The 288,358-nt window shown below is 40.3% G+C and overlaps 5 protein-coding genes across 5 annotated transcripts in view; 3 read left to right on the top strand and 2 right to left on the bottom strand.

The window, feature by feature from the left end:
• ctsc (cathepsin C) overlaps nt 1–4,905 on the top strand; it is an 8,644-nt gene extending 3,739 nt beyond the window's left edge. Inside the window, exons 5-8 of the mRNA XM_084559395.1 lie at nt 368–486; nt 2,082–2,213; nt 2,633–2,865; nt 3,905–4,905. Of these exons, the coding sequence (XP_084415521.1) occupies nt 368–486; nt 2,082–2,213; nt 2,633–2,865; nt 3,905–4,171 (751 nt within the window). The 3' untranslated portion in view covers nt 4,172–4,905. The remainder of the gene's footprint in view (nt 1–367; nt 487–2,081; nt 2,214–2,632; nt 2,866–3,904) is intronic.
• A 984-nt stretch (nt 4,906–5,889) lies between these two features.
• Nucleotides 5,890–12,645, top strand: rab38a (RAB38a, member RAS oncogene family). The gene is made up of 3 exons (XM_084558661.1): nt 5,890–6,216; nt 9,121–9,401; nt 12,383–12,645. The coding sequence occupies exons 1-3, from the start codon at nt 6,015–6,017 to the stop codon at nt 12,536–12,538; spliced, it is 639 nt and encodes a 212-aa protein (XP_084414787.1). The 5' UTR covers nt 5,890–6,014; the 3' UTR covers nt 12,539–12,645.
• Nucleotides 12,646–46,588: 33,943 nt separating this feature from the next.
• On the bottom strand, nt 46,589–55,474 carry fzd4 (frizzled class receptor 4). The gene is made up of 6 exons (XM_084559503.1): nt 54,902–55,474; nt 52,121–52,258; nt 51,566–51,952; nt 51,234–51,379; nt 50,427–50,674; nt 46,589–50,269 (listed from the first exon to the last, which is right to left on the bottom strand). Exons 1-6 carry the CDS (start codon nt 55,163–55,165, stop codon nt 49,851–49,853), a joined length of 1,602 nt encoding a protein of 533 aa, XP_084415629.1. The 5' UTR covers nt 55,166–55,474; the 3' UTR covers nt 46,589–49,850.
• A 59,701-nt stretch (nt 55,475–115,175) lies between these two features.
• On the bottom strand, nt 115,176–120,252 carry LOC311498630 (uncharacterized protein). The gene is made up of 7 exons (XM_084559295.1): nt 120,044–120,252; nt 119,563–119,630; nt 118,322–118,609; nt 117,893–118,186; nt 116,696–116,806; nt 116,548–116,581; nt 115,176–116,333 (listed from the first exon to the last, which is right to left on the bottom strand). Exons 1-7 carry the CDS (start codon nt 120,109–120,111, stop codon nt 116,285–116,287), a joined length of 912 nt encoding a protein of 303 aa, XP_084415421.1. The 5' UTR covers nt 120,112–120,252; the 3' UTR covers nt 115,176–116,284.
• A 7,302-nt stretch (nt 120,253–127,554) lies between these two features.
• On the top strand, nt 127,555–247,519 carry dync2h1 (dynein cytoplasmic 2 heavy chain 1). Its single transcript, XM_084558574.1, has 96 exons — nt 127,555–127,822; nt 128,545–128,748; nt 129,171–129,344; nt 129,771–129,909; nt 131,265–131,383; nt 131,702–131,846; nt 132,323–132,468; nt 132,569–132,655; nt 133,264–133,398; nt 133,763–133,876; nt 134,057–134,168; nt 134,937–135,061; nt 135,235–135,410; nt 135,620–135,815; nt 135,913–136,008; nt 137,579–137,740; nt 137,872–137,970; nt 138,411–138,550; nt 138,791–139,019; nt 140,430–140,557; nt 140,872–140,987; nt 141,293–141,420; nt 141,666–141,815; nt 141,901–142,106; nt 142,461–142,616; nt 142,729–142,843; nt 143,990–144,160; nt 144,472–144,630; nt 146,700–146,768; nt 146,949–147,103; nt 147,452–147,584; nt 147,675–147,792; nt 147,905–148,017; nt 148,727–148,840; nt 149,043–149,193; nt 154,336–154,541; nt 155,587–155,769; nt 156,247–156,429; nt 156,784–157,007; nt 157,336–157,451; nt 159,406–159,605; nt 159,747–159,878; nt 160,013–160,145; nt 160,364–160,571; nt 160,678–160,807; nt 161,166–161,321; nt 161,472–161,731; nt 162,741–162,987; nt 163,155–163,306; nt 163,440–163,584; nt 165,074–165,176; nt 167,705–167,869; nt 169,259–169,383; nt 169,681–169,929; nt 170,190–170,298; nt 170,495–170,608; nt 170,972–171,114; nt 171,442–171,523; nt 172,184–172,344; nt 173,010–173,147; nt 174,270–174,383; nt 174,514–174,674; nt 175,179–175,302; nt 175,441–175,562; nt 175,799–175,885; nt 177,050–177,176; nt 178,274–178,415; nt 179,047–179,156; nt 180,237–180,335; nt 182,065–182,188; nt 183,571–183,734; nt 184,045–184,164; nt 185,279–185,413; nt 186,775–186,918; nt 189,658–189,747; nt 194,519–194,584; nt 195,066–195,116; nt 195,198–195,251; nt 195,571–195,702; nt 196,438–196,510; nt 213,088–213,248; nt 215,190–215,315; nt 218,632–218,742; nt 219,707–219,776; nt 219,903–219,988; nt 224,338–224,413; nt 224,629–224,858; nt 225,591–225,695; nt 229,630–229,746; nt 231,636–231,743; nt 232,226–232,327; nt 236,532–236,621; nt 239,097–239,206; nt 239,289–239,370; nt 245,536–245,652; nt 246,516–247,519. Exons 2-96 carry the CDS (start codon nt 128,566–128,568, stop codon nt 246,675–246,677), a joined length of 12,915 nt encoding a protein of 4,304 aa, XP_084414700.1. The 5' UTR covers nt 127,555–127,822; nt 128,545–128,565; the 3' UTR covers nt 246,678–247,519.
• Nucleotides 247,520–288,358: the final 40,839 nt, after the last annotated feature.

The following is a 288,358-nucleotide window of genomic DNA, read 5'->3' as shown; positions in this document are numbered from 1 at the left end:
ATAAAACAGATGACTCTCAGTGCCAAGATGATGAGTGCCTCTTTCACCAATAAGGAGTTCCAATTTTTTTGAAAGACATATTATGAGGCTATCATACTGCTTTTTACTGAAAGTGTGTGACAGGCTCCCAGTTCAGTTGGTCACCAATCACTCAAGTGTAAAATAAAGATGTACTTCACCCAGAATAGAAGTGACACATGCACAATCAAAAGCTAATTGAAATGAACCCTTTAAAACCTTCAAATATTATTTGGACTAACAGATCCTCCTTACAGTTGATTTAGATGTTGTTATTCTGCAACAGTTTTTCAATGCAAATGTCAGATGGAAAATGCCTACATAATGTGACTCTTTATTTTTACTTTAGGCGTGTTCGCCCTGCGCCTGTGAAAGCTGATGTAGCCAAGATGGCGGCAGGTTTGCCTGAGCATTGGGACTGGAGAAATGTTGATGGTGTTAACTTTGTCAGCCCTGTGAGAAACCAAGGTGACATTTTATTATTATTATTCTGTAGAAACCTTGAAAGAGTTGTTGTTTAGTGCTGAGGAAATTTCAAGTTCTCCCAAAGATCTGTTTTAAAAGGACTGAAACATAACTGTATTTTTCACATTCACACATGACATAGACATTTAATAAAAAATAAAAAAAAAAAGCAGGATCATACCTTTACATTCAACCAGCTGTCAGTAAGCTAGAAACTGACAGAAGCAGCAGTTCAACAGCTGCTTTGCTTCCCTCTTGACAGTTCTGGGTCTGTTTTCTGCCCTCCTCTTGTGTTCCTGCACAGCCTAGTGTGAGAGTGGAGAGATTATGCGTGCTGAGTGCTTTGAGAGTCTGAGAGGGTCTCTGTAGGGTGGGGTTTAAGGATGTGGAGAGGTCTGAAGTGTTTCACGAGAAGCCTCTAAGCCACTGTGCAGTGCTATAAGGCTTATTTTGCTTCTGTGTTATGAGTCCAGCTTTTGTAGGTTCCATTTTTGTCCACAAAAAGTGGTGGGATTGAGGATGACTTGGTCTGGCTGGCCTTACGAAGGCTGTGATGCAAGGAGGACCCATACACTGTATCAGAGCTGCCAATACTTTGGTAAACTTTTAACCAGGCACACTATAGGTACTAATAGTGAAAGGAAAAACATTTTTCTTTCTCAGTGTTTGACACGCCACATGTTTTAGTGACTAGTTTGCATTTAACCTACAGAAAACTTCTGTCTGACAAATGTTTGATATCTGTATATTTTCATTGCGCTCTTGTCATAGACAAGAGACGTTCTACATATTTCTGGTCATACTTTTCTGGTGATGTGAGCATCAGACCTGATTAAAGATTTGCGATACCATGACTCATTTTGCTACATATAAACCTCAGTTGCTTCATGTGGGTTTACCCGAGGAATACCAGTAGTTGATATAAAAGAAACATGTAAAAAGGAGCTTAGATATGGTGTGCAGTTAATGGTCTATGGTCTCATGTGCTGTAGGATCGTGGCTGTTAATGTCGTAGATGTCACAGCAATCCCAGACAGTTTCCTCAAGGCTTGCGATGGAACTTTGACAGTAACAGCACAAGTTTCCCTCTAGTGCAGATCTTTAATCTATATGAATGGCTTTTATTAGTCTTAAGAAACAAAAGGTCTTCAATAAAGTGTTCAGTGTCAGCCTGACTTGAATCATTACCGCAATTAGATCACCCTGCAAATCCCTGCAGCCTCTGTTGCCTGGCCTAATTTGTTTCTGCAGAGCATTTTATTAAGAACTTGGTGTCTCACACTGTGTTTAGTAACCAGTTCCTTTAATCAGTGTGTCCGTCTCTGAGCCTTGCTCCATTATTACGCATAGCTGTGGCTGATAAGTATACACGGGCAGGGACATTACAGAGACATTAATTGCTGAGTGGTATAATGCATTCTTGAATAAATGTTCTATTAAAGTATACAGTTGCAACTTATTAGGATTTTTATTTCATAGGTGTATCATGTGTGCAGTACAGTCTGCAGTATTTAATTTTTTCGTTTGTTATCTCCCCACGTGCTATTCTCTTCCTGTGTGTACTCCCTTTGGTGTAAATCTCTCATGTTTTGTTTCAGCATCATGTGGAAGCTGCTACTCCTTCGCCTCCATGGGAATGCTGGAGGCTCGTGTTCGAATTCTCACCAACAACAGTGAAGCCCCTATCCTCAGCCCTCAACAAGTGGTCTCCTGCTCTGAATACTCTCAAGGTAAACTAATCTGATAAATTCACTTTAAAATAGTTAATGCAGATTCAATATACATTGGGTGGCAGTTGGAAAATGTATGTGATGTACTGTGTAAAACATTCATATTGTAATACATGATGGTCAGGGAAAATGTCTTTGCAGCCTTCTACCACCTTATCAGAGCAAGTAATGCTGAAGTGTTTTTTTGGAAAGTGTATCCTCACTACCATCTGAAAGTCAAGCATTTCTTACCTGCCCTGATTAGTGATTTATTTGCTAATTACTTTAAAGAGATCTGTAAAAAGCGTCTTCATTTTTCCGTCTTGCACCGCATAATAGATTTTAGCTTGTAAGAAAGTCGAGACAGCCTTAAAAATATTTTGCACAGTTCAGAATGTTTTATCTTTTGAGCAAACCAGATGTTTTTCTCCCTTTTCAAGGCTGTGATGGTGGGTTCCCATATCTAATTGGGAAGTATGTGCAGGATTTCGGCATCGTGGATGAGTCATGCTTTCCATATATTGCAAAGAACTCTCCGTGTGGCGTTCCTCAGAGTTGTGGACACATGTACGCGGCAGAATATGGCTATGTTGGTGGATTCTATGGCGGCTGCAGTGAGATGGCCATGATGCTGGAGCTAGTCAAGAATGGACCAATGGCAGTGGCCTTTGAGGTAAAACAACTGATATTTCTTTTGTGTTCATTGAACAACCAGGAATAACTTCTACTGCTTGAGAAGTTGTTTTCTAAGGTGTCTTAAAGATAAACCTATAATATAATTTATTTATTTTTTTTGAGAGGGAGAGAGATGAGAGAAACAAGTCTGCAAGGACATGGAATAGCTAATGGTGTTGTCAAGCAAAAGTAAAATTCCTTCTACACCGGCAGTAACTACCATACTACTGTTACAAATATTTAGCTCTCTTCTCCACTTCCTTCTGAAGAACAGATACTCTGTGTTGACCGTGTTTCCCCAACCATTTTCACATCCATACATATTTTTTGGGTTTTTCCCTCTCTAAAGTATTACAAATTACGAGTTTTACTTTGTCAGGCTGGATTGGAGGTGCATTAAAGCCACCTACTGGACTGATGGATCAGTAGATTTACAGCAAGTTGTTGTACCGCAGTCACTGTGTCCTTTCCCCTAACAGATAATGTATGGTGGTGCATTCAATGCTCCCTGAGCTTGTAATCTTATAGTAATGTAGTGTTTTGCTCTACTAATTTTGGATCGTGTGCAAGTTGGAGATTAGAAAGCAGGATATCTGAAGTTTCTCCTAAAGTGTTTTGCAACCATATTTAAGAACTGGGTAGGATTTTCTAAATCCTGTAGTCTGAGCTCTGCTTTAATTCATTTTCACAACTTAGCAGAAATTCTTGCAAGCTTAAAGGTCAATGGTTTTGCCTCAGGTGTTCTTTGTATTAAGAATGGTGGCTCACCTTGCATGTACATGCTGAGGGAAAACTTGCAGTATACAGTAACTCATTAAGCTACTTCTTTTCAAATATTTCAGTTTTTTTTTTTTTAATAACCACAAATTGCATTATGCCATTGCTTTAAACATAATGATTCCCTAAATCTTTGCAAGTATAGCTTTAAATTGCTAACCTCAAACCACATCCAAGCCAACAAAATGGTGACATTCAACTACCCCAACAATGAATGAATTCTATTTGAACTTATGTGTAAATTCTTCTTATGTCCACAGGTCTACCCTGACTTCATGCACTACAAGGAAGGCATCTACCACCACACATTCCTTGCAGACTCCTTCAACCCATTCGAGCTGACCAACCATGCTGTGCTGTTAGTGGGGTATGGCCACTGCCACAAGACCGGACAGAAGTACTGGATTGTGAAGAACAGCTGGGGCACCACCTGGGGCGAGAATGGCTACTTCCGAATCCGCCGGGGAAGTGACGAGTGTTCTATCGAGAGCATTGCAGTTGCAGCCAAACCTATCCCCAAACTGTAGAAGCCGGAAACTCAGAATGGGAGTTGATAACAGATTTTACTTTAAAATCTGTTTTCAAAGTAAATTAGTCTTCTTCCTCCCTAATCCTACAAGTTAGAAAACCTTGAAAATTGCACATTAAGATAAAAAGCTACGGATTTCTGCTTTAACAGTAATGTTGACTGATAAAAATTTTAAAGGGAAATCAACCCAAAATCTGAATCAAAATATCTCATTCTAAATGAGTGTGAACATTTCCTTCTTTGTAACCAGCTGTCAGATTCTTAAGTGTTTACAGTTGTCTCTAGTTTATTTCACTGGTTACTGTTGATTAGTAAATTATCCTGCAAAAATGGCGACATGGGGATGTAAAAGTATTCCTACATCCCATTTCTTAAAAAAATGGATTTTAATTGAAGGGAAGCCATAATACTTCTCAGACTTTACAATGTCCGCAACTGATGATGTATTTTTTTTTTTATATCACTGACTAACTGCCTAATTCAAGCTAGAACTGCCAGTGCGAACTTGAAATCAAAGTGGATTGGCACACGCTGTAATTGTAACATTTAAAGGGAATTGAGAAGTCTGTGTTTTTGTCAGGTGCAGGACTATTAATCTTTGTCTCAGGGAAGCACGATGGAAAATTAGTATATCTTCTGTCCTTGCATCAAACAGACTGACATGTTTCTCTGTGGAGCACTTCCAGTGATTTCTGAATCGATTAATAAAGCAACTGATTGTGGAGCCTTTTATTCTGCCTCCCTTTTGTTGTTGAATCAATGAATGTTTTATGTGTTAGAGAGGTAACATCACTTTAAATTCTGGGCAATTGGATGTGACTTATAGTCTTTTGTATCTTTGGTATTTTTTTAAAGTATACACTTCTGTTAAAGTGGTGGGTTTTTGTGATGTAAAAATGTCAGACTGAATCAGAACTTCTATACCATTATATGCAATTTGCAGTGGCACTGAAAAAGGTGACATAAGTGTGCACACCATTTTCTAACGGGGTATGTGGCTGTGTTCTCTGCAAGCTCTAGTGAACACATTGCAAACATCAAATCAATGGGGTCTTCAGACAAGTAGTATTAGGTGGGATTTTTCATTCATTCATCAGGGGTACACCCTGGACAGGTCGCCAGTCCATCACAGGGTTAACACAGAGAGACAGACAACCAAGGAGGAAGCCAGAGTACCTGGAGAGAACCCACGCAGACACAGGGAGAACATGCAAACTCCACACAGAAAGGCCCCAGTCAGCATGGATTCGAACCCAGAACCTTCTTGCTGTGAGGCATCAGTGCTAACCACCATGGTGGGATTTTGTTCATCATTTTTTATTTTAAATGTAAAAGTACAAGAATTCTCATAGTATTTATCCTAGTTACACTTTTTTATTTTTATTTTTCCACCTTATTTCTACCTTAACCAGCAACAACACTACAACATTATATATATGTTGATGCATCAGAAACCAAGTCTGGTAGTTGAATGCGCAACATACCGTATTAACGGAGCATTCTGCTGCACGGTTAAGACTTTTGATGCTTATAATGGGTAATTCATTATTAATTATTAAATTAGCTCATTTACATGTGAGGAAGTATGCTATGTGTTGTCTGTTACTCCTGGTAATCTAAACACTTATCTCTTTGGACAACTTGAATCCATCCCGGCTCTCCCTGGCAGCTCCTCGGTGTGAGTCACAAGGTCCAGACGTCTCCGCTCCACTTCCCACCTCCCCTTCTCGCTCCCAGCTCTCTCCGCGTTTCTCTGTGCTGTCCTCTGCTGCTCCCCTTTCATCCGCAGGCCCTCTCCATTACTGTGGATTCATGCTCAGCTCTCGCCCTCCTCGGTCGCCATGCAGAACAACCACCACAAGGAGCACCTCTACAAGATTCTTGTGATAGGGGACCTCGGGGTCGGCAAGACCAGCATCATCAAGCGGTATGTCCATCACAACTTCAGCCCCAACTACCGAGCCACCATCGGGGTGGACTTCGCACTCAAAGTCCTCAACTGGGACCAGGAGACGGTGCGTCTGCAGCTGTGGGACATCGCTGGTACGGTGCAGCTTTTACGCAGGGAAATAGCAGGTCACACGCAGACAGAACATTTGATAAAAAGTTTGGAATTACACTCAGATGTTAGTTTCTGTGACTTCCTTTCCTCCGACTCAAACTTTACACATGGTTTAGAAGTATCTTCAAATAGATAAATAGGCTATGTAAGGAATTTACGTGGATCTTTTTTTAACAGCTTTATTAACATCCAGTGGTCAACAATGGGCGTTAAACAACATTAGTTCATTGTTTTAGCTTTCTTTAGAAAGTTATTATTTTCATATGAAGATAAAGATGAAAAAGAAGCTGGTAGATAATTAAAGAAGCGCATTTCCCTTAGGGAAATTAAATGAAGTGACTTTAAGGCTAGATTTGAATTCTTTAATGTTAGTAGTCCTAAGAAAATTGTGTTTCTAATTATTTTTGCTGTTCTTTCTTGGTCAAACAATTGACGAATCAGCTTCACAATAACACACTGAAATGATTGCTTTAAAATGAATTTCCCCTCCTCAATGTGTGCTTTTGTTTTTAGTCAGAGACTAAGCTTTCAGAATAATTGAAGAAACATTTATCAGAGTTTGGCCACTCAAATTAAAACTTTGAGAGTTGGCGTGAGGCCTGATTTCTCATTTAGTCCAGATAAACAGATTCGCTGCACTGGAACATGCTGTTAGGTCTATTGCAACGTTGATTAAAATATTTTTATAGGGAGAATATTAAGGGTTAATGTTCCTCATGTGAACCAGCTGACCTGTTGGCATAACTCACTTCAAACCACCTGGCGAGGCGCTTCTGCATCACATGTTGAAAAGAAAAAAAAAAAAAAAAGATTAATTTCATACCATAAAATGAGCCTTTACGTCACGTGACGGTGAGGGAGCATCATGATACCACATGATAAATCTGAAATCAACCATAACAACTGTCTTCCACTTTAAGGTCATTGGCATAAAGCTCTGCATCAGCTGGTCATTTGGGCCTGGATTTGAAATAATCTGATCTAATTTCCAGTAAAATAGGAACACAGATTCCCAGCCCAGATTACAAACATATTTCCTGCTTCTATCATTTGATCTCAGTCTTCTTGCTTTAAAACTATGTGTATGATAAATGCACAGCATGTATTTTTACCTAAATTTGAATCACCATGTGATTCAATCACATCTCCACTTGTTTTTTTATTCTTTTTAATTTATTCTAAATTTTGTGTTTGTATTTTATATTACATATTTGTATTATATGTTGCTCACTACACCACAGTGGATGGGTGTGATGAAAGAAAGCTACGGCCATGAGAAATCGTAATACTTTTTCTTGTTACTTTTCGATGCTTTCATTGCCTCGGGCGACCACAGAGATCAGAAGTAATGCAGGCTTTTGACCGTGATGCTGTTGGCTTAGATGACAAACCTAAAGGCTGTAGCAGCCTCGTGTCACATGAGTGTCGGCTGAGTTTTAGAAGAATCGTCTGACCTGCTGCTCTCTCCCCTCTTGTGCGCTCTCTCCGGTAAGCGCAAGCAGTCATGTGTCTGAAACTCATGTGAGGCAGATTTGAGGCCCAAGCTCCTGTATACAGAAAGCTTCTTTTATGAAACAAAGATGAGTGTCTCCCTCAGAGAAAACTGCTATAGGTTTTGTGCTGTACTCTGTGTGCTCCCAAACTCAAGTGGAAGCCTTGCAGTGGTAAAGCCTAAATAATCAGAATTACCTCATCATACTGGTTCCCAGTTTAGTTTTCATGGCATTTCAAGTTATATCCAGTTAACAAACAATGTCTGCAAAACATATATTTCTTGTTGAGTATTTTTACTTTGCTCATCACAACTGCAGGTCTGTTTGGGGATTTTAACAGACTAAAGTTTTCTCATGCCACAGTTATAATAAATCCCTGGCAGTTTTTTGTGCATTTCCCAAGATAAACAACTTGAACCATTCTATTTTGGTCTGCAATTTTGCTGAGGCCTGGGCTGACAGGCTGACAGCTTCACAGAGCTTTACCGTGTATAAATAAGTGAGATATATAGAACTTATTTCAGGAGCTTTAAACACTGCTCTGCCTTTTAAAATCACACTGACTATGGTGAGCTGTGTGGATCTTATCGTCCTATGGTAACCTTAGAAAACCTGAATAGATTTATATGTCATATTTTGGGCACCTATATTAAGACGCAAAGGTTTCAACTTTCAGTGAAATCTGATCACTCTACACCCACACAAGTCTGATGAATCAGATAAGTTGAGTTTTAAACTCGTAATTAAATATCTTTTTCTTAGTGTCACTGAAAACACTTTGCTTAAGAAAGAGTATTCGACAAGCATCTGCCCCTCTGTTATGTCCTTGTGGAAGACTTTCCTCCTCCCAGCTGTTCTGCAGCTGACCCTTTGCTCTGAACCACCTGTTCAGGTAAGAAATAATCCTGTGGGACTCAACAAGAAATAAATAAATGAATATTATCTATAATATATTTTCCCGCTGAGCAGTTTGGAAAACCAGTTTAGGGTTTTAGCTCATACATGTTGTGAAAACAACTAGCCCACAGGCTGATTGTATTCGCCAACTGAATGGCTGATGGTGTTATAGCAGACATTATGGATGGGACAATCTGTGTGGATACAACATTCCAACAGAGCTTATCAAATTAATTTTACCCTCAGGAGTTTTTACAGACAATCTCACAGGCAAGCACACACACCAAAGACACACCTCTCCTCTCTCTGCGTGTCTGCCTCTTATCTCCCTCATGCTGCTTCTCGTGAATGGAGAAGGAGGTGAGGTACGTAGAGAATGCATGCAAGCACGTATGAAATGGGAGTGTGATAAAATGAGTAAATTGGATTAGAACTACACCCCGGTACAAAACAATAATTCCTTTACCTTGTGCGTGTCTTTGTTGTGTCTTCCAGGTCAGGAGAGGTTCGGCAACATGACCCGTGTGTATTACAGAGAAGCCATGGGCGCCTTCATCGTGTTTGATGTGACACGGCCTGCCTCCTTTGAGGCCGTCACGAAATGGAAGGAGGACTTGGATTCCAAACTGACACTTGCCAATGGGAAACATGTGGCCACCGTGCTTTTGGCTAACAAATGTGACCAGGGTCGGGACGTACTGACCAATAACGGAATAAAGATGGAGCAGTTCTGCCAGGAGAATGGCTTTGTGGGGTGGTACGAGACGTCTGCTAAGGTGAGAATGAGACACACTCACAGCAGTGACGTAACTACAATGAAACAAAGACATTCCTTCAGCATCAGCTCTGAGATTTGAGCCTGCATGTCAGCAGACGTGCCCTTTCTGTTCAGATGTCCTTGAGGGACAGCTGACTCCTCGATTCCAGAGAGCCAGCACCTGATTAGCCTGTAGAGATGCCACCACAGAGGCACATTCAGGATCTGAGGAAATCGTTTAAAAGTGCTGAGTTTAGCACAGTCTCAGTCTCTTCAGTATTTGCATATGAATAAAGGCCCAATCACAGAGCTCTGCTGAATTTTCAAAGCGTCTCAGTGCACACGTACCTTCTGTGTTATTTCAGGTCAGCAGCGTTTACCTCAGGTGCCTTATCATCGTCCAGACAAAATGCCCAGGAATGTTGAGGGAATATAACAACCACAGTTTTGCACTAATTGTAAAAGAGACGTGTTTATTCTCTGTTGTGCCCTTTTTGTTTTGATCCTCAACTTTAATCGAAAACTTCATCCTGAATTATTTCAGATTTTCAAAGTGTACTGTGTGACTCTGTATTTATCCGTACAAGTGTTTTTCATTCAGATGTGTGCTACGCACTGGCACACTGACACTCAGCTCAAGTCCTCACTGAGGCAGCTAGGAATCTCACAGCTGGGTGGTAAAAGAAGAAAATAGACCAAGACACACACATGCTTCACACGTCCATGTACAGTACAAAAACTGCAATAAAACTTAATTATAGTGCTCAATACAAAATCAGTTTTCTATGTATGGTGCACAGCTGCAGTAATAGAAAGTATCTGCATCTGAATGAAGACATTTTTGTTTTTGCATGTGACGAGATTTGTTTTTGAGAGATTTTTCTACATAACAAAGGCCTATACCATCACAAGGTGAAGGTGATAGTGTAAATAGACGTGCTGCAGTGAAAGAAGAGTAAAGGAAGTTATTTAGTAATTATGTAATAGTAATTGTCTAAAATTAATTTTAAGTGATGTGCATCTTGATCCCTCAGACCTCATTTGTACAAGACTGTGTACCAGCCTCTCTTTGAGCTGAATCACAGTCTATTCTAGAGTTGATATGGCATCAGAGGGATAGCTCAGGCATTCTGAGCTCACTGTTTAAAAAGCCTGCCAAAACAATTATTACAAACTTTTATCTTGGTAGGCTCTGGACATGTTCTGCATGCACACTTTAGGAGGGAAGTGAAGTTGGCAGAGAATAGAAAAGGTGTTTTCTAGGGGGGGGGGGGGTCATTTTGGAAGAAAAGAGTAAGTCTAACAGATCATAACATATGGAAAGGTTTGTGTTGAGTTACACTCGTACACTCGTTCACATCCTTCTCAACCAAGGCAAACTCCATCTGAGTAAAGTTTCTGAGTATGTTTTTTGCTTTATTTTTGTCCTACTTAGCTGACAATTACTCTGTGTTCAATAGTGTTTTTAGGGATGTGCATCTCTCTGTTATAAAATAATCTGATATGTGTCCAGATACATGGGACATGACATTGAGATACAATTTAAGGGATGATACATTTTGGTATGGAATCAATCTATCAATTTATCAGTCTATCAATCTATCAATCAATCTTTATTTATACAGCACTTTAAAAACAACACAGTTGGCCAAAGTGCTGTACACAGACGTGAGAATATATAAAACACATAGAAAAATCAGAAACAAGATTAAAATCATAAAACCAATCAAACAATAAGAACCAACATCTCATGCTGAGACGCAAAAAGAAAAAATGTGTTTTAAGAGAGGATTTAAAATGATATGTTATTCAGTGCAGTTCACACTGATATGGTTTTAACAGTTGTTTAACGTTGACATAAATTTTCCTTTCCAAATTTGAATAACTAATTCTCACTAGTTACTTCCCTGTCAGACTTTCCTTCCTTCTTATAAATGGTCTTGTTTCTATATAGTGCTTTTCTATCTACCTTTTCTACACACCAGTCAGCCCCTTGCTGGTGTCGGGCAGTCAGTGAGCGTCTGTGACCCTTGTTTGAGCGTTGTGTCGGCACCATTGACACTAATTATATTACTCAGTATGTCAGAGAGTCAGAGAGATCACTGAGTGACTGTTCAGCTTAGCAAACCAGTGTGATTAAAGTGAAAAAAAAAAAACCAAAAAAACGATGAAGTCAAGAGGGCGCGTCCTCTCAACGAACATTCACATACATCAAACGACATGATCATCTAGAATGAATAAACTGTCAACCAACTGATCGGCATCATTCAGGAGAGACCAGTGTCTTCCTAGCTTCTTGGTGTCCTAGCTAGTCCTAGCTTCTGTGGCTAGTCCCCTTCCTAATGACAAACAGACCACTGCAACCTGCTGGTATAAAGAGTTATTTCTTTTCACACAGAAAGCGCATACTATTTGGCCATTGGCTGTAGTCTTTGCGTTGTGAATTAGAATGTGCTTGCATCTTTAATATGAACGGTTTCCGATTGGGACTAATGAATTATTGATATGGATTCCATTCTGCCATCATGCTGAATATTCCAGGTACATATTTTCCTGACATTATGCGAATGAACAATTCATACACGTCTCACATTTTGCTTTACTAGTCACAACTGCTTTGTTTTTGCTGTATTCTCCATTGTGTGTTTGCGTGTCAGTGGAGGTGATGCTGCATTGTCATTTGTCTCTGTCTTAGACCACTGGCAGCCACTGTGAATAAATGTATGCAAAGATCCCTTTCAGTTTGTGTTCACGTCACGGCTGCTGCCTGGTGCTTCATCCATCTATTCAGTTTAGTTACGGTCCATTTGAGTCACTCACCTGCTCTCACAGGTTCTTCTCACGGGTTTTTCCTCCTGCACACATTTTTTTTTTTATCTGCGTCTTGTTCGGTAGCTCGTCACAGTGTTAGCATTCACTGATATATCTTCTTCATTCCGTATTCTGTATCTTTATTCACCCTGTCTCCATATCATCTTTCCCTTTTTTGTCTACATTCAGGAAAACATCAACATCGACGAAGCAGCTAACTGCTTGGTGAAACACATCATTGCCAGTGAGAACGACATGCTCCAGTCAGAGATCCCCGACACCATCATACCTCAGTTAGAGAAGGACAAAGGCGGGACATGCTCCGCCTGCTTCAGGTCCCAGTAACAGTACCACCCGACAGTTAGACGTCTTTTTGTATCTCATTACACACAAAGTCGAGCTGGTGTGTGAGCAGAAGACAGAGGGAGAACTACTTTGGCTGTGTTTGACGACGAGGGTATGGGTGCCAGCTCTTTTTGCCTGGTAGCTCAGATGGGTGGGTGGCTGGTTTTGGGTGGGGGTTGTGAGTGGATGACAGAGAGGCAGCTGGCTCAAGAAATGGATGGATTGAAACAGAGACTGAAAGAGGGAAAGAGAGATGGATGCAGCTGTGTGCGTTTGTCGAAGGCAAGGTCACCCTCTGGGCGACTTCAAGCCTTGACACTGCCACTTCGGTTGCCATGGGGATGGAGTTAATGAACACATGCACAGAGAGGTTGCAGCAAATCACAGAATATCTACGCCAAAGGTCTGCAGAGGTAATCACTGCAGACACCATGGAAGAGCTGTCTCTCTTTCTCCTTCACATTGTCATCTCTGTTTCTTTCGTCTACTGTAATTTTTCCTCCGTACCCATCCCTGATAACATTTTTTATTTTTCATTCTTAGCTAATGAGCAAGCAAAAAGCGAATTTAGAGTTCCACCAACCATCCAAAGCAGTCCCCTCTCAGTCCTGGTAAGACCACAGCCACATAAAATGGTTTATTTTACATGGTCATTTTTTTGGGTCTTTATGTGCCCCCAATAATGTAATGTAAAGCAGTTTATGTAATTAAAGTGCCTTTTCTAATACAAAACATTTAATTTAATGTTCTCAATAGATATATACACTATATATATTATTTATAAATGCTCCTAAATGTGCATATTTCTTCTTCTTCTTCTTTTCACCGTTGAGGTAGAATTCAACCCGATTCTATGGCAATGTGTTCAGTAGAATTGCATTATAAACACAGAATGTGCGTTGAAGAAAGTAGTGTTAAAACGAGGAGGATTCATATTAAACTTCTTTTCCACAGTGAAATGTTTGTAATATTTGTAATTATGGAATAAATGCAAATATGTCTACAACTGTGTACATATTATATACAGCAAACTAAGACAGATTATAGAACCAAAGATGTATCCAGTTTTCAAAAATGTCCATGTGAATAAACCATATCTTTACTGACCGCCTGGCTGTCGTTTGTCTGTTTGAGTCTAAACTAATATGATTTACTGTATATTTACAGCTTAACTATTGCTATAAGTTAAGTTAAAGTTTAATGCAATTTTAGGGGACAATGGTGCCTCTTTCCTTTCCACTCAGTACCCTGAATGCATGAATGCCTGGCGCTATGTAACGATTAGGTACAGTCAAGATAAGATGAGATAATCCTTTAATTTATACCACAGTAGGGAAATTTTGCAGTGTTACAGCAGCATATGGTTAAGGACAGTGCATAAGACAAGGACATGTAAACATTAAATGAATACAAAAAATATACGGTTAAATAGAACAATAGTTATACATTTGTGGTCTACTGGGAGCATGCTTGGTTACAGCCTCACGGCAGCAAGAAGGAAGGACCTGCGGAGACGCTCATTTACGCAGCCCTGCACAGTGCGGTTATAGCACCATGAAGGGGGTAGGACTGGTTTTCCATCAGGGATGACAGCTTTGCTATCATCCTCCGATCACCCACCACCTCCACAGCATCAAGAGGGCAGCCCAGAACAGAGCCAACCTTCTTCACCGGTCGATTCAGTCAGTTTTTGTCCTCTGAGATGCTGCTGCTCCAGCAGACAACTCACTAGTATATGGCTGATGCAACAGCAGAGTCATACAAGGATCTCAGTAGCGCTCCCAGCACTCCCAGCACTCCCAAGGACCTAAGTGCCCTTAGCGGGTCGAGTCTGTTCAGGCCTTTCTTATCAAGCGCTCTAGCGTGGCCGGTGTATGTGGTGTGAGTTTGTCTCTGCGGAAATCCACCACCAGCTCCTTGGTTTTCCCCACATTCAGCTGCAGACAGTTTTCCTGGCACTAGACTACAAAATCTCAGACGAGTCCTCTATATTCTCCATCTTCCCCATCCTGGATGAGGCCAACAACTGCAGAGTCATCTGAGTGCTCCCTGAGGTGTCATCTACTCTGTGGCGCTGGTAGGCAAACTGAAGTGGGTCCACTGATGAGCTCACCAGGGCAAGTGAGAAGTGGATAACATTACATCTCAATATATCACACTACAAGTGGATCAATGGGTTTTCAGAGATATGCTGGCTCAGTCTTTTCTGTATAAACACCATGGCATATAGTCCAGAAAAGAAGCTGATGGAGGACGCTTAGAAGTGACAGAGCAAGAGGCCAAGCAAGGGTAAATCTTGGACTGTCTATAAGTCACTGGCAAAAGTTTCACAAAATTAAACTCTGCAGCAATGTTATGTTAGCAAAGTTGCCCTTTTGGACACAGGTTAAGCTATCTTACAACAGTGGTGTGAAAGTGAATTATACTCTGAGACTGTAGAGAGTGCCAAGTCACAAAAGAAAAAGTCTGCATAATAAAGCTTTAGATGTTTTCTTTTAACTTTGAACTTGAACTTCATGTAACAAATGCAACACATTACCAGGGGAGTGAGCTGTCAGTTTACAGTAACCAGGTCAACATAGGTGATAACACCTATTTAAATGAACTATAGGTGAGTTCAGCTGCTGTCCTTCCTGGTGGAAGATATTTTTTGTTCAAAATATGATGTAAGATGTCTCTAAACAGCTCAGCTGGTGAAACCCATCCAACACAGCTGTGGGGTCAATGCCAATCTGCATCCCACGGTCTGATATGAAAGTTATAATTATTTTAATGCCCTAAGCAGAATATGTCAGCAGTAATGTAGTCCTCGCTGACAATGATGGACGTGGAGACCCAAGACCTGGAGGTTTTAGCCATTGTTTAATTTGATATAATCTAAAATAATTTCTGTAGTGACTTCTGGTGGAGAAACTACAAGTAAAAGAGCTTAGCCCAGATCAGCATCATGACCAGCAGACAAACTCGGAAGGTGGATAGGAGCGGGGTTCTTACAGTGTTTATCATTTAAAACAGCAGATACAACATGAAACGTTCATCTGACAAAATTCTCTGCAGCAGAGCACATTGTGACTGCAGCAGACCTCCTATACATTATCCTACAAGTCAAAAATTTCCTAGAAATATAATTTCTTCGGAATAGCCTACACTACATTAAATAATATGTAAAGACACTGTATTTTCTGTAAATTATGTGTTTTCAACAAAATAATTTTAAATGCAAAATTCAGTATTGTGTAATAATGGCCAAAACCTGTGTCCACCAGGTTTATTGAAACTAATGGTATCATATAAGTGATCAAATTAGTAAATCGCCGTTGATTAAACTGCAGTTATTCACTGATATCTTGGATTAATTCATAGCTAGTGAGAGTTTTGGATTTGGCACAGCCACACCTGTGACTCAGTCCTTTGCATCTCCTCACCATGCAGAAGGCTTTGCTAACATTCAAATAATATTTCTTTCAAACATTTAACATAAGTTTTACATTGTAGATTGAATTACTTTATCATTTATACTTGTTTGAATAAAAGTGGGTTCAAGTCAAATACACAAGTCCAGCAGGAGACATTTAGGAGTACCAAAATAGAAAATCCTTTGTAAAAGGGGTCTCTGGTACTATGAATTTAATTGTAGAGTTTTCATACCTCAGGCCGGTCGGTGTATTTTGTGACTGTGACCAGATGTGACTGACATCTCCCTGATACTCCACATTACTCAAACAGTCCCAAGCAGCTTGAAGCTGAGGCTTTCAGAGTTGTTATGAACCAAAATTTCAGTGTGTTCTCAAGCAGTCAGTTCACATGTGAATCAATGCACACAAGCTCCTGATCTGTGCTCAAAGTTACTGCTATTACTGAATTCTTTTACCAAACCAAAGTAGGTTGCTTAACTCGGTTAAGATCAAATTACTTTAAACTCACACATTCAGTGTAAAATATAACAAATCCAAATGCAATTCAGACGTAATCAGGCACTTTAAGTGGTACTTTCCTCTATGAATAGAGAGGACAAACATTCCTCTCAGAGCAGCATTTTTCTCACCGTGTGTGTTACCGGTTCCTCTAATATGCTGAAAATCCGATTTCACAGAGAAAAAGTTCAAATTCCAGCATATAATAGGTCTTGTTTGTAGTTTTTTTTTTTCAGTAACCTGCTCCTGACCTGCCATGTGACTGCAGCTGTGCTGCATACAGAGGATCGACCTTCCCAAAGGTAGTGAAGGCTGTAAACTCAATCAAGACTTTATTTACACTGATGGTAATTTTGTTTAGAGTAAAGATGTCTTCCAGAAAAATAACACTATTTTCCATGAATGAATCTTTCATCAGTTTTTGGCCTGCCTCAGACACTCGCTGTCTAATTATCTGCCTCTAAAGATAACATTTTGTGCCTCGTTTAACACTATGGTTCCTTTTGATCCTCAAGAGACATAGACACAGTCTACTGTCTAGCAGAGCCTCTGTCAGATATTGGTTTAGAGGTCGGGCTGGAGGAAGACAGTGTCACTTTCTAATTTGTAATAATTGGATCGGATTCTCAGCAACAGTTTCCGAGAGGAAATGCATGGCAGCAGGGGGAGAGATAGAGAGATGAGGCGTAGACTAGAGTTCTCCTCTGCTGTCTTCTGAGTCAGAAGCCAAGCCGCTTCTCTGCAAACCCGCACACACACGCACACACACACACCCACACACACAAACAGATGATCAGAAGATTTCACAGATTTATCTCTCGCTCTCTGCTGGTCTCTAAGGCAACAAGCAGCGGAGAGAGTGATAGCTCCTTTTCTCTTTATGTCCTTGTAGTTCTCCTTGATTTCCTTTCACATGTAACAGAGAGAAGGAAAGAAAGGAGGTAGAGCGAGAAGCTATAACAAGGGGCTATAATCACAAGACTTCTCATTTACAGAGGATAGAGAGGGAATAAGCCGCACGTGATTTCAGACTTAAAGTCCGTTTTTGACCATGTTTCTCACACACTCCAGTATATTCACACGGCTTTGCAATTAAAAGTAATTTTGGTATCATGGCTACCCACTGTAATTGAAGCAACTTGTTCCCAAGTGAAAAATCACCCTTATGAGTTAAAGGATATTCATCTTGCCGCAGTAGCACATAGGTATAAATAATAAAACATTATGGCCGCCGCAATAAAACAGCCACAGTGAAAAATACAGCCACTGAGCTCAGAAGTAGTGCTACTACATGGTCGATAAACACTGAGAGAGGTGTTGGAAGTGGAGGCTGTGTCAGGCTCACTCTGGCTGTGAATTAAACACACAGTAAAAGAGAATCAATAGGTGGAGCCAGGAGAGACTCTGGATGAATGAAAATAGCAGCTGCACCTCCAGCTTTGATCAATAAGCATGTCTGTGTGTGTGTGTGTGTGTGTGTGTGTGTGTGTGTGTGTGTGTGAGAGAGAGAGAGAGAGAGAGAGAGAGAGCGAGAGAGAGAGAGAGACCTGGCAGCAGCTGAAGTTTCAGTCAGTTTTAAATGGAGTGCTATGTGGAATATGAAAGGCTTACTCTGAATGACTCATCATTCACAAGCAGCATGGCCAGAGTGTGAATCTGGTTCAATACCAGACCTGGGTCTTTCTCTGTTTCACACACCCACAAACAAATGTACTATTGATTACACTTGAGGATTTGCTTACACATGCTGTAGATATCTGACACATCTGTGTGGGATGTAGTGTTTCTGGTATTACATTTGATTTGATAACTTTCACAAGCTTGTTGTATCAAGGAGAGTTTTGTTTGTTTTTCACGAGTGTATTCATATGTCAGCGCAAATTAGTCGATATTCCCTTAGAAAGTGGTCATTTGTGCAGTAATTAGGCCCAGTATGTGATTCATCTAATGTGACTAAATTAGACTGAAACTATGAAATGACTCAGTCACTGGATTATCTGTCGTTAACCCCATCGTTGCTTTGCCTCGGAGACAAACAGGTGCACCTGCACTCAGTCATGTGGCAGAGTACATAAAATGCTGTATTTCTGTTTGTCTCCCCTCACTGAGACAATAAACACAACTTTAGTGGAGGAAGCTCTAAGTCCGATTATTCATCTCTAAATTTGCTACTGGTAAAAAAAAAAGGTAGTTTAAGTTGGGATACACTGCCAGCTGACCAGTCCCTAACTGAATGGAAAGATTGTTCTGACAGAAAAGAAATGCCCAATGGATTTTTATTTTTTTTTGTCTAAAAGTGGCTATACCGGTTGTTCACAAACTCTTCATTCACTTCTCTTTGTCCTCTTCAGTTTTCTGAATAGAGGCTTCAAGCTTCTACTGCAGTAAATATGAACATTTACTGTTGGACAACCAATTTCCTTGTTGTCAAGTTTAGTGCAGCTCCATTGTTGTGATTCTCATTCAGCTGCAAATGGCATTTAATTCTCACTGGAAATATTTTAGGTTTCCAGGTTGAAATGCCTGGGACTGTGTTTGTGAACAAATGCCAAACCAATTCTCAGTCAAACCCGCTAAAATAATGTGATGACATTTGACTTTGTTATTTAATCATCTTTAAGAATTAAAAAAAATAATAAAAAATTGTAATTTTTAGATCGCAGTGTTGCTGATAAGGAAAGACAAGAAATCTTAGCTTCACTTGGTTAACAGTAATGTCACATTAAAGAAATCCTGAGGTTTCTGGGAAGATACAGAAGAGAGAAAACAAGCTCTTAGATCCTATGACTGCGGACTACAAAAGCTACCTCTTTGTGTTTTAATCGTGAAGTTTATAAAAGAAAGGGAGACCGATACCATAACCCATTATAACAACAAAAGACCGAACAAAATCCCCTGAAGTGTTTAAGGCATTGTGCGTGTAGTCTCTGTTCCAGATCCTATACTTTATTTCCTTTTAAACATGGATCAGGATTTTCAGTCAGACTGCACACTACATGGAGCAGGTGGTCAAAAGCATTCAAGGTCAATGATACAGAGAACAATGTAAACATAGTAATATCACTCTCATATATGCACCATATACACTTTGATTCTGTGGCTTGAAACAATAAATATTCCTGACCTCTTCTATTTAAAAGCACACTGTCATGTAAAAGGTAAATTGGTGCCGCTGGAATCTGGGCTGTCAACTTAGAGCAAGAAGAAAATCAGACTATACTCCTATTTCTGCACAGGTTTCCCTTCAGGGCATTAAAGTCAGGTGGAATGGTTCCTCTGGACTATCCACAGGTGAGTGTGTGTGTGTGTAAGTGTGCTACTCTTCTAGATGCTGACTTATTCGGGGCATCTCGCTGTTTTTCCCCAGCTGCATGCTGGGAGATGCTCAACTATTTATCTCATGAAACACAAGAAAGGGGGGAGAGAAAGCATTCAAGGTCATTTGTTTCTTGTCCAAAAGTGCTCTCATGGTGTGATGTATTTTGTACTCGGGGCGTACTATTTTAAAGTAACCTCAGATAAACAACTGTGATAAGAGTGTCGAGACCTTATATGATTTATACATAAATAATACACAGTATGGGTTAGAGGCATCACTGACGTGCAGACATCATATATCATATCCTGTGTCTCCATGTCTTCTCTGATGGATTGTTTTTCACCCATTACCAAGCTTCTGTTTCAGAGAATTTACCACCCAGACCCATGCCATTGTATCGATAATGTCATAGGCAGCTCTGCATTCCTGACAAACGCTGTTCAGCACCTCGGACAGCGATCGTGACACACTGTAGTGCAGAATGTTAAAATGTGGGGGCGTGCTTGTGGCAGAAACATGTTTTATAATATTAGTTGCTGTTTTATTGATTTTATGTGCTGCAAGCATGATGCCACGGTAGGAACAGGGCTATTTTTGTGTCACATTATCATACAAAAGAAGACAGGAAATGTCGACATGATTTATGTCAGCACTGATTTAATGGTTTCCTCTTTGTATCAAGTGTCTCTCCACTCAGCAAGTTGATTGCTGCTGCAGAGTGTTTGTCCCTGGGATGGGCCTTTTGGCCAGAGCTGCTGCGTGTGTCATTGTGTGTTTGTGTGTGTGTGCGTAGCTGCAAAGTGTGTGCTGGCGCTCTTAACCTTGGCAGGGAAAAGGCTACATGGAAAATTGGTCAGCAGTGCCCTTCCCCTCTGTGCCAAATGTGTCTCCTCTTGTGGATATGTGCAGAACAGCATGTGGACAGAATCTCCATGTTAATGTGACCTTGTGCCATGTGTGCTCTGTCCCCCTCAATGTTAAAGGCCTGATCAAATCTGTGTTGTGTTTGGTGTGTGTGTCTGTATCTGTTTTTACAAGTGTGAAAACTTTATATTCTGGGTTGGCTGTGATTGTCTGTGGATTGAGTTCAGCTGCTGCAGTGTCTTGCAGCTCTATCCGGCAGTGAATGTGTAGCATTGCACATATACAGTGTGCACCAACAACAATCTTACCGCTCACTGCCTCCGATTATAAACTACTACATAAAAACTACAAAAGGAACAACTACACAAGGAACTACACAATTGAGTCAGACACAGGAAGCACGGATGGACTTCATGGATTGATGGATGGATGGCGAGTGGGAGGACGGAGAGGAGGGAGGTGGGTGGGCGAGAGGTAAGTTGCCAGGCAGCGTGGGAGTTTGAGGGCAGGTTTAAGAGTTGTGTCTGTGAATGAAGATGTGTGTGTGTGTATGTGTGTGTATGTGTGTGTGTATGCTTTCTCTCTGTGTGGGCAATCGAGCATGGGACCGAGTGATGGCTCGCATGGAGGCAGTTGTCATGGCAACAGAGGATGTCGTCTTGTTCCGCAGCTGTCCCAGAATCCTACAGACCCCTGTTTTCTATCTTTCCCGGTTTATTTCTCCTGTTCTCGTACACTGTTTTCTTTGTACCAAGACACCTGCTCGTTCATCTTTCTCCCTCCCCCTCTTATATATTTCCAGCTCTCTCCCTTACCATTGTCCCTCTCTCGCTACATCTTGCCCTATTTCCCTGCATTCTCCAGTCCCTAATTCTCCACCTCCCACTCCCTCTCTCATTCCCTCTCTCCTACATAATAGATATAAATAGAGGTAATAGATTGCAGTAAAGGTATATGAATGGATATCTGTGTGTGTGTGTGATGGTGTGTGTGTGTGTGTGTTTAGATTTTTGCTCCACTGACTTGTACAGATTGGTGAGGTATCCCTACACAGGGAGCTGTAACTCTCTCTACTCCCCCCTCTCTCTGCCTTACATGGTTCGCACACACCGGTCCATTAATTCAGAGCTTTCCTGCTTTGGCATGAAAACACTGAGGCCACTTAACTCTGTCAGACTTGTGACCCTCAGGCATTTCTAGTATTCCAACAGCACTAGAGGTGGTTAGAAAGCTAAACACATTATCATTGCAGACATCAGATATCAGATACATCAGCAACCTTGTAAAAACCATGCAAATATTTAATCCTTCATCTATCTGACAGATGCCCATGCTAACCATTTTAAAGTGACTATATATCTTTTGTGATTATTTATGGAGCCCATTCATTTGTGAGACACGGGTAGAGACCAAAACAGAGCAAAAAGGAGATTAAACTATAGAGCTTACTCTGTTGCCACCAAGGGGCCAGAAAGTAATTTTTATATTAAAACCACTCTATACATGCTTAAAATATCTGCTCCCAAACTAATTGTGTTTTTTTATAGTGAGCAAATGTGATATGGTTTTCTGCCTCAGACTAAAACCAGGGCCCTGGCCCACCGGTTATAGCAACACCAGCAGTACTGAGAGCGGATTAGAGCATTATTATCAATGGTACACATCACATGCACGGTTGAGGAATGTGACCTACATCAGCCAAAACACCTAATCTCTTTCTAAGGTCTAATCTGTAATAACAGACTGGCGCCACGTTTACATTTACATCCAGTCAGCGGACTCTTTCATCCAGATCACAGTAGTGAAAAACTGCATGGCTAACTTAATGTCCCAACTGCATGCACCCATACATATTATATGTTTTTTCATAATAGCGCAGCAGTGAAAATACTGTAAGGATACAAATCACAGACGCTGATCACAGAAGGATTGTCCAGCTTTATTAATGTATGTTTATTGTCATGCAAGTGCAACCACGCAAACAACCACGTAACACATGCACTGAACCCTTGCTTTAGAGAATGTGATAAAATATTGTACAATATTGTTCCATGATAAAATGGAAGAGAAACTATAGACATACACAGTTGATGATGATACATGATTCTTAAGCATCAGTGATGATGACTGATTAATATTCCATGTTTATTGATCTCTTCAATCTAATACTATTATGATTGTTCAAGTATCATATCATCTTGCAGACATTTCATTTACGTCATTTTCATTTTACGATGCAGCTTAGCCCAAAGTGACTTACATTTTTCCTGCATTCACATGCATTAGGACTAACATCACCAACTGTCATATGAGCCACAACTACCACCTCAAACATAATACTTACATGAACTCATGCTGAATAAGAAGCCGGATTTTTTATGTCTTTGTCTACAGGTTTTCATTGGTGCATAACTACAATGTCAAGATACATTGCCTCTAGATATTTACTTGAATTGTAAACTACTTTTCTTACTAAGACACGATGAAATTATATTTTAAGAAAATAAATGTGCCAACAAATAATATAATATCATTTTCTAGCGAATGAGAAAAGAAATTGCGTCATGTGTCAGTAATGCAGCAGCCAATTTCATCCTTAAATGTTCTGAAATGCTGCAGAGCTGACTGTGCAGCAAATGTTTCTGTCCCACCTCTACCATTCCTCTGTGTCTCTGTCTTTTCTACACTCTGTGCTCCTTAATCATCTCCCCCTATCTCTCTCTCTCTCTCACACACACACACACACACACACACACACACACAGATGCACATTCTCACTCACACAGACACACAAACAACATGCAGTGTGATTTATGGCTACATTAGCAACAATCTCTATCCCTGGGAGAGGGAAATGAGGGCAAAACAGTGCAAACACATGAGACCACCTGAGACCTAACACCTCGCTCATCTGTCCACATTTACAGAAAGTAGGGAAAGAAATGTGAAATATGTGAACATTTCTAATGAGATCTTCTGTGATGTTGAACAAAATCCAAAGACCTATACTTAATAAGTTGCTCATTAATGTTTCATGGTCACTCTCGGCTCTACCTGAAAGTTGCGCAAATTTCTGCAACAAAAGAGCTGTGACGCTGGGAAAGACATAAGAAGCTGTCCATTGACATTATCTCTGCCAGTGCTTACAAGTAAATATTCCTCATGAGGAAACATTAACAGGCATGGTAATCATTTGGCATTTAAACTATGTAGAGTAACACTACCATTGAGTTGAATCCAAAATGGTGAAGGCAGATAGGGACAGGACCCCCACAGAGTCTAGTGGTGGGGGTGGTGGTGGTAGAGATGTAGATGAAGGAGATCTCTGATGAAAGGTTTTCGAGGTGACCGTGGAGGGGTGGAGATGGGAAGGAGGAGGACTGCGCAATAATGACTGGTAATGATTGGCTCACAGAAAGTGGGCAAATTTCAGAGTTCATTGGATGAAAGTGACAAACTGATTTCGACAACGTGGAAAATAGAAGGGACAAGGAAATAGAGTGATAACCCACATTCATGAGGCAAACAGAGGATTGTGATGGGACAGATCTTCCTTATTGATCTTTCATCTAAGGTTCAATTAAAATCCATTTCTATTGATGTGACATCAATAGAAATAGTTTTAGCATGACTTTTGCTATCAGCTACTGAGAGAAACATATAAACACACACATACCAGAGTGTGAGCAACTCAACAGGAATTGTGACATGAAGAGGAGATGATGATGATGGGTGGAAGGAGAAGAAAAAATATCATTAGAGAAAGGGTGGATGAGTTTCGGGAGTCCCGACGTGCCAATACGGCCTCTCCACACATCTGTCTCTTCACCCCATGGGGGCACTGCAATCACAGATGCAACAAGGAGTGTGTGTGCGCGCGCTCACCTCTCCCCTCCAAACAGAAACATCTGTCTCCTCACAGAGCCCATATGCCATGTAACACAAGCCCTCTCTTGTCTCCATCCCCCCAGTTTCGCTTTCATGTCTTTTTCTCTTTCTGTCCCCTATCTTGTTGTCTTTGATGGACTGCCAGGGGCTGGCAGACTCTCCTGCTCCTGCTTTATGGTCACACTATCTCCCTCTGAAACTGTCCTTTACAAACCAGCTCAATCTCACACACACAGATATACACAGAACAGATTTACTCTCACGAAATAGCAAAGTCTAACATGCCCATGGTTGACATTACTGAGATCAGATTTGCATTAAAATAAGTGGTTTCTTCTATATCTGAAAATATTTTCATTATGGTGTCACCTTCAGATGTGAGAATGGGCATGAATGGCTGAATATCAACTCATCAATAACTGAGCCTCGGCCGTGGTCATTGTGATGTATAGGCATCACTTCCCAGCAGGATTAAGACAATCGAACAGTGATTTTCTTTGGAATGATCTGCCTGCTTTTATTACTGAGTCCTGCTGGCCATTCTAACTAAATTTAGATGACATTAAATCAATATTTTCAGCACAGGTACAACGGGGCTTGACAGAAGAGGCCTTTTCACATTGATCTAAAGCGTCAAATTTCAGGATCCCTTAGAACTGAAGACAGCTACTTTACATTCTCCCTGCAATGCAGTGAAAGACAATTTACACATTGTCAACAATTATATGATAGCAAGCTAAAAGTTTGTGTCTGAGAAGGCTACGAGAGTGAGTTCAAGCTTCTCAAGTAGACAGTTTGATAACACGTGATGAAGGCTGATCTGCTGGACATCTGAAACTCTTCACAGTTTCAAGGCCCTTTAACATGGACACTACTATCTGACCGATAATCTGAATAATTGCCCAATTACAATAAAATGACCTCATGAAATCATCTCAGTCTGTTTTAATGCACCAACCAGCCAGACACACATCAAGTGCACCTACAGCATTGCTGCTGCCTTCAACAGGTGCATGCTGGGTACAGGTAAAACACTCTTGGTGGATCTTTAAGTTGAGCTTTCCCACTGTCAGGCTTGCACGTGTTTTCTGATATTTCTCCTTAGTACTTATTTATCATGATTTAAAAAATAAAAGTAATCTCAGGAGCACAGCGGTTGAAGAGAAGCATAGTGGATCATTTATATGACTCGAAATTTTATGAATGAGACAGGACGGTGTGCTCAGCTTGTGGAGCCCTTTGTCTCTTGAAGAGGACACGAGTAAACATGTGAGCAGACTCTTAATGTCAGTTGGTGAGCTACAGCCTGTGGTGTTTTAATACCATGTGTCACGTATCTGTTGTATCCATACAGTATGCTGCAATCCCAACAGATGACTGTGCAACTTTCACATAACATTTCCTCTTGAGTTGGTGTGTGGGCTGTGTAGGACTGAAATGAGCTCTTCTGCTGTAATGCTTGTTTGGAATAAACTGCACAACAAACATGCGGGCCAGCACTCAGAGGAACAAACGCATACTTATGGGCAGGCACAGATCTATTAAGCGCAGTGGGACATGAGGAGAGACCCATGGATGTGCTTGAGCTCACACATCTCTTATACGGTATGGCTCAGGGATCGATCAAAGCCATGTACCTGTCTAAAAGAGGATTTAGACTGGGAGTTGTCGTCACACTGCACTGCCCAGCGCACACACTTTTAACCTGCCTATTCATTCCCCTCCACACATTCATCCATAATGCATGTCAACCCATGTCTGGTTATTGAGAAGAGAGAGAGACTGTGTCATCGTGTGTGACTGTTTGACAGAAACACACAGCATAACAAGGGAAAAAGAAGAAAAACTTTCACATGTCTTAAATGAAGGCCTGGCACCTCACAATTTCAGATGCTCCTCCAGTCATTCTCATGTGGTCTCTCTCACACACATAATCCTTCAGTCAGAACTGTCTATTTGCCCTCTTGGTGCATGTGTTCCCTGTGGACCCAATGAGCAGTGAGCGCTAGGAAGACGGGAGGAGGAAAAGGATGGAGAGGATGAATGGGAGTCAGACTGAGATGGAAGGATGAGGATGGGAACATGTAGGAGGATGAGGTTGTGGGAAATGGGAGGTGATGGTTGAGGCGAGCTTAATGAGTAGAGTGAGGCAGATTCCAGTAAAAATGGAGGAAAAAAGAGGGTGAGGACAACCTTTAAAGGCTTCAGTGCTCATTATACCCATTATACCCTAGGAGTTGGAGTTGAGGAACATCATATTAAATATTGTGCTTTAATATATCTAAAATGGTAAAGTTTGCCCTGTGAGTGAAAAGAGGCAATGCAAACTTAAATTCTTAAAACATTGTTAAACTCATAAATAAAGTGACTTTCTCTGGAAGACGAGAAATCATCTTCTGTGACCTTTGAGGATAATGATAATGATAACAAAGGAATCAAAATGAAATATTTTATGAATTAGTTCACACAAAATAGTTTGAAAATTGATGAACGATTTGCTGCGTTTATATGGACATCAGCATTCCGCTAATAATCTGAATTATAGTCCAGTCAGAATCAAAATAAATCATAACCACCTCAGTAGGAACAAGCTGGACTGATTGGAAGGAATGTTTAATCGAGTGGTGGTGGAAATGTTTGATAATCAGTTTAATAGGAGAATATTTGGCATCTAATGACCAATGTAAATGCTTGATCCTATTGTTTCGCTCTGGTTGGAGTAAATACGTCTCCTTCTGATTCATGTTTGCTCCGCATGCGGTGAACATCAGGTGGCATAATGAGTTTGCGGGAGACACAGAAACAGATTTGGTATCATTTGGATCTGTCATACTGGATCTGTCTTAGTCGGTCCCTATCCTCTTTCTCTAATGAACAAATTCAATGTAGTCAATAAATGAATGAAATGTCTTCTGTTATATTTCCAGCTGATTCCTGGGCAGATGCGCAATCATACGCATGCCATCGTTTAATTGGAATCTCTCTGAAATCTGTTGAATGCAGGCAGAACAACTGTGCATGTTATTCAACTGTTATATTATGACTGATGTTTCAGGGCATGAAAACACACATTTCTCTACTTTATATTATTGTAAACGTCAAGTCTATCTGTCAACTGGACTTCCGGTATGAGACGCACAGGGTAGACGCGTGCTCATTTTGCTCCCACTAACGCACTTTTAATTGCCTTTTTAAACCTCGACTTTTTCAGTATTTCTCTCTCAAAGTGTTTACAACAGGTTTATAGAGCTGAACTAACTAAGTAGCAATGTCTAAGTCTAAAGGAAAAACCGCTGAAAAGGACAAGGAAACTTCGCCGGCTGCTAGCATAACTTTGTCTGAGATTAGCTTGTTACTGGAGGAGCACAGGGCGGCTCTGGCGGCTGATTTCAAGTCATCCTTCGACACGCTGACATCCACGCTGGATAACATCCACTCCACTGTGACGGACCACGAACAGCGGGTCAGCTCTCTGGAGGTTAACGCCACCGAGGTTGACCAGCGGCTTCAACAACTTGAGACTGCTTGCGCCGCTTTGCAGGGAGATAACAAGGCACTCGCAGCCAAAGTGGCGGACCTGGAGGGGCGCAGCAGGCGCCAAAACATCCGCATCATCGGCCTGCCTGAGTCGATCGAGGGCCCTCGTCCATCGGCTTTTTTCTCTCAGTTCCTCGTTGATGTCCTTGGCACAGAGACCCTCACTTCACCCCCTGAGCTGGACCGGGCGCACCGGAGCCTCGCACCGAAACCTGCGCCGGGAGGCAGACCACGGCCCGTCATCCTGCGCTTCCACCGCTTCCAAATTAAGGACTTGGTGATCCGCGAGGCTCGCAGACGTGGTGATCTGTCCTACAAAGGCCATAAGGTCCGCTTCTATGATGACTACAGCCCCGACGTGCTGAAGCAGCGCGCCGAGTTCAAGTCCTCCATGGCCGAACTGTATCAGCGCGGCTACAAGCCGACTCTCCTTTACCCGGCGAAGCTGCGCATCACCATGCCTGACGGGGAGAAGGCCTGGCTCCTGTCCGCTTCAGCAGCGGTCAAGTTTGTGCAGGGTTTACACAAAGATCCGTAAGCAAGTGATCTGGCATATTTTCCTCTTGTTATTTTATCCTCTTGTTATCTTTTCAGTGAAGTCTACGGCTATTAGTAGTATTTTATTTCTCTCCCTCATCTGACTAGCCTGACTAACTGGAAGTGGAAGGGATGTCCACTACCACTGTGTATATTTTGCAACGGATTGACTGCTAGGCTATTACTGCTGTAGGCTCAAGTTCAGCTGGCCATTACATTAGCTGAGCCTTAATGTGAAACTGTTATGATTGTTATAATGTTTTTTGCTCGAGGTATTTAAAGAGGTTTAACTTTTGTTCTTAAAGTTCACTTACATTATGTTGTGGGAATGGAGCGATAGGATTAAGGAAGTATTAAGATATGCTGATCTACGTATCAGAGAGTTGTGGGTTGCTGTCCCTTGCAGCAACTTCACTGAGGTTTGGGTTAAGGGGAGGGGATGGGTGCGGGGAGGCTTGTATGTTTGATGTTTTTTCTGTTAGGTGTCCCGTCTTATTGTCTGCTGATATTTTTTTTGTTTGTTTGTTTGTTTTTACCTATGTGCTGTGCCTACAACTTGGCATTCTCAGTCTGGTCAGGCATCATGTCCACCATGGTGGAGGTGTACTGGTACAAATTCCACCCAGGCCCCCTAATATCACTGTATGTTAAGTTCTAACTCCTTGACAACACCCAGGGGTGCTTTAAGATTCACTAGTTGGAATGTCAAGGGGCTGAATTCTCCTGTAAAACGTAACACAGTGCTTAACCATCTGAAACAGCTACACACTAAAATTGCCTTTCTACAGGAAACTCATCTCAAGCCATCAGATTACCTTAAGATCCGTAGAGGGTGGGTAGGCCAGCTCTACCACTCCTCCTTCTCAAGTAAGGCTCGTGGTGTTGCAATTCTTGTCCATAAATCAGTCCCACTTTCTGTATCCAAGGTCATATCAGACCCCAATGGTCGCTTTGTTATCATTTCAGGTAAAATTTGTGGTAATAATCTGACTCTGGCGAATGTGTATGGTCCAAATTGGGACAATGAGGATTTTTTCAAAACTTTTTTTTTCTCCCTCCCTGATTTAGATTCCTGCCAGCTCATCCTCGGTGGTGACTTTAATTGTTGTCTTGATCCCTCACTTGACCGCTCGTCTACCAAGCCGTGTGTCCAATCTAAATCATCCAAAGTCATTCAGTTGTTCATGGAGCAATATGCAGTTTCAGATGTGTGGCGATTTTTCAATCCTACCGCCAGGCAGTTCTCTTTCTTCTCCCCTGTCCATGGTACTTTCTCCCGAATTGATTTTTTTCTAATTGACAGCAAATTACTCTCCTCTGTCAGCTCATGCTCCTATAGCCCTATAGTAATCTCAGACCATGCAGGGGTCATAGTTGACATTTGCCTTCCTGGTAGATCCCTCTCGCGATCTCCCTGGCGCTTTAATTCACTACTTCTTCGTGATTCCAATTTTGTTAATACTATCAACAGTCGCATTGACCTCTTTATTTCCACTAATGTTGACCCGGCTGTGTCTGCGGCAACAATCTGGGAGACATGCAAAGCCTATTTAAGGGGAGAAGTAATATCCTACTCGGCTTACCATAGAAGGATTGCTGCTGAAAGGGGTACTTGTCTCTCCAGTGCTATATCAGAACTACAAACAAAATGTATAGACTCACCTGACGCAGATCTTTTTAAGGAACTGCTCATGAAAAAAGCAGAATTCGACATCCTGGCCTCTAATGAGGCAACAAAATCTCTTTTAAAAACGTGGCATAATTATTATGAATTCGGAGATAAACCAAGTAGAATACTCGCTCACCAAATCCGACAATCTTCTTCGTCAACGCATATTACCCAAATTAACACTACCACTGGAACAATTATTAATCCTCAAGCCATTAACGACCAATTCAGGGACTTTTACAGTTCGTTATATACTTCTGAGAGCTCGTCTGACGTGGCACAATTTGAAAATTTTTTTGGGTCCTTAAACATCCCCTCCATTGACCCTGAAACATCTTCTGACCTGGATGAACCCTTTACAGTGGACGAGCTTAAAGGAGCTTTGCTGTCCATGCAGAGTGGGAAATGCCCAGGCCCCGATGGCTTTCCAGCCGAATTTTTTAAAACATTTGCTAATAAGCTATCTCCACTTCTGCTAAACATGTTCAATGAATCACTACAGTCTGGCATCCTCCCCCCTACACTACGCCAGGCCACTATTTCTCTTATATTAAAAAAGGACAAAGATCCCCATTTCTGTAGCAACTTTCGCCCTATTTCTCTGCTCTGCGCAGATGTCAAGTTATTGGCTAAGATGCTGGCAAAACGCTTAGAGTCTGTTCTGGCTACTATTATTTCCACAGACCAAACAGGGTTTATTAAGGATAGACACTCCTTTCACAATGTCAGACGGCTGTTTGACATTATATACTCACCCTCGTCCTCGGATTTTCCAGAATTAGTCATTTCAATGGATGCTGAGAAGGCATTCGACCGCGTCGAATGGCCCTATCTGTTCCATGCATTAAGACGCTTTGGATTTGGCAACACATTTATTTCCTGGATTAAGCTCTTATATACATCCCCCCTAGCCTGTGTCCGCACAAATAATGATTACTCTGATTATTTCCCCCTCAATCGTGGAACTCGGCAGGGCTGTCCACTTTCCCCGTTACTGTTCGCCATCGCCATTGAACCTCTGGCAGTGGCCCTCAGGTCCAGTCGGTTCCGGGGCATCTGGAGGGGAGGTGCTGAGCACAAACTTTCGTTGTATGCGGATGACCTTTTACTGTTCATCTCTGACCCAGACAGTTCTGTCCCCCTTGTGTTGGCCATGCTGAAGGAATTTGGGCAAATTTCTGGTTACAAACTAAATCTTCAGAAAAGTGAGCTCATGCCCATTAACGCTGCAGCCACAGCTTATCCCCTTTCGGGCTTGCCATTTAAGACGTCTTTAAGTAATTTTAAATATTTAGGCATCTGTGTAACCAGAAACTACTCTGATTTGTTCAAATGTAATTTCTCTCCTCTGCTTGCTCGACTGACTCAAGACTTCCACCGTTGGTCTCTCATACCTTTATCTCTTGCTGGCAGGATAAACTGTATTAAAATGAATGTGCTTCCCAAATTCCTCTATCTATTTCAATCTATACCCCTCTTTATTCCAAAACATTTTTTCCACTCACTCGACAGCTTGATCTCTCAGTTCATATGGAACAAAAAACCTCCCAGAATTCGGAAAGACACTCTACAAAAATCCAAAGAGATGGGTGGACTAGCTCTGCCAAACTTTTTATGTTATTACTGGGCCGCTAATATTCGATCTATACTGCACTGGTATCACATTAACAATCAGCCTCCACCGTGGCTGCAGATTGAGGTTGCCTCATGTGGCTCCTCCTCTCTAAGGTCCCTTTTGTGCCTCCCCCTGACATTATCACCACTATCTTATTCCAGTAATATTATAGTAAAGAACTGTCTCAAGATCTGGACTCAATTGAAACGCCATTTGGGGTTACAGTCAATTTCTCTTTTATCTCCTGTTCATGCTAACCCTCTGTTTACTCCCTCTATTAATGATCGGGCTTTTGCAGCCTGGGAGGATCATGGTATTGTTTCTGTCAAACATCTTTACATTGAGGGAATATTTGCATCCTTTGACCAACTAGTGGGTGTATACAATTTGCAGAGATCCCACTTTTTCAGGTATTTACAAGTCAGAGACTTTGCTCGCAATCGCTTCCCTGGCTTCCCTGCTATTCCTCCTGCTACTCTGATTGACACTATTTTGAATTTTAACCCCTACCTCAAAGGTACCATCTCAGGGCTATACTACACTCTCCTTTCACACCAATATTCGTCCTCTGATAAACTGCGCACTATTTGGTCCGAAGACCTTAATATAGAGATAGAGCCTGAGGTCTGGCAGCGCGCTCTGAAATGGGTCCATGCATCATCTATTTGTGCCCGGCATGGGGTTTTGCAGTGCAAAGTAATTCATAGAGTCCACTGGTCTAAAAGTAAACTAGCTCGCATTTATCCGGGCACTGATCCAAACTGCGATAAGTGTCACTTAGGACCAGCTACCCTCAGTCACATGTTTTGGACCTGCCCCGCTCTCTCTCGGTTTTGGAATTCTGTATTTGACTCACTCTCGGCCATCACTTCTACCAAAGTCTTCCAATCACCCTTAGTAGGCCTGTTCGGTGTCCTGCCCGCTACCAACCCACTGCCATCTTACTTCACTGAATTGGTGGCTTTTCTTACTTTGTTAGCGAGGCGTGTTATTCTCATGCACTGGAAGAGCCCGTCTCCCCCCTCCCACACCCATTGGATAAGGGATGCCTTATCCTTTATGAAATTAGAGAAAATCAAACACTCCCTTCGTGGATCCAATGAAAAATTTTTAAAGATTTGGCAACCCTTTCAGGGGCATGTCCTGTCCCTCCAGCTGGATACTCCCCCCACTGGTTAAACAGCCCTCTGGACTGCACCTCCCCGTGGCTCCTGACGGGCTTACGCTCTCTCCCTGCATTAGCAGCACACAGTATGTCTCATTTGTTAGTGTCTTTTAAGTGTCTCGTGTTCTGTTTTTTTTATTATTATTATTTTTTTCTTTTTGTCTTGTTTTGTTTTCAGTCCCCCCCCCCCTCTATTGGTATTATGTGTTTCCAGGTTTGTAACTCTGTGTGGGTATTGACAAACTTTATCCTCTTGTTTTCAGTAACACCACATTCTGCTATTAGTGCTTACCTCTCCTCATTCAGTGGTTTGTTGTTTCTCTCTCACGCAGTTGTATACAAGGGTCTGTGTATGCTCTTTTTGTTGAAAACTCAATAAATAAATCATATTTAAAAAAAAAAGTCTATCTGTCAACTTCTGTAAAAACAAGTTAGTTATAGACCAACTGGCATCCATGAATTTGGACTCAAGCTTAAGATAAGTTAGTTGCCGCTATAATGACACTCCTTATCATGGAGGGATATGACTTATCAACTGACATTGCCTCCTCTTTTCACAGAACAGAGTATGCTACAAGAGAAGAGGAAAAGAGAAACAATATGGAGAGGACTGGCATGATATGGCTATAAACAAGTGTATTTCTTGACATTTTATCAATAGTGACATTAAATCCTCGTCTGACATTTAAATATCCCATTGTTTTTTGTTCCCTCGGCGTGTGTGTGGTTGCTCTTACGTGCATGAGGGTAGTTTTGTCTTCCTCATGAGGGCTGCTTCAGATGTGTAAGTGTCCTTATGAGAGTGATTTTTGCTCTCTGTGTGTGGGTCCATGTGCTTTAGCCTCTTATACTACAATGGATTGAATAGTTCCAATCAGTGTAAATGCCTGTGTGGAGAACATACCAGTGAAGTGAGATTCACCTGTTTGCTCTGCAGGATCCTGCAAAAAACGTGCTAAGCACATCCAGCAATGCAGTAGCACAGGGTGAAAACACTAAATGCTCTCTTGAAGTGTGAAGGATGAGGATGGTGTCCACAGGGCTCGAGCAGCTGTAGAAGAAACAGAACATGATCAACTGGCTCAGGAAATGTAGTGCCCACTTTGGGTTCTGTGGGGAAAAAGAGAGCCAGAGGTTTAGTGAGATATTAAGCGTCAACAGAATGTCACGCTCAGTGTGCTATGCATGGACTACAGATCACTGCTGGTTTATTAATGCAATTTGTGCCAGAGCTCCTTGAGTTGGTGATTAATTTTGCAGTTGTTAGAATAGACCCCAAGCCATACGTTTTGGACAGTGGCATGGATCATTGTTAAAAAAATAAAAATAAAAAAAGCACAGCACTGCCCACTGATCACCCTCTGGTAGTGAGTCAGATCAGACAGATGGGAGGCTTCACGCTAGAACTGGGCCTCAAACTTAGAAGTAATGAGCCTTTTAATGTCTGGGACTCATTCGCCTATGGTTTATGGTGAAGCTGTAGTTCAAATGCATCAGACAGCCTGTTTAAACACTTTCTGGCTCACAACCTCCTTTTAGATCATGTACTTTCATATTTGCACAGTATGTTCATTGATTTAACATTGGTGGATGCCTTGGCTTTGTCTTTATTTTTACCCTTAAGCAGTAAGTAATGTAGCCACAAATGGAACAAATGGTGTTGGCTTCAATTAGACTATGTAGCCAGGTAGTCTGTACCACAGAGCTGTCAACTTCATTTTATTTACATACGGTCACATCAACACAGAGCCAGGAGGAGGAGAGAGATCAAACAATTGACTGACTCTTCTGTATGAGTTATTGTTAATGTCTAATACATATAGGTTGTGCATCACTACTTCAGTTGCAATAGATGCCAAGATTGTTTTATCTTGTTTTATCTGTGATATCTAATAAAAGTTAGTCAAAACAGCTATTGATTTGGGAAATATTAAGGCCCATATACATTTACAATGATTAGTCTATTATTTGATTAGTCTATATGAGTTGTGTTGTTAAATCATTTTAATCAGTTTTCCAAGCAGAAATCTCATCGTTGTTTGTATCAGCTTCCCATAAGTGTAGTATTCTAAACATATTTTGGTTACCCGAGTGCGCATCCTCAGTGGCACCCATTGCCTGGGTCTGTGCCCACTAGTGATAGTGAATAGGTGTTAACTCATCAGCCGCTTCATGTGCTATTAAAGAGTCATGCAGGCAGTATTTGGATGATTTATAACTTACAGAGACATAAGAGAAGCTGAAAAAGAAGCCAGTTGCATTTAATTGCGGTGTTTCACAGACTGAGAGGGATGGCTTAATGTGCAGCAAACACAAATGAGTCATACATGCTCCTGTGTTCTAAGAAATGAGGGGGGAGACAAAAGAATGATAAAAGCACAATGATTGTGAAGTATGAAGTACAATACATAATCAGGATCTTATTTTATTCAGTTCAGTTCAATTTTATTTATATAGCATCAATAACAATACAAATCATCTCAAGACACTTTACAAAATCCGGTCTGAAACCTGGCCTGAAACCCCCAGAGCAAGCCTGAAGGCGACAGTGGCAAGGAAAAACTCCCTTTTAACAGGAAGAAACCTTGATCAGAACCCAGCTCATATGGAGGGACCCATCTAAGGCCGGCCAGGTAGAGACAGAAAAGAGAGAGACGAGAGAGAATAGGAGGAACAAGATAAACATACGTACATCTGTCATAGATACATACATCTGACTACAAGTGTACATGTAGAATCTGAGGATGATACAAATACAAGATATAACTATGTAGAATTCTTACCATGTAGTCTAGGTAACGCTGTGTTTACTGTCATTTCTTTCCATTGTTGCATCCGCAGTCACCGTCTCCTCCTGCTACCCTACACCAGATGGCACAACAGGAATACAGACAGACTGAGTGCCTGTATGTTTTCCTTGACTAATTAAACATCAGCAATAAAAACACATGATCTCCTAAGGAGATGGAGAGGGAGTTGTGTGTTTTATGTTTTTGCACTATAATGTAAAGCATTTCATGGTCACAGAAGTTCTGTGATGTGCTAAAAAAAAAAAAAAACACCCTTGATCCAGCAATCCTGTCACTGACACTTGTTATCAGCAAATTGAACTGCCTCTGTTTATTTCTTAGGTGCACTGCACTGAGCAGCCACAGTAAAGAATCTGTTTCTGGGACAGAGCATCGTGTCAATTTTAATGGTGGTGTTGCTTTGGAGCCAGAAACCCTCTCCTCCTCTGACAGCCCCATGGAGGCGTCATTGAAGGATGACAGCACACTGAAGGGCCCACCTGTACCATTATAGTTCCCTACAGTCCCTGGAGGATAGGGTTTGTAGTCAATGCAGGGCGGCTGAGCCTGTGGCTGTCTCAGATTAAACAGAAACATCAGAATGTGGATGGAAGGATCGCAAAAAGATTAGCTGGCTGCAGTCATCACATTTGTTCTTCCACCACAACCACAACTTTCTATTTGGGGACTGCTTGCAACAGGACAGGGTGGATAGATTGTTTATCCCTGGATGAATAATTATTTTTTCAAAGTAAATGTATAATAATATATAAAATACTGACAAACCCAAAGGATTGTTGTTATGACTACTGACACCAATTAAGTGATTCAGTAGCTGATTAAGGAAATTAATCAGTAGCAATTTTGTGAGGGGATTAATCATTTTAGTAATCCTTTTAAGAAACAAAAAGGTTAAATTTGGAATAAACTGAATGGGTGGGGGTGATTGGCTGACAAAAATAAGACATTTAAATGAGTCAGCTTCTCCTTTGTTCCATTGTAGGTGACATTTTCACTATTTTCTAGAGCAGAAATATCGATTTTACGATTCAAATTGTTCTTCGTTTGAAAAACATAATTTCCGATTCATAAAATTCATTCATTCATTCATCTTCTGTAACCGCTTATTCCTGTTATGGGTTGCGGTGTCTGCTGGAGCCTATCCCAGCTGTCATCGGGCGAGAGGCGGGGTACACCCTGGACAGGTCGCCAGTCTATCGCAGGGCCAACATAGAGAGACAGACAACCATTCACACTCACATTCACACCTACAGCCAATTTTGAATCACCAATTAACCTCATGAGCATGTATTTGGACGGTGGGAGGAAGCTGGAGTACCCAGAGAGAACCCACGCAGACACGGAGAGAACATGCAAACTCCACACAGAAAGGCCAGCCGGCCCATGGATTTGAACCCGTCATGAAATTCTTGTTTCCATTTAAAGACACAAAAATTTCTTGCATCTCATTCGAAATATTTTTGCAGTTTAGAACGGCAAATCTTGCAAGACCCCACAGTGAGATTAGTCAACGTGTGAGAGAGATCCAAAATATGACAGAAGCTACAACTCAGCTGATTGTATGATGACAGAGAAGAGCTGGACAAAAGAGGAAAGCCTAGAGAATTTCTTAAAATTTCCACAAATGTTCAATTGGACTCAAAGATGAACTGATCAAAGGTCACCATAACTACATAAAACACATTTTCTGCCCAAAACTCAACAAGTCATACTTTAATGACGACAAACATCACCATATTGTTCTGCAAGAACTACATACAGTATATCTCAAATATCTGGACAGATATGGGTGTAAACTGCAAATTGACTAGTTGGTGGAGGCAAACATCAGGATGTGAATTTTCCTTTCTGTGGCTCTTATTAGGTAGTGTTCCTCCTCAGGATTGTTTTCCACTCCTAAAACAAAACAGTTTTATTCATAGTCAAAAGCAAAACAGGGATGCATCTAGTTATAAGGCAGTGCAGTTCTCAGGGGTCCCCGTTAGAGCTGAAAAATCAGAGAATTATTGATCGTCTAATTAAAATGCTAAATGTTTTGTCTACTTTTTCCGAGTACACATACACACTCACTAGATTCCTTCTGGGGCAATACAATTAGGATCCAGTTTGTGCTCCTCATTTTTAAATATGCAAACAAATGCATACTATTTTCCACACTATTGGGACCATATCACAGCATTATCAGTTAAAGAGGACATTATTCATCACCTGAACACTGTGACTAAGCCGGTTTCTAGTTTGCTACTAAGTATGCTGCCAGCTGTGATATTTGCAGGAAGGTGGTCTGCTGCAGTGTGCTACCTATACCTATAAGATTTGATAAAAAATAATCACAAGAAAGGGCATGGAAAGCTATAAACAAGCAGATGGGAGCAGGGAGTAGCTCCAGTAAAACCCAAACAGGTTTCACTCTGATATTTTCTAAGAAAGGAAAGAATATCCAGGGTTTAGTGGGGATACACTCCAATCTATCAGCTGGTTTAAGGTGACATGTCTTATTTTTGCAAGAGACTTAGACTTAGACTTAGGTAAACTTTATTGATCCACAAGGGAAATTGCTCGGTCACAGTAGCTTTGTTGCACATAAAATAACACTCCATAAGAACCATAAGTAAAAGAAAGATTAAATAAAATAAAATCAAATTTAAATAAAATCTTAGTAGTTGATTCAGTTTTATTAATAATATGGTGTCAATAACAGTACAAATTGTCTCAAGACACTTCCAAAATCCGGCCTGGAACTCCCACAGCAGCGATGGTGGCAGGGGGAAAACTCCCCTTTAACAGAACAAAACCTTGAGCAGAAACCATCTGCCTAAGGCCGGCCGGGTAGAGACAGATAAGAGAGAAGAGACAGAAATGACCAGCTGGATCTGTCCCCACCATGTATTTTTTTGTTTTTGTCTTAATATACAAGATTATATTTCATGAGAGTCTGCATGAGCTTTGTATTCAGTTGATAGTATATGTGGATTACATTTAGGAGTGCATACCTAGCAATATAAGAATTTGTCAGTTTGTCAGTCTGTCTCTCTTTCATGGTATAAGTGCTTCTATATGTGAGTGTGCATCTGCATATACATTATGTATGGTTTTCTTTTTTTTTCTTTTTTTTTGGCCTTGGGGTGGGTAGGTAGGGTTGATTTGTTGTTGTATGTTCACTGTTCTGTAACCTTGAAAATGAATATAAATAAAGTTCTCAAAAAAAAAGAGAGAAGGAGGAACGAGATAAACATATCTGTCTTAGATACATACATCTGACTAAAGCGTACACGTAGAATCTGATTACCCAGCAGTAGTGAAAAAAACACTAAACTTTGTTCTGGATTCAGGCTTTGATGCTCAAACCTTCACATATACTTTCACAATTAGCACTGCAACAAATGATTATTTCTTAAAGTGACTAATCTGTTCATCAGTTTTTCAACTCATAAATTAATCTATGGATTACTGTCGCAATTAATGTGTCAATTAGTTCACAGTTCTACAGCCTCACATTCAAAATAAAATAGATTACTGTTTTTCACAAACACATTTTAAACTTTTAGTTAATGATTCTATTCAACAAAAGTTCTGACTTATTCCGTTTGTCCTAATGGAAACATGTTGTTTGCTATATTTGGTCATTCATTAACAACGACAGTGTTGACTTGGATTGATTTCAACTGGAATGCAACTGAATTATTTATGTGCAAAACTTGCTTACCCCTAGTTAGAACTTGACACTTCTTGTGTTTAGGCTTTTTTGGTCATTTTCAGCATTCCTGGGAGCAAGCCATAATGTTAACTGGGGTAAACAATGCCACATGTTGAGGTATTCCGCATAGATCAACATATTTATAACTATCATCAGTGATGTTGATGAGTTGTTGTAGCCCGAGTCACAAATTTATGCTTGCAGAGGACAAAGCTGAATGTTTATAACAACAGAAATGACTAACATATGAAAACTTACAATACTGGGATCTGTGGATGTAGTTACACAGGATGTGGCATATTCACATGGTCCAAAACAAGCATGGATTTTACCAGCAATTTAACACTTTTTGATGAGGGACTAACTAACAGAAAATGATAGCCCTCACCAATCTCTGGCTGCTTTGCTCTAGTCACACTCTCAGTCATCTTATTCAACATGAATTGTGAACTTAAAAAAATCTTATGACAATCCTGGTAATTTCAGTAGTGTTTCTGCCTCTCTTGTTATATCCCATCAAACTTCATAGATAACTCATGTTTTCTGACTGTTTACTTGCAGCTGCTGTTCATTCTCTATTTAGCTTGTAGAGCTACGGTTAGCAGTTTTATTCCGCAGTCAAACAGTGAACATTCAATTCAGGGTGTTTAATAGGCCGCCTGCACAACAAACTGTTTTACTTGTCAGAGCGGCAAAATTGCAGCTCTGTTCTATTCTGCTTTCCAGTACAAGGAAGCTGAAGCCAAAATGGTTCAGTGAGATTTAGACATCATGGTAAACAGTGAAAACCTATGAAGAATAGCATCTCCATCAAGGCAAAGAAATCAGCAACAGTGATCCACAAAATCTGTCAAAAAGACTTGTTAATTGCCTGATACATGAAGCCTAGAGCAACTACAGCACCATATTTTCATCATTTAATTTTATAGCTGTTGCTCCGGGTGAATTTGAAAGACGTTTGCATCATTAATTTCTCTAAATAACTGTAATACTGTCTGGGGCGCAGAGAGACACACTGAACAACAGAGAGCTCCTGTGATTATAGCAGCCACTCACTCTTACACAAGTATTTCTGACATGAAGCTGTTTCCTTTCTGTTACATCACTGTGCTCAATGAATACAAAACCAGCATAACTGTCACCTAGAAACAACCACCGTTTGTTTTAGTGTAATGTCTGCACCTCATTAGCATCGGTACAAAACAAAGAAAACAAGAAAAGTCATGGTGGTTCATCTGATTTGAACCACCATGACTGATTTTGAACCACCATGTTTTTCACTGGTGGTGGATCTCTATATATTTAAACTTAAAATATCCTTTTTGCATGTCTTAAAATGATCAGAATTCAACCCAAAGTACTATATATCCTGTTTTAGATCCAAACTACGCCTTACAGATTTTTTAGACAGCTTGAGTGAATCACTGTCAAAGCAATGTAAAACTACAATGCCCTTCACATAGGTTCAATTAAATGCACTTTTTTTCCTTGTTTTACCAAGTTTTCTAGCTGTTTGAAATGACTGCATGTCCCCGGGCAGTTTTTGTGACATACTTGTGACAAAATGGTTCATTGGATATGTGCCACAGATTAAAAATAAGTCTTACAAATGTCCCCAATCCTGAGCCTATATTTCGATTGGTATGATGAGTTTAAGGTTATCTCATGTGGCAGGAATTAGAGATGGATTTAACTGTTCTTTGGATGGATTTATCAGTTCTTTGTTTGAGTGGCAACGTAGTAAAGCGTCTCCCCAACACATTAGAAACCCAAAGTTAATGCAGTAGTAGACTCTCCTCTTAACCATGATTATTACACTGACCATGCAAGAACAGGATTCACAATTACACTGCATTCTTATTCTTAAATGTAAGAGACTCCTCCGGCAACATGTGTTTATTAGTCATGTGGTCTATAAACATTAAAGAATCATAGACGCTATCACTTTTTACCCTGCAGTCCTCTCCTCCTCTACTGTCAGTGTCTTTCCTTGTATTCCGTCTGCTTTTCTGTTTCCTATCTGATGACATTTAGTTTGTTGCTCTGTGTGGCTTTGTGTGTGTGTTTTTTTATGTGTCTGTGCACAGCATGTTCGTGCCACTTAATTTCCATATCTGTATGACGGGAGGAGCTTTAGTGTGCTGGACCAGTCCTAATAAGCAAGGCACAGTGAGTCCTGGATCATAGGCTTTAGCTAATTGTCTCATTCTTATTCAGGCATCCGACAAAGTTTAAAGCTGGCAGTACAAAGTCACAGACCCATGAGAGAACAAAACAGAGAACAATTTCTAGTCTCCACTGGGAGTCCAGGGATGGTAGTAAAGATGCTCCTCAAAATCAAATACTTGCCTGTATTGCAAACAATTTTTCCATCAGTAGAAATGACATCTTTTAATTTCTAAAAGAGGAGACTTTTACAGTGTATTGGCTGACTTGAATAGAGTGCCATGGTATTTTTTGCAGTTGAAACAGCTTGCAGCTGCAGCTGCATTAGCCTTGCAAGAGGATATGACCACCGGTGACTGCCCACAAAAGGAGCTGCCCGGAGCAAACAGCAACTGGTGATGCATTTGCTGAAATTGCCCTCCGATGTCATCACAAACTGAATCATTCTGCTGCCATGAATTTCAGGCTGGGCTATTTTAATGGACGCCTTCTTTGATGCAGGCCCCGAAGGAGTCTGTGTGTGTGTGTGTGCTTCATGATGCATTAAAGGTTTACTCTTCACTAGAACAGAGGTGTGCTGGAGATAAATTGGAAAGGATATTAATAAATTATTAATTAGTCACTGTTGACTGAGTACTGTAGTAAACACTGTCTTTGGGTAACAAAGTAATAGTTACAGGTAGCGGTAGTGATGCAGTTTTCTTAGAACATTGGCGCTAACTGAATAACTTCTCGTTAGCCAGATGTAGTGTAATTGAATTTATGCATTTTTTCCTGTGTTCTAGTTAAAGAATGAAGTAACGTCATTTGAGAGTTAGCCTGAACATGTGGCTTGAAAAGGCCACTTCTGGGCATATTTGGGAAGGATTTTGGAAATTAGCATCATGTGCTTGGATGCAGTGCATTCACCAATTTATTGAGAGCCTATTGCTTCAGTTAACTACGACTAACATCAACACTAACTGCATATTCACGTCTAGTCTAATTCATCTAATGCAATACGTTGAATTCAAAGCAGGTTTAGCTGAGATATTCATTGTTACCAGAGGATGCATCCTAATAACTTTGCTGATGCCTTGACTTTTCTTGTCAATTTGAAGCCTGCACATATGGTTTTTAGTCAGATCTCTCTACACCAATTGCTTATTGTTTTCTGTTTTCTGGCACCGTGTTTGGGTCAGAGGTAAATTTCTGACCTTATGATAATCAAAGATGGAATAAAGTCAGAAACTAGAAGACGGGCAACCACAGACAAAATAAGTGGTAAAATGCATGTAGAGTGTAAGAAATCCAAGTCAGTAATGAAACAAACGGAATAATTTCTGTTTAAACTGCAAAGCAACATAATATCGAGAAAACATGACCCAGGATAATGGCACCAGCATGTGCCAGGTTTTTCTATGCCCTCTATTACTGTTCTCTGTGAGCGCAGATGCACAGAAAAAAAAAAAAAAACTAATAGGAAACAAACCCAGACAGGCTCTTGCAGATAGATTATGTTTGTATGAGTCATTTCCAGTCATTTGGTTTGCCAAACTGGCTTTCTGATTGAGGAAAACAATGGAGTCATTTATTATGTTCGGTTTGTTAGACTTTTCCCTCCATATTTAGCTCCATAACACCAGCACTCTCATTCTCAATCTCCCTTTCATTCCCCTCTGTGTACAACACTTGTCTTTACTGACATAAACTCACTTAAAAATCTCACCAATTTTATTAGAAACTTAGGTATAATATCACAAAATACCCATTTTAATGTTTTACCCAAACCAGTGTAATAGTCTCTGTGTTAAATTAAATATTTGCTTACAAACTGTGCTTAACTGAAATCTTCACCCTTTTATTAATGTAGAGTTTGGTAATGTCATCATTTCCAGTGCAGCTAAAGAAATTTGTCCTATGCAGTGACATAAAACAAAAAGCAACAACAAAAGCAGCAAAATGTGTAGACATAGATATATGAAGGAGCATCATTTAAAGGTTTTTGAGTAAGTTTAAATGCTTCCATCTTGGTATGCAACTACAAAACTTGAGTGCATATAGATATTAATGTAGTAAATATCTACAGCTAAATGGTTGTTCTCAGGGTTTAGGCTTGTCCTCTGTGCTGCCAGCAGAGATGAAGATGTCTGAACCACAGATTTTCTAGCAGTCATGGTAGTGTGTTGTATTTATCTGGTCAGTTTGTGACTTTAATTTCTGATTTACCCCAATGAGCCGAGAAGAGCTGCCACAGAGAGCGGTCTGTGAGATGTGTTGTTCTGGACAAAGAGTGACATCTAGTGGTGATAAAAGGAAAGGACCGTTATTTTAGGGCTTGATGACAGCAGTGCAGCTATGAGATATTATATGTGACTTTAGTGACCCTATATATCATATATATATATATATATATATATATATATATATATATATATATATATATATATATATAGTGCACAACGACTATGAAGTTCAGCTCATTGTGTTTTCTAAATCCCACACAGCATCAGACACTGAAGCCTTTCTTTACCTGCATGTTCTAAATACTGCTGTGTTTCATAGCTTTTGAACTTTTTCCTTATGACCAGTTCCAACATCCAAACATAAAGACCGATGTACTGTACAAAGTTACAAACAGTGACTTTTATTTATTTTGATGTTTTCAAATATCTAACCTTACCTAAAGCGTAGATCTTTGTCTGCCATAAAATAAATTCAATAGTTCTCCCTCCCTGCCGTGTATAAAGAGCTCTCTGTTTCAGCTTGATGGCCAGTAATTCTCCAATCTCTCACTTGGCCAGGCTTTTGGTTTTCAGTCTCAACTCGTTAGCATGCTTGGCCTGAGAACCGGGATTTACAAATCCTTCTTGCACCGAGTTGGCTCCTGGGCCAGGCCAACTACGTCACCCAGAATCCCCAGTGGTGGCCATTACTCAAAACTATTCATACAGCATTGACGCGGAACAGAATGGGAAAATGATTTCAACATTGCTGAGAGGGAACAGCTGCAGCAATCTGCTGCTGGACGATGACAGATTTCCTTTTCTCCCTTCCTCTAACTCCCTTTCACTCTTCTCGTTTTCTTCTTTATTTTTGTCTCTTTCGTTTCCTTTTTATTTCACTTCTTGTCTTTCACTTGATTTGCCTCTGTCTCTAGGTCCTCACAGAACAGTGCATTAAAACATAGAGCGCACACACACTGCAACACACAAGGGAACAACACATTCCCAAGAATATTATTCCAAGGAATTTTAATGGGCGCCTTTCATATTTCAGCTTTTTTTCAAAAATCCTAACATGCTGTTCACTAACATAGTGGAACAAAGTGCGTGTGCTACTCTGTGTCATGACTGTGTGTTTATACAGTATGCACTGATTTGGTCCAAATGTCACCACGAGAGCGGATATCCAGAGGATACGCTGCGAACGCTGTCATTTGTGTGCAAGAATTACAGTTAGATGTGCAGTTTTCTGTTATTTTAAGGTCGGAAAATCGGTGTTTAGGCTGAGCTGTTAGCTGTTAAAGATGCATGTGTGTGACAAGTTAGTGTATCTCTAAATAACCACAGAGAAACTGGTGCCAAGGCGTAGAAGCCTGGAGATTAAATGACCTGTGACATTATCTGAAAAAAAAAAAAAATAACTGGGAATGCACACTAAATACACACATACAGTATACCCACAAAACAAAAACCACCATTTACGGTATGAATGTGAGAGACTCCTCCTGTTTCTGTGCTGTGTGAACGGTGCTTTCTGAACATGCCTGCCTTTGCGTGTTCTCAGGCTTTGTGTGTGTGTGTGTGTGTGTGTGTGTGTGTGTGTGTTAGTGGAGCCACATCTGGAAACAGTAGAACAGTAGATGCTGTCACTTTCCTTCTACCTCAGGCTTTTTGAGTGTGTTCTTAAACAAACACTCAATTCACTCACAGTAAATTACAGGAAGGCAATCCGAGCTGCAGATTTAGATATTTGGACTCTCGATCGTTTGCTGACACACACACGCATGCACTTCAACATACCCAGAATTAATCCATTTGCCCAGATGCAATTTTCCTGCCTCTCTGGTGAGTTGCAGCCAAACTTTTGTTTGTAAGAGTAATTGTAAAAACCAAATTACGCCTCATTTTGAAGTCTGTGCTCTGTAAATTTGTGTGAGTGGAGTTCAGTGCTGTTTGATAAGATGTGATTGATGGTGCAGTAAGGTTTACACAGCATAATCACCATGTGGATTCAAAACAAATTCAGTGGTTGTAGAGGGTTTCTTATTCTAAACCAGAGTAACTGTTAAGAAGAGATCAAAACAGAGTCAGTGTAGATCCGCAGAGTTAATACAGTTACTGTATGAGGCTGCAAGTTTAAGAGCGGCTAATGAGAAAACACCAATTTTAATTTGTCTAATCAGGCAAGAGGTGGCAGCATTGTTCAACCCAGTAAATGAGCACACTTCCTTAACACATTCATTCATCCACTGAGGTCATTTTCTGTAATCTTAATGGCCTTGTAGTGTCTTCTTGGAGGCAGATGTCTATGTTATTGACAATGTATTTCTAGGATTAGCAACTGATTTTGGAAATCAGTATTTCAAGACTTTCCAATGTAGATTTTTATGTTGATTGGGAAAAACAAGACATTCAAAGATCTTAACTTTAACTTTGGCAAACTGTAAAGATAATGTTTTAGTATTTTGTGTTTGCAAACACCAAAATTCACAGTGCACATGCACACTTGTATGTTCAGTATATAAACACACAATCAAATCAGAATATTGGAAACCAAAAAGTTTTTATTCATCTTCTTCTGATACAAAAGTGTCATTTAAATAACAAGTTTTAAAAAAATGTTATCACTTTTTTTTACAAGGATAAATTAGCAATCTCATTATAATACATTGATGTCAAGAGTTTCCTACAAGCGGAGACCTTAAAGGCTGCGATCGGTGGTTGCTGAACAGACCTCAGCTGCGACCATTCATATCTGGGTTTCTCAAAGGCATTTACAAATCTATATTACCAGTGGTTCTCAATCTTCATTAAGCATGGCACACACAGACACTCGCTGCGTGTCAAGGCACATCATGTGATTGTTTGGAAACGCCAACTGAAGCTAAGCGTGGTCATGAGAGAGAGGCCAGCCAAAACACTAAGACGGTTAAAGGGGAAAGCTGCATTAGCTCAGAGGAGAGGCAGTCAGAGGTTAATTTAATTCACTTTGAGTGAGTGTAATGTTTGTTTGGCCTTGGAAATTTAAGTGTGCCATGGTATGCTTGTCTGAGATTTTTTGTTCAGGGTTCTAGGTTTCACCAGAACCACTAAAAGTATCTTTGAAAGCAAACAGGGTTATAAATTCCTATCTCATTGTAATCGTTAAGCTAAAAAAAAGATTGTACAGACTGTGTGCGGCACTGTCTGAGTACATATGACACACAAGAGGACAAAAACACAAATTTCAGTCACTCAGATTATTCAAGACTCCAACATAGAAGACGTAATGTGATACACATGTATTACACGTACGAAGACTCACTGAGACTTAAGAGCTCTGTTAGATTGTCAGGCAAATATGTGGTACCCAATTTCAGAATTTTGTAGCAAATGCAGCAGAGAGACGGGATGAGTCCAGAAACTGCTAGATCAATTAAGAATTAAAATGTAATGTAGGAGACAATTAAAGGAATCCATCTGTGAAATTTAAATTTGCAATCCACAGTGATGTACAAAAATCTCTTCCAGGGAGGGCTTGATTGTCTGGGAAATGAGCCTTAAATGCATCAGACAAAGTCAAAAAGACACCGGCTGGCGGGACACCAATGAGAGCATGATGTTAACTAACAGTATCAGTTTCATTTTTCTGTGATGGCGTTAGAAAGAAAAAAAATAATACATGAACATACAGAAAAGAAAAAGAAGGTCTGACAGATATGCTCTCTTGTTACTGGTGGCGCTTTACTCATTATAGTGGTCATAGATTGGTGTTTCCAAACACTGAATCAGAGCCAGGTTCAGCCAGGAGCCAATCTGGGATTACATGGAGAGACACTGTCTATGTTTACATGGACACCAGTACTTCTCTAATAATCACAATAAAAATCCCTCATGTAACCATCTCATGTAACCAGACTTGTCATTTTCAATCTCATTGAGAGAGGTGGTGGAAACCATTGACAAGCCGTTGAAGAGGAAAATATGAGTGTTTCATAACCATGTAAACTCTTGATTCAATCGTTTCTCTCTGCTTGGAAGGAAAACATTCTTTCTGTGCAAAATCTCAGGAGGGGCCGAGTAGACATGACAGAAGCAAAACAACACGTGTTTTGAAAGAACAATGCAGTAATTAATGTAGGCAGTGCAGATGAAAACGTAGGTCTGTTTCAGGCCTTATCTTTTTTTAAGCATTCAGTGGTAATAAAATTGGGGAAAACCTTCTTGCCGGTAAAGGTTCTTAATCATCCAGGTCATGTTATATATAAAAAACGAAGCTAAAACAAAATCAGCAGGACTTGTTGGGTTGTCTTGAAGACGTTTTGCAAATCATTCATGCTTTTTAAGTCACGAACACTAGTTCGGTTCAGTTGCCTTTGTTCTAGCTTTGTTTTGGACTTGTTCTCCTCTTGCTACATTTGTAGCATATTCAATGGACAGGGTAGAACCACTTTATACATGTAAAACAAAATTCAATTCTGATTTTTTGGAGCATGTAAACACATACTGTGTGTCTCATCAGAGCTATACAAGTTCTCTAAGATGTTTGGAACAACTTACCTGCCCAGTACAGTAAAACTGTACAAACTGGTGCTCTTTCCGAGTGTGGTCAAATATTGATTTGATTAATAATTTTTCTGTTTACTACACTATGTATCAATTTGACATGTATCAAACTATGGGTGACAGTTCAGTGCTTTGCTTTTTTCACAGAACGTTATGCACCCTACTGTCTATGACAACCTTTTACAGTTGCATAATGTGTATTTTGGCAAGTGATTGTCTAATAACCTTCAATTCTTCAACCTGCCTTGGATCCAGTGTTTGGAAAAGGGCAGGGAGAATAATTCAATTTCCTGGTAATTCAAGAGCATATATAAAGTACAGGGTTTCCAAGAAGACTGTGCATATCATTCACAAAGGCCTACATGTCCCAGACCCTTCCAAATTTATGTCTAAATAAAAGGCACCACTGGTCCTCCATCCCAGGATTCATTGTGGCATTACTATCCTCAGTCTTAATCACATTATGTCATCTTTACAACATTTGTAAGAATGTGATCATTTTTTCTGCAGCGTTTGTAAGGCATCTGACCAAACTCTCCCTGTTAATGGCTCTGTGCATATTAATGTGACACCACAGCTGTCCTGGAACACAATATCTCAACTATAGTGCATTATCACAGCTTAGAGCCGGTTCCCCCAAAAAATTCAGAGTGATAAAATGACCTGCTGTTTTGCGTTGAACAAAATGTATAATAACCACAGATGTAGAAAAATGTTCAAATTGCAGATATAAGGCAATATGTCAGATTTTAATTGCATTTCCTCTGGTATTTTGTTGTGTGGAAATTCATTTTAGCGTGGGCTCTCAAAGTGTCAGATGCTTCTGGAAAACCTCAGCCTACCCCTGTATACTATCTGCTCCAGTGTAAAAATTAAAACTTCATAAAATCCCCAAAAGACAGTTGTATGATGGTTTACTGTCTCCAGCAGGTTCAGTCTTTTCTGCTGAGGGCTCCAGACAAAAGAGAGGCAGAGAGGTAGGCGCGGTGCTACACAGCTTATTGAGCTCTTGTCTGCATATTGATGCTTCTCTTCTGCCTTTTCTGTCTCTCTTTTTCTTCATTTCTTTGCTTTCTCCACCTGCCTGGGCAAAGGAATCCTAACAGAGGTAGAGAGGCTTCTGTTGCCACTGATGTTTGACTCAGTCCTCTTCTCTCCTCCTCTCCCCCGTTAGAGGTACAGAGTCAGGGACTGTCAGGGAGCTTTTGTGACGCCGTAGCATCTAGTCGCTTCTTTCAGAAAGTCCTGCTACATTGCCGCATGACATTTTTTAATCTCCCTCACATCTCTCGACCCTCTCCGTCCTTCGTTTAGCAGAGTTTCTGTACGTGAGAGAGAAGCAAGTACAACTCCATTACTGTCCAGTTTCTCTTTCTTTGTCCTCACACCACTGTCTCATTGCCTTTCCCTGGTTTGATCCAGCCCTCGCCCGGTGCCCTCTTGCCGCCTCGGCTCGCCCGGCTGTCTCTGAGTAGGCGGGCTGAGCAGCGCTGCCAGGTGTGGAGGGTTTTCACTGACCAGATCCACATGCCTGATGTGATGCCAACGAGCAGTGACATGAAGATTCGAAGCATCTCCGACGCCACATAAGAGTCCTGGGTGCTGGCCCTGAACTGCCCCCAGTGAGAGAGCTGGTAGAAGTAACAGCCGATGACGGTGGATGCCGGGACTGTGTAAAGAACAGAAAACACTCCGATCTTCACCATTAAGCGCTCCAGCTTGTCTGTTTTGGCACCGTCCTTCTGCAGATTGGAACGGATCTTGAAAAGAGCCACAAGGCCTGCACAGATGAACAGAGTGCCTGAGGAGAAGAGAAAAAATGTCATGTCAGGACAATCAGATAGAATCAGATAATGAAAACAGAGTTTGTCCATGTCAAATATGTGATGACGGTGTAAAGCAGTAGATATAAGCCACAGAAAGTGTCAGAATTCCCACATTAATTGGGCTGTAATTACCTATGAGGAGGTATGTGGCCAGGGGGGCCACCACGAAGCCCGTGAGTGCCTCCTGCTGCTGGTTGCCGACGTAACACAGCCCAGTCAGGTCGTCTGCATCCACCAGCCTCATGATGAGGATGACGATGGTTTTGACAGCTGGGATGGCCCAGGCCGCGATGTGGAAGTAGGAGCTGTGCATTTCGATCGCCTCGTGGCCCCACTTCAGTCCAGCAGCCAAGAACCAGGTGAGGGTGAGGATCACCCACCTGGTGGAGTGAGATGAACAAGAATATCCATCTCATTTCTGTAACGGCTCAAAAGATTTCCAGGAAACAGATGCTGAGACAAACAAAACCTTGTCTGTTATGATTTCATAGTAAAATCATGTGGACATGTGCCTCAGTTGTAATTAGGTTATCATGACACAGTTTACATAATGGAGCATTGTAATCATATTTTTGGAGAGTGGAGTTCTTGACTTGTAACTTTTCCAAGTGGGTAAGAGTGAAAACAAACAGGAAAACAAGAGTTAAGTGAAAAAGAGAGAAGAGCTGTGACACCACTGTACTTCCACTGCAACTTTAGTGCTGCAGACATTTAAAAATGGCACTTCTACCTTTTGTATGCAGGAAAAATGAATCCAACTAGTACAAAGGTTGTGAGACAGAACAGTTAGATATTAAAGAAAACAGGATGCAAGTCTCGTGTTCCAATTGTTCCCGCAAAGGCCATTCATAACCGCTGATGACAATGGTCACAGTGGGACAAAGAGGTGAAGGATTGATATGTTGAAAAGTGTGTGTGGCTGCATTTGTTTGTTCTCACCAAAGTGACGAGGCCATGCCAAAGAAATAGAGGAGGAGGAAGACGATGGCACAGCCGGTGCTCTTTAATCCTTCTTGAACCAGAATTGGCACGGCTGCGGCATCCAGGTCACAGGAAACACGTTCTCTCCCGAGAGTCAGTCGTACCTGGAAAAACACACAAAAGAACGTAAATGGAAATGAGGCGTGGCTGCACTAGAGTAATGTCAGAAATTACAAAAAGAAGCATCAGCTTTCTTGCTTAATACAACCATGCAAGCTGTACATTCAGATATGAAATTCATTCTCTCCAACAGCTTCAATGGGATGATATAACACTGAATGTCTACTTACCAGGTAGGCAACACTGTACAGATTACAGCACATGGAGAGAAAGATGATGGGCCTTTCAGGGTAGGAGAAGCGCTGCGAATCCAAGAGAAAGGTCAGGACCGTCAGAGTGGTTGACAGGAAGCACAGCACAGCCCACACCGCCATCCAGGCATCTGTGAAGACTTTGGCCCCTCGCCGATAGAGTCCGCTGTCGTATCCACACTGGAGAGCGCAGCTTTCGGTCTGCTTGAGCCAGGTATACTGGTCGGGAGCAGATCCCAGGGCCTGACACTCCTCCTGGTGGGGAGGATGACGGACAGGCTGATAGGGAGGGTCCTCATCACCTGGACCCTCCATGCACATGTGGTTGTGGTCATTTTGTGGTGGGAAGAGGCTGCAGTTAAGCACCTGGAGAGGAAACATGGTGAGAAAGGATGTTTCAGTTGCTCCTTTCATCTGTGATCCATTTAACTAAATGAATGCATTTCTTTTACCATATATCACATTTTCTATATCCCTCAACAATATCCTGAAGTTGGGTTTGTTAGAGGATGTTTACGTGATGATGTGACTCACCTCAGGCCATATGAAGCCAAACTCGTGGAGCACAGGCAGGCACTTTCTCTTGACAGACAAGCACATGCTCCCACATGGGCCGATGGGGATAGGGACCTTGTCTGTGCACATTGGCACATAAACCGAGCATAGGAAGAACTGAAAAATAGAGAGTACAAGTTTAACATTTTGCAAATTCCTGCACACCATACAGGTTTTGAGAGAAGAGGCAACATTACGAAAGTCATAAATGAGCTTAGACCGATGATACTGCTGCTGAATGGTGAGTAATGTGCGGCATTTATTTTTTCTGGATGACTGACGTAAGGGGGTGAAACTGAATACATTTTGTTTAGTTAAGAATTAAACAACATTGTGTTTAATTGCAATGACTTTTTATTCAGTTCAGTTAAAATAAACTGTGAAGCAGGAGACGAACTGTGACCGTGCTGTGGGAACCCTGTGGGCCTTTCTGTATGTTACAACAGGATTACAACCTGTAGATGGCTCTTCCATCTACTTGCATATACCTCTCACTGTCCCAGTACTTTCAATACATTTCATCAGCCCTTCCATTGCTGGGTTTCTGTTTTAATAAGAAACTCCATGTCTTGAGTCAAGTCAGCCAATACTAACCTGCTCCAAGGTTACACATACAACTCTGCATCTTTAAAAACAATCTGCAGACTTAACAACACTGAGGGCATGTGCCATGTAATGCTGCATAATCCCCCTAATCCAAGGCTCAGTTTTCCCCGTCCCATGGCAATGATTTTGAAATAGATATCTAAGTCTGGGTTATAAAGATAGTCTGGAGTCACATTTGACTGTCGAGGTGGTGGTGATGTGAGTGGAGAAAGTACTCTGAGGTTACAGGAGGCAGCAATTTTAAGCGATTTCACGTGTTTACTGTCAAATCTGTTTAAAGCCCGGGTGTAAAATTGTACCAGGCTCACGATATGAAAACACATAGAGGCAGAAAGTGCATTTCCCTCAGCTGCCTTGAGATAAATGAAATAAACACTAGCTCCGGGCACTTGGACTGACTGATAGTTAAAAAATGTGTTGGGAGTTAAAGGTCTTGCTGGTATTTTTCATTTCCAAAATGCCAAAACACGAATTGGGCCAGAATAAGAAGTAATGTTATGGGCCTGCAGCCTTGATATCCAATGATAGACAAATCCCAGCCTGAAATCGGCCCTTGGACGGGGCCCAAATGAAACATGAGCCCAAGAAGGGTGTCAAGGTTGGGAAATAAATACACAGGGAGATGTTATACAACTCATACTGTTATTTCCAAAGTAAACTTAAAAATGTTGGGATATAAAAACTACAAAAATAATAGAAAGAACTTAATGCTTCTGTTCTGTTGCAGTTTGATAATATCACCAAAGAGATTTGTCTTTTGATCATAATTGCGATTTGGGACGTGGTGCATCTTTGTCTCTTTTAATTGAGTAGACGCCCAATCTAGAATACAGTATTTTAGTAAGTAAGTTTAGTTTAAGTAAGTTTCCCACCATAAATACAGAAATGCACCATAAACTTGTTGTTGAATAATTTGTGACTTGATTAAATAAATGTCTACAAATGATCATGCATGTGAGTCTAAAGTTCATTAAAGAAGAAGATATTAAATTTTATGCAGTGCAATTTCTGACATTTCTCATAGTGAGCTGTGCTTACTCAACTGGTGACAGTAATGTAACACATTCTGGGTGTTTTCCCAGACCGTTGGTAACTTGAGCGCTGTCACTTCACTGGTAAAAGCTGCTCCAGTTACCAGTCAGGAAGCCTCCCATTAGAGCAAATGTTAGGCGATAGTGTTTCTCATTCCCCTCTCTCCCTCTTTAACGTGTGTGTGAGAAAGAAGTTTATGCTGCAGTTGCTTCTTGTTCTGTCTAGTTTTCTCTCGCACGCGCTGTATTAATTTAACATGTCAAAATATGTTTTACTCTTATTTCCAAGCTTGCAAAACTTTCATAAAAAGCACATTTAGGCAGAACAGTGAACTCTTCTGGCATTTGATGATTCAAAAGAGCGCTTTGGGAGGTTTATGTCTGATGTCTAGGCATGCTTGTATGTGTGTGAAAATAAGTATGTCTAAATTACAAGAATTCATGCAGTTTCAGAAAAAGAAAACACCATTCATCCACATTAAACTGGGTATCTCCACAAACATCCTCCCTTTCTCGGTGCTCACTCCAATCATGATCTAAAGTAAAAGAGACACACAAGGGATCTAATTTTTTTCTTACATGGTGCATGAGTCAAACAAGCAGCATTTGTTTTAGGACACTGAGGGCACCATTGTTACCAAGTACAGTTCAGTGTATAGCAGTGAAGATTCAGCTGTTGCTGTGCGATGCATGAACTCAGAATGTCAACAGACAGAGGGGGCATTTTCAATGAAATTAGCATGATAGCCTTGCACAACAGAAAAGAAGGAAGGAAGGAAGGAAGGAAGGCAGGCAGGCAGGCAGGCAGGCAAGCAGGGGACCCCCTCCGTTTATTTTAACTCCACGAGACTCAACCTATAGCTATTATGCTCCTCTTTATCACTGGCACCATCAGTCTGAACAGCTCCCTGAATATAGTCAGTTGTTGCTGGTAACTCCCTGTCATGTGCTCTGGGACCTCTCTTTGCCTCTCTGTGCGCACACAAATATAGCAGACATTTATAGACTCAGATCACTGTCCCTAAATTTGCGCCCGAATGTAACACCACTTGTAATAACATACTGGGTATTCTGTACTTTCTTGTAATGCCAATGCGCGCTGGCTGCCCCCCTGGTCTATTACCTTGAGTTGACTGGAGCAGCCGTACTGGATGAGCGGCGTGAACGTGGTCAGCTGCAGCTCCGCGTCCGACTGCAGCACGTTGCCGACCAGATTGGGCATCTTGGTGACATTGTAGCCCAGACCCTGGCACATGCTGATCCGGATCGGGTCGCAGGTCATCTCCTCCACCTCGTCGCCGAAAGCCTTGACCACGCAGACCGGACGGAGCAATCCGGACAAGAAGAGCAGGGCTACCCCGGTGAGCGACACCATCATCCCGGGCATGGTCACTCCGTTACCCTCTGTAGATATTGGCACGGTGTTTCACTCCTCAAACACACACTCACACAATCAGGTTGGGTCGCCCTGGAAACCACAGCGCTGTTTATAGTCCAGCAGTAGCTACTGGAGCGCATGTAGTCCGTGTGTTCAGGAGGCTGTCCCACTCCGAGCCATTCAATACATTGGAATATCCAGAAAGCAGCAGTGAATCCTTGCAGGATACGTGCGTAATCAGGAGGGTGTCTTCTCAGTTAAAATAAATGATGCAAAACGCAAACATTCTGATAAATCCCGATATCCTCCTTATGTTGCTTTACGTTATTTCCGTGTGTATGTGGGGAAAAAGACAGACAGCGGGTCTGGTTTTGCGCCTAGTGCCTGGGAGCGTCCAGCACTCAACTTTATTGTGTCTGTGAGGGGAGACTGTTTTTCGCCCCGTCCAGAGAAGAGCCAACCAATCCATGTGCGGGAGCTGGGTTTCCCTGACCAACCCCTGGCCAGGAGGCGGGATCGGAGAGAAAAATAGAAGAGCGAATCTCATCTACTCCCCTCACCCGCTATTTTCTCCCCCTTTCTGCTTTCCTTCAGCATTTTGCCTTATCCTGCCTCCTTTTCCTTTCTTATTCTCTCCTCTCTTCAGTAAGCATTCCCCCTAATTCTGACAATATCCAGAACCTGTATTTGCACCAGCGGATGTGGCTTAAATATATTTTCAGTGGCTTTAATTTTAGAAAACATGTGAAAAGTGCACTTTTTGCCTTGTGCATGTGTGTGTGTGTCTTTTCATTTTATATTCAAAGTCCCTAATGGTCTTTTAAGGCCGTCTGGAACTTCACCACAGGTTCCACTCCCCTCCTCTAAAGGCCCGTCAGCTCTAAGCACTCATGACATTGTAATTGAAAGTAGGGCCTTAAGTGATGCTGAAGCATTGGAAATCTGTTTTGCATTGCAATGAATGCACATACTGGACAGGTTTTGTTTGCTTGTGGCACCCTGGGAGAAGGTTTCTCTTTTTACAGCATGAAACTAGCAGTGAAGAGTGTTGTTTTGGCTTCTCACTGTTGTAAGTGGACTCGGGTCAGAAAGGGCTTGGATTTGCTGCAAATATTTTGGAAGACAGAAAGCTTGAGGAATACTTGATTAGCGTTTTTTTTTAAGCAATTTGTACGATTCAGAGACTCCTAAAGCTTTTGCCAGGTGCAATCAAACTCACCCTAAGAACTCAGCAGATCTTTTCCAGTAACTTCCTGAATATATTTAGATGTTTCCTTTCTTAGATTAAGTTTCAAATGAGATGAAACCTCAGACTAACTAGTAAGAAGAATTGTATTTTCATCTTGTGAAATGATGTCCACACTGCAAGTATTATTTGCTTAAGTTTCTCGTGTTGACCCATTGATACAACTGAATACACACACTGTGTCATGCACGCAAACTAAAATAGAACAGAAGTTCATTCTGACCTTAGAATCTGTGCCTTTTTTTTTTATCTCAAACCTAATCTGTTATCTGCTGACACAAACAAACATGACCAAGCAACAAAGGAAAGAAGGAGGCAGAATACACCATTGCCATTCAAACATTACATTAGCTTTTATAACATGTGAATTCTTCTAAAATGAAAACCCTGAAATGTTTTGTTGACTGCTCTCATTGTGCTGCTGTGTTCTCCCTCCTGGATTATGCTGTGACGTATGGATGAATCCAGTGTGACAATTGATTGGCAGCAGCAATGACCTCTCCGCCCAGCCACCCCCAACTCACCCCCCCAACACACACTTCTCCTGGCACACACACATTCACACATATTCGCATACACCCCACCCCCCTCTGCTGCTGCTCTTCGGCTGAACCTGGGGTCAAGACCTGAAGTAATTAGCACTGAGCTGAAACAATAGAGTGCGCCTTAGAGCTGATGGTTATCAGGGGAGTGGTGTGTGTGCAAAAGAAAGAAGTGAATGGATGAGAAATGAAGTTGAAAGTTGTGACCAAACATTAGGGCTAAAAGTGAAAGAATATTTTGAACTAAATGCATAGGAAACAACAGTGAGAGCAGAGAGAAACTGAGCGTTTGGTTAGGAGTTGCAGTAGCACATCATCAGCAGACTCCGTCCCCACTGCTTACTTTCACAGTAGAGTGTGAATAGCAGGGGTGAGCAGACAACTTGTTGGAACTGACAGACTAATGACCGTCACACTGAGCATATAATGACCACAGTTACTCTTCAAGCCGTAAAACCGCTGAGTTAACAATAACAGAACAAACCCCTGCATTACAATTTAGCAGCCTCTAGGATTTACCCACATTTAACATTGAAGATCTATAAATATTAATAAAGCATGAGAAGTACATGAGACGTCTTCTTGTTCTGTTCATTTCTGGTTGCTCATAATAAATGATTTTAGCTCTTTGATGTTGGTTTTCTTGAATCCGCACGGAGGGTATTTTCTGACCATTCTACTTCTGTGCACAAACCACTTTCAGACCAAACCGGCAATCAGCTGCAGAGGGAAATAAGGTTGCCAATATTTGGGTTAGCCCAAGCATAACATAAACATTTGCACTGACTAGTTAATTGATGGTGACTGTATGGAAAATAGCATTTGAAGGGTGCAGAGGCGGGCCCTTGACGCAGCGAAACTCAGATCAGAATGTATTGAAAGTCTTATGGTCAAGGAATTTAAGCAGCAACTGGACCAGTTGCAATGATGGTATGTTCATACAGTTCAGCTCTATGTGTTTTTATTAGCATTGAGGCATGCTCCGTGAGCTCTGTGTATGAGTTTATTTTGCAGTCCAACAGTGCTGATTTCCACTGCTGTAGGCCAAGCAAAAATAGTCAGGGCTTTCTAATTATCTATGCCACACAGTTTCCTCCAACACAGCGTTCATGTGATTCTTTCTGCATGTTGATGCCAACAGAAGGGACTCAGTGGTGTGGTTTTTCTTCCCAAATTACCCACCCTTGCTAACATTTTGATGGTTTAATGCTTAAGAGGCCTGGCTTTGGAAGGACATGTGCCCTGACTGGCCTGGCTTCAAACCTCCCTAAAGTCTTCATTGACTTCACTGGCACCTTTTTTACTTTTTTTTTTTTTTTTTTTTTTTTTTTTTTAGCAGTTAATATAAAATACAAATGAGGAATTAAAGTTATCCCATTAGGTAAACAAATGATGTGTAAAAATAATAAGCGAACGCTACCTTTACTGTTTAATTCAGTTAGAAAGGGAGGATCTGTGGACAAGTTAAATAAATTAACTGTATGAGTCTCTTCAGGCTCTGTTGGTATGACTGCTAATTTAAAATGCAGCAATGTGGAGTTGTAGATTTATGATTATTAATAATGTAGCGTCACTTGAGGAGAGAGCTTCTAAATTAGGCTGAGGTACTAGCGTGGGCAGGACACCTGCATCTGTCCATAATGATTTAATACCAGCTGATCAGAATTCATTTCGAGTTTCAAGTTTTTATTTTCAACAAATTCACTTTTTTTATATAAAAGTACACAATACATGTGTCACATGCATTCATTCATCTAAATGTAGCTTGAGGCTGTCACATAAAACTGTTTGAAAAGCACTGCTAAATAAATCCACTGTTGAAAAATGATATTTTTAAAGTTACAGTGTCATAGTGCAACTCTTTATTTTAAGTATACGTTTCTCTAACATGTGGAGTGCACTGCCCCTTCTTTAAATGAATAATAAACATGTTCTAGTGGCTGCAGTGCTGCTCAGTCCAACTTGGTCTTGCTGTGGGAGTGTAACCATTCTAACCTTTCAGCTTGGCAGGCAGAGTGAAAGGCAGCACCCTGAGGACAGAAAGAGAGACACAAGTGTGTATCTGTCACCAGATAGCATCTTATGGCACGGTGCCCAATTCTGAAGCCCTTGAAGTGTGGTATTAATAGGACTGCCAACTCCTTGGAATGGTGTAAGTGTGCATAACTGCAAATGTTCTGCATACACCCGTGTAGTGCAGGAGATGTGGAGACACTTTACTTTCATGAATTTTGTATTTTAAACATCTGTGCATGTGAATGTAGGTGTTGGTGGGGGGTTGATTGTGGATGAGTGGGAGTGGGTGCTTATGTCATTATGGGGTTGGGGGAGTTTGAAAGAGAGTGGGGGGTTTCTACAGGTGATCTGTCCCCTGTGGGACTGCAGGCTCACATTACTCCTGGGTAGAGTACCATATGTATGCACAAACAGCCACACACTCTATTTAACTCTCCACCATCCCAGTCTGGTCTCCTCATTCCTTCTCTTTCTATCTTCACTCCCTCACTCCCTACCACTCTCCTTTTTATTCCATCAGTCATCCCGGAAATGTTATTAACTTAGAAAATGTTTGTGAATTTTCTGTGCCGACTTTTCACAGAAGTTGTCGACCATAAAATTCCCATAATTAGACTATGGCCATCATTGTTAAACAAGATTAACTCCATACGAACACTCTACACATCAAAATGTTCAGGGTAGCATGGTAGATGAAGTGCAGAGGAAGTGATCTGTTTAGTATTTTCAGTCACATGTAACCAAGAGGTTACAACCACAATATCGAGGCCTCAACCTGCAACAAATCCTATCCGCCAATAAAACCACCAGAATGCTGACATGACCATGCGTTTCTTTACGCCGGCCTCTGCTCATATGATTCTCTCATTTCTACATTCTATACATGTGACTGCATGTTGTCCAGAATGATGAACTATTAATTAATTAATGTGAAGCTCACTATTGGGGCCTTAATGGGTCTGTGGACTTTTTTAACACGACATCTACATCCCCATTTCTAACAGAAATGTGGAGAGGACATAACAGCCGACATAGAAAACTAGCTTTACTTGTCGGTTGACAATAATTTTTGGTCCATTTTGAAGACAAATGGAAAGAGCTGTTTGCACAGCTAACATTTTCCCTAGGTTAAACCCTGTTTTTTGTTGTTTTTTTTTATACAGAGCTTGCTGTTGCTGCATTCATGTGCTTGTACGTATACATATACGTAAAACAGAGTACTAAAATCAATGACATTTCTCAGTTCCAGCATGGACACAACTGTAAAAGTAATGAAAATGTTGATGTGAAAACATCTTATTTATGCTTCCATATCCAATCTACAAAGATCCTAAATGAATACTCAAGATCCTTAATGAGTCGGTTTTAACATGATAACAATATCATTTTCATTATTATCAATGAAATTGACAAAAACATCCTCCGTGTAGGTTATTGCTCTCAGCTTGTCAAACTACCTTGTTTGTGTGTAAACATTAAATCCCCAAACATGTGCAGGGACACAGTAACTCTACTAATGTGACTTTTCATAGAAACGTACTTTCATTGTAGCGTTCTATGTAATGAAACAACATGTGAAACATTGCAACACTTTGGTTCCTTTATATACAGTTTATTAAATGCAGAAGGTTTTGCATTATTTACCATGAAATTGCATTAGAGCTGGCATCAAGGGTTTATGCTCTAGCTCATCATGTGTCCTAAATGCTGGATAAACAGACGATAAAACTGCTGAGGACAACTTGTTGTGTTTTATGTGCTAGTTTGCCTGTGAGTGTAACACACATTAAAATCTTGTTTATAAATGATGGAAGCCCTCTTTAATGAATAAGATGATAATATCTTTGTGTCCCTGGTTGATGGAAACAAATCTCCCCAAATGACCTTTCTGTAGGGTTTGTATCCCACGTTGAACGCTTTCAATAACTTCATTATAATGAATTGATCACATGGCAGGATACTACCATGCATCAGGAAGTGCCTCTCGTCTATTCAGTTTTGATTCTATAAGGCACTTTTGAGTTGTGACTTTGGCCAAAGGCGTGCTCTGTCTGGCCTGTTTGGTGGCAACAGAGTGCTGATAGATGGTTCCTGTCCGTGTCTGTAAATCGGCCTCTTGTTGGAGAGTTAACCCCTGTAACCCTGCTCGTCTGTAACAGCAGACTCTCCTCTCACAGCCCGGGGCAGCTGATGAGCCTTTCCCAGAAATCTGACGAGCAGGTGGTAGCGGTCCAGTTGGGATGCTGATGGATGTACTTGCTTCGTAGTGTCCCCACTGCTGTATATGGCTGTGTGGGTGAGAACAAAATAAAATCACCTCTTGTCCTTCGAACATCTGCACCGCCAGCTGAATGCAGCTTCCTGTGATTACAGAAATGTCCTGTTTTAATGGATGGAAAAACATATCTGAACAGAGCGTATTAGTACAGAGGTCACCTAAGAAGGCTGGACAGGCTAGTTAAGCTGAATGTGTTTCTTTGTGCTGTGTATGCGTTTTTTGTGATCATTGTTCACAGTTAATCGGAAGGGAAATATACTGTGTAGATGCTTAAATCTGATTAAGTGGACACACAGACACACACACACACACACACACACACACATGCATGCTCCCAGAGAATTAGGGAGGAGTTCTCCTCCTCCTCCTGACCTTCTGCAGACACAGCTGTTTCTCCTCTGACTGGTGACTGGGACAAGTTTTATTAATGTGCTGTAACTAAGTAACCACATAATATGGATCTCTATAGCGCTGCTCTCAGACTGATTTATCCTCCTGCTTGCTGCATGTTCATGTGGGTGGGTGTGCACACATTCACATTTTGACTGGCCCGTATTTCACAAAAGAATATGCTTGTTCACTGAGCAGTGTTGATTTGTTACCACAAGGAGGAATAAGACACATTTGTTAAATGAAGTAACTGCAGCTCCTACATTTCCTGTAGAGGCGTGCTGTTGCTACATTATGAGTGGTTTCTGACAGCAAAGTTATCGTTTTCATTGTATGGCATTTTTTTGCATGTGTGAGCAGCCGTTACAGTTTGTATCTGTGATCCATGTAAATCGCGCGAATCCAAGATACCGAACCTTTCCACGAAAGCGTTTGTAATTGACTGGGATTACCGCTTGACAGACAATTTCTGGGAACCACTTTAGCATGAGTGTGTGTCTGTGCTTGGAATGTAATTCATTTTTGGGCTCTGCAGAACCACCATGACACCATACGATGAGAATTTTGAGCTGCCCCCTTGGCCTGCATATTGAGACTTGTGTCCTGGAAAAAAAAAAATGGTTTAAATGCTTTTGAGCATGCACGCTGGGAAGTTGGGAAAAAATATGCGATAAGAATGAGTGCGTGTGTGTGCGCTTTCTGACAACGAAGTGGAAATGTTCTGTCAACTGCTGTGTTGAAAAAGCGAAGGGCTGACATCCAACATGCAGCTGTGCATCGGGAGAGAGAAAGAGCAAATGCGAGAATGATTTACTGTGCTTAGAGAAGGGAGGTGGGCACAGTGTTTTTCCAATACAGTGGATGAGATATGTAAAGAGGAAAGAGAGAGATATCAGAGGTATAAAGTTTGATGGAGATGAGATTACTCAAAGATAGAAAAAAAGGAGAAAGCAAAGAAGAGGCTCTTTTATTTGAACTGACTGAAAGAGACATTGTTACAAAGTCCGAAATGAATCATTGTTTTTCTAGTTATGTGCTCTGAGTGTGCTGCTTTCCACTCCAAACACACCATGATCTGATTCTCCCTCAGTTTGTTATTCATAGACCTCTGTGCTGACTTCCTTGGCACCTGTCTCTTCCCTGTCTTGTTGCTCCACTCCCTTAAATAGAACTCATGTCTCTGGAGGAAGAGTAAACACTGGCCCTTCCGTGGGAATATAGACCAACACACACAAGCATATCTTCATGGTATTATACTCATAGTTAATTTCTGACCACATATGGAGCAAGTCTGTGGACTGTCTGTAGCTTATGTTTTTGATAATATCAAATGTTTAGAGTTGCCATAACATTAAAACCACTGACAGGAGAAGTAAATAACACTGACAGTCTTGTGACTATATATGACAATATTATGCTGGGAAACTTTTGGACCCTTGATGGCAGCAGCCATCCCCAGCAGAATGCAGCCCGACACACACACACAGACACACACAAAAACAGTTTAGGAACAACTCAAAAAAAACATGAAAAACAGCACAAGGTGTTGACCTGGCCTCCAAAATCACTAGATCCCAAATTGATCAAGTATCTGTGGGATGATCCACAGAGGCCCCTCTCCTCAACCCATAGAACCCAAAGGCCCCACTAACAACATTCTGTTGACAGACACTACAGGACACCCTCAGGAGGCCCATGTCCATTCTCTGATGAGTCACAACTGTTTTGGAGACACAAGGGAGACCTACACAATATTAGGAAGGTAGTCAGAATGTTATGCCTGATCGGTGTAATGTGCTATTCTATGAGAAGAAAAAGATATGATTAAACTGAACTGATTAAATCAATACAAAGTAAACTCATCTGTGACATGACAAGTCCCACAATTCAAAAGGTTAAAGTGGACGCCTGTATCTAGTGGTAGTAACAGCGAAAGTGGTTTAATACTACAGACAAAACAAAACAAACTAGTGTCATTTTCATGAAGACATCTGCAATAATTGGCTTTTTCCCATCATTCTTTGAGCCACTGTAATCAGATTTTATGTTGCACACAGCATGAGCATGGCAACAACAGAGCACTGTGAAAAGAGTTTGTTACTTCCCTGAGACGGTGGAGATCTGCAGCCTTTAAGGTTAGATTATGCTTCCGCGTAGTGATCACGCAATGGTCACGCAATGGCCACGCAGTTGCTCGGACGCAGTCGTGAGACCGTGATGGTTCTGCGTGGGGTTTACGTGTCGAAATGCATGCCACACCGGTAGAGGGCGCTATGATTTATTGTATCCGACCGGCCGAGACTCTTGTGACTATCTCGCCTCGTATAGTTATTTACCTTCTGGCTTTTGCTGTAGTCACAGTGTACGATGGACACCGAGACAGAGAGACTGGTGTTGGAGCTCCAAATTATTCAAGCAGAGGAAGAAATACTTTTGCAAATTAGGGCACGACAAAGGAGACAATGATGTTTATGAGTGGAAACCGGAAAAGCGGTCTCCAGCGGATGTAGTTAGCGGACCAATCACAGCCAATGCCGCTGCGTTGCTGCTGCGTTGCTGTTGCGTCGCCTCGACGCGCGTCGAGGATTTTTGGGAGGTGCACGTCTGGCCCTTGCGTAGGACGCACGGGGGTCCGCAAGGACGCAATAGGTCCGCAATAGGTCCGTACGCACGGACGCGCTGTGTCAACGCGGAAGCATAATTTGGGCTTTAGCCTGCAGCTCTTCATCTAACATCTCACTGCGGCTGCTTCCTCTACCTCCATTGCTCCCTGCAATATTTCAAACTGAGGCTGTTGTAAAAAAATAAAAAAATAAAACTTGTTTTGGAGATGCATTTTTGATGAATGGCGGCAGCAAGTGCTAACCTCACTGAGAAAACACAAAGGACAGCTAAAGCATACATTTAGAATCTAAAATACAAGCAACCTTATATAACATATAACCTTAAAACCAAAAATGAAAGTCAAAATTATACAATATAGTCTGAACCAACCAATGTATTATACTAATAAAAATAATTAACCAGGTTAGTCTGTATATTTAGCCCATCAGCTTTCCACTGCTACCTGAGAACTGGACTGGCAGCCTGCATGGTGTCCTGTGACTTAATCACTCAAAACATTAAGACAGCAGGCAGAAACAAAACCAGAAACCAGTTCTAAATAAACAAGTTTTATCGCCAACTCTTACATCAGGATGATTGTTGATATTGTGCAACGTTTATCTGTTTAAAATGGACAATGAGTGTGTGTGTGGGCTTTTATATGCACGATAATAATGTAACTAAACACACTCACACTGTTTTCATATGTTGTGTGTTTGCCTGACAAGGTCCCCTCCCTTTGTTAGCTGCTCTCACACACACAGAAACACTTTTCATTCAGCAGCTGAATTCCTGTTTCCTTGCCGCCCATTCAGAGAGTGTGGACAAGAATAACCGCAAAAGAATGTGAAGGCATGAGCAAACCTTAGCAAAATAATCCCGATTTAACAGAGAGTATTGGGACACACAGAGGTTCCCCACACTTTGATAAGGCTGTCAGAAGATACATATATTTGTTTTTGGTTATTGTGCCTACTTGAGCGTGTAATGTCTGTTGTCTGTGTGTACAGTGTAAGCTTATGTGGGTGTTTAGTTTTGATACCTCATGGGTTTACGGTCACACGTCACTCAGCGTGTGTGACTGTGTGCGTGGAAAATGCTTTATACAAATGGCTTATTCATATTTGCAACAGGCAGTGGGCGCCCGCCGTAGCATTCTCACCATACCGGCTCCTCTCAGCCAAGTTGAGGCTTGACGTGTGTGTGTGTGTGTGTGTGCGTGCGCGTTTATGCTTCCATGTGTCCCGTCATTGTGTCATGGCTGTAAGCTTTACCACAGACGGTGGCTGACAGACGCACAATCAACATGCGCACTGAATCATTCTCTGCACACTCACACATGCACTGCATGGAAGACAAATGGACCTTGCTGACACACAGACAGTGATGTGGACAAGCTGCTTTTCCATTTGAATGCTCAGCCAAACCACAAGCCACAATTACACTTGTCCCTGTCTGTTTGACTGCAGCAGAGATAGTGTGTTTGCCCACGTTGTGGGCTTGTTCAGGCACACAATTCAATAAAAGTCGTTGTAAGGGTAAATAATTGAGAAAGGACATACTGTTTGTTATAACTGTAACTGCAGTACATTTTGTTTAATGTTCTTCTAATGCAACTGTTTTCTCTAGATAAATATTATTTTATAACTAATTTGAATTTCAGGTCAGCATTGGGTAAATACGCTGATGTGTCGCAATGTTCGGCATAATCCATTCATCATGGCAGCTCCCGCAGCCAGACAATGTTTGGCAATTATCCGAGTTTGTCAAATGTTTTATGTATTTAGTGCATTTTAAATAAAAACTGCTCCATACACATTTTTAGGCTCTTAAGTATAAAATTAAAGGACGCACATAAGTTGAATCATGTTTGATGATATGTTTTCTTTTACCATCTTTTGCAGAGAAATCAAGCAAAAACAACTTTGATTACTTTCCCTCAGTAAGATCAGTGTGTGACTGGCTTCTAAAGGAGGACATGGAATCCAGGAGCATTCTGTTTTTGTTTGATTCAATCATAAACATTTTCAAAACAAAATACTGAATTTTTGAACATAAACACTAAGATACTACTAATTGGAATGACTCAATGAAATGACATTAATTAATGATACACACATGTATAGCCTCGTAAGTTCTATAACAAACAATCCTGCCATGGTTGCCCATGTTGTACAGTATCTGTTCAACAATAGGAGCTACCGTACAACCATTTTACTGGTTTAGAGAACTGAGTACCTAGCAAGCGTGTGTTTAATACCTCAGTTTATATGTTAAATGACAGAGTGAGCAAACGTTGTTTTTCTATTGTCAGGGAATTCTCTGATTAACATATTGTAGTGAGTGGAGACGTGTATAAGTGTTTCTGTTCAGGAAAATAATGAGTTAAATGCTACAACAGTTACTAAGTGATTGTTTATGTTCAAAAGATGTAACAAGCTCCAAAGGAGTTGTAGCTGTCAAGTTAATAGTGGTGTTAATAGCGTTCATTGGTGTCCAGGCCATGTTGATGATGTTGTTTTGTGAAAGAAAGAGAGAAATCTTTTAGTTAAACCTCCTGATCTGGGTCACGTGGTGTTAGTGGCATGATAAGACTAGATAGATTTCCCTCCTCTGTCATAGTTGATGTTCTGACTGTACTCACAAAGATGATCCTCATTGGGGCACATACACATTCACTACACTTTCAGCCCATCACTGCTGCTATAATATTGGAATTACATATAAAAATAACATGTATTTGATTTAACTGAGTGACCCTGAAGAAGTGAGTCAGTGAGTAACTAAATCTGAATTTGTGGTTAATGGTTTATTTAAATAGGGTGCAATTTCTGTCACGTAGAGGACACCAAATGAAATTAAGTTTAACAAACTTAATAAAGGTAGTTGTACTATTCAAGTAGTAGTTAAGTAGTGCTTAAACTAAACAATTTAGCTCTAATTAACTATGTTAAGTTTACTTTGTTCTTTTGAGGCAATGAGTTTGCTTATTATTTTCAAGTTAGGTCAACTTATTAGGTTTTACAGTGTGCTGTGTTTCAAACAAGATCTCAATGAAGACTCTCTAGAGCAGATGCTAATGGCGAGTGTGGCAATGCTACGGACTGCAAGGGAGCTCAGCACACTGCAACATTTACGAAAACACATGCAAACAGACATAACACAAACAAATTAAAAACAGGTCTTCGTCAATTTGAAAACACTTCCGAATCCAAAATGTAATGGAAATAAGTTCAACAACAGCAGGTACTGAAATGTAAAGCAAGTAGCAGAAACTGAAATAGCGAGGTTCATAGTTTGGTTCATAGTGTTTTTTGTTAATTTGCTTGCTTGTCTGTTTGCATGTGTTTTCATTAGCTGCAGTGGGCTGAGCTCTCTTGGCCCCCGAACGATGTTGCTATCTAGGGCATTTGCACGTGTTAAGCAGTTCATGTGCATAAAGACGTATAAAACTAAACAACATATATTTCCATTAACATTCCTATTTGATGCAATATTAACTACCTCATAGACCAAAAACTAATACCTAGTTATTTTTTTAGTTTTTTTTTAACCTACATAACTTTACATGACACAGCGGGGAGGCTCTGTGGAATGTGTTACAATGTTTATAGTGCTGTTGTCTCCTACCTGTTGTGTTTCCTGGAATTATTGTAAACATCCTCTCACAGGAATATTCAGCAGGTGCAAAGGAGTTAAGTCCGACAAAACTGACAGGACAAATTTAAAGAATGACAGAGAACTATGTGAACGAAAAGCTTCCACTAATTCAAAAAGGATTTAAATATTAAAGGGGAATTACTGTTTTTTTTTTTTTTACAACCTGGATCTTATTTCTGGCATAAAATCCGATCGTTTACTCACCCATATAACTTTGGTGTCATTTGGACGATATTTAGACCGCGTATATCCATATAGTGGGAGTAACTGGGACACCGAAACGCAGCCTCTAAATAACGCATTATCTGCCGTGAAACATTTCACCAATATTTTGTTATGATACGCTAGTGCTATTCCCCGTTGAGTCCGGAGTTAGCTGTTATCATCATCCAGGGTCTGTAGATTGACCTACTAACCTCTGACCTGGATGATGTCATCTCTGAGCGCCGCGCGCAACCTACGTGGCTTGTTGACCTGTAATTTGTTACTGCTAGTTTTTTGCAACATGGCTGAATATTTTTCCGATTCTGTTGTGGACGACGACTTTGTTTATGATGGACGTCCTTACCGTTTTGAGCCAGAGTATACGGATGAGGAGCTTGTTGAAAGGAGGATGCGGAGTCAGAAAGCAGAACAGCTGGCCAAAGAACAACAAACCGCTGCACGTACGCAAATAGATAACAGGTAGCTCCGGACTCAACGGGGAATAGCACTAGCATATCATAACAAAATATAGGAACGAGTTTCACGGCAGATAATGCGTTATTTAGAGGCTTTGCGTTGCCCTAGCCACTCAAACTATATGGATATACGCAGATCTAAATATCGTTCGAACGACTCCAAATGACACCAAAGTTATATGGGTGAGTAAACGATCGTATTTTATGCCAGAAATAAGGTCCAGGTTGTAAAAAACGGTAATTCCCCTTTAAGATACAGTCTCTTTCAATGAAAAAAAACATTGTACTCCATCCACAAACCCTTTGGCTTCAGCATAGTTTTTCCATTTTAGGTAGCCACATAGCTGTTCTTTAAAAATACATGGTTTCTCCCGTCCCAACAAATGATGGAGTTATGATGCAGATTCAGTCTTCTTAGAAAGATGTGCGTAGACTCACAACTAAGAGATCTGGTTCGCACTTGTTTTTATTTCCATAGGTTGACGTGTAGTTTTTAAAAGATTAAAAGAATCTCAGTAACCAAGGTCAATGAGAAATGTTGAAATAAATGAATGCCCTTATATTTAAAAAAATGTTTTTACAGCCAGATTAAAACAATAAAAACATATACATCATGTGTCTAGAATTTCAGTGAGAAATAATTGCAACTTGTCCTCCCCTTCTGTCCTTTCTTTTTTTTCTTTCCTTTTTTGCTATTTTTCTCAGGGTTTGTGACCGCTGATCCCAGTGAGGTCACTTCACGGTAAGCCGTCGTCTGGTTTTCCTGGCTGCTGTCAACAGCCCTGTGAATTTATATTTTTCCACATCACTCCTTTTCCCTCTGAGGGGGCAAAAAAATTCAACTATATGCATTTGAGAGTATAAAGTCTTTGGTTTAATTCTCAGTCTATGATAACTTTGTGCATGTATGTGTGCATGTAGTGTGTGTGCTGTGTGTGCAAAGGTCCAGTGGGATTGTTGGCCACAGATGTGAAACTCATTCCTGTGCTGTTTTTCTCTCCTTCATCCCGTTTATCCTTTTCTCTTCTTTATTCTTCCCCTTCCCTTTTCTTTTTCTCCTCACTTTATTCTCCTTTTGTTCCTTTTTCTGTGTATTTCTGTGTACATATTATTCATCTCATGTATTTCCATTACCAACCCCACCTATTAACTTATCCCTCTCTTTTCACCACTCTTAATTATTATTGGCCTACTCTACCTTTCTCTGCTCCATTCTCCTAATGACCCATTTTCTTCCTCCATCTTTGTTTTTCCTCTTTTTTCCCCCGCTCTACTTTCTGTTTCTTTCTCCAAGGCCCAGTATAAGTGTATGTGCCTGGCAGAGTGTTTTATTGCACTGTCAGGGGCCTGGGGAGGACTAATTTCACCCATAAAAACAGCTCGGAACAAGAAAAAAGGGCCGGCAGATGGGGATTGGGGGCAAATTTATTGGAATAGTTTGTTTTTTTAAACTGTGAACAGCTATTATTTTCCTTCTCCTCTTTCTCTTTTCTTTCCATCCTGGCAGCTGTGTGTAGTTTTGGCTGTGATGGTCTCTCACCACTCTCACTTCTCCACACACACACACACACACACACACACAGAAACATCTAGACATGCTTATGCATTAATACCTTGTAACCGCCATGGTGTGTGAATACATACAAAAAACAAAAACACAGTTTTATATATATATATACACATAAAACATAACCACACACACGCATAACTCTTTGGTGTGGCTGTGGGCAGATGTGTTTGTTTGTTTGTTTTACTGAGTGCTGCAGCTACCACAGACCACAGTGTGTTTAGCAAGGCTGTAGCCATTTTGTCTGACTGCAATTATTTGGCATATGGCCTGCGATTCCCAACTCAACACACACACAGACGCACGTGTGTGTGTCATTAGCCTCCCCATAACTTACCTCAGCCAGGGCTAAGCTTCCAAAGGAATTGCACATCCAAAAATCAGGCCGATTAAGTAAGCCATTGCTAATTGTGAAAATCAGATATGGCAGATCTTGATTTATGTACGTATGAGTTAAGTCCCATGAATCTGTCTCTTCTCAAGTCTGCTGACTGATTTTTATACTGCTACATGGCAAGCTCCAATCCACAAGTAGTCAGTTTTAAGTTTAATTTATTTATTACCCACTGCACCTACTGAGCCACAGCGGCCCCATATATTAAATATGACCTGAAATGTATGTTGTGAGGAGGAATAGCAGAATGTTGTTCTTTTCAAAATACAATTGTTAAGTTATGTGGGAAGTCTGGCCTTGTGAGCCTGACTTCCCACACACTGATGATAAATACATTCACAGTAGACCTTAAATTGAAGTTGATAATGAGGTGGAGTACATGTCTCTGTTAGCGGTTGATGAGGGTTAAAATATTGTCAGGTTTAACGTAAGCTGAAATTGCCTGTCGGTGGAGCTTTGTTAATTAAATAACAATTAATGTCAAATGTTTTACTGACCCATTCAGCCACCCTGACCTCCTCCATCGTTCAGGTTATGTTTAAACAGCATACGAAAGGTGGTTTCATATGGGCATGTTGGGAGATGTAGTTGCTCCTAAACTGGACTGAATTCAACGCTAAAGTGTTTCTGTTATTTTACCTAGCCCTCTGACTAAACCCAAGTTGTCAAAATAATAGGAACAGTTCATTAGTACTATAAATCACACCCTCACACCCAAATCAACATTTCCAGTTATTCAAAAAAGCTAAATACCATAACTTCCTGTTTTTGTAGAATTAGCTGGAACAACTGATGTTTTCATTTTTGTTGGGTGGACCATTTTCTGGAGTTGGACAGTATATCTGATGTTCTCAGATGACATGTGCTTTTTGCTGGGATGATGGATACTTGAACAACGTGGAGTGTGCAAATTATGTTTTGACAAAGATCCAGAGATCCAGGTCTGGTTTACATCAAGCAGATATCCTTGCAGTGTTTAACATTTGAGCTATCACCTGATTTAAAGGTAAAATTAAAGCAATTCTGTATCACTCCTATAAAGATATTTTTTTAAGGTTTTTAAAAGATGACAACTTTTAAATAGCAATCTGTGAGGCAATCGTGTTTTCTTGTTTAGTAGTTGAAAGAATCAGTTTATAGAAAATGGTAACATTTGTTCCAGCATGCCAGTTGGATCAGGAATGAAAATAAAGCCACCCAACCATTATATTACATTCTAGGGGTGTTTATATTTACCCAGAGGCCTGTTTTGAAGAAACACTGCTCCGTGCATCTCCTAGTATTGGTAACTATAAAAATCCATACTGAAGTGATTAGTGAGAGCCGTACATGCCAATGTGGTGGTGTTAGTTTTTTTGCACATGCCCACTCAGTTCTGCAGCCACCCAGAAGCACGAGTGCTGTTCTCAGTGTAAACCAGAGCATGTGTTTGGGTGAGCAGGGAGAGGTTCAGTGGAAATAAATTCCTTGGTTCTGACTTTTCTATGGGAGTATTTTGTCCTTTGTTTTGTGATTATCTAACAGCTAAGTTACGGGGGACTTTATAATGTTGTGGGTTTATGGGAATAACTGTACTGCTCTCTGGCTGGTGTGTGATGGTTTGTATAATACGTAAATGTGCATGCAGTATGTCTGTCAATTAAGCCACTGTGTATTTGAGGGGCCCCTTGGGGCTCTGAGTTCTAGGGAAACCACAAACATGGTGGTGGCAAAACCATGAATTGTTTAAATAAGTGTTTGTAAAGATGAACGAAGCTGAAATCAATGTGAGCAGTGCCACTGACGTGGGTCAGTCACGGCCCTTTACTTCTATTCAGTAAATGCTTTTTCTATTATATGTGTTATATTTTCTGTTAGATTTGATGCACCACATTGGGCAGAACCACTCTGCATGCAGCATGCAAACAATTGTTTTGGATAATTTTATTGATCATCAACAATGATTTCATATGGGTTAAAGAAATGTTGTTTATATAGAAGTAGCCAATGTCTTTTGTTCTTGGCTTTTATCTGCTTTTGGAAACACTCAAGCAGAGTAACACACTTCTGTACCATGCAAATAATAATTAATGGCAATAAAAGTGGAAATATAAAGTTAGATTTTCATCCTCTAACAAATGACTTCAGAGTCTGCACTTAGCCTCCAGAACCTCTGTTTGTGAATGTGTGTGTCCATTTGGGGATGGGAGTGAAAGAGGATATGTTTTGCTGCTCAGAGGTTTCAGGAAATGCCGCTATAGGGAGCTTGATGTAGCTGCAGGGTTTCTCTCTCTCTCTCGCTCTCTCTCTCTCTCTCTCTCTCTCTCTCACCCCCCCCCCCCCCCCCCCCCCCCCCCACACACACACACACGGCTTCCTTTGTGTGTACCATCTCATCTAAACCATCTCAACCAAGTTCCTACTAACCCTTACCCTAATGCTAACCATAACCTAATTGTAACCTCTGAGTCTTAACCCTCAAACAGTCTTGTAAGGAAGGGAGGACCGGCCAAAATGTCCTCACTTTGCACAAGTCCTCACTCTGATGGTGTAAAACCGAAACTGGTCCTCAGAAAGAAGCTGTACAAGAGCACACACACATGCACAGAGTTTGAAAGAACAGTGTTTTTTTGGTCGCCAGTTGGCTCAGCTTAATTTTCCTTTGCATGTACCACTTTTGTATGCGTCTGTGTGTGTGTTTGCAGCATTTTTAACTTTTTCCCTTACTTGAGTCTCTGTTGGTGTATGTGCGTGTGTGCACCTATGAGGTCATTAAGGGCAATTAGCTGTGGCACTGCAGGGCTAGTTAGTGACCCGCTGATGGATTGGAAACGTCCACAATGCAAACTGACACTTTCTTCATTTAAATCCTCTCCTCTCCTCTCCTCTCCTCTGTGTGTGCGTGTTCATTAGTTTGGGTAGACGTTTGTTTTTGTGTGCCTGTTGGAGTGCGTGTGTGTGTTTTGTGTGCTTGTAAGTGGATTTGATTTCAGAGGTATGTCTTAGGCCCATTTGAATCATTAAGTGTGATTAGTGGAGAGGGAAGGAGGTCTCCTACTTGCTCTTTACCCACAGAGAGAAAATGTTTTATACTACCAGCTGTGCCTGAGCCAAAAAAAAATGGAAACGACCCTCTCAGTCTCTCTCTGGCTTTACATCTCCTTGCTCTGTTTTTGTCCTCTCTTTTTTTGTTTCTATTTTTCACTTTCAATTGTTTCACTTCACTCAATTAATGTCAAGATTAACAGCTAATGCAGATACGCTTGACAGATTGTTATTCCACATTTTTTGATTCCTTCCTAAAAGTCAATGTTTCTGTCTGTGTTGTGTAAAACAGTATAACGCAGTGATTTGATTAAGGGTCATAAAGGCTGCTAGCCAAGGCTTACTAAGCTAATCCCCAAGTGCTTTGCACCAAGACCGACAATCACATGAGTATTTTATGCTTGCAACAGAAACACAGACAAATAGTATTTCAAAACTACTGTATGACCAACTTAGGGGCCATACATTTAAGGTAGTAGGAATTTAGCTCCTTGTAAGTGTTGGTAGTCAAAACCTAATGGTTTAGTTGATGGTATAGTCATGTTGTTGAATCCATCCAGCGAGAGAAATTGGGGTAATGACTGTGGAGTATATTTGTAGCCTACAGTTTTCTGTCACAAGCCTAGCTAATGTGGGGAATGTTATCAGATACGGTCCAGTCGCCATCCTCACAATTTGAGGTTGGCTTTTAATGCTGAGACTTTAACTGCCAACTTGGAGATAGTTGTTATTCTGCCTTAGTGTGACAAATTGAGTTAATTGAGCAAGACGTGAGGTAAGTAAGTCTTTAAGTAAGCTATTCACATTTTGCAATGGTGACCTTTTTTTTTTTCTGTAGCGGCCGTAAAAATCCTGGCCAGTGATCTCCCTCTCGTGGAGAAGGAAGCTGCAGCACAGACCGAACATGCAGAGTTCAGTGTAATTACTGCACAAATAGCCTGTAATGCAATGGCTTGGTACTTGTCTGTGGCGTGGTAAATGGGAACCTATGTATCTAAAGTGTGGATGTTGTCCAGCTGGCTCTCCTTTCTTCTCTAAATGGCATGGGTTATTTATTTCATAATGCACCTATGAGAATTTTTGCTCTGTCTCTCTTCATTTGTGTCGCTTCTGGGAGATTTATGATCTGTCCAAACTGTATTTCGGATAGTGTGAGACACACACTCCCCTCTCTCTTACAATGTTCCAGTGTCAGATTTGGGATGTCTGCATCAATCATTCTCTGCAAAAGCTGAAAAGCCAACATTCAAACCCACTTCACTATGACTGGCCAGCAGCTACATCCAACAGTCTCTAAATCACAATGAACAGAAAATAAACATGACTGCCAGCCCTACTGCCATCCAGGATTCTGCTCTGCAGAGTTTCTAAATAAACTATATACACACACACGTGTGTTTTCTGTAGTTTTTTTTTTTTTTTAACTGCAGTTCCCCAAATGACCACTTGATGCTGTCTCCAAAAACGAGTAAACCTCAAACCCCCCCAAACCTCAATGGTATAATTAATGTCTAACTTTACATCAGAAATTATAGCCAGGTACTATAAAATTGTTCCCTTAACTGTATCAATGGTTAACTTCTTCACTCCTGACAACTGAATGTTTACATAACTTACCTGTTTAGGTTTAAAGTTGCATGCATGCATTGACAGGTAGGTGCTCCACTAATGCTCCATCTCTCTGCCATTTTTGCTTAGACAAGAGTTAGGCAGGCAGGCAACTTCCAGAGCTGCCCACACTGAGTCTCAAAACCGTTCATCAATCTTATAAGAGACATCGTGTACCTATACTCTCCGACTCATGTTTGTGCTCTTAGAAAGGATTAAACACAGATTTGTTCAAGGGGTCCAAACATTGTTGCTTGATAAGCAGGGGCTTGTTTGTTTCTTATTTTGTTTTGTAAAGAGTAACTATATCTTTAGAGTGATTTACCCTTAGTTCGGAATTAGTTTTGGTCAATTTCAGTCAGTGTATTTTTCTGTTACAATGGCTGCAAAGTGAAGGAGCGTGTGACCTAATGCACCTCTTGTTTTTATTCCTCCTGTTCTTCCTCTTCCCCCTCTTGAGTTCTACTGTACTCCTGTTCTTCTCTTGCCCCTTCCTCATCCTGTGCGTTGTTACACTGCCTGGAGTTTGTTTTAGGTAACAGTCAACGCTTCTCAGCACTTATCCCGCACCACACACCACAAGTAATAGTTGTTTTAAGATGTTATCTGGGTGCACTTAGGCTTGTGTCTCCCAAATTAGTCTGTGGTTTATCTGAGCTTCGGAAAATAGCTTTCTTAAACAGCTGAAAGATGTATTAGAATGGTGAAGATTGTGTGTGTGTGTGTGTGTGTGCGTGTGTGTGTGTGTGTGATCTTTATGTCAGCCTGATCCAAGCTTGTGTAAAACTGTGAATGCTGAGAAATCAGGCAAGCAGTGAGGTCATATTGTGCTTTGGGCCAAATTCTCCTATCAATTACACTCCCGAGCACACGCATACTCACACCGACACACAAACATGTGTGTCACACACAGTCTCGCTTTTTTACTTTAGCTCTGTTTTTCCATCAATTTTCTTAAAGAGGATCTGTTTGGTTCTGGATTTAGTTTCCCTTAGCTGCATGACAACACGGTTATGGACAGTTTATAGTAAACATGGTAATTTTCCATGCTTCCAGTAATAGAAGGTATATAGCTGTGTTATTTTGTTATTGAACATGATGATGAAAAGTATTCATCAACAAACTATTTTGCTTCAAAATGTTTTCACCCTTAATGGTTTCACCTTACTATGTTTTTACTTGAATTAATTATATAACATTAGTTATGAGTACTGTACTCTTGAACGTGATGAATGCATTTGAAGTTTTGGAAAATACATTTTCTATTTTGTTTAAAGATGACACATAAAATAACTGTCAGAATTAATGTTGTTAGTTGCAGGTTGGCTAAATGTAATAATTAAAAGTTGGCTTTTTCTCGAATAAAACTAGACTAAAAGATAAAAATTTACTAAAATTGTCTATGTTCACACGTGTCGAAAAAGCAACAAGCTACAGGTTATTTTCAGCGGAAGTCTGCGACATGAAGCGACAGTAAAGCTGAGCTGGCATCAACATTTTTTCCACACAGTGACGTGGTTATGGGTAAAGCAGTCATATCTGTTGGTTTCACCATTCACCTCTTCCACACCGTCTCAAAGACGAGCTGGCCGTTTTTGATATATGAGCATGTTCGGACCAAATGGTTAAAAAACTTTTAAGCTGACATCCAGAAATATCTTTTGCACTTGTCATGACAGTGTGTGTGGCCTTTATTGAGTGTGAGTGATTGATTATAGCTGTCAACAATAGCAACTTTGTTTACTCACAAAGAGAGTGAGGGGAGAGAGAAGGGGCAGTGGAAAAACTATAGAGTTTTACAGCATGTTAACAAACAGATTTTTGTAGTTTACAGCCCTGTAATGAAGCAGCAGAGCTGCTGCTCCTGCTGTGTCGGTCTGAATGACTGTTTGTGTGCATGAGTGAAGAACTGGGATTACAGAAAATAAAAGAGAAACAGCGCAGCGGTTGAAACTCTAGATGAAACACGGGCATAGACTTAAGAGTTGTGTGTTTATACGTGTGAACATGTGTTCCAGCAGTATCTCAAGGCTGCTTCATCTGGTCCTCATTTGTCTACAACTTTGGCTTGGCTGCTTCTGTATCTTCTGTTTTTGCCTGCGTATGTGTGTGTTTGTGTTTTCTACATCAGTTTGCGCTTGGCACACCCCACACAACATCATGAGTGTGCTGTTTTTATTCATGAGTAAAGGGATTCTCAGATTCTGCTGTCTCAGAGGTACGGCCACGTGTCATTGTATATGCAGGACTTTGAACATTACTGATGAAATAAACCCCCATTAGTGGCTAAACACATAAATGTTTTTGCATGGATTTCCATCTGCACAGACATTCATTCTCCCAAGAGAATTAATCTTAACATTGACTGACATTAATGTTTGCACAGGATAAATTGTAGCAACTTTGATGACCCCTTAACTTAACTTACCTTGAGAGGCAGCTGGATTCTCACAAGGTTTGAGAGATCAGAAGATCGCACAACAGTCCGTCTTGGCTTCAGGCTTTGTGCTTATGGTTAATGCACAGTGATGCAGACCGATTTAGGTGTCACCACATGATTTCCAGGAATACACATTTAATGCACACATTTTCTGAAAATAACTGATAAAGGACATGCTAACTACATATCTAGACAAACCAAACCAACTGTTTGAGGATACCTGAGGAGCCTTCAAAGTGTGTTATGCTTCTTCTTCAGCGCTCATATGGCTCATTGAAAGTTCCTCCTCTTTCCAAAAGGTTTCCAAGGACAACTTCTTAGACTGCTCTGTGTAACAAGCCATCTGATGCATCAGGTCATCCAGTACCATGATCAGGTTCAAACTGATTTATTCTTCAAGCCACAGCTCTACTTTGTGTTTGTGTATTAATAAGCAAATGTCAGCATGCTAACATGCTAAAGGAAGACAGTGAACATGTCAAACCATATACCAGCAAAACATGAAGCATGTTACCATTGTCACTCAGAGCATGTTACCATGTTGGGGTTAACATTTGGCTTCAAAACTGCAGCCTCACTACATGCGCTACATGTGACGATGTACACTTAGTCCTTCACATTGACAAAGTACCTCTGTAATAAACTAATCAAGTAGCGTGGTTACAAACATGTAAATTATTAACACTAATATTTTTGGTGTACTATAAATGAAGTGTGATAAGACTTTCTGGGAACTGCTAATTTCCATTTCACCTCTACACAGATGCCCACCTACACACAGTTGCAGAGCACAGGACTGGTTCTCAGGCTCTGCAGCAATTTGGGGTCAGAGTTTGGGCCACTCGTCAATCAGCAGGTCATTAGAGCTCTTTAATGATCCCCTCCTCCTTCTCCTTCTCCTCCTTCTCCTTCATTTTCTCCTCTCCTTTCCTCTCCTACATCTATCCTCTTGCTGAATAACATTCTTTCCATCTCAGCCTTATATTCTCATGCTTCAAATTCTACACCACTGAATGATCATCTTTATTCGGTCTAGCAATTCACATATTCTTTTCTCCCACGTTGCCTTTGCCTCTGATTTTCTTGCTACTTTTTTCTTTCCTCTCCCGATTTTGATATCTCCTCCAGGGGAAGTCAGCTGTCTGAGGGGTATAGGTCTGCACTGTTTCATATGTCTCGGGCTTCAATACTCTGCATTCCCTCAGATAACAAAACCGCCCGAGTCCTTCCATGCCTTCCGACCTGTCTGTTTTTCTTCTTCCTTTCTGTCTACCCGCTCTCCCTTTGCCTTCTCCCTTATCGAGAATTTCTTTCGTTTCCTCCCAATTTCTCCCACATTCCTCCATACCTCACTTTATCATTCCTATTTGACAGTGAATGATTGGTCAGCACTTCAGGTCCACCCATCAGACTAAGGGCTCTTTCTCATTTGTCAAGTGACATTGCACCCCAAGTGAACTTCTAAAACTGAACACCAGCTTTTTGTTATTTGTCTTATGTTCTTAATTTGACTGGTTTTGGATGAAGTCTGCTCTAAAATGTTCTTGACTATGAATAATTTGTCATTAGGAATCTGATGCAAGTGCACTAATCTCACACAGGCTTGAGATGATTGTGGTCCCTGAAAAACATGTTCCGCATGTTTTAAATTGATTGCTCAAAAGTAGCTTGGTTTCTGTATTTGTTCTTTGTCATGCCTCAAAGTCCCAAAAGTTTATTTTTTGTTTTGTTTTTGTCTTTAGCTCACGGCTTCAGTCTTTCATTCTACCTTCAGGCACAACCCCAGTAACATTAGCAATGACATGCATATAGAATGATTTTACAACTCTCCTGTTACATCCACTACCTTTGAGTTGTGTGCTCATCCTTACCTCAAGCATTTTCTGGTTGGTTCACAGCATTACTTAGCATTAACCATAATTTACTTGCCATAGCCGTAGTCACTCACTATCTCTAACCCCACTGTACATGCCAACTATTGCAAAAAACGCCTGTAAAATTGGGGTTTCCTGAGCCGTCTATTATCTTATATTTGGATTGGCTGATAAGCTTTAACAATAATTGTTTTGGATACTTGGCCCTAATCTACATTTGCCCCAGGTTTTAGTCTACCCCTATTAATCACGACTATGGGTTTTGGCTATTAATTGTTAAAGGCAGAATAAGGGCTATTGCAGAAGATGGCAGGATCTTCATAGAAGGCAAGAGAAATACAGTCTGAGAACAGCATTGTCAGGGCACATTTAGCTCACAAAGGATCTCAGCAAATGTTTCAGCTGATGAGTGCAAAGTTCCTCATCTTGCAGTGTAAGCTGGTCTGAAGATTGCATTCAATTGCCAGACTATATTGCTAAAAAAAAACATTATATGAATCATTCTGCCCCAGCGACTGTGCAGACAGTTGAGTCTGGATTATATATCAATGTTAAATTCTCATTATATCACTGCTTCACCTAGTTATCTCTATAATATTCTGACCGCCTATATATATAAAGTTAATAAAGGGTGAAAAAGACCAGTGTGCTGAATGAGCCATGTTTGTACTCTAAGAGGCCCCCTTCCATCTTCGCAGCATGTGGAAGTAATATAAACCCAAATGTGTTCCTCATTAAAGTAGCGTCAGCAGCATGTATGAACATGGTCAGGATACACAGACAAATTAGCCCATTTCCCCCCAAACACGCACATGCACAGCAAAGCACACACACACACAAGTGTGCAAACACACAAAACCCAAAAAACATGCAAGCGCACACGTTTTTTTTATGAGCCCATGTCTGTCTAATAAACACTCTCAAAGCTAAATAATGACCATTTTAACTTTGTGTTACTTGGTGTTCTGTGTTTCCTTACAGCAGACAAATTTAATGAAGCTAGGCTGCGGAAATGTGTTGGAATGTGCTCCATATTGCGTTGCTGTTTGTGAGTGTGTGCGTATGAGAATGGGATCATGAAGAACCAGGCACAGAGAGGTATAAGAAAGATTAAGAGAATCACACTGCTTCAGCTCCGCTCATTTCCCACTTGGGTGTGTGCATGAATATGTGTGTGTGTATGTGTGTGTGCGTGCGTGTGCGGGTGTGTGTGCGTGCATGTGTGTGTGTATTTAAACGGAAGGGCTTGGCTTCCTGTGTCCTGATTGGACAAAGTCTCAGGAAAACCGCCTCTGGTCTGGGTCTCATTCACTGTTGTCACACTTTTCTTTCATAGACCTGCTAATAAACATCACATGATTGTACTTACGCAGACGGAAAGTACAGTTTGCGAGTGTGCATACTAGACAGTGTGTGTGCGTGAGAGAGACATTTAACTGTATCAGAATGTATAACTTTTATCACCTGTTTATAAAAGGGGTCTGACTGACATTTGTGAAACAATTGCGGTATAGTAACATTTTTATGGTTTTCACATAAAATACAGATATCTTGGCAGATATGTTGAGGCACATACCTGAAATGTGCTTTCATGCTATTAAATCTGACACACACTCACTCACTCTCTGTTTGTTCTGTCACAATCACTGTTGATTCTGGTTCTGACCTGCTCATGGTGAGGGATGTTTGAACATTTTGTAAATAATGGTGAGAGACGTAAGCTAGGGTGGACACTGAATGTGTCTGTCTGTCTGGCAGGGTGTTTTTCTAAGTATGATTTTGCTCGGGGTGAGATGTAATCTTGGCCAGAGCTGCTAAAACAGAAAAAAAGATTAATGACTTACTGAATGTCCATTTAAGGTCTTGGGTCTTTCCAATTTTTTGAGTGAAAAACAGGCAGAACTGTTGAAATAAAGAATAAGTGCTGAGATATATACACAATCCAAACTAAATGATGTGTTGTTGGACCATTGGCTTGCATTTTCAAATGGTCTGTCCTGAAAGATATTCAATTTGCTGCACTCAACTGTTCACCATATAAAAGGTAAAAGAATTAGTTGCAAAAATAATGACGAAATACAGCTAAAAGAATACGGTTTAAAACCTTTCTGACTTCATAGCTGTGTGAAGCTGATATGAATGTCGGATTGTTGGTTGGATGGCTGACACTGGATAGAGCAGAATAGGGTTTCCAAAACTATTTCACCATCCTACAAGCAGTTTTGAAAGAGTATTTTGACGCCTGATGCACTTGACTACTTGTATCAGTGTTACAAAATGTGGAGTGCTGAAAGTTCAGCTTTTTATAGTTTTGTAGCGTCCATCTCACAGTGCAATGCGCTTCAAACCACACAGCTAAGTGATTTAGCTGACACAAGCATTAAAAAGACATCTGATTCTGCACTCAAAATAGAAATAAAGTCTTAAAAGTTGAAACTGAACGATGGAAACACACAAGAATTCATCAGTCGAGAAAATCGGCTCAACTTTCTGATGAGGCACATCAGCTGATTAGAAAGTGATTGGACCAAACAGTGCTGATAATAATGTCATTTGTTGCTGTTTAATGAAGCTTACAGCGGTAACAGGTTGAACCTGCTACAGACAGAGACAGGCTGTGAGAAAAAAGATGTTAAAAAAAAGGAAAAAGATTAGTGAATGAGAGAAAAAGGGCATGTGAAAGAGAAATATTATTAATGATTATTACCAGTGAGGTGAATGGCTTTAGAAGGTGTGTGTACTGTATAAGGCTGTTGTTGTGCTCATTTCATTTCCTCCACATATTCTTTCCTGAAGCAGCATGACAAGAAAGGAAATATAAGTGGTTTGTGCCTTTACAGTAGCCTAAATTAGGAAGCACATTCATACAATGCTATTTCCTTCTGCTTACAACACTGACATACATTCACATAGTATGTTGTACCCAAAGCAACAATCTATTGATTTTAAGGTAAAGGGTAGGGTAAGGTAAAACGCTAAGTGAAAAAGTGTTGCATGATGTCTAATGTTGATCTGGATGGAGCTTTTCAAATCAGAGTACATACCTCCATTTAATGACATTGTTGTTATCTTAGATGCTGCTCACATGTCTATTAATGTGCATCCTGTGGGAAGCTCTCAGCTTGTGTGTTCACTACTAGCTTTACAATGTATTTCCAGATGTGCATTGAATGACCACTTGTGATCTGATCTCAGTTAAATACTTACGCAAAACACTTACATAGTTTTGGAAGCAGTAGAACGAGTCTGTGAATAAACTGGTCCAAAACTTGCAGTATACAGGGATTTAATACATTTCCTTTATCAGTGTCAACCAAATAAAAGTAAAGATAGCTTGAGCTCTGCTGCTTTGATTTTAACTTTATATATTTTTTACAAACTCTATAGAAATTAGCTGCTGGTTTTCACCATTTGTAGTATTCCATTTGGTAGAGGAGACATTCACGATATTCCAGTGTTTCCATGGAGCTGCTTAGTATCGATACATGAGGGAATGTCATCAAATATAGAGTCCTGAAATTTCTCTCTCCCTTTGCATTAACATCCTTTGCAGTTGTGTCCTGCAGATCTTGCCTACGATGTTGACCTTATCTCTGGCCAAACTCCCAGATTCGTTCCACTGAGTTCACAGATCACTTATGTAGAATCAGCTATTTGAGAATGACAAGAATAGCATATGTGAGAATTTATGTAGTTTGGATGTGCCACTGGGATATAAATTGCAGACGCAGTAAATGGTCGCACTCTTCTGAGAGTGCTCTGTCCCATATAGACAAAACTATGTATGCACACACATGCATGCACCGCACACACACACACACACACACACACACACACACACACACACACACACACACACACAGCAGGGGCTCTGGGGTATACATTCATTCTGCCTGGTTTCCTAATCTTAGATAGTCCCCTGACACTGGTTTAACTAGTGTTGCTGTGCTGGTCTGAAAGGGGTATTAATCATATCTGGGAAACTTGCCCAAATCCCTTTTTCCTTCCTCTACTGTATCTCTCTCAGCTTCCTTCTCTTGCTTTCACTCTCTGCACTGTGTCTCTTGTTTTTCTGATCCCTTTCCTTCCTCTTATATCTCACATTCTCTTCTTTGAAGCAAAGTTTGTGTGGCCATGTAGAAATCCACATCTCCTCCCCTTTGGACAGCCTCTTGTATTAAACACAATGCAAAACTCGTAGTGGTGATACCTTACCCTACTTCTCCTATACCCTTTTTGTGACCATATAGAACGAGGAGGGGGGTGCTGTGGGTGTCTTTGTGCTTTTTATATGTGTGAACAGAAACCAGGAGCTGAATTGTCTACGTTATAGTCACTATTGAAGATGAAAGACAAGACGAGAAGAAGTTCACAGGAAAAACAAACAGACAGCAAGCGCTGATGGATATGACAAAACTCAATAATTGTGACTGAGTACACAAAAAGAGAGGAGGGGTGACAGGTTTTATGGCCACGTCCGGCTAAGTAAGTTAATGATCAAACAGATGCAGGATTCTCACTCACTCTAGGTCTCCCTCTCTATCTAACAAGACAGGGGCACTCAGCCCAGACTAATGCTGCTTTTCTCCTTCCCCTTTTGTCTCCCTCTCTTCTTTTTAAGAGTCTGTTGCTGCTTAATTAGTGGCTAAAGAGAGTGGGAGAGTTTGAATAAGTGAGGTAAAGCGAAAGATTAAGAGAAAAATCCCTGTGATTATTAACAGACTATTAAACGTGTCGCTGCTCCACCCTTTCTTTTCCTGTTTCCGTCCATCTTCATGTCTTCTGTTTTTCTTGTCCGTGACATTTGCTGTGTTTACGTTTCACCAGAGTTCTCCCGTTACAAATCTAAGCAAAACTGACCTTCAGTTTTAGGTTATCATCACACACTGTATACACTAACTACTATGAATACAAGGATGTACAGACTTTTTGTTTTGCTTGTCTAAGGTTTTTATCAATCACATGCACTCTTGTATACACATTCAACACCTGAATAAGTTGTGTTTATGGGCAAAACATCAGATTTCTATGGTTGAAATGCAGGTGTGACAGCTGAACCATCAACTTGTTAACTTTCTGCTAATATTCTGCAGTCACATTTGCAAAAGTCAACTGTATTATGGTACAATAATGAAAAAACATGCATAAAATACTGATTTAACCCCGTAGTACAGTTACTTCAATAATCTTTTGAAACTAAGGACCACCATGAGTTCCTGGAGTTAATTTGTCCTTTCCAGATTACTGGAGTGGATATGGAGTCACTGAGTCATATGACAGCTCGACATGATTATAATTGGACCGAGGCTGCTCCACAGGTAGCTGAATCAGGCCGATTATGATTATGACGTCTGGGGAGCGTTGGTGCACTCGACTGTATTCTGGCAGGATAAAATTTGAGTACAGTATGTACCTGACAGATCTAGGTATGTTTGAGTATGTGAGATTGCTTAGCTTCGGGTGCGTTTTCTGTGATGACTGTGTACATTATCCATGACATGTTTGGTATAAATCAACCAGTAAGCTGCCTGGTTTAGTCTAAAACACTTTTTTCAAGGACAGCTGCAATATTACACCTTTTTGCAACTTCTGACATCAGTGCTGAGTAGTGGATTATTTCAAGAGTCCAGCAACAAGAAAAATGTAATCTGGTCTATGGTGTGAGCTCAAGAACCTAGACGACAAGCAAGTGGACAAAAGAGACTTAAGAGTAAATTATTTGGGGGAAACTACGATCTGATGATCCTGTCTGCTCCATTCACTTTTTTTCTCCATCCTTCATCCTCCCATCTCTTTCTCCCCCTACTTTTCCGCTCTGCAGGATACCAATTGGCCAGACCACCTGTTGCTGCTGGCGACGGGGCCCTGACAGGAGAATGTGATTGGACGGGAAGGTCGTTAACCTCTGCATACAGAGAGTGGCGAACCCTGGCAGGAGGGGGTGATGAGGACACACAACGTCTTAATGAACGCACACACACATACGCAGACACCCCCACTGACACGCACAAATGCCCCCACAAACCAAAATTGTACACACCCCACGGACAAACACACGCATTTAAAAGCACTCTCCCCCTTTCCTCCTCCTCCCCTCCTCCTCTGAAGGAGCGTTTAGTAAAACAGCGATCGGCTCTATTGAGGACCAGTCTCTTTTCTCCTCTTCTCTTTGTCCTCAGCTGATTGGCAATTTGTCTGGAGATGAATTAGTTAGCTGGTTTCACAGGAGAGGCTGAATGGAATAAAGTCCTAAAAGCCAAAGAATTAGAGAGCTAGTTAAGGGAGAGGGAGAAGGACAGAAAGGAGAGGGGGAGTTGGAGAAAGGGAGAGCCACATAGAGAATGAGAGAAAAACAGAAAAAGAGTGAATGAGAGTGCTGACAGAAATGGTGGATATGGCAGACTGAAGGGTTAGAGCATGGGGGGAGTACTTCAGGCAATTAAAACGGCTCGCTGCTCCTCTGGTGCTATTGTTGTGGATAGAGGGCTTTTGCATACTTCAGTGCTGTAATGATGTTTTCTGTGGCTCCTTTGGGCTCACTTACTCTGCGGCTGAAAACAAGTGTTTTAATTTAAGCTCTGTGACAAATGCTGTGGAGACCGTCAAAGCTAACATAATATGATCAATTCAAGAGGAAGATAAATGAAACGTTCTGACTGGCAAATTTGACTGGCAGCTTTAAGCAAAATTAAATATTATAAATGTATCAAATTATAATGAGTGCAAGTTGTGACAGTATACAGAAAACCATCAGCTGAATATGCTGCTCCACTCAGCTATATTATACAGATATTTTCTGTTTTCAACTTTCTCCCATTTTTTAAGGCATTTACTTGTCCCATTATTGTAGGCATATTTATTGCATGTCCTCCTTTTCACATCCGTCATCTGATAAAAAATGTTATGTACAAATCCTTACACACTGAGTGCACTCTTATTTGTTGGGAAAATTAACAGTAGGGGACAAAATGAAGACGTCGAGCAGGGAGAAGGATTTTGTGATCCATTCCTTCCTCAGAAGACAAACAGACGCTTGGCTGCAGACAAAGGATTTGCAGAATTATTGATCTGCAGGGATATTTCAGGATGTCAGTGGCCCAGCGCTATTAATACTGGAATCACACATTGAAAAGGCCACCAATTTACACAATATGACTGATCCTGAACACAGGCTGGGAAAAAGCCTGACATATACCTAAAATTAACAGAAAATCAAAGCTATTTCAAAAACATCAAAAGTTTCTGATATTGTGTGAAAATACGAATGACGGAACATGATGTTGTATTCCTTCTAACTTGGTGTGCAAACTCCTGTCTAGTGTCGTTTTTGACTGCAACAAACAGCTATTTTCGATGAAAAACAGCTGTAAAAGCTCAAATGACAAACACATTTAGCAACTAGCTGCCTGACAATACTAGCTTAATAGAAGCATAATAGATAAAAAAAAAAAAAAACAAAGAGAGTGAATAATGGGCTTATGTTTGTCAAGTGGCCAAAAACATGAATGATAATGTGTCTCTGTAACAGCTAGATGTGTAAGAAATAGTTTCCAACACATTTACCACATGTAAATTAACACTGATAAAATGATAAAACATATCTAGATATTATCCCATATTACAGGGACATTTAGTTAAATATAATAGTTATAGTTATTGAAAGAATATGTAAGTCTTCTGGGTGAGTATGTGTTCTAGTTGTGAGGAAATGATAAGGCTTGTTGGCACAGATATTAATTTCACACAGTTGTAAAATATACAATATTCTAAGCATCTAGAGCTCTCTTATTACTGTCTGTTTCTCTCATGTGGAGCAAATTATTGCCTATTATAAAATAGGAAGTTATATGAAAAAGATGCAGCCCATCTAATATGTTTTGGTAAAATAAAATCTAATCTGCTGTCGTAGTTTCTTACATTTTGGACTTTGTTGTTAACCCTTGACTTGAGAAAGTAACAACAGCAGCTCTATCTGGTGTGAAATCTGGTTCCTAGAAGTTTTTGCCACATATCAACTTGCACAGGTCCACTGGTCACAGTAATCCTGAAGGAGATAGTATACAGCATATCACATAAACATTTCACATTTAAAGTAATGGCATGTGACCAGGCCTTTATGTTGTATATCTCTGCTGTGGGATAAATTAAAGCATTATTTTATCTTACGTTATCTTTACAGAAAAAATCAATGCATTGATTCAATTGTAACAGGTAATCTATGATAAGTGAGATTTGGCGTCCTCATTTATAATCATACACACTTTTGTCGAGGTTGAATTGTCATGTCATGTTTGTTGCTTGTTCACAAGATTATGAGATGACTGTCATAATAAGCTACCTCAAACACACACTCATACACACATTTCCGTTGGGATGTCCCCTATTCTGTTGTTTTGGCACAGTTTACAATATAAACCTTCCTGACAGACAATGGCTCTTCCTGAAAGGCAGTATACGATATCCTCTGTCTCTGACTCACTCACATGCACACACACCCACACCCACAGACACAACATGCAGACACACACACACACAACTTGCAGACACACACACACACACACACACGTTTCCGTTGGGATGTCGTCTTTTTCTTTGTTTTTGTGACAGTTGACACCACAAACCTTACCTCGAGACAACTGCTTAAAGGCTGGGCATTACGTCATGACATACAAACACATAAGGTTGCACGCACAGGCACATAGTTCTGCGACATCATGCAGTACTCACCCAGTGCAGTCTGTGTAATATCTCATTTTCAGTAAGCACTGCATGCTTTTAAATTACATGTGTTTTTTTCTATTAATATCAGAACTAAACATGCAAATCATATGAAGCTTTTCTTGTTTTTCTGACTTGCTGCATCCCAGCAAAACACTGCAAAACACTCACTCATCATCCCAGTACCAGCGGAAACGTGTGTTGATTTGCTAAGTTTATATGTGTGTCTTTGTTTTCACATGGCAGATATTTTCAGACTTAACATGTATTATTCTGCCACATTTTGACCACATACACAACGCCCACTGTCTATGCTGGGTCTGACTTTTAATACTCTTAAGTGTGAAGTGTTGAAACTCTAAATACGTGTTTCTACAATGTGGAATCTGATTTTTTTTTTTCTCTTAGGCCTGATGGTCTGTGTCTACACAGGAGCGGTAGTAATTGCACAGGTACATTTTTCAGATGTCTGCCGGTGGACCACCTCATTGGAGCTGTCAGCACATACAAGGCCTGAAAACGTACAGCGAAGGGGAGAGAGGGTGAGGGCAGGGGGAGGAGGAGGAGGAGGAAAGCAAAATTAAATGGGTACAGTGGCAGTGTAAAAGGTCCAAGGTCGAGGAAAAGATGGAGAAAGATGGAGAGGTGAGATGGACAAGCGAGAGACAGCGAAGGAAGATGAAGAAAAAGCCAGGTGGTAAAGAGGGATGAAGAGAGAGAGGGAGAGAGAAAAGAGGGGTGAAAGAGGAGAAACATCTACAGGGTGATTTAATGGAAAAGCACTTCTGTCATCAGGGCTAAAGCCCAAGAAATAGCATACACATCCCTCATTATCTATGGATTAAGCACAGACTGACTCACACAGCCCACACACGTGCATCTACACACTCAGAATGTGCTCTGCAACACAAATACTACAGCACACATGCTCATGGTCAAATTATAATGGCATGCCCCTAATTTGGTGACCTCTGACCTGTCTGACTCCCAGGCATATTTCCCACAAAAAAAAAAACTGTTCAACTTAATACACAATATTTATTATGATGTAAAAAAAAGAAATCATAGATGATGTTATGTTATGATTTAATTGTCTAATACACTGTCAGTATTGTTGATCATTTGTGTTTTTATTAGCGTGGGACACTTTTAAGACTAGTGTTATGTGTGAGATGTTATCAAAGCTTTGTCTCATGGAGAAAGATGCACTCCCTTCAGGCTTTAAAATTTCAACAATACAAAGTCATGACTCATTGGTTACCCGCCACTCTGGACTTTAGTATGCATATGCCGACAATCAAAACACAGACAGGCAGACAAATAGTTGGGCAGGTACCCAGCACCCCACAGAACCAGACAAAGTAGTAGAAACACAGCTCCAGATTCAGCTACATTAAAGGTTGTCAGTTGAAACCTGTATGTGTAGAGCTTTAATAATATCAATAAGGTTATGAACATATTTGGAAAATCATATTTTTTACTGAGAGTTAGATGGGAAGATTGATATCTCTCTGTTAGTTGCTTCTTGGAGTCTCCGCTGGTAGCCTGACCAGTCCTAGCCAGGAAATGGTCTTCCATATGATCCTGTAATTTATGACTCTTAGAAATGCTGATAGGTGCGTATTGTTACACTTTGACAGAACCAGATTAATTCCTAAATCCCTCTGGACTTGTGTTTACTCAAAGGACCTGCCTTGAGCTTTGCATAAACATAAAGTCAAACCAGGTTATGTGCAAAGTGGTTCAGCATTTGTATTTGCACTTTGAAGCTGAGGTGGTCTATATGGCTATTACATGTTCATTATCATACTGTGTTAGTGGCGCACTACGGGCTATTTTACTAGATTTTGGCTTCCTTTGGCTGTGCTGCATTATACAGGGGGGAAAAAAAACAATTCTAAATGGATATACAAAAATTTCCAGCAGTTTGTCTCATTGTGATTTGCGTTTTCCTGATGTTAGTTTTTAAATTGCTTTGTTTTTAAATGCTATAAATTTAATATTGGAGAGAGTTCTCCCTCTGTTGTCACCCCAACACCAGTCAGTTCTCAGCAGTCTCCTAGTGACCTTTTCTTTGAGTTGCCGTTAAAGTTGAGTTGCCAGTTCACAGTAAGTTGAAGTAATATCAGCCACTGAAGAGGTAATAATTTCAAATAAAGGTCGTCATGTTGGCACTATTTTATTTAACATATTTTCATATTGACCTGTCCAGGGTGTACCCTGCCTCTCACCCGATGACAGCTGGGATAGGCTCCAGCAGACTCCGCGACCCTTCACAGGAATAAGCGGTTACAGAAGATGGATGAATGAATGAATGAATGAATATTTTCATATTTTAACAAGTACTGCACCCCCTCACCCTTTTGTTTCTTGATATTGAATATGAAATAGGACATACCGTTTTAAGAAAGAAAACCTTGTTTGTTTTGGGTTCATGTAGACAGAAACAAGACCAACACCAATTATTATGTGAATTGCCCATGACACTGAATAAAATCAAGAATTTATCATTTGGCTATATTGCTAGTGTTTTTGCGGTGGTATTTAAAAAAACGGAATTACATTCCAAGGCGGTCGTCAGAATATACTCACAAAAACAATATTAATGCAACTAAAGAGCTATCTTCATCAATAAGAAGAACATCTCATGTCTGTTTTTCAGTCAGGACATAAAGACACCAAAGCAAGCAAGCAATGACCCACATTTCTGGAGTAATGGTGGCGAGATGGGTCCTACAGCTTTTGGAGAAAGTACCTGCTTTTCTCTGATTCCACCTGGCAGGAACTGAGGAGAGTAGCAGTAGGACATTTCTATCTTCTACGTCAGGGAAGGTACAGTATTTTCCCAGCAAAAGAGGAACCTTTAATGCCATGGCAAGAATAGGGTTGTAGGTCAAACACATGAATGCAGGATTGTCCCTTTTAAAAAGCTGTGTACAGTTTGCTAAAATATTAGTTGTGCACATGAAAGCCTGTCATTGAGCCGGTACGTAAGGCTGTTGTGCGTTGTCGTATGATCTGGTGACATTGCTATACAGGTTTTCAACTACCTGTTATGTCACATCATTGGTGGTGTTAACAGAAAACAGAAATAAACTGTTGACAGTATGTAGTTCTGACTTTTAGCAAAATAACTGATCAACAGACCACATGTTGACAAGATAGTGGTTTCTTACCATCTTACTTAGAATTTAGTAAAATAAGAAGTTTCAAATGTTGGGGGCAAAGGGAAAGAAAGACCCTACTAGCTGTCAGAGTGTTTTCTCTCGCCTCGTCTCTCTCGTATGGCCTGTGTGTTTGTGTGTGTTACCACTGTGTCTTTCCTGTATGGAGCGCAGTCAGATCAGATAATCTCTTTCACTGGCTCCTCTCCTGTTTCTCACATTATCATCCATTATCCCTCCATCTCTCCTCTCCTCCTTTCAGTCCCTTTGTCATCTGTGCCTGCCTCCCCCCTTCTGTCTGCCCGTCTGACTCTCTGTCTTAGAAAAACTCCGCTGTTCAACAATGTCTCCCATGTGCACGCCTGCTCCGTCTCCTTTATACGTGCACCTATTTACTACCTTGCTTTGTTTCTATTTCTCACTTAAGCACACACACACACACTTCTCTCTGCTGCTCTGTAGGAAACAATGCACAGGAATGGGTGTGTGTGGCGTGGAGGGGGGTGAAGTTGCTTTTCAGAGCTGTTAGGAACATCCTGTTACACACACGCGCGCACACACATACACACACAGAGGATGTAGGCTGGACAATGGATAGGTCTCAGGAGTGTTAGTGTGGAAAGAGGCCCTTCTATACTTTGTACACTCCCTACAGACTATTCCCTATTCTGTACTTGTTTCTTTCCAGCCCAAAATACTATATATCTGCTATGCTATATATATATATATATTCCGCTAGATAGTGTACTTAAATCCATGTAACCTCCCTGAATGTCGATTTGGCTTCAGCTAAGGCAATGTAGAAGCAGACTTCTTCTACCCACTCATATGTGAGGGTGTGTGTTTGAATACAGGGCAGGTGTATGAGTGTGTGAATAAGTCTTTGTGTGATCTGTGTGGGGAAGGCAGAGTCAGAAGTGCAGCCACGGGGTGAAGAGTTCAAATAAAGAGAACAGGAAAAATAAATAGTATTAACGCTTCTGTTAACGCTTCTAATTAACTAGCTCCAGTCCTGGTCTTTCATGAAGTAGCAAGTTAAAAGCGGAGCAACGGGATGTTTAGTGTGGAGAGGGATGACGATATAAAAAGTTATGTTGCAGTTTTCATGTCTTTGCTGTAATAGAATTTACCTCATTTTTGTCCATCTATTTAGACGAACATAAAACTGAGCTAAAAACAGTGTAATAAATGAATGTTTTGATTTTTTTCTCAGACAAAACAAATGATGTGTCATTCTGGGCTCACTTTTTTGCAGTTTAATAGACTAAACAATCAGTTGACGAATCAAGAAAAGTACATTAATCTGCAATAAGAAGGTGGTGAATCTCCACAGCCACAGCTAATAAATAGAGACAAGAAACACACGTATTTCCTCAAACCCAAAGACTGAACATTAAATAAACCGAGTTGAGTGACAAAACAACAAACTTGGGATGCACTTTTGTCAGATTTATACAGTAGGTAGACATGTATTTGTCTCAAAGAACTGTTTTTAAGCAGTTTAGGAATCTAAATGCCAACTGGCATCTGAAGATTGATTGCGTGGGACAATTTAGGAGCAAAAAATTATTTTTACTCTCTCAATGCTCCAAATGCAACATTTTATCTCCCAGTGGTTCATAATCAGGCTCCATGTTTGCCTGAGGCACTGAGATAAGAGTATAAACTTGGGGTACGAAGTCATCCAAGCACAGAGTTACCAAAACACATGATTATGAGGTTTTGTTGGCTTTATTTAAAACTTCCACAGCGTGCAACAATACGACATGGGGATAAATGGAGCCGCACAGAGAAAGGGATGAGGAGTATGCAGAGAAAAAGAGGGGAGGAGAGAGAGAAGGAGCAGTGCCCGGTGCTATTGTCCTGTCTGTCAGTTGCTGGAGGGCAAGAACAAAGAAAACTGGTGGGCTGTGGCGTATCGCATGTCTGTCTCACTCTTTCTGACTCTTTGCTCTGTTCCTCGCTCACTCACTCAGTACATTCACTCCAGGAGATGTGTGACTCCTCGGGATTTGTTCTCTCTCCCAACCCCCTCTTCTATCCTTCTTCTTCTTGATCTTTTCCCCCAACCCCCCACCACCCTCGCTGTCTCCCTTGTTTACCCCCTCCAGATCCAAACTTACCTCTCAGAGGCAGGTGGAGCAGGTGGAAGGCAAGCCTATAGGTAGGAGCAGAAAGAAAAGAATGAGAAGAGTGGGAAGAGGAGGAGGAAAAGGAGGAGGAGGGAGACCCCAGAGTAGCCCATAGGTCGTAGTAGGGCCATTACATCCCACACCTGTCCTTTGGCGCCAGGGAGGGGTGGATAGAAAGCAATGAAGGGAGTGACACACCTGTCCCCTGGGGAACACGCCATTGGAGGAATGAGGGGGAAAGGGAAGAAGGAAAGGAAGTACAGAAACATACTTGTCCCCTGACCTTTCTGAGGGAAGGGAAAACATGTGGTGGAGATAAAAAAGAGAAAAGCAAAGTACAGGTGGTGGACCACTGACAGTCACAGGAAACTCCTTTATGATCACATCATTTGAAGTTGCTGAGCATTCTTTCTAATCAAAATGTTCTGAATTCCTCGGATGGTACATAGCTCTTTAATTCTCCACTCATTTACTGGCACCATCCAATTTCAAGATAGCATCTGTAATAATCAGGCCACCCAACACCTCAACATGGAAAGATGTGTAAAATTACATTTTTAGCCTTATGGACTACTGCTAATTTCCATGACACATTCTGTGTCAGTTTTCTGACAATTTATAACGACTAAATAGTCTATGATAAGGACTTACTGGGAGGGAAATCCCCATTTGTTTCATTTGTGTGGTTCTTCAAATGCCGACTCAGAGGAAAGACGACCTCTTCTCTTCTCTTCTCTTCTCTTCTCTGCTTATTCTGGGCCCAATACAGAAAAATCTTTGTGGGAGAATTTTCCCCTGTAAAGTTGAGGGAACATTTGTTGCTTCCAGAAACAGTCCAATAAAAACAGACCTCTGCTTCTCTTTCTGTAATCTCTTGCTTTTGCTCCCTCACTCCCTCTTTACGTCTTCATTCTGCCCCTAATTCTTTTTCAGCTTGTCATCGCTTCTAAAATGCCTTCTGTCTCATAGTTCAGAATGCAGACACCAAGCAATGTGGAAAAAATGATTGCCCTTACTACAAAGATTAACTGCAATGTGCAGCTTAATACCATACAACATATATTATAGGATAAAACCATCATAAACCTTCTTTAGTCAAAGAATCATACAGAGGTAGTTTTTTATTTTCTGAAAAACAAACTTCACTTGGGAAAACCTAAAGCACTTTAGAGAGGTAACTGAAAAAAACACACTGTGTACTGAGTGTGAATGAAGATTTGTGAACCCACTGCGAAAGGATTCCTGAAGAGCAGTTTTAAAGCTCAGTGTGGTGGCTCTGGCCGGTGCCATCTTGCCACTGCCTGACTCAAATGGCTAATTCAAAAATTGAATTAGGTGGAGTGTAAGTAGAGGTGAGGTGGGCTAGTGACATCTAGTCAGACAGCAATTTATGAGGGTACCCACCTGTCACTCGAATAGTCCACTCCCTTATACATAAGTTCAAGTCAATATAATTTAAACAGATGAGTTACATGGGGACAATTTTTTTTGTGCCAGTCAGTAATCATGTTTATTTCTTCTGTAAAGTTGGACAGCCTCAAGTGGCCATTTAAGAAACTGCAGCCTTTGTAATAATGGAAAAATATAAAATAAATAATCATTCCTACGATATTGTCCCAACTATACATATACTCGTTGATTTGTGATAACATGTTGTCTGCTTCATGTGTGATGTGACTTTTCTTTAGAAACAAAGCCTGGTTTAATGTGAGCTGTTTGGGGATTACTACTTTCCTATCTGGTCTTTCGTTGACGTCTTTGGTCTTTGAAGGCTTTTGTCGTGTTAATCCACTAATTCTCCAAGACTCTTGTTTGTGAGGCTGTACACACAGCGACACCTACCTCTAGGTTGATTAGCTGAGCCTGGTGTTCAGCTGACATAACATGTGTTTGATGAGAAAAGCTCTTACCTCTCCTGTCCTTCTCACTCCTTATCCTTTCTCTTTGTCATGTTATGTATGGTTGATAGTCTGGGTCATTCTCTGATATTCATAGTCTTCCATTTTTGTTCAGAAATCCTTCTAGAATCTTCCTCAGAGTCACTGCACAAAAAAGTCCCACAACCCCCAGACAACATGTTGCATAATGCTTTCTCTATGGGTTTTCACATCATGCGAGTAGCACGTTGGACAGTCGTTTGTTTACCGTGGGACCATTTTCTGGATATTTGTGGGGCTTTGAGGTTTCCATTGGAGGAAAATAAGATTACACATAATAAGCGAACTTTAGTACTGTGCTCTGGGCATATTCTTCTGTAGTGCACCATACCATTATCTAAATTCATGGTCCATCCAGCCTTACTTACCCAACATGTGTGAAAAGCATTCCAAAATTTCACACACAACAGACAAGGTATGGATATAGAAAACCATAGGCACTGGCACAGAACAGTTATTGGGTGCAAGGGAACATCTATGTCACCCCTCCTTCCTTTCTCTTCCCTCTTATTCCCTCGCTCGCTCTTATTCTCAGTGAAAGTGTCTCCAGTGTCAAGTTTAGCGGAATCCGATCTTTTACATGACTGATTGCATCCCTGAACCGATCCGTTATTGTCCACATTACCAAAAGGGAAAATATGAGAAGTAATTAAAGGGAGAAGTCTTCTGTTTGTCCTCCATGTTTTTCTCTTTTTATCGTCCTTCTGTACCACTTTCTTTAACAGCTCATGTTGGTGGTGCATTAGCTCTGCTCCTCAAATGCTACAGTTTAATCGAACACTTCCTCGTACTGTCTCACGTCTTGTTAACTCATTTCAGGAGATTCCATTTGGTTTTCATAGGTCAGTTGAAAAGAAGGCAGATCTAGTTACAGATGCTGCAACAACACAACACACTTTGTAGATATTATAAAGATGTTTCCATGTTTGTTCCTTTTTAAAGTTCATTAGTTCAATTTTTAAAAACCTTCTACACATAATGGTCCCAGTCATTCACAGAGAATCCAGGTCCATGTGTTTAGACACACTCTTCACTCTGAAACAACTGAAGGTTAGCAAAATTTGATGGGTAGAACTTCTTTTGTTTTCATAGAGAAGATTCAACACAGCAGACAGCACAGAAAATGTGTTGCAACTTTACAATATTTATTTTCCTTATTTACTCTCTTTTGGGACACCAATTGTTAGATTTACCATAGCTCCAACACACAATACTATGAAACCTGTATTAGGCTATTAATCCTATAGTTATAATAGTTGTCGCTTGTTTACCCTGTCAGCTAGGTAGTGTATGTGTTAAAGTCAAGGAGCAAGCAGATTTGCAGAGCAGGGCTAGTACTGACTCATCTACACCGGCATTAAATACAAAAATACTTTTTCTTTTTGTCTGATACAGACAGATAACATGGTCCTCACCACTATTTGTTGACAGGATGCAGTCTGACTTTAACCTTTCACTCCTGCCACTGGCCAGCTTTAACCTATGACCTCCTGCTTTGTTATTTTCTTCTGTTTCTCCTTCCTCTTCCTCCTTGTTTTGCCACAAAACCGACAAAGAGGGAGAAATTTCCCAGATGGTGACAGACGAATATATTGATTGTGTTTCCTTCCCTCTGCTATGCACCACATGCCCAAAGTTCCCACTTTATTTAGCAGCTATGCTCTCTAACAGTCTTATCCTCCCATGTCTGACTTGCAGTCTGCAAATGTCTTTGAGGTTTGGCTCATCTGGCCTGATGTGTCGCTTCCATTTTTAAGGCCATTAATCAGTTTTTGCTGCGTGTCAGTGGCTTTCCCTCATCCAGTAGTGGTTCTCTCAAAAGGGATTGATGGGTGCATAACACAAATGTCTTGTGAAGATGTCAACCACCATAAAGATTCTTCAAACAATTTATGTCCTCCATATGTATGATCCGCTATATATTTAATGCAAGCAAAGCTTTGTCTTTATCTACCTCCTTATTAGTAGTTTATGAGTGTACAGTGTGTTTGTGTTATGAAACACTGACTCCACATAGTCTGGATTCAGCTCCTGTACGGTCTCATAGTGGTTGCCCCCCTTCATTACCTTTGCTTAGTGCATGTGTGGGTACATTTGTGCTTGTGTATGTGTGTGGTAGTGGGGTGTACGGTTCAATTTTAGCCGCCTCGGAACTGAACTCTGGCCTTAGAGACGAATTACCCCGCCAGCTTCGGTTTAATGACCCCGACCAGTGCACATATGGTTACAAGTAGAAACGTTTCTCTCAGGTTTTCTACATTTTGAAACCATACTGCAACATCATAGACAAATGTTAAATTGCTTGAGCATTGTTAATCTCACTATGTCAGAGAACTGTGATGGAAAATTCAAATAATGTACTCTCTCTGCACCTTGCATCAACAGATAAAATATGAAGTCTAGATAAAAAAAAATGATGAGTTCAAAGTGTCTTCATGTGATTCATGCAGTGTGTGTGAGAGGGTGTTTATGTAGGCCAGAAGAGGAATTCGGTGTATGATTGTGGGAGTACAAGTCCTAATGAAAAACTGTGCACGTGTGCATGTAGCGTTTATTAGCAATGATACTCCCTTATCCCTCATACACACACACACACATGCTTACAGAAACATTCCTTTCCCCAATAACTCAAACTTTTGCCTTTACAAACTACAAAGTCAAATACTTGCTGCTACTCTCAAGCTCTAAGAAAAACAAAGGCAAAAGGATAAGACTGACTACTGTTTCCCTAGCAACTAATCCTTACCCATACCACAGTGGCAACATACAGTTGGGGGAGGTGGTCAGCAGAGGGGTCAGCGGGCAGGTCAGCAGGTCCTAGTTTGGGGTGAGGCTGTAGGAGAGGGTGATTGAGGTATTGACATGTAGGGAATTAAATACACACTGAAAGAGGGGATCTCTTTTTAGGACAAAGAGAAAAGAGGAGTGGGAGGGGGCTTTGCCCTTACAAATTAATAATCCTCACTGTACCTCCTGTAGAGAAGACAAAATACTTACTTTGGGATAAGATGGGCAGATAAGAGGGAAGGGGAAAAGAAAAATACAAAGACAGATTCAAATGAATGAATGATAGAAGTGAGAATGATGCTACTGTGGATGAAGGCAAAAAAGGAAAAGACCCAACAGAAGAATGAGAAAACAGAGGAGACACCAAGCTCAGACAGAATAAACTCAGATTACAACTTTAACCAGACTACTTATGTCTGTCCACTCCTTAATTATATCCATACAGTCTATCTGCTAATTTGTTCACTTTCTCTCGCTCTTTCTACTCTACCACTTTACACACATTCCAGTTATACACAAATAGATACATGTAAAATCTCTTGCACCTCTTGATATCTTTTGCCCTATGGGGAAGAGCACTATGGCAAAAACCATTTAGTACTGGCCAGGTCATGAACTAAATTCTTGTTTACATACTCTATTGTTATCCATTTGCATGACATACATTTGTCTATGTGATGCATTACATTTTGAGGAAAAGTTAAAATCCCTGTCCAAGTTGTTGTCTGTAATGGAGGCTGCTGCCGGACATCATAAATTCAAATACCATACTGATTTACTGTCAGCAGGTAGCCGCAGTAAGTATCATTTCCCATTTCAGTAAGGACAACACACAAACTGGTCAGTAGGTTTGTCTATGCTATATGTAACAGTGGCTGAAATGCAGCAAAATCAGTTTTGTATGAGTACTCTAGTCTCAAGGTAACGCTGACCTCACTTTGACATGCAGGTGAGTATGCACGTCTGTGTAAGCCAAACAAAAAGAGTATAGTCGTGGTTGTCATGACTGATGTTATGGTTGTACTGGGAGAGGTGCTCAGCCTTCCTGCTGACATTAAAATAGTTTTGCTCTAATCTCTCTCCTCTAATCTCAGAACTATCAAGAAACAATTTAGGACAGCAAAGGTTAAAAAGTGACCTTGGCTTCCATGGAGACAAGTTAAAAATAAAATTAGTGTTGACTAAGAGGAGCCACAGTGTCATTCTTACGCTGTGTTCAAACGCTACGTGCCAAGTTATAAATTAGATTTTTTCCACTTTAAACAAAACATCCTTTCACATAACTCACATCTGCTCACTTACAACAGGTGTTGACGAAGTACAGCTGTTTTTTTTTTTTTATTCTATTTTTTGTAGACATGACAGCATGGCCTGTTACTGAAAGGTTTACATCAACTGCAGTGTTTTAAAAAACTGAGAGAGACATACAGATTGCTCCTGTTGCTGGAAGTGTGAACATGTCCAGTCACACACCGGTGGTTGGATTCAAAGTTGGAGGGTTATAAAATAACAACTTGGTTTGTTTAGCGCGCACAACAACCGTTGCTAGGAAGAACACACACAAACACCCACACATTCACACACACACACTCACACATGCATACAGGCGACGCAGTTTGAAATAGTAGACTGTGTCATAAATACTGTCAGTATATCGTAAACTGTGTTTTCTATATCTGTGTTGCCAGTAGTTGCCTCTGTGTGTGTGTGTGTGTGTGTGTGGTTAAGACATCAGGTACAGCAAATCTATTTTAGTATCAAATACTCACACTCTGAAGACTTTAAAGGTGGTTGTTAAAACTTGCTTGATTATTACAAAAATATATAGTCCTCTGTGGATATGGACGTGCAGCCATATTTGAACAAAAAGTTCCTTGTTCCTTGGAATGTTCCTGCAAGCAGATTGTATTCAGATATTAACTACTTTGAGCACAAACATGGTGAAAAGTCAAAGAAGTGTTTGTATCTATTATCTGGAAAATCAACAACTACTTGCAAAATGCTGAGCATGTTGCTCAACTGCAGAGGAATGGATTATACCTCAAGGGTATCTTGAGAAGTTTCTGTGAAGTTTTTAGCACTTCATTCTTCTGTATAAAAAAAAAAGACAAAATTCAAGGCTTGCTTTGATGCTTCTATTTTCTTTTCCTAATTATTTATTGACTTAATTACGAATGCATTTGAACTGATTAACTATATGAAGGACTCAGGAGCTCAGGAGCTGTTGCTTTTTAAGCTTTTCATGCTAGTTAAGTGACAATGGTTAGTTCTTAGACACACTTTTAGAAAATCATCTGTAAAATTAATATTTTTAGTGGTATTGTTATCAAATCTGAACTGAGTCTGGGTACAGTTGAATGATATGGTCCTATAATATAGTAGCTGTGCTAATACAACCTAGCTGTAGTCATCTGCAGGCATCTGCTTGCAGAAAAATATTCAAACTTGTTACCTTTAACCAGAGAACTAAACCATGTCTGTACTCCAAGTGGTTCATGAGCATCTTCTGATTCTGAAATGATAAGGCTATCTGTTCTAATCTCCAAACAGGATTCAGATTTACTGAAATCCATAAATTCAGGTAAAACAGGAGGGAGAAGAGAGTACCCCTCTTGTCTGGTGACAGTTGAAGTGAGGTGGGGTGGATTAGCAAAGACTTTGTGATTGGCTCAGGCCCTAGTCTCACCTGACCAGTCTGTCTGTGAATTGTGAAAGATGAGAGGCTTTTAATGGCTTACATTTCACTCATGTACAAGAAAATGTCAGTAATTATTAACAGCATAACAGATATAAAGACTAGTATAAAAACAAGTCATGCTGTGCTCACTTGTTGTAAGTGTTGATGGAAGACAAGACAGGAGCCTCCCACACATTACCTGCAGGTATACTACTCTTCCTCTCCTCGATTCATCCCTTCTTCCTCCCTCTCTCTCTGCTTTGTGGCTGCGAGCAGCCGTCATTCCGCCTGTCAGAAAGGAAAAGAGGGTGGATGAGTAACACAATACATGAAAGTTAATACAGGTGTAGGTCATAGTAGTTTATCATGTGTCTGTCATCCACAACCAGTTGTTGTATGAAAACCCTCCAAGTTATATTTGTAGGTATGTCACTGAATCTAAGTATTTTGATATAATAATCTGTGAACAGTGGCAAGGTGGTTAGCACTGATGCCTCACAGCGAGAAGGTCCCGGGTTCGAATCCATGGGCCGACTGGGACTTTCTGTGTGGAGTTTGCATGTTCTCTTGTCTACGTGGGTTCTCTCCAGGTACTCCGGCTTCCTACCACTGTCCACTGACATGCTTGTTAGGTTAATTCTAAATTGGCCGTAGGTGTGCATGTGAGTGTGAATGGTTGTCTGTCTCTCTGTGTTAGCCCTGCGATAGACTGGAGACCTGTCCAGGGTGTACCCTGCCTCTCGCCCGATGACAGCTGGGATAGGCTCCAGCAGACCCCGTGACCCTTAACAGGAACGAGCGGTTACAGAAGATGAATGAATGAATGAATGAATAATCTGTAAATATAAACAGGTTGTAAAACTCTGACTCGAAAGACGCCATAATGATAATGTTAGCTAATTCACAAAACAAAGCCAGCTTAACTTTTAAGAGTTTTACAGTTCAGTTAACCTTGCTTTGCACATGGACAACCACAAACATGTTACCTGGCAAATCGCCGTTGCTTTGATGAGTAGTCATAATACTTTACTGTTACTACTTGATGCATGTATGTTTTTATGACAGATGGCGCAGTTTTCCTAGCTAGGTTCAACCAGAACCATTTTCGGTATGATAACATAACCAACTGGACTATTGCTCTAATGTTGATCTGTACAATAACAGTTTACTTATTAACAACTGTTTACTTTTATTTTCTCTTGTATTTTTGGTGTGCCAGGGTGTCTAAAACCTGTATGACTGAATCAGTTCTTTCTCACTTGCTTGATTCCCAGATTTCTTGAACTGGCTAATGGATTATTGACATTTATTGCTACTGTTACTCTGCAGTCACTCAGTAAGGTCTATATTAAAGCTGACATCTGGATTCAATGTTGAAACAAAAGCTGAAGGCTTAAAACAAAAAGAGACAAAAAGAAACTGGCAGAGAGACCTCAATTGTTAGCTACTTGTTTGATCACCCAAGAGAGCAGTGCTTCGAAAACAAGGCAGATAAAAGTTGTGTTTTGGTCAAACGCAGAGTGGAGGAAAGAGAAAGTGAAGGGGAAACAGAAAGAAATCGGTAGAGGTAGAGAAAGATGAGAGGAGTTGCGAGTCATCTGTGGTTCCCATGGCTCGGAGAATGAGCTGCTTGTGCTCACATGGTTGGGTGTGTGTGTGCGTGTGCATTTGTGTGTGTGTGTGTCATAAGAGTCCCCCAGAGCGCTGAGACCAAAGGGGTCTCACTGTGACACTGATTATCCCCCGAAACATGACACACCACCAGGGAGCAAGACAGAGAGACAGAAGGCGCTGGAGCCCACACTATCACTATAACTTGTTTCCCCGTTGTAGTGACTGTTTGACTCAGTGCCTGTGTGTGTGTGTAAATGTTTCTGCATTTACGAGCATCTGCTGTGTGTGTGCTAATGTGCACACACAGTGGTTGAAACTGAGACTGCTCTGTAGTTTGAGTTTATGTCTGTGCGTATGAACTCCCTGTGTGCATATTTCTGTGGTGGAAGGTGAAATGTAGCAGATCACTGTGCTGTGCCAGGTGTTTGCCTTGGCCACACTTCCAAGGCCCCGACACACATTTTACAGAGTCCACGGGGAAATGGTGTAAGGGATTGGGGGTTTGGGCTGGGGATTGGGGGGTTACAGGTTTCAAATGAGTTTAACGGAAGGGAATGGATAATTTTTCCTTTTTGTGCATTTTGCTCACATGATTGTAAAGGGCTAGTTTTGCAATCCTTGGATGGTCCTCCACGATAATCCCACTAATAAATGAAAAAATCTCTGTATTTGTGTCTCTGTTTCCTGACAACAGTTTGATCTTCAAACGCAGCTCGGTGTATCTCACTCAAGTAGCTGTAGTGTGGTGCTGAAGCTATTTTAATGAAGAATCAAATTATTTTGTGCCAAGAAAAAGTACAGGCAACCAGCAGAAGCCAAAGACCATCAGTCAGTTGTGTCAAGTAAGTGCTAATATTCAGCCCAGCAAGGGCAGAGTCAGACATAATCTGATGGAGGCCTACTGTGTTTAGAGAGGCCTACTAGAACTGGAAGTGCCAATGTATGGTTCTGCTCTCAGAACAAAACTGCTCCAAGTTCCAGCAGAACATGTTTTGCTCCACCACCAAGTGGAAGCTGCAAACAGGAAGGTGAACTACAGGATGAGCTGACATGCATTGCTAGCTACAAGGTAAAGTGCTTTATTTGTCACTATACAACATATAATGAAACTGCATGGTCAGATGGAGGGTTAGTCCTGAGGGGAGAACATGCAAACGCCCTGAGAATCGAAACCTCTCCACCCCAGGGATTTGAACTTAAGACCTTCTTGCTGTGAGGCACCAGCGCTACCCACTGTTACACCGTGCTGCTTGCCGTAACAAGACATTCACCAGTGCTTTGTAACACACCAAACATCCACTGTAATTGTGGATTAACAAAAATATTTAGAACAATTCGCACAAGCTGAGCTGCACTTCTCACACGCTAGTTTACAGCAAACCAGATCAGCAATCATCTGACTAACGCATGCCTAAAAGGCAGTTGCAGCACATGTGCGTCGTTGTGTGATTGGTGGTGGCTCACTGTGTTATCCCTGGGAATTGCAGGGAAGAAATAGGGTTAGGGTCCGTGCGTGTGTACTGGTGGTCTAAAACTCATATTTTGGTAGAAAGATTTATCTCATATTTGAATGGAAGGACCATAAAGCGAGTCAGCTTACTTGGTTAAGGTGTTTGCAGCATAGTAGCCAGTGTAGTTTCAATCACAAGCAGAGAATTGCCTCAATGAAATGAAATTATGACACAGCATGTAAACCACACTAACTAATGCATTCTGGAGAAGGGAATCAGCTAAATGCTTACATTTAGATTATTTAAGAATGGTTGTAGTTTAAATAACTGCATTGTAAGGTGAACATGCAACCGCCTCCAGACTCTGGCTACAGGACTGGAATGTGGGAACAGTGGTCGGAAAATGCTCAGATGATGTTGGATGTGCGTACGTAGGTGGGTGTAAGGTTGATATAAGTGGAGGCTGTTTGAAGGGGGTCGATTTGAGACATTTTAAACCCTAGCTCCTCGCCTTCTATAGGCCTTATCGGGTTTCCAAAAAGGCTGCCAGCAACAAAGCAATACAGAGCTACAAAGAGATGGTGCACAAGTCAGAGGGGTGTAGAGTGGTTTCAGGGGTAAAAGTGAAGGGGGGTGTAAAGTGAGTTTTGGAGGGAGAGACAGCGGATGAAGAAGGGCGAAGTGAAGAAAGAGCAATGGGAAGTAGGAGGGGGGAGTGCAGAGATGGTGGAGGAAAAATGAATGAGGATGGAGAAACTCTACATAGGAGAGAAAAGTAAAGAACAAAGGGTAAAATGAGGGGTAGATGATGAAGGAATGAAGGACAAGAAACGAGGAAAGAGGAAGAAAAAAAAATGGGCCCCATGTCTGAAAGTCAAAGTAATGCCCGTCTTTTTGTTTCTTTCTCTCCCTCTTTCTTTCTCTGGGAGCCGTCAAAATAATGGATTGTCACGCTAAATGGCCGGATACAAGGGGGCAAGGGGCTTGCACGGGTGGGGGAACTGTAAGGGTGGGGGTAATTGTATGAGGCAAGGGGGAGGAGGGCAGTTTGGATAGACAGGAGGGGGCGGACAGACTGGCGAGTCGGGTATGCTTCCAAGTCAATTTATTCCCTATTAAGGAGCACCGCCAAAAACAACATGAAAGGCCGATTATCATTCTGATTCCGAGATTAGGTTTTCATCACCTCTGCTTTCGAGCTCTGTGATCCTTTTGGTTTATTAAAATCATTTTTAGAAACAGTGGTAACCCACAGATACCTCACTCTGACTCGTGAGAGTGGATTTTCGATATCTGACGATGCATTTTCAGTGGTTTGGCTCAGATCCTGGATCATGCAACATTTAAAAAAAAAAAAAAAAAAAAGCACAAATGGAGACACAAGGTTTTTGCAAAACACAGAGAGAGCCTTTGGTTTTTTATCAAAATCCGAGACAGCCGCTTTCTTCTTTTGATTATAAATTGGCAGGTCTTTATAATATTTTTGAACATGTAATAATATCTCTTGGCTGTTGCAGTGTTTTGAGTAGATTTTTCCTGGCCCATTGTATGCCGGTGATTTTGTGGATTTATAATGCTTCATGCTAAGATTTGGCTTTTGAGTGTAAAATCCAAGACTAGCTTTGCGGCACATGCACTCCCCATCCGTAGCAAGTGAATGCCTGCATTTAATACGCCACAAACTTAACTGTCCATATTGTGCACATTCAAACGTATTTTAAATAGTGTGGCCTTTTTTCGGTTCAACACTGCCACTGTGTTTTCATTTTGGCACTCTGGGTATTTCTGTTAGCCAAGCAGAGCTTCCTTGCCCACAAAACAAGCATGTGGTATTGTTTAAAGACTCTTATTGTTTTACATTGAACATTTTTGAACAAAGCACTACTAAAAAAAACTGTAAGCCAAGACACCAATACAGCATGTCACTTAAAAAAAAAGAATGAAAAAAGAGCTACTAGGCTTTCAAAATATTTTTCCAGTCAATTATTTATATGTTTGGGCATAAAGGTCCAATTTATTTCAGACACCGTAACCATTTTGCTACCAGCTGGACGTGGTTCTTGCTTTTCAACCTTGATAAGTTCTCTTCTCTCTGTCTGTCTCCCCCAGCTTCAGTTGTCTTCGAATCAATGGGCCTTTGATGTATATTTTATGTATCTCCATATCCAAACGTCAAGACATCTCTGTTGTTATTCCTACTGACAATGCAGCCTGAAGTGTGTGTGTTTATCTGCCACTAAGTGCATACAAGGAGCAGGAAAAATATCAATAAATTGATTTCATACTGTAAAGGTAGAAATTCAAGAAAGGCAAGAGGGCCATTAGAGTTCCCATGTCTGTTTACCACTGTTGACTGAGTACAGTCATTAAGTTCTGCTATTTTCACTTGAGAGAGGTTGTAAGTGAGAAATTATCTGTGCTTATAGCACTCCAGTCTTCTTAAGTCCTGCCAAAGCCAAGACACTGTTGGCAGGTTGTGACTTTTCCAGTAATTATTTACCTCTGATTTTGTCAACTTTCACAGTATTCGAATAACACAGTCAGTTATATGAGACATTTTTTGACTGATGACACAACAATGTGAATGAGCACTTCAGTGAACACGGCAACAGCGTTAACTTGCTGACAATCTAGCTGGGCACGCTGGGCTGTTTTGTGACTTTCTGGTTAGTAGTGACATCTACGTTTCATGTGTGTCTTCACATGGTAGGTTAATAGTAAAGATATATATTGATCAGGCATAACATTATGACCAGTGACAGAAGACATAAACATTGACCGTCTTGTGGCAATTTAGTGTTCTGTTGGGAAACTTTTGGACCTGTGGATGTTACTTAGACATGCAGCACCCACCTAGACCAGACCAGGCACCACCACACCATAGCAATAGCACTCCTTCTTTTTGTGATTAATTCTTTACTGAGATATGACTTTATTAAGCAATAAAAAGTATGCGTTACCAAGAGTCCTTGTCCTTGAAGACAAAGTACAGCATACAAACACAGAATTTTCTGTTTTTAACACCCACACCCCACAGACAACAGAAACTAGCACCCCCCACCCCAGGTCTCTCTCAGAAAAGAGACTGGGGGTGGGGGGTGCTAGTGCTAGAAAAGATCATCAACATCATTAATAAATAAATAAAATAATAATAATTCTGCACTCACATATGACACACTTTTTACGGCCTACCATGTTGCACTCTGTCCTTCACCAGTCTACGCGCCACCTCCCACTCCCAGAGAGTTTTAAGACTGGCATCCTTGTATTCGGGCAACAGAACACTCCATCAAAACTATATCTAGAAAATTGTTGGCCCACTGTTGCCAGGTCAAGGAATGTGGTGGTTGCCAACATTTTTTTGGCAGCAATGAGACCAGCCCATAGAATACGTCTCTGTTGCAGGGTCAGGTCTAGATGGGAGTCGTCATTATGTAGGAGCAACAATGGCGAGAGTGGGACCCTAACTCCAAGTGTGTCGCTTAAAGTACGAATGCCACCCCTGGGCATTCCCAGTACATATGCATAAAGGACCTCAGGACACCTAATGAACATAGTTCACAACTGGGAAATGAAATGATTTTCATAGAATATCAGCAATGACACTCCTTGATGTCAGAAGCCATCCCCAGCAGGATGCAGCCTGACACAGGCACACACACAAAAACAGTTTGGGAACAACTCAAAAAATATGAAGAAAAGCACAAGGTGTTGACCTGGCCTCCAAATTCACTAGATCCCAAACTGATCAAGTATCTGTGGGATGATCCACAGAGGCCCCTCCCTCAACTCATAGGACCCAAAGGCCCCCACTAGCAACATTCTGTTGCCAGACACCACAGGACACCCTCAGAAGGCCCATGTCCATTCTCTGATGAGTTAAAACTGTTTTGGAGGCACAAGGAGACCTACACAATATTAGGATGATGGTCATAATGTAATGCCTGATCTGTGTATTTAACAGCTTTAGCTCTAGCAGCTTGATTGTATCGCATTGTATTATTTCCTTTATTTGACAAGCTTTTAGTTTGTTATACTGTAAGTGGATTTGATTTGGTCATTGAATACAAATCAAACCAAGAGTGAGATCAATTAAACCAGTACAGTGTTAATATTTGAATCTGCCCCGGGCCTCTTTGTACTGGAAATGCTGGGCCCCGAGGTCAAAGTGGTTAAGTATCCCTGCTCTATATGAACAGGGATACTACATCTAACACCTTGGGCAGAGTAATGGAGGCCATACTTAGTCTTTAATCTGACTGAAAAATTGTTTAACTCTCATTCTGACTTTTGCTTTCCTCTTTTTTACTTCTTTCGTGTGAAAACTAATTAAAAGCATATTTTCAACATTTCAAGGTCCCAGAAAGGTTACAAATGGTATGTGATATCTGAATGCATCAACGAATTTAAGAAATTATTGTCTGTTGAGTTTCTACCTTTCCTTCAAGAGACATGTTCCTGTTCACAGATGTGGGTGGAAAATTCTCACAGAAACAATAACAAATTCTGATTTAGAGTAGACACAAATTATCAATATTCCCTGCTCTCTCGTTAAAAATTCTCTCACAATCTCCCTCCCCATCCTCAGGGCTTCTGATTTCCCCTGGTCTGTTTGCATATAACATTGCTTTTGATTTACACTAAGTCCCCTGCGAATGTGTGTGCTTTTCTGTGTGTTCGGAGTTTGTTTTTCCTCTGGCCTCAGAACGAATGCCTGCATGTTTGGTTGCATTTGTGTCTGTAAACGTACACTTCTCAGCGATTTTCTGGGTTGTGAAACAGGAAGGTGAGCCCGACCACGTCCCATGGTGACGTGCTTTAACAATGTCTATTCTGCTTCCAGAAATTTGTCTCAGTGGAACTGTTGGGAGAGTTGGCCAAGTGTGCATTGCGTCCTCCCCCAGCGCTCTGTTCTGCTCTGAGAAAGATGAGATGCTGCAATACCTTTATAGTGGATTGATGGTGCCTGTGGGCCTTTCAGTGATTTGAAGTACAACCAAACATGGTCTCTGTGCAGAGTTTCAAACAAAGATACTCCTTTGTTTTCTGGGCATTTATTCAAACAAGTATTGACTTTTCTATGTAAGGCTCCAAAGCAGACCAAAGTCCTCATCAAGCAAAGGTTGGATCTGACAGAGACCATGTGTGGTTAAAACCCTGTGCACAGAACAAGCCATGGAATGAGCATCAATCTAATGAGTATCGAGGGAGAGTGTTCTCTCTCATCGCTCTGAATCTCATATCTGGTAACACCTGCTGAATTTACTGCTTTTTCTTTGCACAGATTATAACCCTGCCAAGCAGCGTTTTATAAATGCATTTTGAACACATTTGTTTTCAGCAGTCTTCACTTGTGCATGGTAGTGACAGCGTAATCTACTCAGAGGTGAGCAGGGCTGTGTGATGCATTTGTCTAACTGGATATTTTTGTTGGAACTTCTTTCAACTTCATTTTTATATTTATGTCTTGAGACAGTGTTTTCCACCATGACAGCTGCCTCCAAAGAAACCAGAGGATAAGAGAGGGCACAGAGGTTATACTTTGTAGGTTCTAAATGGCATGGGTGTGTTAAACAAGTTGCCTTCATCAGAGAATGCGTCTTCTGTCCCTCTATAGCAGTCTTTCGCTCTAGTTACCTCTGCTATGCTAACATCTATTAAATCTCTAATGTTTTTAGAGAGCAGAAAACCGTGGTGCTACAGGTATGTGGAATGAAGAGAAAAGGGTTCCTCCTTGTGGCCAGTTTAGGACATGTGACGCCCATCTTAAGAATAAGAAGTCTTATTGTCATTGTCCGGTGAAAAACGATGAAACATATAAATGGGAAAAATATGGAGAGAGTTACATTTCTTGTGACTAGACAGCAGTGCTAGCAAACACAGATGCAGAGCAGGTGTTTATGTTGGAAGGGCGGTGCAGTGGCGAGGTGGTTAGCACTGATGCCTCACAGCGAGATGGTTCCGGGTTCGAATCCATGGGCCGACTGGGTCTTTCTGTGTGGAGTTTGCATGTTCTCCCTGTGTCTGCGTGGGTTCTGTCCGGGTACTCCAGCTTCCTCCCACCATCCAAAGACATGCTCATTAGGTAAATTGGTGATTCTAAACTGGCTGTGAGTGTGAATGGTTGTCTGTCTCTCTGTGTTAGCCCTGCGATAGACTGGAGACCTGTCCAGGGTGTACCCTGCCTCTCGCCCGATGACGGCTGGGATAGGCTCCAGCAGACCCCGTGACCCTTAACAGGAATAAGCGGTTACAGAAGATAAATTAATGAATGAATTAGCTTCATAGATTTGTGCTTTACCAGGAATTGTTTGAGGGAAAAAGGTATGTGAAAAGATCATTAAATTTATCAGTTTTAAAGATTTTCTATAAATTTTGCCGTTCCACTGTTTCCATTCTTCTCAAGGGGTTGTGTGTGTGTATGTGTGTGACTGTAAAATGATGGTTTGTCTGACCTAACGGTGAATCATCTGCTTGTCTGTTGCTTTATTTGCAAATTACATTCTTTAAGACCTTCTTCCGACTCGGCATTGAATGAATCCTTGCTCACAAGGTTTGCAGTTGTAATTTAATAAACGAAACACGGAGCAGAACATCTCTTTCCACAACTTCTGTTGCTCCTCATAAATCGGTTCTCTGTGCAGATTAGTTAAAGATGAAATGCAGCTCAGTTTAATATTGAGCCACAGATTTATGTTGTAAGCGTACCACTTCGCGGCTTAGCTCATATAAGCATTCACAAAAATGAAACATCTAAATTCAGATTCTAGTCTTTGGTGTTTGGTTGTATAGGTTTGCAAACTGGTATGTGAGCTATAATGTTATTTGCACAAGGGTATCTTAAGCTCTAGCCTGAAATTCGTCTTGACAACTTAAGAATTTAAACCACAATCACACCTTTTATCGCTCGCATGAATACACATGCTGTCCCTTCAGGCATCTGCATACATGCGCATGAACACATTCACACAGCAAATGCAAATGCAGGCATTGGCAAACAAAGGTATGTGTGCAAATGCATTAGTGCAGTCATGCAAACACAGGCTAGTGCACTACAAACAAGTGCAGATTCCCTGTCAGTCTGTTTGGATTGCACTTTCCCTCGGTCTCTCTCTTGGACACACACAAATGGGGAGGGAGTTTGTGCTAGCCCTGTCCTCTCTGGTCTATTTCTGAGGCGACGAGAAAAATGATCAAAGCTATGTGACCAGACTCCAGGAATGACCTTCTAACTGTCTCAGGTGTCTCTTATTACACACACGCAAAAACACACCTTCATTTAACCGAGTCAAACCCAAGACACTTGCAAGGCAATATGAGTGTGTCTGGTTGGATACATACGGAAACACACTAAAAATATTCATGTGTCTGTACATTTCTTCCGCATTAGCATTTGTACTCCGTGTCTCTCTCCTCAAATCCCTCACCATGTCTGGGGCATAGAGATAAATTTAAGTGGAGGTTGCTGTAGGGACCTGTCAGTGTCAGGTATCCCCAGCTTGCTAAGCGTGTCATGTCATTTTTCTTCACGTCTTTCCTCACCTCCAGTTGCTAACTAACTACGTCCCATCATCCACAGCCCTTTGGCTCGATGTCACACAGATACATACTCAAGCGTTTTTTTTTTTTTTGCACTTCTTATTCCTGCAGCAGTTGATACCCAGAAGAAGATACTGTACGCAGCTGTTGCAACAGCTGTTGCCAGAGGTGACGATGCACCACACTGAAAACTAAATCATCCTTCACTAAATCACCCTTCAGTGCTTTAGTATTTAGAGGCTAAAATTATGAACAAGCAGCCACACGAGTTAGATTTGCTCAAAGATTTAATTTCACATCTACCATAGCAGCTTGTGGTCTTTGTCAGTTATTAAGATACACTTGATTTTATCATAAATTATTTAAATTTTGATGCTGGTATACCAAGAGGAAGAAAACAAACAACCACAATAAACACATTTTAGACATTCCATTATGTATGCTTTGTCCCTCTTATTCAATGTATTGCTGTGCAGATGTCTTCTGAGCTGCAGAGCAACAGGAAAAGTCATAGTAGCCAAATCAGGTCACAGCAGTGGACTGTAAAGTGTAAACATCCAGTTTTGGGTTGGCTGGAAGTAAGAGGTGAAAACTTGTGGCAAGTAGCAAACATGGTTACATGTTATCTGATGTCACTTTTGGTCTACCACAACACGGATTACTCATACTTCTGAAGCTCTTTGATGTTCAGCTTCTGCAGAAATATAAAGCTAGCAGCCCATCTGCAGCCAACCCAGCATCTCACCCAACAATCCCTCTTTGGTTCTCTCACTGGCTCCCATCATACAATCCTCCCACGGGGCAGTCAGCTTTACTGTGATCTCCTGTCTAAGTGTTTCAAGCAATGTCTACTCCACAGTTTGAAGGCGAGAGAGAGCACGAGACAGACATACAGTATATATATATATATACACGTATACCATGCACAAGGGGGAAAAAAAATGTGTGTGTGTGTGTGTGTGTGTGTGTGTGTGTGTGTGTGTGTGTGTGTGTGTGTGTAAGCATGAACATGAAGGTCAAATCTCAAGCAGCTCTATAAATATTCAAAGGAGATGTGACTAGTCGGTATCTGCTCAGATGTCGCTCATCTAAACACACACACAACATATTGAGGCATAGCCTGGTTGAAAAGGCCCTGGCCAGCATCTCCTTTGGTGTGTCGCCATTACAGGCAGGTGTTAATAGTTTGGTTGGGCTCAATGCAAAACAACATCCCTCTCTCTATCACAGTGGCTCAAGTTCTTAAGAGTCTCTGCAGATGGCTAATGGCTCGACATAACCCGGAGCAACACATCTGCACCAGGAGATGTTTCTTCTTACACAAATGTGGACATTACCCCTCTCTAGGTTTTGAAGTTAGTGTAAGAAATGGAAATGTACGCATCGTTGCACTGGTCTGTATCACCTTCTCTATCTCCTCCCTTCTCCCCTCTTGTGTATTTGTGTTATTTTCCCTGTATCAGGCGTTGGGTCATGGGTCAGAGAGCACGGGGGTGATAAATGCTTCCAGGACATCTCTCCTGTCTCTGGGGGTCACGAAGAGGGTTTCTGCAGTGACAGCAACAATGTGATCATTCAGCTGTGGCACCAGAGGTGAACCTCCTGACATGCATGGTCCCTCACTATCTCTGCTCCATCAGCTTTGTGATGATTCTCTAAACAACGGCATCCACAGAATACACAAGCATACATGGCTGGAACTTAAAAGTACACATTGACGTGTTTTCTGTAGTCACTGATGATGGCCTGATTTAGGCTCAATGGATGCAAATTACGTTCTGTGTTCAATCCTTTGCTTAGTGCATTTATTTATAACTCTTGCACTTTAATTTTATGAAACATGTTTCAAACAGTTTTTATAAGTCAACCCTATTCTACACTGTTTGCATTGTTCTACACTCACCGTGTACTTTAAGACTGTTAACAGCCCAATCTCCTTTGCGCTGATCAGCTCCCATCTCCCGCTGTGAATCGATGCCTTGTGCTCCAGCTCCCCGCACTAAAACTAATCTAGTTGACTTTCATAACAAGTATAATCTGATTATAAATCCCACACAGAACAGTGTGGCAGAGGTCACAGACAACTTGCTGAGAAATGCCACAGGACTGTGTTCTGACTGAAAGTATTGCTCCATTAGGCAGGAGATTACACACTCTGCTGCATCACTGGAAAACACAAATGTCTGATTAGATTGTTTGGACTTATTATAGCTCCTTTATTTGCCCTGACTTCTAATGTGTTTGTAAAGACTCCGTAATTGTGATTTTTGTTTTCATTCCTAGGACTCTCAAAAAAGGTTTTTAATTTTCTTAAGATTTTTCTGTATCCAGTTTTAGCAGTGAGATATCCTAATTGTAATTCTATTTTATGCTGAATTTAAATGCCTCATATCCTTTTCCAGAGCCTCAAATTGACTAATGTTTATGTTGAAGCCAACTCTGACATGTGGTGTGTTTCTCCTACAGCCACCACAGAGGAAGGCCCTCCCTGGTTTGTTTGGGTTAGACAGCAGAGGAATGAGAGGAGGGAGGACGCAGGGGAGGCAGGGGGATGATGACAGAGGAGGAGGGGGGTGAACGAGCATGGACAATACCCTCCGAATTTTAAAAAGGGTATAGAAAAAGGCAAGTGAGAAGGGGAGTGGGAGTTTGGAGGGGAGAAAGGTTGGGCAAAGGAAAGAGGAGAGAAAGGTGGTAGGGTTGGGTGGGAGGTGATGGGACAGAGGGGAGGGTAATTAGAAGGAGGATAGGAGTGTAAGGGGAACGGCTGGAGAAGAAACAGAAGAAAAATAAGAGGGAAGGGGTGAGCCTGTGCAAAGTGGGAATAAAAGAATGAAGGAATGGAAGGAAAGATGCGATAGATAGAGGGGGACTAGGGGAAATAGGAGGAGGAGGAGGAGGAGGAGGAGGAGGAGGGCAGAGACCTTGGGGTTACATTCCTCAAGTGCAGCCAGCCTGGTGCTGCTCTGCTGCCCAATGTAAACAGAGCAGAGATGTGGACTGACAGCCTGTCACAGTGAGAAAGACGGATGTGTGTTTTAAAATGATAACATGTGACTAAAGATTTTATGGATAGATTTAAAATGAGAATGAATTTGCGGTTAAAGGTTCATGACAGAGATGAATGTATGAACAGACAGTGTGGTGTGCACAATCTGTTAATGACCTAAACACACCTGATGTCATGTTCCTCCTACTCAAGTACCTCTTCCCTCCACGTTTTTTTTTTTTCTCTTTTCTTTCCTTAGTTAAACCAGGGTTACTCCTTCCTCTCCAGACAAGACACATTATGTATGCCAGTTCACATTGCTCTGATAATGCATCAGGTTCTAGACTTATAAACATCACTGCAGGTGGACATATATTGCTAATGCAGGCTAGATTGTGTATGTAATTAGGCCCATGTATGCAGTACTTCAAAAGATATTACAGTATAGTGTGCACAGGTTTAACTACTACACCAATCAGCTAAAACAGCAGGTGATTCATCTTCTGTGGTGCTTCTACTCCATCTAGTGGCAGCTACTATGCATTGCAACAGATTGCTGGAATAAATCCGTTGTTAACATTCTGTGGAAGTTTGAATTGTATACAGTCTGCCGCAGTGTAGAGAGCCATTGTACTGTGAGTGTAATTCTTCCAACAAGACCAAAAGCACTTAAATTTAACATGTTTATTTGGACAAAAATAGATACAGCTGGCCATGTAGAGTGTTTCATACAAATGTAGGAAATGAAAGCTGCCCTTTGAGATTGTTGGTAATTCCAAGGAAGATGGGGTCAGAAGCCTTCCTAACCAAAATAGTGTAAACAGGGCAAACTTCTTCATAGAAACAGTTAAATAAGGAGAAAGACAAAAAGTACCATAAAATAAATATTCAGCTAAAGAGCAGGGGGAGAAAAAGTTACTTCATATGAGAACAGTCCTGAAGAAAATGTCAGAGTTGTAAAGAAGACAAAAATATCAATCAGTGGGCAATGTAACGGCCATTTAATTAAAAAGAAAAACCTTGTTCTATTTAATATTGCACTTCACAGGAAAACAGTGGAATACTGGAGGTTACTGCAGAAAAACAACAGCAGAGAAGAAATTAATGTGCAAAACTGTCTGTTTCACCCATGTTTCGGTCATTCAAACTGTTTTTTTCAGTTTCTTCTACTCATTCGTGTGGACACATATTTAAAAAAAACTATTGTAGCTCTTTGTCGTTCAACAAAAAGTAAATACTACCCTGATTGTTCTTTTATTTATTCTATAAATAAAAACACACACACAAATGATTTTAAAGTGCAGCCTATATAGCATAATGAATCGTAGTTTAGACATAAGCTAACAGGTGTAACAGATCCCTGTTCTGCCCCCTGAGGTCAGTATAAATAAGGTCTATAACACTCAAACATTAACGTCATCTCTGCTTTTGATTTCACGTCTCACAGCACCATTATATATAGTTCACCAGCATACAACAGCAACACTGCCCACCACTGGAAATATCCTTTCTTTTAGAGAAGTAAGTCAGTATCAGTTTAATGACGCACAATACTTCACCAGTAAATGGACTAAGAATGAGCACTTCCTCAAATGCTTAAAAGTCACAAGTGTCACTGAAATGTTGACTGCATATTGTCACTGGTGAGTCACAGACTCTTGTAGACACTCATTCCCGGCTTATCTGTAGCCATGAGGCACAAAGTAACGTACACTTGGTACACTTGTGTGACGTTTAGTCCCTGATTCCAGACCATTTGTTTGTTTTTGGTTTTAATAAAAACCCAACGTTGTCAGATCAGGACTCCAGATTCATTTTTTCCATTTCACTGAGGCCAATCGACTCCCTGGATAAAAAGTGACAGGAAAGAAGGAGAAATGGGAAGATGGTTTTAAAAACAATGTGACTCGTAATACAAAGAATATTTTGAGGCAACTGAGACATGATTTATACAATTTCTTTTAGCTATATAAACAAACAAACAAACAAACAAAAAAACACCCAGTACTTAAGTTATATAGCTGATGTACAGTAAGTAAAATGTAAAAAAAATTACTTACTCTTGCGTCCTTGCATTTTCTTGTGCTGGTGCTCCTGGAAACCAGAAGAGAATTGTTGAGTTTATGCACATTAATTTATGGTGGCATCTTACTTTATATTATTACAGACAGGCAAATTATGTGGAGAACTGCTCAATTCTGCCCTTACCTTTTCGTCTTTTCCTGCATATCCCGCACAGTACCGCAATAACCACCACGATAAACAGCACTGCACAGGCGACTATTATCATGTAATTGTCACCTGGAACCCGAGGAGTGCCTTCAAATGAAAACAAACGAGACGTACACCAGTGTCAAAACCATACTCTACATACTTTTCTGGACCAAGTTTCTTTGTGGCAAAAAATCTGAACAGAAAGTGTGTCGACTCTTTTTTCTGTCCTGTCTGCTTATCATCAGAAGTAAAAGGATGATGTAGAGTCAGCTAATTCCTTACTATGGATACAGGTTACTGGTTGGAATGGACAAGTCTGTCTGAAAAAGCTAATCCACTATAGCATTTTTAGCTAGACGGTGCCAGTGTGCGTATGCCAGTATGTCAGACAGTTGACTAGTTGGTATCACTAGTCTATGCAACATAAACAGGACACAGTTACATGGAATTTTGTTGTCCCTGGGGATGACTTCTTAATAAGTTTTGCAAGCTTTAATGACATCCCCGTCTGCATGTTCCAGTTTCTACTTTCTCTTGAGCTCCCTGTTCCTGCTAAATGTCGGGATGTTACCACTGGCTACAGACATCACAACTACATCCTCATAAAGGCTGCAGATTTGCATGGCGTATTCAGACCATACAGACACTCTGTTCTCAACTGAAGCCAGCAATATGAAGTTCCAGTTCCTGGTTTTACCACTACTTCAACAAAAAGGCAGCTATGGTTATGTACTGTAGAGTTTTACACACATAACAATATAACTACGACTGCTTGAGCAACAACAAGCAACACAGCATGTGTATATTCCCAGATACACATAACACTCTCAATAAACTTATTCATGGAAACTGAATAAGTGCTGTAAATTTAGTCATTTTCAGAGCTGACCAGTTCTCTAGTCCACAACATTTCATTGCACTGTTAACCCTGTGTTAATCCTGGACACGACACATTAATCTGAATCTGAATTTAAAATTATAACCTTTTTTTTGTGAATGCCAAATGGCCAAAAACTATAAGGATGTGAAAGGAGAATTTCCCTCACACATTCCTTGAAGAAAATGCATTATAAGGGGATATGTCAAGGGAATTCCACTGGACTTCACACTTCCCAAAACTTGCCCAGTGGTTAAACCATAAAGACAGACTAAAGTAAAGAAATGATTGTCTTTTTTGAGGTGAGTACTCACAAACTGAGAGTTCATCTGATGTGACGTCACCCACAGAGCACGTGAATGTGAGCTTCCCACTGGAGCAGTTGACGTGTGCAGTGCTGGAGCTGTTGAAAACCATGCTAACTGGACATGGCACTTCGCTGTTGTTCAAAACTCTCCACATCTGACTGCTGGTATTGCCGGACCCAGTCACTTGCCACTTCACCTTGGTTTGTGGGTATCCACCATATGAATTGCATGTTACCATGCAACTCTGGCTGTGGTTGTCGTCATTACAGATCATTCTGACAGCAGGTTTACTGTACCGGGCTAGAAGATAGAGGGATATCGATCACTGATAGTCCAACGATATCGATCACAGTTAGGGTCATATAAGCATTAAATGTATGAAATTTGTATGAAGAAACTTCTAACAGTCTAATACAAATGTAGAATTATACATACCTGTGACACTGAGGTGTATTTTACTCTCATTAATAGGTTTCTGCTCATCGTCTCTGAAATAGAAGGTATATTCCCCACTATGTGAGATGTTTAGTCTGAACATGTGCACAGCTGCCCCTTCGCGATCCAGTTTTGTGTTCTCCCAAGTAGATGAGATATTTTTTGATGCATGGTAGCCATTAACAAAGACCCTGCCCTTTTGAAGGTAAAGAAAGTCAACTGGCCTGTTGACAGGGCAGCGAAACGTCACATTTCCACCAAGCTCGCCTCTGAGCTGAATCTGAGAATCTGGTAAAGAAAACAAAGCAGGAGCGAAGTTAAACAGGGAAAAACACAATATCTTAAGTGTGAAATGAATGACAAAAAAAAAAAAAAACCCAGAAGATTATCAAGCAGTGTATGTAGAGTAAATAGTCCTAAGTTTAGGCTTTGTGTGGGTGTGAATTTCAAAGGGGTTTTGTTTAAGCGTGTTGATGGCTTAGCTGCATGATCCAGTAGACTAATTTCAGTTCTTCTTAAAAAGTTTTGCCCTTTCCTTTTTGCGGGAAATTATGTGTAGTGGTCCAAAAGCTCCTGAGAAAATGTCTGTGTTTTTTTGGCTTGCTACCGTAACGTAAGAAGGTAGCTAGCTATCTGTATCAAAGCTATTTTGCTAAAACAGAAATATGTTGAATAAAGAGAGTGGGACTGAGACAGTAGATGTATGGACTTTGAAAGAATAACTAAAGACGTCATTATGGTGTTGTATATAAAGTCACAATGAGCAGTCAGTAAGCTGAGCTTGTTAAAGCATGGAGGCTTTAAACTGCTTGGTTTCCACATTCACATTTCATTAGGAATTATGTGAGTGATATGATGTTGTGACACGAAAGCAAATAGGTATATTTGCTAAAAGGATGAACTCTATCCTTCAAACCTAAAACTAGCTAAAAGAGAAGAAAATAGAGATAGTGTCCCAACACTTCCGGGGAGACTGTATATTAGGAAGAAATATGTATGGTACTCAGTGGCTCAACTTTTTTGGCCCAGACACAGACAACGTGAGGTGACATTACTGTCAGCCTTGGACGCCTGTAGCTCTTTGATGTCAGTTAAGTCTTGTGTTTCCTCTCTGTGGTACATATTCAGTGTTGCTCTGCTCATGTGTGACCAAGAATAGTGATGAATTACTCAGTCTGGTTTCAGTTTTAATCCACAATGACCGTATGTTGCTGATACTGTGATAAAACACAGCTGCTCACCTGTGACTGAAAACAACCATGTCACAGTAAAAAACAGAGTCAGCCAGTGGCCGTAACGCCATGGACTTCTAGAGAGGAGAGAAAAAAATATACAGTTTTCAAATGAATGCACTACAGTAACACACAAATACACACAGTTTGGCAAATGTAACAAAAACAGTTTGGTTTGCAATTGCTGAACTATAATTCCAGAAAATAACTGTGATGGTTTGAAAATGTTCTCAGTATTAGTGCCCTTTACATTTTTAACATTTGTGCTTGAGTTAATGACCCACAAAAGCAGTAGCTACACCGAATTGACATTTCTTTGATTAGTATAAGTAGTTACCCATACCCCACCCATTTAAAATACCCAAATAAAAGAGCAGATGAATTTTAGTCATGAGGTCATGTGCTTTCAGTATGAGTCCCATCACAGGCTTTTGCTGGAATTTTGTAATCACAGTGTCATACAGCAATAGAAAATGGGAGGGGGACTTACAGAGAATCCTGCTGGTTGCCAGTTGATGCCTGTTGAAAAGACCAAAATATTAAGCGCTGTGATAGCATATACTATCTCTGATTTAATTTAAATCAATGAACAACAGCATTAATCTGGCAGGGATGAAGTGGAGTGTCTAGTTTTCAGATAAGCATCCAAAAAGGGCGTGTAATGCAGGTACTTCTTATCGTTTGTGTTTCAGATTAGTCCAGTGTTTCATTCGTTCTGAATTAGCGGAATGAAAGAGTCATTTTCATCAATCTGAACCTATAGTCACATTTTTTAATGTTGAAACACAGAAAGGTGGTTATGTACAGCACTAGAAAACACAATACCACAAATCCCAACCACGTATTTCTTCACATTCTGATACAATTAATATGAAGTATTGATGAGAACTGCATTTTAATGAGATCTTGTTTTTTTTAAGCTATGCTGTAAATGCTGTCTCTTGAATGTACTCAAACAAAAATGCTGCCTTCTTTTAAATGACTGATGCTCTAGTCAAAACGAACACAGGAGGAAAGGAGGTTGTCTCATCCTGAAAGGACACACCCAAAGTGTTTTCAACTGACAACAAGCTAAAGGAAAGTCCCAGTGAGCAGTAAGAGGGTGTATTCCTGTACCTGCTTTGGGGAAAACTATTGCCTTCAAGTTTCCTGTATCCTTGGTATGTAGTATTATAAAAACAAACACTGAATATATAAATTATTGGTATATTTTATGTGTAGTATTCTGTAAAATTGTCTTGCATCTAAATCTGTTCACGAGGAAATGAATCATTTCATAGTGTCTCTGTTCATGGCCTGCTAAGAGTGTCTTATCTCAGGAAATTCCCAGGTGGCAGATTTTATCTTGATTATGTGAGCTGTAAGTTAATGTGTCAGAGAATAAAAATGTTGACAGCTGGGCAGCAATCAGCATATAGCACATGCCTAGAAATTACATATACTACATTCACTCTTTCGATAAATGTATTTTTTTCGTAATGAAGCTTCAGACCCAACTTTGATCAACTATCAATAGCACAGAAGCAAAAATTAGAAAAAAGAGGATGTCCAGTGGGAACACCCCCTACTAAGTCCAGATTCGTGATCAGTGGACACACAGCAGCAGAGACTAGCCAATAGAAACAACATGATGGGAAATTCCCTGGGACCATATGATGACCTGTGTTTGTTTGCTTAGTTTCAGGAAAAGTGATACCAGTTGCACTGTGAAAGCAATATTCTCAATTATACAATTCTTGATTTGGTTAGGCACTTGAATATAGATAGCTACAGTATTATTTGATGTCGTCATTTTGATCGAAGCTCAGTTTTCTGTCTGTTACATAAACATGTGTAACACCAAGAGTAATCACCAATTTAGTCGCTTAAATTAAGAATTTATTTTGATTTAATCTCCATAAAAGTATCGAGGACAATATCAGTAGAAAATACATCTCTTGTTTTCTCATGCTCTCTTGCCAGTTAAATTGTTAAAGTAGTGACCTAATCTTTTCTATGGGAATCCCCACATGACGTAGCATGATTTCATTTCTTGGCCTGCTTTACTACATTGTATTGTGATAGCAGCATGCTTGATGAGATTAGCTTTAACACTACCTACCAGCCCCACAAAATCCATTATATTAATCCAGCATATGGTTTGTGTCTTTTTATACAGAGGCTGGAGTGATACTTCACATAGGTAAACAACAGAGAGCCTTTCAAAGAATTTTGAGATTGCAACTGAAGCATGAGGGCTTTAACCAGTATTGCTAGACACCTGACAGCTTTAGTTTTTTCCAGAGAAGGATAAGACAAAATCTTGCTTTCTCTTTCTGTTCTCTTTAGCTCAAAGTGTTGATATATTGGACGGACTAAAAGTCAGTGAGGGAATTTTTAATCTATTAAGACAAAGACAGTGAAAAGATTATTTGAGATTACTTTCTGTTTTGCTCTCCTGCACACAAAGCTTAGTAAGTGCCCAGTGTAGTAGTAATATCCAGGAGCACATATTTTCACATATCCTGGGCATGATAAGAGTCACACTTGCCAATGTGTATCAGCCTCGGCCAAAAGCTATAACTCATTGTCTTTATTACTTAAGCGGCATGCTACAACAACTGCCGGGTACTTCTCTCTAGTCGCTTTCTGTGTGGACTTTATCATACTAAACAAACACAATGTACACTAACATGTACGGGCTGCTGCTTAAGGGTTCAAAAGAAGCATTTACACAACAAACTATGATCATGTTTGAGAGGCATTCCTTCAATATAGCATCAACACGACAACAACAACAGACTACAACAAAAAAAGTATTATAACAGTAGTTGTCATTATATTATAAAGCTGCTTTTAAAAGAGATATGTGAAAGTATAGCGCTCTTACCATCGTGCCGTCTTGCTCTCTTCGCGAGTTTGAGAGTGTATTTCCTCCTCACAGAAATACAACAAGCTGGGTGGAGCTAAATCTACTTCCTTTTTTTTTTTTAAGCAATCATAGGAAGCCTGGATTTTATCCAGCACTTGACATTATACTTTTGTCAATAGTGAAATGAACCTAATAATAATGATACACAATAAATGTAGCTGATGTTTATTTTTCTGAGATTGAACAAAGTTTCTTCAGAGCTATGTGGGCCTGGGAGTTTTGTGTGGGTTGTGTATGTCTGTGTTTCTAAGCTGATGTGACACCCCTATCAACATGACAGACTTCCTTGCTTGCTTACCAAAACAGGCTCTGACCATGTGACATTAATTCTTGTGAAAAATTACAATAGTGAAACTTACTGTGGCAATCAATGACATGCATTCTTATGACCAAATTTTGTAACCTCAGTTAACCTAATATGTCTCTGTTGGGGGCAGCCAGAGCAACAGGAGAAAAACCTACACAAGCAGTGCTCTAAGTTTGGGGGATGGGGTGTATAGAGCTGTCTGTATGGGCAAATAATTACACATAGCATTCTGAACTGGTACAGGAAACAAATTATACTAGACGTTAATGCTGATTTTCACAACATAAATTTACAAATTGAGTGTTTAACAATCTACACACCACCATACTCCATGCACAATGGCTAGTTTCCCGAGAACAAACAAGTGGGCGTTGCATAATGCCAGTAAGTATGTGAGGTGCTAACCACTACACCACTATGCTGCCATGTTATATTATATTATATTATATTATATTATATTATATTATATTATATTATATTATATTATATTATTCATTCATTCATCAAAACCCTCTTCCTGGATGACAGCCAGGACATGAGTCTTCAGGTAATCATTGTATAACATGTGCATTTTGTAATAACTCATTCATTCATTCATTTTCTGTAAATGCTTGTCCTCTGGAGGGTCGCAGGGGGGCTGGAGCCTGTGAAAGGTGGAAGGTGGAAGGTAACTACTGCTTTTGGTAGTATGTGCAAGACTGACTGTTAAAGCTTTACATTGCTGAGCAAAACACAGAGAAAACATCACATCCCAGCTGTCACTGGACGAGAGGCGGGGTACACCCTGGACAGGTCACCAGTCTATTGGAGGGCTAACACAGAGATGTAATGTGTCATCATGAAGAAAATTACTTAATTGAGAGCGATTGCTCAGTGTGAAGGAAGAGGAAACTATTAGATTTAGCCTCTCCCTGACCCGTTCAGCCACAAGTCTGCAACACAAATACTCCGTCTCCACATGATAAGCTATGAGTAAGATCGCCGCGTTTGTAGTATGGCAATGAGTGAAGGAGTGCAAATGTTTTCACAAAAGCTTAGGTGGTAAGAGAGAGTTGTGCAAAATTTATACAGGAAACTAGCCAGTTCCTTTGTCATAAATCCATCAACAATTATGGAGGCACTGAAAACAACAGAAGTCAAATGTGATTATTTTGTTCATTCATGTGCTGATCGGAGATTTTCTTTATATTTCAAACATTTTCCCCAAACTGGAGTGGAGGGAAATCTTTAAAATTCTGGTCAATTCTTCCATGAAAATGATGTGTTATGTGATTGTGTGGGTGTGAATTTCTTTGAACTGTGGCTTTTTGGCCAGAGTGGTTTGTCTGTGACATTTTGTGACTTTATGTCTAGTGCCATGTGTGCTCGGGTCCTTTACCAGAGACCTGGGAGGTCTGCACACACACACACAACATCAAATTGAAGAAGTGGCTGATATCAAGACCTACCAGTGGCTGGAAAAGGCTGGACTCAGAGACAGCACAGAGGCATAATCATGGCAGCACAAAAACCGGCCCTAGGTACAAGAGCCCTGGAGGCCAAGATCTGCAAGAGTAGATCAGACCCAGTAAGTGAGTAAGTTTCACTGTTGTGCCTGAATGACAACAGAATTCTGGAAAGATTCATCCAACAAGGAATCCTTGGGATTTTCCATTTGTATTTCTTATAAATGGAGGGTGGGAAAAAAATAGAAAGTAAACCTTCTAGGTAATTGCCATTGACTCACCCCTATGCTTTCTTCAGCCCATATATATATACACACTGTTGTCCAAAAACTTGAAATAATTTTGTTTTCAGATATCAGATTCCTATTTGTTTGGGCACTAGTATATACTAGTATATATATATATATATATATATATATATATTTTTTTTTTTTTTCAGTGTTTGACTACATTTGATCTTTTTACCAAACTTATCAATGTCATCATGACCCTGTCAAACTGATACTAATTTGAAGCTATACAGAGCTCACATAAATGACTGTGAAAAGGTGGAAGGTGGAAGGTAACTACTGCTTTTGGTAGTATGTGCAAGACTGACTGTTAAAGTTTTACATTGTTGAGCAAAACACAGAGAAAACATCACAGCTTTGATGATATAAAAGATGTTCTTGACGGCCTTGCTTGCATGTGTTGAGGAGCAATTTGTTGGCAAGTGGGCAGTAAGCGAGAGGAAATCCTTTGCATTCACTAACATTCAATAAACAAATAATTTCTCACTAAATGGAGATTTATCGGAGCTGGAGCAGCTTTCTCCAACATGAAGTGCTATCTAGTTGGTCTTCTCTCTCTCAAGCTCTAAATATATGGGAAAGTTATTTGAACTCCAGGGACTAGTGTGTACGTGCTGTTTTTGGAAATTGAGTGAGTGTTGTTTGTGAGGAACGAGCAGATTTGGTGTTATTGTTACTGGTCAGCAACAAAGAACCATTCTGTAAATGTGTTGATGTTATATGTGAAAAGAGTGTGTGAAACAAGAGTTTCCCTTCAGGATCTGTGACAGAAATGAAACTTTAGTTACGTAAGGGAATCCCTGTTTTGTAGTGGTTCCAGCACAAAACTGAATCTCTGCAACAATCAGTTCCACGTTGCTGGCTGAGACTGACAACTGTCATAGAGTAAAACCTCATGCAAAGTCCAGGGGTATTGAAACTGACATGATAAGAGCCTCTTTAAATTAGGTTAGGATTTGTAGTCTGACAATAAAGCCTTGTCACAAAGAAGGACTCTCTTAACTCTGTGCTGTGATTAGTTGGTGGTAAACTGACACATAATTTTAAGGGAGACTTTTCCAAGGGAGACATTTTGACATGTGAAGGTGGGGAAACACTAGTGTGAATGTCCTGACTAGCTCAAACTTGGTTTACACTCCATATATAGATCTACACAGAGCTACTGGGCTGGAATGCTCAGTAGGGCAAGAGGAAACTACTGATCAGAGAAAACCTTGGTTTAATGACCTGTTCAGTCTCAGATACCACTCAAATACTCCAAGAACACTTCAAAGAATTTTGCAAGAATGCAGAACCGCTTATGCTTGTAGAAGTAAATTTCTACAGGCACAACATGTCCACTAGCCAGCTTTGGTTTTAATTGATCAACATTTACTGAGCCACTTACAGGAATACAGAAGTAAAACACATCATGTAAGACTGTAAGAAAAAGTAATGAGATTATATGATATTATGTGTGAGCTGACATTTTCATGGTTGGGGTGACTTCTTCGTACTTCATGCATTGTTCCTCAAACTGGAGCTCAAGGGAAATTCAAGTAAGACAAGTAAAGACATGGTGGGAAAGAACTGGTGTAATGAAATTAATGTAGTCTGAATGACTGCTAGCTTCTTTTTGGTTTGTACTCCCACCATGGATCTATGCAGAGCCTATGCTATAAGGGTTAGTGTTAAGCATTCGATAATACACAGGATTAGATGTTACAATCCCATGTGCCAAGATCCCAACACATTTAGAGGCCCTGTCCAACTGAGAAACCCTAACAAACCTACAGTCAATGCATTATGAGATATGACGATTAAACCTACAATAATAATAAGTAAATGCTGCTGGCTTGTATGGCCCACTCAGCAGCAGACAGTGGACAATTCAAACCTTGTGGCATATCAGCTAACCAAACAAAGAAATATCGCTACCAACCAACATGAAGACATCAGATACCTGGCCGAGTCAACAGCATTATGCAGCATGTGATTGGGGTTTTCATGTGGGCACCTCCCTTCACTGATGTTTCGTTAAGTTAGGCCCCGTGACACCTCAAGAAGGCTTAACAGCGAATTCCAGCATCCTGGAGTCACCTCCCTCCACGCTGCCACTGCACAACCCCACTTTTCTCACCTTTCAGTGGCTATCAACAAGAAATCTTTCAATAAATTAGCCTAGCCCTTTTATGTAGCAATCAAACGTACCCAATACGTTGATGCGGACTGAACATTGACCGTATATGCTATCACGACCCACACAAACAAAATTACCATGGTTCGTCCCGTTGATGCGGACTGAACCACGAACCAATCGACCAAATCTAGGGTGGCTGGTGGGGCAGTGTTGTCATTAGGCAATTCACTGAAATTACTGAGTTTATGATCTATAGTAGGGAGAAGAGGGAGAACTTTATGTTCTTGTCCAGCCGCAGAACTACTAGCATAGGTGGTTCGCTCAGAAGATGGTTCGCTCTGCACTTGTAAATCTGATGCAGAAGGACAAATCTGACTTCACTATGACACTGTTTAACACTGTGCCTTTTTTTTAATGTGTTTGGTAATACCTTTGATTTTTCCACTGTCACATTTCATAATGTTTGCTATTACTAGGTGGAATTTCTAGAAAACATTAATATCAGATCGCTGCCATATAAGACCTTCGAACTGGCCGGACTCTCCATGCTGGACGATGAGTCCCACCCCCTGCACGGTGGCCTGGCGGAGCTGAGGAGCCGCTTCAGTGACAGACTGCTTCACCCTCGATGTGTGAAGGAAAGATACAGAAGGTCTTTCCTTCCTGCTGCTGTTAGGCTCCACAACGAGCACTCCTAATATGTGCAATATTATTACACCTTATGGTGTAATAACACCAGTCAATATGTTTATCATCTATTCTATCTCTGTCATTTCTGCATGCTGTTGCAAACTGCAATTTCCCCATTGTGGGACAAATAAAGGTTTTCTTATTCTTATTATAATTAATTATAAATAAAATAGTAGCTTGAAATTAAATTTAAGTAATAAACCTTTACATAACATAACAACAGAAAAAGGTAACTGCTGCCTTGCGGGTTTCCATTTCTCAGAAATGCCCTTGTTAGACATCAACCACATCAACCCGTTTACAGGACAAAAAAAAAAAGGCCTGCCCATATGCGCGCCTCTTCTACGTAAACGGCGTAAGAACCTTGTGTAGAATTCAAGTACACTCGCTCTCGTAGTACAACGGATCGTAGTTGCTACCTGGTAACCACGCTAGCATTAGAAAACACACGCAGACATGAATTAGGTCGGCAGAAGCTGGGAGACTGCAACATTATATGGCAAAACGGTATGGAGCCATCTTTTCCGTTAGTTTGAAAGCTCTCTGAAATCAAGGCAACGAACTTATACGTAGCTTTAGCTTATACGCCGCTCTTATGCTTATAAGCAGAGTTAGCGTTAGCTAGCTAGCTAGCTGGTGGTTGAGCTGCCACGACTTTGCTTTGATGCGGTCCCATAACTTTGTTAACATTGAAGTCTTCCCGTGAAAATAAAAAAGCTGCTTAAACTAAGAAGCCTTGCCATACTGGTAAGCTAACGTTTGCACATATAGCCAGTCATTCCTAGTTTAGCTGTGATAGCCTTTCAAAGATGCTAAATGCTATCTTACGCCCTTTGCTGGACGTGTGTTTTTACAAATCTGGTGTCTGAGAGCAATGCAACTGCATAGATAGAGAGCCTTTATTGTCCCAAAGCGAAATTTGTTTCCACAGTCTGTCACAGAAAACACAAAACAGTGCATATAATGCAGACATGACCAACATATACATACAAACAAAAAGCGAACACAACCGTACCTGTTTCTGTATTTGCAGAATATAACGTTATATTACCCGCGACCCTTCACAGAACAAGCGGAATGAGTAAAGTTATATTACGTATTTGGTTAAAAAGCAAATGCTGCGAGAAATAATGCTGTGCCACTCATATGCTGCCAGCTTGCTATAAGATAGTATAACACTTTCAGATAAGGAGACACAAGCTTGAGAATCTATGCTCTCCCACTTTTAGTGCTTTAGGTCCAGCTAAACGATGCCACACGGGACAGATGATGATCGCAAGAAGTTTATCTTGGCCACAACTGGAAACTTCTATGGACTAAAGCCTCTGTCTTCCCTGACTGACAGCCCAGAGCTCAATAACTTCTTGGATGATGGAAATGAATTTGTCTTATCCGTCATCAGACGTGACAATGATCTTTACTTGTCAAATAAGGTAAGTATTTAAATTTTACGCAACACAGTCGTATTCTAAATAGCTTCACGTGAGACAATTTCTTAATGTTGTCAGGTCTTTGTTTATGCATGGTTATTTATCAAAATGATTGTTTAGGTGCTTTCAGGTGCTGCTATTTATATTAAGTGTTTATATTCAGATTTTAATAATAGAGTGTATTTAGTATTTATTTCTTCTTCTCTGCTGCTGTTTGAAAACGTGTACCTTTATTGTTTAGTTTTTTATAAAAAGACCTGACTCAGGGAACCTCGCACCAGCATTTTAATGTACATGTACTTTCTTGCACCTGTGCAAATGGCAATAAATTCAGCTCTGTTCTATTCTATTCTATTCTATTCTATTCTACATGATTACCTGTTAAATGTTTACTTGATAATGAAAAAGTGCATCCTCCTTCACAGATTGAAGCTATGGGAGACAGCAGAGAGAAGGTGTTGGTGTTCTTCAAGCTGCATCCCACTGTGATCACAGAAGATAACCTTCACCAGAGCCTCCTTGTGTCGTCCATGCTGGAGTCCCCCATCAACACCCTCTACCAGGCTGTCAAACAAGTTTTTGCCCCTGTACTGCTGAAGGTGCGCCTCTCCCTGTGTACTGGATAATTCCGCTGATGGCATTTGAAAAATGTTGGGGGTGTTGGCAAGATCAATTGTTTGACAACACAGCTGACTGATTCCAGAAAATATGAAGATATTTTGTGTATGAAGCCTCTAACAATGAGCACACAATGTTCACTCAAGTTCACTCCCGCAAACACACACGCACACACACACACATACACACACCAAACTCGGGGGCTGCACCAGTCACGTTATTTAACATTGGACTCACTTCAATCTGTTATGCGCTTTAATTTTTATATTTATATTTATTGATTTTTTATCTGTATGTGTTGCACATATGGCAGAATTGACAATTAAGCTTCCTTCGACTTTGATGTTGCAGGCAGGAGCAATGAACATCCTTCAGTCTAAAACTTTCTTTCTCTTTCGTGTCCCAAGGATGAACACTGGCGTTCAGCTTTTGACCCTAAGCTAGCAGACCTGCTGAGTGAGCTGGAGTTGGGCCTCGGCACGGTGGTTCGCCAGTCTGGAGCAAAATCTTTTGCCAAGAAGGGCCACCAGGAGGAAGATGTTCTGGGTATGCTATTAAATTGCGGAACAAAACACAAATGCTAGGAGTTCACAAAAGGGTCATGGAAGATGTAATAGTGAATATGTAATTGGTGAACGATAGCATCATGAGGTGACATAACATCATAGACACCAGTTGGTAAAGCATTTTGTGTTTATTATAGTTTACCATTAGTTATTGCTATTGGAAAATATAATTCTTACTGCTGAAAGCGCCTTCAGCCATTCGGTGAAAACCAATTATGCGTAATTTACAGTACTGCGGAAAGTTGACACTATGCTGGAACCTGATGTGCACCCCCTCAGAAATGTGACGACACATCACGGTGTGATTCAGCGGCCGGACAAGCACAGAAAGTTCCTCTTTGTTCAGGCTCATACACACCATCTATTTAGATGGCTTATCTCTGTTCTGTTCTGCAGTGATTTCAGTGAAACTAACTGTTGATCCACATTTATTAACTTCAACTCCATTATGAGCCGCACAGTTTCAGTCGGGATTGTGTGAAGTACAGAGTGAAACTTAACACAGCTGGCCAGTCGCCTCTTAGTGTGATTACATAACGATACACACACCAAAGTACAGGTATAAATGCTTTCAATGGCATAACCCCACACGCTGAAACTACCACGTAAACATGTCTCTGTACTTTAAATTAAACTTTACAGTGATTGCATCTTTCTGGGTCAAGTTGATAAGTTGAATATAAGCCGATGAACTTTATAACAGAATTTGTTTTCTTTTCTTCCATTTCTCATACTGATTACCACCCAGTTGGCCTTCGCATATTCAAAACATGAATGTGAAGTTATAAAATGCCCTGAGATGCAATGTGTGATCTGCCATTATCTATACAACTGACAGTTTCAACCACAGGTGCTTTCCCAGTACACATTTGTTTTGTTTTGTCCTGCTGGCTTGTCTTTGGCAGTTTGCCAAGTAATAGAAAGTTATCCTTTTTTCGGTCACAATTTCAGTATCCACGTTGTACCTCCTCAGTTGGCCAGCCAGAAGCAGAGGCTTGACTCAAAGGCAAACCATCAGGGAGGAAAGTTTCACTGTAGTTTCAAATGTCTTTTTTTTTTTTTTCCTTCAATTACTAGAAGTGTCTACACTGTGCACTGTACTTTGGACTGTGTGCAGCTGGAGAACTGCAAATTTCCCCAGTGTGGGATAGAATTATCTTATTCTATCTTATTTTATCTTATGTTTCGGTCTCAGGCTTTTTGAGCTGGGCTTTTGATCACTGTGATCACTATGCATTCTAAAAATTTATTACTGACATGTCACTCTTTAAAATGGTATACTGCAAGTTTTTTGTTGAACTTTATAAATCGTGTTTTTTTTTCTACTCTGTGCAGGCATCTTGACTCCCAATGATGAGTTTCAGTACTGGAGCGATCTCTCTGAGTCTTCAGAGAAGAACAGCATGAGAGAAAGGGCTACACATTTCACTGAGCTTTTCAAACCTATACAGAAGGTATGCAGGCAGCTGTTATGTGTAAAGAATATTCACTTAAAAACGTGAAATTTGAAGTACCGAAGTCCTTTACACATATCAGTTTTGTATGTTATGGTGCTTACAGCTATGGAGATGAGAGTGAGTCTGCACTAAGCACTATGTCCGCAGATAGAATGATAAAACAAAGCTGTTTACAGTGTGGTACATATTTTTATTTATTTTTATAGTTTGAAAGCCTTAAAATATAATATAAATAACTCAAATAGTAATTGCTTTGATCAAACTGAGGGGAAACTAAAAATGAATCACAACTGTGTCTCTTTGTGTTTCCATCAGGAGTATGGTGGTCTTGACGGCTTGCCTATGTTGGATGTTGTGGATGTGGTTGAGCAGAGCAGAGACACTCTGGATGACGTTTGGAGGCAGACGGATTATGAGCCTTACCCAGAGACACGCATGGTCCGGCTCATGGACGTTATTGGTGAGACATTTTGACATACACAAACCAAAATCAGGAAATGGAAACAAATATTTGCTGATGTTGTTAATGTACTGTGTGTGTCAAGACTTCTATATTTCAAAGATCCGTTGGTTACTCTGGTGTTGATGAACTGAACATCTTTTGAGAACTGAAACTGATGTAGTTTTCTTTGGAACTGCTTAGTATGTACTTGTAGTACGTGCTCCATACGTAGAACATAGTTCATCAATAAAGAAATGTTCAAATGCTTTATAGTGGTTTAGGTGATTAATAAATAATGTTGACTTACTGGTTCAACACATATAGTAACTCAAACCTATGAGAAACATTACATTACCTTAAAATAAAGTGCGGCAAGTGGTTTGGACAGTCTTAGGGTAACTTTGTGTGCAGGTGTAATTTTTCTATAAATGTTATGTTTGTATCTGTAAGTGGCTATTATGACGTCTTTTTTTATATATATTTCTTTGTTCAAGGTGGAGCCTTGGGAAGATATGTCCAGAGGAAGCTCAAAGATCTTAAAATCTTTGAAGAGCCATATGTGTTGGTTAGAGAGAACCTGAGAACAGGTGTTTCCATCTGTGAGCAGTGGGTAGTGGCGTGTGAGCATTTGACTGGACAGGTATGCCAGAGATGGTTTAAATATAGTATTTCAGTTCAGCTGGAAAGAGTGCATTTACTCATACATCTGTGCTAATCACTAAAAACATGTTTTTCCTCAGGTGTGGAAGAGGCATGCCCCTCATCCCTGGAAGGGCAGCAAGCACCGTCCGCAAGCTCTGCATTGTCTTGCAAAAAGACTGAATGAGGTAAATTACTGCTTCTGCTTCAGGTGTACCAAACCACTTCTGCTTTCTGTTGAATTATTTAAAAACACGTATTTCTCCCTTTTCCCGTGTGTGTCATTGTGACACAGTGACAGCATTAAAGGCTGTGCTGACATTACACCTGCAAACATCGGTTTATGTTTGCTTAGAAAGAAGCTGATGTCACATGCAAAATAAATTTTCACCTCATGTTTCTCGTCAGGCAAAAAACTGGAAAGGATACGTTGAACCAATAATGACCTCTTGAAAAATACCCAGATTTTAAATCTGTTTTAAAGTCTCCTTAGAACACCACATTACAACATTGGCTTTATTGAGTCAGTAACAGGACACCACTGTCACATACATACAGATGGCTCTTTCCTCTTTTTAATAAAGTATATAATTTCCCTTATTAATCAAAGCTTATATGTGGGAATCTGCCCTGTTTTGATCTATTTAGTCTATCTACTGGTTACACTTTACAGTTCAGGGTTGGTGCTACAGTAGCACAAAAGCTGCGAGTCATGTTGTTGGTTCCCACATTCCTACATATAGTAGATAAAACATTGATAACACGTGGATATACGCTCTCTGTTTATGTCTCCCAGGTGGTGACCCTACGTATGGTTCATGAGAAACTGCTGTGTTTGCTACCAGGAGGGAAGCAGCAGGCTCTGACTTCAGATCGTGTGTTTGAACCATTCTCTGGACTCAGCCCTTTGCATTACAACCCCTATACTGAGGTTAGTTATAGAGAAGTTCACGTGTGTGTGCTTACATTGTTCAAACACCATTATGTCTATGCTTTTTTCAAGGGAGGATGGAGTAGGTTCTCCACTGTGTTGAGTGTGATCAACACTAACTGAGCCATTATTATAGAAATTATGTTTAAACTGTTTGTTATATCCAGATTTTATACTTGCAGCATGCAGCATGAAATCTGCAAACCAGATTTAGAGGTGGTTTGGAATGCAATTCAGTCAGATGTCTACAGATGAGTTCCTGTCTGTATGTTCTAGCTGCTCAAACTGGAATTCCATATGCCTTTTTTGTTACACGCAACATTTTCTGTCCACATCATCTTGAACTGTCTTTTATTTTTTACAGCCTCTTTGGAGAGCAGCAGTGGCTCAGTTTGAGCGCCTAATGGCTCCATCAGAGCAGGAGGTTGCTGGCAGGCTAAAGAGCTACATAGCTGATGTGCAGGATAACCCACAACAGGTAGTGAAACGCAACACTTTGTCTCAGGTTGTGAAATATTTTGTTGATGGAGGAACTTACTGTATGTCCCTGTGTGTGTGTGTGTGTGTGTGTGTGTGTGTGTGTGTGTGTGTGTGTGTGTGTGTGTGTGTGTGTGCGTGTGCGCGTGCATGTGTGTATGTTTATTTGCCTCTTGTCTAGCTGTTGCAGGTTTTCCAGAAGCATAAGGAGTTGATCAGACGTCCGACTATCAGTAAAGAGCTGCAGTCGGAGAGAGAAACTCTTCTAGCCAGACTACTAGACTACAACAAGGGTACACAGCTCTTTCTCAAAGCTGTTAGAGTGTGAACATGATTTACTGTGACCATACAGGGGAGCAAAATGAAAAGTTAATGCACTGTGTTCATGTACTTAAATGTAGAACCATAATGGATTCACTATTGAACAATCTTGCTTTTAAGATAAGATAAGATTGGACACTGACATTAGGCTGACATTAGGCACTGATGCCATCAGGACCTGCAGCTTTCCCGGCCTTGGTTCTTCTAAGCTCTCTCTTCACCCGATTCATGCTCATGGGGTTGAACACTCGTGGTCACTGGTGGGGGATTAATGGTGGGTTAAAGTGCAAGGTGGTTCTGTGCTGTGTTGTTTGAGGAGGGCTAGAAGTGGGGGTTGAGCAGGTGAGAGGATTTGAATCCATGAGGCTGGGTTAACAAAACTACTAATGCTACAGTACAGTTGTGTTCTTAAAATAACACAGACGTACTTATTGTTGATTGGCCTACCAATCTATGCAGTCAGCACAGAGATAGAATACAGCACATGGAGGCAATTAAGGCAAGCCTTTAGATCCTGAATACTACATACAGACACGATACAGATATTTTTAGATTCATTTAGTTTAAATAGGACAACAGAATGTTGTAGTAGTTCCAGTAAATGCCCTGTTTTTTAAACTCTTTTACCTTAAACAGGAATTTATCCATAGTGACTCATAGTAACTGACTAGGAATACAAGTTAGAGGAACACATTATTGCTCTCATCTTTTATACCTCTCTACTCCATTCATATTCTTAGGCCTGAAGACTGACTTTGAGAGCCGTTGCCATGGAGAACCTGGCGAGAAGTCCGGACCACTCAGTGGCAGGAACCTTCCTGAGGTGGTTAACAAAATAGTTTGGGTGAGACAGCTCTTACACAAGGTGAGTGTGTTTCTGTGTATTGTCACCTGAACATGTATATATGTATATATATATATGACTGAAAGATGGAGCTAATATGAAAAGAGTAACTTCCAATAATTGTACCTACAGGTTGCTCTGATAATGAAATCTATAGTATGCGCTATTTTGATGTGCTTTCATATTTACATCAGGTGGAAGACTCTGTCCGCATAGCTGAGGCTCTACTGTCAGACCTGTCCGGGTTCAAAGTGTACATGCATTTCTGTGATGACCTGCTGGAGCTTCTGAGGGCATACGAGCAGGAACAGTTTGAGGACTGGTCAAGAGATATTCTGTCTGAACTGGCTGATCCAAAGTCAGGGATCAGGTTGGAAATACTGCAACCTCTGTCTTCAGCCGACAAGACACTCCTTACTCATTAGTATATCAGCTTGACAAAGATTTGATGCAACAGTGTTTTGTAATTCATTTGTGATTTTTTGCTGGTGTTTTGTAATTTTGTACGCACTTGCGCTTGTATGGAATGGGTGATGGTTTGAACGGATTTTACAATGTGCAATTTTCCTCACTGTTAAGTCTTCAGGCCAGCAACCGTGTGATGGAGTTGGACCATGTGGACGGCAGGCTGAAGATCCAGTATTCAGACAGACTGGTCTGTCTGCTTAGGGAGGTCAGACAACTCTCTGCTCTGGGCTTTCCCATCCCAGCCAAGATACAGCAGGCTGCTAATACTGCAGACAAATTCTACAGACAAGCCATTGTCCTAAAACAGGTGAAAGGTTAAAACACAAAGGCATTTTATCACCTCATTTATTGACTGTTGTAGTTTGTCCAATGCTGGCTTCTTTACAAAGTGTTATGTGTTGTAGGTGGCCCATTTCTACAACACCATTGACCAGCAGATGATTCCCTCTCAGAGACCTATGATGCTTAGTCTCGCACTGGCCTTTGAACATGTGATCAAGGTACTGTTCATGGATGGAAAGTATTGGTTTACACCAATGGTTCCCAAAGTGTGTGTGTGTGTGTGGGGGGGGACTGTACCTTATTACACAGGTACAGTGAGATGGACTGTACCTATCCATCTCATGCTAGCGATGAGATGGACAGGTTTTTGACGGGCTCACACGCAAACGCAAACCTGTTACACTGAACATAATTACACAGTAAAGTTTACTTTTATTTGTTCAGAAAAGGTTGAGGTTTGTATGTATTAATTACAATGTGTGAAATAAACTACAATGGAGTCTGAAAACAAATTTTCTTTTTTTTTGGTACATAAGATTTTCTTATGTACCAAAGGGGGGGCCCAGCAGAGAAAGTTTGGGAACCACTGGTTTACACACACACAGTCTGGAAGCCTCACAGCACCTTTGCCCTGTTGTTCTCAGCCACCTTCTGTGGTGCGGCCCATTGCGATTTGGGTACTTCTATTCCATACTGGGTACAGATGTTCCTGTACACTATTCCAGCCACTTGGTTGTGTCTCTCCATGTACCCTGACCCAGGTAGCATCTTACACCCTGCCACTATTTGCTGGACTGTCTCAGGGGCATCTTTGCACAGTCTGCACCTTGGGTTTGATCTACTCTTGTAGATCTTGGCCTCTATGGCTCTTGTACCTGGGGCCTGTTCTTGTGCTGCCATGATTAGTGCCTTTGTGCTGTCTCTGAGTCCAGCCTTTTCCAGCCCCTGGTAGGTCTTATATGTCTTCTACTAGCCACTTCTTCAATTTGACGTTGGTACATGCCATGTAGGGGCTTGTCCCTCCAGGTTGTCTGCTCCTCTTCCTCTGCGCTCTTATTGGGTTTCTGTTGCCTGAGGCACTCACTTAGCAGTTCATCCTTTGTGGCCATTTTTCTGATGTCCTCTTGGATTTCTGATGTTTCATCCTGGATAGTGGCGTTGATGCTCACTTGTCCTCGGCCTCCCTCTTTCCACTTAGTGTAAAGTCTCAGGGTGCTGGATTTGGGGTGAAACCCTCCGTGCATGGTGAGGAGCTTTCTTGTCTTGATGTCTCTTCCTTTGTCCAGCTTATGATACCAGCGGGGTATCTGATGACTGGTAGTGAGGAACATGTTGATGGCTTGGATCTTGTTCCTGCCATTTAGCTGACTTTTCAGGACTTGCCTTTCTCTCTGGAGGTATTTGGTTGTGGTTAACTTCTTTGCGGCTTCCTCATGGTTTCCATTAGCGTGTGGGATACCAAGGTACTTGTAACCAATTCCCATCTGAGCCCTGCTCATGTATTGGGCTACGTGCTTACTCATCTTAGCCGCAATGATGCCTGACAGGACCTTCCATGTTGTGGAGAGACAGGTTATTGGCCGGCAGTTGGATGGGATGGGTCCCTTCTGAGGGTCCTTCAGGATTAGGACTGTCCTGCCTTGGCTTAGCCACTCTGTGTGGGACCCATCCCTCAGCATCTGGTTCATCTGTGCGGAGTATATTTGCAGTATATACACACACACACACACACACACACACACACACACATATATATATAATTGTTAATTGCTTTCTTTTCTTTATCAGAATCCTGGTTCTCAGTCAAAGGAGTCAGATGGTAAACTGCAGATCACCTGGGACAACCCCAAAGAGTTAGAAGTATACATTGCAAAGCTGCAATCCGCAGCTGAGAAACTCTCAACCGAGAACAGGAAGTTACGAAAATGGCACACTGACTTCATTGACAAGGTTGTATCTTGTTTTAGTCCCAACTAAGAATAATCTCTTACAGGCAGGCCTGTGTCTTTGCAACCAGAACATTACCTTGCTTAAACTGACATTAACAGCTAAAGTCTGACCGTTGTGGGTACATTTCTCAGGTGGTGACACTGATGAATGTTGACCTACTGAGACATCAGCAGCGGTGGAAAGATGGCCTGCAGGACCTACGTACTGGCTTTGCCACTCTGGAGGCTCAGGTATTGATTACAGACAGATGCGTATGTGATTTTGCTGCTGACCCTTATGTCATACTTTCTAAAAAGTAGTATTGTAATGAGTAATTGTAATAAAGACTATAAAAAGAGTATTTAAAATTCCAAAAATAGACTAAAATGAGGAAGGTCACCATTTTATTCCATGAGAATAGCTCTAATAAATAAGAAGATGTTAATAAATGGCTTAAATCTACAATTGTACATGAATGTGACTGAAGCTTTCAACGTTTGAGGCTAATCCTGAACAATATAGAGCTTCGTCTGTAGGTTGTGAGTGTGAAATCTGTTTTATTTTAAATGAGCAAATTATACAAATTACATATTAGAATGTAAGTTTTCTTTGGACAGCCTGTTAAATAAAACAACCAATTGTATTTCTCTTATTTGGAAGCTAATACATGTGTGTGTCTGGGGTTGTGTAGGGCTTCAGGCCTGATGACATGCGGGCCTGGCGTCAGCACTGGAACCATCAGCTGTACAAAGCTCTTGAACACCAGTATCAGACTGGATTGGAAGCTCTGAACAAGAACTTGCCTGAAATACACATAGACCTCACTTTCAAGTCAGTGCACATACTTGCCGTTGCACATCCTTGTGTCTCACTCTTTTGTTCTGTATGTTGTCATCTTTTTTTTTCTCCTCTCACTTTACCCTTATCTGAACCCCCCTCCTCCCACCTTTTAGTTTTCACATCTCAACGTTTTTCTTTTACCTGTTTATCTTTCTCTTTTCCTCTCTCCTGGTTGTGTTTAATTAAACAATAGAATGTACCCTCCTTTATTAATTCTGTTCTCCTCAATAGGCAGGGCCGTCTACAGTTCCGTCCGCCATTTGAAGAAGTGCGAGCGCGCTATTTTCGGGAGATGAAGCGTTTCATCTCAATCCCAAACCAGTTCAGAGGGGTTAGCACCCAGGGGGAGGAGCTTATCTTCAACATCATGATTGACAGAAATGCTTCAGGGTTCCTCACCATTTTCAGCAAGGCTGAGGACCTCTTCGGCCGCCTGCGGGCTATACAACACAAGTTCAAGGTGTTTAAACAACATATAATATTTGAAACTAATAATGGTTATGGTAACAATTTCTTATTAACGATCTTATATTGTTTAGAAAAGTGTTAAAGGACTAGATTGTAGGATTTAATGGCATCCAGTGCTGACATTGCAGATTGCAATGAATGTAAGAGAAAAGACTATGATTGTCACTTCAATGTTATGGAAAAGGTCCTCTTTAAGGTATGGTAAATTTAGTTTTTTTGAAATCTACACTATATCAATTAGATTTGCTACGGCGAAAATAAAATCTGAATAGTTTACTGAATGCACTCTGCCTGGGAGCTCATTGGCCTAAAAGAACCATAAACAAACGTAAGAACCTTTTTTAACGTTTTAACATTTTAACCTCATTAATATATACTGAAATGACAGGGACAGAGTCAGAGCTGACCAGCGTTCACCTGCTTATATGTTTTTGATATGTCCATCCCCAAAGCCCTCAATCTTTCAACACCATTGTTGATGGAGCATCAAATTAGTGTTTGTTTCTAGATGACATATAAGGACGCTTGTTGAGCTCGGGTATACAAAGTTTTTAATGAATTTTTTTTCGCCATGCATTATAACATACAGACACGCCAGCCTTTGTCAAGATATCAGATTATTTAGACTTCACTGAACGTTCAGTAATTGTTAGTTATTACGGGTGAGTTCAGAGTTCATCCTGGAATGCTGCGAATGTAGTGCTCTTCTTTTTATGAGAGTAAAAAACGCAAATCCACAGCCGGTGAGAATTTGTTTGGACAAATGTATACTCTGTCTAGTTGACAGGGAGAATACAGCTGTCTCTCAAGCCAGTGTTCAGTTTGTCCATTCTTAGCTGCTGTAGAAACAGAAAGACACAACCTGCACCCTATGTGGATATGAAAGAACTATTTGAATCTAACAAATATATAACAGATCCCTAAATACTTATTGTTGTAACTATTATGGCTTTTCTGTATTTTACTGCTATACTATTTTACTATTTCATGTTATTGTACATGAATGTGACTGATTAGCTGCTCATTGAACCATTTCAGCTAGCTGTAGCTGTGCTGCTTTCTTTGAAAGAATGAAACTCGAATCAGTCATGCTTCTGTAATCATGTTCTTTGTTGTTTTCATTGTCAGCTTTTTACCCTTCAAACTACCCTTGCAGAACAGTGAGCAGAGTATATACTCTTTTCCCTTTTGTCTGCAGCCATGCATATCTAAATCATTATGGGGAAGCCCTCCACCTACACCAGACTTCTCTTTTATCTCCCCTTTTCTTTACTTCTGTTTTTGTTTAGTCATCTATGTCGCAGTAGGCTGTGTAGTTTCTGTAACCTTTAACACAGCCACATTTAAAAAATAGGAAATATGCCCTGCGCTTAAGCTCACTGTGATTCCGTGCATGTTACAGGAGTGGGTGGTGCTGGGCCAAGTGGATTTAGAGAAGTTAGTGGAGAAGCATCTGAGTTCCGTGCAGGACTGGGAGAGAAATTTCAAGGCCCTGAAAGCCAGAGGGAAAGAGTCAGAACGTCTGCCCAGGTACAAATCACACATAATAATGTATAATAATACACACACACATACAAATAACTATAAGAAATTCAAATGGCAGTGAATGATTCTTGAAAGCCACGGTCCTCAGAAAACAAAGTCCAACAGCTAAGGAAGTTTTGTTTAATCATGGCACTGAAGACCATCAGACATCAAATTCGAAAACCTGTTGAAGAAACAACACAGAACTCATTTTGATTCTCTGTTGGTTGAGTGCTTGAGGTCAAAGGTCAATTGACATCATAATATTGGAAATTTGAACAGTCGAATTCCAGGTGATCCTCTCCTTTTATCTCTGTCAGTCAGGAGAAGGTAGACTGTATCACAGTCAACTGTGAGCCTGTAAAAGCAGCCATTGATGACCTTATCCAGAAGCTGTTTGACATGCTGCTCTTATCACTGAGGAAGTCTATACAAGGTAAACACAGATAACTTGATTGCTTTTTAATTTCAGTTTATATTTATATTTATGGAGTGATACAGATACTAAAAAAAGTACTGTCTTGTTTACAGCAATAAACATGTTTAAATATAGTAACCAGTGTATTTTACACCAATCACAAGCCTAATGTTTTTTTCCCTGCGATCACTTTTTTTCTCTCTGTTCTTGTTTTTCTTTAATTTTGTTTTCCATTGTATCTGCCCCATGACATCCCCTTTCCTGTCACTTTCTCTTTCCTTTTCTGTTTCCTTTTCTTTATTCATTTTCTTTCTTGTTTTCAGGCCACACTCAAGCCATAGACAGTTTTGTGTCAGAATCAATGGAGGCCTTGTCCACACGACCAGAGAGCATGGAGGACATTGGTGCGGCCAATGGCACTTATTGCCAGATTCTTGCCCGCAAACCTGAAGTAAGACATGCACCCTTCTAAATCCTGGTTAGGATCCTGGTTAGGAATAATGGTGTTAATGAAAGTAGGTTTCTGTTTCTCCCCTGTCCATAGTTAGCATGGGAATTCATTCATCATTTCTTGTTAATTATAGCGTATGCTTTTAATTTATAGCAGTGGCTTGTAATTTCTTGTGGGATCAGCCAAATGCTTGCTATAGCATAGGAAATAAATTAATTAATAATTATATTTATGTATGTGTACAGATCCTGCCTCAGTTCCAGTGTGCTGAGGAGAAGAACCGATTGCTGCGTGCTGTGGCTGGGGCCGGCCTAGACTCTCTGTCCTCACTAAGAGCCAAGTGGGACAAACTGGAGCTTGTAATGGAGAGCCACCAGCTTATGATCAAAGAACAGGTGACAAAATCTCCCACATACACTTGTCATCTAAACTTATTTTTTATTAATTTCTTTCCTGCTTCTTTGCATGTTCCGTTCTTAGGTGGAGGTGATGCGAAGTAACGCGGCAGGTCGTATCAATGGCTACAGGGTGGATCTGGAGCGGTTTAAGGCACGCTGGGACCAGCTTAAACCTAAAGATGAGATTCTGGAAAGTGGCGATCATGCTGCCTTACTTGCGTGTCTCCAGACCATCAGGGACAAGCAGCAAGAGTTCCAGGAGCTGGAGCTTGTGCGCAGGAAACTGCTGTAAGTTATTCTGAAATTATAGATGTATTCAGTCTTTAAAAGTATGAAGGATGTTTATTCCCTTTGTTCAATTGTTGTCCTGTTGAATGGCCGTTTTTTTATTTGGTTTATTAATAGTTACATTATACATTAATAGATATTATTTTTTTACAAGATTCTTTGTTTGTATTTAAAACAGCTGATTAGTATCACTGATTCATCTCTATTTACATACCAAACCAGGAATGAGGAGAAACAATATATTATTCATGGCCTCCTGCCCAGACTCCTGTAAAAAAGTAATAATATCTTAACGTAGCTGACAGTGCTGCCAGGTGAAGTACATATCAGACTCCTCTTCTATTCTGTCTGCAGTGAAGACTGTATCTATTTTAACCTGGAAGCTCCAGACTTCTCTCTGGCAGAAAAGACGAAAAAAGACATGGAGGAGTACAGCCAAATGTGGGGTTTGTATGAGGAGTGGCAGCAGGGCTTCACAGAAAAGGCCCAGGAGGACTGGATCATATTCAGGTATTGGTTTTAAGGTCTGTTAAGACTTTAACGTTCACGGAGATGTTTTACATTTTTTTTCTCATTGCTGTCTGTTCACTCATGTGTTCATAAGTATTTTTCTGTTTTACAGGAGTAAGACATATGTTTTTGAGGAGTTTCTATTTACATGGCAGGACAGACTAAGGAAACTGGAGATGCCCACTGCCATTTCAGTTAAACTACAAGGGGAAGTGGACAAATACAAGGTATAAAGTTAAAGGAATAATATATCCTCTAATATGGAACGGTACCTCGCTGTGATTGGTTTGAAATGCATTTCCTTGTACACGTTGCTCAGTGGTTGGACTAGCACACTAGATTTCCAATAAATATTCCTAAAAAATTCATATAGTGTACCTCCTACACAGGCTTTGCGTAGGTCGACTGCATGAGTGTAAACCAAGCTTAACACTATATACTACCAACACTGTAAGTCTTGACCCTGATTAGAAGTTAGACTTTAGAGAGTTCATTACACTCAGCAAGACTCGTTTTGGACTATATACTGGAAATTCAACTGCTGTACATTTAGAGTTAGTCACTGCACTATTGGGCAACTTGTGGATTCACATGTCAAAGATGTGAAAGTTTGATCGTTGATTGATTGATTGATTGATTGAAAGATTTATTGTGTTTCTCAAATGTAAATAAATGGGACGCTTTGCGTTTCCAAACAGTCATTTCTGTCCTGACAATCCCCTCCGTGGTAGAAGAAACCCTTACGGTAATTAAACATTAAAACACCAGCGGTTTATAGTCGGGTGCGGCTTATAGTCGGGTGCAGCTTATATATGGAACAATCTGTATTTTCCCCAAAATTTAGCTGGTGCGGCTTATATTCAGGTGCGCCTTATAGTCCGGAAATTACGGTATTTTTTTGTGGAAAATCTGTTCTATCGCGGTCATTTCTGCATGCTGTTGCAAACTGCAATTTCCCCATTGTGGGACAATTAAAGGTTTTCTTATTCTTCTTCTTATTATTATTATTATAAATTAGCAAATGGCATGGCAGTCAGCTATTTCATTATGCTGTACATATTGTAGAAGTGAAGAATTTTGTGTTGTTTTGTAATAGGAAAAAGTCCTGCAGTCACCAAATCCAAAAGGGTTTATCCTCTGTGGCCCATAAATATCTACACCAAATGTATGTCGTGGATCTCAGTAAAGGCAGGATCAGTGTTGTAAAAAGTGCATGTTGGTGGCCAGAGTATCGTTTGAAGTAAACTAATTTACAGAAATAGATATAATATACGAGATAATTGATAGACCTATACGAGATAACTGCCCATTCTGAGCTAATAGGAGATCTCACTCGAAACTTTTGTGTTTGTTTTTGTCACCTGTGCATCAAGAACATGGTTCCAGTGCTAAAGTATGTACGTGGGGAACATCTCTCTCAAGACCACTGGTTGGACATGTTCCGTTTGCTGGGTCTCCCAAGAGGGACGACCTTAGAGAGGCTTACCTTTAACGACCTTCTTGGTGTGGCAGATACCATCATAGAGAAGGCAATGGAGCTCAAGGTTTGTACAAACGCACTATGTGGGAGAACACACTTCTAAACTCTTTAAATGGTTCATTTTTTTTTTCAGATAATTTTAAGTATGGTATGGTAATATGAGGAAATATGGTAATATGGGAAAGCATTACATCTGCGTATTACTAATCCAATTTGAAACATTTGTATGATGCCAGCCTATTGACAATTTAGATCTTTGATATAACTTTTAAACCTTAAAGTTGTTTCATGCAATACTTGCATTTACAGTGTTTTTTTTCTTCCTGTCTGTGTTGATATATTCTGGTGAATCCATCAAATGTTCGTGTACTGTAGGACTTGAACAGTCGGGCTCAGGCAGAGGTTACGATCAGAGAAGCCCTGAGGGAGCTGGATCTGTGGGGAGCAGCAGCTACTTTCACCCTTACTGAATATACAGATAGCGGTGGGCGCACCCTCACCCTCATCAAGGACTGGAAGGATATAGTCAACCAGGTACCTACTATATACAAACATAAAGCACACATTTTCTCCATAATGTCACACTGAAGCCATTACACTTTTATTTGTAAGGTGAAGGAAACAACTCCAGACGTAATGTGAACTAACTTAACTTTATAAGTGCTAGTTAGCAAAGCTGAAAGTCAGCTTTATTTGATCTTACATACATTTGTCCATAGAATACCTCCTCTCAACAGCTTATGTTTAGTATTCCTGTACATGAACTGCGCAGGCAGCTGGTATTTGTCACTAAATCCAATATTATTACGGTAATCTAATAATATATAATATTATTCCATGTGCCATATACTGTATAAATATTTTTTAATAGTTGGGATAGCATCATAATTAAACAATTTTATTAAGACAGAAGAATCCCCCCCCTCAAAAAAAAAAAACCCCAGAAAAGCCAGAAATGAAATGTGGTGCAATAAGTGTACAGTTTAGAGTACTGAAAGATGTCATCAAGCCGTGAACACAGTGCTTAAAATGTAAGTGCTGATAACACATCGAACAAACTATTTTTGCACTCTTGATTCCTGTGACAGAGGTTATAACTCAATGTTTTACGAGCCCCTGGTGGAGACAATGACCAGGGTGAATCACTTCATCTGGTCTATTGGTATTCTCCTAGACTCATACTTTGAGTCTAAACAAAAAGGATTTATGCTTAATATGAAACTATAGTACGTGATTTTTTAAAATGGACATCAGTGACATTAAACTTCTTACCAAACAAGTTCACACTTTGCTGATCAGGCATATGAGTTCCAGGTAAACCAATCTATATGATACCTGAGGTTTAATCTGTGGTGACATTTGGTAGCAATACATTTTGCGGTGGACTAAGCTACAGCATCTAGTTTGATGGACCTTCGGAAAAACCAAGGAGCCAAGAAAGTTGATGATGCTCCAAATTAAAAAAAAGAAACGGCATACTAGCGCTGGAAAGTCCCAGGCTTATGTTCCGAAATGCGGCTTAAAACTTCCAAAATAATATTGAGACATTTCTTTATGATCTGTTATTTAGGTGTACTACAGGTTACGTAAAACAATATTACATATACATGCCCTACTCCAAGTGTTTTACACAAGAAACAGTCTGTGAAGCTCTGTAAAATCTGTGAAACATCACACTAGTGGAAATCAGAGTTAAAGAGCTTGCTGAAATTGTTGTCTCAGATTACTCAAAAACCCCAAGTCTGGGATGTGGGCAGGTGCATAATCAAAGTGGACTACATTTCAGTTGTTCTCTGTGGTTCAGGTTGGGCTAGCTTAACCTACAGGCTCAACCACAGGCAGTCCCACTGTCACACCATATTCTGTGACTTATCAGTGGCGAGTTCACCTGCATTGTCACATTGTGTAATTACTCCCACTGCCAGAAAGGACAGAAACAGGTTCCACACTGTAGCTTTAAATATGCTGCTGTCCTACAGTGTCTCCTATTATAGATCCAGCAGTCCTAAATGAGCGTCCATTCACATTAACTTATACTGTATGGACTTTCCATGAAGTTTCAGTTGTTATTCAGACGAGGGCATTGTGAAGATATACCTTTGAAAAGATTTTAATAATATGTTTGTTTTATATGCCTCACTGAAATGGTGTGAGCACATGAGTATCACATGATGGTTTGATATGGAATCAAACAAAAGGAAGTGATAAGATAATTAGTGAATGCTTTACTGTAACATCCAGTATAGGGTGTTTTGTCTCAACTCCTGTTTACCTTTTCTGACACTGATAAAGGTTGTAGACTGGAATGTTATTTTGAAAAATGTTAAGAGATTTTTTTAGGTGTTCATACATTGTAAAGCGTCCTTGTAAAGTCTTCAGGTACTGCTTTCATGTTTATATGGGTTTACATGGTCAGAATCTGCCAGGCTTCATTTCAAGTATAATTTATGGCAGGTCAAAAAAAGGAACCCACCTGTTGATTACACTTAGTAGAGAGACACAGACGCCACAAATACCTCTTCAGGAAAATACATGCAGATCTGATGGCACCAATGTTAAGGATTAGCAAGTGCTGACTTTATCACAACTCTCTCTCCGTCCAGGTGGGAGATAACCGCTGTCTGCTGCAGTCGTTGAAAGACTCTCCCTACTACCGCAGCTTCCAGGACAAGGTCAGGTCAAATGCATTAATATATTAATAAACTTTAACTGAACTCAATTTCCTGTAACTTTCTTTTAAATAAGGTAATGCGTAATCCAGTGTTTAGTCCTGTATGGGTGCATATTATTTAAGGATTCAAGACCTAATACTTGATGAAGCATCACTGTTTATTTACTCTGTTTATATCCAGGTGAGTCTGTGGGAGGTTCGTCTGTCAGACTTAGATGAGTACCTGCTCAGTCTGAATGCCATCCAGAGGCGCTGGGTCTATCTAGAGCCTATATTTGGAAGAGGAGCTTTGCCCAGAGAGGAGGCCCGCTTCAAAAGGGTTGATGAAGACTTCAGGTACTTTGAGTGTGAGCCACATTGGGTGTCACTAAAATTAAGGAGTCTAATGTGTGTTAGAAGTATTAGAAGGAGCACTTCACAGTTAAAAAAAAATGAAATCTTAAAGTGGACTTAAAAACTTGACTCATTGTTTCAGCCCACATCCACTGTCAAATATTAAACCTAAATCCTATATTAAGTCTTTTTTTCTTGTTGCTCAGCACACATATTGTGAAGTACAATTCATGTTAAGTTTATTTTGTGCGGGTATTTAATGGTTGATAATACGCCAGGGTGGCTTGTCTTATTTAATTATAAATGTAAGTTGTGCACATTAACATTACATGTCCTCTACATGTGTAACAGATCTATAATGTCAGACATCCAGAGGGACAACAGAGTAGTTTCTCTGAGCTCAAGGGCTGGCATCAGAAGCTCTTTGGTCACCATACTGGATCAACTCCAGCGCTGCCAAAAGTCACTCAATGAGTTCCTGGAGGTATATGCTGTACATGTACATTTCTGTGTCCAAAGATATTTACAATACCTGTACATTTTGTTAATCTGTCCTTTTCTGGTGGTATTGTAGGAGAAGCGTTCTGCGTTTCCACGGTTCTACTTCATAGGAGATGATGATCTGTTGGAGATACTTGGACAGGCAACCAACCCCACTGTCATCCAGTCACACCTCAAGAAACTATTTGCAGGTCAGAGACCTATTTTTGTTTTGGTTTCTAGTCTTTATTCTATTGTTGCCACTTTTTTGTGTATATGCTTTTTTCTATTCTCTTTGGTATATGGGTATACTTGTCTGTGCAGGCATCCACAAGGTTGTGTTTGACGAACAGTGCCAGCACATTGTAGCTATGTGTTCTTTGGAGGGTGAAACAGTGTCACTCAGAAACCTTGTACGCATTTCCAGCCATGTGGAGGTAAAGTTTTCTTTTGACAGAGTTTTGAGTTAATGTTTGTGTGTGTGTGTGTGTGTGTGTGTGTGTGTGTATATATATATACTGATCAGGTATAACATTATGACCACCTGCCCAATATTGTGTAGGTCTCCCTTGTGTCTCCAAAACAGTTGTGACTCATCGGAGAATGGACATGGGCCTTCTGAGGGTGTCTATGGTGTCTGGCAACAGAATGTTGTTTGTGGGGGCTTTTGGGTCTTATGGGTTGAGGGGAGGGTACTTGATCCGTTTGGGATCTAGTGAATTTGGAGGCCAGGTCAACACTTGGTGCTGTTTTGTTTTTTGAGTTGTTCCTAAACCATTTTTGTGTATGTTCCTGTGCCAGGCTACATTCTGCTGGGGATGGCTGCTGCCACCAAGGAGTATCATTGCTGTGGGGTGGTTGGTGCCTGGTCTGGTCTAGGTGGCTGGCACATGTCTAAGTAACATCCACGTGAATGCCAGGTCCAAAAGTTTCCTAGCAGAACATTGTATTGTCATAAGATGGTCAATTTATTTACTTCTCCTATTAGTGGTTGTAACGTTGTGGCTGATCGATGTATACTGTATGTTTGAGTGATCACTTGATGCCTGATTGTGTTTGCTTCCATGTGTTTAAATGGTACATAATGTATTCGTTTTAAGAGTTTTGCCACTGTCTGATGCTGTGTATAAATTGTCTTCTTTCTAGGTGTGGTTAAGTGAGCTGTCTGTGGAGATGAAGGAGACTCTGAAGCAATTACTGTATGAATGTGTGACAGCAGGAAGGAAAGGAGAGGTGGACCCCTCACGCTATCCATCACAGGTACACTTTGTCTTTAATGCGACACATTCATGTTGAATATACAATACTGATTTTTCTAAATATTCTTCAGTAACTTGACCTGCTGTAAATTGTAGCTCAAATTGAGATCCTGGACCTCCAAATCCTTTGCTTTCTCAAGTCTTAACTCTTACCAACAACCAATAAATTCTATGTGACTAAATTTTTAAAATTTTGTCTGTAGATCCTCTGTTTGGCTGAACAAATCCAGTTTACTGAAGATGTGGAAAGAGCTCTAAAAGAACAAAATCTTCAGCAGCTGGAGATAGAGCTTAATGGCAAACTGGAACACTACACTACAGTGGACACTAACTCTGAGGACCACACTAACACAGGTAACATCTGTATTTGTCTCTATGTCATGGTGAATATGTGTGCTTTTAAACTAACTGCTGACTAACTCCAGAGATGCACCTGATACTATAGCAATGTTTAAATGAATATCTGAAATATGTTTCTCGTCTGTGATTGTATGCTATGGTCAGGCAATGCCAAGAAGATAGCTAATAACTTTCCTCCATTTTCATCAACATTTAAACATTCCGAAATGGAATCCAATAACTTTAGGATCTACTTGGGGGCGGCTGTGGCTCAGTAGGTAGAGCGGGTTGTCCACGAACCAGAGGGTTAGCGGTTCGATCCCCGGAATATGCCACATGCCGAAGTGTCCTTGAGCTAGACACTGAACCCCCAGCTGCTCCCAGTGCTTGGCACTGGTGTGTGAATGTGTGAGTGCTTGTGTGAGCGAATGGGTAGATGTGTCTGTGACTGTAAAGCTCTTTGAGTACCAATAGGTAGAAAAGCGCTATATAAAAGCAAGGCCATTTACCATTACCATTTACTTTTTCTAGTTAAAACTTATTAAAGCTTGTATGGCTTGTGAGGCACCCAGTAATATGATATAATAAGTGTATGTTTGTGTTAATTAATATCTATTCAGTGATTTTGTAAAAACAAGCTGCTGCTAAATTCGCTATTTTCTTCATTTACAATTGAACAGGTTTGCTAACATGCTAGCTATAGTGATTTACAGCGTAAACTGATACTGTCAGCTTTTTTGGACTTTTCTGACCCCTAGTGGCCATAAATAAATAAAAATAAACTTCTTACTTTATTCCATAGACATAGTCTATGCCATAGACTATGTCTATGCTTCATACTTGATGAATACATATAGCTAATGAGGGTCGAAATGGATAAGAAGTGGCTATACATTTTGGATACTGTATGACTTTATGCGATTAGTGATAAGGTCAGCATGTATTCCATTCTGTTTTTGTTGTGCATACACTTCCTTGCTCTTGATATAGTACTAGATTTCCATGTACTATTAATAAGTAAACTCAAATCATACTCTGAAAGATCATTTGTCATTGAAAGGTTCGGACTTTACAAACTCAATCATTTGAAACAACAAAATCTTAACTTCAGTGTTTTTTTTTTGGCAATGGGCCTAAAATATGCACATGTATATATTACACACTAAATATTTAATTATGTTCTTCTCTCTTTGGCTCATTCATGTTTTGCACCAGATTTACCACCCCTTTCTTTCTTTTTTGGTTTCTGATCACATTCTGTGACCGTCCTTATAAACAATTTCATTTTGATACTTGCACTTGGTTCCCCCTCAGACTCCCTCTAGTACTGTTAATGATAACACTCTGATCAGAACTCTTGCTGTTACTTAGGAATGAGAGATTAATTGGAAACAACTGCTGTTGTGGCAGTCTCTTCATAGTCACTGAGATACAAGAGGCTGCAGAGGGGCAGTGCCCTTTAAAGCTGTGGATGCTGTAGCTGGGAGCTTAATTTAATGATCTGGGGCTTAATGTATGGCCACGTGAAGCATGACAGCTGAGCTTTCTCCCAGAACTGGAATTTGCCAAAAGGACTTTTAAATTTACATCACAGTTTGTTATTCGTGCATGAGATGAAAAGCTCCTCCATAAGCAGTCGCTTCATTTCACGGGACATTGCTTCTGGATTCCAAATCTCTCAATTCATGTAAAAATACATCCATGAAAGCAATGCTTGTTTTCCATTAACTGGGGTAAAATTTCTTCTTTCTTTATTTTGACAAGTCAGCAGAATGTGGCTTAAAACTTTTAGACATACTGTGTCTTTCAGATGGACACTTAAAAACTATTATATGTTTCCAGATGATATAGTCATTGTGTGTACCATCTTGCATCAGAACTCCTCCATTCATGCTTGATGCAGCAGTCATTTCCATGATAACATCTCGTTAAATAACTAGCTCCCTTAAAACAACCAGGTAGCTGAACAGACTTTAGAGTGGTGGTACTGATTAAATCAGCTAAAGTAATGGCAAGAAGGATAATCTAATTACCCAGGCTACACAAATGGGCCATAAAACCTGAGGGGAGTGGGGAGCTAACTCCCCTTTGACACAGAAACGATACATGGTGAGCAAGACAGTGAAAGCAGTTAGATAGAAGACAGCATTTAGTACTCATCAAATAATATTACAAAACTTTTGATACTCATTGATCTTCTTCCATATCCTTTTTCTCTAACCTAGCTTCTGGCAAGTTAGTGGCAGTTTCTTAATTGCTTCAGGTGTATTTCACAGCATTTTGCGAAGTCATTTTTGACTAGTTATAGATGATGCTGTCATACCTGAGAGCCATTTCTTTCTAAATAGTTGCTTTTGTGTCTAAATATCTTTATTTCCTCAACAATTTCACCTGAGGGTTTGTTTATGCAGACTTTGGTCCCATTTATTAGTGCCACAAAAGGATCAGAATTTTTACACTCCTCTTCTCACTGCTGACATACTGCCTTTTTGTATTAAAATAAAAGCTATGGCCATTCTGTCTGTTTACACTAAATGTCTATCACCTATTCACAGAAAAAGCAGCTTAAAGAATGTCTGACTAAGGCAAAGATAAAGAAGACTGCAAAAACTATAGGCCGATTTCACTTTTAAATGTAGACTACAAATTATTTACATCAATTATTTGTAAAAGACTTGAGACCTTCATTCCAGATTTGATGATGAAGACCAAACTGGTTTTATTAAAGGTCGCCAAACACACGATAATATTAGAAGAATCCTCCATATTCTAGACAACTCCCAAAAAAGTGGTACAAGTACAATTCTGGTTAGTTTAGACGCTGAAAAAGCATTCGATAGTGTTAGTTGGTTATTCTTGTATGAGGTATTAAAGAGATTTGGCTTCAATGAAAAGGTAATCCAATGTATTAAAACTATGTATCAAGAGCCCACAGCTAAAATCCGAGTAAATGGAAGCCTGTCCAATTCGATTCAGTTGGAGAGGGGGACAAGACAAGGTTGTTGTCTGTCTCCCACTCTTTTTGCTTTATATGTCGAGCCTTTAGCACAGGCAGTAAGGCAGAGTGGGGAACTGCAGGGGGTTACTGTAGGGGGGACTGAACATATCATTGGCCTTTTCGCAGATGATGTCATTATTTTTCTTGAACAACCAGATATACCTACCCACCTAATGTCTCTTTTGGAAAAGTACGAATACTATTCAGGGTATAAACTGAATATATCAAAAACACAAATTCTCTCGTTAAATTATTCTCCATCCCGACAAATAAGAGATGCATATAATTTGAAATGGAATTCTAAAACAATGAAGTATCTCGGTGTAACTTTGAGTAAAACACTTCCCGACATGTTTGAAAACAATTATAGTGAAATTGAAAAAAATCATCCAAAAAGATTTTGAAAGGCGGTCTACCCTCCCATTAGACTTCAGTGCTAGAATACGGACAGTCAAAATGAATATTTTACCTAAATTATTATATTCATTTCAAGCTCTTCCAATTAATATCCCCCAAAACAAATTTATAGCCTGGGACAAGTTGATTTCTAGATTCATTTGGAATAGTAAAAAACCAAGAATACAATTTACGACACTACCTAAAAGCAAGGGGGGATGGCTTTACCTAACCTCACAGAATATTTTAATGCAGCTCAACTTAGGTATCTGGCCTGTTGGTGTCGACCTGACTATGAGTCTAAATGGAAAGAAATTGAAAGGGAAGTACAGGGCTTTCAAACCCAGATATTAGTGGGGGATAAACATTTGATAGGTGCTTTGAGACATGCTATGAACCCAATAGTAACATTTACACTTGAAATATGGAGCACTGTTGTAAGAAAATACAAACTTAAGAGGGATATATGCAATCTGGGGTGGTTTGCGTATGATTCAAAGTTTAAGCCAGGGATGTACGATCCAACATTCAAAGAATGGACACAAAAAGGTGTGACAGCAATATGTACAGTATCAGAAGGTGGACAATTTCTAAGTTTCCAAGATTTAAAGACAAAGTACAGCCTCGAAAACAAAGACTTTTATAGATACTTGCAGTTGAGAGATTATTTCACAAAAGAGATAAGGTCAAATGAAACTATAAATAAGGTGATTGGAGTTATTATCGATTCATACAAACAGAAGGGGTCTCGGCCCATCTCTGCCTTCTATCGAGCTCTGGGTGAGAGCAGGAAGGAATCAACGCTTTATATAAAAGCAAAATGGGAAGCAGAACTAAAAATCCAAATATAAGAGGAGGAGTGGTACCACATGTGTGAGACACAATGTACATCAACAAATTCATTAATATGGAGGGAGTTCTGCTGGAAAAACCTAACTCGCTACTTTATAACACCAAAGATAAAATCTAGGCAGCTCGCTATACAACAAGACTGCTGGAGATTATGTGGGAGCATTGAAGCAGACCACGCACACATCTTCTGGAATTGTATAAAAATGAGGATATACTGGCAAAATGTTAACTCTGTTGTAAAAAATGTTTTGGGATATGAAATCCCGAATACTTGTCCAGTGATGTATCTTGGGAATATTGAGAAGGTTGTAATGAAAGAAGATCTGTACTTGACTAAAGTATTACTTGCGACAAGCAAGAAAGCGGTCACAGGAAACTGGCTCAGTGTGAACACTCCAAACCAGGAGCAGTGGTTGGAAATTGTCCGGGAAATCCTTGTTATGGAAAAATGGACATACCAATTGAGACTCAAAGAGAACGTATTTGAAAGAAACTGGGAAAAATGGAACATTTACATGAGACATGACACCAACTGAACAAACGCTAATTGGAACAGTGGACTGAACAGTAGTATCTCCAGACAGTATGTTAGTGTTATTATTGTTACTTTAATTTGTACCTTGTTTGCTGTGTTGTTGTTTTTTGCCTATTTACATGTGAAAATACAATAAAAATTTAAGTGATAAAAAAAAGAATGTCTGACTGAGGCCCTTAGGCAGACCAAAAACACTAAATATAGTAGTGAAATTATTATTTTAGAATGGATGAAAATATTATGTTTGTTTTGGTCTGTAAAATGTGAGTGTAGGTCTGGTTGACCTACATTTACAGCAACTTCTAATCCAAGTTTGTCATTTGTGTGGCTTTACAGATTCTGCTATTCTAATATTCATGCATGTCTCCCTGCACAGAGTCCAGTGTCCTGCAGCTAAAGCTGAAGGCCTTGATCCTGGATATCATCCATAACATCAGTGTGGTGAAGCAGCTTAACCAGGCAGGCATTTCCAGTACTGAGGCCTGGGCCTGGAAAAGGCAGCTTCGCTTCTATATGGGACTGGACAAATGCTGCCACATACACATGGTGGATGCACAATTCAACTATACTTATGAATACCAGGTGTGTTAGAATGCTGATGTACTGTGAAGATGGTACACTCCTTTTCTGTAACTCACCAAATCAACACTTATTCAGTTAACCCTTACTAGAGATTTTGTTCCACTTATTTAGAATATCAAACAAAACTGTAAGTTGAAGTCAGAGGTAGTTCATTCTCCTTAGATAGTTTTTTTTTACTTTGCCTTGAGTGGAAGCAAAGCATCACATGTTTAGCATCAGTTCGTATCTGTGTTATTGGAAAATATACATTTTTACTTGATAAGTGACCAACAGTATTAACTGACAGTCCCATTGGGTCAATATATTCTTTGTTGATTGACATGTAAGCCTTGCTATGAGGGATACTATAATACTGTGCATTCCATTTAAAAAATTGTATTGCACTGTATCAGCACAAACATATTAGAAGCACTCATGCATGTTCACAGTCTATTTTACCTAACTACATACTGTATATAAAATAATGATACTGTAGAGCACAGGGTAGTATTTACTAATACTAAGTAATCCCACTTCAGTAATTGCATTACAAACATCTGCATATCTGGATTTCTGTGTGAGGATGTAAACAAGAAAACTCTGCTGCTTCAGCACATATGTTATGTGGCTTTTCAAGCTCTTCCATTGAAGTTATCGCATGAGATAATTTCAGTAGAAAATGTAAATGTTACAGGAGAAATTGCCACCTTGGTATTCATAAACATTTTTATGTTCGATGAATATATTTAAACTTCCTTTGTTACCACTTGGTGGCACTGTTTATGCATAGATGAGGACCAGTGGACCTACCCTGTATTTCCCCTCTGCAGTTCTCTGCAAACACATGCTACACTCAATTTTACTCGTTTTCATTTTCTTTCCCTGTCCTTCATTTGCTTTTCATTTCACTACTCCTTCATCCATCATCTCTCTGTTTGCCTTTACCCTCTGTTGGCTTCTTTCAACCTCTGCAACCATATCTGTACTTCTGTCTGGTCATCGTCACTTTTCCTTTCCTGCTTTTATCTCTAACTTTCTTCTCTATCTCACCCCTCCTGTCTACCAGGGGAATGCGGCTAAGCTGGTGCACACTCCGCTGACTGATAAGTGCTACCTGACTCTGACCCAGGCCATGAAGATGGGGCTCGGGGGGAACCCCTATGGGCCAGCTGGCACAGGCAAGACTGAGTCGGTCAAAGCCTTAGGGGGACTGTTCGGACGGCAAGTGCTGGTGTTCAACTGTGATGAGGTATGCTCATGAGAATGGGAAAGTTTTAACATCTTAAACTTTGAACACTTTATCTGAAACTGTACACCGAGGGTCCCATGGGCTGAATATTGTGAAGCATGCCAAGCCAAACACAGTAAGTTCAAAATCACTGTTTTCATGATAATGTGACAAACAACAGATGAAACACCTTCCAATTCTACTCAAACGCCTTCCGGTTTTACTGACATTTCACATGCGTGCGTGTGTCCAAGAGCATTTGACACGTGTAGTGTATATGAGAGTGTTGCGCTTGATATGTGTATATGAGAGTGTTGCGTTTGTCATTTGTATATGAGAGCGTTTGACATGTGTGTATGAGAGAACTATTGCTCTTAATTCTGAAAAGAAAACATATATAATAAACAAATGAATGAAATGTGTGCACACTCACACTCTAAACGAGATTGTTATTGAGAACACACATCCAAATTCTTTTGTTTTCTGTCTGTTTTTCAGGGCATCGATGTGAAGTCAATGGGACGAATCTTTGTGGGGTTGGTGAAGTGCGGAGCATGGGGCTGCTTTGATGAGTTTAACCGGTTAGAGGAAGCAGTTTTATCTGCAGTTTCTATGCAGATTCAGGCCATTCAAGACTCCCTCAAACATCACAAGACCACATGTGAACTGCTGGGAAAGGAGGTCAGAGAATCAAAACAGATGCCGACAAACTAATTAAAGTTTCAATTAAAGTACTGATGCCAAAAAACAATTACTCACAATTTCTGTAACCCACATTCTGTCATTTTGCACCTCTTTCTCAGTCATTATATCTTTGTGTTTAATTCAGTTGCTATGTCACAAGACACATGATTGAAGGTAAAAAACGAGATGCAGTTGCTTCTACTACTACATCTTGTTTTTTACCTTACCGAATTTGTTGTGGAAAATGGTTGGGTCATTAATCAGCAAGCAATTAAGCAAGCCAGATTCATGCTAATATAAAACACATTTCATTAATGTAACAAAGTTCTCCTTATTTTCTTTATCCTCCAGGTGGAATTAGACCCAAACTCTGGGGTATTTATCACATTAAACCCAGCAGGAAAAGGCTATGGAGGCAGGCAGAAACTTCCAGACAACCTCAAGCAGCTGTTCAGACCTGTGGCCATGAGCAGGCCGGACAATGAACTCATTGCTGAAGTCATCCTCTACTCTGAAGGTTTCAAAAATGGAGAAATACTGGGACGCAAACTGGTTGCAATCTTCAACCTGGCCAGGTAGAAGTGATTATCTTTTTTTGGTTTGGATTCAGGTCTAAGGTGTAGGACTATAAGATGTATTACATTGTAAACGTATCACCAGAGAATTAATAATTGTATGTATGTGATCTGTGTGGTTCACTAAGTGGCTTTTTTTGTGTTTCAAACTAAATTATAAAGACGCTGTGGGTTTGAATTTATTTGAAATTATCTATACTGCCACTACAGCCTATTGCAGTCTATTGATTTTGTGGAAACATTATCCTCTACCTCCCGAACCATAGTGCTACAGCCAGTTGAGAATGTGTGTGTATGTGTGAAGATACGCATTTATTTGTCTGTCCAGGGAGTTGCTGACTCCCCAGCAGCACTATGACTGGGGTTTGCGTGCTCTGAAGACGGTGCTGAAGGCCTGTGGCAGTCTCCTGCAGCAACAGAGGAGGAGTCATGACAAGGACAAGAGTAAGACCCCCTATGGCTATTTTTTATTTTAACGTGCAATATTACTGTGAGGCATTTTTTCTTTTTCCAATATTGGAGTGTGACAGGAAAGTTAGGAGGAAGTCGGCACATCTTTGGCCATTATCTCAAGTCACATTTATTTGACGCCAAAAGCACACAGTATCAGTAACTTGTAACAAACACAAACATCTATCAGTGGAGATTGCTTTTGACAAAGGATACTAATGCAGAGAACAATGACCACAGTGAGCCATCAAGGGCATCGAACACAACACCAGATGATTTGAGTTCATTCTCTCTGAAGTTGTGCTAATCATTGATATTAGTTCACTTCAGATCGGTATGGACTTTTGTGTGGGTGAAAATGACGACTTAAATGATGGACCTTCGAAGGATCTGTTAAATTGTCTGAGAGTCAAATATAATTCAGGCTTCAAGTTTGAGTATAATAGTGTGTCAAAAGGGTTGAGTTTGTGAGACTTCTGCAGCCTTGTAGCACCTGTGCTGGGATAGTGTTGCAAAGCTACATTGGCTACAACCACTGTAGAAGCCCAAATGTGTCTGCAGTTGATTTACACTGTAGAAACAGGAGCTGATATGGAAGAAGTGTAAATGGTATACAAGGAAAGAAAAGATATAATTGTCGTATACGATAAAATGCTGCAGACGACTTAAAGCCGAAGTGGATCAACTTTTAATATTTACATGTGTTTTAATCCACATCTCTTCCCATATTTGTTATTAACCAAATCAGTGTGAATCTTCTATATTTAGGTTTCAATCTCAATTATTCCAGTCTAGTTACCTTTCAAAAATATTAGGTCACTATTCTAAACTTTGTCGAAACTGTGTCCCCTGATAAATGCTGAAACTGCTGTACTGATATAAACCTTCAGACTTTAGACACAGAATGCTAGAAAGGATTAGAGAATGAATGTAACTGGTTTGAAATGCTTATCATGTTGCTAGCTGGGTCATGCTACACAATTTTTTGTTAGTCTGTGCCTCTTTGTGTGGGTATCTATTCGAGGAAGTTTGATAAACTCTGTCTGTGAGTGTACTTGAACATCAGAAGGCTCTATTGATTAGAACTTTCTCTATACACCAGCCGTCCTTGCTCAGACATGCCATAAAATGACATTTAGCCCAAATTGACATTTAGCCCTTAAAAACTTTTCTTTCCTTGCGCTTTTCCACTTGTCTGTACTTTTGTCCTTCTCCATTCTCTCGCTGCCAAACACTTTGCTGTAGTTCTGTTGTTTACCTCCTTCCCCCTCCTTCTGACCTCTTGTTAGCTCTCTCTCTGATATCTGACTGTCGTTTTAGCTCTTGTCCCACTCGTTCTCACTCGTTGCCCTCTGGTTCTCACCCCCATCTCCCCTTTAGGTCTCTGCTTTTCAGTGCTCTTCCCTCTGTCTATACCGTCATTTTCCCATCAGTCTTTTCTTGATTTTCTCCCTCTCTCTTTTTTCCAAATCCTCGTTTCAACCACCCACCTTTTGTCTGTCTGACGCGCACATGCTGACGCACACTCACCTCCAGTCTGCAGATGGGTCCCAAAGGTTTTCTTGTGTTTGTCTCCGTGTGTAGTCTGGCCAAGTGTTTGTTTCTGCTGTGAAGAAAACACCACATTTGTGCCTGCAGGGAAGGCCAGCATCTTTGGAGAACAGAACAAAAGTATTGACAAACTCTTAAATCATGACAGGCTTTGGTAATTAGCACATTTTTAACAGGGGACCTGTGTGAGAGGAAAGCAATAATGACTGGACAAGTTAACTTTCACAGCCTTGCCTTTTGTATTCTTGTGTCTGGGGCCTGCATTGTTTTATTTCTTTGCTTTTCTGTCTCCATATAGTCGTTTTTCCTCAGTATGAAGCGTTCTTTTTCTAATTTTACATATATCTTTAGTGAAATTCACTTGGAGTTGAAACTAATCTCTTTTGTCTCCTTGCAGTCCAGGAGAGTAGTCTTGTAGTGCAGGCCCTGAGACTGAATACCATGTCCAAGCTGACGTTTGCTGATAGCTCTCGGTTCGATGCTCTGGTGAGAGATGTCTTCTCTGGGGTTAATTTCACTGATGTGGAGGACCAGATACTAATGCATGCTCTGGAACAAGTCTACAAAGATGCACAGCTTGAACTGATACCTAGTCAGGTATGTATCTCAAGACATCTATCAGTTATTGTCTAAACTTATGCATTGTTGTTATGCACAGGTTCTTCATATTAACACTGAGGCAACTGTGAATTATTTGTTTGAAACATAGATTAATAAGTTCATTGTTGACTGTTGCAGCTGAAGAAGGCACTGGAACTGAATGAACAGCTCAGACAGCGTATGGGAGTAGTCATTGTAGGGCCAAGTGGAGCGGGCAAGTCCACACTCTGGAGGATGCTCAGGGCTGCTCTCAGCAAGACAGGCAAAGTGGTGAGTAAAGAGGCAAACCCTGACCAAGATTTTAATTTATCAGTGATTAATGCATTTACCACCTTATCTAATTAATATGAAAATCATGATTTCCCAGTCTTGAATCTCATCTTGCTGATAATGTTATTTTGCAGGTGAAACAGTACACAATGAATCCTAAGGCCATGCCCAGACAGCAGCTGTTGGGACATATAGACATGGACACTAGAGAGTGGGCTGATGGTGTCCTCACACACAGTGCCAGGAATGTGGTCAAAGAACCACAGGGTAAGAGAAAGACACTGCTTAAGTGATGCAGACAGCCAGTGGCGATCCTAGGTTCTTGGGGGCCCCAAGCAAAGAGGTATAGAAAGGGGCCCTTGTGGGCGGGCTTGTGGACTATTGAATATGAATAAAGTTGCCTTACACTAGTTGTACTGTGCACTATGATTAGTTCACTATACCCACTCCTTTTAGACATGTATATGTATTTTTGTGCTTCCTAGAAGTGAACTCCTGGATTGTGTGCGATGGTGACATCGACCCAGAGTGGATTGAGAGTCTGAACTCTGTGCTTGATGATAATCGGCTGTTAACCATGCCTAGCGGAGAACGAATCCAGTTTGGACCCAATGTTAACTTCCTGTTTGAGACTCACGACCTCAGCTGCGCCTCACCGGCGACCATATCCCGCATGGGTATGATCTTTCTCAGGTCAGTCAACCTATGTGTTTAGAGTTTTAAGTGTTTATTTGTACAAAATTCAAGATTTCTGAACACATGCTGTTTTACCCCCACCTCATTGCCACTTTTTCATAAGTGATGAAGACATTGATGTGGGTGCCTTGGTGAAGTCGTGGTTAAGGGGTCAGCCTGAGGAGTGTCGCAGTAACCTTGAAAACTGGCTGGGAGACTACTTCCAAAAAGCCCTGGATTGGGCTCTCAAACAGGTAACATTTGACTCATCCTGTTTGTACGCACTGGCTCAAAAACAGTGACATTGTTTCCTTTCATTGTTTATACCTGGAAATGAAAATCTTCACATTGAAGCTAAAACAGTGTCATCACCATTTAGCATTCACTGAACAACCTGAAGCAGCTGTGTAGGCTGACATATAGGACTTTTTGAATTACCCCCACTTATACTGAACAGTGTTTATTATGAAACATTACGAGTTTAACAAGTCATCAGGTTCGGTGGATCGAGTTTCATATTCCTCTGGGATGCACATCTAATTTATTCAAAATACTTTTTTTTATTCAGATTTACATATATTTCTTGTTTGTTTCTTCCCTTCTTAACATCAGAATGACTTTGTGGTGGAAACTACTCTGGTGGGTACAGTGTTGAATTGCCTGTCGCACCTCAGTGCTGTGACGGAGAGAGGGCAGTTCATCATTGGTCTTCTTAGGGGTATGGGAGGAAACCTTAACATAAAAACGCGACAAGAGTTTGCAAAGGAGGTGAGGACCCTGTGTTTTTATATGGGCAGAAATGTACTTAATTTTAATATTAAAAACCTTCTTTGTTGTTGAACAGTTGGTGGATATGTTTATCATTCAAGCAAAATATCAATATTTAATGTGTGCCTTTATGTCTCTCTACTTCTGTAGTTGCTGAGCTGGGCCAGGGAAAGCCCCCCAGACCCCAGAAAACCACTAGATACCTACTATGACTCTGACAGTGGCCACCTAGCAGCATATAGGTTCCAACGTCCCGAGGGTCTCACACTGGAGCAGTTTTCTCACACACGCATGCTACCTGTCATTGAGACTACGGGCATGCAGAGAGGTCTACATGGTTTCTCCCCATGGCTCACTGCTCAGCACAGGCAGCCTTTCATGGTGGTAGGGCCTGAGGGCTGTGGAAAGGGGTAATTACGCGCCGAGCATTTGCATTATCTCAAACAAAGGATTTGCACACACTTTCAATATGGAGAAACTTTATATAAACACGCGTTAACAAAAATGTTAATCTAGAAACTGAAATTTAACTGATGTGTGACTGTGATTGCCGTGTAACAATTGCATGTCCTCACATTAATCTAATTTAACAACACTGCTGTGGTTGTGTTATATCTTTTATAAAATGGCAATATATGTAAACAGTTTAAGCAGCCACTATCACACACAGACCTCATGTTGTTATTCTTCTTTTCAAAAATTTGACATCACAGAGGAAGAAGAAAAATGTGCATTAAGGATTGTGAGACAGAGGCACTGAAAATGAAACAATCAAGGCAGCTTTTATTCAAGGCTTGACCTTTCTTGTAAAGACACTGACTGTTTAGAATACACATCACATCTGCGGCTTCATGTGTTGCGTGTTGTTTCTGCTCAGTCTTGTGTATGTGCACACGTAGACTGATTGCCTCTGAAAGATTCGCGTCTCTCCCCAAGGGGTCAAAGAACATGGGTCACTCATTTTGCCTTTTACACTCTAATAGAGTATCTCCCAGTCTTCCCTTTCCCTCACTTTGCCTGAAAGGTCACTGTTCCATTGGGGCACTAAGTTTGTCAGCCCATTCTTCTGATAAAAGAACATATAATTAATTTACGCACACTGGAACAAGCATACACTCATACAACACATTTACTTTCCAATTATTTCCAATATTGTTTTTCAGCAGCCTCATAAAATGTCCTTTTGTGCCTATGCTTCTGTTCTGACAAACATTGTTCTTCAAATCACAAGAGTCCCTTTTGTTAAATACACTGCTACCAAACATATCTTCCTCTCACCCTGCTGACCTGACAGCACCCTGAACGTTTATGAAACTGAGTTTTGGAAAAGTTCATTTAGATATTACCACAAGATGTGAGATCATGTCTCACCACATTGTGTATGTCTTAATCTTTGTCCATACGTTATTTTGTGTCTAGCATGCTCCTGCGCTACGCCTTCTCTCGGCTGCGTTCCACCCAAGTGGCTGTGGTTCACTGCAGTGCCCAGACTTCATCTCGCCATGTTTTGCAGAAGCTCAGCCAGACATGTCTGTTGCTCAGCTCTAACACTGGCCGAGTGTTCAGACCCAAGGACTGTGAGAACCTGGTCCTTTACTTAAAGGATATCAACCTACCCAAACCGGACAAATGGGGGACCAGCAACCTCACTGCCTTCCTCCAACAGGTACAGAGGATACATACACAGGAAGGCCTATAGATAGACAAATGTATTAGCGAATAATCTAATGTAGAATTTTGACTATAACTGGTTCAGAATAAACTGCATCTAAAATTATTTAAGCCTAAAAACAATTAGAAACAGGAACATGTCCTTCTCACTCTTTCCCTCAGGTGTTGACATACAAGGGATTCTATGATGAAAATCTTGAGTGGGTGAGTCTCGAGAATATTCAGGTGGTGGCCTCCATGTCAACAGGGGGAGCTGTTGGGAGCCATTCACTCACCTCCCGCTTCTCATCTATAGTGCGCATCTGCACCATAGAGTAAGTATGCAACATAGCGGTTTGACACGCTGTAATCCTCCTTTCCTACTTCACTCCTTATCTCCCTCTGATTCAGTTGGGTGGTATTCCTCTTTTCGTTCTCATGTCTTTGCGTCTCTGGCTCTGCCTTTAGCTATCCTGACAGGGAGCAGCTGCAGACTATCTACTCGTCTTACCTGCAGCCAGTTCTCCAGCATAGTCTGGGCAGCCAGGCAGCCTGGGCCAGCACAGGGAAAATACACCAACTGGCTGGGTCTCTTGTGCAGCTCTATGAACAGGTATCTAATCTGAAAGGGCATTAATTGATGAATATTTCTATATTTGTAACAAAATGCATTCTTACCTGACATACCAAATGCATTAACAAGATATTAGAGATTCTGATTTGAATTTGAGTAATTCCAGATTAAATCCAAATTTTGCACATTCATCCTGACAGATGAACGTGATCGGGGAGAAATAACTGCACCTATATGTATCCCTGCTCAACATCAAATAACCCATTGAAAAAGCACATCAGTTTTTGTCACATTGATACAAGTGTTTTACAAGCACATACGGCAGAGCATAACACATAGCACTGAGGATTAAGATGAGATAGATGGTACAGTTTAGCTTAAATGATGAGGATGTCAGAAAAAAACATTATCAGTTGCCATAAATCTATCATGATAGCATATCTCTTGCTTATTTAACTTCATAATAATTGTCCAGCATCCCACCGCTTAACTGCTGTTATAAAATATGTATTCATTGTTTGACATTTTCAAATAATAATTGGATTCACTTGGGTACAAGCATAGACGCCAAGAAGTTCTGTTCTGTTGAAATTTTGTTGAACTTCAGTATGTCAGTAGTTTAGACTGAAACAGAACCTGTATCCATGTGATAACTTTTGAAAATACAGATTGTAGTCCTGCAGGTGTGTTACTTTCTGCCGTCCAGTAGGAGAGAGTAGTTCACAAACTTTTTGTTCTTGGAGCTCCCCCATACTTGCACTGAAGAAATCTGTGAGGTGTGGCCTACTCAGTATCCTACTATCTTTTAGTAAGAACAACACAAATCTCTTTAAAATATTAGTATAGAGACTTTTGATTTTGCAGTAAGTTTGTCATTATGATTGTCGGAACCAAGAGTGGGAATCATGGCAGTAGAAACCTATAGATCTATACCAATCAGGCATAACATTATGACTACCTTCCTAATATTGTGTAGGTCTCCCTTGTGCCTCCAAAACAGTTGTGACTCATCAGAGAATGGACATGGGCCTTGATCAGTTTGGGATCTAGTGAATTTGGAGGCCAGGTCAACACCTTGTGCTGTTCTTCATGTTTTTTGAGTTGTTCCTAAAACGTTTGTGTGCCTCTGTCAGGCTACATCCTGCTGGGGATGGCTGCTGCCATCAAGGAGTGTCATTGCTATGGGGTGGGGGTGCCTGGTCTGGTCTAGGTGGGTGGTACATGTCTAAGTAACATCCACACAAATGCCAGGTCCAAATGTTTCCCAGCAGAACACTGAATTGTCACAAGATGGTGAATGTTATTGACTTCACCTGTTAGTGGTTTTAATGTTATTTACTTCTCCTGACAGTGGTCATAATATTATGCCAGATTGGCGTATATTCTAAATGGATGACACACAGGCTTTTAAAGGTGAAATATCTGAAGAAGTACTTAAGGGAGCTATTTTTAGCAAACAAATTGTCCAGTTGATTAACTTAAAAGTGAGTTGTCACTGTCTTCTTATAGTCTGATTCTGTCCTCTTAGGTGAAGGCCAAGTTTACGGTGGATGATCACAGCCACTACCTGTTTACTCCCTGTATTCTCACCGAATGGGTCCTCAGCCTGCTGCGATATGACCTCACTGCAGGTAAACAAAATCGGATGCAAGAATGGACATGTTAACATCTAAGTTAAAGAACTGTAAGCCTTCTTTATGTGTGAAAATGTCTCACATCAGACTCATGGTCTGTCTGTGGCTTTGACCCACATTTTTAAAAGAACTTCTATGGGCAGACTAAAACAGAAAGTTGAATTGTTGAGTAACATAAAGTATTAATGACTCAGTTTTGATGCCTGTCAAAAAGATGACTTCTTTCAGCTCAGAACCACTGTTTCCAACTCACCTTCTTCTTCATCCTCCTGCTCTCTCCCTTTTCTTTCTCCTCTCTTCCCCAATTCCTCTCTGTCACTTGTCTGTCTCTCCCTCTTTTATCATCCCCTGCCTTTGCTGTCCTTTCATCTCTCCCTCTGTCACTCTTTCTCTTCTTCTGCAATGTGTTCCTGCTGTGATAGTGAGTCCAGTCATTTATTTTAATTAAACACGTCAGCGGGCAAACTTCTATTTTCCTGTGCTCATCATTTTTTAACTTACTCTCAATTCTTCATCCCTCCCCCGGTCCTCGCTGCTTACTTTCTTTTTGGTATGTAAAACCTCTTATATTTATTCGGTGGCTGTGTTGATGTACTGTATGTGTGTGTGGTGAGTGAATGTGATCACATTGATTAAACACTTCTATTCTACAACACTAGTTCATTTGTATATTTACGTTAGGTTTCTTTTAAATTTAGTGGAGAAGAAGTCATGTCTAACACTAAGCATGATTATGTTTCTTTGTATAAACAAGAGGGAGGTCATGTTTTTGTACAGAATTTTATTTTCTGTGTTTATGAAAACTAATATATCAGTGTCAGCAAATATATTTTTCCAATATGGAACACAATGTATGAGATCTTGAGATAATTTATTAAGTCATTACACTGGATTTCAGAGGACAAGGACACATTCTTTGAACCTCAGACACAACTCTTTATGTACTCATACACCTACTGGCTGCCTTATTAGGTACAATTCAGTGCATTTATACATGTAGACATGGTCAAGACTATCTGCTGAAGTTCAAACTGAGCATCACAATGGGGAAGAAAGGTGATTTAAGTGGCTTTGAATGTTGCGTGGTTGTTAGCGCCAGATGAACTAGACCAAATTGTTCAGAGAAGAGAGAGAACAAACCTCCAGTGAGTGAGCCAGTTCTCTGGGCAAAAATGCCTTGTCAATGCCAGAGGTCAGAGATGAATTCAGGCTGATAGAAAGGCAACAGAAACTTGCATAACCACTTGTTATAGCTGAGGTATGCAGAAAAGCATCTCTTAATGCAGAACCAATCAGAACTTGAAGGAGATGGGCTACAGCAGCAGAAGGCCACTCCAAGTGCTACTCCTGTCAGCTAAGAACAGGAAACTAAGGATAGAATTTGCAAGGGCTCACCAGAATTGGACAATAGAAGATAGGAAAAATGTTGCCTGGTCTAATGAGTCTCAATTTCTGCTTCACATGATAAGTTAGAATTTGGCATAGACAACATGAATTGATCCATTCTGCCTTGTATCAACAGTTCAGGCTGATGGTGGAGGTATAATGGTGTTAGGGATAATCTCCCATGTCGCAAGATTAAAATCATCTGAAACTGGTTTCTTGAACATGGCAGTGAGTTCACTCTACTCTCATGGACTCCACAGTCACTACATCTCAGGCCAATAGAGGGTCTTTGGGATGTGGTGGAATGGGAGATTCGCAACATGAGTGAAAAGCTGACAAATCTGTGTGATGCTGTACTGTCAGTATAATTAAGTCGATCTTCTCAAAATTAATTCTGTATACATGTTTGTTTCTCATTGTATTCATACTAAAATGATAAATATAATTTTATTTTAAAGTTGTAATATCAGTATCAGCCTCAATTAAGACTTATTCACCTTTGAGGTACATCTTAAGCAATGAATGCCACTGGCATAGAAAATGGCATGACAGTTTGGCATTGACCCACCCCATGACTGCATTTTCAAGTTTTTAAAATTTAACATGCTGGGAAAACCCCAGAGCTTGACCTGTGTCTCTGTCACAAATAATGTGACTGACACTGCTGAACCCAGTGGCCTGTGAGACCGTGAACCTGGCTTGTCAATCTAGCACTCTGTTTTTAGCTAGCAGCACTCTGCTGCTTCTCAGGGGAATTTAGTATATTCAGTCTCAACTTCCTGTGAGGTGCTTTCGGCAAGCTTAATCTGGCCATAAACACTCCTTTGACTCATGTTGAGCCCTGAGTCATAGCGTAAATACTGTGCTTGGGTCTGTCCTTTATGAAAATCAAACCTCTAGGACAGATATTGACTACAAAGCAGTGTTTGTATGTTTTAGAAATAAGAGACAAAAACACATTTTCCCGAAAGATTAGTTGAAAATGGTTGTGAAAGCACCACAGTTTTTTAATCAGCCTTTGTGCTAAACATTATGTCAGTGTGTGGACCAGAAAAAAATTCTCATTTGCATGTGCAGATCTAATGACATCCATTTGAGTATTAATCCAAATAATGTGCATCTCATTCATTTCCTTTTAGCTCAATCTAACGTGACAGATAGCGTGTTGGAGGTGGTTGCATATGAGGCCAGGAGACTCTTCAGAGACCGCCTGGTTTCCTCCAAAGACCTCCACACCTTTGATAACATCCTCTCTTCCATCATACGGGGAGAGTGGGGCTCTGACACTCTGGACAACATGACTGGTATGAGAGAGCTCTGCTCTTGCTGCTAATTCACAAACCCAACATTAGGGCTGATCAGGAAAGATTTGAATTACAGATGGACTGTAAAGCAGTTCATGTCAGCATTTACAGACTGTCACTAATGCCTGAATGAAAGCAGCATTTGATTACTTCAGAGCTTCTTTGTCAACTCTCCAGATGGCTTTGTGTAGGGCAATTTCTCTGCTAATAGTCTGTTTGCGTACTTAACCAGCGTGGCATTAATAAATTGTTTCTTTTTTCCAGTTTTTTGGCTGCTTTAAATCACTTAAATTATAAACAAGCTGTGTGCTTAAGGTTTCTTATCTGCTGATTAAGACTAGAATGTCACCCACAGGTCATAACATTTTCTCCCATTCTCCCAGTAGTTTTAGCAGGTGTGAGATGCTGGCAGCCAGCAAGAGTCTAATAATATACTTACTCTCCCAAGTAAGAGATAGATGGAAATAAAGTCAGGCCCTAACAGATATGAGACTGAAAGAGAACTCTACCTTTACATATACAGTAAATATGCACACTCTAGTAGTAATATGTTTGTTAATGGTCTTCACAACAGCTGCCTGAAAAGTCAAGTTGAACAACACTGCTCAGTCACTGAGACACAAAACTGCTCTATCAAAGAACATGGATGGTGATCACGAAGGCAGAGCAACACCTTACATGTGTATTAGATTTATTTGAGGCCTTTTTGAAATTTATTTAATACGGAAATTGAAGGGAGATAGGAAATTAGGGAAGAAAGTAAGAGACTGTCATGCAGCACATGGTCCTGTCAGCTGGGAATCAAACTGGGGGTCCACTGTATGTAACCATACAACAGGTCACCCCTCAGGTGAGTTAGCCTTTAGATATACCAACCCAGCTGTTTGATCATTTTGGAGATGTTGTTTGTAGTGATGTTAAACTGGATTAAACACCTAACTGTTTCTGCTATTTATCCTAGCCCACTGACAATAATGGGGTGGTCAAAGTAATAGAAACATTTTTCAATACAACTCAGTACAATTCAGTAGTACTAAACCACAGGCTCTAAAATGAAAACACAGTTGCATCACACTTGCATTCCAGTTATTTGAAACAAATGCTGAATACCACAACCTCCATAAATCTAAGATTTAGTGTGGGACTGTTATATTAGAAGACATCTGTCTTCACTAGTGTACCTAATGAACTAGAAAGTGAGTGTAAATTGCAGTTTGCATTCACGGTAAATCGGAACAGCTATCAATTACCTCTCCATGATATCTGATCTATTAGCTGTATGCTTGGATTTTTTTTCTGCCTTTGCACTGCCCATATTTTTGTGTTTTTTGTCATATGCACAAATGTGTGTATGTAACAGATTTGTTTCCCTGTTTCCCCTGTCTGCAGATGGTTTCTATGTGACATGGGGAGCCTCTGAGGCGACTGTGATGGCTCCAGGCCAGTCGCTGCCGCCTCATGGTAAACAGCTGGGACGCCTGGATTCTGCTGACCTAAAACAAATTATACAGAAGGTACATAGTGAGGATCTGTTGTCCAGTGTGTTCCGGCTCGTTGGTAACTACGTTGGGCTTGAACAACAATTTTGTGAAAATAAAGGTGTGATGTGTTGTGGATTATGGTATTGGAAATTTACCATACTATAGGAATAAAAAGAAGACAGACTTCTCTCGTCTACTGCTGCTTTAACCTTTTTGTCTTATTCTTGTAGTTGTGTTTGTTTGCCTTTGTTATTGTCATTTCATTGTATTCGTTGGCGTGTCAATTGTGTACATCCTCACCCTGTCGGTTTATCCCTGTTCTTCCTCTAGGGAGTGGTACTGTACAGTCGTGATAACAGAGAGCTGGATCTCCTGCTGTTCTGGGAAGTGTGCGACTTTGTGTCCAGGGTGGATCGGGTCCTGAGCCGACCTGGTGGCTCTCTGCTGCTGGCAGGACGGAGTGGAGTGGGTCGGCACACAGCCACATGCCTGGTGTCACACATGCATGGATACACGTTGTTCACTCCCAAAATCTCCCGTGGTTACGCTCTTAAGCATTTCAACAATGATCTCAAGATGGTGAGATTTGCTTTTGTCAGGTTGACCGGTTCACCTGGTGCCCACCTGACTACTTCATTTACCTGCAAGCTATTTAATGATATTCCCATGAACTCTGTCAAGTGTTGTATGTATTTTACAGATTGTGATTAATTGCATAATGGCACCTGTGCTTAGCATTTACCAGAAATTATTATTGTCAAAGAAAACACAGGTGTGTTTGTACAATATGTAGGTTAATTGTGTAAATGTGATTCATACTGTATTTACTGTATGCTCAGGTAATGCAGCTGGCAGGTCTGGAGGGCCAACAGGTGGTCCTACTATTGGAGGACTATCAGTTTGTCCATCCAGCTTTCTTAGAGATGGTGAACAGCCTGTTGTCATCAGGTGTGTATTGTGTTTGTGTTCTCTTTTATTTTCTGTTTAATGAGAATAGATTTGAGACAGATGAGAATAAATGTAGCCAACAGACATGGATCATTTTAGAAAAAACTATGGCAATCTTAGGTTTCAGTTCTAATGCGTCCTGGTCTGATTATCTTTTAGTTCTTTCATAGAGATATACTTGCGTGTTATGTTTCAGGTGAAGTTCCAGGTTTGTATACCCCAGAGGAACTGGAGCCTCTGCTCTCCCCCCTCAAAGATGCTGCTTCCCAGGATGGATTCACTGGACCACTCTACAACTACTTTTCCTATAGTCAGTACTTCATTTCTATTTGAAACTCAGCCTTTCTGTCTGTGTGTTAGTCATTAGTTCACTCTGTTCCCATCTTTGTATTCAACTCTGTTCCTCTGGCTCCCTGTTGTGCAGTGGGTGTTGTACTGTAGAAATGGTGCAATGTCACTGAGGTTGAGTTTTCTGTCAGAGAATCAAATCAATAACTCTATTATTGTCAAAGTAATGCCACTAAAGAGCTCTGAAGTCCAACTCTGCAAGGGCTGTTCAAGCTAAAATGGTACAACATGAGTGACAAAAAAAATGTGTTCACATTGTCCCTTGCTGTTCTATGAGGAGTTCTTGCACTGTTTTTATTTCTTTTTCTTTCCACATCTCTCTTAGGAATCCAGCAGAACCTCCACATTGTTCTGATCATGGACTGCTCCAACTCTAACTTCACCATCAACTGTGAGAGCAACCCAGCTTTTTACCGCAGGTCCTCTGTCCAGTGGATGGAAGGATGGTCTGAAAGCAGCATGAAGAAGGTGAATGCAGAATAACAGATACTAAGTCAGCAATTGTTGATGAAGTTCACACTACGTATTGAGTATGGATATTGGCCTTTTATACGGTTCGCTCAAATACAGTGAAAAGACAGTTTTGTGGACGTGTATATACTCGTAAGCTTTACTAGTTTCCAGAGACTCCAGATCTAATATTAACACTATTACAGCAGACCATAAAAAGTAAATTGCTTTTCTGCCATAGCTGCAATATTAAAACCGAACCCTCGCAAATGAAAGAGGGACATTTTTTAAATCATGCACCACTGCTTTCGAATTAAATGGCACATGGGATGTGTACCTTGTCAGATTCCCGAGCTGCTTCTGGCAAAAACTGAAGGAGGAGGAGAGGAGAGTGACAGAGAAAAGAGCACTAAGAAGAAAAGCTCAGGTAAGAGCACCCAAAGCCAAACTCCAGCAGTTTCCCACAAGATTTCCTGAGACCTTGGTGTTTTTATTTATTTATTTATTTTGTGTGGGGGGTTTCTACTGTTAATAAAAGATAAATAGCAGCAGTCCGTGCAGTTCATGTACATACTGTTGAGGTGTGGTATTCTATGTGTTCGGGAGCAATAGGAAAATAGCACAATGTTTTTTGAGACGTGCAAAAACATTTCCGAATTGTGATGAGACCATGTCGGAGCAAATTAGACCCTGGTGGGCCGCCATAGTATTAACATGGTATGGGAAACCCTGCTCCAGAATGACTTATGGATGATCTAGCATTCAAGGGTACTGTGACTATTTTATTAATGTAAATAATTTTTTTATTCATTCTTGTCTTTCTAGTTACCCCACTCTTCAGTGGGTGCAGAAGAGTTTAGATATTTGATTTAATTACTTTCCAGAAATGTATTCTGTAAAAAACTGTATAAACATATACAGATTTGTCTGCTTGGGAAACTATTGCCTTTATGTTGAGTTAAAACAGCTGATATATTAACAAAGCCTTTAAAATAGCATGCATATGTGGTTTGCTATGGTAATCATAAGATAATACTGAAGTTTATTAGTCATATTCCTGCCTTTTTTCATCACTGGTTCCCAACAGGGTCTGGACAGGGAGATCTGTGTCGTTTGTTCCTGATGGTCCATGAGTCATGTAGAGAACATGGTGCAACACCTAGTCAGTACATGGCCTTTCTACATGTTTACACAGCTTTGTACAGTCGCAAGCAAAGCCAGCTGACAACCAGACAACAGCATCTACAGGTAAAGTTGTAGCTGAACTCCAAAGAAGTGTACCTTTACAGTCATTAAGAACAGGGTGCCTAAAAACTAAAATCGTTATTAGTGTGCATTTACAAAATCCCATATATATGCATTTACTCCAATCGGCCGTAACATTATGACCACTGGCTGGTAAAGTGAATAACACTTGATTTTCTCATTATCATGGGACCTGTCAGTGGGTGGGAAGTATTAGGCAGCAAGTGAAAATGTTTTCTTTAAAGTTGATGTGTTAGAAGCTTAATTCTAAACCTACTGACTGGGTCAGAGCACCTCTGAAACTACAATTCTTGTTGGGTGTTCCCAGTCTGCAGTGGTCAGTATTTTCCAAAAGTTTCCCAAGGAAGGAACAGTGGTGAACTGACAACAGGGTCGTGGGGGGACAAGGTTTACTGATGCACATGGGGCGTGAAGGCTGGCCCGTGTGGTCCTATCCAACAGACAAGCTATTTTGGCAAATTTAATGAACGGACCCAAGTTCATTAATTCATGCCATCCATGTACAAATTAATAAACCTTTCCAGGTCTAAATGCAATGTGCCTGTAGGTGGGCACTTGCCCTCAGAGATGACAACAAATTTAGCATTTCTTATTGTAGCTGAGTCTTATTTGATTTCTCACATGTTGTCATTAACTTGTATCTGCAGGCTGGCGTGTCTAAGCTGAATGAAGCCAAAGCACTGGTCGATGATTTGAAGAGGCGAGCTGCAGAGCAGAGTGCACTGTTGAAGACTAAACAACAGGAGGCAGATTCTGCCTTGCAGGAAATCACCGCCTCCATGCAGGTGCGTATCCCTGTGTCACTTGTGGGTGGGTGTAACTTTGACACGCAGGACAGTTACATCTGTCCTCCTTTCAAGTCTTCTCGTCTCTTCCCATCTCTTCTTCTCTGTCTTTCAGTATCTTATCCCTGTCCCTCTCCTTGTTTTTCTTCATCTCATCTGTATTGTAATATACAAGAACTTTGTTGTGTTTCCCGTGGCTGTGACTTCCCTGCTGTGAATACGCTGTTTATTTAGTTTCTGTGTGTATTCGTTTGTTTTGTGACTTCTCATCCACTGCTTTCTATCTCCACGATACCCATGTTTCCATTCCCTCCTGCTGGCTCTGTCTCGAGGATGGATGGATATCTGTATGGAGGGAAAAAAGCTGAACCCCGTTCATTAGCTATGATATCCTTCTGTCTTTACCCTGTGGGGAATGCATTTTTCGCGTTAGACCGAGGGAAAGAGGAATAGGTAAAAAAAATAAAAAATAAGAGAAACCAGAATAGAAAAATGTCATATAATTAACAACTCGAGTCATCCTTTCGTCTGTAGCAGCTATGTTGCTTATGGGGATGGAGACAGCAGGAGGGAAAAATGAGGAAGACTGGGACAGTGAGATGAAGTTTGAAAACAAACTGTGTGGAAGAGTGATTGAGGCTCGTTCCAGATGCAGACTAGGGATCAGTGGAGGAGGAAGGAATATTAGATTTTGAGGCGAAATAAGAAATATATGCAGTATATAGCAAGGAGCCTTGGTTATATGGGAGTTGGAGGATTGGGGAGAAAGTCAATGAAGAGATTAGCTGTGGATGAGGGTGTGATGTGATGATATGGACAGATTTCATTGAGGTGAGAGAGAGGAAGTGTGATAAATTGTTGCTGCCAAACATTCATCCTCTCTTCCTTTTCATCTTCAGAGAATCTATCTCATTCAGACTAGTCCTAAACCAAATCTTTGATCTCCGCACAGAACTGCACTATGTATGCCTGAACTATCTCACAACTGAAGTACTGAAATTTATTTATTTACATTTTTGGATCTGTCTATGTCCAGATTGAGGCCCATTTTCTTCTTAATGAATAGCAAAATTAAATGTATATATAATTTCAATCCAATTTTGTTTTGTTTTGGTTATCTAGAATGCCAGCGACCAGAAGACAGAAATGGAAAAAATAAAGGGGAAAATGGCTCAAGAAGTGTCCAAGATTGAAGAGAGAAAAGCCAAAATAGACGATGAGCTGAAGGAAGTACAGGCAAGTTGTTTGATTGACTCTTATTTTTCGCGTGGCAAGCTCTGTCAGTTATTCCACCTTTTCCATGCTTGCAGTCCCAGCTGTACTTATCCCTCACTAACCCCAGTTTCTCTCCCTTGCTGCCCTCCAGCCTTTGGTAGATGAAGCAAAGCGTGCAGTTGGAAACATCAAACCCGAAGCTCTGTCTGAGATCCGCTCCCTCCGTATGCCCCCTGATGTCATCAGAGACATACTGGAGGGCGTCCTTAGACTGATGGGCATCTTTGACACCTCCTGGGTCAGCATGAAGAGGTGAGATTGGAAGGACGTGTAAAAGCATAGACACAGTGAGGAAAGGAAAAATCATTATACATCCACAGAGAAACTTCATAACTTTGTCAAAGAACTTTGTAAAAGATTTTTAAATTAGTTGATTTAGAGACACTTCTAACTTGCTGTTCCATTCAAGCTTAGGGTTAGGGTTAATGACATTGTCCAGAATGCATTAAAATGTATTTGAAAAACCTAGTATGTTAAAAGTTCGTATGTACATCTGTTGAACCTGTACTTGCACTGTCACCTTTTTAGGGGGTCAGGCACACAAAACCTTTAGGTTAGTGTGGTGTGTGTGTGACAGAGGGATTGTTTTTGCTCCACTTTGTGTATCTAGAGTCACTTGTTTTTAAATCTCTCCCTCTCTCTGATGGTCACTTCTTTAATTTATTGTCATGACAGTGACATGTTATGTTGAACTTGCACCTTTATTTCTGTCTCTTTACACTTGCTTATTATTGTCTCAACCCTCCCCTTCTGTAGCTTTCTGGCTAAGCGCGGTGTGAGGGAGGACATAGCTACACTTGAGGCCAGGAACATCACCCCTGAGATTCGCCAGAGTGTCGAAGAGCTGCTCAACAGGAACAAGGCCTCCTTCGACCCCAAGGTCAGCTGACTGAATAAGAATCGGATGTATTGTCAGTGGATGTTATAAACCCCTCAATGTTTTTTTTGTTTTTTTTTGATGTTGTGGCTGTTATAACAAGTTGTTTCTGACTTGAGATGCTGTTGTGTTTGCGGTCAGAATGCAAAGCGTGCAAGTGCAGCAGCTGCTCCTCTGGCTGCCTGGGTCAAAGCCAACGTCCAGTACTCACGTGTCCTAGAGAAGATAGAGCCGCTGGAAAGAGAGCAGGCTGGACTACTGGAGTAAGAACACACACAAGCACTACTCCAGACAACATCTAAACATATTTGAATTGGTCATAAGCTATACGTATAAATGAGTTGCAGTTCCTGGGCAGAAATCTTCCGTACGTGTAAGTGAGTTTAATGAGGTCTTCGGTTTTATTTGACAGCATACACACTAAACATTTACACAGCTACATTTTTAATGTTAAACAAACTCACAAGATTACTTTTTGTTTTTATGTGTGTGCATCCAGAAACCTCCGGAAAACCGAAAGTAGGAAGAATAAACTAGAAGACCAGCTCAACTCCGTTGGAGCCAAAGTCAATGAGCTGAAAGAGAAGTATGCCTCCTCTCACTGTATTCTTCTCCTTCATGGTGATTATCTGTACCTGACTAGCCCTGACGTCAAACTCCCCAAAATAGGCAAGAAACATAGGTGCAGTTAGTGACAAATGTAATTCAGCTGTGCCTTAATAATAGCATTCTACAAGTGCAAAATTAGACACCTTTTAATTAAACACTTTGTTCACACCCCGTGCCTGCATGTTCACTGCCTCACCAGTCGTGCAGTTCTCCCATTTCTCTGCTGCTTACATTCCTTTGCCGTGCAGCTATACGATGACTGATATAAACAATCAATACTGCCTGAAGGGTAGGGGACTCTCACCTTTTTTAAATTGGCTGGAATTGCTGGTTTAGAATCGACAGTGTAGGGTTTCATTTGGGTGCAGGCCCTGTCATCTGTATTGATTTTGTGACATGTGATGATCAGCTGTGACTGGCTCTGGATAATTTTATTTTCCAAAGCCAGTTATTTTAAACTTTTTTAAAAAAAGTCTTACAATTTATAAAGTCAAATGTCAACAAAGGAAAACAAAGCTCCCATGCTTTGTGTTTATCTGTTTTGTAACAGCTTCTTCCTTTGCTCCCTCTTCAACCGTCAGCCCTGCTATTAATCTCAAAACCCATCCATGTTCATACATTCATCTCAAACTGAAAGATGTCTTACATGAATTGGCATCTCCTCTTGGCTCCTCTGCTCCACACCTTGCATTGTACTTTTATTATGTCACAATCACTAATATATGAAGAAATTATATTTCTGATCCTACTTCCAGTTGAAAAAAAAAAAAAGATAACAAAAAAGCAACCACACACATATACATATAAGCTAATTGGGGCACATGTAAATTGAGTTTGGACATATGGTCACGTGCATTGACCAAATGCTATGTGTCTGTGCACAAAATTTATGTCTCTTATTATCTCTCAATCATGAAGTTAAAGTATAGTTATATCATATACTATATATGTAGCTGGAGTCATAACGTGTTCAGTCTTTATCATATGCTACACAGATTGGTATTGTACTCTATGCAAAGGCACAGAGGGCGGTACACATGTTATATTTCCAATTTATTTGATCTTCCATAAATAAATATCAGAATTTTAGTCTCCTGTGATCCCATGTCAAACACATTCACTTCTCTTACTCTCTTCGCAGGTTTCAGTGTCATACTGCAGAGGCAGCCAAGTTGGAGGCTGAGGTGACAAAAGCTCAGGACACAATCACTGCTGCCCAGCAGCTCATATCACAGCTGGACGGAGAACACACACGGTGGAAAGCACAGGTAGTTTGATCTATGGAGGTGTTGATATGTGTATTGGTGAGGGAGGTTTTACACATTTATTCAAAAAAGGGCTCATTTACCATGTAAGAGCAACAGGAGTTGTGAGTGTCTGAGAGTGTGGCTGTGTGTGTGTGTGGTTGCGTGTGTGTGTCTGACAGGAGGGGGATGGATCCCGCTGTCTTGAGTCCCTTCTGGCTGTTTTTACTCCTCTCCGCAGCATCTGTCTGCACCTTAATTAAAACACTCAATCTCGTCCTGACACACTCACTCGCACACACACACACTCACTCTCAACACCTCCCTCAAGGCCTGCACCAGAGAACCAGTTTACTCTCTACTCACGTATTTCCATATACTCTCTCACACAAACACACACACACACACACCCACCCACCAGCGCATACACTCAGGCACCTCATCCCTAACTCTTTTGCGCATTGTACAGTAGCTCAGATCGCTGTTTGTTAACGCCTCTAAGCTGCTTCTAAGTGTTTCAAGGGAATTTACAGAGTGAGGTGTATGCAACTCAAGTAAGTGGTGTAGAAACAGACACATGTTTTGAGTTGAAGCACTGAGGATGTTTTAATCTTTTAGATCAGACATCAGAAGGTCCTGCAGCCTCAGAGATGTGACAATTGTTTTTTGATGTGTGTGTGCATTTGTGATCCCATGACATGCATTGAGTACCTCAAAGGAATCCTGCTCAGTCTGAGCATTACAGTAATGTCAATAACTTCATATAGAACATGCTCCTATGTTATGAGGTTAGCTTTTCTTGTCTACTGTAGACATATTTGAATCATTTTGTGCTGCGACCTGACTTTAGGGTTAATGAGTTTAAAGGAGAAAAAGATGAGGTGCATGCTATGTTAGCATAGCTTATGTTAGCAGCACCTTGCATCATTTATCATTCTCTCTTTCCTCCACCTTTCCTCTTCTTTCATCCTCGTCATTCTTTATATTTTTTCCATGATTCCTCCCAATTCCCTTTGAGCTCTTTCCTCCTCTTTCCTTATTTGTTATACTTCATTCACCGACCTGTCTGTCTGCCCCTCTTGTTCACCTGTCTTGTCTGCCTTTTTCTGTCTTTCAATCAGATGTCCGAGATAAAGAATGAGCTGGATACGCTTCCTAATAGGGCCTTACTTGCTGCAGCCTTCATCACCTATCTGTCTGCCGCCTCGGAAGACCGTAGAAGACACTGTCTGGAGAATTGGATGGCTCAATCTGGACTAGAGAGTAGATATAACAATTTTACATTTAACATACTAGCATTAGCATATGCATACTTCTTTACTAAAGAGCCTTCATACAGTAAACACTGCTACCCACACACAGAACAGAGCACTGCGTTGTTACATATAGTACATGTACACTTTCAAGCTCCTGGGTCTTACTCGTATTGGGAAAATAATTATGAAGGTGGGTTACTCTACTTCAAAATTGTTACATACCAGACATCAAAAACACTAATAATTATCTCTCTGCTCCTTTTGTAATAATAATAATATTCTGTCTACACAAATTAACCTTTTACATGTGTACACTAAAGACACAAATTACTGCCTCATTCATATCTGAGTGTGTAATTCTCCTGGCAACTTCTTTCCCAGGGGGCCTCAGATGTGCAGGTACATCCTAAACAGTCAAACACCACATGTCTTCTCCACAAGTTGGTTGTCAAGATTAGTTAGATACTCTAAGAATAATAAAATGTGTTCAAACCCTTAATTAGGACTTGTTGTCAAGTGGCTGTCTTGTAACTTCGGCATCTGACGAAAAGTGAAACAAAAATGAAAACACTGTTTTTAATGAGCATATATAAAAGCAAAAAATAAGCATGTTTATTTGTGCTGTGTCTTTATATCAGAGTTTGATTTACGTTCATTCCTGTGCTCGGAGAGTGAGCAGTTGATCTGGAAGAGTCAAGGTCTGCCATCAGATGACCTCTCCATGGAGAACGCACTGGTCATACTACAGGTTAGACAAGGAAAGCAAGAGCTTCAATGTGACTTTAATGTTATTTGTTATTAAAGAAGTTGTTTCAGCTCGCTCTATCTCTTTGTGCCCATTTTGTTTTAGGTTTTGTCTAGCTTAAGTTGACTTACATTATGCAGTATTGTATGTTTGTCTTGTGTGTTGTGTTAATTCACTTGCAACCACCACTCTCCATATTAGTAGAATTCAGCCCGTTGTTGTCATTCATTTGTGCTCCATTTGCCTACATTGTGTTTTTGTGTTGTTTTTACCATTACTGCCTTCAGATCAATGAACACAAGTTAAAGGTAAGACGTTGTTCCATCACTGATCCTCATAGCCCACAAGTAGTTTATTATAGATGTTTGTTTGTTTCTTTTTCTTACACCGTCTCCTTCACAAGTTTGTGTTTGCTGCCATATACTGTGTACTTATGGTATATCGGTAATATACAGTATGATAAGTATACATTTTCCAGACATATCATATCATACTACTCAGTCTTTGCTTTATGTCCCTAGAACACATAACTACGAAAAGGTCTCTGCCTATATAAGTTTGCTCTAATGTTCTTTGTGGATAACAAAGAATTGCTCTCGGCACAATCCCATTCTGATTGTAGACACAACGGTTGCAAAAGTTAACTGCAGATCCTGTGATGAAATTTTGGGAGGCTTGGACCTAATTTGCTGCAACAGTTAAACAGTTAACCTTTTTTAAATGTATCTGCATAAGAATTCCAATACCCTTGTACATCCCTACCTGAGCAAACTGCAAAGTGTAAGAAAAATGCTGGGGGGACAGACAACTAAGCCGGTTTGAAATGGTCTAAAAAAGAGAATCCTTGACCAAGAGAGCATGAAATGGAAGAGGACATAATGGGAGGAGTGTGGTGGATGTCATTCCTTCGGCGAGTAAAAAAAAAAAAATACTGATAGCAGTCAAAAAGCATGACACCATGAACATGCACACACACACACACACATCTCCTTTTCTTTGGTAATTGAGCTACTTTCTAAGACTGACTATTACAGAACAACATAACCTAAGATGCATTTTTTTTTCTCATTGTTCTACACTCAGAGTGTTGCCTGTCCTTTCCTGATTGATCCATCTTCTCGAGCTACAGAGTGGTTACGCACACATCTCAAAGAGCACAGATTAGAGGTCATCAACCAGCAGGTAAACACACAATCATACACCCGCATCCGTTATCAAACAGATGTCAATAATTATCCATCTGCATTTGCACACTAATTTTCCGGAAGACATGCGTTTGTTTTGTTCAGTCAGTACTAAACCTAACCTGTCAGCACGATATTGTTTATAGCTTAGGAGCCTGTAAAATGGTTTCTGTTGGAACATTTCTTTCAAGTGTTTTGTTAGATATCCTAGATTGATTGTTTTCCTTCTTGTCTGATGAATCCAGGTCCAGAGCACCAGTTATTTGCTACCACTGTTTGACAAACCATATGATTAACTTATCATTATCTTCCTCCTCAGTTGTTCCAGTTATTTATTTTGACAAATGATTTTGATGATTTCTTTAATCATAATGTTGGGCTGTATTGCTTAGTTTTTAATTACTAGTTAGCAGTTACAACATTATTATAATTTATTACAACAATAAAACAGTAATTTAGTGTTTGTTCCATGGCGCTCATAGACATAGAACTGTCCAGTGTTAAGTGACTGTAATGACTAAAGGGTCTTTTTTGATACAATAGAACATATATTTAACATTTATTTGAGAAGATAAAAAAAGAACTAGTACAATGGTAACCTGGCCAATAAGTCAGCAAAGCTAAAACACTGAATGCACTCTGTTATGCACAAACAATAAAACACTGTGTATTTCATACAAAGTAATTTAATTATCCACTTATCACAGATAGAAATCACGTACGAGTTACTAGCAAATGATTATATGGGTAAGAGAGTCTAGGTTCAGTCGATCCCGCCGCAGGTCATTCCAGGAACTTCAGCTTCAGTGAAATAGACTGTTTTTATCTGTGTCAGTCCACACAGATTTCTTTATATAAAGTTACAATGTGATGTTTGAAATTAATTTATTTTTACCAACCAAATGCACAGATATTTGTATACATCAACAGACTTAACCGACATTTTCAAGTGTTAATAAGCAAATAAACCTTAATATTATTGGAAGCAAATAAAATTGACTTATTTTTGTTCACATTTAAATTCAATGAATAAATGAGTGTGCCCTGCATTTCAAATTATCTACTGCAGTCTCAAAAGGAAGAGCAAAGGACACTATACACATGGTACATTGAATGTTTATTCTAATCATAAATGTTATTACCATTTAAAAAAACATAAAAAGAGAAGAGGCCCCAAAATATAACCTTGGGGAACAACAGGATAAGAAACAACATTACAAAAACTGACAAATCCGGTCAGTTACATAGCTATGAAAATTGGCCTCTATAAGACCAATATGAGCGTTCACCAAGGTGGTAATTAACAAATAATGGTTTGGTGTATCAAATGCCTTGGCTGTGTTTGTAAAAACAGCAACCCTAAAGTTGGCTAAGACTTTCAAACTAGCACTCACAGTAGTGTGCCTAGATTTGAGTCCAGATTTCATGGGATTTAGAATATCTTGCAGGTCTAGAAATAGTTTCAGCTGGTGAGACAGGGAGGACTCCAGGATATCCAAAAGCAGAGAAATTTGAAATGGGTTTGTTATTATTCATTTCATTTGTATCATGTGAATTTACTCATAAGCCAGCCATACAACTGGAATGTAATAATACTCTGGAATATATATAGCGAGAATATAGCTCTGTAATCACTGCACTGTCCCCCAGAATGGATCTATGAGAGAGTTCTGTTACCATCAAAGTGTAAAATTCTAGATTTTCAACTGGTTGTCTTTTCTGTACAGGATAGTAACTTCATAACATCCCTGGAGCTGGCAGTGAGGTTTGGAAAAACCCTTATCATCCAAGAGATGGATGGAGTTGAACCCGTGCTCTATCCGCTGCTGAGGAGGGACCTCATAGCTCAGGGTACTCACACACACTCGCACGCAAACACCAATTTCATACAAAACTGGGCTGAAGAAATCATTGGAGCATATTGAAAAGTACTACTACCAATATTATTTTACATGTTTAAAAAATAAATTGTATAGTAGGATAGTCAAAGCTGCAGAATTTTGAATCTTTTCCACCGTGCCAACTGTATTGTGTATATCAGCAAACTCATCATAAAAAATATATTCACACACTTAATGTGCAGACTGTGTTGCAAATACTCAATAAAGTGTGACCAAAAGGGTGGATAAATAATATTTAAATATTTAACTGTCACATTAGCATTGTCACTCACTGATAAATAAAAAGTAGTCGCTTCCCATGTGTTAATTTCCTTTACTTGCGCATAAGCCAGAAATAGATCCCTCAGATAAAGAACTGTATTTCCTCAGTAGATGCTCATTTATTGATTTTCCCTAAATTACTCAGTCGTTGTTCCTGGCATTTTAGTAGAACTGAGCTGGTAGAGAGGAGCTAATCAGACTCTGAGTTTTGCATATATCCATGAAAATCCACTATACACCCTAGTGCTGTCACATTCAGCTGTCTGCAAGTTCATGCTGATGACACACATGTCATACAAACACCATAAAGAGTAATATAGTCCCTCATTTAAAAAATGTATGACTTGTAGGCTATGTGTTATTGGAGTACTTCACAAAGTTGAAAGACCCATGTATTTATAAAATACTTTTTCATGGTCATTTGAAGGAGTGATGAGAATTAGTAAGGTAGTATGGCCTTCAAAGTCCTCAAAAAAGGTGATTGTTTAAATCACTAAAGAATACATACAGCTTAAATAATATTTTCTAACATTAATATGCAATACTGCACTCCTTGAAATGATCTAATATGACAATTTCAAGGACAGTGAAAAAGAAACCTAGAAAAACATTTTATATTCAAGCATGACTGTTTTAGAGCTTCTGATATAACCAGTGATATTTTAGTCCCTTGGTTCAGATAATTACATACCAATCACGTACATGCAGTATAAACAGAGGTTGGAAACATACCTGTGAAAACGAGGGTGATTCATAAGACTCTGAATCATCCAGGGAGAGGCGGTTGTCTATTTGAAGCTAAACTGAAAAGAGTGGGGGTAGAGAATGTATGCGAGAGGGCAAGTTATACACTTAAAACTGGTGTTGAACAAGACGGAAAAAAGAGGCGAGACAGCGGCTTGCCAGTACTGCATTGCAGACATCTAGAAGACAAAGTGGAGGATAGAGTTAAAGGACAGAAGACAACATTTTGAAGTGGCTGCTAAACACAATGTTTCAAATCTATGTGTTTTAAAAGACACTCTCTATCTTTATGTCTACATTGACACGTATGCACATATACACATGCAGGTCCCAGATATGTGGTTCAGATAGGGGACAAGGTTATTGATTACAACGAGGACTTCCGTCTCTTCCTGGCAACACGGAATCCCAGTCCCTTCATCCCTCCTGATGCTGTTTCCGTGGTGACAGAGGTCAACTTCACTACCACCAGGGCTGGCTTGCGAGGACAGGTAGACCACACAATCACATACATAATCTACTACAGCAGCTCAGCCCAGGGTACCTTTGTTGGATAAAAGTCACTTAAGTATTCTACTTTTGCAACCGTACTTTGTAATGTGCTGCAGATTTAAAATTTTTTTGCAGCTGCACTCTGTTCAGTTTGTGAACAAAAGCCACATAAAAGAAGTATTTTTGTGGTGGCATAATACCGCACACATATGGAATATGTGTTATATGTTGTAGTCATTCTGTCTGTGTTTCTGTAGTTGTATTGTATCTCCACTTGCTTGTTTGTTTATTTGTCTGCCTGTGTGTCAGCTGCTGGCATTGACCATCCAAGAGGAGAAGCCAGAACTGGAAACTGAGAAAACGAGACTGCTACAACAAGAGGAAGACAAGAAGATACAGCTGGCTCAGTTAGAAGAATCCCTGTTAGAGGTACACATACAACACATAGTGTGAAAATTCTATAGTCCGGTGTACAAAAGCTACCACAGTACTCAATCTATTGTATAATGATTATAATCATGTTGAAAAAGTCATTGTGGAACTTTTACTCTCCTCCCAGTTTGCTCAGTTCCCTGTGCACTGCAGAGCTTGTTGTTGCTCACTCCCACTATCACTCTGAGGAGATAGTAGTAGGCAGAATGAGAGAGAGTGCCATGCCTCTGTGGTTATGGAGGAGTGTTTTTTCCCCCCCTGGTTTAGCCCTAGCTAGCTTTAATAGCCACCCTTCAACTGAATATGTTGAAAGCTGTACCTTAGTTAGAAGTTATTTTCTTATTGATCAAAATGTTTTATGATTGATCAAAATGTTGGCAACATTTTGTTGATGCAGAACCTCTTCTTGCTTTGTGAACTAGGTCAGTTTTGTACTGCAAAACAATTCAGGCAAATGCAAATCAACCTTTCAAAACCTTTCTTCATGCCAAAACATCAAACATATTATTACTCCTCAAATGATTAATATGACTTCCTGCACTTCCAGACAAGAGCATATCTGATCAGCTTAATACATATCTACATTCACAATCAAACACATGTGCACAAATAGCTGACTGACAATGGGACACACAGACATTTTACAGATCATTTTGTGCACCCAGTCTTAGCAAAATTTGGACACACACACAGACACACACAGATAATGCCAAGAGCAGGATGTCAGTGCTTCAGTGGTACTAGACATGTAATTATTCTTGAATTTTTAGGAGCATATTTGACTTGACATTTCCATGCTCTGCTGCTTTTTCATCTATTTTGCTTGAATTTATTTTAATACATTTTATCACTTTCAGAGAACAGATTCCACAGGAGGGAGTGGGGGAGTCATGATGCTCAATATAAAAAAAAAAACACAAAACAAAACAAAAACGCTCCCATGAGGTTGTTTCAAACATATTCTTCTTTTGTAACTTTTATCAGATCACAGATTTCAGCCAAGTAACAGGCACATGCCAAATTTACATAATGTGAATTCCTCATCCATTTTTGCTTTGCTGTCTTGCTCTTTTTCCAACCTGTCCATCTGCCTGTCTGTTTTCTGTGTCAGACCTTGGCTACAGCTCAAGGTAATATTCTGGAGAACAGGGAGCTGATAGACAGTCTGAACCAGACCAAGGCCAGCAGTGCTTTGATCCAGGAGTCACTACTGGAGTCACACAGGCTGCAAGCATCCTTGGACCAGGTACTGTATGTTAGCTTCACACATATATGCACACACCACACACACACAAATACACAAAACCTGTGAAAATAGCATGAAAAGTGGTTTCTGTTTACCAGCCTCACTAATTAGCCCAATTAACAAATGTTAAGGGTTTATTTGTTGTAAATACTGCAACGCAAACTTTAGTGTACATCAGACAACCTCCACTATAAGCTTCCAGACTAACTCTGCTCAACTAAAAAAAAGTGAGCACGACACAGACCAAATACGTGTTGTAAGTGTTGTACTTGATTCTTTGACTTCAAAAGACAGAATACTAAAGCATTCTGGCTGGCTCTTCTTGTTATAGCTATGTTGCACATTGTAGCTCAGTATAAACATCACCTTATCCATATACATTTGGATTTGTATCTTTTGGTTCAATGTTAAAAATGCTAATGTGACCATTGAGTATCAAGACTTTTCTGTCTTGTCCAAACCAAGACAGTACTACAAGCTTGAACACACCCTAAGTCACAGTGTTTTAGGTTTTGAAAAGCTGTACCAGTTTTAAACGTGCATTGTCAGTTGTATCAGAGTTCTGCTGACCAGCTCTTATGACCTGTCTTTTTGGTTGTGTGATAAATGCTGTCTCTTAGTAGCTCAAAGTGTAATTGGAAATCAAAAGTTTTCGATGCCAGAGAAATCGTGAAAAAGCCCAGCTAGCTGACAGCTAGACAATGACAGACAAGTCAGTAGTACATTTTTCTATTTGCTACGTACAGTATACTGTACTTTTTGTACCAGCGTTGTCTAGAATCAGAGATACAGACAGATAGAATGTATAATGACACTTATTCCTGTCTGTAAATGTGGCTGTACTTCAGTATAATATTTGAGTTACATATTTAGACCGGTACTTTTATTGAAATTCAGAAGTTTAATCTGAGTGGTTTATTGATACACAAATACACATTCACTGTATACACTGCTACAGACTGCATTTATGCACAAGCATGGGCATATTGTAGATGCATTACATCCTCCAGGGTGCAGTGTTACACCAGCACTGATGTTATACCTTGCTCTCAGTAGTTTCAGTTTATTTAGTAAATATCCTGTTTCAGTCTTTCTTGTATGCACCTCCTGTTTTTTTTCTCACATTTCCTGTCTCATCACACTTCATGCAGTCTGTCCTTATTTTTTTTTTTATGTCTTTTGTCCTCCAACTCAAGTGAAATAAACTTTTTCTGTTATACTTTGCATTTCTCTGTTTTCACCCATACTGCTGTATTTAATGTGACTCTGACCATACGTGCGTCTTTTTCTACTGCTTCTTGGTTTATTTCTTTCCCCCCTTTTCTCTTCCACTTCTTCATCTATTCTTATTTTTATTCTAGGAGCGAGATGCCTACCTGCCTCTTGCAGAGAGCGCTAGCAAGATGTATTTTGTCATCACAGACCTGTCAAAGATCAACAACATGTACCGCTTCAGCCTTGCTTCTTTTCTGCGCCTCTTCCAAAGGGCTCTTCAGGCCAAGAAGGTGACTCAGTGCCACACAGCTTTTACACTACTGCTGTTTTCATCCATATGACACATTTTTCCTCCCCAAATTTTCTGATAATTCAATCAGTAGATACTAATACACACACTCTGTTTGCTGTTCGGGCCTTTGAGCCTTGGTATAAAACATGCCTAGTTTAATGTCACATGCCCACACACACAGTAAAACTTGAATGAGACCATATTTTACCAGCTACAAAGTGCATACAGGTTTTGTAAACTGTAAAAGACAATTCTTCACCTTTGCTTTTTTCAGAAAACAGTTTAAAATAGCGACTATTCCTCCTATCAAATTTGCTTTAAAGCTGCAGTGCAAAACTTTTGTCTCCTCCTCCTTACAGCAAGAGTAATTACACAAACAAGGTTGGCATCTTTTTGACCTATTTCCACTGGGAAATGGCCATGCTATGTGCACAGATAAAATGGCTTCAGAAAATAGTTTGCCAGAAACTGAGTAAATGCATTCCTCCAAATGAGAAAAGTTGGCAGAAAAATTGAAACCTCTTTGAAAGTAAATATGAATCTACAGCCAGCAGCTGGTCAGCTTATCTTAGCATAAAGACATGGACTGGGGGAAATGGCAAGCCTTGCTTTGTCCATCATTAACAAAAAATGGAATCTCTAAAGCTCCTTGATTAAAAAATAACAACTTGTTAGTATGTAGGGGCTCCTGCTGGTTGCTTGGTAACTGCCAGAGGCAATAAATAGTCTAGCACGATAATTTACTTCCCAATGCATTTCTCTAAATGTCAAACAACTGCTTTAAAAAGCTGTGTGCTTTGGGTTGGCACAAGGTCATGGATCACCTGCAATTTGAAATAGAAAACAAACTACTGCCACTCTCAATATTGGGTGTGCTAGACAAAAACACATTCCTTCCACAGTTTGGGGTTTACTTTGACGTAAATGAAAAGCATAGTTTTCATCACGCTGTCTCCTGCTGTAGTGTCCGTCATGATAAGTCATGAAAGTGCAGCCAGTTAACCTACGGTTAACCTACCTATCTAGATATCCAAGATTAGAGTTTCTTTATTCTTTAGCATTTTTTGGCTATACCATGACCTAGATTACTCACAGAAACATTTATGCAGGTTTGGTTTATTTTTGATGGTTTCATACCATTTAAATCCTTGATTTATTATTTTTTTGCACTTACAGAGGTCCATTTGATTTATTTCAGCTCGTACGTTTGTTTTCCTCAGTGAGTTTATCTTAGTCTGACCCGTACAGCTGGAGAGCATCATGGACTGTCTATCACACTGCTGTTCTCCATCTGAGCCACTGTCTGATAACCAGAATACACACACACACGCGCACAGGCACACGGACAGTCAGACGGGTTGAGAGATTGAGCACTAATTCCTCAAATCCTGTGTGGGTTGTTAGAGCCAGTGCTGTCATCCAAGAATGTCAGCAGGCAGCAGCTGGTCACCTCTGTTACACATTTGTGTGTGTAGGTAGGTATGTTTGGGCGCACCTTGTGTGCAGACAGAATAGTGCACTGACTCACGGACTCTCTGCCTTTGTATCTTTTTGCTTGTTTGTGGTATTGGATGAGCAAGTTTAATTTGCCATGAGCTGCAGATGGTTTCAGAGATCTGGAAGAGAGTTTTTTCCCCTCTCATGGCTGATATAACACACTCCTATTTGCTTACGGACACAGATCTGCATCGCCACACACACATTAGCAAGCACACACAGTGCATATGCTTATGCCCTGTATACAGAACTGCCCTGTGTGGTAACATGTAGTCACACGTCTGCAGAAAACACACCTCAAATTGACGTGCTACTCAATGGCACTGGGTACAGGTTCAAAAGTCCCTACTAGCTTTAGCAGAGCTTGAAAGCAGCATATACTCAGGTTGGACAAACAGACAAACTGATAGGATGAAATGGAAAGAGAGAGGCCATCTGGAATTTCTGTAGTATTTACTGTGTGTGTGTGTGATTCTCATGCTCCAATTGTCCCATTTCACTACATCTGTTGGATTTTCTTAATCTGCCTATTTCACCATCTCGTCTCTGTTCTATCTGTATAGACACATTACTGTCGAGCACCACCTTTGTCTGATATCTCTGTTGTAATTGTTATGTCAGAGAGGAAAAACAAAGACATTGTGTGAAAAGGACTGAACTTGATTGTGTTTCTTTGTGGCTATTGAACAACATCAAGACAATCAGGTGGCCCAGATGTGACAGCAAGAGAGGACAAATCTTAATAAAAATGTCAACACTAAACTTTTCGGTCCATTAACCTAACATAGTTAGACTCAAATCTTATCATAACATGTCATTGGGATTTCGTTATTAAGCATGCTTCAACCGATACAGAGAAAAAAAACTCTGCATACATCTTGATAGCAATGAATTATGTGATGTATCCTTCTGGACAAATGCCTTGATCGCCGTTAACTGTTAATCCTTTAAAGTTATTTGGCTCTTTTACAACAACCAATAGCAGCCATTTTGTTGTAAACACAGTCAACTGAACGGTGCTCAGATGACTGTGTGATTACCTGGCTTTGCGAGCATAATGAATACCAAATGTAACTTTGGGCTGCATTATAGACTACATCTAGAAGAAATTTAGCAAGAATAAGGCACATTACACACAGACACATGTATCATATCATATTAACAAAGAGTGATAAATAAACTCTAAATGCCCCATCTCCTTTCAAATCGCTGAATGTGTGTGTTTGTGTGTGCATTTCAGGAAGAAGAGAACACTGAAGCCAGGATTGCTGCTTTGGAGGCCAACTTGAAGAATATGGTGTATGAGTATGTCTGCCGCTCTCTTTTCAAGGTAGTGAACCGAACATGCTTAGACACAGAAATAAAGAAAATGTGGTCTGGAGCAACTCTAAAACTTCCTTTTATCACTCTGGTGATTTTCTGTGGGGTTAAGTTGGTTTTTCTTTTCTTTTTTTTTTTTTTAGCTAGCCCCCAGCAGTTTTATTCCTGCCTTGATGTTATTTCCATCATCATCCAGCACACACTCATTAATCTGTCCACTTTCAGTACTCACAACTATAGACAAGTCTCCTTGCCAAGCTCATTGGCCCATTTTTGATAACGTGTACTGGCAGAAAAATTAATTAAGCTTATGAACCCAAATTAACTTTTTGAATTTATTTATTCATCATAAAGCCCAACGGTCAATTTGGTGTAATATTGTCTGAACTGAAATATGGAATCAGGTGCACTGAAGTCTTTACAATTTTCTAACATAAAGCAGTAGTATAGTAGTGTTTTTGTGGCATGTTTAAACCAAAGGCCCAATCCGATAAACACATTCTCTCACTCATACAATGAGGCCTCTGCGGGTTACACACTAATGAAGTGTCAAATATTGAACAACACAGCAGTCACTGCATCGACCAGGCAGTAAATGGTAAATGTAATTTCTTTATCTGTTGTGTGTGTGTGTTTGTGTGTGTGTGCGTCGCTTGCGTAGTAATCCACATTTCAAGCAGAGTCAGGAGTGCCTGTTAACTGCTGATCACATCTACAGGCCATCTAGTCAACAGCCACATGCAAAAAACAGACTCATGTACACCGACTTCAGACAGCAACAGACCAGTTATTAGCAGAGGGGAAACGGTGGGCTTCTTTATCAGTGCTTCTGTCAACTCCCACATGTGTGCTGCAAAAGAGATAAGTTGAGGTGGGAGAATGGGTTCAGTGAATAGATGAACAATGAGTAAGGTACAAATGAGGGCAATATAGCATCAATTGAGAGGATCAAAAAACATTTATTTTACTGTCTGTTGGAAAGAAATATTTTTTGGAAAAACTTTGTTTTAAATGGAATGAACTCAGATTAAATGTTATTAAATTTCACCACTAATTGATTCATTTAAAGAATCAGAGTTACGCTACCAAATATTGATTGTTGATACTCTCATGAGCAAAGACTCTGCGACCTTGTTTACACTTAGTATTAACATTTGTCTTGTGTGATCAGATCAGTGCTAAATACACCTGTACACATTTTTTTGTGTGATAGCCACACGAACCACTTGCAAAGATTTTCTGGGATGCTTCTCTCCACGTGTTATGTTGTGTTAATGATAATGTGTCCAGATGTGTCCCTAACAAGGTTGTAACAGAAAAATATGTTGGTTCTTTATGTGACAGCACGTGACTCAAAACTCTTATTGAAACATTTTTGTTTTTGTAGTTACCCTGTGCAAAACAAATATGGCGCTTAACAGACTGATGCTGTGGGTATCTCTGGCCTTGAACAACATGTTTCTGGTCTTCAGAGCTGGCTCCACTGACCTGCCCAGTCTTCACTCCAACCATCTCTGTAATATTTTTCACCCAGAGGAAACTTTTCTCTTTTTTAAACATGTCAGTAGTTGTTGTTTTGGTACAGCCTTTGCCTGAGTATACTTGGTGTCTTCTTTATTTTCTTTTTGTCAGCTTTGGCGCTAGCCAAATGCCATTAAACAGAAGAGGAAGAAGATGTTTTGACACTACATGGATGTTGTTTTACTTTATGACAGCACTTAACTACAAAAGATCGGGCTGAAGCACGATACCAGTCATTTTAAAACTGCCTGCATCAGCCGTTCTAACGGTATTGATCGGGGCATCCCTATTAATAACTGTCGAGTATCATGGTCATATTCTACTTATAGAATAAGAAAATGCTTCAGTCACAACAGTATCTAGGCTTTGTCACATCTTAGCCTGTTAGCGAGTGTTCTTGTTAGCGGAATGCTTGTCTTTAGATGCCATACCGTGAAAGTTTTTCTTTGGTGTACACTGAGGGGGCTCTTCATATATGGTTACTTGTGCTGTTGCTGATGTAAACATTCAGGAGGTTAAGCATGGGTGTGAGGATGCAGATACTTCTCTTGACATGTGCAATAGTTGAAATGTGACATGTTCCAGGTTGTTCTGTCGGCTGAGGTTCCTGTCCTGTCAGAGTGTCAGTATGACAGCAGCTCACACACAGTCACAGGCTTTCATTGTAGTTGCACTCTCTTTACTACATTCTCTCTGACACATAGTGTGTATGTGCACGAAAAAAACACACAGACACGTACGCACACACAAAAATTCTTTGTTTTATCAGTCATATCATGTGGCTGGACTCTGTTCACTTGTGTCCGCTGTCACTGCAGTAGATGGAGTTGGACTTGGCAGCTTAGTGTCAATCATGCAGACATGGGATCAAGACATTAACCGTGGAGTGGGTCAGAGAGGGGGCATGGTAGTGTAGAGTTTGGTCTAAATGTAACCTTGCCTCACTTCAAGCTGACGCTACATTGGCAGGTAAAAAAACATAATGTAATAATATCAGGTGACAAACCGATGATGGATTTGAAGGTTTGTGAAGATGTTAAACTGTAGGCTGAACACACTGTTCCTTTGGCAAAGTACACTACAGCAGTGGTTCTTAACTTTTTTACTTGGAGAGCTTCTTAATTTTATCCAAGGGAGCTTTTTCACTTGGTTCGTTTTTCTGAAACCAGACATTACCCCACCAGGTCAGTTGTCTGGCCTGGTGTGAACATAGCAATCATTCTCCATCCTGGAGCAAATAAGCCGAGCTGAGCTTGTTGCAATCGCTCCCCAGAGCAGTTCATTTAAGTGAGAACACATGTTAATCATGGACCGATATGACCTACTGTCTATAAGCTTGTAATTATATAACCAGTTCACCTGTAGTATATCCCCAGAACACGTCTTCTCCTTCTGAGGTGTCTGGCAGTAGCAGTGAACCTACACAGCATATAGATGCTTGATCAAAGTGAACATATTCTTCATGTACAGAACAATGGTACATGAACCACAGAATAGAAATAAATGCCACTGGCCACTTGCTGCTGATGCTCCATTGTCAGCGTGATTACTTATATCCAACAAAGGTTCAAAAAAGGCAACTGGACTTGTAGAGTTTTTTGAGAAGACGTTTCACCACTCATCCGAGTAGCTTCTTCAGTTCTAGGGGACTGGTGGGAAGTCTGAGGTTTAAATAGGAACTCCTCCTGAAACCAGTCCCCTAGAACTGAAGAAGCTACTCGGACGAGTGGTGAAACGTCTTCTCAAAAAACTCTACAAGTCCAGTTGCCTTTTTTGAACCTTTGTTGGATATACCATGACCTGGATGACTGAGAACCTTCACAGACACAGCACGATTACTTGCAAAATTATGATCAAGCACAAAACTCTTTACAAGTGGATAGTGATGAGTGAGGGCCATTGCATGGTCCGGCATTAGTTACAGTAGCTTGACACTTTCTGGTCGAGTCTGGTCCTGCCTTTCAATTACTCTGACGATACAACCTTATTTATTTATTGATTTAATCATTGGCACTTATGTCTGTCTTAAGTTGTTTCATTCATTAATAAACTGAACATACTTAGAAATAAAATGTGGTTCTCAGCAACTCTAAAACTTCCATTTATTACTCTGGTGATTTTCTATGGTGATAAGTCAGTGGTGACAGGAACTGAGGCATTGTGCTGAATGTGTTTTGAAACCCTTTTTATTGTTTTAGCAAACCCTCAACAGTTTTATTCCTGCCTTGATATTACTTACATCATCCATAAACACACACTCCCATTAATCAGCACTCACAACTATAGAGAAGTCTTCTTGCCAAGCTGCCTAATGTTATTATGAATAAGTTGATCATTGTCCCAGTTTTGATAATACTGTGTTACTGGCGGAAACATTAATTAAGCTTATAAACTCAAATGGACTTTTTGAATTTATGTATTCATTGTGAAGCTCAACAGCATTTATTTCAGAACCAGAACCAGAATACTTTATTAATCCTTCAAGGTAGTTTTTTTGTTGCTGTGGCTCCCATAAAGTGACAGTTGCAAGGTGACAGAGTCAACTACAAATAGAATATAAAGTAATATAAAAAAATATATATACAAAATAAAAATAAGATATAAGATACATAAAAAAACAGATATTGCACAAGTATTGACAATGTGACAAAGGTAAAATGGTTACAAATAAATTTTATCAGAGTCTAAAGTGTTAAAGAATGTTGAGTGACCAAGAGTCAGCGGGAGGATTTATAAAGTCTGATGGCCACAGGTGGGAATGACCTCCTGTAGCTAGTGTGGTGCGTCCTCCTTAATTGAACTCTCAAACAAGGCCCTCCTAAGTGTCTTCCTAACTGTCTGCATGCATTTTCTTACATTTTGCACGTTTTCTTACATTTGCACCCTTTCCTCAATCACTCTTTACTTTCTCTGTTTCATTTTCTCTCTCTCTTTCTCTGCTTTTCTTTTCTTTATGTAGGTGGGATGAACATCTTGATTCATGGCCGTTTCTGTTATCTCTTTTCAAACTGTACTAGCAGATTAGAAAGCAAGAAGGACGGGCACATTGAGAGAGACAGCAGGCTTTTTTTGTCAGGCTGTACCAAACCTTTGCAAGTCCTTTAGTGAGGCAGACTAAAGACTCAAGTAGAATGTCTTTTTCACATCTTAGTAGATATCAATTTTTTTGTTGTCTTTAGGTTGGATTTGTGCAAACTATTATTGTTATACTGTACTCTTTACCGTATATTAATTTCTCTCTCTCCTTATCTCTGTCTCAGGCTGACCAATTGATGTTTGCCATGCACTTTGTGAAAGGCATGTACCCTGAACTTTTCCAGGAGAATGTGAGTCATTTTTGTATCATGTCAATATAAATGATAATGTATAAATACATTTTTGATTAGTCAGTTAATCCATTTATTTTTTGATAAATCTATGGATTCTTTTCTCATGGGTCTATTAGTCCTGTGGTTAACTTTGCTCTAAATACGACCATCATCTGTTGTTGTCTGTTGAGATGCTTATGCATAGTGGTTGTGCTGGTGTGGTGGGTTGTTTCATTTTTGCAAAGTGTGTATCTTACTGAGTTTAAACAATTTCCACACTTCTACGGATCAGGTTGGGGGTTCTTTTGATGCACTCTGATTCCCAGCATGCCTGGCAATTGGAGCTGGCATAATTGGAGATGAACAAACATCGCATTGCGTCAGTGTATACCATGAAAATCGACGTATAAGTAATTCATGACATCGACAGCCGCTGCAGCCCTACTTTGAACCTGCCAAATGTCTTAAAAACTTAAACACTGTTGTCCTATCGTTGTAGGAATGGAATGTCTTTACTGGATCCATCGTAGGGGAAATATTTAAGAAAGAGGTAAGAGTGTAGCTTTTTTTTTTTTTTTATCCTGAGAACAAGAAAAGACCAAACGTTTCAAACCCTCTCTTTTCTCATCAGGAATTCCCTTCTTGGATTGACCAGGAGAGACATGGAGCAGTGGCCATTTTTAAAGTAAACACGCTGACATGCAAACTGACATACAGTGTACACCCTAATGTGAAGGCGTTTTCTCTAGGTTACTTTAACATTATTACACCATCGCTGTAAATGCAATGTGTGACACTGGTACGACAGTAACATAATGTCTCATAATGCAAATGATAAGTTTGACCTTTGGATATTTTTTCTAACCAGCAGACATCCAAGATTTCTACTTCATTTGAAAAGAATGTCAAAAAAATAATCCTTACCAATCTAAAGACCTTTTTATCGAACATGATGTCTTGACCTGCCCTTCACCCTATTAACTTGTGCCACCTGTCTTTTCCAGGCTGCATTCCCAGCTCTCTACCAGACTCTGTGTTTGAGCGACTCAGACCTTTGGCTGTCCTTCTTGCAGAGTTCACAGTGTGAACAGGAAATCCCATCCTCCATTGCCAAGAAGATTACTTCCTTCCAACAGGTCAGCTTTCAATCAATTTCCCAACAACATTATTTCTCCCCTGCTTTTGTTAGAAATGAACCTTTCAATACAAGCCATACATAAACTTTGCCTGCTTTTTTCTTCTTCCATCACGTTCTATCTCATTCTTGAGTATAGATGATTTCTTTTGCGTTGCCAGTGCTACAACATAATATCTTAAAATAACCATAAAGAGGTGTATACATAGAAAGACACGACCAGTGATGTCGAGCCAAGAGAATGTTAATGAAATTCAGGAAGTGAAATATTTGTCGATGCGAAGTAGGTGGCTACCAAGTTGAACTAATCTCAATTTTGAGACGACAAAAGAGATTGCTTTATAAGTAGACAGGGCTCAAGCTCCATGACTTCTTCCATGTCCAAAAATATTGTATTTTTACAGAGTGGCCTTGGTAGAAATGTGTGCCTTGTAGTTATTACTTTAATAGCCCCAAAATTGAATAAAAATAAAACAGAATTCCACTTCCTATGTTTTTTAAATTGAATGCAGATTTAGATCATCTAAGCATGAATTTGACCACTTAGCATAGAAGTCAAGAACACATTATGCACTTTGACTGTAAAAGGTTAATGTCCCTGTGTTTGAGAGGGTATGTATACAATTTAGGCATTTAAAAAAAAAAAAAAAAAAAGTGGACCTTTCGAAATATGTGATAAGTGTTGATGTGAAAGTTGTGAATACTGGTTGTCAGTGTATTTTTGCTCTCTCCTCAGCTGCTATTGGTTCAGGCAGTCAGACCAGACCGACTGCAGAGTTCTATGACAGCCTTTGCCTCCCAAGCCCTGGGTAAGTGCTTCACCCTTGTAGTTTTAGTTATTTTATATATTTATCCATGTTTCCTAAATGGATAGGCATTTGTAATTGTTTAATTATGCTACTGTGCACCTGAACTACTACTACTACTACTACTGATCTACTCATTAAAAAAAAAAATACATGTGTCAGGGACATGTGGGGAGGGGGAGGCAGGTGAGGCAGTTTTCACTTGCCATCATGAAAAGTAATAATGATAAAATTAAATAAATTATACTATTTGTCCTTTAGTCTGTGATGTGAATGTAATGTCTTTATGATTCCAGTAATTTCGGTAATTTAGTCAAAATTTATGAATTTGGTTATTTCCTATGTAAATACAGGTGAGAGATGTGAGCTGAGGCAGTAGCAAGCTGAGCCTCTCCTCTAATTGCGCAATCTATATAATGGTTGTACACACTTTTATCAAATGTCCTACCTTTCCATTGTCTAGGTAATGTATTTCATGTATGTTTATAACATATTTAGTGTTGCTGATCTGACATTAAACCGCACTGAAAAAGCACAAGGTGAGGCAGCCAGTACTTCTGCCTCATGGACGAGAGCACTACTGAGCAACGGGTTGTTCTGCTGTTCTGCTTCTGCGTTGAGATAACTGCACGCAGATATTTTGTTAAACAATCCGTATAAAAATGGATCAAATCATCAGAATACAAAACTCAATCTTAATATATTATACAAAAAATATAATATATATAATATTAATATTAATATATTGATAAAAGTGAAATAGGTTTTTTGTTTGTTTTTCACACTGGGTACTCTCATTTCTGTTGAACGAGTATGAATGAATTGTGGAATTGCAACGGCAAATGTGCGCTCTCTCTTACTCCCTCTCTTAACCACTTTAGATTTTAACATCGTTCCTTTCCTGTGTGTGTAAAGAATTCTCATATGAGATATGAAACATAACCAGTTAGTGTGGAAGCAGCCAATTGAATGGTGAATTTAAGCTATTCCATTGGGTTTATAATTCTAAATCTGACTCTGAAAGAGTCAGTGCCTCACCAGCCACGAACCTTTAAATATACTTTAAATGCACACATTTAAAGCATATTGCACTAGAAGTAGACAAACCCACAAAACCAAACCAAATCTGACTGAAATTATTAACTGAAGCTTTTTCTGTACAAAGCAACTATGATGAGTTGTTGAATAATTTTTAACATGATTTGTGTTTTCCCTCATAAAGATTCATGGAATGTGAGTGCGACTGCAATTAATAATAAGCTATACACATCATTAATCAATAGATTGTCGTTTATTCCTTTCGGTAAACTACCTCCGCACTCACTCTGCTATACAGAAAGCTGCTTTGTTTTGTATTTTTTGCCTTTATACTCCAGCAACTTTTTCTCACATAACAGTTTCATTCTGGACTTCTGAGTCATATTAGCCACTTGTCATCAGTGATGTGTTTTTTTTCTTTCGTGATAGTCCTCTCCTTTCTTTCTCTTTATGTTTCTTTCATCACTGTGAGAGGACCAAGTGCCACATGCACAAATGCACTCACTTCCCTCTGTCAGCTCTTTTTTTCCTTCACTGTCAAATATATACAAATATAAAAGCATGCACTGTTCATATACCCTATTCATTTTAATATTATTTTTATCAGGTAGACAATTTTGATGAAAAACCTTGTGTGTTTTTGTCCTTAAACGTTTCTATGATAGGGTCACACCAGCCAGAAACATATTATGTCAGATAATCCAGCACTAGTTTCAAGTTCTTAACTACATACTATGCTCATAATCGGATGTGCTAGTTTCAAAATGGTGATAAGTACAATATATAAACATTCAGCATGGTGTGCACTCATTTTCTTGTTCACCCACCAGCATTTTTTTTTGTTCAAAAACATGAACTGTATTGAACTGAATTACCACAGCCCCTTTTCATAATGAATTGCCTTAAAACAACTGCCCTGAGGTTTGATCTCACAATCTTCAGATTATCACACTGATGCCAACAAGGCTTGAAAGTGGCCTTTTGTGGTTTAGTTTGTACTTTCCTTCACAACTTGTGTCAGGTGGAAGTCATGTTTAGGAGCTAGTTTGAATTTAAAACAAGTTATGCGTTTAACTAAGGCCCAATCATACCTTGCATTAACATCTGTCCTGGGGAATAAAGTACAGATGTGAACACAACCAGGACCCACAATGTCTGTGGTTGATTATTGATTCGACCATGTCGATAAGGAGTTGTGTGTATTTTCTCAGTCACTTGTATCTTCATTTACCTTTATTACCACAGATTATTGTGCAAATGGAAGCTTCCAAGGTTAGAATTTTGGGCAGGTCTAACTAGCATCAGGACGGAGATGAATACATAATCACCTAACATGTGTGCTAAAGTCATAGCACACACACAAAACACAGCGCTGTTTGTGCTTCTGGAACAGTGGTAGAGATCCATTGGTGACAGCTGCTGTTAAAATATTCTACTGCACCCCAAATGATGTCATTGTTTATTTGCATACAGAGTGTGAATTATACCTCATCTACATTGTTTGAAATCACATAACCATTTTTTTGTAGATATTAAAAGTCTCCTCTCGGTACAAGTTGCCAAAATACTGCAGATGTGAAGTGGGATTTCTATCTTTCTCGCACTACAAATTATTAAGTCTGTCATCCTCTGAAAATATGCTCTCCATCCTGTTTTCTCTTATGGTATCGTCCGCTGTTGTGAGTAAGCATGACTGGTGCAACCATCTCTTGTGTCACTGGTGGAAGCTGCACAGATGGTACCGTGAAGGGGAGAAAGACAGGTGGAACAGGTGTGATGAAGGGAATCTTAGAGATGGCCTGGGGTTGTGATCTCCCCTTGGGTTTCACCTATCCAAAAGTGTTTGTTGGCAGGATCAATACGTGAGTCTCAGCCAAACTACCGGAATGCAGAGTTTGTCCTTTCAGCCAAGGTGCAGTCAGCTTCGCAGGTCCTGTTGTATTGTCTATACTTTTTTTTTTTTTTTGTTATTAAACTTTTTATTGAAGAGCTCATACAAGTACACCTCAACAAGTCTTTTGCTTGAAACATGTATAGAGAGCAAGTAGATTACAAATATATTCAGAATTCAAAAATCATTACAGAAATACCTCTGTTCTTTATACACAACACCCCTCAAAATGTCTAAATATCCTGAGTATCCAAAGAAAAGTGAAAAAAAATAATGTTACAAAGTAAAACTAATAACCAAGTTGTATGGGGGGTAATCTGGACAGTACTGTGGGGTGATAATTACAGCCATAACAAAAGTTTCACTAACTCAAATAGTAGTCCTTGTAATAGTCTTTAAAATAAAACAAAGATAGCTTGCTGCATACATGTATAGCACTTATAATAAATATGTGATAACTACATCAGAAACTAAAACCAGAAACAGATGAGTGGAGTCAAGAACTAAGAACTAAGAGGTGGGGGGGGGGGGGGGGGGGGGTGGAGATGTCACTTTAAACTTCCTGCCTATCATTTGTTAGATAGTTGATCCAAACTTTCCAGTAACTTTCAAACTTTTCTTGTTCCAGCCTCAGAATGAATGTTAGCTTCTCCATTGTGAAAATATCCTTAACCACTCTGATCCAATCTTCAATTGTCGGGGAATCTTTTACCAACCATTTCCTTGTGATTGCTTTTGTACTTGCTAATAGTAAAATATTATACATATATCTATTGTCAGGTCCCTTCACAGTGTCCGGTCTTAGCCCCAGGTATAATGTCTCAAACCCTGATGGGATCACTATTTTCATGATTTTCTCAATGTTCAATTTAATTTCCTCCCAATATTTTGTAATGACTGGACATTCCCAAAACATGTGATAATGTGTTGCCTTGCCCTCACCACATGCTCTCCAGCAGGTTGTATTTCTTCCCAGAGAAGTCCTTTGTGCTGGAACTTTAAAAAACCTGACAACATTTTTCCACCCAAATTCTCTCCAAGACAGTGAGAATGTACTCTTCCACTTTTGTAATATAATTTTTTCCCATATTTCCATCTGTATCGTAATGTTGCTCTCCTTCTCCCATTTCTCCTTTATATATACAGTGTCTCCTCCTTCTAGTTGTCGTAACACCTTGTATATCTTTGATATGTTTCCGCGACCAGGGTCCGATCTGTAGCTGAGTAGAAATATCTTCAGTAATCCCAAGTTAGTTTGTTGCCCTTCTTCCTTTTTCATTATATTATCTAGATAATGTCTAACTTGCAAAAATCTATAAAAATCTTGATTTGTTAAACTAAATCGATTTTTAAGATCCTGGAATTGTTGCAGTGTGCCCCCCTCAAAGAGGTCGCTGTATTTTGTTAGCCCTTTGTCAGCCCACTGTTTAAATCTTGCATCCATCCTGTTTGGTAAGAAATCTATGTCATATCCTATCCATTTAATGATCCAATAAGGTTCTTTTGCCTTGTTTTCCTTGATTACTCTGTGCCAGGTCCTCATTGACATTTTAATCCATGGGTTTACATCTTTTAGACAATTAACCAGTCCACTGTCCCCTATAATTGCTTGTATTGGGATATCACTAGATATCTGACATTCTATGTCTTTCCACTTTGCTTTATAGGAAGGGTTGCAAATGTCAACCAAAATTTTTATCTGGACCGCTTGGTGATAATTTTTAATATTCGGGAGAGCAAGGCCACCTTTGTCCTTTGCTAGTTGGAGAGTTTTATAGCGAATTCTTGGCTTCTTCCCCTGCCAAATGAATCGTGATATTAATTTGTCTAATTCTTGAAATTTCCCATTTGGAAGCTCGACTGGTATGTTTTGGAACAGATATAATAATCTAGGTAACAGGTTCATTTTTATCACTTCCACTCTTTGTCCTAATCCTAAGAAGGGGATTAGATTCCACCTGGACAGGTCAGATTTAATTTTGGAAAACAATATGTCATAGTTCTCTGCTATGATCATGTTCAGGTGTTTTGGGATATTCACACCTAGATATTTAATTGATTTGGAGTCCCAATTGACTTTAAATTCCTCTCTCATGGGATGGCTAGGTGAATACCTGAATGTCAAGATTTGTGATTTGTGAATATTGAGTTTATAGCCTGATAGTAGGCCATATTCCTTCAGAGTTGTGAGTAATTCTGGGAAAGAGGCGGACGGATGCCCCAAATATATCAAAATATTGTCAGCGAATAGGGCAATTTTGTGTTCTTCTTGCGACACCATGATCCCCTTTATCTTCTCATTCTGCCTTATCCATTGACTCAAGGGCTCTATAAAGATGACAAATAAGAGCGGCGATATAGGGCAACCCTGCCGACATCCCCTTTCAAGTTCAAAATTATTTGATAATGCTCCATTAATCCGAATTTTAGCTGTTGGTTTATAGTATAAAGCTTGTATTACTTTAACAAAATCATTGTGAAATTGGAACCTCTCTAATGTCTTATATAAGAATGACCAGTCGACAGAGTCAAAAGCCTTCTCCGCGTCTAGCCCCAGCAGAACAGCCTCTAATTTATCTTGATCTATATGGTTAATAACATGTAATGTCCTCCTAACATTGTCCTGTGTTTGCCTCTGCTTGATGAACCCCGTTTGATCTAAATGAATAATATCTGGAAGTATTATTTCTAAGCGTTTTGCTAGAATTGATGTGAATAGTTTATAATCCTGGTTTAGCAAGCTAATTGGTCGGTAACTAGAACAATCTGTCTTATCTTTACCATCTTTTGGTATTACAGTAATGATCGCCTCCCTCCAAGATGGAGGGATCTCTCCATTTTTAATGACCCAATTGAATGTTCTCAGTAATAGAGGTGATAATAAGTCACTAAAAGTATTGTACCACTCTGCTGTAAACCCATCAGAGCCTGGGGATTTGTTAGGTTTTAGTCTAGAGATTGCCTTTTGGAGTTCTTCGATAGTCACATTGGCCAGTAAGACTTTGTTCTGGTCTTCTGTAATTGTGGGGAGATTGAGTGACGCAAGCAGAGATTCAGGAGTCCTAATCCCCTTACTGACCATCCGGGTATATAAATTTTTATAATATTTTTCAAAGCAACTACGAATGTCCTGGAAGTCAAGTTTTATTTGTTTGGTGATTTGGTCTTTGATTTTATACACTACCCTCTCTGCTTGTTGTTTTTTTAATTTATAGGCCAGAATTTTGGCTGATTTATTACCTACTTCATAGTAATTCTGTTTCAGAAAGGTTAGTTTCTTCTGAATTTCTACCTCGTAAATTTCTTTAATTTGATTTTTAATTTCCTTAATTTTCTTCATAATATCCATTTGGACATCTTTTTTATGTTTTTTCTCCAAATTTTCCAACTCTTTTTCTAGTTTATTCAGTTTCTCCTGTCTAAGCCTCTTTTGTAGGGCCAGTTTCGCAATGATTTTCCCTCTCAAGACGGCTTTACCTGCATCCCATACCATAATTGGGGATACTTCCCCATTATCATTTTCTGACAGGTACAACTGAATTTCCTCCTGAAGTTCATCCTTCATTTTACCTTTAAGTGCATTTAAATTAAGTCTCCAGGAAAAACTGTTTTTGTTATTTTTAAAATTTAAATCCAGATAAACCGGGCTGTGGTCCGAGAGGTCCATTATTCCAATTTTACAAGACTTTACAAGACCAATATCTTTACTGTACATGAAAAAATAATCAATCCTTGAGTACGTTTTATGTGGTGAGGAGTAAAAAGTGAAATCTCTAGTTGTAGGATTCAACTCCCTCCATACGTCACAAATGCCCATTTCACTCATCATCTTTCTCACCTTTTTGCTTATTGTGTTAGTCTGAGTGGGTCTTGACACATCCCAGTTTGGATTCAGTCTCAAATTAAAGTCACCACCACAAATCACCATTCCCTGGGCTTTTGTAATCATTAGATCAAGTACTTGTTTATAGAATTCCCATGTTGCACCTGGGGGTACATAAACATTTAAGAGAGTGACTTCTGACCCTTCTAATTTTCCTACAAGCATGTTATACCTTCCCTCTTTGTCCGAAGTTTCTGATATCTTTTCAAAAATTAATCTTTTCGCTATCAGTGTAGCCACTCTCCTTCTATGTCCTGTTTTATAGGACGACGAATAAACTTGATTAAAGCCCTGCCTCTTAAGTTTAGCATGCTCGGATTCGGTTAGATGCGTCTCTTGCAAGAATATTATATCTACTTTGTCTTTTTTCATTTTGCCCAGAATTTTACTTCTTTTAACTGGATTAAGTACACCCTTCACATTGTAAGAGGCAAATCTAAGTGGAACTTTTGGACTTTCCATTATAAATTATATGTCTCTTTTAATCTTACTACCCCCCTCCACTCAAACACTATAAGAACACGAACAAAAACACAAAAAAGAACGTGACTTGAACAGTCCCAAAAGAACATAAACTTGAGACATTTTACCAGTGACTCAAGTTGAACTTCCTGATTTGAGGTCTCGTTTGAGACCCTGAAGGAGCCGGGATGTTTTGCCGGCTCGGAGGGAAAGTCTCCAATCATCTCCAGTTGTGGAGGGCCCTCCCTTAAGTTTTCAAAATGTTCCATGTTTTAGCTTAGTCGGATTTCCCCGGTCACACATATTATATTATTAATGTCATTAAACTGACCCAAACACGTCTCAAAGTAGTGGTTTATTAATTGTTCGCTTCACTGCCACTACTACTATGTGTCCTTACCGTGGAGAAACCGCGCCGAGGCGCAACAAGATCAGCGGTCAGACCGTCTGAAAACGTCCAGTCTCTTTTTAAAACCGTCCCGCGGCGTCTCAGGGTGCTGATCCGTTCTCCCCGGGGACCGGACCTTGCGCCACATCAGGTTTTTCACTCTATCAGCCCAGCTCGCCGGTGGTTTGAATATCGTCACAGGCAAACCTCTCTTCACCATGTCCGTCGTAGCTTCCTCGGCCGAGTTGTATAGGCACGTCTCTCCCTCGTAGAACACCCTTAATCTGGCTGGGAAAGGTGTCTGGAACCGTGTGTTGTTTTCCCGCAGCACCTTCTTCGCTTCTGCGTATTCCCGGCGTTTCTTGAGGGTCTCCGGTGCGTAGTCGTGGTCCACAAAAACTCTTCTTTCCTTGTACAGAAAACCTTTTTTCTGCCATACCAACTTCAGAACTTCTTCTTTAGTTTTGCTGCTGGAGAACTTAGCGACTATAGATCTCGGGGGAGACCCAGCCGGGGGCTTCGGTCCCAGTGCGCGATGCGCACGTTCAATCTTCAGGTCATGGGTGGGGGGCAGCTCCAGTTTCTCCCTCAGCAGATTTTCCACGAATGTTATCATCGATGTGGAGTTGCTCTCGGACCCCTCCTCTATGCCGTGGATTCTTATATTCTCCCGCCTTGCTCTCCCCTCCTGGTCCGTTAGCCTGTCCTCCAGCTTAGCCTGTAGCTTTAGCAGCTCCGCCGTAGCTTCTTCCAGCCCCTGCACTCTTTCCTCTGTCTCTGAAATTCGCATTTCGGCTTCCTCGACTCTGTTGTTAGTTGCCTTAATGTCTTCTCGTATCTCTCGGAGAGTATCTACATTTTCACGCCGAAACTCTCTCAGCTCTTGCAATATCGTCTGCAGGCTAACCGTCTCCGCATCCACTTGCTGCTCCGCCATGTCGGGAAGGCCAGGTGTATCATCCTCGACCGACCCCTCCCCGGCTATTTGAGCTCTTTCCCTCGTCTGTGGCACGCTTTTCTGTTTTGGTTTGGGCATATTATAAACGCCTTTTCAACCTTTCCTATTAACAAGAAACAATCTCTCAAAAAAATAACGGCGTTTCCTTGATGATCGGGGAGCTCCGATAGCGTGCTGTCTACCTCATGGCTGCCAGACCGGAAGTCCGTCTATACTTTTTTACATGTAAAAAAACACTGCATAGCTGAATGGTCAAATGGTGCGTTACCAGACTCGAATTCTGATAATAAGCTGGCGTACAAGTAGCGTTGCTGGGGGGGGGGGATTCTTGGATGCAGGTGGTAACCAATGCCAAGAATGGAATTGAACTACTGGCAGCAGAGTGCGCCAACAAAGCCTGAAAGATGTTGCATAGTAGTGGTTTAATCTGGTTACTTGTTTTCATTCAACTTGACTGTTTTGTGTGAATTTTTATGTCTTGCTTATAAAGACAGAAAAAAGCATTTTTGACTTTGATGTGGTTGGACCTGGTCCCCATAGTACGGCCATGGCTCACTAGGGTGAACAGCTCAGGATGGTGGTGGCTGAGTGTCTGCTGCCGATCTGGACTTACTGAATCTTTCGGTGAGGAAATCCACCTGAGAGGTGTTGAAACCCAGGTAGCTGTAGATCTGTTAGAGTGTATCTGTTAGAGTGGAAGCCAACTGAAAATGGTCAAGGGTTGGTGGGGGTGTGGCTTCAAAGTTCTGCATGACTAGCTTTTCCAAGGACTTAATCACAATTGGAGTCGGAGGGAGGAATGTATGTATACAGCAATGGTCCCAATTGAGTGAGATGCTCCAATGCAATCACAGCTGTTATGCTGTGATGAAAAAATATTATCGTCTCATCCGTTTAGCAGATTAACATAAAATATTATTATAAATAATTTTTTCACACATACACATACTTACTCCAATGATTATTGTATTGCCATAAAACTGAAATAAAAGTAGTGCAAGATAAAAAAAACAAAAAAAAAACAACAACATGAATTAAACTAAAATACAGCTGCAAACTTTGTGTTAAGTGCAGTCTTCCTTTTAAGGGGATAAGTGAAATAATAATATGAAAACAATAAAAACTAGTTAAATACAATTTACAAAGCTGTAATGTGCATTGTGTTTCTAATAAATAGGTGATCATGACAGCATTCTGATTCTGACAGCATTTTCTGAAACCTCAAAAGAGGCAATCGAAGTGTGGAAAAATAACCCCCCTGCCACGGCCCAGAAAGCATTGTATTTGCCTTATATCTAGAATCTCTATTCTGTTTTCTCTTATGGTATTGTCTGCAGTTGGAAGGAATGCCTTCACTGGTGCAGCCATCACTTGTGGCAGTGTTGGAAGCTGCACAGATGACAATGTGAAGGGGAGAACGACAGGTGGGACTGGTGTGATGAAAGCAACATGGGAGATTTGGGGCCTTGGGGCCTTGGGGCCTAGGGGCCTAGGGTTGTGATCTTCCCTTGAGCAGTGTTTGGTGGCAGGATAAAAGCATGAGGCTCAGCCAAACTACCAAAATGCAGAGTTGGTCCTTTATCCTCAGATGCAGGCAGCTTCTCAGGTCCTGCCATGAGTGTATCTGGAGCTGTGTCAGAAGACCTTGCTCCTGTGACCTGCAATGCCTGCTGAACCTGGGAAAACATTAAGTAATTTATATTAACAAAAGTTTCCTCAAGAAGTAAACCACACAATGATTCAGTTCAATTAATTTACATGGCCTCATTAACAATTCAGAATGCTCTAAAACATTCAAAACCTGAAACTTCCGAGGCAAGCACTAAAGCATTTGCTGAGTAATTAATTTTACTGCCCAAAAAAACAAAGCTCTGGATGAAATATCATGCAAAGTTTTTTAAGGAGTATTCTGATTACTAACCATTGTGTGACAATAGCAATGTTCACTTCTGGGAGCTGGACAGTGGTCTCCCTGGTCCTGCAGGTGGTTTTCCTGAAGCAAGGTTCCATCTAGATTGAATCATTCATTCATTCTTCTTTTGTAACCACTTGTCCAGCCATCACAAGACACATGCACACCTACGTATTAATAATAATACGTTTTATTTCTAGGCGCCTTTCAAAACACGCAAGAACCTGTACAAAGTAAGACAGGGAGGAAAAGTAGAGCTGGGTGTCATCTGCATAGCAATGAAAGTGAATATTGTATTTATGGAATATGTGACCAGGGGGGAGCAGGCAGACGTTAAAGAGGACTGGAACGAGGACAGAACCTTGTGGTGCACCAGAGGAGATGGGAAATGGCTGGGATGCAAAAGTTTTTAATTGAATGAAATGAGTACGGCCAGTGAGATATGAGTGGAACCAGTTCAGAGGTGTGCCAGATAATCCCATGGATGTCTATGGAGAAGGATAGAGTGGGAGATGCACTAGTACGGACAAACACACAATGTTGACAAATTTTATAAACAAAAAGTCAGTAAAGCATTATCACAAGCTGTGAACGGAGTTGACACTTCTTGGGGACAGATGTGTATATAAATTGATATCTACCTCGGTCCACCTCCCCTGTTCAGAGAGGGGTTGGCTGTTATCTGTCTCTAAAACACTCCCTTTCCTGAGGGGACGTCACGTGTTGGTCCAGACAGACACTAACACAGTAGTGACTTATATCGACTGGCAGGATCTAAGGTCCCTTCAGTTACACATGCTGGCACACAGACAATTATCTGGAGCTGCAGACCATTTCTGACCCTGAAGGCTACTCATGCCGGGGACATTAAAGCACTGAGCAGATCTTCTGTACAGGAGGGACTCCCTTTATGCAAAATGGTGGCTTCATCCAAGGCACCAATCTGTGGACCTCTTTGCTCTTTGCTTTGTTTTCTCTTTTCTTTTTGTAGTGCGGAAGAGGGCCATGTTGTTGAATGACTGGCTGCACAGTGCCCATCCCTTTTATAGGGGGAGGTTCTGCGCCCTCTAGGGTGCTGACGTGCTTAGCTCCAACCAGTCTTGGCTGGCGGAGTGTTCTGGATCTTTGGTGAGGTCACGCTGTTGCGTTCCCAATGTGACAAACACTCACTCATGACAGGTATGGTTACACAAGTAACCTGTAGTTTCCTCTTCCCTCTTTGTATATTGTGATGTGCCTTAGAAAAACAGCCTTGCCCCAACAAGGCTTTATAAAAGTTATTGTTCTTCCAACTGTGTAGCAGGGTGATATTTTTAAATGTCTGCATATTGCACTGTTACGTCTTAAGAGCATGCTGAATCAAACGAGAAGAACAATAGAATGTTCTGGACGTCACCACAGCGCATAGTTACATTTCTGGGGAGGTGCACGTCAGTTCCGGTGCTAGGGTCTGCGCAGGCTATGCGTAGGGGTAGTAGGGGTAGTAGGGGTGTCGCTGTAGCCTCTGTGTCAACTTAACGCAGAAGTCTAAACCGTCTATTAGGTGAATCTGTGGGTGTCTTACAATCCATCTCTCTCGACTCTGTTATTAAGTGTATGCCTGAGTTTCTGGTTGACCACAAGTGTCACTTCTTTGGATCTGTTCTTGTATGCCTGTAGGCAGTTGTAGTGAAACCCACACTTAATTTATTACTATACAAAGAGAGTCCTTGCACTCCTTGAATGCCTAGTGAACCCACTGATTAAGGTGTAACGGTGCATTACTTTGGTTGGGTGAAAAGGCTTGTGAATCTGAATGAAAATCAATTCAATTCAGTTTTATTTATATAGCGTCAATAACAACGCAGATCAAGGTGCTTTACAAAAACCGGCCTGAATCCCCAGGTCTTTTTGATTTAAAGAATATGGAAGCAGACAGAGCCTCTGTGGAGTTTGGGGAGCATTGTTGTGAGACAGTCCTAGAGAAGCTGCAGAGAAGTGTGTAAGGGCCTGCCAAGACCTTGCATCTTGCAAGAGCCAATCTGGGCAATCGGATCACGTACAAGGCAGGTATGAACACCCCCAGAACACATTGAGATTGCATTTGAGAGATCCGGTTTGGAGGTGGTCTGGGTCGCATGTGTCTGCATTGCTTTGGTCGTGTGAAGGCAATGTGTCCTGAGTCGCATTAAAGATACTCAACAGGGGTGCTCCTGCGTCAGCGGCATTTTGCCTCATGATTCATTATGAAAAAACCACACTGCTATTATAAATGCCTGAAAAGGAAAAAGCACTGTAAGCGAAATTTGTTCATTAGTAATGAGAGCCTGTTATTGATGCGGTCACGTTGATGTATAAGGAGCCGCGGGTGGTTAAATATTTCCTCAGTCACAGGCGTCTTTATTTACCTGTATTACCAGAGATTATAGTTCTTATGGAAACATACATGGCTGACGTTATAATCAAAGTTTTGTGCAGGTTCAACTAATGCCAGGGCAGAGATCAATAATTGAACGTGTGAGATCCATTAGTGACAGTAGCTGTTAAAATAATCTACTGCGCTCCAGATGATATCAGGGTTTATTTACATACAGAGAGCAAAACTGAGATCGGATCTGGAGACACATTTAGAGACGCATGTTAATGCCAAGACTGAACACACGTGCCTAAAACTACTGGATACCTAAGTCACTTGTGATTAGATAGCCAGGTGCAAGGTCTGAACAGACCCCAAGACTACAACTCCTGGCCTGAACTCTGGGTTGTCATGGTTTTGGAAGGTTAATAATATTGACCAGATTCCTAGATATGAGAGCTGTACCTGCCAAAGTGATCAGACCAGATTAGTGTTCGAATTGTCAATGAAGGCCACCCAAATTGGTAGAATGATGACATGCGACTAAACAATTAATCACTGGTCAGATTGGGCAGCAGTCCAGTGAAATCTACGGAGTCCGACATACTTCTGGCAAACTTACATACAGATTCCACGTAAATTTTAGTGTTTGCTGATTGCCGTAACTGGGTGTCATTACTGCCGACGTGAATAACAATCTTACCATATTTAGCCTTAATATGGTAAGATTGTTAAAAGATAAATAATAATGTGTATGTGTGCATATACACTCACCGGCCACTTTATTAGGTACACCTGTCCAACTGCTCGTTAACTTAAATTTCTAATCAGCCAATCACATGGCAGCAACTCAGTGCATTTAGGCATGTAGACATGGTCAAGACGATCTGCTGCAGTTCAAACCGAGCATCAGAATGGGGAAGAAAGGTGATTTAAGTGACTTTGAACGTGTCATGGTTGTTGGTGCCAGACGGGCTGGTCTGAGTATTTCAGAAACTGCTGATCTACTGGGATTTTCACACACAACCATCTCTAGGGTTTACAGAGAATGGTCCGAAAAAGAGAAAATATCCAGTGAGCGGCAGTTCTGTGGGCGCAAATTCCTTGTTGATGCCAGAGGTCAGAGGAGAATGGCCAGACTGGTTCGAGCTGATAGAAAGGCAACAGTAACTCAAATAACCACTCGTTACAACCGAGGTATGCAGAAGAGCATCTCTGAACGCACAACACGTCGAACCTTTAGGCGGATGGGCTACAGCAGCAGAAGACCACACCGGGTGCCACTCCTGTCAGCTAAGAACAGGAAACTGAGGCTACAATTCGCACAGGCTCACCAAAATTGGACAATAGAAGATTGGAAAAACGTTGCCTGGTCTGATGAGTCTCGATTTCTGCTGCGACATTCGGATGGTAGGGTCAGAATTTGGCGTCAACAACATGAAAGCATGGATCCATCCTGCCTTGTATCAACGGTTCAGGCTGGTGGTGGTGGTGTAATGGTGTGGGGGATATTTTCTTGGCACACTTTGGGCCCATTAGTACCAATTGAGCATCGTGTCATCGCCACAGCCTACCTGAGTATTGTTGCTGACCATGTCCATCCCTTTATGACCACAGTGTACCCATCTTCTGATGGCTACTTCCAGCAGGATAACGCGCCATGTCATAAAGCGCGAATCATCTCAGACTGGTTTCTTGAACATGACAATGAGTTCACTGTACTCAAATGGCCTCCACAGTCACCAGATCTCAATCCAATAGAGCACCTTTGGGATGTGGTGGAACGGCAGATTCGCATCATGGATGTGCAGCCGACAAATCTGCAGCAACTGCGTGATGCTATCATGTCAATATGGACCAAACTCTCTGAGGAATGTTTCCAGTACCTTGTTGAATCTATGCCACGAAGGATTAAAGCAGTTCTGAAGGCAAAAGGGGGTCCAACCCGGTACTAGCAAGGTGTACCTAATAAAGTGGCCGGTGAGTGTATGTGTATATGTGTGTATATATGTATGTATATATACACATATATATACACACACACACACACAATACAATATGCATATAAGTGAGAGACAGACATGAAAAAAAGAATAGAGAAAAGAAGAGTTTGTGTATAAGTGTATGTGTTTTTGGCAGTAAATCAGTATGCTAATGAGGCATGGTCTGTAATCCTTTTACAGCTAATCTCATTCAATCCTTCCAGCCCAGGCATGGGCACTGCTCACACACACAAGCATGCCTGAGTGAACGCAACACACACACACAGTGCTCGCTCACTGCTCTCCTCAGTCAACTTCCCAAACAGTACAAAACCTCTTTCACATCCACATTGTGACTTTGATAGAAAAATAAAAAGATTTAAAAGCCTGAATGCCCATAATGTGAAGTGTTGTGTGAGACATTGTGTCTACAATTTCTTAGACAATCAGTGTCTCCATGGAGGTGTTTGAACCACAAAGACACATAGATACAGTCTTTTTCGAGGCTCATCTTTGTCCTAGTCTTTGATTGTGTGTGGCATAAAGACCAAGGTCGACTTTGCTATTCACAGACAGTGGATGCTGGTCTGCAGCTTGAATACTAATTACCTGCCCATGCCAAAGGTAGTTATAGCAGGTACTGTATATCTGTGCATGTTCTGAAAATATTCCTTTTTTTTTTTTGCAGACATCACAACCAATGTGATCATTACTGTTTTTCTTAGTGTTGCCATGGTGATGCTGCAAAAGGTCACTATGAGACCTTGTGTGCGTACATGTATGTGTACGTGAGTGCAGCAGACTGCATTTGGCAGCAGACACCAAAAGAATGTTCGGACTGGGGCAATAGCCTCAACCAGAGAACTCAGCGCGTGCGTGCGTGCGTGCGTGCGTGCGTGCGTGCGTGCGTGCGTGCGTGCGTGCGTGCGTGCGTGCGTGCGTGCGTGCGTGCGTGCGTGCATACATATCTGCCGTTACGTTCACAAATAATTATTTCTCGTGCTGTGTTTGCCTGTATCTCTGCATGTGTTTCACTATTAACTCCTATCTGATATGTGATTCAGTATATTACAGCAGGATTAGCGCCTAAGTATGCTCAGAAATGGGATACACACACAGGCACCCCCACACACACACACCCGAAGTGCGCACACACCCACACACACACACACACTCCCTCTCTCTTAGACACATGCATAAAAAGCCTGGCTTCTCAACACCAGGGGGCTGACAAGATATTCTTCTACTATGTGTGGTGAATTCTGCTGCATACCTAGCACTCAGTATGCATAGCACCTTTCTAATCTTCCTCACTCTTTTTTTTTCCACTGTCTTCCTCTTATGCCATCTCTTGCATCCTCCATCATTGTCTCATTTCTGTTTTTCTCGTTTTTTTCCACAACCCCCCTTTGGATGCCATCTACCCCTCCTCATCCATTCCCTCCCTCTCCCAAAGGAGAATTTGGTGAGAGTAGATGGGGAAGAAGGAGACATAGGTGGGCTATGTCTCCTTCTTCCCCATCTACTCTCACCAAATTCTCCTTTGCTGGGGCTCACTATGCATTTACCTCCACTTCTTATTTCTCTGTCTCGTCCTGGTAGTGTGTCTTTGCAGCATATCCATTTACCTTGACTTTGAGGAGCACATCAAATTTCAATGAAATATTTTACACATTTTACAAGTATTTCTGTCACACTCCTCATCCTCTTCCCTTCCCCTCTTCTCTGCAGGTATGAAAGAGCTCTCCCCCCCTCCTCTGAATCTGCGGCGTCTCTACGCTGAGACAACGGAATGGGAGCCAGTGTTGATCATCATCTCTCCAGGGGCAGACCCGTCCCAGGAGCTTGCAGAGCTAGCAGCAGGAACAGTTGGCAGAGACAACTATCATGAGGTAGTGAATAAAATAGCAGCAGTCACTGCAGATTAACAAGTTAAAACTGAATAGCAAGATCAGATCTACAGAATAAACGAGCATGCACCTAAATTCAGAAATGTGACAGTGCTACGACTTGTTGAATATAATATTGAGGCATCTCTTGATATTGTCAGCAGACTTCATCAGTTGTAACACTTCACTTCAAGATGCCCAGGTATCTGAGAAAAGTGTTCTTGGAAGACACATTTACACATTTGAAGCTATTCATTGTGGTTAATACAGAAATTCAGGAGCATACCTGGCATTTTTTAAATTGTCTCATTGTAATTATTAACAAGTCCGTGAAGAGACAACCTAGTAAAAAATATATTTGATATTTAGTGATTTTTTATTTTTTTTTTCAGTATGCATGGACTCAAGACATAACATAACATGACAACAATGTTTTTCTTAATTAAAACTTTGTTATTGGTGATGTAATACTGATGCTGCCTTCAGGCTGGATCATGTTTACTATGTTCACAAGAAGAGTCCGCAACCTTGATGAGGTCTAAGTTGTGACACCCTTGGTTATGTTTTCCAAAATGACAAAAGTGGGTGTTATATTAACATATTGCAGTTTAGCTGTATTTAGGTTTATTTATGGTTTTATAACGTGTATGAGTGAAATACAGATATTCCCCTTGCCCTCATCAGTTCATTAGGCCTTTGTATTTCCTACATGAAGTACGACCACTAGGCAATGAGTGGAGAAACATTCACAATGAAATAGTACAACAATGAGTGAGGTCTCCAGCAGCTGCTATTACTCAAGCCTGTTGTGGACTGGCAAAACTCAGACATGCTGGCGACACAAAGGAAACTGCCACAGTGTACATCACAACAGAGAACTGGCCGACGTCTGTGGGTGACAAGAGGGAGTAGTGATCTCAGTAATGCAACTTGGGCATTTTTCACAAACACAAAATCTCAAAGCAATTCATTGAATTTGATATATTTTCCAGCCCTACTCAAAAGTATTGTGTATGTAGCCTAATGTATATTTTGTGTAAAAACAAAGCCAAATGAAAGTTATCTGAGCTTGAGTTTTCTTTAAGATATTTGGCCACTCATCCAAGTATTCTATAAGACTAGTGGGGAGTATATGTTTTTATTTGGAACATCTGTGGGTGGTGCCAACCAAATACTCACCTGCAAAATAGAGGATGGTGTTGAGATTAACCTGGGTGGGGTCTTTATTTTTTATTTTTTTTACAATTATTGGTTTTATAATGACCCATTAATGGCCAAAAACTCAAGATGTAGATTGCAGTAAAACTTTCTGAGGAGAGACTACACTAGTATGTTGTAAGTAACTTAGTCCATTGACCCTGTTCAGAGTGGGGTTTTACAATTTTACATAAATGGCTTCCTTAACTCCTCTTTCAAACTATCTGTCTTCTCTGGCTAAGATAAAACGTGGACTTTGTGCCCTTGTTCAACAAGTCGAGGTGGACTGCTAAAGTTCTGACCTAAAGAGCTAGTTCTACAGTATTGAGCCATGATATCCCATGGCCTAGATAACTGAGAATCTTAATAGATCTAATATAGAATATTTTCTGCACATGCACCATGGAACATGTGCACATATGCTAAAAAACAAACAAAAAAAAAAAAAAACACACAACTGAAAATGTATGAATGATCCAAAACCTCATCCTTCAAGTTAAAATGGCCGTCATGGCAGTCTAGACATTACAAAGTTTCTAAAGCGTCATTTACTACAAAGTATATGCTTTTCCATCTAGTTGTAACTTTCTAATCGTTTCTCCCACTGAGTACAGAGAGTAGTTAAAATATTGAATCAGACTTTATGCCCCTAACTTGTGAGAAATTACACTGTAGAATCGAATTTTCCATCCCAGTAATTCTGTTTCTCACCCCCCTCTGCCTCCCCCGCTCTCTCTGTCTGTCTAGATCTCCATGGGTCAGGGACAGGCTGATGTGGCCTTAGCCACTCTCAGAGAATGCTCCCGAAATGGAGACTGGCTTTGCCTGAAAAATCTTCACCTTGTTACTGCATGGCTGCCCCTCCTGGAAAAAGTAGGTACTCTGCGTGAGTCTTGGAGTATACAAAGGTTGTAGGGAAAACTGTCAACGTTTGTTTTTATTTTGTGCTTCTTGTTTTTTTTGGTTTTTTTTTGGTTTGTCGATAGGACAGGTGTGTGATATTGTGTTATTTCTAATACTGAACAATAGCAATTGACGAAAGCTGTTATTGACCAGCTTAGGGGCGAGTGTGACTCAAATTTACTACCCTAAAGAGATTATGTTTGAATATGGATATCTGTTCATCCACAGTTGCTTTGCATTATCCAGCACTGCCTGAACAATTAGAGCAAAATGACAACATTTAAGAGCGTGCATTAGATTTGGTGGGGAATATTTACAGTAGTGCAAAAACTGGATGCATAGATCAAGTCCAAATATTAAATACACAATACACAATAACACATCCAAAGTAAACCGAAGAGTCCAATTGGAGTCCATTGGAGTAACTGTAGTAGAATACACCCTACAATACTGTAGGCTGCATCCATGAAAGTCCACAAAATGGATCCAGTGAAATATGGTTAATACTTCTTCACAGTGTCAAGTGTATGTTGCCAACTAGAGTAGATGTTGTGTACTAATGTACTAATGTGTGTTTAATACCTTGATTCACCCAAGCTTATTAGTGTTTATCTATAATCTTACAACACTGCTACTCGCACACATACACAACAATTGTGCTGGCTGCCCAAACTTCCATATCTAAAATTATCTTTTGTCCTTTGCCTGCATATACACGTTTTGTATTCTACCTGTCGGCCCATATTAATTGCTGTGGTGCTGTTTTTTGTGTGGCTGTGCCCATGTGTGTCTATTTGTCTGTGGACATACTGCGCATTTGTACTCAGTTCACGCTTGCTTTCCATGAAGCAAGTGCACGTCCATGTGCTTTTTATACCGTTGTGAATGTGGGATTCTTTGTGTCTTGGACTTTTTTTTTTGTTTATTTGTGCTTTTCCTGGGGTTCTGTTTGGTGTTGTGTCACTGTAGCAGGTCATATCTCACTTGGAGGCACAGCTGTTGGCTGTGATTGGCCTGTGCATGTGCTTGTGTGAGTTTGTGTGTTGTCTTGGGGTTAGCCAGAGACCCTTCCTGTCATGCTCACAGTGTGACTTAAACCACGGCTTATTACAGCTCCCTTTTTATCCTCCATGTTCCACTTTCCTCACCACTCTCTTTTCTCTCCTGGCACTGGAGATATTCCTGCTTGTTCATCTTTACATGTTTCCACCTCTATTTTCCAGCTATCTTCTCACTTGTTTTTTCTCAACACTCTTATTCCCTTCCTCATATTGTATTACTGAAATTCTCTTTCAGTTTCTCACAGTTTTTTTTGTCTCACTCCTTGCGTAGCGGCAATGAGGTTGGGTCTCAGTAGTCGAGCTTAAAATGAAAAACTGACACAACAAGGCGAATGAGGGAAACAGGGAGCATAGGAAAGAAAGAGTGAAAAAACAGAGCATGAGAAAGTAGGTAGGTAGTAGGGAAAAGAATGAAATGAGCCGCTGCAGCAAGTTGAAATTCTACCAAGAGAGGGCTTTAGCATCTCTCTCTGTTTCTGTAGCTGTGTACATTTGCTTAGTTTTACTGTACCTCTAAGTGTAGTTTTTACATTTTCATGCTTGTTTTGCTATCTGTCTCTCTGGTGCAGTCAGTTAGTTAAAGAGAGGGGAAATGATGTAGAGAGACAGATAAGAGTGGTCAGTGTTCATAATTTAAGTTGTCAGTGCATATGTCCTCTGCTTCCTGTCCACTCATATTCTTCCACTTGCATTGTTTTCCGTGTCAATTTTCACATCACCTCCTCCCATCTACTTATGGATATTTCCCTCAGTCAATCTGTCTCAACCTGTTTCTGCCTGTGTTATCACAGTATAAGGAAATAGTGACAGATTTGCAACGGTGCAGATATTTTACAATAATTACTGTCAATAACATCTGTTGTGTTAAAACTGTTCTGTTCTGAACAAGGTGTAAGAATTTTATCAAATGTATCAGAGTCACTGTATCTTGTGATTCTTATCACTAGTGTGCAGATTCAGAGCCTGTTGAGTATGACAATCTGATTATCTATTTGTGCAAGAGTGGTGTGGCTTCCACACTCTGAACATGTACATATTCCAACAAAGGTAGGTTGTGATATGCTAATACAGAAATAGATTTGTGCTCTCTTTACCACTCTCTCACTCTTTCCCTCTCTGTCTTTTTACCTATCACCTTTCATTCTGGCAGTGTGTTCATATGTTCCTGTTGAATGCTGACTGACAACACAACACACAGACACACACATATGTAAAATGAGAGACTTTGCCAGTTCTTATGTTCTTCGATTTTCTGTGATCATGTGAGCTTCCGTGTGAATGACTTAGCTTTCGAATTACTGTGTGTGTGTGCATGCATGCGTGTGCGTGTGTGCACATGTATGAGTAGCCAATCAAAATACCCTAAGGGCGCTATGCTATTTTTGACCATGAGTTTTTGAGAAAGATAGAATGAGATGGGGAAGGAATGTAAGGGGAGAAAGAAAGCTGGAAACTGAGATGAAGAGACAGTAATGAAGACGGTTAAAGGAAGAGATGCAGAAATAAAGAGAAATATAGAGAGAGACAGGAGCAAATACTGTATTCAGAAGTGAGGTGAATGGTTTTGTCATTGTGGAGGATTTATCACACTGTAATGATTCGATTTCAGAAAGAATAACATAAATAAAAAGAATAAAAGGCATTGAGTAAAAGAGGAGATTTATTTGCTAGACGTTTAGTATGTGTATTTGGTATATTTACCATTTTCCTTGGCACACAGTGTATCTTAGAGTGAACTACACCATACATATAAAAATATGCAGAAACATTTTTTATGGAAAGATCTATGGAAGTCAATGTTTCAAAGTTCTGAAAACTAAATTTCAGCATTTCAGTGTAAAATTATTACTCTACTCTTAGTGAAATTGACTGTTAGCACCTGACCTCACAGCACAACAAGAATGCCCAGTAATATAACGATGTATGAATCCTCTGTGATGTCACACATGTGATTCCTGAAGTTGTTGTGAAGCTCAGTGCATTCTGAAAATGATTTGGCCGTAATGATACAGTGTGAGGTTTTGTATATGTAAAAAATGTATGTCATATTTGCGTATTTGCAAACATGTTTGTTATTAAGTGGAGGAATGGAATGGAAAAATACACCTCAGTTAACATTATCATCTACTGTATACAGAATTGAGTGCTAAACGATGCTCATGTATTTGACATTATCTTTTAATGTGTACAAATTATCCAATATGTGCACTGTGTTTCCTCCATAGGAACTAAATATGCTGCGTCCCAAAGCGGGCTTCCGTCTCTGGCTGACAGCAGAAGTTCATCCCAGATTTCCTCTCATACTGCTGCAGTCCAGTCTTAAAATCACATATGAGGTATGCACACACACACACACACACATAATCTGGTGTTTGAGAATTGTGTACACAACCAACACATTTTTTTTCTGCCAATTTGCAGATACATGCTAATGCAATTACTGTTTTTATATACAATGTTGCAAAATGGTCCCCATCTCCTACCCTGGCTGTGGGTATCTGTGAACAGAATTTATCCATGCATATCTTTTCCACTCTCTTTAATCTGCAAGGAGATTCAGAAGCCCGCAGCTTGTGTGTTAGTGATGCATGCTTTAGTGCTCAATGCGCTTCTGAAGGGAGTCATGCTCATGGGGTTAACTGCTTCAGCAACCAAGCACACCGCACTAACGTACTCTTGTCTATTTGTATTTGTGTACATCCGCCTTCCTTTTTTTTTTTTCTCTCTTACACATTCATACACTTTAACGTGCAGACACACATACTGATCACAGTCCATATTACTGCAGGGCTTTATTTCTCAGCAGTAGGACAAGTGTTACACTAACGCAACATTAATAGAATACAAGCAAACTAATACGTATACATTGTGTAGTTCCCGTCAGTGTGATTGTGTTAGAAATGTCACAGACATGATTTGCAGTATTTGTGCAGAGGCTGATGGAATACATTTAATCTACTTTGTTAATAACATATGTAGTGAATTGGCCAATTTTGGCAAATTTAGCACTTGCATTGCTGCCTGTCTGTATTATCAAACGCTCCAGATGGGGGTACCAAATGTACATTAAAGTGGATATGCTTGCAACTATATCACTTTATAAAGACAGATAAATCAAATAAAGATAACTCTTCAGAGGCACAATATGTGCTGATTCATGGGAAATGTACCAAATGAAGAAGAGTATAACTGTTGCAGTGGTGGGTTAATGTTTGTTGGCCCAGCAGACTGAGTGTGAACGTTGGGAAAGATTACATACAACATGTATTTTTGTTTCTTCCCCTCTTTTGTCAACAATAGGCTCCTCCAGGGTTGAAGAAGAATCTGCTGAGAACATATGAGTCCTGGACTCCAGAGCAGATCAGTAAAGGTTGTCTTTTGTTTCATGTATAGCAAATGGGCGGTAGTTTAATGTTTTGTCACTGGTAATGATATCAATGTGTGTGTCGCGTGAACTCTGATAATGATTTGATTGTGACATGCTGTTTCTGTGTAGGAGGCGTTCTGGCCAGAGCTCAATCTCTGTTCTGCCTGGCTTGGTTCCATGCTGTCTGTCAAGAAAGACGAAACTATATACCTCAGGTAAAATACCCAGATCTGCCAATATGATAATGCTATTTAGAACAGGGAAAAACAGCACACTCCAGGACTAAGATAATAAGAACTAAGTTAACTACATAAACTAAATGACCCTTTTTCAATTTTTGTCCTTTGTATGCCAAACTTTCATACTTCCAGTACAATAACGTGGTTTAATGCGCTTTAAAAATTTACTTATGAATCCCAAAGATAAATTTACATACCCACACGGATAAAACCATATGTTTACATGAAAGTAAAAGTAACATAATTACTGAACTCTTCCTTTGTGCTGTGTGAGTCTTTGTTTGTTTGTGTTTGTATGTACAGTTGCAATAAAAATTTTTCAACCCTCTTTGCAAATTAAGTTTGTTGACAAAATGTAGAAAGTAGCAGCTGTTTGCATTAAAAATAAAAATAAATAAAAATCTAAGAACAATTTAAATAGCTCAACACAACTAATATTACAAGTGATTTCTCCAAATTCAACATAAAATGCCACAATGACTAACTACAGTCTCAAAATTATTCAACCCCTTCATGACACACTTCTTTAGTACTTAGTAGAGCACCCTGCTGGTGTCTGGCTATGCATCACATTTGCAGCAGGTCATAACCTGCTGCAAATGTGATGCATAGCCAGACACCAGCTCCTGGCAGCGTTCCTGGGGAAACTTATCCCATTCCTCATGGGCAAAGGCCTCCAGTTCACTAATACTCTTGGGATTGTGTGCTGCAACTGCCTTTTTCAAATCACACCAGAGATTTTCAGTGTGTTTCAAGTCAGGCGACTGTGATGAAGACACTAGTATCTTCCAGTGCTTGTTCTGAAACCAAGCCTAGGTGGACTTTGAGGTATGCTTGGGATCATTGTCGTGTTGGAAGGTCCAATGACACCCAAGCTTCAACTTCCTTGGAGACGGTATGACATTTTCTCCCAGGATTTCCTGATCCTTCACTGACTCCATCTTGCCCTCCACACACTGCAGGTTTCCAGTGCCAGAGGAAGCAAAGCAACCCCAGAGCATCACTGAGCCACCAACATGCTTCACCGTAGGCAGGGGGTTCTTTTCAGTGCATGTTGCATTCTTACTCTTCCAGACATACCGCTGATCCATAGGCCCAAAAAGTTCTAGTTTTTTTCATTCCTCCCCAGAACAGAATCCTAAAACCTCTTTTGCTTATTTATATAGTTTTGAGCAAAATGACTTTTCTTTTTGGGCTTTTGGGTCAGTAGTTGTGTACGTCTTGGAGTTCGGGCATGAAACCCTTCAGCGTTTAGTATATGGTGCATACTATGTGCCTTACCATGGAAACTGAAACCTCAGTGCCTGTTGCCACCAAGTCTTGCTGCAGGTCTTTTGCAGTGAGTCAAGGTGTTTTGACCACCTGCCTCTGCATAGCTTCCTTTTTCTGCCACATCCAGGTAGTGAAGCCACTGTTCTTTTAACTTTAAACTTGCAACCTATGCTCCAAACCGTACCTATAGGAATAGTCAGTGCCTTTGCTAGCTTTTTGTATCATTTTCCTTGTCTGTGCAAGGTAATGATCTCTTCTCTGGCCTTTTTGGACAATTCTCTTGACTTAGCCATGTTTCTAACATGCAATCAAATGTCATCGTCAGCTGCACAGGTATTTGAGGTGTTGTATCTCAAGCACACCTGATGCAACTAATGTAGCCCTTATTCTGGGGGTTGAATAATTTTGGGACGACAGTAGTCATTAAAAGTGGCATTTTGTGCTGAATTTGGAAAAACCACATGTTATATTAGTTGTGTTGAGCTATTCAAATTGTTCTTGTTTGATTTGTTTATTGCAAACAGCTGCTAGTTTGATCATTTTGCCAATAAACCTAATTCGGAGTTGAGGTTGGATCATTTTTATCGTATGTGTAAATGCTACTTGGAATATGAGCCTTTTGGAGTAAAAATTGTGGGTTGGCTGCCAACACAAAAATCACAGCCCCCTCATCATGGCTTTGCAACAGTCTCTGGGTCTGATACCGTTCAATGGGTTCGCTACGTCTAAGGATTAATCACTAAGCTTTCACAGAGTGGGAGCATGGGAAACACAAGTATGATGTCATACACTGTCGTAAGGAATCCTATATTAAAAGTAGACCAAAATAAGACTGTTGATCCATATTGTGTGATGTAGTAATGTTTTGCTTTACTCTAAAAATGTTCTCAAAATTATACCAGAGACAGAACCAGCTTCTAATATTTAGAGACAGGACTAACTTTTTCTTTCACTGAACTGCTGTTCTGCTGATTAATCATTTCTACATGACAAGATAGAAGGTGCAAATAATTACAGGGTTTCCATCCTTATAGAGAAAACAAGGGTATTTATCTCCTCAGTTTAAACCAGAGGCAGTAATAAATCAGCTCAAGTTTCGATAACAAATCACACTGAACATAAGCTTGAGTCATTAGGCTATTGGGACCCTTTGACCAAAAGACCAGTAATAAATACACAAACCGGATTTAAAAAAAAAAAAAAAAATTGTTGTTGTAAAAATCCCTAATAGCTTTTTAATTAACTTTGTAAAATGATTACAGGATTTAGGATTGAGAAATTTTAGTTGAGTCTGATAAAATACAAAGATACCGAGATATTTCGACTAAATTAAGATGATGTTGTTATTTCTGTGATTATTTGATGTAGTTAGCATCTATAATAAATAAGCTATGATTGCTGGCCAACACTTAACATGCTCTGAGTAAACCCAAACACGAGGGATTGCTGTATCAGATTATGTGTTTTTGTAATGAAATTGCCACAACTTCTGTTGTGTTTCTGTTTGCTTTGTGTCGCCTATTCCAACCATTACCCTCACTGTGCAGTTATTTTGGAAAAAACAACAATAATATATTGATCCTACTATAGGACAGTGTAAAGCTACATAGCTACCATCCAGACAGCCTGTGTCTTGTATGTCTGGGTTTGCATTCATTCCTTCCATTCTCTCCCTTAAATATGCTTACTTTTCCACAATTATCTTTTTATACTCTCTGGCTCTCTTTTGTTGTCTCTCTCTTTCTCAATCACTGAATCTCTGGTAAGTGTTTTCATTTGAGATGGCAATGTTGTTCCTCATCCAAGAACATGATCACCTAATTACTGAAGAAGTCACAGCTCCTTTCGTCCACTCCACCATCACTTCATTTACTGCCCTCCCTCCCTTTCTCATTCATTCTCTCATTGTTTTCATCCTCTTTACACGCCTGTGCAGATAACACTTCATTTAAATAGACAGAGTCATAAAATTGAAAGAGAAAAGGAGAGATGTGTTTCTTCTTGCAAGTTAGTGTGTACCCTAACTAAAAGAGGACATATAAGGGTACATCAGCGTGCATGTGTGTGTTTACAATTTTTGTTTGATGGCCAGAGGACAACAAAATTAGTGACCGTTATGTCATGTGAACATGTGACCAGATAGCACACTTTCTGAATTGCTCACAATCAATCAGCACAAACTCAGCCACACTTAGAGTAAGCCCCTTACATTTAATCATTCACTGAATAAGCAGCCAATGCTGCACACATAAAACAATTGCATACATGCATGAGCACAAGCTGCACTCGTACACACGTAAGCACATTTATCAGACGCAGTAGAGGCATACCCCAGCGCAGTCTGCAAAGACACACTTGGGCACAAAATTACTGAACGTACACTTAATCATTCAAAGAATTATTTAGCTTGCCCACGCCGTTTCCTCCACCCCTCACCTCATCCACTCAGAGCATCAGTGGCTGGAGTATGACTGCTGACTGAATAGCAATGAAGTGCAACAAACACACACAAACTGAGACAGCCTTCACACTCAATTATTCTTTAATGCCTCTGTGATTTTTCTGAGATGGTCAGTGCTGTGATGCTGCATTTGTGCATCCAAGAATGCGTGTGTGCAATTTTTTGTTAGATTACAGCAGACTTGTTTGTTTTGTTTTTTTAGTTTCTGCACTTATGTCTTGACTATCTGTGCTCTAATACAAATAGTACATGAGCCTATCTTTGTGTCTCCCTGAAGACGAGAACCATAAGAGAATATTGACCTACACTGCACACTTTATTGATTAACATCCAGTTGAAATTATATTCTCAGGTTTGTGTTTCTCATCCCTGGGAGAGAAATATCCAGCAGCCATCTGCATTTAAACAACACAGTAAACACACAGAAGATTAAGAATCAAAGTGAATGTGCGTAAGGGATGTGCATTTGAAGTTATGTGACTGAGATTTCTATCTCTTACTGTTGGAGTCTGAAAAGAACACAATAGTTGATATGTTGTGACTGTTGTATTGTCACGTTTGTACTTATCCCACTCTTCTCTGTGTTATCCAGGGTTGGACTAAATTCTACGAGTTTTCTTTGTCAGATCTCCGTGCTGGCTTTGAGATCATCGACAGACTTTTTGAAGGTAGAGCAGAGCCGTCCACTTCATTGTACTCTCCCTCATCCCTCCTATTGTTTACCTCTGCACCTCACATGGTAATGAGATCCGGAATCCACAGGATCTCAGCATCTCAGCATTTGCATTTCAATGCACAATGTATCTGTAGCTAGAGTTCTTTTCCTTCTGTCTGCCTTCATTACATACATCTACAGATTTTTCTGTGTCTTGGTGTTTCCAAGGTGGTAAACATTTCCAATGGGAATTTGTCCATGGCCTTTTGGAGAGTGCTATCTACGGTGGACGCATTGACAATCCCTCTGACCTCCGCATCTTGCGCTCCTACCTCGAGCAGTTCTTCTCTGCACGTCTCCTTTCATCCTCCCTCTCAGCTGGACAGAGAAAGAGCAGAGGAGGAGGAACACGATTGTTCCCATCTCAGATCAGCCTCCCGAACTCTTGCTCCATATTGGTAGGTTGTCAGGATGACACAGTGGCTCAAAAGATCAAAATCAAAAAAGGCATATTGTTTGAAGGACTGCAACCTCAATACCTCATGTGCTGTAGATGTTTAAGAAATCCATTCTTGCTGTAGAGGTATGTAAAAGGGAGAAATCTTTCTGCTTAAGCTAAAGCTGAAAACATTTTTTTATGTATACCCTAATGGACTGCGCTGCACCGGCAATAAAGCAAAAATAATTCAAAGAAAGAGTACAGAATGAATGCTCCAAAGCTTTCTCTGGCTAGATTTCCTATTTAAGGTTTGGTCTGTATTGAAGTTCCATTAGTTTATGCTGTGTTAGCTTCATTTCAGTCTGTTGAATAAAGAAGCCACTACAAATAGATGCCATTAGTTTCCCTCCCGTCTATACAATTGGTTTTGTTTTTCTATTATTTTGAACTGTTGTCTGATTTTATTATGCAGCTGCAGCTTGGTATATACAGAAAATAAGCTGGTACATAGGCCCAAAACGGTTTGTCTTTTTACTCCCACTAGAATAAGTTTAACAGACGACTTGTTCTTGCTAGAGCATCAGGTAAAAGCTTAACAACGCACCTAAACTCAAGATAGAAAGGTGTTCTTTTCAATTTTTTAGAAAATGTGTTTTCTTTGTGCAGAGAAGCCATGATACAGCATGGTTTCACTATTTCTCTCTTTATATGTGCATTTCTGTGTGTGACCTGTGTCTGTGTGTCTTCCCAGGACTACCGCAGCGTAATAGAGAATCTCCCAGAGGACGACAGGCCTGCGTTCTTTGGTCTGCCTGCCAACATAGAAAGATCCTCCCAGAGAATCATCAGCTCCCAGGTGCACCCACGCACACACGCTGAAACACACACAGCCACCTGCTTATTCACACAAACACACTTGCCAACACTGTCCCATAAGGCACACACACACACACACACACACACGCTCTCATGAACACGTAGGAAATCTGGGCACTACCAATTTGTCCAACACCTGATAATACATATTTTCTCAGCATGATTTGATAATGTTCCAAAGAGTTCCTTGGCTTACTCATTATTCTAGTGCCCCCAAAACTGTTCAGTGGGGCTAAGGTCAGGTGACTGCGGAGGAAAGTCCATGACAGTCAGCACTCCTTGGTGTTCTTTTATCTTCAAGTACTTCTTCAAAGCTTTGGTGTGACTGGTCTCATTATACTGCTGCAGTATGAAGCCCTTCCCCACAAAGATTCAAACCAGAGGGTGCCTCTGAAGAATGAAGAGCTGCTTCTCCTTATTCAGGTTGGAGTCTGTCTAGGTGTCCAACACCAAAGAAGCAAAACACCCCCAGACATCAATATTCCCACTACCAAGTTTTTCTGTGCGTTTGATACACTGCATCATTCTCTCTTCTGTTCGTGTCCTTACAAACATCCCTCTTCCAGACGCAAATATCAAACCTGGATTCACAAGTAAATAGGACTTTTTTTTTCCATTATCCACTGTGGAGAGCGGCACAGTGGCGTGACTGATGTCTCACAGCAAGAAGGTTCCGGGTTCAAATCCATGTCGACTGGTGCCTTTCTGTGTGGAGTTTTCATGCTTTTCCTGTGTCTGTGTGGGTATGCCCACACTTTTTTGGCTTGCGAGCTACTTTTACAATGACCAAGTCAAAGTGATCTACATATATATATACGTATGATATACGTATATAAACCTGTTTCAAGTTTCAACCCCGTTCACACCTGAAACTGAGTCTCTGGACATTAATGGGTAGAGTACCATTCATTGGGGAAAGAAAACAGGATCAAAATCAAATTCCTACAAGTACAAGTGAGTAACTGGTCATTAACAGAGCCTAGTCATGCAAGTTCCAGGTGGGCGACACCCACAGATGTCCCTCAAAAACCTACAAGTCTTTTAGAACTGACAAAGCCACTTGGATGAGTGGCGAAATGTCTTCAAGGAACTCTACAAGCCAGGTTGCTGTCAGCTTGCTTTTTTGGTATATAGTTTGAGTTTTGTTGACCAGCAGTGAGTGAAACTGCTCATTACAGTACTTTCAGTGGGCTGGGTCAAATTGGGTCAAAAGTACTTCCTGCCATACTCAGTTTCCTCACTATACTAGTTAGTAGTATACTAGTAACTGTTGAAACATCACCCCACTCCTTTCTGGACATATAAAAACACTTTATTTTAGGGTTGGACTTTTTAGCATTATGCCAGCCAGTTGTCTCCATTTATTTCACTACCAGATGAAATGTAACTGTAGATAAAAGACTATAGAATGACAATAAGCAAGAATACCATTTAAGGATGTTAGAACATGTGGTTGTGGTTAGGGTCAGCCTTTCTATCTGTATGCAATATGTGCACAAAAATACTTCCAGTGAGAATACCTGAGGTTGCACATGATCTACAATATTAATGCTTGTTTTGTCATGAAATATTATCATTTGGGAATTGTGTGTTCAGTTTAAGGTTGTCGGTGTGTGTGAATGTGTGTAGTGGTTAATGGTCAGTGCAGATTCTGATGAAACTCAATGCAACACAACCTCACACACGCACACACCGAATATGGCCTTTCACTGTCATTGTTGTGTGTGTGTGTGTGGGTGTGTGTGTGTGTGTGATTGTCTGTCAAGCTTGTGTTCAGTTCTTTTATCATTTGTGAAGAAAAACAATAACTCTTGGTCAATAATAAAACAGTTTGAGCCTAGCCTAACTTAAATTATACTCCTGTTTCATTTATTTTGATTTATATATTAATTTGTTGAAGATAATGATGCTGTATTGAACATTGTCTTGAATATAATGAGATCAACAAACATACTTGGATTGACAAATGTGATCTCACAGGTATTAACTATGGAGTTTGTCTATAATGTTTTGGATATGAACAGAGTCAACATCTATTTGGTGGTTTATGTAAATTCAAAATAATATACTGTTCTCAAAACCCAATAATGTGTGTACCCACCAGACCCATGAACACTAACAAAACATGAACGTGAATGCCCACTCATCCTTGGTTTAAAGAGCAAAACTGCTTTCATAACAGAACTCCATACACCTGTTCACAGAAACAGAGCAGGCATGAAATGAGTGCAGGCTGCACAGAATGAGATGGTTTTGATGTGTTTTGTATGTGTGTGTGTGTGTGTGTGTGTTTTTTTTTGTGTGTAATTGTCCTCAGCATATGCACTTAAACCACGCAGAACTATTACAGCTTGTGTACACAGTCCCTGTGTGGGTGTTAATACAATTGAATTCATTCACATTGCCAGTGTGGTCCGATGATCACTGGAACCACCAACCTTGTTTAAGTCATACAGCTCCCACAAGGCTACTTAGATATGTGTGTTACTGTGTCTCTTTCTTCACCTATCTTCTCCCCTTGTTGTCATTTGTCACTGTCACTTTCATTCTCTCTCTCTCTCTCTCTCTCTCTCTCTGTCTCTCTCTCTGTAGGACTTAAACACACACACACACCCACACACACATATATATATATATATATATATATATATTTCCCTTAATTTATGCCCTCTCATCTCCCAAAAGACCATTGTCACTTTGTCACTAGCTGTGGCTGTGGGCTGGATACGCTCAACAGAGCCCAGGGCAGTCTGTGGTTTTGCCATTTAAAATAAACGTGTCAGTTTAGTACAAGTGACCCGACATCGATGACAGTGAGCCTAAGTATTAACTGAGAATTCCCTGAAGTTTACAGACTTGTTGTGTGACTTGCGTTTGTGCTAGATTTGTTTATTGAACATCATCTGGGCTAAGACCATGAAAATGAGTCTCCTGATTAAAAATCCCCAACTGCCATGCTGGATTACACTGTATTAAAGTGAAAGCCTTCACTACACTGACTTCACCCAGTGCGAACAGAACATCGGTGCACATTGACATTGTCTTTTTCTTGGCACTAAATGCAGTTGCTGCATAGTAGTAGTCATATTTAAATTCTTGTCTATTATAGTCGCAGCATATTTTAAATCTCCATCCTCAGCTGCCCTGTTCTAGATTAGGTCTCTCACTCTCACTCTCACTCTCACTCTCACTCTCACTCTCACTCTCACTCTCTCACTCTCTCTCTCACTCTCTCTCTCTCTCTCTCTCTCTGCCCAAACACACATGTGCACACACACACACACACACACACACACACACACACATGCATATGTATACACTTACTTTCCCTCCTGAGCAGAGAAGATAAAGCAGGTGTTAGTAAAGAGTTCTCCTGGCTGAAATGAAAGCCATTTATCAGATGGTTTGCCTTCCTCAACATACACATACATAGAAACTCACACAACCTTGCAAACTCACACTGAGTCTAGATAAAAACACTATTCAGGACTTTAAGCCTGAAGCTAAGCATGCTCGATTAGGTGTGTAAGAGGATGTGTTTGAGGCTTGCCTTTTTTTTTATTTTTTATTTTTTTGCAACATTCCAGTGCCTGAAACAGTGTTGACTATTCAGTTCTAACGGGTCTTTTTTAAAATAAATAAATAAATAAATAAAAATACTTTGCTCGAGGGTGAAGTTGTGCATGTTTGTCTCTTTTGCATTTATTACTCAAGACAGACGTGGTGTAGTAAATAGAACATGCTTTTTTGTCAACAGACTCATTCTCTGTGAGACATTTGAAGCAAAATAGGACAACCTTTGGCCAGCGTATTGCAACACGCATTATATAATTCGGGGAAGAATATTTTGCTGTTTTAATCATGTTTGCTTAATTGATTATTTGTGTGTGTTTGTAATTGATTTTTTCTCACAGGTAATCTCCCAATTGCGCATCCTCAGTCGCTCAGTAGCAACTGGTTCCAAGTTTGACAGGGAGCTCTGGTCGAATGGACTTTCACCTATCCTCAACTTGTGGAAGAAACTTAACCAGGTCGGTCATTTTTTATACATTTCAGCTTTTCCACTCTTATTTACCCTAACCTAAAAAAAACACACAATATTGCAAGATTCTGACCTATTTAAATTTTGTTGCTTCTAAACACCAATCTGCAAGACCTGCCATATAGATTTGATCTAGATCTTGATTTCATCTTGCTTTCAGCTTGTTTAACCCATTGATTCACTTGTTCCAATTAGATGAAAGTTGCATCTGCCCAAATTTCACACATTTTCAAAGGACATGTCTCATTTTAAGATACCAATAACACATAATTTCTATGGTGACCATGCAGCAGCAACCCGGTAAAATTAAAATGAAATTTGTCATTCAAAAGGGGGAACTAGAGGAACTACCGTTAGTTAGGAGGTTTAGAAGATAGGAAGAGCTACAATCCAGAGAGATGAGCCGAGCCTATCAGAGAAATCATCTCTCTCACCCACTTGTTCCGCTGCAGATTCAACATGCTGAATTGGCAAATCAGCCAAACCAAACAGTCGGCCTTGCTTGGTGTGTCACACAGCCCAAAAGCTGTGAGAGATAACTGGAAAGGCCTTGTTAGGTGGCACTGCTGTGTGTGGTTGCCTGGAGACCAGCACCTTTTCAAATCAAAAGGACATCTATCTCCATATTAAATAATTTAACCACCATATTCCTGTCCTCTCACACTGCCTTTCTTTTTATCCATACTCATGCTGTACATCACGCATGCTGGCAGTCTCCTTTTACTCATTTGCAGCTATGTTCGCCTCCCTGTCCCTCTCTTCCTCTCCCTGTGCCTCTCTCAGTCCCTTGAAGGCATGGTTTTTACTACTTAATGAAAGGACTATGATTGACTGTGTTAAGTGATGCTTCTGTATCGCCAGCTAGCTTACCATAGATCACAATCTACCGCTGACTGCTTTCAATTACCTGTCCCTTTGTTGTCAGCCAACCCTGGTGTTTGACTGTTGGTGGATGTCTGTTTCCCAGTGTGTTATCTGTGCGTGTGCAGATATGCATATATTTATTTTGACAAATTTTTATGATCATCTGGAGAGAAGCGGGATACGCAGCTGAAATACTGTATGTTTATTTAGCAGTTTATTTACATGTTTGAATGGAGACAATAGTGAGGCTGTAGTCAAGCTAAATCTCATCCTACCAGCTTTCTTTCGTCATTGTCTCATTTATTTCTCAGCCTCCATTATTAACATCCATCCCACACTCATGCTTCTCTCCCTTTCTCTCCTCCTCTGTCGCTTGCCTAGTAGATGCAAGGAAAGTAAAATAGGATAAATGCATTAAGTGTAATATCAGCAACAATATCAATGTTTGTGCATATTTGTTTTGTATGGTAAACACGCTTACAGTAGCTCTCTGTGTTATCTAATGTAAACAAATTGTTCCCCTGTTTGCACTGCAGAGAAACAAACCATGTCCTGTTTAGATACATTTTGTTATTGTGGAAGAACACAAGAATTTAATGTGTGTATGTTGAGCTGAGGAAACCTATAGGGAACAATGGTTCACTGTAGTAAGGGAAATATAATTTAAAAGAAAAACCGATAGCATGCTGATGCTCAGCAGAAGCTACAAAATGCGTTATCCATCTTACTCTAAATAACACTATGTCCACAGTGCAGCAGCCCATTTCAGCAGACTGAGTAGCTGGTGTAGAGCTTAAAGTGTTTCAGTGATACGAAGGGCATAATACAGTACTGCTATAATGTTTATACAATATTACACAGCACGTCTTAGCTCATGATATAGCAGTATAGCTCATGAGTTGAACTATTTATTCATTGTAATTAGAAGGAGGGACATGGAACATTGCATTTGTATTTGGTACTCAGTGTTTCCCATCAATATGCCAACATGTATCTCTGTCTTCTATTTGTCAGGGTTCTACTCTAATCCATCAGAAGGTGGATCCACCTACAGAAGGTCAGGGGTCACCGGTCATGTCATTCATCGCTCTGGAGCAGTTCAACGCCATCCGCTTGATCCAGGTGTGTCATTTATCCGGTGGTCATTAAGAAAGAAATGACTGTAGATGGGAATTATCCATTCTCTGTGGGGGATGTTTGCTCATGATCTATTATTCCGCTCAATGCTGTCATTAATTAGCAACATCTATAACATTAAATATAGATTAGATAGATATGTTTGTGTGAATTATTGAAGGTAGGCGTTGCTTCATGATGATGTATACAGAGAGTCTTAAACATAAACCGTTTAAAAATGGAATGGCTATGTAAGTGTTATTCTTGGAATTAATTGGTTAGGGTTACTGTATTGTGGTTTTCATATAGTGACTTCACTGAGTTTTGTACAACGCAGGACACTTTCATCACATTATTAGAAGAAAGATCACTCCCTACATGCCGTGATCACAGAGTCCGTCAGTCGTTATGAACCACATCACTACAGTTAAACAGCAGGACGTCACACAAAATGTTTTTCACAGTATGTGCTGTAATTTCTGTCTCAGAGCATCCACCACTCCTTGGCTGCACTGAGTAAGGTCATCAGGGGGACTCAACTGTTAACTCCAGACGTACAGAAGCTGGCCACTGCCCTGCTAAATCAAGAGGTAATACGGGATAGAAAGAAAGAAAAAGTAAAGTGGAGATACTGCAGCCTTTTTTTTGTGTTAAAGCCATTGATATTTAACATGTTCTCCACTGATAGCTTTGCACATTGATGTTGAATCTTCCATGCAAATTACAATAGAAGATACAATTAAATCTGTCTCCTTACCACATCAAGTAAAGCTTCATCTTCACTATATTGTTTTAGTGGTTAAAATGTTCACTGTGTGGTAAAGTTGAGACCCCAGGGGCAGGTACCCATACCATATATACAGATCTGACATATAGACATCTCACAAACACAGTGTGTAGCCTCGTATTTCCCCAGGCTAAGTTAAGGACAAAGGGGATATGATGAGGTGGAGAAGAAGAGGCACACAATCAACCTTTCACTCCTTCTGTGTTTGTAATCTCCTGAGACAAGCCTTGGGCATAATTCCTTCTACGCAGGCTTTCCTCCACTCTCTTTTTGTATTAATCAGCAGGTCTTTACTCTCATCCCCATCGCTCTCTCAACCAACTTCCCCCATTTTTCATCTCTCTCTCTCCTGTTCCCTCTTTAATTTACTTCCCTTTTCACTATTTTGGTCTTATACCCTCTAATGTAGTCTTTCTCTATAATTAACCCCAATTAAACAGTGTGTAGTGATATAGTTGAAATCATTATCACCCTTTTGGATAAGAATATTTTTTCCAATAACAAAATGGAACATAATTTTAAAAATATATATGCTGACAAATATGTAACGCTGTAATCCTGTATCTTATTGTAATGCATTATATAAATTGGACAGAATCATTCAGTTGTTAAGCGATACTGTAAGTTTCCATTATGATCCAAGATCACATCACCTGAGTAGCTCCAAACAACTGTTTACTCACCCTGTGAAATTGGTGCTCAAAGTCACAGTAAACATGTACAGACATGAGATTTCAAAAACGTGTGTCCATCTATAAGAGTGCCACGATGCACAATGAAATCCCAATGTAGGTACTGTTAGGTACACTGCATCATTACTTACGTAAAAGAGGTCAGCTCAGTGTACAATATGACTGACTGAAATAACTGCTCAGAATATGAAACAAATGTCATTACTGTCTACAAAACATTTTCCCTTTTTAAAAGAACCGCTTAAACGTCAGAAAGTGGGAGTAGCTTTTGTCCTTTGATGATTATTTTTAGGACACACTTGAAGATCTTCTCTTTGTTGTGCATAATCAACATGAAAACGCATGTCTTTTGTTAGTTTTATAGGGCAGCATGTTTGTCGCCTGCTTTGTTTTTTTTCTTTTTTAAATTACGATCGTTAATTATCTCCAACCATGTTGCTTCAGGCTGTTTGATAATCTAGCTTCTCCCAGAGAGGAAGTGTTTCTACAGGCCTCAACCAAAGTGGAACAAAGAAATGTCGCCTAGAGTATAAAAAGGTTATTGAAGTAGCAACGGCTGTCACATTTGATGATAGTGTTGTACATTTTGCCAAGCCACAGCAAATTTAATCCCAGCTTAATTTTTTTTTATCAAACACCTGATGACTGTTAGAACACAGCCATGAAGTGAAATGAGGTGCCACTAATGTGAGTTCAGTTTTTCTTTTTATTGAGTTATCTTGACTCAGTGGTCTCTGTAGAGAGTGTTTTTATCCATTACTGTATTAAATTAAACATCTTATTTGATTGCTGTGAGACTCAACAGCAGTAGACTTTCCCCCCAGTACAATAGAGCTTCTTTGTCTTCTTGCTATTGTGTTTAAGACTAGTTTGTCTCATAATCTTATGATTTAATTTAAAATAAGGTTGTCATGGATTGTTGTCAGGATTTACTATAGCAGAATTAGTAAGTCATTAAATAAATGTTTAGTTGAATAGCACTTTATATACAAGGAGCAAAACATACATTGATTATGAAGCAAAAAAAAGAATAAATGAATGAATAAATAAATAAAACACAAAAATCAGATAAATAAAACAGCAGGTCTAGAGGTGAGACTTTTTTCCTCATTAGAGGACCTTGTTAAAGTAAAAAAAATGCCTAACTACGTGTCATATACACAGTTAACAAGTGGATGTCATTAATGCATTATAAGACATAATTTAAATGAGATTTGGGGTCTAATACTTGTACACTGTACAATGTGCTGATCAGAGAGTTTAACGGTATTGTGTGTTTAGGCTTGTGTTATGACCAGCTGTTACTGATTAGACCAGTTTCAACCTGAGAAGATGAACAGAATGATCTGGCGAGGTGATTTATATATTTGGAAAAGGGACCATTTGGGGTTGTAATACTGTAAAAGTATGGCAGGCACAGCTTTGATGGGATTAACTTCACTGCCCCTCTGCTCAGCTGCGCAGTAAAAAATAATTAGATACTTGGAAACTACCCAAGCTAGCCATCAGAAGAGAGTGGTTAGAAGTGCTAGAGAACAGAACTACATATCGCCACTGCTTTAAGTGGGTGAAAAGATGATTAACATCAAGGCATGACGACTGATGCAGAGAGGCTTTTTGATGAAATTATCAGTGAGTTTTCCTGTACCAGTTGTAGTAATTAGTGTGCAGATGCTGACTGTTTTTAATTTATCATTATACTTACTTTTCAAGATCATAAACGAAAAAGTGGTCGTAGAAATCTTCTTATTCAAAGTACAGCTGCTGACAAGATTTAAGAAATCAATTTATTACATCCTGGTATAATTTCAGTCTTGGCATCATTAACTTGTCTAACTGATTAATAACATTAGCAAATATGTTTTGTATGCTAGAAATTGAAGAGGTTTACTGTAAGTCTGCGTGTTTATCTTTCTCACACATTTCCGCATGTGTAACATGCGCACACACACAGCAGGAGAGTGACTGAATGGTTGACTTGCAGCTGAGAGTCCCTTTTAGTTCCATTATGTCTTCCATGCTTGAATAGTACATAATTCTCCCACTGTGCATATTTGTGCATGTGTGTTTAAGGCAATTTTTTGATCTCAGTTTAAGTAACATTGACTGCCTAACCTTTTCCAGAGTAAACAGTCGTCCCCTGTGGCAAGCGTTCCTTCACCACCTACACAAAAATGCCTTCTAAAATGAGCCATTTCAGCATTTCATGAGTATGACTGATGCTTAATGTTTAAATTTGTATTTGGAAGAGTTTCAAGGCAACACAACAGGGTTTAGAGTTGTCATCTCCACCTGTGTATGTTAGACAAATAGCTGTGATATCATTCAGGGCCCCTAGTTTGGTGTCCCACATTGGATGCCTCTAGTTGGACCCCTGTCAGCAGCTTTTGTGAAGGTACGGATCATAGACGGTATATAAATATGCACAATGCGGCCCCACATCCTTGCATTGGCCAAAATAACGCTATTTTCTCAGGGATACGGACAGTGCCATCTTGCAGGTTTGGAGTCAGAGTCTGCGCAAATGTTGGATTATACTGTACTTTTTTATTTATTTTTTCCAACTCTCACAGTCCTATTAGGCCACTTCAACAACTGTAGTCATCATGATGTCGCATCCTGTTTCTACAGCGTCAAATAACTAACGCAACTTATCAGAAACATGGGAATTTGAGTATGCATCAGTATGAACTACCTTAAATGACACAAACCATCCTTTTAGTGTTTTGTTTGACCCAAGTTGTGGGGCTTATGACCTATACTGCAGCCAGTCACCAGGGGGAGCTCTACTTGCTTTGGCTCCCAGCTCTCTTTCACTGAGGAGCTGTTCCGTCTTCCATCTTTATACAGTCTATGGTACAGCCCAATCAAACTGACGTCAAAAGACTACTGGAAATGAAGGCCCACTGTGATGTCACCTCTGGTTGCTTGTGTCTGGACCAGAAAGATGCACTTGAACACACCATAAAGACTACAGCCAACTGTCAGCTTGCGTGTACATTCTGCGCCAGTATTAAAGAAAATACTCTTCACACCACCAGGTGGTAGTAATCTGCATTCATCATTGCTAAGGTGGAACCAGAGAGCTACTGTTAGCTGGGAAGCTAGAAAGCTAGGAATAGATACAGTTGCACAGAGCAGGTCAGCTGGTCTACAGTATATTGATTCACCTGCAAACGGCCGACTGTCAGCTTGGTGTGTACAATGTCAGCAAAAATAACGTGGTTTACATTACCTCATTGCTTATCCTTGTTTTTATATTATGAATTGTTTCATTATGGCATCTAATGGCTTCTCTATCCCCCATCGTTTCAGTGTCCTCTGACATGGCAGAACAAATGGGAAGGACCAGAGGAACCAATGCAGTACCTCAGAGCTATAGTAACACGGGCTCTCGCTATACAGGTAACACATGGATGTGTATTATAAAAGACATACATTACTCTCTTTGTTTTTTTGCCCAAAGAAAACAAATTGACAGAGGTGTATATAAACTGGACATGGTGTGAACAACTTCATAGATTATGGAATAATTCAACATTGATAAACAATTTTAAATTTGGTCAGTGACAGTTGTCATCGATTTGTTTTAATTATTCCCTCATGTACTGAAACTCAGCTGCTGCTCTAAGAGGACCTTTGTCCTCAACAAATAAGCCATTTGCTGATGACCTCCCTGGTTATTATAAAACCTCAGGCGCCTCTTAGAACGTCTCAAGGGCATGAGACTTAAGAAGTGTAAGAGTTTTCTAATCAGTGTTAGTATAATGATCCAAGGATCCATTTAAATTCATCACGCAGGAGCCTTGTCCTTTCCTCAATATTATAACATTTGTTTTTCAGTTCTAAATTATCTTAAAGCATGAATTGGTATCTTTTATTGGTTTTAGGGTATCCCAACATGACACGAGTCCCTCAGCTGAGCCTGTAGTACTTCAAAGTTATGGCTCATGGAGTAATCTAGGCAATGTGTTGATTAAAACCAAGCCAGAAAATGTATAATGTTTTCAAAAAGGCTTCGTAAATAAAAGAGGATTATTATATAAATGCAGGCGTTTCCGGGACGTGGCAGCCTTAGGTTGGTGCCAGGGAATAAGGGTTCTTGTGGAAACTCCACTCCAGCTCCTCTCAAGCGTGTCTGACTGCACGCCTACCTCAATATGCTCTGGCAGACGAAGGCACACATACACTCACATGTTCAGAAATTATTTATTTCTGTGTGGATGCATTTCATTATCTGTGTGGGAGAGCCTCACTGCCTCTGTCTGTCTGTCTGTCTGCTGGCCTGCCTGCCTATCCATCTGTTTGTGTGTATGTCTGCCTGACACTTCAAATATTTTCTGTCTCCTGGCCTCCCTGTCTACCTGCACTCCATCTGTCTTTATGTGCGTCTGTCTACAAGTTGCACTGTCCTTAACTGTCTATTTCTGCCCATCAGTTCTGACTGATACCTCTGTTAGCAGCCTGTCTGTGTTCTATTAGCTAATCAGTCTAATAAAGTCTGAGCTGTCCAGAGCGGCTGCTGCTGTGTGGAGCTGCGGACGAGTTAAGAGCTATCATCACAGCAAATGCACAAGACGACCTTGACAACACTCAAATGCTCACACACGTATATGCAGTCCAATAGCATGCACGCCATCAGTGCAAACTGCCTCCCTTTATTATTAATATCCCAAAAATCTTTCTCTGCGGAGTATTGGCTCGCGCTTGTACGTGTTTTGTTTTTTGTTTTTTTCCCCAATTTCTTTAAAGCTAGTAAGGACACAATGCTGTAATAAAAATGACAGATTAATAACAAAGTCTGCATCAGATGTTTGCTCATTCTGCCTCTGTTTGTCTCCATTTGTCTTCAGGTGACCTCTGAATCGACTAGTTTCTATGGTGACTTGATCACTTGCTTTAAAAAAAAAAAAAAAAGTCGGACTCGGAATCTATCTAAACTTCAGTCTTGGCCTTACATTTAAGCTTGCCACTCGACTTTTATCATCATATGCTTGGCTATAAGTGCGAAATTATTTATAGTTTATAGTGCTGCAGCTTTTCCCACCAAAAATAAAGAAAAACATACAAAATAAGAACTTAGGAGTGTATCAAAGCAGAACTAATAGTTTTTGCTGTGACACAGAGGGAGGATTTTGATGATTAAGGGAGGTGTTGCTGAATAAGGTAGATTGGACATATCGACAAATTGGTTAAGGCTTCCATAGGTTTATCAGCAGCTTCTCACACATCATGTTTTCTTTATTTATTTTAATCAGTGTTGTGTGTATGTGTCATTGTTTTAGTGTTCCAGCACAAATCCCTCTCCCTGTATGCCCAAATGGGAGTCAGTATGTCTTATACTTGTGTTTATGTGTCTGTGAATTAGCAGCTAATTGGCGTTCCGGTGTTATTAGCCTGTTGATGCAGTGATAAAAAGGCAAGCAGACATTTAACAGTGTACTAGTGGCCATACATTTTTATTGGTTTAACATTTAACTCTCCCTTTGTGACCCTTTGAACTCTCATTTATAAGTACACACTAAGTCAGACAGAAAATAATGATTATTGCACTCACAGTTTAATGTTGGCTGTAAAACTTTAAAGAGGCAAATACAATGCAGATAGTGGTTATTTGTGTTCTGTCCATGATAAGTATTCCTAGTGAAAGGGTAAACATTTAGAGCAAATATTTTAGGAATTCAAATGTGTCTGTGTTTTTTGCCACTCAAGCACAAAAATTGAGTGTTTTCTCATTATTTGAAATGATCAAATAAATGTTTTTCTTGACCCTTGTAAAACAGATTGTTTTCCTGAATTACGTGTTATCTTGAAGTATTTATTTGTTATTTGCTAAGTTTTTGTTTCCCTAACGCTGTGTCTGTCTATCTGTGTATTCAGAGTTGGGTGGAGCGTGCAAGCAGACAAGCTCTTCTCTCAGACATCCTAGATTTATCGGAGCTCTTCCACCCTGATACCTTCCTCAATGCTTTGAGACAGGAAACTGCCAGGTAACACTGAAAGCTTGTGGCTTTATGTGAGGCAGAGGGAGTAGGCATATTAGGGTTAACAACAATCTTGTTGTGGTTTTAGGTCCATGGGCTGTTCCATGGATAGTTTGGTGTTTGTGTCATCTTGGAGGAGTCCAATTGCACAAGCCAAGCTGCAAGTCAAGGTAAGAATACAACAAACACATTAACCTGCACATCATGGATGCAAACTGCATACCCTCCCATCCAGCTGCAGAATAGTGGTCCCATTAACAAGACAGACTCTGACTGAGTGATAATTGAAAAATAATGGACTAACAGAGGCAAGAATAGATTGCAGATGCAGATAAGAAGGCAGGAGCTGGAAGGGAGAAAAAAAACAAAATTAGAAAGAAAGTCTTTTCTGCATGTTAATTAGACACGTCTACTGGCTTTCACTGCAGTCATCCAGGTCTCCTGTGTTCTTTGATAAACTTGGTTGACAGAAATGCATAAAATTAAAGAAGTGGAATCTCACAAACTGCACAACACCTCTACTTTTCTTCATTGCTTTGCTTTCATGCTCTGATTTGAGTGTGGTGTAACTGCATTGTCTCCACTTACTTTTATAATACTTTTAGGCAATAGTTTCATTATTGTCATGCCAATAAAAATTGGCACGACTTGACTTGCACTTAGTTAAAATATACAAAGAGAGGAGGGAAGGGTGTGGGTGCTTAAAAAGAGGCTGCAGCTGCAGGGAGGGAAGGGAAATACTCAGACATCAGAGTACGGGGATAATTGTTGTGAAGCAACGAGCTCCACACGCACACACACACACACACACCAATACACGTGAACCAGGCTAACAGTGGACTGCCATTCTTCATTGGCTAACAGGGGACTTGGGTTTCTGGGCAGTTTTAAACAAAAACAATTACATAGAAAATTTACTTTAAAGGCCTTTTACCACATTATTACTTAAAATGTGCTTTTTAATTTTTTTTGAAGAAAAGGCAAAGAGGGGACTTGCATCTTTGAGCGATCTCTACCTATCAAGCAGGGGACCTCCTACTACTACAGTGACACTATCTGCAGCCATTGTTTCACCTAATGAGTGCCTGTTTACTGCCAAGCCTTTGATTCTTTCAAATGATAATTTAACTTTAATGTCAACATTTAAACCTTTCTCTGTGATACAAATACTAAATAATCATGGCCACTGGAATTCTGAGAATAAAAAATGTTATCTTCAAATTAGGAGTAACTAACTTCGCTGCATGCACTAATCTCAAGTGCTGGAGTATTAGCAGCAAAATTGACTTTTATCTGGGATTCATAATAATTAAAAATAAATCTCAAAGTTACTAAATACGTATAAGTGTGCAGTTCATCTGGGGTGTTTTTAACCACTGGTGCAGAGTAGTAATGTACCCAAATTTGTGTACAAAATGTGCCAGAACACATCAGGCAAGATAAGCCATAAGATATTGATGTGGAATAGGCAGTCATTTTGAGTTACGCTGAGCCAAGGTAGATCTGTCTTTGCATATAGTAATCACTCTTTCCTGCATTAGAACATGTTTCCAACCTGATCTGATCTGTCCTCCTATGGAATCAGTTACAATCTCTGTCAGAGCTAGTACAACAAGAGGTACAACCCTAAAGAGGACATGTCACCGTTTAAAAAACTAAACAAGAGGGAAAAGAAAAACAACCAGGATGAAGTTACAAATAAAATGGGCAGGCGTAAGATAATTAATATTTTTAATCACTCTGATCACCTTTATTAGACATTCAAAGCTGTCTAATCCATATTTTAAAAAACTGCTGCTGAGATTTTACAAGCCCTGGATTCCAATTTATAATAATAATTCACACATATAGTAATTTGCACACACAGGGCTGCAACATTTGCTCATACACGTTACCAAAAAAAGGACACATGTCCACTGTTGGCTGGCAAATTATGACACAAGTTCCCTCTTGGATAGCACAGAGCGACAGTCACACTCCAGCATGGGTGAAAAGAGGAAATAAGCAAGATTATTTAAAACTTAACTCAATATCTCAACTAACTAATTCAAGAATTAAACATGATTAGTTAATATGTTCTTTGTTTTTGTTTTAAATACAGCATGATGGCTCTATTAAAGCGGAATTAAAATGAAAAGCTACCCAGAGGGCAACGGAGTACCTGAAAATCTAAAAATGGGGAAAGAAAAGAAAAACAACTAGGAAAAAATAATAAAATGGTTTATAGCCAGATCTTCTATACTTATAGAAGACTATTTTATTTGTTCATTTACATTAGAGCAAAAGGTCCACACTTAAATAGTGTGGAACGACACAAGTCCACTGTTGGCTGGCGAATAATGACACAAGTTCCCTCTTGGATAGCATGGAGCGATACTTAGACTCCAAAATGGATAAATAACAGAAAAAAGCAAAATGAATGGTAGTTTTTTGTTTGTTTTGTTAGTTTTTTTCCAGCTTAATAGTCTCTTGAGAGATGATTTAATATTTTTTTTGTAACAAAACACAAAGACTTCCTGACCAGTTTCAAGTTTGAGACTGTTTTAAATGAAGGCCAACCCATGAGGCAGCAGAGAATTTTTAAAACTTAGAAGACAAAAGTTTCACATGATCTGTGTTTTTGTTGTGTGTGCATTGAAGTAACATCCTGTATGGTTAAGGGGGGTTAGGTTGGGAAAGAAAATGCTGCAGAGGCACAGGGAAATAAAATGTATAGATACGTTTGTTTGGCTCCTTTTGATGAACCAATGCTGGTTAAAAAGGGTAGGAAAAGAATATTTTAAAAGTTATAAACATAATAAAAACAACATCAAAATGATAAGAAAAGGTAATGATAATTAGTAATAAAATAGACAAACATTAATGGTTCTAAGACACAAGGGCTGTTGTGGAGAGCTTCTAATAAAATTCCATGGTAGGGGATCCCCTCTGCAAGTTGATGCCTGGAAATTGGGGTGACTAAAAAGATAATTCTTCTCTGTGGGTTTAACATAAATAAATAAATGTTACGGAAATTCTTTTATCAAGAATGACAGAGTCACTGGAGTTTCGTTTAAAAGTTTTATTTGCAACAAGGAGTTGACACATGCACTACAGCAAGTACAGAGTCAACTGGCAATAATAAGATTACATCCACTTTTGTCTAATTGGTGGTCCTGACCTAGTGATGGTTACAGAGAGACAGCCTTGCTAAATTTGTCATAATAAACAGAGCCATAATAAAAGTAGACCTGGCACATCGGTGCCCCACCTGTGGGAAGAAGACGGAAGCAAACATTTTTTTATTAGCGACCGTTTAACCTTGGTATTTTTCCAATAAATAAATAAATAAGGAAACTCATATGGTGAGGCAAAGTCAAAATCATCATGCATAATACAAGTTAAAATATTAATAAAATCACATCAAATCAACATGCATTTAAAATAAAACACACTAAAACAATACTCATGTTGTCCCAACTCCCATATAATGGTTAGGAGGAACAGGCGTTGCCATTGCAGACCACGTAAAGTGGCAGCCAAATGGAGCTCTCTACTTGGAGATGGTCCGATGGCTGCAGCTCTTTGAATCCCTCCTTGTCAAGGACGACCGTGTAGTTCTCTGGAGTCTCTGTCTGTGTAAGTCCATACTCCTGGTGGTCTCCCAACTCCTCTGGTCGTGCATGTGGAGGTTAGGTTGATGGTTAGGGCCCCGTCCTCTCCATGGAGGACAAAGGAGTGCACTATATTGAAGACTGATTTTCGGGTTCCCATACTTAGAAGTTTTGGTGGGAAATTTTTCTCGCAGATTGATATGTATACATAGGGAAATGCAAATATGTGCAAATATTTGACCCCTCTAGACTTGTTTCTTGGGCCCTAAGACATCAGGCAAAGCCTTCTGGATCTCTGAGTTCTGGTGGCCATTGGGCACCTTTAACACTGTGATCTTGGTGGCTTTGTTGAGACACACACACACACACACACACTACCGGTCAAAAGTTTTAGAACACCACACTTTTTCCATTTTTTTACTGAAAATTATTCAGTTTAGTGTCCCATTGGACTCTGAAATGAAAGCATAGAACAAATAAGCAATTTGAGTTGAAAAAGAATTCATGGAATCAATTTATAGACCAAAATGTATTCTAAACTATTGACTCATCAAAGTAGCCACCTTTGGCAGATATAACAGCTGAACACACTCGTGGCATTCTTTCTACAATAGAAATCAAATATTCTTCAGAAAGTTCTTCCCAAGTCTGTTGCAGAAGTTCCCATAAATGTGTGGCACTTGTAGGTTGCTTGGCTTTCAATCTTCTGTCCAGTTCATCCCAAACCAGCTCGATGGGGTTTAAGTCTGGAGACTGTGCTGGCCACTCCATGTTTTCAAGCTTACCATCTTGTTCTTTTTTTCCTGAGGTAGTTCTGGCATAGCTTGGACTTGTGTTTTGGGTCATTATCTTGCTGTAGGATGAACCTCTGACCAACTAGGCGCATACCAGAGGGTATTGCATGGCGCTGCAGAATGCTATGGTAGCCGGTTTGGTTCAGGGTGCCTCTCACTCTGTACAAGTCACCGACCCTGGATCCAGCAAAAACAGCCCCAGACCATCACACTTCCTCCTCCATGTCTGACAGTTGATGTCACACACTGTGGAACCATCTTCTCACCTACTCGACGGCGTACAAAGATCCTGCGTGATGAACCGAAGATTTGAAATTTTGATTCATCAGTCCATAATACCTTCTTCCAGTCTTCAGTAGTCCAATGGTGGTGTTTCATGGCCCAGGCGAGCCTCTTTGTCTTATTCTGACATCTTAGCAATGGCTTTCTTGCTGCAAGTCATCCTGTCAAACCTGCAGCTCGAAGTCTTCTCTTCACAGCTGAAAGTGTCCAGGGTGTACCCCCGCCTCTCGCCCGATGACAGCTGGGATAGGCTCCAGCAGACCCCCGCGACCCTTAACAGGACTAAGCGGGTACAGAAGATGAATGAATGAAAAACTTTTACCAGAGTAGTTAGCATCCGTACTTTTACTTAAGTACAGAATGTGAATACTTTTGCCACCTCTGGTTAAGAGTGTCATTAAGCTTTCATCACCGTCATCATTAGAGAAGGATTAGTTATTCCCACCACTTCAGCAGCTCAGGAATATCAAAACACAATCAGAGTCTATTAAAACAACGGCGTTACCGGCCCACTGAGAAGCAAAAGTTGTTTTTCACTTCTTTTTTTCTTGTTTCTTTTTTAATCAAGAGGTGGTACAATTTAGCTGACCCTTCACACGACATGTCAATATCACACCAAGACATATTGCCAGCAGGCTTGTTGACATGTTGAAACCATGGGCGTCACATCCGTGCGGGATGGGGGTGTTGCTTTGTGGCATGTCAGCTAATATTAAGCAAGCCAGGTGGCAAACAAAGTTAATGCAAGCTCAGTAAAGTTAATGGTTACTGAGAGTTTTCTAGAGCCATCCACTGATTTTGACATTATTCAACATTATCGTTATTCTTTTTGATAGGAATGCCAAAAAGGAAGAGGCAGCAGAAGATAGACTTATTTTTCAAATCAAGTTGTCATGCAAGTGTTTATGTGACAGGAGGGAAACGGAAAGCTGTCAATCCATAAATGCACTAATTCAATTATATGGTAGTACATATTCTTGCATTAATGCCATGTAGGTGTTCATTTACGTAACTTAAAGCGGTTTGTTGGAGCTTAAAACCTTCTTTTCAATGAAGAAAATCCCCTACATCAGGAGTGCCCACACTTTTTTGGCTTGTGAGCTACTTTTACAATGACCAAGTCAAAGTGATCTACATGTACATATATATATATATATACACACACACACACACACACACACCACCACACACACACACACACACACACACACACACACAATGAAGCTTTTTCTGGATTTGTCTCTGGTTCCCTCTTTGGCTTTTTCTTGCCCAGATTATGGTGATTTAGTAGTTGTCTGTTTTTGTCTCACTTGGTGCCAAAGTTCCCTTTATTGTCTGGCCTACTGTGGAAAATCCCTGAGTCAGTGGACTGAATTCACAATTCACTTACATAAACAGTATGTCTCTCATGCACTATGTGCATAACATGCTAGTTACTGTGTGACTCCTTCTCATGCTCCATATTTGCTTTCAGTTACGTAGTCTCTGTCCTCTGCTGTCCTTCTTCTCTGTATATAAGAACGCTACTGGGCCCTATGTATTTTCTTTATGTCTCTAATCTTTTTCTTTTTCTCTTCTTCTACCTCATCATCATACACAGTTTGTATTTAGGTTTTGACTCTCCAGCGTATGTTTCTGTTCCTCACTACTTGGACTTCCTTTATAGGTTGGAGGTCTCCAGCTGGAGGGTTGTAGTTTTGACGGTGTGCATCTTTGCGAGAACCAGCATGATTCTCCCAGCGTGTCAGCTGTCCCACCGTGCTACATGGCCTGGGTTCCTCAGGTATATACAATATTTGTGTTTAAAATTGTTAACAATGATAACCATTACACTCATACAACGGAAAATAATTTGTCACATTAAGAAGCTGTTGTCTGCAAATGTTTTCTATTTTTGCTTGAAATGTCACTCAAACTATTAAGCAATTTTCAAAATAGAGGTCATTTTCTGCCAATACACTAATTAATTGATTAGACCATTTGTTTCTGTCATCTACAATGTTTTTATGTCAGGAATAAGTCACATTTAAGTCACACTCGACAAGATGAGCAAAGACAATCTGTGACATAGCAATAGGAAGACTTAATACACAAGCAGGATATTTGCTGTGTTTACATAGAAATTAGTATTTCACAAATAATCAGAATAATATCCTAATCAGAAATAAAAATGGATTAATTCACCTCAGCTGGAATACACTGGCTTGATCGGACAGAATTATCAGTCAGTTGTGAGGGGCAATGTAAACCTTTTGCCTCACATGAGGCATGACGCGTTTCCTTGAGGGGCAGAAACGAGGCCAAAGCACAACGGTGACTTATTTAAAGAGTTTGTATCAAAGAACGAAGCAGGAATCATTGTGAGGTTTGCTATTTCCAGCAGATTTGATGCATCCCAGCTTGCTCAACCACTTTACACATGTCAAAAAAAGTTCTGTTCTGATTGATATTGTAGGCACACACCTTACCAGGCCAATTCACGTTTAAGATTTGTGCTGTTATAGACTGACATATTCAGGTACAAGCAGCGAAACACTAGTACCAGTAAAGGAATTTTTGAGGATTTTTTTGTTTTTGTTTTGTTTGATTTTTGTTGGGTTTTGAGTACTGCCCACATTCATTCATCACACTTACATTTGATCCTAGAACTCTGCTGCTGACTCCACTGCGTCAGAGGAGAGTATCTGGCTGCCTCTGTATACCAGCTCAGAGAGGGTGAAGGTGGTCACACACATCTCACTGCCCTGCGGAGCAAACCCCAACCAGTGGATACAGACCGGAGCTGCTCTCTTTCTCAAACAACAATGAAAGGACGTCATGTGGGTAAAGCTAGACACATAGAGGCTGCAGTGACGGGGCTTTTGTGATCACTGCACAAGCCTCGGTTGAAGACAATGACAGGCAGATGACTAGAAATAATTAAAAAATATCCAAAATGTCAGGCTCTGGCATGGATGGTCATTTTCTCACTAAGCACCTTAGCTCATGGACCCAAAACTTTCAAATGCAGCTATTGTATGTCACTGTCATTTGCATAATATGGTAAAAGTGAAAGGACCAGGCTCTAAGAAAACAGAAGCAAGAAACAACTTACTTTGAAGTGGTCTTCATTTTTTAACAACACACATTTTTAAATGTCTTTTCTGTTGGTCTGATGGACTAAACACCAAAAGGAATAGTCATAACTTCTCAAATAAATCAAGAGTGGCAGTCAAATATTTAGATCCCAGGGTGTAACAACCTTGTTACCTTTTAGCTCTCTTACTGTTAGTGTCATGAAACACTACTCCTCTCATTTTGTACACTACATAATATAGTTTCAATTGTATGTCAGAGATTCTTGTTTGTTTAGGAAGACAGGGACACTGTACTGAAGTCATGATGGATTTAGTAGACTTAAGGCCTGGATGATATCTGTGTGTATTTTTGGAACTTATTTATTCAAAATAAAGCTAAAATAAATGTTGTCATGTTGTCATTTTTAGTAGTAACGGCTCACAAACTATCAGAACTGTTCAATAGTAAGCAATGCACATCTCGGGTCACTGTGTTCGCTCTGGTTTTCACTCGCTGAAACAGGCTTGAAACACCTCAGTGTGTGTTCCCACAGCAAATGGTCATTCTCTCTGTAACACACACATGCACACCCACACACGTGTCATTCCCCAACCTCTGTGTGATTGGTTCTGAACTGAGGTTGAACGGAGTCAGTGAAGCTGTGATGGATGGCCACAGAGCTACATGGAAGGAGGGTGTGAGGTTTGCAAGTGTGTGTGTGTGTGTGTGTTTGTGTTTGTGCATGAATCCAACCAAGAGCATCAAATTTGATTGATGGCTTAATTAAGTCTTTTGTCTGTTGCAGCCCTTTTTTCGATTGTGTTTATGCAGTTGTGCAAACAGTTGATAATAGTTATATGAGTGAGATAGTGTCTGTGGTGTGTGTGCGTCTCTGTGAGTGTGTGTATGTGTGTGTTTGAGGAGACACAGAAAAGAGTTGAAATGAGGGAGGAGCGGGTATTGTGTGCGCACTGCAGTGTGACAAAATGGGAGTGAAATGGAACAGCAGGTTTAAAAAAGAGAGAGGATTGGATTTCGGCAAAACACGGCCCTCTGGGTCACAGAGGAAAAGAGAGGCAGAGTGGGAGAGAGGTGTGCTGCAGGGAACGGGATAGAGCTGAGGGGAAAAAAAAAAAAGGCAATAAAACCACAGTGTAGAGAAACAGGAAAATGATTGTGGCACAGGTGAGAGAGTTTGGGAGGAGAGGTTAAAGGGAAAGATGGATGGAGGGGGTTATGACAAGTAGTGAGAGAGTTATGGAAACAGGAATAGAGGGGCAGAGAGTTAAACAGAAGGAGCAGATGAAAACTTTCATTCAGGTGAGACTGCTGTACAGGTCGACTGTCAATTTGTTCTTCACTGTTTCTTCCATTTTCAAAAGTACAAGCGGAAAAAAAATAGTTTAAACCTTTACCTTAATGTTCTCATTTGCAGGTAGCACACACTTGGCATATTTGTTAAATGGTGCTGGAACAGGTCAAAGCTCAAGGTCAGCTGGCCAAAGCTTCTAAAAAAAAAATACCTTGAAGAAATCCTAGTACTTCTTTACTATTCCTTCCTTATTATTTCTAATCCTGTAAGTAGAGGTAGAACATTAACATCAACACTGCAGCAAACAGAACATGCCGACGGCTTGTTTCCAAGGGAATATGTTTCCAGAGTGTGTCTTTATCACAGATTAGCATGCCAGGTTTGAGAAAGAGTTGCGATAAAATTCTGACTCTGGTGGTGTTCAGCCGCTGCTTCAGCGAGCTGTTTGTGTTTTTTGATCACAAACCCACGCAGCATGAGTAATCGGCTGTAAAACGTCAGAACAACGATTTAAATGCAACGCACGACACAAAAATCTGATTTACCTTGACAAAGTGTTCAAATCTGTTTCCAAACAACTTTAGCGAGACATTTTGAAAATCACCACTTTTAAAAATAAGTGTATTTTTCTCTCCATCCTCACTTTTTCCCTCCTTCACTTTGATGTCCAGCCCTCCATTCTTCCACAACTTCCTGCTTTCATTCTTCTGCGACGTCCACCATTCACAGTGTTTAGGTCCGTTTCTGCATTGTTTAATCAACAATACAATACAATGCTAAAGTAAAGCTTGCCTGTGTGAGACATAAACATTTCATTTTCTATCTGATAACCTTTAAAACACAATTATCTTTATTACAAATAAATACTAAAAAAACACTAGGACATAAACAGAAAAGAATGTGGCATTTGTTTTTTCTATACTGTAGACATGTAATCAGTGGTGCTCAGCCTGGAGTTAGATTTGATCATTCAGTAAGTCTTCCTCTCGCAGCTGGTTGAATGCATCTCATGTTTTATCTTTTGGCAGTCAGGATGCTAACTAGGCCAGCATCCGGTGAGACCGTATAAAACTACAATATTTTGGTTTCCTTTTGGGTTTCTGGATTTAAACTGTTAAACACTGCTGCATCAGGCAGGCGCCACATTTTAACAAGAGGACCACAGAAACCTCAGAGGAGCCACAGTCAGCTGCATTGTTCTGAGTAAGTGCTGAAATCTCATATGTAGTAAAACCATCACTGTTAACAACACACCACTGTGCATACCAGGAATAGAACCCATTAATCAAAACTAGCAATATAAACAGATTTGAGTGGCAACTAATATTTTTTTAATCAAACGTGAAGTGTGAGCTGTCAGACGTTTGAGGAAGCTGTTGACATCCAGGACTGGAGGCTGGTCTCTGGGGCTTCTGGTGATGATACCTCTGGGCTCTCCCTCAGCCTTCATCGGCCTCCCCGTGCGCACTGTGCAATTCAAACGTCTCGCTGTGCTGTTTTCCCAATAAATACCCTGGATTACAAAAGGAGCTACAGTATGTCCCACCTCAGCAGAGGGCTTTCAGGGGTGGAAGAGGAAAAGCTAACACAGCATGCACAGGAGGAGGATGGAAACCTGCTGAAAACACACTGCAGGGGGGCAGACTGGAGGAGGTGTGGAGAGAGAGAGGGGAGACATAACTGGAAGTGGGGCAAAATGTTTGTATTTCAATTGACACAGAGAGCAGAGCCACAGATGATAATAGGGCATGCAGCAAGGTGGGTTTTTGTATTCAAAGTTTGTATTATTTTTTCTGTACTTATTATACAACTGTCCATACAATTTGTAAAGTTCTTTACATTTAATTCTTTCCAAGCATCTGTGGTCAGTTACATCTATTTATAGAGCTGGCCAAAATAAATCCAGTTCTTTCGAGGCAGCAGTAATCCATGCCTTTGTCACTGCTCAGCTGGATTGCTGTAATGCACTGTATGTGGGGGAGAGTGGGTCATCCATTGCCCGTCTCCAGATGGTACAGAACGCCTCTGCATGACTTTTTGTTTTTTAACATAAACACGAGCACATTTCCTCATTTTAGCCTCAGTCCACTGGCTGCCCGTACGTTTAAGAACCCATTTTAAGGTTCTTTTATTTGCTTTTAAATCTCTCAGCGGTCTCGCCCTGCCCTACCCCTCTGAGCCTTACAGGGTGTCAAAGGTCAAGGAGACACCCTGTAAGAGGCGAGACCGCTGAGAGATTGATGTTGACTTTATTTTATTGTATGGTTGCTGTTGTCTTTTTACTTTTTTTTTTATGTATGTATTTTGTCAGTTTCCCTGTGGGAACCTCCCAGAGGGATCCATAACGTTATCTATCTATCTATCTATCTATCTATCTATTTATGTATTCTGTACAGCACTTTGGTTCACTGTGGTGGTTTTTAAAGTGCTTTATAAATAAAGTTGGATTGGATATTAAGTCAGGTATATTATTTTGTACGACTACACTGTAGTAAAAAGAACAAGTCCTGTCGCTTTATTGTACTAAACTCTCATTGCTCTTCATTCCAAGCCCTGTTGTTACAAATAGTATTTTCCAATAATTAGCTAATTTAAAACTACTAGTTTTGTGGTCAACAATACACATTTCAGTGTAGTCATACCATACATAGGATTTCCTAGGCAGGAAACTGATCCTTCTGTCCTTTTTGAGAAACGCTGCAGCCTTACCCTAAATTACATATATCATATGAAATACCAGCCCTCAGACTGGTTCTGGTTCACAAAGTACTTTCTTTTTGAGCCATGATTGTTTTTGTACGAAATAAAACAATAAATCAGTGCAGGCTATTTATACCTTACTACACTGTACTCAGAATGGTCTGTTCCTTCCCTCACCACAAGAGAGAGCTCACAAGCCAGAGGGTGCATACTTGACAACATTCCCATCTTCATCTGGGATTTTGGGACAGACTGAGGCTGAGCGTTAGTTCAAACCGTAGATGACCCAAGAAATACAAATGAATAGATCCATGGCCTGCACTATGTTCTGGCGACTTCCATGTCAGTGCGGAAAGAAGATAAACTCCTATACTCTATAAACATCAATAAACAAGCTTGCGGATGACGCTGGGCTGAAAAGCGTGTTTGACGTAAAATATCAGCCAATATTATGGATCAAAGTCAAGGCTGAACATCTTAGAATGCAATGAAAATGCTGAAAACGTTGCTTCCATTTCCAAACACCATGCTTCACCTACATGACTGAAACTTTCATCTTGTAATGGACCTTTCCTTGTTGCAGCCCTGTCATCCAAGATGAAAGTGTAGCTCATAAGAAGGCCGTGCGAATGCTCAGCTGTTGCTTCACACCAAGATGGAAATGCTAATGACAAGATACGATCCCCAGTGACCATTAAAATAATTGCAATAAAGGGCATTGCAGGTGGAATGTTATTTTAGAAGACACGCTCTGAGAACAAATGTAAACAAATGTAAATGTAAGCATGTCAGAAAGAGAAAAGCCTGTAATGTAGCTGTTTCATGGTCCAGTGCAGTGCTGTCTGAGCGGCTGGGGTGGCTTCTGGAGCAGTAACATCAGAGAACATGAAGCCAGCCGTTTTCAAAAGGATCCTTTCCTCTTCAAAAGAAACGGTTATAAATCATAGTAACCAAAACTGCTCACACTGTTGACTTAATCCAGCTTTTCTGCAACTGAGTGGACCGATCCTTTAGAAGCTGACAAGGATAGGATAGGCAGCACTGTATTTTTAATTAATGATATTTAGAGCACAACATTTTTACATTTTCCTCCTATGTATGAAATAGTGTGCGTGCGTGCGTAGGTCCAGGCGGACAGGATATGAGAACGCTGAAAACAGAAGAACTGACTGTGTGAGGTGATGAGGACTGAAAAGCCTTTAGATTGTAATATGAGGCCGTCTTGTTTATTGATTGCAAAAATGCAGAGACTCCCTTCAGTGCATGAAAGCACAGTTTTTGCAGTGTGGCAATTTTTTTCATTCCTTTGCTTTGTTTATATGTGTGAAAGTGTGAGTGAGAATGTGAGAGCAGCATGCATATGTTCTCTTCGGTATATTGTTCAGTGGTTTGTGTGTGTGTGCGCGTGTGTGTGTGTTCTTTCCCCGGAGAGATATCCTGCCTCCAGCGGAGTCAAAGGGGCTGACAGATGACCACAAGGTCACTCGTCTCTTCAATCTGTGATCCTCTCAGGAGACTCAAGTGCACTACAGGAGCATTTCCTACGCTCCTTCTTTGCCTTGACTCACTTCTGTTCTCTCTGCCTTAATTCTCCCTCTTTCGGTTTTTCTGTTCCATCAAGTCTCCTCTACCTTCACACCCTTTTTGTCTCTCCCTTTCTTTCTCACCTTTCCAGCTCACCTCCTGTTCTTTTTGTTAACAACTGCTTACGTCACCATCTCTCTTTTTTCTCACTTGAATCTGTGATCTCCCTGCAGAGCATGGGGATTTTATATTATTGCTAGGCCTTATTCAGGAATCCTTAAATACCACATGCCATCTCACAGGCAGTTTTTGAAACTGGAGACTGGTTAAAGTGGTAGGAACAAAAACATTTTCATTATGAGAGTCTCCTTTATGATGCACTTGTCCCACTAGATTAGAGGTTCAATACAAAATCCACTGAAGAGTGTCTTCTGAAGGCTAGTTCCTGGAAGAAAGCTTCCAGCAGCTTGACTTGAACTCACATCACTAGGATTACACATGAATACATACTATACTAGCACATCCCACGCATGTGTACAGGACAACATGTACCTCGGACCTTGTGACTGAATGAACTTGTAACGTTCATCCCTCATCCAAGTGCCTTCTGCAGTTCTAAATGACTGCTGAGGAGTTTAGGTTTTTATTTGGAACATCTGTGGTTGGCACCCACCTTTTATTTCACTTAAAGGTTCTCTAACAATCAGAAATTCTCCAGACTCAATTTGTGAATGGAGAGGCATGTTAAGACTGTGTTGTACTGTTACAATACAATAAGTTCTGAATTGAAACCTAGACTTCTCACCAGTCATTTCAAACGTCTTCAAGAAACCTCAAACAATTCCAGTTGTTTTAGACAGACATTAAACACAATGCATAGACCAGTAGATACAGTGCATCTTCTTCAGTTGGTGTGCTTGCTGTGCAGACAGGCTGCTTGATGATCACAAAGAGAACAGAAACCATGAATGAGCCTTTAGGAGATCAGTTTCTCTAAAGTCTGTATTGAAGATGTGAGTATGTACACTTCACAGACCTATATATATCAACCTCTGTTTCGTATCAACAGGAGAGCTTGAGTCTGCTCTTTTTATTTTATTCATATTGTAATGGTTCAAAGGAAATCATCTCTATAAATCAAGACGATGGAAAGAGCACTCTGTAAACACCTCTACAGAAGTGCATCAGTATCACGTTATAACAAGAAGCTTATTAAGATAAAATGTAATACATTTCACATAATAATAAGATACTGATCCGGTTTTTTTTGTTGTTGTTGTTTTTTCTCGTGGCAGCAATGCGCTTCCATACACCTCCTTATACACACTGAATAGTGACATTGCATTGAACACACACAGACAATTATTTTGCTCAGAGCAAACAACAATTGAACTCATGATGACTCAGTTTGGCTGCTGTTCAGAAACATTCAGCGCATTGTAAGAGAATTCTTTCCATTAGGTTGAAGAGGTTTCCCCAGTTAAAAGAGCAAAGGAAGAAATTGATTTTGGAATCTGTCAGTACAAGAGGACGTTTCCCCTGAACACTTTTGTTCGTTTGACTTTCTCTTATTACAGCAAGAGTTCATCAGTGGCATAAATCTTAACGTACTAGAAACTAGGACGTGAGGTTATAATACTTTAATCAAATCCCTTTTTGAGAGGGCCCTTTTCTTTATACTTGGTTGCTCTTTCTACTGGCTTGCTTTTTCTATAATCTTGCACTGTTTAGAAATCCATTTGAGGGCGACAGACACTTTTACCCAGATATTGAACTTTCAGCAAACTATTTGCAGTGTATTTCCTAATCCTGGATCGATGTCACCATCACCGGCCACACACACCGGCTGAAGGCTGTTTTCTGCATTGATTTTACATGAAGTCTTCACTCCAAATCAATCAGATTCTCACTTGTGACCTTAAATGGCATCTGTCCACCAACACCGTATGTGTTGCACTGTAATAGTGTACAGACACAGAGATATTTCATGACTTAACCATACAAACAAACTGTGGGCTTTTCTTTACTGTACATGAAATTAATTGTGTTAAAACTACAACATGAGATATGAGAGGAGCATAAAACTATAGGAATATAAATAGAATATAGGAATGCATACAATTTAAGAAGCTGGGTCAGACGACAGATAGCATAGTCTGAGACATGTAGGCACTGAGGTCCATAACTGAAGTGCATTGATCATGAAGGACTGGATAACTCAATTAACAAAACAAGCTGTTAAAACAAGCTGTTGAAAGAGCAAGAACAAGATTCATGAGATTCTCAGGCTGCACTGTGACTACATGCAAAATCTCAAGGTATGTAACTACTTGACCACGTGAAGCATTAAAATTTAGTACAATCGGTTCTAAAAATCACAGGAAGCCAGCGCAAAGATACAAGGATGGGACTGATGGGATTTAATTTCCTAGAGTTTGTTAAATGCCTGGCAGGAGAATTTTGGATGTGCTCGAGTCAAGCAATGGACTCATGTCAGAGACCAGAGTAAAAAGAATTACTGTAGTCTATTCAGGAGGAGATAAAGACATATATTACTTTCTCAAGGACTGCGGCTATAAGAAGTCACTTATTTTAGATATGGCCCTCAACTGTAGGAAGCATACCACCCTGGATACATGGTTGTTAAATGATAGGTTTGAGTCAAACATTGACTGTGACCAGACTCCTTTATATGTACAGTACACTGACAAAATTGTTAAAGAAAGAAAACCCCAACTTGAAACTGACAAAAGTAATAATACATTAAAATTTACTGAAGATTAACTAATGAAAATCAAGTTGATTTTGAATTATGGTTCAACAGAATCATTTTAAAAATCAAACTAATGAAAATGGCCTGGACAAAAATGATAGTACCCCAACTAAATATTGTGTTGCACAACCTTTTGAGGCAATCATTGCAATCAAGTGATTTCTGTAATTCTCAATGAGACTTCTGGACCTGTTGACAGGTATCATTGTGAGGAAACTGCTCCAGCTGGCTCAGGTTTGAAGGTTGCCTTCTCCAGACTGCATGTTTCAGCTCCTTCCATTCTTGGGTGTTTTTAGCTGTTTGTTTTGGGTCATTATCCTGTTGGAGGACCCATGAACTACGACTGAGACCAAGCTTTCTGATACTGGGCAGCACATTTTGCTCCAGAACGCCTTGATAGTCTTGAGTTTACATTGTACACTGCACAGATTTTGAATCTGTGCAGTGCCAGATGCCAGATGCCAGACCCCATGTGCCAGATGCAGCAAAGCATCCCTAGAACTGATCCTCCTCCATGTTTCACTGTAGGTACAGTGTTCTTTTCTTTGGATGCTTAATTTTTGCATCTGTGAACATAGAGCTGGTGTGACTTGCCAAAAAGCTCCAGTTTTATCTCATCTGTCCAAAGCACATTCTTCCAGAAGCTTTGTGGTTTAATATGCATTTATGCAAATTCCAATCCAACAATGGAGTCCTCCTCGGTCGTCTTCCATTAAGTCCATTTTGGCTCAAACAGTGACACATGGTGCAATTTGACACTGATGTACCTTAACCTTGGAGTTCACCTCTTATCTCTTTCGAAGTTGTTCTGGGCTTTTTGGTTACCATTCATATTATCCTTCTCTTCAACTCGTCATCAATTTTCCTCTAGCGGCCACATCCAGGGAGGATGGCTACAGTTCCGTGGGCTTAAACCCCTGAATAATATGTAGTCACAGGAACGTCAAGCTGCTTGGAGATGGTCTTAGTCTTTACCTTTAACACACTCTATGATTTTGTTTCTAATCTCCTGAGACAACTCTCTCCTTAGCTTTCTGTGGTCCATGTTCAGAGTTGTACACACCATGATATCAAACAGCACAGTGACTACTTTACACCCTTTAAATAGCCAGACTGACTGATTACAAGTTTGAAGACCTCTGTGATGCTAATTACGGGACAATGGGGACATGTTAAACTAAGGTTTAACATGTCCCCATTGTTTGTTTGTTTTTTAAATGATTCTGTTGAACCACAATTCAAAAGCAATGTCTGATTTTCATTAGTTAATTTTCAGTAAATTATTTCAGTGACCACCGTGGGGTTTTCTTTCTTTAACTTAAGGGTACCAACAATTTTGTCCACATCTGTATAACAAATCATCATAGACCGATAAGGCATAACATTATGACCACCTTCCTAACATTGTGTAGGTCTCCATTGTGGCTCCAAAACAGCTGTGACTCATCAGAGAATGGACATGGGCCTTCTGAAGGTGTCCTGTGGTGTCTGGCCATAGAATGTTATTAGTAGGGGCCTTTTGTTCAATGGGTTGAGGGGAGGGGCCTCTGTGGATCATCCCACAGATACTTGATTAGTTTGGGATCTAGTGAATTTGGAGGCCAGGTCAACACCTTGTGCTGTTCTTCATGTTTTTTTGAGTTGTTCCTAAACCATTTTTGTGTGTGTGTCTGTGTCAGGCTGCATCCTGCTGGGGATGGCTGCTGCCATCAAGTGTCATTGCTATGGGGTTGGGGGTGCCTGGTTTGGTCTAGGTGGGTGGTACATGTCAAAGTAACATCCACACAAATGCCAAGCCCAAAAGTTTTCCAGCAGAACACTGTATTGTCACAAGATGGTTAGTGTTATGTACTTCTCCTGTCAGTGGTTTTAATGTTGTAACTGATCAGTGTATAGTATAAAGTCATCCTCCTTTAAAATCCTCCTCCTTACATACAAGGCCCTTAAAGGCCTAGCTCCATCGTACCTCATTGTACTATCATATCATCCCAACAGATCACAGATCACAATGGGAGGTAGAGTTTTCAGCTATCAGGCTCCTCTCCTGTGGAATCAGCTCCTAATTTGGGTTTGGGAGGCAGCCACTCTCTCTATTTTAAGGTTAGGCTTAAGACTTTCCTTTTTGATCAATCTTATAATTAGGGCTGGACTGAACCATCCCTTAGTTATGCTGCTATAGGCCTAGGCTGCTGGGGGACGATGCACTGAGCATGTGTCCTCTACTCTCTTCTCTCTCGCACAGAGCTCCTATCCTCTCATTTCTTTTCTCTGGCACCAGTATTTTGCACAGTAACAGACAGATTGCTTTACCCCTTTTTAATCTCACTGTATGTAAAGAATGCTCTTTTTTTACAAAACATGTGACCAATAAACTTTTGAATTTGAATTTGAGGTTCCTGTCCTCTAATTTCTTATCTAATTTCTTCTCTATTATTACTCATGACATTCCAGTACTACTGTATAGCATGTTAACTGCTGTGTGTCCCTCCCCTCCCCTCCTCCTCCTTATTCTTGTGAGTGTCTCTGGCCTGGAGTTGTGTGTTTCCTGTGGAGCTCCATACTTCATCTGTTGTCGTGGTCTCATCAGCCTGCCCAGTCTTCATGGAATCCTGCAGTTATCCACTCCTACATGAATGAACAATTCTCCAACCTGCCTATGATTCCTCTTACATTCAGTCATTATAGCAGCTAACTCACCTGTGATAGAACAACTGCTGTCACTAACAGCTTTGTTTAGCTTCATTGTCAAACTGTCATTTAACATCAGCTATATGTTGTATCATCATCAGATTCTACATGTACACTTTAGTCAAATTTATTTATCTATGACAGATGTATGTTCATCTCGTTCCTCCTATCCGCTGTCTTCCCTCTTTTTTTCTGTCTCTAAGGCCGGAATTAGGCAGATGGGTCCCTCCATATGAGCTGGGTTGTGCTCTATGTTTCTTCCTGTTAAAAGGGAGTTTTTCCTTGCCACCGTCACTTACATGCTTGCTCATATGTCAAGCTGGGTTTCGGACAGGATTTGTATTGTTACTGTCGCTATATAAATAAAACTGAATTACATTAAATTGAATTAAAGATGGACAAACCCTCCATGACATCACCCATTTTTGAAGAGTTGTTTTGCAGAGGATGGCACCTCCCTGGAAGTGCCTGACTGCACCTTAAACCATTTTTCTAGATCATTTGTAAAAGCTGTAAAAGTTTTTGCTCAATTTATTTAGCATTTATTAATGCTCCAAAAAGAAACTGATTTTTTTCTAAGACCTTTGATGAACTCTGAAGCTCCATAATAGGCCTACAATAGAAACATTTTCACTAAAGGCTGGAGAAATGCTGAGAGGTAAATGGAATTCCAGTGCAAATGTAACTGTTAATAATGAATGAACATTTGAAAAAATAAAATGTATGAGAAACAGAGCAGGGAGACAATGTTTTTTTCTGGGACTGAGTAGCTTTAAATGACAATTTATCATCATCAAATCATTTTGATATATGTATATTTGATATATGTATATTTGATTTGATTGATTGATTTGACAATTGCTTCCTACCTAATATTTTTCCAGTAACCAGGGTTGTTTAGGCAAACAATAAAAGCCCCACTACACAAATGATCATCCGTTTCCCTACCATAAACACTGTAACGAAAAACAAAACAAAACACTAAGAGCGACTATGGTGCAGTAACAAATGTGCTGTAAATGGAATCATGTACCTTGGCAAAATATTTGCAGCTGAGTGTGTCATAATTTAAAATTGGCTGTTTTGGATGTCCTAGTATAATAAAGTATTTATATACAGTCTATGGTGTAAATGGGTCCCATGTCCATCCTGCTTTTCTAGTTTTCTCCCACCGGTGTCCTGTCCTGTTATAAAAGTGACCCCATAGGTCATTTGTGCTAGTAATTTATTCTGATCCATAGTTATTTTTTTCAGTTTGACAGCACCATTTCATAATCATTACAGAGGCAAAAGAGGAAGTGGTAAATGGTAAATGGCCTTGCTTTTATATAGCGCTTTTCTACCTATTGGTACTCAAAGCGCTTTACAGTCAGAGACACATCTACCCATTCGCTCACACAAGCACTCACACATTCACACACCAGTGCCACGCACTGGGAGCAACTGGGGGTTCAGTGTCTTGCTCAAGGACACTTCGGCATGTGGCACATTCCAGGGATCAAACCGCTAACCCTCTGGATCGTGGACAACCCGCTCTACCTACTGAGCCACGGCCGTGATGTGATGCATGCTTTAAGTCACTCTCATACCATAAAAAAAACATGTTCATAGCTCCACAAAAGTATCTTTTTGTGTGTAAACGCTGTAGAAATTGAGATCAGTGGTAGTTTTTAGGGTTTTAGTTTTTTGAGCTCCTATGTACTTTCCCAAAAAATGGAAAAGGTATCTTCTAAAATAAAAACAAAAAAAAAGGCAAGAAAACAATAATAATACAGTAGATCTGTATCCTGCTTATCATTTTAGATGAAGTTCTTTATGTATCATAACAGTTTCCTACTGATTCCAACTTAATTTTACTGTCACACAGACAGGTAGTGCAAGTGTCATTTAGAAGCACTTCTCTGCTTAAATATCCGCCTTTAAATGCCTTTAAATAAAAAAATAAAAAAAATCTGGGCCTCATAATAAATGATTAAGACACGAGAGATTAAAAGAGGCAGGACAGAGGAATTTAGCGTCATAGCATTTCTGGCCTCAGTGATCATGCGCACTCCATCTAATATTGAAGAATGTTCCAGATTAGAAAGTTGACAGCAGCTAACTGACCAGCTGCACTAGCCCCTCCCCTCTGCCGTCACAGCCAATGGACCAGCATAGATTAATGACCCCTCAGACCCTCGGCCAATCACCAAACTCAGCCCTCATCTCCAGTGAAGGATGCCCTTGAGCAAACTTGTACACACATTAAAACAGAAACTCACACACACTGGCGCCCACAACACACACACACACACTCACCACTTAATTCAGCCTCCTCTAAGGGCAGCGGGCCGCTCAGCGCCGATGTTTATGGTTTCTCTGAACCTGCAAATCACCGTGGTTACAGCTGGGCAGATTTATGACCGCAGCCTGTCTACCAGCCCTCAGACAACCGTGGATCACCGGCACATGCTCACACACCACACACACACACCCTGAAGTGGAGATGATACACATGCTCAGATAGCATAAATGCTTTTTGTAGTTATTTGTGGCTGACAATATGTGACAATATGGAAAGAGACCCAATCTGTGCTTGGAGCAGATGTGTCTCCCTGTCAGACTACGGACAAATAGAAAATCATAAACAATGCCATAAAGCATCAATTTTCAGTGGAAAATGGGCAACTCTGTCATTTAGATGTTTTGCAGGCCTTTGTAAGAAACATCAAGTTTAAAGTGGATCTGTTTTTGTGGCGGTAGGTGAGGCGTGGTGGTGGTTCACCATGAAAACAGCATGTTCATCATTATTTTTTCTCACCTGTATCCATTTTGTGGTTTTGATGACTCATCATGACCTTGGCTGCAGTTAAGTGAGAGGAGAGGCACAGTCGGGGAAGTGTCAGCACTAAGCAAACAGTGAATGCCTGGCGATTCAGAGCATGTGTGGGCAGGTCAATTTGACTCATGAATTTCTAAAAGGAGAAAAAAGAAAACACACCATCATCGTGCTCCATGTAAGTGCAGCTTACATTATTGTTATCCCCTACCCCTGCTAGTGGTAGGCAGATGCCACCTTCTGTGTCCAAAAATCGTCTTCATGAGTTGCTGCTGAGCTTTAATACCATTTTTTTCAGACAACCCCTCTCATGGCACCAGACAGGCAACAAATGTGTTCATTTCCTCGACAATTCTACCAGAATCTTGTCTCACAAGTTTATTTACTGTAAGGTGTGATGATCCTGCACCTCCCACAGCACAGTAGTTTCTGTCTCTTCACACTGATTCACACTGGGCTGCTCTCCGTATCACCAAGTGGACCAAATGTCTTGGAATATAGAACACACTCTCTCTAATGTGAAGCCAAATGTTTTGTTTAACTATAATTAAGTGTCCATGAGCAATATGAAACTGTATTCACAGATTATTTTTGATTATAGTGACAGAAGGTGTTTGTCAGACACCAAAAAAACTCTTTTCAGCACACTCTGTAGTAAATTTTGTTCCTTTTCCTAGCGTGTTTATGCTGACTTATATTTCCTGTGCATTCAAACATTTATATATATACATAATTATTGTGCGTGAAGCCGTGTTTTGTGTACGACCGTACCCATAACTGTTTGTCTGTGCGTATGCTCCTTTGTGTTTATTCGTGAGAGGGACTCTTATCTTTGACTTGCGTCTGTATCATCAGCATTGCATCAGCATCTGTTACTGCAGTAGCTCTTCTCAAACCTCAGTCTTGAAAAACATTAAATTGTTGCTATAGTCTGACAGAACAGCTGAACCCGGTGGAAATAGTCTAGAGATGCGAGTGGTGAAGTTCAGGTTTGCATAGGGTCATGACATGTTGAGTGCTTAAAGCTCATTTCATTAATTTAATCAAAAACCGAGGAGATATTTGAAGTATTTTAATAGTGTCCTTGCTTTTAGGCATTTTTTTCAGCAGCTTGTCAACAAACATCGCAAGCAACTGCTTGGGGCCCCAGGCAATCAGGTTGTTCGGCTGACAAACTACAGCAGTGGCAATGTAGTAAGTGTTCAATGATAGTAAGGGTCTGTTCAGACCTTGCATTAAAATCTGATCTGGGCATTCCAATCGCAAGTGAGGAGCTTTAGGTACATATGTTCAGAAAATAAAGACACTTCATACATCACCATGACAGCATCAATAATTAACACACAATCACATTCGTGTACTCATATTAAATACTTTCATTTGTTCTTGCTAAGATTTATTTATTTTTTTAGTTAGTTAACAGCTAAAAAGGCAGAGTATTTTAAAAGGCTCTCCTTACTAATGAACAGATATCACTTGATGTCACTTGACATCACCTCCTTTTCAGGCTATCATTTATAATAGAGGTTGTTTTTTTCCCGAATGAATGGGGCAAAACTCCACTGACAGGAGTACTCCTGTTGAGTATAGGTGGTCATTAATGTGACTCATTACGTTCATACTACTAAAGGAATGCGGACACATGCGACCCAGACCACCTCCAAATGTGGAGTAAATCTTCAACCTGTCTTTTATGTGATCAGATCGCCCAGATCGGATTTTAATGCAAGGTCTGAACAGGCCCTAAGAGGCCTCCAAGCTAAGTATGACAATGGTGTCCAATGCAGGAGAAGAAAATAACTTGTCTATTTGACAGTGAAAAGGGAAAGAGAGGGGAAGAAGAAGCAAGACAGTGGGAAGTGAAGAAGATAAACTCTGTTGTCCTTGACCAAGTCTAGTGCTACACTACCGGTTGACTTGTTAGTGTAGCTGGGAGTCTGAAAGAATGTTAACAAGCTATTAGATACAGTATTGATAACTTCGTATTTCATAATCAACTAAGGTGCTGTTACTGAAATACTGACATTTTACCTGTTGTTTTATCCGACACCAGAAGAGCAAAAGAATCTAATTTGGACAATCTTTTTTCCATGTGATCCATATACTGTAAATCTTTGCCTCAGGCCCAAATAGACTCGAGAATCACATGGTCCATCAAGGAGAGGTGGAGAGAAGAAAGAGACAACATGCAGAACAAATGCATTCACACACCTCACATCCACTAAGTAGAGCTAGTGCAATTCACTGCATGAGAAAAAAAAAATAGTAAACAGATGCAAATAGTGCAAAGAGCAAGGGCATAACAATATATGGTAAAAAAAAAAACAAAAAAAAAAAAAACACAATTGAGTAAAAGGGTAACAACACTAAATGGCAAAAGGAATCAAATGGAAAATAAATTTATTTCAAGGGGACAAAGAAGAGAGGGAGCTTGATGGAAGTTCTGAGACAGAAAAACAGGCTTACAGGCAGAAATACAGAGAAAATGAATAAATGTAAGAAAGCAATATCAGAGTAAGAGGGATCCTATAATGGATGAAAAATGGGATAATGCTTTAGAGTGAGACAAAGATGGAGAGGGGGAGGTGGAGAATTGAAGACAGAGATAGACACAGGGAAACAGCAACTTCTTCAAGTGAGGAGTGTGAGGCTGACTCATCTTCATCCAACATGATTTCACTCTTTCTGTTAGAGACGGATACACAGTCATAGCACACATCACTGGAGGAGACACTGTGTCAGACTACATTGCTTTTAAAAGGGAGAAAAATTGTGTTAATGGCTCCAAAATGCTTTTAACACTACTACCCACACAAGTCAAACTCCTACCTTCTCTGTCTTACTTTCACTTGTAAAATTATGCAGTGAAATTAAGAATGATGCAAAAAAGGGTTGCCATAAATCCCTTTGCGGCAGAGCCAGAGCATTTAGTATCTGAGGCACTCTGATGAAGCTCTTCAGCATTCCCTCCACGTACACGTAGGTACTGCACAGTGATGTTTGTAATTTCCTCCAAGAGCTTTTGAATGCTTGTCTTATGAAAGCGTGAACATCCAGCAGAATGTGTCATCCGTAAAATTTATTTCTGTTGTGATTTGCGCGAACACGCAAAGGCATTAAAGAAATGGACACAGTTTATTGGCTACACCAAAGCTAGCTGGGCTTTGAGCAAACTGCTTTTCCAGCCTGCACCAGTGGTTTGAAAAATTACCCGTGTGTGTGTAATGGTCTAGTAAATCTGGTGTAGAGTCTCTCCGTTCGGCACACACTTGTCTTATCCACCTTTTAGTTTCAGCTGAGTTGGTTTGACCTGAGCTTATGGTCAGTTGAGCTGTGCTAGCTACAGGTATCGTAAATTAGTTGGCTAGCAAGCAAGAGTTGTAATGAAGTTTTGATTTAAATACAAACCAGATGTTCATTCTCTGTCTAGAAAACTAGTGAGCGTGATTGAGGTATTTTCTTCTTCATCTTCTTTTAGTGAGATTTTATTAGCTCAGGATTTGTTTCTAGAAGAATTCTTAAACTGGATGGACCTTTATTTCTGCAGACTTCTTTACCAAACGTATGATGTAAGGTACATCATAATTTTGGCATGTTTGCCAACATGGCAAATTTCCCCACTGCAGTGGGATAAATTAAAGGATTATCTTATTTTATCTTATTTGGGAGTGCCACCACTTTAGCTCTGCAATTGTGCATGCTGGCTCATCTGCATTTTCTTAATGGAACAGAGCCACTTTTCCTGGCAAGTCAAAATGGATGTACTGGAAAATTTACTGTATACATCAGCCCTGCACATCTAAGAAGTGTGGCTTCTAACATTAAGTTATGATGAAAAGACTCCAGTGTAAAACCTAAATAATATAAAGTAAGTCTAGGTCACAATGGAAGGCAGTGGAGTGATGGAAAAAACAAATGTAAAGAATGTCTAAGTCCACCTAAGGGTGTAAATAGAACGTAGACCTGACTTATGGACTACGTCTATAAATATCCTGAGCAAAATGATGTTCTGAGATTTAAATTATCAGACCCCAGTGGCATCAATTAGAGAGCAGTTGCTTGAAAGATGTATTTTTTTTTACAACTGTCTGGTGGGATGACAATCCTGCCATTGAGTTTTAATTTTTTACTGTATACCGTTGAAATTTCCTATGATATTTTAAATGTTAACAGTTGATTGATTTAGTACTTGTGAGGGAAAAATAGCTGTCAGTACTAACCTTAAAATCGACACCTGAGTTTGCAGCTCAGTTGGTGGGTGTGTACAGATGACCCCCAACACTGCTGAATGTCTGTTTCTTTGAAAAGCATAGATTAGACGCAGCAAATAAGTAGCCATAAGCCAAAGATACTTTATCCCCCCCCCCCCCAGCACATTGCGTATTGCATTAATATAAAATATGTGGGTCCCTGAGTCAGGATTTTGCGCAGACATGAATAATGATATGAAAGTTTCCACCAACATCATCAAAAACAGGTCAGACACCCACAGACATCCACTCTAAATTATGTAGCAGAGGGGCATTTGGGGCAGCCAGTCTGGACCTTATTTAGTGATATTGTGTGTGTCTCTTTGTGTGCGTCTGCTTGGTTAAGCGTGTGTTCATGCAGGTCATTATCTATGTACAGTGTCTATTGTGTTTTGTGGCTGCTCTGAGTCATGAGTTATGGTGGTCACACTGAGGTATCAAGGAGCAGACTTCCTTTCATACCGCAGATAACCTGCCGGGGGGTCAGAATTCTGACACACACACACATACTGTGGGGGTTGGAAAGCAAAGGAGCTGCACATACTTGTGTGATTATTACATTAAAAGCCTCATATGAACTTTTATTGTTGTTTTCGTCAGTTATGTAGCTTCATACAAACACCTACAGTTCTCCAAACAGCTTTTATAGTAGTTCCCCATACAGTAGATATTGCAATGTCAAAATGGACAGACACTCAGAGAAAGCAAGCTAGGAAGTATCATAAGTGTTAAAATAGCCTAAAGCTGGCATTGCTTGTTCTATGATTAATAAACAAACTAAGGATACTAGTTATGGTGTGCAAAAAGGGTACAAAAGACAGAAGAAAAATATATAGAGAAAGAAGAGTATGTGGAGGTGAATGCACAAAGAAGAAGTGCGACGGTAATAGGAATATGGTACGAGGATGCTGGTTGTTCGTCTAGACAACAGTAGCTCCTCCCCCTTTCCTTCACCCCCTTGTCCATCTTTTCTCCGTCACTCTCGCCTCTCCACATTCTTTCCAACACATATTTGAATTTCGCCTATACTCATAACATCATTCCTCATTTACTCTTACTCCCTCTCTTTGAATTACCTCTTAATCACCTCTGCACCCCTTCCTCACCCTTCTATCCCTAACCCAACTCTTTCTTTCAGGTAGATGTTTCTTTGTGGAGTTGCGCTTACTTCCCATGTTTGCATGAGTTTGCCCAGGGAGACAGACAGACAGACATCTGCAAATGTGCTTTAGACCTCCTTTGTGGCTGTCCTCACATTCAGATAAAAATTGAAGCCAGAGAATGAATCACTTTCTTAATCTCTGTGAGTCTACCTCTGTCTTGTTAAAACAATAGCTGATGGCCTGTTTACCAGTCCAATGCCGGGAAACACTTTATCTTGTCATAATAAGAGAAGAAAGCACTGATTCGTAAAGAGCATTAGGTTATTTTTCTGGCCCTTCGTATCTTTTGCACTTCTAGTGCACCTACACTAGAATGAAATTATATTTAGGAGAAGAAGCTGATATACTGCTGGGGAAGTATAAGTTTGTTTGGCAGAACGAAGCTCAGAGGTGTTCACTCCGTACTGGTTGTTTATTCAGTGAGCGCAATCATGTTTGATTTGTGTGGCCTTGAAGATGCTTCTTTTCAGCAGAAATGGGGTGTTTGGAGGAGTATCTACCAATCATATGCACTATTTATTTATTAAGTTCCATTTGTTGTGATTAGATTTGATCACCACATAATTTTATGTTTATTTCATTATTGAATTATTCATTTGTTTTCTGTAACTGCTTGTCCTCTGAAGGGTCACAAGGGAGCTGGAGCTTATCCCAGGTGTCATTGGGCGAGAGGCAGGTACATCCTGGACAGGTTGCCCGTCTATCACAAGAGACACAGCACAGAGAGACAGACAACCATTCACACTCACGCCAATTTAGAATCACCAATCAACCAAACGAGCATGTCTTTGGAGGGTAGGAGAACGCCGGAGAGAACCCACGCAGACACAGGGAGAACATGCAAACTCCACACAGAACCCAGAACCTTCTTGCTGTTAGGCATCAGTGCTGACAACTACACCACCCATCTTGAATAAAGGTAATTAAGCAGTTAACTGTCTGCATATTTTGCACTTGTGTTGTTATGTGTTGTGTTATTAACGTGTGGAAAATTTGATAGTTTTTATCAAAATGTATGGAAATTTCCTCAGATGACCATCTAGCCCATCTTGTGTGACACTGATGTGCAGAACAATACATCTACATTATGTGTACATTGCCATGGTAACTGGTCCTTAAGGTAAGATAGTTTCATCAACAGATTTTGTTTAGTGAGCTGCTGTGTCACATTTTGTCGTCTGATAAAGTTGTGTAGAGGAATATGGAAATTGCCACTATATATATATATATATACATATATATATATATATATATATATATATATATATATATATATATATATATATATAAAATTGGTTACATATATTGCTACATGTACGTCGATCAACCACTACATTCAAAACACCAGCCTTTTCTAGTAAACCTGTTTTCTGGCATTTATGTGGATGTGACTGACACGTACCACCACCTGAACATTGACCAAGCACACCACCTTACTCTTTCTCCGCTTCCTCCTCCTCCTCCTCCTCCTCTTCTTCCTCCTCCTCCTCCTCCTCTTCCGCTTCAATCCTTGGCCCATGACCTTGTCACTGGTTCTTCCCTTTTCTTGGACCACTGTTGATAGGTACTAACCATTGCAGACCAGGCTTACCCCACAAGAGTGCAGTTCTGGAGATGTTCTGACCCAGCTGTCTAGACATCAAAGTTTGGTCCTTATGGTTTAGGACAAAATGTTTAACTTGCTGTCTGATATATCTCCCCACTGACAGGAACCATGACAACCAGCTAATCTGACTCTGCCTGGTCATAAAGTTAAGGCTGATTGATGTATATTTTCACAATAAATAAAATCTTCTTTACTTTCATCCATTATGTTGTGACTGCTCATAATACAACAACCATGTTAGCGAAAAGGAAACCACAAATTTATATTATCATTAAGGAGCTTTAAAACTTCCTCTGCATTTTTCACAGCAGCTGTTTCAATGCCAACAGTGGGAACTTAAAGTAAACCATGTGCTCCGCGTTCCCATAGCTTTAGTGTTTGTGTGTTTATTGAGCAAATCAGGGTAACAACCCTGGAATGTGAAGGTTTTTATAAGGTAGCCAAGGATCAAGTGTCTGTGTCCCGTGTTTACTTGTTCGAAGCTCACAAACATCCCTCTCCAGCTGTGGTTTAGGTGGAGTTTTCATTAACTGTTTATTTAGTTGCTTTGAGATTTTATAAGGTAAGTCTCACGCTCATTCAGTCTCATGGGTTGCACACCTCTTGAAGGGAGGATAATAGTATGAGAGTAAACAGATATATGTGAGAAGAGCCTTTAGATTTAAATGGTAAGTGACCTTGTTTTTATATATAGCGCTTTTCTACCTATTGGTCCTCAAAGCGCTTTACAGTCACAGACGCATCTACCTATTCGCTCATACAAGCACATACACATTCACACATCAGTGCCATGCACTGGGAGCTACTGAGTTTTCAGTGTCTTGCTCAAGGACACTTCAGCATGTGGCACATTCTGGGGATCGAACTCTGGCTTGTGGGCAACCCGCTCTACCTAATGAGCCACAGCCTCATTAGCATTTATCTGTTAGTGGAAATTTCCATTCATCTTTCATTTCCTTCCTGCTATCATTTACTACCCCATGAACAGCTCATCATTACATGATCAGCACCTAACACTAACTGGGTTTACCAGATGAACTCCAGCCATAGGGTAAACACCCCTTGCCACTTGGTTTGTGACAAAATAACCATCTGTATACACAGTATGTAAATCAAGTGACAAGTGGGAAAAGGCAGGCAGATGATTTGCAGATTGGATGAATCATCTGTCTTCAACCAATTAGATCAACAAACCATAGAACTTGTGAGAGGAAAGACAAAACTCTGCAATTTGAGGAGCCTTTGTAAGGGAATTGTGCAACTTAGCATGGACAGCTACATTATTAATGGATCACGGTTCAAATGTTGCTCCAGCCTGCCAAAACACTGTTATCGTCTTCTGTAAAACAGTACATTGCATACCTTGTAATTAACTGCTGCCCACTGCCAAACTGCTTTCTTTTAGTTAATGTGACAGTTAAAAAAAGAGCCTCAGACTGTCTTTAGCTTTGATTACAGAGAGACAGACAACCATTCACACTCACATGCACACCTACGGCCAATTTAGAATCACCAATTAACCTAACAAACATGTCTTTGGATGGTGGGAGGAAGCTGGAGTACCCGGAGAGAACCCACACAGACACAGGGAGAACATGCAAACTCCACACAGAGAGGCCCAGACGGCCCATAGATTCGAACCTGGAACGTTCTTGCTGTGAGGTATCAGTGCTAACCACCATTCCACTTAGCCGCCCCCTCATTGCATCAGTTGGGGTTAAATAACTTGTTGCCGGCTGAGAGATAATCACCCATGCAGTAATTATCCAATAGGACACTCGTACCTATTTGCTTAGTTAAATCCAAGTGGCGACTTTTTTATTTTGGCCAGGCAGTGTAGTATTAGATGTGGGAATTTTGTGATGGCATTATTTGCTCAGTAGTCCACCACTCTGGCTCCATTTTGGTATAGTCTTAACAACTGTTGCTTGACTTGCCATGAAATTTGGTGCAGATTTATAACTTTTGACCTTAACTCCTCCGTCATCAAAAGTTGTAATTTTTGGCTTTAAGCAAATGTCTCAACAGTGGCTGCATGCATTTCCAATAAACACACACTAGTACACAGTTACTCTCGAGGGGAATTATAATGACTTCGGTGTCCTTCTTACTGTCAACATTTCAATTTATTACCTTTAAAACTATATATTTCCATTAGTCTTGGGTGGTACTGTGCATTTAGATATGTATGTAGACTATTCCTGCTAAACATTAGTATGTTAGCATATTTATGGACATCGGTATAGCCTCCCAGAGCTGTGAGTGTGGCTGCAGACATTGCTCCGTTGTAATTCACTTCTAAAACAGCAGCTGAGACGAGAGAAATTATGATGTCCTGTATTCAGGGATTTGCTGGAATGATTTCTGTAGTTGTGACTTTGTTGTCTCCTGTAATTTCACCTCGAGTGTCACTTGATTTACACACTGTGTAACGTTATATTTTGCTCAGTTGCTGTATATCACAACTGATCTGGTCTGCTGCATATTACATTTTCTTGTTACTAAAGGAGGGATACTTTTTTCCTACAGATGAAGTGCTGTATTTTTTATCTTGTCTGCGCTTTGATCTGAAAAAAGATATTGCGCTGTAGCTTCTGTAAAGATTTCTGTTGCATTAACCTATCTGCACAACCCTACGGCTACCAAAACCAGAATGTTTTTGTGTGTGTGTTAGATGCTTTATGGTGAGTTATGTAGGCTCTGTTAACATGTTTCCTGTTTTTTTCACTTTTTCTTTTTTACTCCGACCAAATCTCTCAGACAGGTCTGCCACAAGACACGAAATAATTTATAATTTGCGGACAAGCCATAAACCACACACTTTTCTGCCCTGAGCAGTTGGTAAGTGAACTCAACAGTGTGTGATGTTGTTTTTTCAGAGCCATTATTTCCTTTTGTCATATTTGTTTTCTCCATTTATCTTCAGAAGTGTGCAGCACAACTTTTGCATGTCTGTTGTATTCATTTTGCTTTCTTTGCCTTTTAGTCACAGGAAATGACAAGAGAATGATTACAGTAACAAGTTGGATCTTATTAATGAAATCAGAGGATAGAATGGATAGAGTTAGAAGATTGTGGGAAGGTTAAGGTTAGTGTTTAGTATTAGTGTGTGTAAAAATCACACACAATTAATGTAGCGCATAAAAATTCAAAACTTTTGATACAAGCATGTGGCACTATTATAAATGACAGGGCAGGAGAGCATCCATTACAGACCTACAGTGAGGATTTTCACATCGTGGTCATGCGGCCACATGCAGATTGCCCCATCACTGCAAATCGGGCATCCTGAACAACCTGTGGGAGTCATACAGCAAACTGGGCATGATTGGCAGTATTCCTACCTGCCAACACTGCCAACTCTGTTTGTTGTACATGCTGAGCCAAACACAATGCTGCCAGGAATTGAACCTGGGTGAAAGCTTGTTTATTTCAGGCCTGTTTCATCAGAGCATGAAGGACCAAGGTGCAAATCCCTCTGGGGTTTTATGCTGTTTTATGCCGTCAGCAGTTCACAACACGATGTCCATGTCCTGACGTACACTGATCAGCCACAATATTAAAACCACTGACAGGAGAAGTAAATGACACTGACCATCTTGTGACAATTCAGTGTTCTGCTGGGAAACTTTTGGACCTTGAATTCATGTGGATGTTACTTAGACATGTAGCACCCACCTAGACCAGACCAGGCACCCCCCACCCCATAGCAATGACACTCCTTGATGGCAGCAGCCATCCCCAGCAGGATGCAGCCTGACACAGGCACACACACAAAAACAGTTTAGGAACAACTCAAAAAAACATGAAGAACAGCACAAGGTGTTGACCTGGCCTCCAAATTCACTAGATCCCAAACTGATCAAGTATCTGTGGGATGATCCACAGAGGTTTAACAGGGGGTTGTATTTCATGATGAATGTTTTTCTCCATACCAGAAAGCATGCTGCATTGCACGCTGTGCAGTTATAAAGGTAAAATAATCATCTGGTCACCCATAAGACACATGCTCCTCAATCTACCAGGTTGTTAGCCATTTTTTTACATGATTTTTCCAAGCATTTTTTTACAACAGCAACAAAGAAAGAAAAGAGAACCTTCCCACATCCACCAAGCGCTTGCTGCAGTAGTGGAGGGAGAGACAGCATTTGGTCAGAATATTTGGTCTAATATTGCTGAGAGAATGTCAGGGGTTATCTGTTTGTTACATACTGTGCTATACAGATGGAAGATATCATCCAAGAACTTCCCAAGCTTGAGACAGGCCCAGAAAAGATGACCGAGGCTACCCTCACCTGATTTACATTTATCACATGTGGCAGAGATGGAGGGAGATTCTGTTCAGTTTGGTCTCAGAAAAGTGAAATCGATGGGTAACTGAATGAGATGAGTCTGGCGTTAATTGAGCATGATTTAATCTTCTCTAATCCTTTTGACCACAGCTCAACTGAAATCTCCTCTCCGGTGCCCTTACTCTATGCTTCTTTGATATGTAGGGAGGAGGTAGCCAGAGAAAGATCAACAAATCGTGAGATCAGATGTTTAGAGGTGGGATTTCTGAGCTCAAGGTTGTAAAAACCTTGTTGCTTGGGCATTGTTTCAAAATTAGGTATAAATTGTTGAACAAAGTTTCTATCTTGCAAATATCAAAAAAATAAAAATAAATAAATGCCCAGAGGGAAGACTGAATTTGTGTTGTGCAAAAGATGCAAACTTATAGAGATCTTTGATCTTAAAATGCCCTCTCGGCTGGCAGTTTGGTTAATGTCAGTGCAAAGGGTCGTTTCGGAAAGGTCAGTCTAGTGAATGATTTACGTTTCATGTATATGGAATCAATCCACATGGAATAAGCAGGAATCATGCATGTTTTCTTGCTCATAGCAGTGACTCACCATCCACTGGACTGTTATCCCATTGCATGTGTGCATATGTGTTTGTCTGCAACAGAAAACATCATATAGTTTCTCAAAGAAGGCCTGCGTAGAATGTGTTGCCTTGGAGGTAAACTTCTTAATTTTGTTAAAATACATGTCTTGTTGATGTCAGCAGGTTATCTGCAGCATTTGCCTGTGAGTTTCATCTGTTTATTTAATCATATCTGTTTGTTGCATCATTACACATGTGTATTTCTGTGTTCTTTTATTGCTCATCTTGTGGGGACATCTTTCTGTTTAAATCAACGGCCCATGGGCCAGCAAATTCTAAACATATAATGAAATATGGCCCACACATGGATATTGTACTTGACTGTATTGTACTATTTAGTTTAACTACTTGGTGGTGCTAGCATCTCAAACACTGCAGCTTCTCCACAAAACAAGTTTAATCAAAGGAGACTTTTGCCGCAGGTGGCCAGAAATGGCAGGAGCAAAGAAAGGTAAGATAGCAAGGGAGTGCAGAAAATTTCAGACACAGTGAGAAAATGAATAATTCTTCACAGAAAACAAGTGGAAGAGTGTCTGTGTGATACGCAATGAAACTGTTGCCGTGATGAAAGTGTATAATATACGACAACACAATGAAACCAAACGTCAGACCAATGCTGGTGCCAAACAATAGAAGGTTAAGCAAATGGCAGCTAATCTGAAGCTCAACATCTTTTTTCATGCCAACAAAACACAGGAAAATGCCACAATAGCCAGTTCCGAGGTACTCAACTCATGGCCTGACACGGGAAACCTTTCTCAGATGGTGACTTCATAGAAGGGGGCGTCACTGAAGTCAGAGGATTAATGTGCCTGGAAAAAAAAAATATCAGGCATTCAACAGCGTTAGCTTGTCTAGAAACACATTTGTACACGGATTCCACAGACACCGCACAGCTGTTTTTATCGGGTCCATCACTTACTTTGCATAACAGAAAAGCAGATTGAGAACCTGAACGACAAACAGCTATCCCTGTGATATCCTTCACATCTCAACCACCAACCATCCCCCAGTCCAAAACGCAACATCACTGTTGCCACAATGTACAACAATGTTACAAGTAAAAAGTTAAAAACATATTCCATAGTATTCAATCCAGTTACTTATTTGCATAACAAACTTGAAATATACACCTTTCCCGTTTACCCCCCCTCTTAACCGTGCTCTCCACCCCACCCATCATCCTGAGTAAGAAGCAATCTGAAGCTGCTGTCATGTGAATGAGTTGTCAACTCTTTTTGTAACAAAATAAATGAAAACCCTTTAATGGGAAGCTGTGATGGGGGTTGTTTTTTTCTTAAGGCATTATCATATATCAAGCATAATTTACTCATATTTATATACCGAAATACCTCACTTGAGTGGCCCAGCCCTATATTTTTCCCTCAGTGAAACAATACCGATATAATGAGGACAGGTCTGTGTAGTAGAAATCATTACATTTTTAGGTGTAGACGTATTTAAATTTAAGGAAGCTAGGTAAGTTGCCATTAGAGTGAAGCTCTAGGAACTCAAAATAATGTCCTCTGAAGTCAAGAAAACAGCTGTGTGTGTGTGTAGGTAAGCTCTTTAAGCTTGTACACTCAGTAATTCGGGTAATTGAATAACCTGGAAGAATAAAGTGGGCCACAAGGTTCCCACCAACCAACTCTTTTATTAGTAATACCTACACACACACATACAGCATTAATTCACTTTCATCAAATTAAGGTGACTCTGACGCCTCAGGGCTCGTGTTATTTGATTCTTCCTGTACCCCTCTCCCTTTTCTTCTCTCTCTCTCTCTGATCCCTTTGTCCTCTTCTTTTCCAGTATGATGCTGCTATAAATGTAATTTCTCAAACCTGACTTCAGGAATATAAAAAGAAAAACATATTTGTTTTGCCTGCCTCCACTCTTTTAGACATTTTTGTGCGTCCTATAGCTATGAAGGGTAGCAAACTCAATAAAACATCCCAATCAAGAAAATAAATAAATAAATAAAAAATAGTTTTTTCATAAACCTAGGACTATAATAAGAATAATAAGAATAAGAAAACCTTTATTAGTCCCGCAATGGGGAATATACAATACAGTATTCTGTGCCTCCAAGAGTCAGAATGAGGAAAAACTTGGAGTTTTCCACCCTTGGTTGCAACACAGTGTCCAGAAAGACACAACCCTCACATCTGCACTTGCACTTTAAGTTAATCATTTATTGAATAGAACAGTTTGGATGTGAGAATGTCATTTTTATTGGACTATTTTAAATGTGCAAGTGACAACCCACAAGTGCGACTGTCCTTTTTCTCCCCATGTCTGCAGATTTCTCACATACGGTCTTTCTCTATTATTTAAAAGAAATATCTAATATTCATACCTAAATGAAAGCTGTTCTATAATGTAGTGTGAAAGAAGGTGGAGATGGGAGCAAGGGACAAGGAGGAAAGACCGGAGATTGGGAGGGACGGAGAAATAATGGTCTGTGTGGGTGCGTGTTGTTGATGGATGACTGCTTATGTCTGCATGCGTTTGAGTGAATTATAAAAAAAGGAAAAAAGGAAAAACATCTGCTGAATATAAAAATGCAGAAAAGCTGACTGTATCTCAGTTTCTCAAAGTAATTATAACATTTTTGGTTAACCTTCACTTTGACTAAAATGTTAACTATGACATATTGGTAAGTTAAGAAAAAACGTTTTTTGTCTATGGTACAATAGTACATTTTGTTTAAAGCCATTTTTTCTTACCTCAAATTAGTATACAAATTCAAAGCATACTACTTATGAATGCAAGCTGCTTACCGAGCTAGCTAACGGTAGCTGATAACTTTGCTATGCTAAAAGTGCTCAGTCCCACAAGGCTGGTAACCCTTGTTAAAGCATTGACCAGTGATGTATTTACCCATGCTGTAATGTAATAGTAGCTATTCACTCATAGCCTGATAACAAAAGTTATCTCCTAATTAAGGTGACTGTTTGTGGCACATCTCCCTCCCGTTGTCCAAACATGGTCATTTTTGGCTACAAAACTTCGAATGGCAGAGGCCACAGTGCCAAACTTAATGCTTTAAAAATGACAGTCCACAAATCAAATGGTGAAGTAATATTTTCCACTTCATCTATAGTGCTCTCTATGTTAAAAATAAGCTATGAGGGGTACAATTTAAACATTTCAGTAAATGTGAATATCTTACACTGCCTGGCCAAAAAAAAAAGGTCACACACTCTAATCTTTTGTTGGACCACCTTTAGCTTTGAATGCAGCACACATTTGCTGTGGCATTGTTTCGATAAGCTTCTGCAATGTCACAGGATTTATTTCTATCCAGTGTTGCATTTATGTTTCACCAAGATCTTGTATTGATGATGGGAGAGTCTGACCACTGCACAAAGCCTTCTCCAGCACATCCCAAAGATTCTCAATGGGGTTAAGGTCTGGACTCTATGGTGGCCAATCCATGTGTGAAAATGATGTCTCATGCTCCCTGAACCCCATGAATCCTGGCATTGTCATCTTGGAATATGCCCGTGCCATCAGAGAAGAAAAAATCCATTGATGGAATAACCTGGTCATTCAGTATGTTCAGGTAGTCAGCTGACCTCATTCTTTGGGCACATAATGTTGCTGAACCTAGACCTGAGCAACTGCTGCAACCCCAGATCATAGCACTGCCCCCACAGGCTTGTACAGTAGACACTAGGCATGATGGGTGCATCACTTCATCTGCCTCTCTTCTTACCCTGATGCAATGGTTCCCTACTGTCCTTCCAGTTTTTAATAATGCGTTGGACAGTTCTTAACCCAATTTTAGTAGTTTCTGTAATCTCCTTAGTCTGTTTGAGAAGGGTCAAATCATTGGCATGCATCAAGCAGAGAAAACATCTAACATCTTTTCCACAACCTGGGAATGTGTCTTTAGACATGGTTGTTTAAGAAATGAGAAGGCACTCATTGCATCAGTTAGGGTTAAATAACTTGTTGCCAGCTGAAAGATAATCACCCATGCAATAATTATCCAATAAGACTCTTGTACCTGTTTGCTTAGTTAAATCCAGGTGGTGACTTTTTTTTTTGGCCAGGCAGTTTATTTACAAAGTCCTCAAAAATGACCTCGGGTAAGTAAAAGTACAGAAGAAGCGACCAAAGGGAAGAAATTGGTTGAGTAAAATCTTCATGTTTCTCATCACTAAAAATCGTACAGCAAAGAAAGTCATCATGTTACCATTACTACTATATGACTAAGGATGCCGCTTAAATTGTCACAGTAAGGCATGTTTTTTTTTCTTGTGTTGGAAACTGGCCAGAGAAAAAGAGACAAGACGTTCTTTTAAAAAGAGAGGACAGACTGACAGCACTCTCGCACTCTCCCATTCATCTCTGCTGTATGTCAGCTCAGAGTGTTTGATGTAGGGCAGTGCTGTCTTGCTATATCGTGTCTCAGTTAAGGGTCATATTCTCACCATTCTTTCCTGCACGCCTCAATGACTTCATCAGCCCTCCTCCACCTCCTCATCATCTGTCCATGTGTCGCTTTTTCTAAGTGTGTCTGTCTCTCTAAAATCCTCTTTTCTGTCTTAAGGCATTTTTTCTGTCTGTTTGCATCTGCCTCTCTCCATCAATTCTCTTCATTCTTTTCTCTCAACTATTCCCTTCTGTCATTGTCAAGTGTAACTTACTTCTCATTGAGTCCGTTTGTCATTAAGTCAATTCATCAAAGTCTTTTCATCCAAAACACTGTCCGGGTTAATTAACTGCAATGAGCCTCCACCCTAAATTAGATCATGCTTTGAGCATAACTTTTTTTTCTCTTGCCCATTTTTCGCTATGAAAATTTCTCAGCGCTAACTTTTGATGGACGACAACATGCCAAGGGTCGATCAGTTCAACTACAGCTCATACAAGCACAAAATCTTAACAATCTGATAATAATACATGATAAAATAAATCACATTATAGCAGCTGCTGAGACTGTCGACAACCTGAAATGCAGGAGAGTAAAAACAGATTTCTCTTGAGGGTTCCCTGTTTGAGCTTAATCTAAATGAAACCATTGGTGAGCTAAGCTGAGGCATTTTCCAATGTGTAGTTAAATATATCTGTGGACGGATTATTCTCTCCTTTCAGTTTTAAAACAAGCAGTGAAAATCATTGTCCTCTTGCCCAACAGGGGACACGTTTTGAAGAAAATTAACCTACATATACTACTTGACACTTGATTTATAACCTCAGTTCACATGTTTCGAATGGCCTCAATTGCCAGTTCCAAGTCTTCTTCAATAATCTATGATGTACGTTTTATAAATTATCCTCCCATTTAATGAAAAATTGACAAAGCAGAGTATACTACTGGGCAAGCCCACTTGTGAATAACAATTTGCTACCATGGCAACCTTTCAATCAAGACAGACAGGGCTCTCAAGTTTTGAACTTAGCTTGGAATGAGATTTATTTATTTATTTATTTATTCTGAGGGGGGCGAGGGTGAAGTGTGTTTGAAGATAATGTATTGGCATATTAATATAATAAAGCTCTTTAAAAAGACTCCAATAGATTCAAAATGCTGCGGCAAGAGCATTGACATGAATTAGCAAAAGAGATCATATTACTCCAGTTTTAGCTTCTCTTCATTGGCTCCCTTTAAAATCTAGAATTTAAAATCCTCCTCCTTACATACAAGGCCCTTAAAGGCCTAGCTCCATCATATCTTAAAGACCTCATTGTACCATATCATCCCAACAGATCACTTCGATCTCAAAGTGCAGGCCTACTTGTGGTTCCTAGAATTTCAAAAAGTAGAATGGGAGGTAGAGCTTTCTTCTATCAGGCTCCTTCCCTGTGGAACCAGCTCCCAATTTGGGTTCGGGGGGCAGACACCCTCTCTATTTTTAAGGTCAGGCTTAAGACTTTCCTTTTTGATCAAGCTTATAGTTACTGAACCATCTGAACCATCCCTTATTTATGCTGCTATAGGACTAGGCTGCTGGGGGACGATGCACCAAACACGTCCTCCTTCTTTCTTCTCTCTCCTCTCTCGCATCCTCCACTGTCTGGCTCTTTCCCCTTTAATTTCCTATCTACTACTAGTCATGCTATTCTGTGCTATTACTGTATATCATGTTAACTGCTGTGTGTCCCTCCCCAGTAACATATTTTCACCTAAAAATGCCTTGTTCAAGGGGCGCTAGTGAGACGAGAGCCATGTAGACGTGTTTTTTAATAGCTCCTCACAGCACGCCAAATCTTTATATTCAAACCTGCTTTTTTGAACACTTGACTCGCTTTTTTTGTAGTCTTATATTTCTTTTTTTTTCACCACCATTTAGTGGAATTTAAAATGTCTTATAAAACTGCACGAGGTGGAAAGGGAGCTGGACGCCTGCTAGCCGTCACCATAGCTAATGCTAGTCGATCAAGCTAGCAAGAAATCACCGGACAAGTCACCAGTTGAGATGAGCTTCCACTCGCTTGGCATAAATATGCTTTTGTAGTCCTTTAACGAGCGGTTTGATAAGTTTGAGCACAGTTTTCAGAATATTTTGTCCACCCAGCGGGAGCTCACTGAGATACTGACTACCACCGAGAGTCAGGCTGCAGACCATGAGCAATGTATCAACACGGAGCAAACTTCAGTCGCTGAACTGCGGCAAGAGAATAAAAAGCTGCGGATCTTGAAAGGAGATCCAGGTGCAACAATATAAGAATTGTTGACGTCCCGGGAAGGTGAGGGGAAAGGGAGGCCGACTGAATTTGTGTCTAACCTGATCCCAGCAGCTGGAGGACGACAACTTCACCAAACCCGTTGTTATTGACAGAGCGTACCATATGCAGCAGCCCAAACCGAAAGGATCCAGACCCCGCATGATAATCGCATGGGTGCATCTAACACAGGAGAACTACACTGCAGAGGTGATGTAGCAACGGCGGAGCTTCTGTGAGGTGCTGTGGCTGCTGAGAGAGAAGGAGATTCGGCACTCGCTGCACTTCCCGGCCAGACTCCACGTTCACCACCAAGGGCAAGTAAAAACATTCAGCTATCCGGATGCAGCTAAGACTTTTGTAAATAAAAAACTCTGAAAACTCACTTTTCTAAACATAGATGAAGAGAGTTGGATCTCACAGGTCTATCAGTCTAGCCTGACGAGCCAGACCCACATTAAATGTAGGGTCTGGGCACTCTCCATAGACAGGGCTCAACCGGAGGGGTGGGATAAACGGTTGTCTTTCAAACTCCCTCTCCACGCAATAGGATAGCGCTACAACCAATCAGAGCAACGAAGAAGGTGACGTAGTCAGAGCGACGGAAAAGAGAGTTCCTTGCATGTGTTGTGGAAAAAACTTATCCTAATAGATATTAAATAGTTCTTGTTGCATCCTGTTTTTTTTTTTTTTATGAGTTCGCCTACAGGTTGAGTTTCTCCTGCATTAATCATTTTTAAGCTGTGGATCAAACTTTTGCCGTATCCGGTTGGCAAAACTCCAAATACATCCTTCTTTTGTAAGAACGACCTCAGTGCAGTTTCTTGTTCTTTTCTCAGAGAAAAGCTTAACTTCAAGTCTTTCAGAGTGGCGGCCAAAGCCGATTCGAAAGGAAGTTGTTCACCAGCAGCAGCCATCGCTCTGGTAGTTCTAGCAGGATGGGGAATTCACGCGTAATTCACGGAACTTATGGTCGCAGGTCATTCGTCATCATGTTAAGCCCGCTCACCGACTCGTGATTGGCCTGGTCCATCTTGGATTTTTCGAAATCTCAAGTCAACGGAGAGTAACTAGACTGCCCCTGGAAGCAAATGTAATTTGCTGCCGCTAGGGGCGCGTCTAGATTCTAGGCTACTATCAGTCACCATTCACATCAAAAGCCTGAGGCATTGCTGTTCTCTTCTGGAAGACTGTGCCTTTTTGATTTCAATCATCTACAACTGACCCAAACGGCAGGTCCATAATTGTAAGTGGACATATCAATTAATTTGCTGTTACGCTAGTGAATATACAGTATATGGAACGAACACGGATTATCCGTTTTTTTTTTTTTTTTGCAAAAGGTTTCTAATCTGATCCCTCCCACACACCTAATATTCTTGCTGTACAAACCATTAACAATTTGATGAAAACAAAGAAGTTGGTGGATATTTGGAGACTGCAGCACCCATCTGATCAGGATTACTCTTTTTATTCACATGTACACAGATCATACACACGGATCGATTATTTTCTAGTCGATGCCAAATTAATTTCTAACATTAACCAACATAATATCAGATCACGATCCCATTAATCTTAATCTTAAATTGTGCTCCCCTAGGCAAGTCTGTAGTCGGCATTTTAATCCCTATCTCCTTGAGGATCAGGCTGTTAAAACACACATCACTATGCACATATCACAGTTCACTGAGACCAATGACAATGGGGAGGTGAATGACACAACTGTGAGAAACTCTCAAAGTGTATATTAAAGGGCAAATTATTTCTTATGAAGCAACACTGAAAAGGACCAAGCGAGGCAGATTGGAGGAGATTGAAAAAGAGTTGAACAGGTTTACCTAAATTCACTACTCCAATCACCCACCTGCAAGGTGGCAAAGGCAAGAACGGTCTGCATGACTTTAGAGGTAAAAGGCTGCAGGGGGACACAAAACAAAGCCAAGAGAGGTTCAGGAGAAATAGTAGTGTTATATGCTGTGCTAAGAGTTTTGAAGATTTCAGACCACAATGTGGCAAGCCTGCGACAGAAGCAAAGCATATGGGAATAGTTGGCTGGAGATTGTCTGCACCTATTACACGAGTCAGTTACATTGGGGTAAATCCGAGAAAGCCTCAAATTTGTATAACTTTACACTGTAAGAGGCCGTGCCTCGCACAGATTGAAGAGGAGTGAACTACCCTTAAGACTTGGTGCTAATAATCATCAGGCAGTGTGGTTCCAAGCTCTTGCTCCCAAGAGTCCTTGAGACCGGACGCTGGGGTGTCAATAGTAGAATTGATAGAATCAATAGCAGAAAAGTCTGTAAATGCTAAACATTACCCGCTTTTATTCAGGATCAAGAGCCAATAACGAATCAAACAGAGTTTCCAGGGGCGGACTAGGGAATCAGGTGGGATTTAGGCAAGTCAAATTTCTTTGAGAGCTCAAAAAAGGATCAGAAAAGGTCTTAAAATTGAGTTATTCCTTTGTCAAACCAAGTCCGAAAAGTCAAATCAGCGCAAGAGAGCAGAAATAGGTGATTGTTTACAATGGTGGAGTGGTCTGAAGCCCTATGGAGGCCTATCCTTTTCCTAATTTGAATCCACATTTTAACAGAGTTAGCTACCACTGAGCTTGAGGTAAAGTTGGAGGCAGTCAAAGGGAGCTGGGAGCAAACCAGGAAATGAAGAGAAAATTTAGAGAATGCAAATTCCATATCCACCCATGCAGGGCGGACTTCATCTGCTGTGTTGTTAATCCAGTATAAAAGTTTATGAATATTACAGGACCAGTAATAGTGTAAGAAACTGGGCAATGCAAAGCCACCTAGAGCTCTTGGGAGCTGTAGCAATGATTTTCTGATGCACTGATTTTTATTGCCCCAGGGGAAGGAACTTATTCATTGATCGAGCGATCTAAAAAAAAGTATTTTAAATAAGGACAGGGATATGTGGAAAAAACCCCCAAAACAAATAGAAACTTGGGAAAAACAACCTTTTTAACTAAACTAACACGACCTACTAGGGATAGTGGGAGACCAGACCAAATTCAATTTCTAGAGACCAGATGTCAAATTCTAGTTTACCCTAAATATTTAAATTCGTCTGTAGTATGTTTGAATGGGAAAACAGACGGGAGTATATTTTTGGCCAAAGAATTGATGGGAAGAAGTTTGCTCTTATGGATGTTAAGTTTATAGCTTGAATAGGACCCAGATTTGGGGTAGAGGGGCAGCTGGATTAGACATGTATAAAAGGAGATCATCAGCATACAGCGATAATTTATGCACTTTCCCTCTGGTGATGCCCTCAAACGCAGCCAGGTGGCAAGAGGCTCAATAGCTATGGCAAATAAGAGGGGGAAAAGGGGACAACCCTGTCTGGCTCCATGATAAAGTGGAAATGGGGCAGACTGGAGTCCATTTGTGAGGACTGAGGCAACAGGACATTCTGGATTGAAACCAGATTTCTTCAGAACAAAAAAAAGAAGCTCCACCCCAACTCTGTCAAAGGTCTTCTCCGTGTCTAGTGAGATAATCATTTCCAGAATGTTCGAACTAGGAGAGCTAATGATACTTAAGAGCCTCCTCGTGTTATGAAATGAGTGCCTTCAAAGCATGAAACCCGTTTGATCAGCTGATATTATACTTGATAGGACCCGTTGTAAGAGTTGGGCTAGGATCTTTGACAGGATCTTTAGGTTAATATTTAAGAGGGAAATGGGCCTATAGCTACCGCACAGTGATAAAGAGGGTTTTTATCACTCTTAAGCAGGAGAGAAATTGAGGCCTCCAACAGGGTGGGAGGCAGTTTTACCATTGTGAAGTGACATAATTACCCCCTATACTTCCTTGATAGGGACTGGACCTCCCAGCTCCCTACACAAATCCACGTTTATTTTAGGGAAAACAATCTTATCTAGAGGGCTATCTCCATCCCAAACATCTGAAGGACATTGTGAAGAGTAGAGGTTCACGGAGTAGAAAGAACTAAATATCTTGTTAATCTCGACAGAATCTGAGGTAACTACATCTGACGTGAATTTGATCTTCGGGATCAATCTGGATAGTGTGGCTGCACGTGCCTGATGTGCTAATAACCTTCCTGCTTTATCCCCAGTCTCAAAGAAACGTTGCTTAGCAAGGAATAACTGCTTCTGCGTCTTAATCAATCAAATTTGGACTGAAGCTGAAGGCGTTCTTTATAAAGAGCAGGGGTAGGAGCTGAAGCATACAAATTGTTGATTCTAAATATCTCCTTTCCTTGCCTCCAACTCCACCCTTTCTGCCTTCTTTAAGGTTGAGACATATGATATAATTTGCCCACACATGAATGCCTTAAAAGTTTCCCATAAAGTGCATCTAGAGGTATCTGGAGAATCATTAGTATCAAAGAACAAGGAGATCTGTGAATGAAGGTATTCTTTAAAGGAAGCTTGGACTATGAAAGAGGAGTTAAATGGCCACTGTCTGGATGGGGGAGGGTACGACTAGGAAAGCTAATCTCAATAGATATGGGGGCATGGTCTGAGATAATGCTATGATACTCACATGAGTGAACTTCTGATAAAAGCTAAAAAAATCAGTCTGAGAATATGAATGATGACCGTGCGAAAAAACAAAACAAAAAAAACAAAAATGAAAAAGCATTGTCTGAATGGGATTTAGCTCTCCATGTTTCAAATAAACCTACAACTGCTCTTATATGTGTCAAGGACTTTAACTGACTTAGATAATACCTGAGGAAGACCTGTCTAGGGAGGGGTCTTGAATTAAATTAAATTAAAGTCGCCAATAATTAAGTAGTGATCATCAACTTGAAAAAGCTTGTAATGATTTTATTATCGTCCCATGTAGGTGCATAAACACAGGCCATAACCACAGGCATGCCACATAATCTACCAGAAATAATTACAAATCGACCATTGGGGTCTTCAATGGAGTTTGATAACTCAAATGGAACACTCTTATGTATGAGGATAGCCACACCCCTTGCCCTTACTGAGAATTTAGAATACATCCCCTATCCTAGGTCGCTTGACACAGTTAACCTCTGAGGAGCAGAGGTGAGATTCCTGTTTCCTTTTCTGTAAAAAAAATAGAAAATATCACCCCTGAGTTGCTTTAAATGAGTCCTAACTTTGTTACGTTTCATGGGCTGATTGGTGGCCTTCAGGTTCCAGGAGATAAAGTGAAGATTCTTACCCTGAGTCGTCATATCATAAAGAAACAAGGAATAATAACTCTCTCCCAGGCCTGACGTGACTCCAGAGGCAAAGAAAAATGGGCAAAACAAAAACACATAACAAGAACAACAAACATACAAAGAAAAGGACATCCAAGCATCCCTCCACATCCCTCCCCCTCCCATTCCCTTATACAAACCAAACACATCTTCAATCCCAACAGGATAACACTTTTTGCTTCCATAACCTTCTCTTGTTCATGAGGTCATCTAAGTAAAACATACGCCACATTTTTACAGAATGACGTATGATAACAGAAAAGCAACGTCTTAACAGGCCATCAACAAGTTTGCCTCAATATTTACCTCAAATAAAGAAACCATCCCACTTAATAAATCCTGCTGCAGGACAGCGCATGGCAGAGATAAATAAAAGCAAACAACAAAAGGTAGTGAGGTTGGAAAAAAAAAAAAGATAAAATAAAGTGCCTAATAAAGCAACGCCTGATATAACAATATAACATAGATATGAGGGCATCAGAGGCATATCAGCCAAACCGAGGTCTCACTCAAATCAACTTAACAAGTTTACCATCATACTCAGGTCAGAAAAAATGGTGATAACTTCACATAGGGTACCCATACTGTACAACTGAATATTTTCCGTCATTGACCGTTTTTTTTTTAAATGTGACGGAAAAATCTGAAGGCCATCCGTCATTTTGACAGATTGCAATTCACACCCCTGACCACTTGGTGGTGAGTGACCTTATTAATTGGCTCTTGTCTCTCATCGCAGTTTGCGTTCCAAACATCACGGAACTTTTGTCGGTGCACGATTTCCTGGTACACCGATTACACTGATGCACACGTCAGAGCTCGGGTAACCATAGACCATAGACATATATATAAGAAGAACTTGAATACACCTCACGGTGATACTTGGACACGTCATCAGTGATACAATATATATGTATATATGTCTATGTCTATGCAGCTAACGGCTACCAAAATGGAATTTGCATACAACCGAAGCACTTCAACCCTACGGTACCGTGTAAGAGCTGTTTACGCTAGCAGTCCCGTTCCGAGTACGGACAAGACGTGTCGGCAGCATTGACTGTCGTCAGCCAAAACTTTTTTTTTTTTGTTACCATTTAAAGTCAATACTGTTCTGAAAAAAGTACTTAAAGTTAATGAAACTTTAATGAAAATGAAATGCTATTGAATATGTCTTTATTATCATTTTAAAAAAAATAAAGTGACGGGTATAAATAACTGAGGGGATTTTTATGACCTTGTCAGTCAAAATGACCGACAACGAAAAAGACTAGCGCAAACTATGACTGCGCCCTACTCTTTATTCATCATTCGCTCATTGTAAAATGGATGCACCAAGGTGAACGTTTCATCCTCATATGAAACTTGCAAGCGAGCAGAGAAAAGAAGCCTGAACTTCACTTTCTGGTAGAGAGCTTGCTTGATTTTGTTGAAAGAAGCTTGTTTCTTTGCAGTGACAGCACTGACATCTGGGTACACTTGCAGCGTTATTTTGCGGTGCTTAAACTCAAGTTGTCTGGCCTAACGAAGCACTTTCTCCCTCTCCAGAAAACGATGAAAGCATATCACAAAAGGGCTGGGTCTACCTCCTGGTCCAGGTTTAGGGGCTAGCGAGCGATGTGCTCTCTCAAGCTCCAGGGGTTTGGAGAGGACATCGGGGTCAAGATTTTGAATCAGCAGATCAGATATGAACTCGGTCGGGTCCCAAACCTTTTCACTGCCCTCAGGAATGTTAATTATCCGGAAGTTGACTCCGGGACCTGTTTTCAAGGTCGTCGAGGCGGTCTTGAAGAGACTTGTTCTGGGCTTGCAGCAGCTTCACTGTCTTTTCCGCGCTTGTTATGCCCTCAAAGTTATCCCTGGCCAGGGACTCTGCAGCAGCGAGGCGACCTTTAAAGTGATTCACCGTCACACGGATTGCGTCCACAAAGTTCTGTAGTGGTTTAACAGACTCCTGGATTAATGCAGACATGTCCTTCAGAAGCGATGCTCGTTGCTTCTCCAGTTCAGAAACCAGCAGGCTCGTTGATAAAATGTCGGGCGAGTCTTTGACGAGGCCAGGTGTGTTGCTAGCATCCTAGCTCACAGCCGCCATTTTAGCAAGTTTGCTCACTACAGTAGCTGCCACGCCACGAGTGACTGGGCAGCTTGCTTACTCGCTTTAGATTTAGAACCACTCACTTTCAGTCACTTTCCCGAAACAATTGTGGTGTTTACAGGGCTATATCAACTGTTCAACTCGGAGATCGCTTCCAAGTGATTTTCTCCTACATCATCACCACCACAAGTCCTACACAACACACAATTCTTAAATTAGAGTACAAGTATAATACCATTCTGGGAGACCACATAGGCAACTTACTATTGAAACTTAAACAGAGGCACTTTGAGCTTGGTGACAAGCCACAGAAGTAACTGGCAAGGCAGTTAAAAGGAGAACAAGCAAAACGAGCCATTTATAAAATAAAATCTAAATCTGGACAGATGCTTACAGACTTAAAGGTTCACTAGTGCATCTTTTCCGGTTCTCTCCTAAATTGCACAGTTTTTGGTCAGCTATATTTGAGCAGTTGTCAAAAGCCTACTCCAGAGTCATTCAGCCTAACCATGACCTGGCCATCCATGGATGCTCTGCCGAGACCTCTAATCTTCCGAACGACACGCAGGTCACTCTGCACCTCGGGATGGTGATGACCAAGTTAATTAGCTGTACCCTTTTGCCATGTTAACAATACCCATCCACATTGGGTTGGTAACCCGTGTTAAACATGGTAAATGGTAAATGGCCTTGTTTTTATATACCGCTATTGGTACTCAAAGCGCTTTACAGTCACAGACACATCTACCCATTCACTCACACAAGCACACCAGTGCCACGCACTGGGAGCAACTGGGGGTTCAGTGTCTTGCTCAAGGACACTTCGGCATGTGGCACATTCCGGAGATCGAACCGCTAACCCTCTGGTTCGTGGACAATCCGCTCTATCTATTGAACCACAGCCGCCCATTATCCATCCTGTAATACACTGTTGCCCATAAAGTTGGAATAAAATAGTTTTTACCTCTTCTCATTAAATCGTTGTAACAATGTGATTTATTCTTGATAGATAAAGGCCATATTTTCTCAAACCTTTATTGATCAATCTGTTCCAAACATATCACAGTAGAAATTAAACCACAGTTAACCTTTGCAAACTGTGTATTCAGGCTAAAACAGAATTCGGGAAATTGAACAGTAGGATTAAGGGTTTTGTTTAAATTTTTGAACCTTAGTTAATTTAACAGGAAACACATATTTGAGGGTATTTCATGCATAGGAATGTCCAATACTACTCTTTCAAATGTCACTCAGTCAATATTGAGTATGGCCACCCCTGACATCAAGGCGTAAAGATGTCGTGGCATACTGTCCACAAGCTTGTTGATGTTGTCAATAGGCAGGGCATTTCACTCCTCTCCACAAATGACAAAGGTGGCTCGCTGGCATTTTCCAATTTCTACGACAGAAAAACTGATGAAACATGGATGTACTGCATACAGACTTTAAGAAGGAAAAGAACAACACAGCGAATCTCTTGCCTTTTATAGCCCCAAACAATTGTTAAACATGAATTCATTTCACCTGGGTAACTGGGACTCAGTATGTAATTGTTGCACCTGGTCCAAAGTGATTACTGATGTGTATAAATAGAAATAAAAAGAGGAATGTGTCTGAAAACAAAGTGATTCCAACTTTATGGGCAATAGTGTATAATGGGAGCTGTTCAG

This window comes from Chelon labrosus, assembly GCF_963514085.1.
Source record: "Chelon labrosus genome assembly, chromosome: 13".
Classification (NCBI taxonomy): Eukaryota; Metazoa; Chordata; class Actinopteri; order Mugiliformes; family Mugilidae; genus Chelon; species Chelon labrosus.
Note: the sequence above shows the minus strand (reverse complement) of the source record. Positions and strands in the feature narration are given on the sequence as shown.

Excerpts from the sequence above, each read along its gene's own strand:
- rab38a (XM_084558661.1), top strand. The coding sequence starts at position 6,015 with ATGCAGAACAACCACCACAAGGAGCACCTCTACAAGATTCTTGTGATA. Across the intron at positions 6,217-9,120 it reads GCAGCTGTGGGACATCGCTG|GTCAGGAGAGGTTCGGCAAC; the intron begins GTACGGTGCAGC and ends TGTGTCTTCCAG. Across the intron at positions 9,402-12,382 it reads GGTACGAGACGTCTGCTAAG|GAAAACATCAACATCGACGA; the intron begins GTGAGAATGAGA and ends GTCTACATTCAG.
- fzd4 (XM_084559503.1), bottom strand. The coding sequence starts at position 55,165 with ATGCCCGGGATGATGGTGTCGCTCACCGGGGTAGCCCTGCTCTTCTTG. Across the intron at positions 52,259-54,901 it reads GCTGCTCCAGTCAACTCAAG|TTCTTCCTATGCTCGGTTTA; the intron begins GTAATAGACCAG and ends TCTATTTTTCAG. Across the intron at positions 50,675-51,233 it reads GGCATGGCCTCGTCACTTTG|GTGGGTGATCCTCACCCTCA; the intron begins GTGAGAACAAAC and ends TCACTCCACCAG.
- LOC311498630 (XM_084559295.1), bottom strand. The coding sequence starts at position 120,111 with ATGCTATCACAGCGCTTAATATTTTGGTCTTTTCAACAGGCATCAACT. Across the intron at positions 119,631-120,043 it reads GGCAACCAGCAGGATTCTCT|AAGTCCATGGCGTTACGGCC; the intron begins GTAAGTCCCCCT and ends TCTCCTCTCTAG. Across the intron at positions 116,582-116,695 it reads ATGCAGGAAAAGACGAAAAG|GAGCACCAGCACAAGAAAAT; the intron begins GTAAGGGCAGAA and ends TCTGGTTTCCAG.
- dync2h1 (XM_084558574.1), top strand. The coding sequence starts at position 128,566 with ATGCCACACGGGACAGATGATGATCGCAAGAAGTTTATCTTGGCCACA. Across the intron at positions 134,169-134,936 it reads ACTACTAGACTACAACAAGG|GCCTGAAGACTGACTTTGAG; the intron begins GTACACAGCTCT and ends TCATATTCTTAG. Across the intron at positions 156,430-156,783 it reads GTGAACTGCTGGGAAAGGAG|GTGGAATTAGACCCAAACTC; the intron begins GTCAGAGAATCA and ends TTTATCCTCCAG.